Source organism: Canis lupus, chromosome 32 (assembly GCF_011100685.1).
Source record: "Canis lupus familiaris isolate Mischka breed German Shepherd chromosome 32, alternate assembly UU_Cfam_GSD_1.0, whole genome shotgun sequence".
NCBI lineage: Eukaryota > Metazoa > Chordata > Mammalia > Carnivora > Canidae > Canis > Canis lupus.
This window is the reverse complement of record NC_049253.1, coordinates 35,676,673-35,965,030: the sequence shown is the minus strand read 5'-3', so window position 1 is coordinate 35,965,030 and position 288,358 is coordinate 35,676,673. Positions and strand designations below refer to the sequence as shown.

At 37.0% G+C, this 288,358-nt stretch overlaps 1 protein-coding gene and 1 non-coding gene across 3 annotated transcripts; one reads left to right on the top strand and one right to left on the bottom strand.

The window, feature by feature from the left end:
* Positions 1-103,584: 103,584 nt before the first annotated feature.
* On the bottom strand, positions 103,585-263,526 carry ANTXR2 (ANTXR cell adhesion molecule 2). Of its 2 annotated transcripts, none has more exons than XM_038582324.1 (17): positions 262,847-263,526; positions 262,156-262,227; positions 259,932-260,003; positions 246,106-246,187; positions 245,474-245,581; positions 245,291-245,359; positions 244,431-244,511; positions 218,260-218,320; positions 216,290-216,388; positions 214,207-214,276; positions 203,081-203,159; positions 192,126-192,221; positions 172,074-172,118; positions 170,928-171,020; positions 165,142-165,309; positions 164,511-164,591; positions 103,585-108,596 (listed from the first exon to the last, which is right to left on the bottom strand). In XM_038582324.1, exons 1-17 carry the CDS (start codon positions 263,020-263,022, stop codon positions 108,558-108,560), a joined length of 1,491 nt encoding a protein of 496 aa, XP_038438252.1. In that variant the 5' UTR covers positions 263,023-263,526; the 3' UTR covers positions 103,585-108,557. The 2 variants fall into 2 exon arrangements, with proteins under 2 accessions (XP_038438252.1, XP_038438253.1); XM_038582325.1 differs by lacking the exon at positions 262,847-263,526 and adding an exon at positions 262,454-262,573.
* Positions 242,119-242,225, top strand: LOC119867246. Its single transcript, XR_005382981.1, has one exon. It is a non-coding gene; the product is annotated as a U6 spliceosomal RNA (small nuclear RNA).
* Positions 263,527-288,358: the final 24,832 nt, after the last annotated feature.

Below are 288,358 nucleotides of genomic sequence, written 5' to 3'. Positions count from 1 at the left end.
TCATAAAAAAAAAGAACACTGGAAAATATGTTCAGTTGAAATGGATGCCTATGGTCTTTCTGGTAATTGAAGAGAAAATTTATATGCAGACTTTCTTGCCCATGCAATCTCTAAAAATATATTTATCAGCAATTTTGCTGATCGACAGCCAAAGGTTTGTAAACCCACATGCTATTAATTTTTAAGCACCAGAGGCTAGAACAGTGGTAATACAAAAAAGAAAGAACTTATTACTTTTTAATAGAGCATTGCCAGGCACTGATCTTGCCATCCAACTATTTATCCGGGGCTTCTCACCACGCTCTTCCAAACTGCTGTACAATAAATAATAAAAGATTAAAACCTTAAACCTGGAAAACTTAGAAAAAAATATTAGGACATTTTATTTGAGATTATAAAAATCCTCAAATGATTTACTTTAAGAGACACCTTCATTGCTTCCATGTGCAAGGACTAATGATGGCCCCGGGTTTAGGACTGGTGAGAGTGCTGCCTGGGAAACAGTCAGAGAGAGGTGATAAAGCAGACCTTCCACATGACTCTCTCACTGTCACCAGCATAGCTTTTTACCATTTGTTACAAGAAAATGATAGTCCATATACATATTTATATATCTGGCCTGTTATAACCCTGATTTTCTCTTTCTAGGACAAATCTTTTTGTTCTAAGCAACTCAGTTTCAAGGCAGGGTGACTAGCAGTGAGTCTTTGTGTCTGGAGCTTAGACAAAATAAAAGCACATTCTAATTAAAAGACAGGCTTTTGGGATATCAACGTTTGTAGAGACAAGATTTCACAATCACTTTTGCTCTGTCTATACCCTCTCTGGCATTCGACACAGGACTCCTTTAATTAGGATGTCATGTCTTTAGTAATTTGACACTCATTTCTTACCTCTCCTTCTAACCGCAATGTATTTTTGATAGTTGCTCAGATGACTACTGAAATGAGGTTGGATGTGTCTTTTCTGATGAACAAAACCTGAAGGTATACTTGCTATGATCTCAACCAGGAGACAAAGACAAGGGCTGGAATTTAATTTACTCACTTCATCCCTGGAATAGGAAAAAGTAAATAAACTAAAATAATTGTATTATAATCTGGAAAATCTATGAAACCAGCAGGCAGCACATATTCCTTATAAAGCTAAGTTGTTCACTAAATATTTCATATATTGTCATTAGATTTTAGAGACAAATATAAGGAAATGAGAGGAACAAGGCAGAGACATGGAACAGTCTGTCTCCCAGAGCTCGACACAGTTCCTCACGTGCTGTGAGACACCAGAATGTAATGTTATAGTTCTAAATGCCTTGAATTATTTGGAAACCACTAATGAATGTGGTGTTCCCCCAGGAACTGAAAGCATCCATCCTAGGACCTACAGAGCAGTGACAAGGTGATGTGCAAGTGCTACTATAGATTCAGGAGCCTCACCACTGCTTCTTACCAGCCCTGTCACCGTCATCTCTCTGTCAGTGTCCTCCTTTGAAAATGGGGGTAATGATAAGGCTTAGTCCATATACTTGTAATAAAAATAAAAAAGAAAGCACTTAGCATAATTCCTGGCACCCAGTAAGCACACAAGAACTATGAGTATCACAGGTTAATGATCTTATCAAATTTATTTTGCAGGTGCCAAAATATTCACTGTATGCCCATTATGGCAAAGACACCAAAGAATTTAATGTTGGGGGGAAGAAAAATTAATATAAATATGTCCTTAGCATCTTCCAAAAGATAGCAATATTAGAAAGCTAGGAAAAAGAAAAGAAACAACTGTTATTTGGAAAGAGAAATAGAGGGAAGGGTGACAAGAGGGAGCTGGGGAGGGAAGAAATCAATATTTGTCAACAGGAATTATTTTCGAAACAATGTTTTTCTGAAGCACAAAAAATTGTACATATTTCAGTTCAATATTTTGAGAGGGATGCATTGGGTTAGAAGACTGGTTTCATGTGAAAGTGCTGATTCTGTTTAATAACAATGTTATTGACAGGTATTCAAAGTTTTAAAAACATATTTGGTTTATTGCCTGTGAGGAATTCACAAAACCTTTTTGACAAAAATTGTGGAAGAAAGTTAAATCCTAATTTGTGGTGCCACTGAAATTGTCTGTGATGCCTTGTCTACCACTCATGCTTCTCAGTCCATAGATCTGGCTAATAATAGCAGCAATGTAGGAGACACATTCAGTTCCTTTCTTTGAGAGCACCTGAAAACCTTCCCACTTCGCTATGATTTATATATTGTATTTCAGGGGGATCTGTGTCACAATCTTTTCTGCCTCCATCATTGGAGATCTACACAATGTACAGTGCTCATCCCGTCATATAACTCTCAAATCTGTGTTTCAGGCAATATGCTGCAGTGTTTGTTTGGTGTGTTTTGTTTTGCTTGTTTTACTTTGGTAGACATGGACTCTCTGCTTCTCAAGATGCAGTATTCTACATTTATCTGCATCGATTCCTGGCACTGGCCCTCTTTTAGCCCAGCTATGGAAGTGATTCAACTTCTGTATCTGGCTACATGGTTGCACATCACTTACTGTTCTTCTGGCTTTATTATCATGTGCAATATCAGGTATCACTGCTATGGAGTTCTTCCTGTGGCTCACAGTTTAAAGTCAATCCAGTGTGTAACACAAATCTTTCTGGTAATTTTGTACATTTTTAAAAGATAAGCTCAAGTATCTTATGTTGATTATTTAAGTTATAGCTCTGAAAATGAAGATTAACTTCTTTAGAAGATCGTTATCCGTGAATTTTAATTCTAATTTTAAATGTAGCTCTCGCCAGAATGTTGCATCATCAGTCATTAGAAGCCTTCTGCCTCCTCTGTCTATAAAACAGGATCAATAACATTTGCATCATTCACTTATGCAAATGCAGTCACCTTAGAATGTGTAAGACTTCTCTCACTTTTGTGTATGTTTTAAAAAATTAATTTCTAGCTGATAGTAGTGGTTGTAATCAACTTCCAATTATAATTGGAAGGTCTACAAATTGTGGATAAAGAAGAAATTTTAGGGAAGAGCATATTTTGTGGAGTACTGAATTCTCTAGTCATGAGTTAAGACAAGAAACTAAAAGAAATATGTGGGGTAGGGAAGTGGTTAGAATTTTGACTACTTAATTTTTGACACCTGTTCCGGTGGTATCTTAATGAAGGACAGACAGTATTTATTGCTCAGGTAACATTTTGCATGTAAAAGCATTTTCTGAGGTGCCTCAGTCAGTTGGGCCTCCAACTTTTGGTTTCTGTTCAGGTCATGATCTCAGGATCTTGAGATAGAACCCCGAGTGGAGCCCCACACTCAGCAGGGAGTCTGCTTGAGATTCTCTCGCTCCCTTTCCCTCTGCCCTTCCCCCCAACTCTCTCCCTCTCCAAAATAAAAGGATAAATCTTAAAATAAAAGCACTTTGTGTATTAGGAATGACCCATCATCCGAGTGTTAGAAACATTTTTATTTTTATTATTTTTTTATTATAAATTTATTTTTTATTGGTGTTCAATTTGCCAACATATAGGATAACACCCAGTGCTCATCCCGTCTAGTGCCCACCTCAGTGCCCGTCACCCAGTCACCCCCACCCCCTGCCCACCTCCCCTTCCACCACCCCTAGTTCGTTTCCCAGAGTTAGGGGTCTCTCATGTTCTGTCTCCCTTTCTGATATTTCCCACTCATTTTTTCTCCTTTCCCTTTTATTCCCTTTCACTATTTTTTATATTCCCCAAATGATAGAAACATTTTTAATTGTATTATTTGCCTTTCGATTCTGTAAGAGATGATTGATCAGTGGGGACGGAGAGAGTGTGTGTGTTCTGGTTTTAGCAGATGGAATGAAAGAGAGATGAGTGCGGTAGGAGTAATAATAGAGTTAAGAACAGAGACAAAGATAGACGTAGGTAGGGACATGTAATCCTGAGACAATTTTTGCATGTCATTTTAATAAGCAGTTTAACTATGGCTGGAACCATGTATTTACTTACCTACTCTAATGCCACTGTCATTTGTTCTATCTCCAGCTTTATAACAAGTTTCATTAACTGATGACGAAGTCCTTCCCTAATATCTTTCCTTTTCAAAATGTCTTGGCAATTTTTCTTATGATCTATTTTCCCCCATATTATTTCTTTTGATCAGCTAAAACAAGACACCTTGGAGTTCCAATTGTGATTTTATTAGATGTTATATATTGGGATTGTTTTACATTCTTGTAGTGTTAGGTCTTTTCAATCAGAAACATAGTATGTCTTCCTGGATTTTAAAAATTATTAGTTTCAAATTCTACCTCTTACCTGTTATTTAATATTATGAATTTTGTCTTCTTAACATCAACATTCTCAACTCCATTTGGCCTAAAAATAGTCTCTTACAGAATTATTAAGGATTCTGAGAAGAAAACATGTGAAGTAGTTTTAGAAAGCAAACGTAATGCCAAAGCACAGCACTCAGCCCATACTTTCCTCTCAATCTTAGCCCTAGTTGTAGTGAAAGAACACAAGTGAGGAAATGCATACAGAAAGCATAATTTTCAACATTTATGAGTCATTTTCTTCCTCATTAATACTCTATTAATAAAATGTTCACAAATTGTATCACTTGGATCAACCTTTAAAATACATCACTGTATTTTTTTACTTCTTCTTACAAGCAATCTCTAATCTCTGTAGAAGATAAAATAGTACTTGGAGTGATTGTGACCACTGAACACTGAAACATTTTCAATTTGTCTGGCGGTGACTGAAATCTACATGCAACATAACTGGAAGGGATGGAGCTTCTGAGTTCTTTTTTTTTTTTTTTTTTTTAGATCTTCTTTATTTTTTCATGAGAGACACACACACACACAGAGGCAGAGACATATGCAGGCTCTTTGCGGGAGCCTGATGCAGGACTCAATCTGAGGACCCCAGGAACACGCCCTGAGCCAAAGGCAGATGCTCAGTCACTGAGCCACACAGGTGCCCCAGCTTCTGAGTTCTTAAAACAAAACAGATAATAGCAACAAAATCATTTTCTTTGACCTTTAACATAATAATAGGCTGAAGGATAAAGTCCAGTGTTTGGATTTCCCCTTAACTCTTACTGAAAGTCATTTACTTACTCATTTTAATTCCTTCCTTATGAGTGCATGGCAGGTTTGTTGTCTTCACTCTCTCCCTTGGGTCTCAGCCAGAATAACTCCCATATCTCAAGCATCAGGGCTATGTCAATAATGAGAGCAAGACCCTCCTTTCAACCAGACCACTCCTATCCTCTAGGGGCTATTCTAATCCTCATCCTGTAACCTCAGCTACTACAACAGAACTTCCCACCTCAGTCCTATCATCAAGACAGATTATGCATAAATGGAGCTTTGTTACTGGGGGAATTGTCACTATTATTAATTAATAAGTAGTATCAGCAAATGAGACTTATTTAGGACTGTACCAAATATTATACATATTTTAAAAAATACTTTGTTAAAAGAAATTTATAATGAATTATTCTCATTGTTGAGGTAAAAAGATTTTAAACCCAGAAAGGTTAAATCTTGCCTAAATTCATAACATAAGTAAGTATTGAACTCAAGGCTGTTAGTTAAATTGTTGCTACATTTCAGTTAAATTATTAGAGATATGTTCATTGATTTAGGTAAAGATATTTCATGACACTAAACCTGAGAGAAGAGGATATAAGCAAATGTCCGCTTCTTCATCTTTACTTTTACCTTGGCTGTTTCCTTATCCCCTTCCTTCTCAAGACATCGCACATATCATACAAGAAATACACACAAGATCAAGGTCTCCATAATTTACAAATTAATTATGAGGCAGCTAAAGATTTGAAGTTACAAAGATGGATTCGTTTATAATCTTTGAAGAGCCCCCATTTTGCTGAATAAAGTTACTTTATAAAACTTTCATTTGGGATACTTTATACATTGCTAGACTTCATCTTCATTTCCTACTCAAGGAACTCACGATTTAGAAAAATATTTTCACTATTGTATTTTTGCTACATTTTTCATGTATTTAATCTCTAGCTGATACACATAGATCTGACTCTGCCTCTTTAAATATATGGCTCAGTTAACTTAGAAGTGTTTACCAGTTTATGGGGGTGTTTATCTCTCAGTCAGTCAGCTAGTGTTTATTGAGGGCCCACAGAGTTTGTGCGTGTTTGTGAACATGAAGTTTGTATATTATTTAATTTTGAGAAATCACTTGTAAATTCTGGCTGACTAATCTGTAATGAGAATACTGTTTTCCAAAATCTATTCTGTGTAAATGCTATTATTGTAACCAAGGCTGTTGGCCTCCAATGCATTAATCACATGCACTTGGTATGACTCCCATGAGAGTGACCCAATACATGACTGAGTTTTTGTTGTTAGTACTCCTAATGTTTGGGTCTGTAACAGGATCACTCCCCTGGCTAGATTTGTGTTGTGAGCTCATGAATTGCTTGCTGTAGACATACTCACAGTCTGGATATTGGAATGAGAATGAGATCTAACTTAGAAACAGCTATCTGTGATTCTTTATAGCTGTAACATTGGAATAATCATTTAGCCCCACCAGACTTCAGAGTCTCCTTCTGACAGAAATATTAACAGTGAACTTTATATCATATTGATATTAACAATGACCATGGTTATTTGTTAAATATCTGGAACTATATTACATTCTCTTTGCTAAGAGTAGTAGGTAGATTATTTTTAAATAATTTTTACAATAAATCTCAATTACAACACCACCATTATCTCCATACTCTATCCCACCCACATTCCCAACTTAAAACATTCCAGTGCCTTTTCATTGCTTTAGGATAAAAACTAAAAGCCTTTACACAGCCTACGTGTTTCTCTATCTCTCACAGCTTTTTGCTTGCACGCCCTTTAATCTCTGCGCATCAGCCACAACAGGCTTGCTTTTTTTCAATTCCTTGAATATACCATGTTTCTTCTCTATTGATGATACATCTCCAATAGAGCATTTCCTTAAATCAGCTGGGAAAAGAATATTACCTAAGTAGAAAAAAATATAGGCAAACCACTGTAATAGATAATCCATAAAATAGGAAACACAAATGGAAATAAATTTTAAAATATTCAATTTCACTAATTTTTAAGGCAATGCAAATTGAAACAATGAGGTGGGATATTTGCCTCTGGAAGGATCCTAGCTCCTGACAGAGACAGGCAGGGTAAGAATATTCTAGTATATTTCTCATCCTCTTTTATACATGTATACTAATATACCAGCGATATGTCTTCTAGCATTGTTTATGCATTATAAGAAAGATCTACACCATTCACTTAAGTATAATATATATGAAAAAAAGTATAATATATATGAACACAGGAAAGAATCTGTGAATAACAAAATATTGATATATTCTTTTAAATTATACTTGACATCACAGGGAAAGTATAAAACAGGAAAACTCCAGTATTTCACACTTTTTAATTGTACTAGGAAATATATAAAACCATATTTGCAATAAAGGTAGAAACGAGCAAGTGTCATAATAGTGTTTCAACCAAAACACTTGAGAAATTCTGCCCTCTAAAGAAAAATATCAGATTGAATGCCATGTGTTCATCACTGAAAAACAAGAGAACACGATGCATTTGATGAGTTGATATGCCACCTGCAACTGTTTGTCAAAAGCCCAAGAATGTACAGCTTGTAAGTAGCACCATTCAAACTAGAACTGTAGAAAACATATAAATATAAGTGGTGAGGAAAAAAACCCATAATTATTATGCAAGTCAAGATTAACTCTGCTCAGTCATTTTTTTTATACTTTTACTTTGAAATGATTATAGATTCACAAAAAGTTGCAAAAATAGTGAAGTCCTGTATATGTTCACCTAGTTCCTCCCAATTATTATTTGTGTGACATAGACAATATCAAGATCAGAAAATTGATACTGATACAACATGTGCCATTTTATTCCTGCCATTTACAACATGTGTGTCACATGTGTAGATTCTTACCACTACCACCACAATCAAGATACAGAACTAATCCATCACCACAATGGTATCCTTCTTGCTGCCTCTTGGAGTCACAGCCCTCACCCTCTCTTCTCTTATCTCTAACCCCTAGCAACCACTAATCTCCTCTCTATTGCTATAATTTGGTCAGTTCGATTTATTACATCACTTCTACCTTTAGTTTTATATGCATTTGTAATTGTGAATTTTTAAAGTAATAATACTTTTAAAAACATTTCAAAAGTAAACTTCAGAGTTTTCAAACCTTGTAAGAGGTTTAGACAATGCTAAATAATGTTGTCTTAGCTAATTCTGATAATTCTAAACCAATGGGCTCATTCTGTATACGAGATGACAACATTAACAAAGGCAAATGCAATACTAACTTGTATATATCCTCTTAGTGAACCTATTTTTGTCAACATGACACTAATAATCACTGCAATCTTTCATACCTCATCTACTAATCTATTTCCTCCATTTATACCTACAAATAAATCATGTATTTAGCAATTACTATGCACCTAATACCGCATTAATATTGTATGAAGAGACATGGCCTTGAAGAACCTAAAATACAGATGAGGACGTACATTATTTTAAAATTCTCTATTGTTACATTTTAGTTTTCTAGTCTCATTTATTGAGCACAAAGTGGTTGTGGTATAATTACTATTACATAACTATTCATTTTAAATATTGCTATAGCATGTTTTTTGAATGACCGATACAGTCAAAGGATGCCATGAATGTAAGCAGAAATCTACATTTGCTTCTGTTCATTAACTAAAGCTTAGAATATTTGTGTCCTGTTTTGGACTGGAGTTCTATTCCAATTATCATTGGATTTGTAGTTCAATTAAACCTTGATAGGCTCATCCAAGGATGCATTCAATCATCCAGCGCAGAAAGCTAAACTCATTTTTGCACATTCAGTACCAGATAATCCAGATTTTCTCCATGTTAATAGATGTTTGGGCATGGAAAGAAAACTGCATCAGTCTGCATTGGCTATATTAGTGTAAAGTAACCAGTGCCAGCATTTCATTCACTGTGTAGATATGTTGTATAAAGAAATAAAACTCTATGAAACAGACCACTCAGAGTAGAGGCAAGATGTTGCCTTTGTAAGTGAAGAATTATTTATAATAGTGACGACGATGATGTGGTTTGAGGTAGTGGGATTCAGATATGATAGCCAAGAAAGAGTTCCTGAGATGTCTTTGGTGTAAAATGGTGGTTTTATTAAAACACAGACACAGGACCCATGGGCAGAAAGGGCTGCCCTGGGGTTGTAAGCACTGGCTGATTATTTACTTTCAAGATGGGAGGGGGGTTAGGGATAGCACAAGCCTTCAAGGTATTTTGGAAAAAAAGATGTCCAGATGAGAGGACTAGCTATTGTTAGGAAAAGGTCATTTATTACTGTTCAGTAAACCCTCAGTCATGAGACCCTTCAGATGTATATTGATGGGCTATATGCTTGGAGGATGATTGCTAACATGTATCTAGAGGGGTAAAGACAAAGGAAGTCTCCAAAGGAACTTCTTTATGTTAAAGAAGACTTGCAGAATCCTGGAGGTCTGGCTAATACTGCCTTTTGCCCTTTGCAAAGCGTCAACATCGAGGCAACTGAACTCCCAGAGGAAGGTCACTCTATCTGTTTCAAGGACTTGTCAACGAGCTATAGACAGTAAGGAGTTTAAATTTTTTCTTTTGCCTTTGTTTCCAACATCAATGATATACATGTGTTTCTTTTATTCTACAAGTACCTTCGTAAGATGAATTAACATATATTGCAAAGGTGTTATTGGAAATAGAATAATCAGTAGAGAAAATAGTACTATAAAATATTAAGATGTATCTTGTAGTTTCTTTTGTATTAATTTCTTTGTTTAATTTTCTTTTATTCCAAAGATAATCTCTAACATACACAACATAGTGGTTGTGAATAATTTAGATAGGTAGACCTGTGTTTAATATCAAGCTCTAATATTTATCATTTGTTTGGCTTTGAATACGTATTTTCCTTTGTAAAACTAATACTGTTATCTCTGTTTTAGATTGGTTCTACATGGTTTTCCATGTGGATTTTCAGCACAATCCCTGGCATAGACTAAGAGTTCAGTAGATATTGGTGGCTCTTATTTTAACTATTATTATATTTAGCATGAACACATATTTTGAGAAAGCTCTTAACATTTATCAATATGTAATCTCCATTAATATCCACCGTCCTCTCTTTAGAACTTCCATAATATTCATAACAATGAATAACTTAATCTGTAATTAAAGATAATGGCCAAATAAAGGCACTTCACCCCACTCTTGTGGCCAATTAAAATAAATAAATAAATAAATAAATAAATAAATAAATAAAAACAGAGGGGAAAACTCCATCTAACATAAAATCAGGAAAGCACAACAAAACCACAGACTAGGACTGAGAGCAATGGAATTTATACCAAATGAAGAAAGTTTTCTGAGAGGACATCAACATCTGCCAATATTTTACATCATTCAGTCTTCCAATTATTGACCAGGCCTGAAGGGCTCCAGCAATGACTGTGCTTGCACTAAAAATGAGAGCATGGAAAATGTGGGCACCATCATAGCCCTTCTGTACAACAGAGGACCAGTGGGAGAGGCAGAATGAGCAATCAGCGAAACAAGACGGCCTTAAGCAGAAGCAGATCCCTGGTGAAATAGAGGCCATGAATGGCAGCCAACCCTTACTGCGAATCAAAGACAGGGAGATAAACAAATGCTGTTATGAGCTGGATTTCTATGTTGAAGTCCTAACCCCCAATTGGACTGTATTTGGAGATAGGACCTTTAAGGAGGTAATTAAGGTTGAATTACATCATAAGGGTGGGGCCCTATTACTGGTGTCCTTGTAAAAAGAGACACAACAGAACTGTGTTTATAGAGAAAAGGCCATGTGAGGACAGCCATCTGCAAACCAGAGAGAGGTCTTAGGGAGAAATCAAACCTACCTGCACTTTGATATTAGAATTCAGCCTCCAGAATTGTGAGAAATTGATTTCTGTTGTTTAAGCCACCCAGTCTGGGTATTTTGTTATATTTCCAATGGTCAAACTGGAACAATTTGAGCAAGAAAATAAATAAGGATAGTGATATAGGAAAGGCGTTAGGGTTCAAAGCCAACAGCCAAGAATTCTTGAGACAACTTTGGTGGTTTTATTAAAGCACAGGGATAGGATCCATGGGCAGAAGGAGCTGCCCCAAGGTCTTAAGGAGTGGCTTTAAGATTAAGGTCACTTTAAATTATATACTTTCAAGTTGGGAGGGGATTAGGGATGACATAAGTCACTAAGGAATTTTGAAAGCAAGGTTTCAAGGACTGTGAAGGGGCTAGCTATTTTTTGGGAAAAGGTCATTTATTACTGTCTAATAAAACCTGAGTTGTGAGACCTTTCAGATGTATATTAGTAAGTCATATGCTTGGAGGATGATTGCTAGCATATGTCTTGGGGAGTAGAGATAAAAGAAATCTCCAAAGGAATTTTTATATGTTAAAGTGGACTTACAGGGTCCTTGGAGGTTGGGCTATGATTTCCTTTTGCCCTTAGCAAAGTATCACATCGAGGCAGTTGAGTCCTTAGAGGAAGGTCACTTTGCCTGTTTAAAGGGCTTGTCAATGGGCTGCAGGTATAAGGAAATTTAATAATTTTTCTTCTGCTTTTGTTTCCCACATCAGATAGTATTTAATTATAACTGTAGAATAAAATAAATACCCATGAGTCCATATTTATATAGACAGGTAATTGAGTAAATAAATAAGGGGAATAGCAGCTCCTTTTTATAAAAGAAATCCTACTAATAAATGTAGGACTGAGAGAAATATAAAACTATTATTAGGTAAACACCACTATCATAACTGCTGCAAGCAAGATCGATCGGATCGAGGCCAGCTTTGGGCTCTGCACTGGACAAGGAGCCTGCTTAAGATTCTATCCCTCTCCCCCAACACCTTCTCTAAAAAAAATATATATATATACATATATATATATATATATATATATATATATATATATCCTATGCAAAGTCTCACACATGCATGTAAACATATCAGAATTTGTCCAATAGAATACTGGACAACTAATAAAAAGAAAGAGGTTGATCTGTACATTTTCACAGGGAATGAAGAATCAGTTGTAAAATAAAAACAGTAAGCCAGAATAGTGTATATTTTATATGCCAACTAGTAACTAAAAATCTATATAATTTATATCAGTAGGTATAAGTTTTTAGGTGAGAATTTTCTCAAAAATTCTGTAAGAAAATTTTGATAGTGGTGACTTCTGAAGAGTAGAGCTACCAGGATGGAATAAGGAACAGGCACTTTTAATTTTATATCCTTCTTTATTATTTGAATTGCTATTATAACACTTGTAGTTTTCACAATAGAAATATTAAAAAGGAAATTGTTTTGGTGATTGGAATAAAAATTTTCAGTATATTTCAGAATATAAATGAATCCAATTGAAGGACGCCTCAGAAAAATATTTAATCACTCAACATCTTTTTTTGTTTACAATCAAAATTGTCCAAAGATAGAATTTACTAACTCAAAATATCATATCAATTCAATTAATAGAGTTGTTAAGGCACAGACTCACAAGCAATAACATGGGAGAAATCTACACAGAGAATCCAAGCACTGAAGAGTAGTTGGGCTGGATGATTTTGAGATCCCTTACATCCCTCAACTTTTAACAGTTAGTATCCATTCGCAAAGCACACAGAATGGATTCATGCTTCAATAATAAAGTACATTTACAAAGTGATGACACTTTCCTACCTTTTCAGAATGTTTGTAGATTCCTGAATAATAAAAAAAACTATTATTATTACTTGAGTAGTTAAATGTTTAAATATTTTAAATTGGCCATGTTGAGACACCATAGTATTTTGTTTTGTCTCACACAGGAGGGAAATGATTAGAACAACTCAAATAAGAGTGAGTCATCTATTTGACCCAATGATGTCAATATTCTTTTCCTAGAAAATGAGTAAAATATAGATGCATCCCTCAAATTCAGATACAGAACTATATGGAAGAACAAATAGGAGATTCAGGCATTTGAAATAAAAGAAACCACTTTCTGTTTACCTGAAAAGCAGAGCACAGATGATCTAGAGATGAGCACCGTGACTTAATGTAATCCTGGCTTAGATCCTAGCTTAAAACAAAAAATGTTGGAATCAATAAATTTGCTAAAGTTTACATCTTTCTTCTTACTCAGATGAGAAGTTTTATATATATATATATATATATATATATATATATATATATATGATTGGACTTGGGGAAAATAGGACATAGGATCTGGGAATCTTTGATGGAACTGGCAGATCTGTTAGTAAGATGAACTATAAGAGTAGAATAGGTTATGCTTTGATTATAGTTCTCTTCTTGAAAGGGTGTTAGTTATAAACTGGAGTATATAAGAAATTTATGCATCAATAAGGCTCTAGATACATCCTTCTAAAAGCTGAATATTTGAAAAATATCCTAGGAGAAGTAACAATATGAGTGTAGCATTTGCCAACTTAAATCTTACCATTGGACAAACAGATGGAGAGAAAAATTATTGAACAGTATAAATGTCACCTTCACTTTTTCAATACAAGCAAAGAATTGTGTCCTACTTGCTTAGAAGATTTTTGCTGGACAGATGTATGCTTGGATCCAGCCTATTTATTAGAGAACAGTCTCGGATCTCATTTTCAATTTTAATCACTGTGTCAATTTTAAAAGGGCAGTTCTCATTACATAAACATTTGGAAGTTATAAAGCTGAAAGGTCAGAGTATAGACAAGACAAAGGATAACATGCCAGCAGCTGGCATACACTTCCATAAGCAAAATTTTTCTCCCAGTAAGCTCAACCCTTAGATACTGAGGTCCTAGGACATAGTCATCATTAACCATTTTTCCATTTCTCCAGCAAAATAATTTTACTTGTATGGGGAGAGTTATATATATATCTTTCTACCTAAGGATTATAGAAGGTGTGATAAAACTTTGTGACAATTAATATCACGATTTGATTCAAGAAAATATTGTAATCTAGAATAATAAGCATAATTAATACTGTTTATTCAGCACTATGTATCAATTGTTTTATCAGTGCTATCTCACTTAACCCATATCATATCTCTGTGAGGTATGTGTTTCCATCACCAACATATAGAAATCGAATTAGGATTTGGGGAAATTAAGTAATTTTTTTCAATTATCATACAATGGGCATGGGTACATGTAACACTTTAACCTAGGCCTATGAAACTTTGGAATCATGATATTAACCTCTATATTCTATATCTTTTAATGAGTATTGCTTGGGCTGAAGATATTATTCAAGGTGCAGGAAAGTTGGTGCTGTAGGATTCAAGAAATTTTAATGCACCTGATACAAAGGAAGTATCATAAATCACTGACACCACTTTATCCACTTTATCTAAAGGGTGCAAAATAAACAATGCATCGAAGGGTCCTGTCTAGACTTCCAGTTAAATATGACAAGTTTTTTTCTCACCCCTCTCTTTGAAGCAAGTAGAAAGCAGTAAATACTAAAAATAAAGAAAAACTTGGGATGCCTGGGTAGCTCAGTGGTTGAGCATCTGCCTTTGGCTCAGGGCCTGATCTTGGGGTCCCGAGATTGAGTCCCACATCAGGCTCCCTGCATGGAGCCTGCTTCTCCCTCTGTCTGTGTCTCTGCCTCTCTCTCTCCCTGTGTCTCTCATGAATAAATAAAATCTTAAAAAAAAAAAAAGAACTTAAACCCAAAGCATACTTGCAAAATAATATAAAATCTGAACCAAAAAAAAAAAAACAGGAGAAAAATGAGATTTGACCTATTTTTTTCAGACTTTTATTAAAAGTAAGGGGCATCATCTCCAATGGCCCACATCAAGGTAACCTTGGTGAGAGAGACTGAAAGCAAGGGTATATGTGCATCTCAGGAAAGACTGGATAAGATGCTGTTAGAGACTCTGTGTGTCAGACCACAGAATGCAAAGGGAGGTGGAACTGAAAGAACAAGTGTAGATCAAGTACTCTTATGTTCTCGTGCCAGCCTAGGGAGCCACTAGGGGGTAAAACAGGATGAGGGAGAAAAGATATAAGGTGATTGTATGGTAGCACCAACAGAGAGTTATGACCTAAAGACTTCAAGAAATCTCTTGGGCATGACAACAACAAGTGAATTGTGCCCAGGGCAAAGGAAGTAACACAGTTATTGAGAGTCTTTGCAACAGTAATTCCAAAAAAAAAAAAAAAAAGAAGCTGACTGGCTCCATTGATAGTCATCCCCACATGATTCTTTAAAAAATAATTAGCTTCATTCAGACTATTAGTATCAATGGAATCAGTGTAGAACTTTTGGGTGAGAAAGGGGATCAATAAAGAACTGTAATGCAGGTAAAATGCAGATGAAAGCCACATATCCCAGGAGTAAATAGCCAGGGAAAAGAAAAGGAAATCATAAAACTAATTCTTCATAGACATCATTGTATTTCATAAAGACAAAAAAAAAATACTACTAAACTTTCAAAGATAAAATTACCAAAAAAAAAAAAAAAAATTGAGAGATGTGGTTGGACCTCCAAACTTTTAAAAGACATTGTAAAGGGAGAAAGTACATGTAGAGAAGAAATGTATATGAAAAGTAATGGCAAAATATAACATATGTAATTAAAAACAGAATATGTCACACCAAATGACAAAGAGATCATAGAAAGATCCCACTCTTTAAAGAACACTCCACTGAATTAATTCTACACAGATAATGGTGATGAAGAAATTCAAAAATAATCAACCATTTCCACCAATGGAGAGTGACCAGTAGCAGACAGCGACTGGGGGAAAGCAAACCTTTTAAGAAAAAGGAAACTGCACTATGTGATATGTGTGTTGACATCGCCTTTCAACTGAGGGCATTTTGCAGTCCCAGCAACATAGCAAAAGGCTGTGTAGTCTTACTGGCTTGAGAGGTACCAAAACAGAGTCAATGCTGCCAGAACCTGAAGACAGAGGTGTGTGTTGGGGAGAGCCACAGAAGACTAACAAAAATTAGTGTATAAAGAGCTCATATCTTTGATCCAAATCTACAAATAAGTGGACTGACTGTAAAGGAAGCCCCCAAAAACAATAGCTAGCAAAATGATCGAACCAAGTAAAAATTCCAGTTGGCTTTCTGTAGGAGAAACAGAGCTGAGTTTGAGTAAGCCAACTTAACTGCCTACTAGAACTAAAACAACACTCTTTATGAGAATATACAGAATTAGTTTCTCTACAATGGATTACCCAAAATGTACAGTATAAAGTTAAAAATTATGAGACACTCAAAGAAATAGGAAAATGTTACTTGTAATAAAGATAAAAAGTAGTCAACTGAACACTTAGATGACCCAGATGTCAGAATTAGCTTATAGGAATTCAAAATGGCTCTGAATATTTTCTAAGACCAAAGAGGGTCACAATATACTAATAGATGGACCATCCCAAAAGAGAAATTGAGACTGTTTTTTTTAAAAGCAAATTAAAATTTAGAACCTAAAATAAAGTATCTGAAATAATAAACTCACCGAATAAGCTTAACAGCTACTTAAAAATGACGTCAGAAAACTTAATGATGGATTAAGAGAAAATATTCAATCTAAAAAATAGGAGATAAAAAAGTAAGCCTCAATAGACTGTGGAACAATATCAAGGAATCTGTCATAAATATAATATAATCTCAGAAGTGGATGAAAGAGAATAGATTACCCCACCCACCCAAAAAATACTAACAACATTTTGCTAAGACATTGTAAAAAACATAAGCTTATAGATTCAGGAAGTTCAATGAAACCAAGCAGCCTGCTAAAAACTGACGAGAAAGAAAAATATTTAAAGTAGCCAGAGAAAAACAACAAATTCTATACAGGAAAAAAAATGATACAAATGATGGTAGACTTATTAGGAATAATAGAAGCCAGAAGATAATGATATAATAACTTTAAAGTGCTGAAAGAATTCTATATTAAATGACAATATATTTTTCAAAGATTAAAGCAAAATACAAACATTCTGAGAAAAATGAAAACATGGAGAATTTTAGCAAGACACTCTAAAAGTTCTTTTGGCTGAAAGTATACGGCAAATGAAAATTCAGACTTACCGAAACAAATAAGGAACATTGGAGATAATGGCTATATGTATTTTTCTTCTATTAATTTATTCAAAAGGATGCAAAGGTATAATAAAAACCCAATAAAAAATTAGAATGTAATACTAAAAAATGTTTGATTACCTTAAAAGAAGGCAAAAGAGAAATAGAGAAATAAAAATCTGAGGGAACAAATAAAAAGAAAACAGCAAATGTTAAACATAAATCTAATTAAATAAGCTAATTGGATTGTACATAAGAATGAACATCCCATTTAAAAATCAGAGATTGCCAGACTATATAAAAAAGTAAGATTCAACTATTGTTTTCTATAAATGATTCACTTTAGAGATAAGCTGGAAAAAATAAATATAAAAACATATATTATGAAGACAGTAAGCATAAGAAAATTGTCATGACTGGATTAATATCTGAAAAAGTTGGGCAGCCTGTGTGGCTCAGCGGCTTGGTGCTGCCTTCAGCCCAGGGTGTGATCCTGGAGAGCCGGGATCGAGTCCCACGTAGGGCTCCCTGCATGGAGCCTGCTTCTCCCTCTACCTGTCTCTCTCTTTCTCTCTCTCTCTCTCTCTCTCTCTCTCTCTGTGTCTCATGACTAAATAAATAAAATATTTTTTAAAAAATATCTGAAAAAGTGAGAGGCTATACCATCTTCATGGTTTGGAAGATTCAGTATTGTAAAAATATAAATTGTCATCCAATTAATCTATTAAATAAATTAAATTGAACTGTATGAACTGTATGACAAGATTATTATAAAATTTATATGAAAATGTAAGGGCCTAAGCATATCCCAGGCATTCCTGGAGAAGAACAAAGCTGGAAATTACAATGTTAGATATCAGATGTATTACAAAGCTCTAATAATTAGGAATATATGGTAATTGTTCAAGGGAAAAGAAATAAACCAATGGAACAGAACCAAGAGGAGAGAAATCATCATCTCTTTTATGATATGGGTGACTATTCAATGCATTGCAGAAAGGATGGCCTTTTCAATAAATGGTGCTGGGCAAATTGAATATTCTTAAAAAATAAAATATCTATCGCCACTACCTCACTTAACATACAAAAATAAAGTCAAAATCTAAACATTAAAATAATAAAGCTTTTAGAAGAAAACATAAGAGTGTTATCTTCATGACTTTGGAGTAGGAAAATATTTTCTAAACAGGATACAAAGAGTGTTAACCAAAAAAAACTAATAGATCAGACCACATCATAATTAAGAACATCTTTTCCTCATTAGACACCATTAGAAGAGTAAAAATAGCAGAATATATTTTAAGTATGTATATAGTCAACAAAGGATTCCGATCTGAAATATATAAAGAACATAAAGGGATGCCTGGGTGGCTCAGTGGTTTAGTGCCTGCCCAGGGTGTGATCCTGGAGTCCCAGGATCGGGTCCCACATCGGGCTCCCTGCATGGAGCCTGCTTCTCCCTCTGCCTGTGTCTCTGCCTCTCCCTCTCTCTCTGTGTGTCTCATGAATAAATAAATCTTTAAAAAAAAAAACATAAAAAGATTAATATGAAAAATGCACACAATGACATACAACAGAATGGAAAGTGTGCAAAATACCTGAAGACAAAGGAAAACATCCAAATAGAAAAAAAAAAAACACACACACAAAAAGTACTCTGCTTCATTGGCTTTTCAATGACATTCAATGAAAACTATAATGTGATATATCTTTAACCCCCAACAGAATGGCTTAAAAAAAAAAAAAAAAAGACTCTTTCATGGAGCACTTTCACACATTGCTGGTGAACTGTAAGTTTGTAAAGAACATGGAAATTTGTTCGGCAAAATCTCCTGAAATTGAGCACATGAATCAAATGTTCACCAAAAGTCTTGTATAGCAATGCTTGAAATTTATAATATTGAAACTTGAAACTAGTTTATTTATAATAACTTGAAACTAGAAACAACCTAATGTCCATCTACCATAGTGTGGCTAAATAAATCATGCTATATTCACACAACAGAAAACTAGAGAACAAGAAAGAACAATCTACAACTGTAGGAATAAGAAAGAAGAATCTCACAAACAAAATATTGAGTAAATAAGCCAGTTAACGAAAGACTACATAGTGTAGGATCCCACGATAGCAAGTTCAATCCAGGAACCGACCTAGGTGTTAGAAGTTAGTGTCGTGGTTCTGCTTGATAAGGTGGAGGAACAGATGGAAGGGGACAGGTGTCATTTTGAGTCCTCCAGGAGAGAGGAGCTGAGAGGGATTAGGGGTGCAATAGGATTACTGAGAGATAACAACTGAGCTGTAGAAGTGAGATGGAAACCTGACTGGGAAGGGGAAACCATTATACTCTGCGTTGTTCTGACACCTGAGTAAGAAAACAGACTTGAGCAAGAGCCTCAGAGTGTCATGCAGATTTGAGAAAGCCTCAGCCAACCCAACTAGAAACTCTCCAAAGAGCCAGCCAGTTGGAGGAGTTCTACCCCGGGGCAGAAATGGTCAGGCCATAGCAACCTTCCTTGTGCTCAGCCATTGGCTAGCGGCTGCAACAGAAGAGGGGCCATCAGCTCATTGCACTCCAGGCAGATAAAGAGGAGTCTTTTCTCATAGAGAGAGGACAACCAACACTTCCTTGGCCACCATGGGCAGAACGGGGACCTCTGTGCTGCTAATAATGTGACTTTCTTTACGCCAGTTCAGCTTATCTCTCAAGTACATTTGGGAACATGTACTCTGGGAACTCTGGGAACATTTTTGAGCTCTATGCTCACGACTGATGTATATTTTCTGTAGCATATTATACCCTAATAAAATAATTTACTAAAAAATCTCTTAATGTTTGGCATAATATTTTATTCTTACTTGAGCCAATTCTGGTTCTTGGCCTGTTTTTGTTCAGTTGTGGGGCTGAGATTGGTTTTTAGATTTGTAAAAGGTTGTAAAATACACTCCCTCTCCCCCTACACACACGGAGATCATGGGTGGCCCACAGCCTGCGACATTTGCTATCTGACCTTCTACAGAAAAAGTTTTCTCACTTCTGCTCCCAGAGTAGTTCTTCTAGAATTAACATGTCATGTGGTAAGGAATTTTTTTTCTGGATGGGGAGGTGCAGCAAGGGACGCTGCCCATTCCACACACCTGACGTTGACCTATGCACCTGGTGACCTAGTAAGACAGGTGGAGTTGCCAAGAAGACATCCCAGCACAGAGTGGGGCTGGCATCTGGGCCTAACAGGCAGCAGATAAATCTAAAGTTCAGGATACTTTTAATTTTTTGTCTCAAGTAAAATTCTATTTTTAAAAGATTATATTCATTTATTTGACAGAGAGAGATAGCACAAGTAGGCAGAGCATCAGGCAGAGGGAGAAGGAGAAGCTGGCTCCCCGCTGAGCATGGCTCTATCCCAGGACCTTGGGATCATGACCTTAGTAGAAGGCAAATGTTTAACCTACTCAGCCACTCAGGCACCTGAAAATTCTATTTTATTTAATATTAAAAATAGTACACTCATTTATGTTTTATTCTTTTCATTTGCACATAAAACTATGTCTATAATAAAAGTAATAAACAGTAAGATTATTTCTAAGTTTGGGGATTATGAATAACTTAAAATTTTCTTAGGACTTTTCTTAGTTATGTGATTTATTCTAAAATATGACCATCACAAACGGAAAACAATAAAATATATTTATTTTTAAAAATAAAATACGTGGTTCAACGGTTTAGTGCCACTTTCAGCCCAGGACATGATCCTGGAGACCCGGGATCGAGTCCCAGGTCGGGCTCCCTGCATGGAGCCTGCTTCTCTCTCTGCCTGTGTCTCTGCCTTTCTCTTTCTCTCTATGTGTCTCTCATGAATAAAATAAATTCGTTTAAAAAATAAATAAATAAAATACAATTCTATGTAGATTGCATAGTTTGAGAAATCAAATGATATCACCCCCAACACACACACACACACACACACACACACACACACACACTATTCCTTTTTTATAAAATGAAGTGAAATAGTATTTGCATTAGTTTTCTATTGCCATGTAACCAATTACCTACCCCAAACATGAGGACTTGAACACAAGTAATATTTCTCCGTTTCTGTGGATCACACAGGCCTGGACTTACTGCTCAGGATCTACCAGGCTGAAACTCAGCTGTCAGCGGGGTCTCCGGTTTTCATCTGTGGCACAGGGTCCTTTTCTGAGTCCAAGAGCTGTTGGCAGAATTCCTGTCCTTGCTGTCGTTGAACTGTTGTCCTCATCCTCCTACTAGCTGTAGTTGTCGGGCTACTCTTACGACCTGGAAGCTGCCCACTTCCCCTGCCACGTGGTCCCTCCATCTGCAAACTCAGCAATAGAGAAACCTATCACGCCAAATCTATTGTTTCTAATCTCTGACCTCTTCTGTGTCTGACCTCCAAACCCAAATTTTAAAGGGTTCATGTGATTAGATCGGACCCACCCCAATAGTCTCTATTTCTTAAAGTCAGTGGAGTCTTGTAACATAATGTAATTATGGAAGTATCATAGTCCCAGGGGTAATGCCTAAAAACCTACACCCAGTGTGGGGATCTTAGAAGCCATTTTGCTTACCACAGGGTTTATTTGGTTTTTGTTTTGTTTTGTTTTTTAAGAGTTAAATAAAATAACATGCAAAAACACTTATCTGAATACTTGGTTCTTAATAGTGGCCTACCAAATTGAGATTTTTTCTGATCATATTTGGGAGGAGGAAAGACAAGTGAACTACAACTAGTCACCTACTCAGTTGAATCACAAGAAATGACCATTCCATAGATCGAAAATAATAATGTCTCAACAATTTCATATGGTTCTATTTACCATATCCGCTTGATATTATATTTCACAAAACATCGAAGAAACTCCTCTATATTGATTTGTAGTCAGTAATTCATTCTCTTCTTTCATTCATTCATTGGTTTACAAGTCTGGGCTAGTATATAATTTCTAGCATGTGCTAGCCATGGAGCAGGGCATTTCAGAACACACAGAAAGAAGCAAGACAGCATCTCTAACCCCCAAAACTTTAGGATCTAATGATTCTCAGTCCTCATAGATTCTAACAGTGCAGTTGATATTAAACAAAGCTGCTTCTGACAGAGCTAAAAGAAGCAACACATATAGCTCTTTCGTGTGTCTAACCTCACATTGTTTATAATTCTATGACAAAAACAAATGGAGAAGATAAATTTAGAAGAAACTCTGTACTACACAGGCTCTGTGACAAATGGAGTTTACAGTGTTGGCAAGCAGCCCCCAAGGTTTTTCAGTGTTCGCTGGCATCCTACTTTGGAAATACCTTTCTTAGTTTCCCAGCAACAGTTCAGATATGACAAACAATTCCAGTGTCTCCTTTTTTGGCTTCAAATAAAATAGCATAAGCATATTTAAACATCTATCTTCTTCTGGCTTCTAAAGCCCTCTTTTGGAGGAGCACTTAATTCACGGCTCTGTGTACCTTACTAGAGTCCCCCAGGAGAGTCCTCCAAACTTTCCTGGAAACTGAAAAGCTTCCTTTGTAATGTGGCTCAGAATTCTGTCCTTTCCCATTTGTTTTTGGTGATTTCATTGGTCAGAATGCAGGCAATTTCTGGTACAGACACAGTCTCCCTTTGTTTCCTACTAACTGACGGCTTCTTGGTTGAGTTATTCTGTGATAGAAAGACAATTCCCAAGTCATTATTAACCCCATTGTGTTGATATGACAAAGATGACAAAACACACAATACAATACGTCTTTGACACAATCTAGTTTAATCCCCATTATTCTCTGAAATCTTACTGCAATGTCCATAAGCAGTTGACACTCAGTGTCTTCTCCAACAGTGGGATTGGAAAGGAATTTACTAGCAGAGAAGTACTGCTCATACTTTTCATTCTTAATTTCCAAGTAGAAACAACAGTGCATTACAACTTTATCATTGCGAATTTCTGGTATCTGGACTGGCGAGAAGAGACTCCCCATTCTACTCATATAAACAGATTAGATTAAATTCTAGATTTAATTAGCCATGTACACAAATAATTAACAGAAGCAATATGGACCACACAAGTTAGACACAGATGTAATTTATCTTGACATGACTTTTCCTGGGCCTCTAGTTCACTAAAAAGGCAGAAAGGGATAGTATTTTGAATGTTGTAGGATAATGCCTGATCTGAGAAAACAGTCTAATTTTTGTTACCAGGAGCCTTTATTCACAGAGTTCAGCAATATGCTATATTGTAATAGAGATGGCACCCCCTCTCCACCCCTAGAACATGAGACTATGTTAAGTTTCCTGGGAAAAACTGGAATTAAGTTTGCTAATCAGCTGACTTTAACATAAGGAGATTATCCTGCACCATGCAGATGGGCCCAGTGTAATCACGAGGGTCTTTTAAAGTGGAAGAGAAGACAGAAGAGAAAGTCAGAGTGAGGGATCCCTGGGTGGCGCAGCAGTTTGGCGCCTGCCTTTGGCCCAGGACGCGATCCTGGAGACCCGGGATCGAGTCCCACGTCAGGCTCCCGGTGCATGGAGCCTGCTTCTCCCTCTGCCTGTGTCTCTGTCTCTCTCTCTCTCTCTGTGACTATCATAAATAAATAAAAAATTAAAAAAAAAAAAAAAGAAAAAAGAAAGTCAGAGTGATATAATGTGAGAAGAAACCAGCCTTTCTCCTTTGGAGAAAGGAGATCATCAGCCAGGGAATGTAAGTGCCCTTTCAAACTGTGAGTAGATTCTTCCCTAGAGCCTTGAGAAAGGAATGCGGCCCTACAGCATCTTGGTTTTAGTCCAGTGATTTTTGTCCAATTTTTTTAATAGTGACTTGATTCTTTTTTTGAACTTCTGAACTTCAGAGTTGTAGGATATGTTCTTGTAAGCCACTGATTTGGTGGTCATTTATTACAGCAGCAAATAGAAAACTAATACTCTTTAGTAAGGTTGGTTTTAGGCTTTAGAATAAGGACTGATATAAAAGTGTTTTATTAGGAAGTGCTTCCTCTCCTCAAAAAAAAAAAAAAAAAAAAATCTATTAAGGGTAGTAGGGTAGTGAAATCAGAAAGGAGTAGAAGGCCATGCAAGGGAATTATCCCAAGGCGAGTCCCTGGGATTTCAGCTCAATTCCAATGGGGAGCTCTGGAGACAGTGTGGGTCATTTCTCAAAATCATCCTAAATTAAATGCCAAAAGGACTGAGTTATTAATTCTTTTCTGCCCAGACATTGCTTACCCATAGTGATGAAGCGATAGGATTAAACTCCCAGGCATTTTTTTTTTAATCTCAATGCAGGTAGGAAAGCAGGATCTGAAGGTTTGAAGGCACCCTCCTATCAAGGGACACAGGTCCTGGCTCTTAGAAATAACAGAAAGCTCATATATATCAAGTAGTAGAGACTGGACAGAGATGGGTTGAGTGACAACCATGTCTGCCATAGCTGTCTGTGTCATAGAGATTGTTCTGTTCTATGCATTTCTGCTTAAATGAATGGTAACACAAATTAGATTTTTCCTTGTTTTCGTATCATATTCATCATATACAAGGCCATGTATAATTGGGGAAATAAAGCAGAATCACTGTTCAAATGATTTGGAAACATATCTTTGCCTTCTCAAAGATCTGCATCATTCTGATAATCTAGTCATCATTAAATAGCTTGAGTACCTACTGTGCACCAGGAACAATCTTTGAGAATCTAATATATATAACACATTTCCTAGACTTCAGTGGGTATGCAAATTTAATATAGATATATAGATTTTCATACCAGGGTGAGATAATCCCATCTTATTTGTCACTGTGCTGAAAGTATGCCATTACGTAACTCCAAATTTTTAAGAACATGCCCTGAAGGTCCCCACAGCCTCAACTTCTCTTTATTAACTATTGATAAATGGACCAATTCCCAGGAGAATTAGCTGTACACTTTTCTAAGTCACCAGTTATCTCCTATATTGAGTCCAGCCTGCAATGAATCCTTTTCCACAGTATCAGGAAATATGCTTGAAATATTGTTTAATGCTTTCCACGTGAGGGGTCAAGAGCCCTTATCTACCTCTATTTACTAAACATCTTTCTATTTGATGTCACCCTTTTGTGCCCTTTACAGCCTTTCCACAACTTGAAATTATATATATATATATATATATACACACATATATATGTATATACACACATATATATAAAATTTATATTTATTTATTTTCTTTCTTAAATTTAATTAAACTGTGAGTTTCCCAATGGCAAGAGCTAGAACTTTATGTTCTCAGTATATCTTGTACCTACTATAGGCTACTGTGGGTACCAGACAAATAGAAGGTACTCAATAAATACTTGATGTGATGAAGAAAGGAATAAGGATGGAAGCAGCAAAGGGGGGAGAGTTATTCTCCTGATTTCCTCACTGACCACACCACCCACTTCCTTCCTACTCCACCCCCACCTCACACACAAACTTCAGGATAATTATCTTTGCTTTTCTTTTGTTCTACCTCTTCCTTCAAATGTCTCCCTGCTTTCCTCCAACTCATCAAGTCACAGGACAAGTCTTGTCTCATCTCAGTGTTTCCTGATTTCCATACCCATATTCCAACCAACAGAGGCATTTCTTCTATTTAACTTCCCTGATAGTTTCCTGGTATGCAATTTTGAGCTCTTGGTTACATATTTTCTTACATTGTCATGTAATCATTTTAGCATTTGGTAGTGTTTCTGCGAAGAGACAACATCCTCCAGGCTTTGGCCTCTACCTGTCGGCTCTCAGATTCTCGCTCTACTCTTTCTCTGCTTTGCTCTGCATTGTTTGTCTACTTTGACCAGATTCCCTGTTCTCTAGCTCCCCAGTAAATTTAGTAATGGGAGGCATTCACAGAAGATGAGGGAAGAGAGGAAAATTCCTAGGACATTCCTGTTTCCTGCAACTGTTCTTGCAAGTGCTGAATTTATCCAGAGCTCCGGCTCCTGCCAGGCAGCCTGTGATATGTTCCTCCCTCTCACCTGATGCTCCAGTTCCTGGATTCCAGTAACATCATGCCTTCCTGTTGGCACTCTATCCATTAGGAAGGTAAGGGTTTCCTGCTGGCTAATCTCTGGGTTACCCCAACCTAACATGGTTTGGCTTCTCAGTTCTTCCATTTCAGGTAGCAGCAACTCACTGCATTGAATTTCTTCATTTGAAAGACCTAAAGTGGTTTCTTTTTTACCCAGCAAGGTACTGACTGATATACCTTCTTAAACTGCAGATAAATTTTAAGTCTTATTTTATAGGATATAAAATAGTCCTATATTCTTCCACAGCTGGCCATAGAAAAGTTTCTTATGCATACTGATTATTCTTTTACGAGCTCTACGTGTTTATATCAGAAATAATCACCTGGAAAATGCTCCACTGTTCCTTATGAACAAGATTTTTTTTTGTATATTTTTATTGGAGTTCGATTTGCCAACATATAGCATATCACCCAGTGCTCATCCTGTCAAGTGCTCCCCTCAGTGCCCGTCACCCAGTCACCCCAATCCCCTGCCCACCTCCCCTTCCATCACCCCTTGTTGGTTTCCCAGAGTTAGGAGTCTCTCATGTTCTGTCACCCTCACTGATATTTCCCACTCCTTTCCTCTCCTTTCCCCTTTAATCACTTTGACCATTTTTTATATTTCCCAAATGAAAGAGACCATATAATGTTTGTACTTCTCAGACTGGCTTACTCCACTCAGCATAATACCCTCCAGTTCCATCCACATTGAAGCAAATGGTGGATATTGATCCTTTCTGATGACTGAGTAATATTCCATTGTATACATAGACCACATCTTCTTTATCCACTCATCTGTCAATGGACACTGAGGCTCCTTCCACAGATAGGCTATTGTGGACATTGCTGCTATGAACATTCAATTGTTGCAGGAGTCTCGGTTTTTCACCACATCTGCATCTTTGGGGTAAATCTCCAGTAGTGCAATTGCTGGGTCATAGGGCAGATCTATTTTTAACTCTTTGAGGAACTTCCACACAGTTTTCCAGAGTGGCTGCACCAGTTCCCATTCCCACCAACAGTGCAAGAGGATCCCCTTTCTCCACATCCTCTCCAACATTTGTTGTTTCCTGTCTTGTTAATTTTCCCCATTCTCACTGGTATGATTTGTATTTTCCTGATGGCAAGGGATGCGGAGCATTGTCTCATGTGTTTGTTGGCCATGTCTATGTCTTCCTCTGTGAAATTTCTGTTCATGTCTTCTGCTCATATCATGATTGGATTGTTGGTTTCTTGGGTGTTGACTTTCATAAGTTCTTTATAGATCTTGGAAACTAGCCCTTTATCTGACAGGCCATTTGCAAATATCTTCTCCCATTCTGTAGGTTGTCTTTTAGTTTTGTTGACTGTTTCTTTTGCTGTGCAGAAGCTTTTTATCCTGATTAAGTCCCAAGAGTTCTTTTTTTTTTTTTTTTTTTTTTTTTTTTTTGCTTTTCTTTCCTTTGCTTTAATAGATGTATCTTGCAAGAAGTTGCTGGGGCCAAGTTCAAAAAGGGTGTTTCTTGTGTTCTCCTCTAGGATTTGGATGGATATCTGTGTAATCCATCTGTTCCAGTATATCATTTAAAGCTCTTGTTTCTTTGGAGATGTTGTGCTTAGAAGATCTATCATTTGCAGAAAGCGTCGTGTTGAGGTCTCCCAGTATAAGTGTATTATTTTCTAAGTATCTCTTTACTTTGGTTATTAATTGATTGAAGTACTTGGCAGCTCCCACATTAGGGGCATAAATATTCATGATTGTTAGGTCCTCTTGTTGGATAGACCCTTTGCATATGAAATAGTGTCCCTCTTCATCTCTTACTACAGTCTTTGAAATAAACTTTAATTTATCTGATATGAGGATTGCTACCCCTGCTTTCTTTTGAGGACCATTTGAGTGGTAAATGGTTCTCCAACCTTTCATTTTCAGGCTGGAGATGTCCTCAGATCTAAAATGAGTCTCTTATAGACAGCAAATAGGTGGGTCTTGCTTTTATATCCAGTCTGAAACTCTTCATGTTTTGATGGGATCATTTAGCCCATTCACGTTCAGAGTAACTATTGGAAGATATGAATTAAGTGTCATCGTAATACCTATTCAGTCCCTGTTTTTGTGGATTATTTCTTTGGGGTTCCTCTTTCTTATACAGGGTCCCCCTTAATATTTCTTGCAGAGCTGATTTGGTGGTCACATATTCTTTCAGTTACTGCCTATCTTGGAAGCGGTGTGCAGTGCGCTCTCTCCAGGGTGCACTTCCTCTGTTAGTGACCCCAGGAACCTGGAGGTGTCCCTGCCCTTCCTGCAGTTCTGCTGGGTTTCCCTGCTGAGCACCTTTCTGTCCGGGAGGAATCCTGTGTGGATTTTTAAAGTTCCTGCTTCTCTGGGTCTGGGCTCTCCTGTCCCGGAGGCTTTCACCACCTGGCCTTATACCGGCTCTTCGTGTGTGGGGGGGAGGGGGGGCGGGGGAGGGGCTCCCCCACTGGATTCTTTTTTTATTTTATTTTTCTCTGCCTTCCTACCTTGTTAGAAGTGAAAACCCTTCTCTCTGTAGCGTTCCAGCTGCTCTCTCTTTAAATCTCAGGTAAGATTCGTAGGTTTTCAGGATGGTTTGAAAGTAATCTAGGTAAATTGGTGGGGCCCGGTGTTGAGGACCCTACTCCTCTGCCAGCTTTCCTTCCACATCTATGAACAAGATTCAAACAAGATTCAAGATTCTTTATGTATCCCTAACTCATTGGAGAAAGTGGTTTTGTTTTCTGTAGAACTCCCCTAAACTGGCTAGATTTTACCTGGGATAAATAAAGGTCCTTAAACTTTAAGGTGATTTTTGACTATGTCAGACATCCAGGAAAGTAAAAGTGTATTCTCTGCATTTAACATTACACATAAATTAGCCTTCTTTCCCTCCTTAATTTGTATACTGAGTCACATCCTAAGCATCTGTAAGAAGTATTAGTTAAGACTCGAAAGATAAGAATTAGAGTTAAATTGTAACTAAATTTGCAGTCTTTATCTGCTTCAACCATGGTATGTGTAATCTGTGTGTCAGCTAATAGACAAGAATATTAAAATTATTCTATTCTCTTCACCGGAAATGAAACAATTTCAAAGTTTACTAGCACATGGCCTTTTAAATGATACTTTTTTCTTACCTCATCCCACACAGACTGAATCACATTATCACATTTTCCATTGTCTTCTACTTTTTTCAACTGATAGTATTATTCATGACTATCTGAGTATAAAACACAACTGTAAAATCTCAGCAGAGAGCAGAACAAAGCTCTAGAAAGATTGGAAAGAGTAGAGGAATGTTACTAACCCCAAGGCTATTCAAGATAGAAAATGCATTTTTTGTTTTGTTTTGTTTTGTTTAAGATTTTATTTATTTATTCATGAGAGGCACAGAGAGAGAGAGAGAGGCAGAGACATAAGCAGAGGTTGAGAAGCAGTTCCCTACGGGAGGTCTGATGTGGAACTCGATCCCAGGACCCCGGGATAACTCCTTGAGCTGGAGGCAGATGCTCAACCACTGGGCCACCCAGGGGCCCTGGTGAAGTATTTAATTGAGTCAGTGAAATGGTTAATTTCCTTCAGTTTCCTCCTCTTCCACATTCAGAGCAGGACTGAATGATCTATTATGACTTTTCAGCTGAAGAAGGAATAGATACACACAAACAACAACAACAACAAAAAAAACAGAATTGGGTGATACTTCTTTTTTGATCTCAGTATAAGAGCAATCACAAATCCTTTATGAATTGAAGGACTGCAGAGGTTGAAACTCATGCCAGGAGACTCCAACAAGTCTGTTTGTGATTTTTTAATGAGTTCCTTTATGGACAACTGAGCATTGAACAAATTGAGAAATAATCTTTTTTTATGGCAAGAAGTAAGCCAGTTTATAATACATAAGACTGAAAATATGTGTTTAGCAAATGGTATTGTATAATTTTAAAGCTATAAGAGAACTTGGAACACTCAGTACAGTTTTCTATCCCTTTGAAGGAAATCATTTTCCCATTGGAAAATCACTTGAAAACTATACAATCTTCTGATATAAACCAAACATATGTACTGAGAAAATTGTGCATGCAATTTTTGGATATTTATAGACCCGCCAAACGAAGTTCTATGTGACCCATGATCCACCCATCTCTGTCATTTAACAGGTAAGAAATTTGATACTCAAAGAATTTAAACAGATAGTCCAGAGACACCAGGATACTCATGGTGAAATCTACAAAAATACATAACCCTTACTCAGTTACTCTCTCAAACTACTTATTTGGCTAAGAAATGTCAATCATTAATGTTATTAATAAAATAATAGCTATTGTTTCCAATTAACATTACTGATTTTAAAAGGAAATGAAAGTACTATTTGAGCCAAGTGGGGAAATGTACAAGATACAGGATTAAAAAAAACACTAATGAGCTTGGGATAACTGAGTGATGGGCACTGAAGAGGGCACTTGATGGGATGAGTACCAGGTGTTATTCTACATGTTGGCAAACCAAACTTCAATAAAAACAATAAAAAAAAAAAACACTAATGAAAAACTTGAAGTAGGTGTGAGAAAAGCTGGTAGAGAACATATCTGACACTTTTCCCCTGAGGATAGTACAGCTCAGAGAAGTATCTATCAGAAGAGCAGATCAGAAAATAAAAGTTAATCTCAAAATAAGTTCTCAAATCTTTTGCTTAAATAGATTGAATATCATGACGAGACTCTACAACCAATGCTTCTTTAGTTTCTCTTGCCTCACATATAACTTCTAACTCTCCCTGGCTTTGATTCCCCCCTGGAAATGAGGTGGAGAGACCGCTTGTTGATTGTTGGGTCATGCCTCTTGTCCTCCTCTCCCTCTTCTTTTCCTCCTGCATCACAAAAGCATGCCAGAGCAGGAGGTACCTGGGATTCCAAAAGAGGGTGGAGAAACAACATATAAAGTCAGTATCACATTTAACAAGGAAGGGTTATGGGAAAGGCCAAGAGTATTCATTATTTGTCATTTCATTTGTTTTTCTGGACCTGAGCTTCCATCTGGAGTCATTTCCTTAGTGCACTTGAGCTGTGTTCTCTCCTACTTCCTTTCACTGTTAATGGCAAATATATTACATTTCTCTAGGTCATAAGCTCAACAATTCGTTATATGCATATTGTTTTGTTTTATACAATTGATTTTTTTTTAAAGATTTTATTTATTTATTCGTGAGAAACAGAGACAGAGGCAGAGGCATAGGCAGAGGGAGAAACAGGCTCCATGCAAGGAGCGCGATGTGGGACTCAATCCCAGGACCCCAGAAACATGACCTGAGCCGAAGGCAGATGCTCAACCACTGAGCCACCCAGACACCCCTATACAATTGGTTTTTAACACAATAAAGAAGAGAGAAGAAACACACATTTATACTCTTTCATTATTACATATTAACTTTTGTAGATGTTCTTTGTTTTTTTGTGTGTGTGGATTTTAAAAAGTAAGATTGCTTGCTTTTAGCCTGAAAAACTTATTTTAATATGTCTAAAAGGTAAATCTGTGAATAATATGTTCTTTCACTTTTAGCTTATCTTTTAATGTCTTTTTTCTATTTTCATTTTTGAAAGGCAGCTTTTCTAAATATAGGATTCTTGGTTAACAGTTTCTTCATTGAGCACATTGATTTGGTATCCCACTGCCTTCTGGCTTCCCTTGCTTCTAATGAGAATTTACCTGTTAATCTTATCGAATTTCCCTTGCAATGATGAGTCATTTTTCTCTTCCTGCTTTCAAGATTTTCTCCTTGCCTTTGGCTTTCAGCATTTTTACCTTGACTTGTCTATGGATCTCTTTGCATTTGTCCTATGAAGCTTGTTGATGTGGAGATTCATGTTTTTGTGGTTTTTGTTCCTGGATGCATAGATTAATGTTTTCTAAGAAATTTGGCACATTTTCAACTATTATTTCTTCCATTTTTTTTTCTCTTTCTTCTCTCTCGTCCCAGGTGTTCACATTATTGTGTATTGAGTAGTGTCTCATATTTCTCTGAGAGTGTGTTTATTTTTCTTCACTTTTTTCTCTCTGCTCTTCAGATTGCATAATCTCTATCAACCTACCTTTGAGTTTGCTAATGATTTCAGTTACTGAAAATGTTCAACTCCAGAAGATTCATTTGGTTCTTTTGTTAAATAATTTCTATCTCCTTACTGATATTGTCTATTTGTTGCAACTTTGTCATAATAATCAGTATTTCTTTAATTGTGGTTTCCTCTAGTTGCTTGAAAGTATTTGTAACTGACATCTAGTCATTTGCACAGTCTACTTTTTTCCAAAGTATGGATCATATGTTCTCAATTCTTTGCATGTCTCACACATTTTTTATGGTAATGACATTATAGTTAATATATTGCAGCAACTCTAGTACTGGTCCCTCCCCTCGTCATTGTTATTGTTTTTTTTTTTTTTTTTTTTTTTTTTTTGTTTAGTGACTGGCTGGACTATTTTAGTGAAGTAGATTGCCCCCACCCCCACCCCCACCCACTTCTCTGTGAAGCCTCTGATGCTGTTCAAGGCACACAGTCTTGAATAGCCCACATTCTCCCTGGTATGACAGTGGTGTGGCAGGACCTTCTTTGACAATCTCTTTCTCTGCAGGCATCTAACTGTTAAACAACAGTAATTGCCAGCTAATTGCTTTATTGTTTTCAGCAGTGTCCTGGGGCACAAATTGTTCAACAGACTGATCCAGTCAAATTTGGTCTCCTTTCAAGGGATAGCTCCTAAGGCCAGTGTTTGAGATTTGGTCTAGCCCATAGAATGCTCCTTCCAACTGTCTCTTGCCCTGGCTCTCTGGCAAACCAGCTATCCAACACTTTTGCCCATATCCCCAATGAATCTACCAATCTTTTATCAATTGTTTGTCACCACAACTTTCACTGATTTTGAAAGCAACCTTTAGGTTTAGAGGTTTCCACACACTGTTGCAAATGAAGTCAGCTCCTTTGGGAAGAGATTCAAAGTTCTATAATGTATACCCGGATTCTCCCTCTAGGCAAAATATATTAGTGATGACTCTGGAGCTATGTGTGTGGACAATCGTCAAGTTTCTCTCACAGACATATGCTTTACTATCTGAGTGCTGAGTGGAAAGGGGCAGATAATAGCCTCACATGTTCTCAGGTGTTCTCAGCTTGCCTTTCTCAGCGTGAAACCAGGAAAATGAAAGCTTCAGGATTCTCAGTGGTGCTGCACTCAAGATAGAGTCTCTGTTCCATGAACAAGACCAGAGTGGAAGAAACGAGCCCCACCTTGTCAGCCATACTGACCCAGAACTTAGCTGGGAACAGATTGAGAAATGCTCCTGCCCCTTCTGGAAAATAGCCCTCTGACTTGGAGCTAGGGTGAGAGGGAGCCCTGTGTTCTTAACTATACAAGTCCAGAGTGGAATTTCCACATGGCTGAGAGGGGAAAGCAAAGGGCAGAGTGGGTCTTGTTTCAAATACCACTGACTCACTGTTCTTGCCAAGTTGTAGTAGATTTTCTTGAAAAAATATTTCTTTGTTTGCTATATACTCTTACATCCAACTTCAGAGACTTTAAATGGTTGTTTTTAAATATTTCCATCAGTTCACAGAACTAAAACTATCCATAAAACTCATACTATCACACTGGGGGTGCAGCTTCCATATTATCTTATTATATCTGAGAATTTTTAAATATTTTTAAAAATTCTGCAAATTAAGTATTATTATCCTGATTTTATAAAGAAATTGTTCTTATTTCCCATCATGATTCATTGGTGTGAAAAGATTTGAGTAGAGTTCTTAAAAATACAGATTTCAAAGCTCCTTCTCTTCATATATAATACTAACTAGCATACTAGCAAAGAAGAGATAATAGAAGAGAAATAATTACTTCAGAATAACATTGAGATATCTTGTGATTTTTAAGTCCAGAGGCCTATTAGAACAGGTACCTTAAAGAACAGTTCCCCTGTGTTATTTTATATTCTGAGGACTGAGGGAGTGTCTGGCAATCGAGATTATTTGGTAGTTTATTGCTGAATTAATGCAAATGTGAATTATGGTGGAGGAAATTTTAATGGTTTTCTTTCCATTTTTAATTTCAATTGATCATTTTGAGATAAGCTATGACAATTTTGTAGATCATGAGGAAAAATTCTATGTAGAAACACTGGAGGTAAATAGCCTGAAGGACAAGAGTACATTGGTAAAGATAAATCAAGTATAAGAGCAATTAAATCATTAGGAGCATTCGTAGACTTTATATCAACTTCAAAACTTAGAGACAAAAGAGTACACAAATAAATAAGCAACCAGTTCATGATCACTATGCAACCTCTATGAACCATTTCAACATTGGCTACTTATTATTATTTGCAAATTCTCATAGAAACTTTAAGCTAGATAGTAAAATTAAATTAAACAATGATTATTTTACTTAATAATTATAAATATTAATGGTTTTAGATAATTATAACATCTAAATGTAATAGTAAATATAATAGTACATATAGTATATAATTATATATCAGTATTATAAATATTCCATACTGTTTGTTGTATACCTTTAAATTATGATAAAGCTATATTATAAGCAATAATTCCAAATAAACATTTTTGTTTTTACATTACATTTTTTATTTATCTTGAATAATATTTTCAAAGTATGGAAGGTTTTCATTTCCTCATTTTTAAAAACTCTATGGATGAGACCTATACATTTAGCAGGATGGTAAGTGGCATTCTACAATCTGATGGCAGTTACCAAAATTATTGCCATAATACTTAGGCAATAATCCAAAGATGATACTCAGACTATCTGCAAAAGAAATTTCTAGAGTCCTCCTTACAAATGTGGATCCCTTGGCCCCACCCCATTGCCTTCCAATCAGAATCTCTGGCAATGTGGCCTAGGAATCTACCATTCTTTTTATCATTCATTCCCCAGGTGATTCTTTTTTTTTTTTAAAGATTTATTTATTTATTCATGAGAGACACAGATTGAGAGGAGAGGCAGAGACATAGGCAGAAGGAGAAGCAGGCTCCTCACAGGGAGCCCGATGCGGGACTCAATCTCGGATCCGGGGACTACCACCTGAGCCAAAGGCAGGCGCCCAACCGCTGAGCCACCCAGGCTTCCCCCCGCAGGTGATTCTTAAACCCACAAATATTTGAAAACCACGGATCAAACAACTCGGATTCTACAACCTATTCCCCAAATATCAAATACTAAGCAGAGTTAAATTAGCAAAGAACCTTTGAGGAAGACACTAAACCAATCAAAGAGGTGAAGGGGTGAAGGGACCGTTTGGTGCTGAAAAGTTTCTTTACCAATATTTAGAGTTAATATGTAAAAAATTGTAAGTCCAACAGAATAGAAATGGAAAATATTTATTTGGCACAAATAAATTATAAGTCACATACACAATCAGAACAAATTTAAAAATATGTTTAGTGTTGTGAGTGAACAAGCATAATTATAGTCCCTCAGTCTTGGCGTATGATATAGCAGTTTAAGTTTGATATTTTCATTTGATGGTAGATCCATAAAAGGATGAAAAGTAAAGAAAATGATTTCTCCTTTTTTATGTTAGGTTAAATGGGTAATGGTATACTGAAGAATTAGAATTTCATCAAAGGTCATTTAAAACAAAGCACTGTAATTATTCACTTTTTATGGATACTAATTATGTTTTCAGTCATGCTTTTCAGTATTTCCAAATGAAACTGCCGTACACTTTCATGCCAAAACATCTTTACAAAAGTTGTTACAGATTATTTCCAATACCTTTTGCTCAGCCATTTGGCATCATACAATTCAGGCAACAATGTTCATATGGTAATAGTTAAATTTGTTTTTCACTAGGGCCCTCTCATCCAAATTTTTCATTTCCAGCCTGCACATGCTGAACTCTAGAAAGTGTTTTAATTATTTTATTTGAATGCGGGTATTTCTAATTCAATTGATCTCAAATATGTTGCCAATTTTTTTCTCTGCTTGAAGAGTAGGCCTTACCCTACAAATTTAAGTAAGATTCTTACGAACTTACTTTTCAGATTTCAGTAAGTCACATAGACTTGAGTTTGAATTCCACCTCTACTTCTAGCTATGTGACATTATAAGAATGTTATCCTCTCTGAAACTCACTTTCTTCATCTCTAAAATGCAGTAAAACTCACTTTGCAATATAAACAAAATTAAGGGAGTTGATGGAGATAATGCGTGGAGCTAAGTGTGTAGCACACATTAATCAGTTGTTATTGCCGCCTAACAAATCACTCCCAAATTATGGGAGCAGATGTTTTACTTTGTTCTTCAGGTATCGGTTAGATATTTGAGGAAAACTTGGCTGGGCCCTTCACTGTAAAGGTCTCTGATACCACTGCACTAAGATGTTGACTAAGGTTAGGCTATGGTCATCTGAAAGTCTAAATGGGCTGGATGTCAAAGATGGCTTGCTCAAATGCTGTCACTTGGAGTTGATTGTAGGATGGTAGCTTAGCTGGGCTATTGCTAGAATGTCTATTTGCATCTTCTCCAGCAGACAGATATCCAGATAATCAGACTTACTACATGGTTTCTGACTTGGAAGGCCATAGAAGCCAGCTCTTTTGTCCCAAAGCCTTTCCTTCAAACCATACCTTCTAGAAGTTGACCACTCTGGCATATGCTGAGATTTCTACCCAGACCTCCCTTCAGGAACAAAGGACTCATTAACCCTACACACTGTAACAGCCAGCCTTCAGTTGTCAGCCCTTTTTCGCAGATTGCCTCAGCTGAACAGAGGTTCCTTGCCTCAGATCACTTCCTTTCTTGGGTAGCCTATATTCTGTGACTATTGATAAAGGTATATAAAGGTCTGGTCCTTTTGTCCCAGCTCAGGACAACTCACAAGAGTCCTCTGGCCTTCAGCCTTTTCTTCAGGGCTGTCTAAGGCATTCCATAGACATGGTGTCACAGCTCAATTCTCTTTCTGCCTAATCCTGCCCCCTCCCTTTCTCTTCCATAGATATTGTTCTCAAGAGCACACTCTAATAAACCTCTTGCATGTTAAACAGAGTCTGCTTCCTGGGAAACCCAACCTGAAATAATTAAGACCAACTGACAGAGGAGGAAAAGCTCAGGTCTGTTTCACAGAGGGCAATACGTAATACTTTGTGACTAGCCAGAAACTTACTGCTGCCACACCACAGCCTCACTCAGAGGTGGCCCCGAAAGACTGTGGTTAAGGAGTCTTTTAAAAACTGTGAGCAATAGAGTTTATTATTTACCCTTTGTTGACAGGATAGTGGTTGAGTTATGAGTATACATTGACTCCTGTGCCTGAAGGAACAATAATCAAAGGTCAGAGGCGAGGAAGTCTGTAGAGTAGATGGAACCATGGAAGTGTAAATATTCATGGCTCACAGTAATACCTACTGAAGGGCATTCAACACAAAAGAGGCAACCAACAAACAACTAGACAAGATGATCCATCTTGGAATTGTCAATTATCTAACATACTCAGCCCAGTGGTGCTAATACAATGAGTCATGAATGGTATGGTCAATGTGCCAAAGAAAAAAGGCTATATATGGACTATGTAGCATGGCCCCTCTCTCTTCCAGAATGAGCTAGCCGTAGCTACTACCACTACTGAATGCTGTATCAGCAGCAGCAATGTGGCATCATCATTGAGGAGAATAGCCAACCACTTAATTTCAATTCCACTACATTGGCCTTCTTCCATCCTGCATCATCTTTACCAGAACTGATACCTGGGCTTTTCTTTTATATCTACAGAGATCCTCTAGTACTACTATTCAAGTATTTACCTAATAAACGAACCATTGGCATGGTTTCACATACCACTGCCTCACACTAACAGGTATTGTTTTTATATTTTAAATATATCATACATGTTTATTACAATTCCCAGGATGAAATACAGCACATACTCTTTGGCATTGAGGTCTGGCTCCACTCAATGAGCCGTCACAGTCTTGTGACCCCACTGGGGCTAGAGTTAAGTCAGACTCCTCTTTTGAGTACTCTATAGAAAAAGCCTCTGTCTGGTCTGGAAACTGGATGACATGTTTCTCTTATAGATTTAATGCCATATTTTCCTCATTTTCACTTTCACTAATCCTGTTGAAATGTTCAGTTCCATCCTCTCATTTTGCCCCAGGGATAGAGACATACCCTGTTACAAATTGAGCATAGAAGGTATCATCTGTGGTGCCCAGGTAAGTTCCTTTCACTGTGGAGAACTGCTCGAAACCCAGACATCTTCATAGTAAACTTCATAGTTTTCAAGATCGAAAGGGGGAATCAAACATACTTGCCTCCAGCCTCTTGAAGCTCACGTTCTTTTTTTTTTTTTAATTTTATTTATTTATTTATTCATGAGAGACACAAAGAGAGGCAGAGACATAGGAAGAAGAAGAAGCAGGCTCCCTGCAGAGAACTCAATGTGGGATGTGATCCCAGGACGAAAGAAATGCTCAACCATTGAGCCACCTTTGGCGTCCTGAAGCTCATGTTCTTAAACACAAGATGTTATTTCCTCCAGCTGTTCCATGGCCCTTATAGACCAGGTGTTGCTTCGGATTCTTGGTGCGTAACAACAGCCCTCATATCCAGCAGCAGCACAGACCTATTTCTGATTCTCCTGACTCCTCACACTTGCTGTGCTGTGCCTGCCCCAGGGTCTGTACACACACCTTGACCTCTTTTTTCTTTGAAGTTTATTTTTTATTCAAGGTTAAAAAAAATGTACTATACTGCATTTTTGCAAAAATTCACTGGTACAGAACATTTTGCAGCTAGAGAGAAGGCAATAAAAGTTGATTTTTAAACCCATTACTATAAATCATTCCTACAATACTTTGCAAATTCAGAATTCCAAATTGCATTTTCTTTTTCAAAATTGCCTACAGTACCCGAGGTACCTGAAGCTAAGGCCAGAACTTCAACTAAGTTCCAGAAAGGAGGAGGGTTTGGGGAGGGAGTAGCAGACATCAAGGGATTTCTCTTTCTCTTTCTGTGCCACATACTTCAAGGCATCAGCTTGACTGTATCTATAATCAAATAAACAGCTCTTCACTAGTCTGCAAGGCTATCTTGACAAAATTCCCTCTCCTGTGATCACTGTAAACAACCATGACTTTACTAAGTAATTTGCAGAACGAATGTTGTTATCCTTACAGTTGCATCCACCACAAAATCATTTCAGTTGAAAAGAAAGGTGCACATGTATTTGTCATATACTTTCCCTGTTTTATCTGTTTCATCTTGAGAAGATAGACCAACTTTATAGCAAAAGAGATAAAAGAATAGATACATATCCACAGAACCCTTTAGACTTACCATGTAAGCAATCAGCTAGAGTAGAATGGCTAATTAGAGAATAGACTAGTAGAAAGGTTTTGGAAAGGCACCAGCTCAGGTACAGCATCCTGTGGGGTGCAGTCTTCCAGAAGGTGGTTCATATTCTGAACCAATGGCTTATTCCTGGTTCTGTGTCCCCAGTACATCGGTTATACAGGTCTGGGAACCAGAGGTGAAGGTGGGTTGGTAGTTCTCATCATCACTCCCGGTGACACATTTTCAGAATGCATGCTTCTTATCACTACCACTTTAGGTTACATTATAATTAATCCTATTTCCCATGGCACACTGTGAGCATTCTGGTATACTTGAACATACAACTACCATGTTGGGCTTCTCATGCCAGAGAATTAATAAGGAAAGAGCTACTCCGCAAGAGATAGTAACTGACCTTATTTGCCGTGGGGGAGTTAGATTTGCTGCTATACATTAAGGGTGGGGAGGACTATATCTGAAAAAGAGGAGGCTCACTGGGATGTCTTTTAGGACCTCAACACTTATTGGTAATTAAGAATCAGCAGGTACGCAACCCTAGCCCAACACGCCAGGCAACAAAGGCTTCAGATCCCCAAGGATAAAGGGCTGGAGTCACTCCACTGGGCACACAATTAGACCATCCTATTAGTCAAATATAATGGAAATTCAAAATAGACAGTGGAGGAAAGAAAATATTGATTATGGCCTTGTGACATAGGTCCAAGCAGTGAAGACTATAATAGCTCATTCAACTAACCTTCTTTCATTAAGTCCTTGAAAGGAACTCCTGTCTGCCATTTTGATGCCCAGCTGGTCAACTCTGCAACACCTACCATAAGGATCTTTAGAAAAAACAGCACAGAATTGAGCGCCACTGGTATGGTCAACCTTGTAATCCAACCCCGCATTGGTTTTTCCTCCTTCCTGTTCAGTCCTCCACATCTTGCTTTCCAATATCATTTGCTTCTTGCTTTCCAGCAGTTCATGAGTATACTACCTAAACAAAAGCCTTTGCCTAGAATCCACCTTCAGAGAATGTCTAAGACAAGTGACTATTAGGAGACCTAATGTCGTGTTAAGCCAGAATGGAAGAACTTCTGAAGCATTATAGTGTTACCTGACTCGAGGCATTATATTTCTACCCAGGATCCTGGGGAACTACTTGTTTATTACATCAGGACCTACCTCAATTAAGTTATATTTGAAGCTTTTAGAAAACTAATTTTGGGGGGTATTACATCTGATTCTAAGCCTGGAAACTGTTCTTACAGCTGTATCTAAAAAAACTCCAGGACATGATGTAGCCAAGTCTGGAGGCATCTCAACCTGACACTCCCAGTTTTGTCACTGGGATACAAACATGAAGATCCAAAGGCAATGCTTGGCTGGCCTTTAGACAAAGGGCTGTCTCCATGCTGTGGCAGATAGGCACTGACACACATCTTCTTTTCTGATTTCAAAACACTTTCCACTCATCTCTGAACATTTCTTGGTAAAGCTTGGGAATCTGGTGCCCTAAAATACAGCAAACAAGATGAGTTTGAAGTTCACAAACATGGCTTCCAACTTCCTCTGCGTGGCACTTTCTTTAAGCATTCCACATTGGTATATGAATGTTTCCATGTTTTCTTAGAATAAACAAATTCTAAAACATCACAGACTCTATGCTGGCATATTAGGTTTAAAGATTAGACAAAATATATAATGCAAATGATTGTCAACAAATTTTAATCATTCAGATTTTCATATTTGTCACATTTCAGCATTATCATGCCTGAAAATTAAATCTGGATATTATTAGAGTTAGAAAAATTTTTTTTAAATTTTCCTATGTATATATGACACCCTTACCAAGCAAATTTGGAGGGTGCTAAAATTTTTTTGTACCTTTTCAAATTAGACAGTAGAGATAATTAGGTAAAGTTAATAATCAGAAGTTATATGCTATCTTCAAACATAAAATGTATCATTTTAAAATTACTGTATTCTGGACTAACCTGATTTAAATGAATAATGATGGTGATGATAAAGATGATTATAGCTTTCACTTACTGAGCATTTTCTGTTCCAGCATTTTGCTAAGCACTTTACATATATTATTCAATTCTCAAATAACTGTATCCAGTAGATTTTGATGTTACTTCCATTTTGTAGCTGCAATTCCACAGGCACCGAGAGATTAAAAAGCTCCACAATAATATCCAGCCTGTAAATCATGGAGCAGCAATGAAAAGCATTGAAGAAAACAAAATAGAGGGGGAAATTGCTTCATATCTCCCTGAGATTTGCATTAGTAATAATGTCTTTCAATTTAGAGGAAGGAGATAAGATTGAATGATAACAACTGATACTCCCTTAAAATAATTTTAGTTTATGTTATGGATTGATCAATAGTACTGAAGAGTCATTTTAAGAACGGACTTTTTAAAAAAATGAGTCACAATGTGTGAGCAGTGACACTGAACAATTGAATGGAACTTTAAAATATGTATTTCAATTATGAAGATACAGTGGGACTTTATGCATTTGCTCTGGGATTTTATGCCCTATTGTTGTATCATAAGCATCTGTTCTTAGGCTTTAGTAAACACGTCTGTCGTCATATTACCAAATGCTGAAAAACATACAAAACTTGGAATCTCGTTACAAATGTCAGTTGCCCTGCAATGTGGATCACACACTCAACCTGCATTTTGCTTCTCCCTTCTCACACTGTCCTTGTGCTTGATCAAAATGCCCTCAGGGTCCTCAAGTTTACTTAATGAAAGGGTTTCGGGACCCTCTTTAGAATCCGTGGGGCTTTTCATCCTTTCCCAGTTGTTCCCCCTCCACCTGGCCAGCTTCCGAGTAGATGATGCAAGACTGAGAAATGGGAATGTGCTTGGGATCCAGCTGAGGGGATAGCATGCCAGAAAGGTCACAGAAACTTCCACATAAACAGAGCTGTGACTGGCTTGGCTCTGTGTTAACAGGGTTAGAGGTTGTCTGTCCTTCAGAGGGACCCACACAGACAAACAGTGCTCAACGTGTTCTGTGCCAGAAACGATTCCCTGTCAGTTACACAACATCGGGGGGTGTCTTGGACAATTTTTTTTTCCTTTCTTGTGAATATGATTCAATGTCTCATCATAAATTATTTCACTAAGTTATGAATCTTATTGTATTATATCCAGAACAGGCCTTAAACACAATCATGAAGCAAGCTAGACCCATCTACTGTCACCTCCCACGTTGGCATCTTCAATCATCATCTTCCCTTTTTCTGTTGGATTTTTACATTGCACTCATCTGATATTAAGGTGCTGCAGCTAAGCCTGATCTCCCTAATGGTTCGGTGTTCTAAACTTCATCACAACCCAGATTTATGGGATGCCAGCCCCTTCTCATTCTATTGCCTCTTTAAATGCCATATAGTTCTCAATAACAGTTAAGGTGTTCATTGGGTTTACATTTTTGAAAGTCTTTCTAGCAATAAACTATTATGCCCCAAAGCAAAGTTCCCAGGAAGAATTCAAGCCACACATGACACTGGAGAGGACTTCATTTGTGAAAATGTATTTTCTCCTCCCCTTCAGCCACCAGTACCTTCTCCACTTGGTGTCGCTAATTTGTAATTGCTAATGTGTAATTCTCTTGCTGATGCCCACTTTGTCTATTGCTTGAATTTTTGTCTTGGAGGAATTCATCCCCCAATAAGCCTCCCTCCAGGTTTCTCGTTACTGAAATGAAAACCAGAGTAAGGGTAGGTAGGAGTGAAAGATCACTAACACATATAAATAAGGCCTGTACCCTCCAAAATGCTTGGCCTAAAGAAAATTACTAAATAAAAATGTGTAATAAGAAGAATGGTTTTCATTAATAATCTGACTCTAAGGGAATATTCTACATTCACCAGAAATGATCCATTATCCTTTAAAAAAAATTTTTTTGGCTCAGTATCTTAAGCCAGAGGAAGAAGGATAGATGCTGCAGTCAGAAAAAAAAGAGTGCTCAGTTCCCAGCTGTGTGGGCTTGAGCAAATTAGTTATCTCCTTGGATCTCAGTGTTTTTGTGAGTGAAATAAATAAAATAAAATCTATCCAGCAGGACTGCTACAAAATTAAATACCATGGGAAGATATGCATGGGGATCCTTGTTTAGTAGCATATACTTTGCACACAAAAAAAGAGAAAAATCAGCAATAAACAACCAGCCAGAAGCAAGCAAATACGGGTCCTTCAGTGTTCTGTGATTAATGCCATGTCCAATGACGTGTGTCCCCCTTAGGGACGTACAATCCCCCAAGGGAAAGAGGTAAGCCTACTGGTGTGAGCCAAGCTGTACTGTAGTTTCTTCTCAAGCTCTTCTCCCAAGGCCTCAGTCTTCCTCCCTCAGGATGTGTCATCTCAAACTGCCTTGACTCTCTCAGTTCCCCTGCCACATCATGTTTCATTACTTTTTGCATAAACCAATCCTCCCACCTAGAAAATGTTTCTGTCTTAATTTCCTGAAGAAAAGAAGACATATGTACATACATACACATGCACATGCATACACATGCATGCGCATACACACAAATGCAGATTTGTGCACGCACATGCACACATATGTGCAGGCACCCACACACACATGTGCAAGCACATGCACATGTTGGCTCTTTCTTTCAGTTGTGCCTGTGCTATGCCACAAAGATTCTGAAAACAGGGTTAACCTCCAAATGCACTTTTATAAATGACCTTCAGGAAATAAAATAACCTCTTGAAAGTATATGTAACATTTTGTTTATATGTGTCTTGGCACAAAAAGGGATTTGTAGCTTTGATCACATTCTCATAAGGGTCTGTGATCCAAAACAAGTAAGAACCATTGCTGCAGTTCTGGGTGCAAATCACCACTGTCCTACAATATTGCTGTGTATACAAAACCATACTAAGCCCTCAAAGGGCGTTTGATGAATGATTAGTTGCATTTGCAAGGGAGCATTCTCAGGGTACTAGAAATCATGGTCACAAAATCGCACAAGGAAAAGTGACATTCACGAAACAGAAAAGTCCATCCTTGCCCAGCTGCTATGAGCAAAAGTGTGGTTGGTGAAGTTTACAATTTGCTAATAATTAGTGCTTTTCTATATACAAAAGTAATTATAGCATAATAAAATCCAATAGCATTTGTTCTTAATTCTCCTCTGATCTGCATTCTGTTGTTTATTCTCATTTGTTCTGATAAGGTCCATTGTCTCTAATGTTGCTTCATAAAGGGTAAGAAATAAATCAATGGTATTTAGCTTTTCTAACCATCTGGTCTGGCAAACATCCCAAAATTAATGTTTAAATCTGGGTGCAGTTCATGTATTTTGTCTTGTCTTAGGGAATATCTCTGGAGAGAGGAAATGAGGGGCAGGAATTTCCCTCTAACCTCACTGGGAAATTTGATCTTTTTGTAGATAGTGCTTTAAAATTTTGTAGGTTTTCATTACATGTTGCAAGGTTCAGTCCTATGGCAAAGGCCACAACTCATCAGTTTGAGAGCTCCCTCTTAGGACACTTTCTTTGAGGTTTTAGAGAAAGGGGTTAGCAAACTTTTCAACTAAGTGGCTAGATGGTAAACATTTTAGGCTGTGCTGACTGTACAGTTTCTGTTGGAATCATTCTGCTCTGCTGTTGGTGCAAAAACACCCATAGACAAGATGCAAAGAAATGGATATGGCTGTGTTCCAATAAAATTTATTTACAGAAAGAGGTCACTTTTTAGGTCGGATTACTGAGATTAGTTCACAAAGGGCAATGAAGCTTCCTCTTGATTCTTCTGGGATGCTCACTCTGAGGAAGCCTGCCTAATTAAGAATAGTATTTAACTAAGCCTTCCAGAACCTCCATATTCTGACACTAGACTGCCTTTCTTTCCTGCCTTGCCCTGCTCCTTGTATGGTCCACTCCTTCACTCAGCATCTATGACAGTGACCCTGGTTGGAACTATACCACAGCTGCTGCCTGGTAAAGATTTGGTTGGTGTTACTGGATAGTGAGAGGAAAGAAAATACAAAATGATTCTGGAATTCCAAAGCTGGATGAAGAAGAGGTGGTACCCTTAGTGGAATGGCTGAGGTAATAGGAGAGAATTCATTTGAGAGAAAATATGAATCTCTCTAGCATAAAACCATTGCTATCATGAAAATCATCCCTCATGTACACCCTTGGTACCATGGCACCTCTCCTAGTTTAGCATATTGGGCTGACGAAACCCCATCCCAGTTAAGTTCAACTCTGATTGCTCTGTTCCTCCACCTGGCTGAACAAGGCTGGGGAAAACATGAAACTTTAAATATCTGTGCACCATTGCTAACCAGGTCCCCAATCTTGCTCAGAAACCACATCCATTACCTTAATCCACCCACTCCCCCACACCTAGAGGACCATTTAGAACCCCCTTCTCGATCCTCATATGCCTAACACCTCCACCCCCACCTTTACTTCAGGTGTTGACCTTGCTTCCTATTTAACAAAAAAAAAAGAAACTATGAAAAAAGCAACCCCTACAGCTTGCATCGCCACATCTAGCCACCTCTCTGCCTCCACGAGCATACAGTCTTCTGTATGTCCTGTCATCCTGTCATCTTGCACTAAATGTGTTGCTCTCTGAGGTCCCACGTGACCTCTAGCCTACTCAAGAAGAGAACTCCAGGGGTCCCTGGGTGGCTCAGTGGTTGAGCGTCTGCCTTTGGCTCAGGGCGTGATCCTGGGGTCCTGGGATCGAGTCCCACATCAGGCTCCCCTCCGGGAGTCTGCTTGTGTGTGTGTCTCTCTCTGTGTGTCTCTCATGAATAAGTAAATAAAATCTTCGGGAAAAAAAAAAAAAAAAGAAAGAGAGAGAGAGAGAGAGAACTCCAGCAATTTTTTCTCTCCCCCAATTTTCCTCTCCACCACATAGTTTATAACAGCTTATCTGCCCGCTGTCATCTCTACTGCAGAAACAAAAGGATCCTTCTCTTGACCTCACAGACCTCCTCCACGTTCAAGTCCACTCTGGTCTCCTTTTAGAAGTTGTTTGCGTTCACGGTTTTCACAGTTCTTAAGTGTCTTCTTCCTTACTCTTGAGTTCTCTCTGATTTTTGCCCCCACCACTGTACTGAACCAGCTCTGCAGGGTCCCCAGTGACCTCTGCATTGCTAAATCCCACACTTAATTCTCAATCCTCACCCCATACACCTTCCTTCAAGGTTTGACATTGTTCAAACTCTTTCTCCATCTGGCTGCCAAGATTTCATCCTCTCTCAGTTGCCCTGTACCCCAATGTTCCTGCTTCCCTGGCTCCTCTGCAAGTTTCTCATTAGCTCCCCAACATTATGCATTAGAGTGACCCTGAGCTCAGTCCTCAAGCTTCCTTTCATTTCTCCCTGCGCACTGCTTCGGTGATTCATTCAGTTTTGTGACTTGAAATAGCATCTATATGATGATGCCTCCTGAATTTATAACTCATCCCAGGCATCCTGTACTGCACACACGTATGCCCATCCTCCTGCCTAATTTATATTTCCATATGGATGTCTCATAGGCATTTCAAACTCATTGTATCCAAAACTTGACCCACTCCCCAAACCTCACGACTGCCAAAGTCTTCCCAACCTCAGCTAAAAGCAATGTTTCTCCTCCTGTTTCTCAGTTAAAACTTTGAAATAATCCTTCATTTTTCTCCACATATCTCATATCTTGCCTATTAGCAAAGTGTTTTGGTTCTACCTTCTAAATATATCCAGAACATTACCTCATCTTCCACATCTATTGCTCCACCTTTTACAAAGCTATTATCTCTTGACTCAATTATTACAATAGTTTCCTAACAGATGTCTCTGCTTCCACACTTGCCCACACATTCTGCAGTCTAGTCTCAACATCAGCCATGCGGGTCCTTGTCCTAAAACTTTCCATTCATTTCCCAGCTCATCAGAGAGCACACCATCATCTTTAGAGAGGTCTATGAGGCTTTCTATATCCTGGCATCATTATCTTTCACCTCTTCTCCTGCTTTTCTGCCTCTCTGGCTTCTGTCCAAGAACACTGGCTTCCTTGGTCCTGGTCAACATTCCACCAGGCAGCTGCCTTGAGCTTTTTTTTTTTTTTTTTTAAGATTTTATTTATTTATTCATTTATGAGAGACACAGAGAGAGACAGAGACACAGCCAGAGGGAGAAGTAGACTTCCTGCAGGGAGCCTGATGTGGGATTCCATCCTAGGACCCAGGGATCATGCCCTGAGCCAAAGGCAGATGCTCAACCACTGAGCCACCCAGGTGTCCCTGCCTTAGAGCTTCTGTATCTGTTTTCTGTGCCCACTCTCTCACTCCATTCAAGCGTTTGTTGCAATACTATCCTCCCCATGAGGTCTTCATTGACCACCTCATTAAAAATTGCAACCTGCCCTTGGCATCCTGCTTCCTTGTTTCACTTGTCCCCATAGCATTAGCTCCAGGTGACTTAATTTCAGCCTCCCCCTACTCCGTGGAGGCCTGGATATGGATTACAGCTGGGGCAAGCCAATCAGGTTATAGCTACACCACTGCTTGCTGCTACACCAATGACCAGGGTGAAAAGTGGCCCAAAAAGCTATAAGGCAGGACGTGTGAGGCACCCAATACAGACGCCAATTGGCATAATCAAACTGATTATGTTTCAAAGAACAGTCTGGATTTTCTGATCTATCTGTTTAAAACCCTGCCTTCCATACTTTAAAATAATTGCATGTAAATAGAGTTAGAAACAGATTTCCATTTCTCTAGCTGCTTAAATATTAATCAGTATATTGATCATCCACTCATTTTTTCTTTTTAATAATTAAAAAAATTTATGCTTCCCCTACTGAACCTCTGGAACACAAGTGAAAAATATACTTGACTTTATTGGTGTTTCTCTATATCTCAATGCACCAGTTTGTTATGCCCCTAGAAAGGTGACCTTTTCTGTGAAGGAACAAGGACATAGAATTTTGGTAGTATGCTTAGTTATGCTTTTGCTGGAATATCTTACCAAATGGATTTTTTTCAATTCGTAGTTTAACAACTTGATATAACTAAATATGAAAGATATATCCCTCAATATGTGCATTTGTATGTTTACATGTTTTCAAAAATAAAGGGAAAATACATAATATTTGGGAATAAAATATGAAAATCATTTTCACAAGTTACAGATGTCCTGATAACTCGTAAGTGGTGAAACTATATAAGGTCATCTCTAATGAGTGAAAACATTTTTGATTTCACACTTCCCACATCTTGTACTCTGTTTATAAGAATTACTTAAGATGTTTTAAGATTTTAAAGATTTTTTAAATGGTTGTTTATTTTAGCTATCAGAACCTAATAAATACATCTCTAAGCAGTGTATTATTACTAAGCTTTTCTTTGACAAAAAGGAGACTTTGAAATCTTTTAAGTCAAGAGCTGAAAGACATTTCAAATAACCCAGAGCACTTGTCATAAATTCTGTTGTTTGTTTTCCAGTCATTATAAATAAATCTACCTTACATATTTTCCATGAAGCAGAGATTTTTGTGTGGGGGTTTAATGATATAACTGGTCTCAGAATAAAAAAAAAATATTTTCAGAAATGTATTCATTTTTTTTTTAAGATTTATTTATTTATTCATTCAGAGACAGCGTGATAGAGGCAGAGACACAGGCAGAGGGAGAAGCAGGCTCCATGCAGGAAGCCCGATGTGGGACTCGATCCTGGGTCTCCAGGATCACACCCCGGGCTGCAGGCGGCGCTAAACCGCTGCGCCACCGGAGCTGCCCAGAAATGTATTCATTTTTTAAAGCCATTTCAGAGACAGAGTTCAGCAGCAGAAGCATAATAATTTAAAAAAATATTATTCCCTAGCTTGCAGAATTCCAAAAACCACTAGGAAAATTCAAATCTGAAGCTCATGGCATTCACGTTAACTATGGGCACATTTTTCCATACCACCTTGCCTTTCCATATCAATGTGGAAAAGGCAGGGAAAGGCCAAATAATAACCCATCGATTGGAACCTGGGTAAAAAATGAGGCATGTGACTCTGGTCTGACTACTTATGATACCAATCCAATGGTCATGATCACCAGTCCAGGTATATATACACGGCCCCACATTCTAGATTTTTTGGTGTAGACACTTATGGGAACTTTTTCATTCCTGTGAGGTCCATGAATTGGGATGATATGAACTCAAAGCTTTGCAGAAATATATCACTCACCACATGGAAAAAGTTTATGTAGAGCAGAAGAGGATGAAACCAACAAAGACCTGTATGAAATAATAAGAAATACAAATAGTTCTTCCCTCGATGGTGTTGCTTCTCTCTCTATGTTATAGCCTCTTCCATAACTTGGAAAGATGGAAACATAACAGATAAAGTGATAATTTGCAAACACGAGAAACCTAAATTCACTATTCACTATTCACTATTGTGCAGTCTATACACATCAGATAAATGAGAAAAGCTCGCATTGAAATGGGTAGGAGAGGAGCACCTGGGTGGTTCAGCTGGGTAAACGTTCAACTCTTGATTTCACCTCAGGGTTGTGAGATCGAGCCCCAAGTTGGGCTCTGTGCTGAGCACAGAGTTTGCTTGAGATTCTCTCGCTTCCTCTCTCTCTGCCCCCACCCTTGCTCAGGCACTCTCTCTCAGAAAAAAAAAAAATTAACCATCTGATCCTGATTTCAAGAGTCATAGAGGTTCTGAAATGAAATAATAGAGGTTCACTTTAATATAAGAAGAAAAACTTGGTCACTTAAACATTGATGACAGAGAAAATCACCATTCACTGTGTCGAATAGAAAATAGAAGCCAAATAAGAGAAAGATGCTTTATGTCACTCATCAATTTAGAATGTTTACCCCACCCCCAACCATCCCAAAGCCAAAACTGGGCAAACATTTCTTACTTTTGCACATAATGATTTCTATCCCATTGCATGCATGATCTGTGTCTCTGAAATTTGGTTTCTGTCTAAGTGTACAGAAAGCCTCATTCCAGTGAAATACACTTTTGCAGGCATTGATGTGATCTCTAGTTCTGGGGCCAATGACTTGAAGGAAGAGAATCCAGGTAATGCAAGGAAGAGGAAAGAGAAGAGAGCTGTAGCTGCCCTACTGCCGTTGTTCTGTTCACGGCGAGGATTGAGCCATTCTAATCCCCTTGGATTTTTTATCTACCAAAACAGCTTGGGCCCATCAGCAAATTGAAGTGGCATATGGTCCAGGTTTACGAGTAATCTGGCACATGATTAAGGCAAGGGGGATGTCATCCTTCAGCAAATACTGAAAATATTGTAGGAGAATTTGGTGGGGTTTTAAAAAATCAAACTGATAAAATTATACTTATTAAATTCTTCCCAAAATTAACAATTTGCAATTTATCAAATTAAAGTTTTCTTTAGATGTAGGAAGTTACCTGGGGCGGGAGGGGAACAATTGCCCAAAGTGTTTAAAATAAATAGTTCTTTTTCTCTGCAGTAGAATCAGTGGCTTATATGCTTATCTTCAGGATCCCATTGGGCTATACACTAGATATGGGTTTCACTGTAAACTGAGTTTCCACTTCCCTGCAATCAGTTCACTATTGTATTTAACAGCTATTTTAGGGTCCTGGTAATGAGGGAAACAAGTTCAAAGAGAGGTATGGTGTGAAGACGGGTATCACAATAGATAGTATCTGATATAATATCATCCATGGTCATCAAATTACAGTAAGTTTCTAGCTACCACAGTGGTTCTCACCCCTAGGTACATGCTAGACCCACCTAGGGAGATTTTTAAAAACATCAATACTAAGAATCTTTCCCAGAGATGCAGATTTAATTGGACTTTAGTGTGACATAGGCACTGGCATTTTTAAAAGGTACTCTAGTGATTTCCCTGTTTAGCCAGTGCCCTGACCCTTTGAATTAGGGCAACATTCCAGTGTGCCCAGTGGTACACAAAACTATAGGATAAGAACTGAACATACCTTTCTGGAAAATTCATGTTACACTACAAAGATTTGGGAAAGAAAAACTGGCATTGTTTTTTCTTCCTCTTAAAAGGTTATTTTAAGTATAAGGCATTATGGGGGACCTGGGTGGCTCAGTCAGTTAAGTGGCCACCTCTTGATTTTGGCTCACATCATGATCTCAGGGTCCTGGGATCGAGCCCTGCATTGGGCTCCATACTCAGTGGGGAATCTTCTTAAGGCTTCTTTCCATCTTCTTCTGCACCTCCACCTCCTGTTCTCTCTCTCCATCTCTCTCAAATAAATAAATGTCTTTGTTTATTTAATAAATTTCTTCAACGAAAAGGACATTGTACTTTTAGTAAGGCCAAAACAGATATAAACACACAATAAAGTATAAAATTCACATAGGCTTTTCAGGTAAAACTGTGCCCTAATACCCTAAGACGAGTATGCTTCTCCATCTTTCCCTTCCTTTATGGGATAGTTTTGAAGAAATAATATATATAAAATAGTATGCTTTCACTGAAACTATTTAAGTGCTTTAAATTTCTATTTTTCTATTTTTTGCTCATACACAACAATCAATAATTATATGCCTAAATATTTATCTAATCATCAATTTAGGAATATAGATGTGTGTCTTTTGTGTCTTTTTTTTCTTTAAAGATTTTATCTATTCATTCATGAGAGAATGAGAGAGGCAGAAGAGAGAGAGAGGCAGAAACACAGGCAGAGAGAGAAGCAGGTTCCATGCAGGGAGCCCAAAGAGGGATTCCTCATCCTGAGGATACTGAGACTCCTGGATCATGCCCTGGGCTGAAGGCAGGCACCAAACTGCTCAGCCACCCAGGAATCCCCCGGAGGTTATCTTTTAATGAGGAAAAATATTTTTTAAAAATGAACCCATAATGCTCAATTACATCTCGTTTCAAATAAGTTTAGCACTTAGAGATACAGTTACATAAGCCTGAATTAGATTCTAATTCCCTCCCATATTATTCAGCATTTATGACTGAGAGGATGCTAAGTAGCAAATTGAGCAGCAGAAAGAAAAGAGGTAAAAAAATTTTCTCATTCTGCTTAATACTGCAGTGTTCTTTAAAATCACAACATAACATGGAATTTTTTTTTCAAGTTTTCTGGTTGTTCCAGGCATATTCTTTCTCTATCAGGTTATTTCTCATTGGATTAAAGCTAGTTAGTATTTGCATAAATTCATGACTACATAACTCAATCTGTGTATAAAAGAGATTAAACTTCCCTGAATCTCTACTCTCAGCACATGCCATAGGAGAGATAAGCCAAGTTTAACTTTACTGTCTTTTAGTCCTTGCCCTTGAAAATAATATTGGCATTTGCTTCAGTAGGATTTCGACAACTTCCCCTATCAATAAGCTTACATTTTTCCCCTGTTATCTTTAGGATTAATCAAAATTAATTAAAATAATCAAAATTATTTATTGATCCATTTTTACTACAGCTTCCAGGGGAGGGGGAAAATAGGAGTTTTAATTTACTCTCATCAAAGTAATTTTTGCAAAAACTCCTGCTGGGTAAACCAACCAGTGACCGTTTGACAAGCTTCAGCCTCCAAGCAACGTTGTCATGTCATCATATCAAGACCCCTGCACTGTTTGGGCTTTCAGGAGGGCTCCATATCCAGTAGCACACTGACCCAGAAAAGGAGAAGTGGAAGATTCACAGCTATAGCTCTGTTGAAAAAAAAAGTCTCGAGTTTTCATTTAAAATATACATGTTGAGGGACGCCTGGGTGGCTCAGCAGTTAAGCATCTGCCTTCGGCTCAGGGCGTGATCCTAGAGTCCGGAGATCGAGTCCCACATCAGGCTCCCTGCATGGAGCCTGCTTCTCCCTCTACCTGTGTTTCTGCCTCTCTCTCTCTGTGTGTCTCTCATGAATAAATAAATAAAATCTTTTAAAAAATAAAATATTCATCGTTGAATACTTAAATTATTTGGAAAACCCCACAGCTTAGATCAAGGATCTTCTACAGGAGATTGGACTTGATCTTTAGCATTGGAGAAAAATCCTGAAAAGCTTCAAAAATTCACTTGTGGGTGGGGGAAATGAAAGAACTTCTAACACTAACGTGGTTTCGTCACCTCCACCAACTGGGAAGATCAGAGTGGATTTTGATGACTTGCAAGGAAAGTTGTTTCAGTGAGTCGGAGCTATTTCCAGTCTGTGGATTTTTAAAGCAAAAAAGCAAAAGAAGCATAGCATGAGGAGACTGTAGGTTGGGCCAGAATCAGTGTAAAAGTATTGGAAGTGATTTTCCAATCACTTGGAATTTCTCATGTTCATGTACATTCTAAGGGTATTAGACTGAGTTTTGGAGAAGAAATGTGCTACTTATCTCCAACAAAGATGTTTTTAGGGCTGATAGAGAAGGACTTTTAGTCAACTGGAAAACAACAACAACAACAAAAAAAGCCAAGATATAACTAAAACACAAGATTCCAATGCAAACCCAGAGAAATGAAATGGCAGATTAGGCAAGATAAGTGGATTTGCTCACAGAGTTCACATTCAAAATTTTCATGGGTACATATGATACATAATAATAGTTCCTATTAATTAAATAACTTAAAATAATTTTGCATTAAGATTTCTTATTCATAATTCATCTATACTTTTCTGGGAAAAGTGAATATTGTAGACAATAATTGTCATCAGATCTAAGAGTCTACAAAATCAAAGAAAATTCAGGAAAAGTGCAAACTAACTAGAAATCACAGCCACACACTTCTGCAATATTTTTCCTTTTTCCAGGGTAAGAGTAGATTTGAAAGACATAAAATACTTGTACTATTCATAGAATAAAAAAGAGCATCCTTGTAGTTCTTCTCAGTGTGTCCAAGGTTTACCAAAAAAAATTGATGACAAAAAAAACTTGTTTAAAGTAACTGTTTAAAAACTGTTGTAGTTTTTATTTAAAAACAAGGAAGGCATTCTCTCCTTCTAAGGAGTTAACTAATTCTGAGACTAGAATACTGTTTCTAGTACATCTAACCACTATTCTGCTTGAAAACAGAATTAAAAAAAAATCTCAAAGCTCTAGCTACAAATTATTGTCATACCAGATTTTCTCCCAGCAAATAAAACAGTTAAAAGCAATAGTGGCAGTGAGAGTTGCCATTTACTAGGTCTTGACCAGGTGCTTGGTGCTTCCAGAAACTCTGAAGTGTAGTTACTAACATAACCTATAATTTATAGATGAGGAAGTTGCAATTTAAAGAAGTTAAACAACTTGTCCAAGATTCCCCAGGCAGGATACTGTCTCAGAGCTCTATGATTTAAAAGCTCATGCCCTTAACCATTTCTCTGTACTGTATCCCTCCCAGGGTTCACTCATTCTTTCCTTTAATACAAAACACTATGAGTTTCTGCCATCTTGGAGTTTACAGCCCATGCTCTAAACACACATTTCCAGTGCTAGGAAGGATAGAACAAGGTAGAATCTTGATAAATGAATGTCTCTTATCCTTGCCCATCACCCAAATGCAGACTAACCTCTCAGTTATACTTTTTTCTTTGTTATTGTTATGCCCAGCTGGTGCTGATCTTCCTTTCTCCTGACCATTTCTCGTATTCTTGCAAACCCTTCCACTCTCCTCTTCACACAATGTTTCCTTTCATCTCGAAGTCTGGGTGAAAAGCTATCTAATGATACCACACACCTAGGAGCCCACTTAAGAATTACAGTGAAAGGCAGCACCCACAGTTTCAACTCCATTTGGCCACACCAAACCCTCACTTCTCAAAATTCTTGCAGAAGTGTCCAGGTTACATCATCTCCATATTTTTGTTTACTTTGGTCATCTCACTGACATTTGGTTTAAGATTTTCCTGTCTGCTCTAAGTTTTATCATAGTTCTTAGTGATTTTTCCATCCATGTGGCTTAATTATCCAACATCAACTCCAAAACATCTCATCTCCTCTACAGACATTCACCCACGGCCACAGTCAGAACTTCGCCATCACCCAGAGCTAACACACCTCTGATGTCTTGAAGTTCTATGTCCACTCTCTCCACACAGTTTCCTATTCTTCTAGCTATTGTGTTTCTTCTACTAACATCTTTGTTTCCTAACTTCAGTGAGACCTGAAGTTTATTGACTTCTCCATTCTTTCTCATGAGTCAGCCTCTTCCTGATCCCATTTTTCATGGGGACAATAATCAAGAACTTGAATCACTCCTTTGTGCATTAATTTGTTGTACCAATACCACAATCTTCACTACTTAAAATGGATGAGGGATAATAAAGGTGATGGGGATAATAAAACATGAAATTGTAGGTCCATGTCACTGCAAGTTGTGTCCAGCTGGCACATAGTATTGCCTGAAAATCCTGTAGTGTTCCTAATCAGCTTGTCTCTCACTCTCCAGAATAACCATACAGCCTTACCTGTTTCTCCTGAGCAAACCATTCTGTAATCCTATACACCTCTCTCAGCTCTAGACCTCCTATCATGCTTTACAGAGAAAACAGAGACCATCAGGTGGAAATCTGGCCAACCTCACACTCACCCACACATTTGCTATATTTGCATTCTATTCACTTTTTTCTCCTGTCTTTGTAGAAAAGATATTCTATCCTCCTTTTGAAAGCTAATCCTGCCATATCCTCTAGCTCCCATAAAACAGTGGATCACTTATTCTCTCTTATGGTAAATTCTCTGACTTCTCCCTCTTTGTTGGCATGTTCTTTTTTGCATACGAGGTTGCTCAAGCCTCTGCTAGGCAAAATGTTCTCCATTAAACGTCTACCTGCCTCTAGCTCTCGCTCAGTCTCTTCCCTATAAATAAAAGCTAGTTCAAAAAAATAGTCTGTTCACAGGTACTTAAATTTCTTATCATTCACTTCACTCTTTTACTCTTATCATGTACAGCCACCACTCTTACTACTTCATTGAAATAATTCTTTCAAATGTGGCATGACCATGTATTCGTGTTTGCTTGGAGAACTTCTAGTTTATATTTGTTGTCCTATCATAATTATCAATAACAACCCCTGTGTTAGTCGGGGTTCTCCAGAGAAACAGAACCAGCAGAATGTATAGAATGAATGATAAATAGATGGATGACATACAGATAAGTAGACATGATATAGATGTAGAGATAAATGATATAGAAAAGGATTTATTATAAGGACTCACATGAGTTAATAGGGCCTGAAAAGATCTGCTGTCTGCAAGATGGAGACCCAGGAAAGCTGGCTGTGTGGCACCAGTCCAAGTTCAAAGGCCTGAGGACCAGGAGAATTGATGGTGTACATTCCAATCCAAGTCTGAAGGCCTGAGAACAAGGAGTGACCATGATGTAAATCTCAGTCTGAGAGCTGGAGAAACCAATATTCCCACTCAAGTGGTCAGGCGGAGAAACAGAGAATTCTTTCCACATTAAACAACTATCATAGTCCCTTCACTCTCAGACTTACTCTACTTGGGATGATAATTTATATCTATCAAATTTTCAGTCCTTAATTTACTTGACTACACAGCAGCAATTACCACTGTAACCCAGGCTCTTTCATTGACTCGTCTCACTCCAGGGGACCACTCTCATATGGTTATAATCTGACTTCACCAGCTAGTCCTTCTCAATTACATTTATAATCTACTCTTTATCTTCTTCTTAAGAGTCAACATATTTCAACACATGCAGGTTAAAGAGCATCCTACTAAAAGATGAATGGGTCAACCAGAAAATTAGAGAAGAATTAAAAAGATTCATGGAAACTAATGAAAATGAAAATACAATGGTTCAAAATCTTTGGGATACAGCAAAAGTGGTGCTAGGAAGGAAATGAATTGCAACAAGCCTCCCTCAAAAATTTGGGGAAAAAATATACACAAGTTAACATCGCCCCTAAAGGACTGGAGAAAGAATAGCAAGTGAAACCTACACCAAGCAGAAGAGAGATGATAAAGATTCGAGCAGAACTCAATGAAATAGAGACCAGAAGAACTGTACAACAGAGCAGCAAAACCAGGAGTTGGTTCTCTGAAAGAAATAATAAGATAGATAAACTCCTAGCCAGCCTTATTAAAAAGAAAAAAGGCTCAAATTAATAAAATTATGAAAAAAAGAGGAGATCACAATCAATACCAAGGAAATACAAACAATTTTTTAAAAGTATTATGAGTAGCTATATGTCAACAAATTAGGCAATCTAGAAGATATGGATGCATTTCTGGAAAACCACAAATTACCAAAACTGAGACAGGAAGAAATAGAAAACCTGAACAGGCCAATAACTAGGGAGGAAATTGAAGCAGTCATCAAAAACCTCCCAAGACACAAAAGTCCAGGGCCAGATGGTTTCCCTGGGGAATTCCATCAAACGTTTAAAGAAGAAATAATACCTATTCTACTAAAGCTGTTCCGAAGGATAGAAAGGGAGGGAATACTTCTAAACTCGTTTTACGAGACCAGCATCACCTTGAATCCAAAAACAAAGACCCCACCAAAAAGGAGAATTAGAGACCAATATCCCTGATGAACACGGATGCAAAAATTTTCAACCAAATACTAGCCAATAGGATCCAACAGTATATTAAGAAGATTATTCACCATGACCAAGTGGGATTTATCCCAGGATGCAAGGCTGGTTCAACACTCAGAAAACAATCAACGTGATAAATCACATCAACAAGAGAAAAAACAAGAACTACATGACCCTCTCAATAGATGCAGAGAAAGCATTTGACAAAAGACAGCACCCATCCATTCCTGATCAAAACTCTTCAGAGTGTAGGGATAGAGGGAACATTCCTTAGCATCTTAAAAGCCATCTACAAATAGCCCACAGCAACTATAATTCTCAATGGGGAAACACTGAGAGCCTTTCCCCTAAGATCACAAACACGACAGGGATGTCCACTCTCACCACTGCCATTCAACATAGTACTATAAGTCCTAACCTCAGCAATCAGGCAACAAAAAGAAATAACAGGCATTCAAATTGGCAAAGAAATAGTCAAACTCTCCCTCTTCGCAGATGACATGATACTATATGTAGAAAACCCAAAAGACTCCACCCCAAGATTTTTAGAACTCATACAGCAATTTGGCAATGTGGCAGGATACAAAATCAATGCCCAGAAATCAGTGGCATTTCTATGCACTAACAATGAGACTGAAGAAAGAAATTAAGGAATCAATCCCATTTACAATTGCGCCCAAAAGCAAAGATACCTAGGAATAAACCTAACCAAAGAGGTAAAGGATCTATACCTTAAAAACTACAGAACACTTCTGAAAGAAACTGAGAAAGACACAGAGATGGAAAAACGTTCCATGCTCATGGATTGGAAGAATTAATATTGTGAAAATGTCTATGCTACCCAGGGCAATTTACACATTTAATGCAATCCGTGTCAAAATACGAAGGACTTTCTTCAGAGAGTTGGAACAAATCATCTAAGATTTGTATGGAATCAGAAAAGACCCCAAATAGCCAGGGGAATATTGAAAAAGAAAACCAGAGCCAGGGTTACCACAATGCCGGATTTCAAGGTGTATTACAAAGCTGTGATCATCAAGACAGTGTGGTACTGGCAAGGAAAAAGACACAGAGATCCATGTAATAGAATTGAGAACCCAGAAATGTGCCCTCAACTCTATGGTCAACTAATATTCGACAAAGCTGGAAAGACTATCCGCTGAAAAAAAGACAGTCTCTTCAATAAATGGTGCTGGGAAAATTGGACAGCTACGTGCAGAAGAATGAAACTAGAGCATTCTCTTACGCCATACACAAAGATAAACTCAAAATGGATGAAAGATCTAAATGTGAGACAAGAGTCCATCCAAATCCTGGAGGAGAACACAAGAGACACCATTTTTGAACTTGGCCACAGTAACTTCTTGCAAGATTCATCTATGAAGGCAAAGGAAACTGAAGCAAAAATGAACTCTTGGAACTTAATCAGGATAAACATCTTCTGCACAGCCAAAAAAACAGTCAACAAAACTAAAAGACAACCTACAGAATGGGAGAAGATATTTGCAAATGACATATTAGATAAAGGGCTAGTATCCAAGATCTATAAAGAACTCATCAAACTCAGCACCCATGGAACAAACAATCCAATCATGAAATGGGCAGGGGACATGAACATAAATTTCTCCAAAGAAGACCTACACATGGCCAACAAGCACATGAGAAAATGGCCCCACGTCACTTGCCATCAGGGAAATAAAAATCAAAATCACCTTGAGATACCACCTCACACCAGTGAGAATGGGGAAAATTAACAAGACAGGAAACAACAAATGTTGGAGAGGATGTGGAGAAAGGGGAGCCCTCTGTACTGTTGGTCAGAATGCAAGCTGGTGAAGCCACTCTGGAAAACTGTGTAGAGCTTCCTCAAGAAGTTAAAAATAGAGTTACCCTATCACCCAACAATTGCACTACTGGGGATTTACCATAAAGATACAGATGTAGTGAAATGCTGGGACACCTGCACCCCAATGTTTATAGCAGCAATGTCCACAATAGCCAAACTGTGGAAGGAGCCTCAGTGTCCATCAAAAGATGAATGGATAAAGAAGATGTGGTCTATATATTCAATGGAATATTGCTCATACATCAGATAGGACCAATATCCACCATTTGCTTTGACGTGGATGGACCTGAAGGGTATTATGCTGAGTGAAGTAAGTCAATCAGAGAAGGTCAAACATCATATGGTTTCACTCATATGGGGAATATAAGAAATAGTAAAAGGGACTATAAGGGAAAGGAGGGGAACTGAGTGGGAAAAATTAGAGAGGGAGACAAACCATGAGAGTCTCTTAATTCTGGGAAATGAACAAAGGTTTTCGGAAGGGGAGGTGGGCAAAGGTTGGGGTAACTGGGTGATGGGCACTGAGGGGGGCAATTGATGGGATGAGCACTGGGTGTTATACTATATGTTGGCAAATCGAACTTCAATAAAAAAATAAAATAAATAAAAATCATTTTTTGAGAAAAAAATAAAATAAAGCCACTTAGATCTTAAAAAAAAAAAAAAAAGAATCAACATGTGTCTGGGTTTATCCCTTGGCCAATCCTGTTGGCTAATACACCCATACTAATGATAACAACTACTATCACTATTCAATAACTCTATTTTATATGTCTAAACCCAGATACCCGCTCCTGATCTCTAGCTTTTTATATAAAACCACTAATGGGAATTTCTACTTGGATGCCAGAAAAGACACCATAAAGAGTACCCACCTCAAATGAACTCTTTAATTTCCCTCCAGATCTGCTTTTCTCAGACTCTCCTAATTACTTCAATGGCAGTACCAATACCCATTGCTCAAATCAGGCACAGACATCTTTGACTCATCATCTCCCATACCCCCCTAGTCCACATCAAACTGGTCATCAGTTTTAGTTAATTCTACTTTAGAAATATTTCTTAAATTTTTGGAATCTGTTTGTTTCAACTGTGATTACCTTGGTTTGAGACTTTATTCGTTCTCCCATTGTTAGTTATTAAAACAGCCTTCTGGGATGCCTGGGTGGCTTAGTGGTTGAGCTTCTGCCTTCAGCTCAGAGCATGATCCTGCAGTCCCAGGATGGAGACCCTTATCAGGCTCCCTCAAGAGGCCTGCTTCCCCCTCTGCCTATGTCTCTGCCTCTCTCTGTGTCTCTCATGAATAAATAAATAAATTCTTTAAAAAAAGAAACAAACAACAACCTTCTATATGGTCTCCTGATCTCCACTTGTAATTAATCTACATGCCACACTGCCACCAGTTTGATCTTTCTAAATCCTGCAAAGCCTTCATGGAGATTTCAGGCAATGCTTTTTAGAATCTTATCTAAGCCTACTTGCCTAGTCTTTGTACTGTATATACCAATATACTCAACTCAAAATTGCTAATTTGAGCCAAGTCTCTCATGCTTTCGTATATGTTTCTTCCCTTCCCTAGAGGAACCCTCCTAACCTTCATTCTCATGTGGCCTTAGTATCAGCTCCCTCTGGAAGTCTTCTAGGCTGGGTTAGGTGGCCCTCTTTACGTAGCACCTTTGCTTCCCTTCACCAAGAACTCATCATCCTGTCATGCTCATTGGAGAGGTGCTGTTTGTCTCTTCTACTAGACTGTGAACTTTGGGACAACTCTGTGTCCACTGTGCCTAGATTAAGACCTGGCACAGAGCGGGCACTCAATTAAGGCTTTAAAGTAAATCATTGAATGGATGATAATCATCTAACTAGAAATAATTTCTGCGACAATAGAGTACATATGAATAAAACATATTAAAAATATATATGTATAATTTCTTTTCTTAAAAGCTTTTAGTTCAATCCAGAGACTTTACAGTCCTTCAGAAGTGCTAAAGTTAGTTGGCTAAGTTCTACTGCATAGTCCAGGACTTCCGTTTCACACTTTGCCATGTAACACCTGTAGCTTAATTTTTTATTGTCATTAATTACTTGATCATTAAGTCATACCCTACTGTCTGTTATGGTTATATTAAGGCTGTGTTTGTGCAGTATTTCTGGCTTCCAGAAATGCAGACCAGCCATTATAGAAATTCTTTTCTTGTATAGCCACCTGCTTGCTGAGACTTTTGTTTCCTGTTTTCTAATACTGTATCTCTGAAGTACTTTTAAACTAGACACAACTCTAATGACTCTCAATACATACTCTCAATACACTACTCTCAATACTCTCAGTATTAGATTATTACTGTTCTTTTACACTCAAAAGATGAAGGATAATTTCTCTTTTTCCTGGCTAATTTGCAAAATGATATATTTTAAATTTTGTTTAAAAGAAAAACAATGTGGGACACCTGGATGGCTCAGTGGTTGAGCATCTACCTTAGGCTCAGGTCGTGATCCTGGGGTCCTGGAATTGAGTCCCACATGGAGCTCCCTGCAGGGAGCCTGCTTCTCCATCTGCCTGTGTCTCTGCCTCTCTCTGTGTGTCTCTTATGAATAAATAAATAAAATCTTTAAAAAAAAAGAAAAACAATGAAAGGGAAATGAAATAAGGGCCTATGATTAAAATGAAGAAAGAAAATCTTCTGCTTTAGCCATGCTATCCCAATTGGAAAGTATGAAATACTCAGTTTCTAAGAAAGGTCTGAATAAGTGTCAAATAGGAGATTTGATATTACATTCCATAAAGAAATATCTTACAACAACAAAACAAAAATCCATATTGAAACATGAAGTATTCAAGTTGGAAAATGAAAGAAGCTGTCATGTACAGAAAACTTAGCTCAATTTACCCCTAAGAAAGTTTTGGGTGGAAGGAAAGTAAAAGAAATATTTTTCATTTCACTAAATATCTGCTGTTAAATGATAGAAAACTTTCCCTTGCTCCCAGTAGACCAAGAGTCTCCAAAACTCTATCCACCAAGAATTCTGTTGGTATTTGCTCCTCTTTCTGGGATTACTCTTCCAGCCTCCCACCCAATCCAGCAATCTCATTCAGTCTCTCTATTTAGAATTCCTCAGCAGAAAGGCATGCTTGGGTGTGTCTTAACATCAAAGGTTCCTCCACTTGTTTTGGACTCTTTGTTTTGTGTACACCTAAAAAGCATTTAATTAAAATTTTATATAAATCTTTTCATAATTTTATTTTAATTAAGAGGAAAATTTTGAACACCAGGAATGGAAAAAAGAAGAGAGAGTGAAAGGAAGAGAAGAAGGAGGGAAGGAAAAAAGGAAGGGAGAGAGAGAGGAAGGAAAGGAGAAAGGAAGAAAAAAGAAGAAAGAAAAGATTACAAAAGTTTCCAGAGAGACAAAAAAAAAAAAGTCATTTACCAAGAACACTTTAGCAGCAGTCTGAGAGCTAAAATAGGAGATAGTGAAAAAATAACATACAACTTAGAATCGCTTACCAGTACCAGTGACTGAGAAAATGGAATAGAGAACTTCAGATACGCAGTGCTTCAAAACATCAGTCTCGTACACAAACTTTCTCAGAAAGCTACTGGAGAACGCACTCCAACAGAATTAGATAGTAAATCAAAACTGTAGGAAACATGAAAATAATGTGAAATCCAAGACAAATGGCTGTGAAGAAATCGCAGAAGATCTAGCAATTGATAGGCAAGACTCAAAAAAAAAAAAATTGAAAACTCCTGAAAAAATATAAAAAACTCAAAGAAAAAAATAGCTTATTTGATGTGTTGGGTTAGTTTGTTTGTAGATTTTTATGAGTTAATAACACATAAATAAATGACTAAAAATGAATTGTTAACTTTAGAAGAGACAAAAAATGAAAAAAATTGTACAAGTAGAGGAAAGCCACTTTGTTATATCAAGGGTTCAGCAGTTGACCACATCTATGTAATAACAATAGTGTAAATACTGAATACTGACTTAACCAAAAGTGGCAAAAACCTCTGTGAGAATGATAGAGGAAGGGGGTCAACCAGGAAATTAAGGAAGAATTAAAAAGATTCATGGAAACTAATGAGAATGAAGATACAACCATTCAAAATCTTTGGGATGCAGCAAAAGCAGTCCTAAGGGGAAAATACATCGCAAGACAAGCATCCATTCAAAAACTGGAAAGAACTCAAATACAAAAGCTAACCTTACACATAAAGGAGCGAGAGAAAAAACAGCAAATAGATCCTACACCCAGCAGAAGAAGAGAGTTAATAAAGATTCGAGCAGAACTCAACGAAATCGAGACCAGAAGAACTGTGGAACAGATCAACAAAACCAGGAGTTGGTTCTTTGAAAGAATTAATAAGATAGATAAACCATTAGGCAGCCTTATTAAAAAGAAGAGAGAGAAGACTCAAATTAATAAAATCATGAATGAGAAAGGAAAGATCACTACCAACACCAAGGAAATACAAACGATTCTAAAAACATATTAAGAACAGCTATACGCCAATAAATTAGGCAATCTAGAAGAAATGGACGCATTCCTGGAAAGCCACAAACTACCAAAACTGGAACAGGAAGAAATAGAAAACCTGAACAGGCCAATAACCGGGGAGGAAATTGAAGCAGTCATCAAAAACCTCCCAAGACACAAAAGTCCAGGGCCAGATGGCTTCCCAGGGGAATTCTATCAAACGTTTAAAGAAGAAATCATACCTATTCTACTAAAGCTGTTTGGAAAGATAGAAAGAGATGGAGTACTTCCAAATTCGTTCTATGAGGCCAGCATCACCTTAATTCCAAAACCAGACAAAGACCCCACCAAAAAGGAGAATTACAGACCAATATCCCTGATGAACATGGATGCAAAAATTCTCACCAAGATACTAGCCAATAGGATCCAACAGCACATTAAAAAAATTATTCACCATGACCAAGTAGGATTTATCCCTGGGACGCAAGGCTGGTTCAATACTCGTAAAACAATCAATATGATTCATCATATCAGCAGGAGAAAAGAGTTAGAACAAATTATTTTAAGATTTGTGTGGAATCAGAAAAGACCCCGAATAGCCAGGGGAATTTTAAAAAAGAAAACCATAGCTGGGGGCATCACAATGCCAGATTTCAGGTTGTACTACAAAGCTGTGGTCATCAAGACAGTGAGGTACTGGCACAAAAACAGACACATAGATCAATGGAACAGTAGAGAGAACCCAGAAGTGGACCCTGAACTTTATGGTCAACTAATATTCGATAAAGGAGGAAAGACTATCCACTGGAAGAAAGACAGTCTCTTCAATAAATGGTGCTGGGAAAATTGGACATCCACATGCAGAAGAATGAAACTAGACCACTCTCTTGCACCAGACACAAAGATAAACTCAAAATGGATGAAAGATCTAAATGTGAGACAAGATTCCATCAAAATCCTAGAGGAGAACACAGGCAACACCCTTTTTGAACTTGGCCACAGTAACTTCTTGCAAGATACATCCACGAAGGCAAAAGAAACAAAAGCAAAAATGAACTATTGGGACTTCATCAAGATAAGAAGCTTTTGCACAGCAAAGGATACAGTCAACAAAACTCAAAGACAACCTACAGAATGGGAGAAGATATTTGCAAATGACATATCAGATAAAGGCTAGTTTCCAAGATCTATAAAGAACTTCTTAAACTCAACACCAAAGAAACAAACAATCCAATCATGAAATGGGCAAAAGACATGAAGAGAAATCTCGCAGAGGAAGACATATACATGGCCAACACGCACATGAGAAAATGCTCTGCATCACTTGCCATCAGGGAAATACAAATCAAACCCACAATGAGATACCACCTCACACCAGTGAGAATGGGGAAAATTAACAAGGCAGGAGACCACAAATGTTGGAGAGGATGTGGAGAAAGGGGAACCCTCTTACACTGTTGGTGGGAATGTGACCTGGTGCAGCCACTCTGGAAAACTGTGTGGAGGTTCCTCAGAGAGTTCAAAATAGACCTGCCATACGACCCAGCAATTGCACTGCTGGGGATTTACCCCAAAGATGCAGATGCAATGAAACGCCGGGACACCTGCACCCCGATGTTTCTAGCAGCAATGTCCACAGTAGCCAAACTGTGGAAGGAGCCTCGGTGTCCATCGACAGATGAATGGATAAAGAAGATGTGGTCTATGTATACAATGGAATATTCCTCAGCCATTAGAAATGACAAATACCCACCATTTGCTTCAACGTGGATGGAACTGGAGGGTATTATGCTGAGTGAAGTAAGTCAGGTGGAGAAGGACAAACAGTGTATGTTCTCATTCATTTGGGGAATATAAATAATAGTGAAAGGGAATAGAAAGGAAGGTAGAAGAAGGTGTGGGAAATATCAGAAAGGGAGACAGAACATAAAGACTCCTAACTCTGGGAAACGAACTAGAGGTGGTGGAAGGGGAGGAGGGTGGGGGGTGGGGGTGAATGGGTGACGGGCACTGAGGGGGGCACTTGATGGGATGAGCACTGGGTGTTACTCTGTATGTTGGCAAATTGAACACCAATAAAAAATAAATTTATTATATAAAAAAAGAGAATGATAGAGGAAGGTAACACATACACCTGAGTGAGGGGTGCAGGAGGAATGGTTGAAAATATTTATTTCTGTATTAGGAAATCTAGTCATAAAGTTTAAAATTTTTCAATCAAGAAATGATGCTATTATTCTGCCATTTAGATAAATGGAGAGAAATACTAGATGAAACAGCTAAAAGGGTTCATGTGGAGAAGTGGAACTCAGGGATGGAGAATGGGTCTATTAGGCAAACACTTGTTCTGATTCAGACCTCTGTACATAGTTTAATTCAAACAAAGTTTAAATGCATAGTTAATGTATATAAAAAGAAATATAAAAACTAAAACTCTATTAGCCTTCAAAGACTTCTGGCCTCTTCATGTGATTGTGACTCTTCCATCAATGGCATACTTCCTGCCAGTACTACCAGAGAAAACAAAATCTTGCAGTCCTTTACCTGGAACCACTACCTGCTATTTTCCTGGTGGTACTTAGCAGGTTTGACTCTTGGAAAAACAGGTCATTCATTTACACAGTGATGATACATTAAATTTACAATTCCAGATATTTACTGTGCCTTTCACCCCTTTTCACAATAGACTTCATCAGCTCAGAGTCGCTGATGCAAAACCCAAATCATTAGCGCTGGGTGCCTCAGTCTGAGAGAGTTGTCCTACTCTACCTAGGGAGGCACAGGTCCCCAAGACTACTCTCAACAGGGGAATCTTTGGAATTTACTCTCACTGAAAAGGAGGGCTTCGCTTCCAGCTAGCAAGTTGTAATACTCATCAGTATGTCTTTCAGTCCCTTCCAGTATCCATACACTATACAGAGAACAATTCACTCTGGCCAAGAAGAACCAAACCCACAATCCCCCACCCCCCAATCACTACTACATAAAAATCCTGTGAACACAAGATCAGTTTGACAATCCTTTGAAATAATCATGTCATAGTACTTACAGGAATGTGTGACAAAAATATATTTCACAATATTGCAACAAACTATTTTTAATTTTAACTCAGTGAGCTCTTGAGAAGTTTTTGCACCTGTGGTTATTTGCCTCTATAAACATGTCTGAATGGTAGCAAGTCTTGGCTTTCACTTAGATAATCTTCTCTTAGAGTATGGGACCCAACCAGAACTAAAAATGCCTTAATAATCTCATAATAAAGTTTGTTTTCAGGAAGTTTCAAAGTGAATTACAATTGTTTAAGCGGCTTTTAAGAACCTTAGTGACAGCAAGATGAAAACCTTTCCCAAGTGTGACTCCAGATGTAATTTCAACAATTGGTCTTACGTCCCCAAACCCACTGTTACCCATTTAGTCCTTGCAGACTCAAGACCTAAGCCATATAGTACATTTCTTTCTAACTACAAGCATCAGCTGTCCATTTGTGGAGGTAAAATGTCAGTCAGCACAGAAGCCACAAGGAGGCCAAAGTCACCACTTGTTTTCTGAAGTCTGGTACCATCTGGTGAATTTTCAGGAATTTGGGAACATTCTATCTCTGCTCAAGAAGACTAGACCACAGTGACCATTCATGGGGGCTCAAAAGGAAAGCAAATCTATGCGCAAGGAGGGAAAGTGCCAAGAGCTCAAATAGCTTACTCCTCCCAAAGCAAGCTATTCTTATGCCTGAGGAGAGGTTCCAAGCTCATTATCTATTTAAAAGATGCAAACAACTTAGCTTGATATAAAAGTGAATTGTTACCCAATTAACTGTCATAGAAGGTTGCTCTCCTTGTCAAACAAGCTCTCAGTGCTGCTGATATGGATGACATTATAACTAGATCATAGCTAAGAAAACACATAGGCATGCTAAGGAGAGGCTCATCTCACCAATCAGAAAATGGGTGCAAAGTAGAAACCAAGAAGAAAAGCAAATAGTGTCTGATCAAATTGATGATGTTTTGCAAAAGGATTTTCATAGGAATCAGTGGCCAGAAGAAAATTCTCAAGCTGAATATTAACTTTCCATGACTCATGGCAAAAGAAATAGGGAGTACAATTAGCCAAGAAGCTGAATTTTTTCCCCATAAGATATCAAGAAAAACACAGCCAAGCACTTGATTTTTAACCCTACTTTTGTACTGATTTATATTTTTTTGAGGTTAAGACATGGCAAGATAATTTGTTCAAAAGAAATTATTCGTAGAAAATATTCCATAGGTGATGTAATGTCAACTGAAGCCCCAACATAACAATGACAACAAAAAAAAAAGAATATTGGGTCTCTAATAAACCATGTCATAATGAAGGTTGGGCTCACAAACTTTTCTAGCTATTCCTGTACCCTCAGCTAGTACATGTTTACTGAATTAATGAGTGAATAGATAAGTCTATTATGGTGTTGATAGCAATGAGTACAACATTAATACTCTCCTGTCTTCATTTTAACATTTCAGCCCTACGAGGTTAGATTTAGGATAGATGGCAGATAACAATCTCAGCCACGTTAGATCAGGGACCAGTCTAAGCACATTCTCACCTTGATCACCTCTGAAGAAGAGTGCACCTAAGGTGAAAGGAAACTCAGGAAGATGACTAATTTTCTAAAATCTATGAGAGATTTCTCATCCTGATTTATAAATTCACTGGCACCTGTGACTAACAGTTTGCTCTAAAGCAAAATTCAGCATAAGGCAGGTCCATCTTGAACTCTATCCAAAGGGGTTTAATTACTGAATCACACACAAAAAATCTTGTTATAAAATGGATTTACCCAAAAGGCAGCCAGATGGCCTCCTTCCAATGCATTAGTGAGGATAAAAAGAATGACAAACATGTTGTTTCCCCTCTAAGATGTTTGTTGTGTTGCTTAGAGGAGTCAAAACCCAGGTAATAAGAGGAAGTTGATGCCTGAGCAAGGAGATGAAATCAGCTTTATGACATCCTGCAGCAGCAACGGAACAGAATCTTTGACTGGGGTCTCAGCAGACAGATATTGGGGGAAGACCATTCCTCTAGGCCAAGATCACTGTTTTCAGAAAATGTGGGTGCTACTTGCCTCCATAAGCAACTGTATCTTAGGAACAGAAATTTTAATTGACTGAAACCCACTGTGTGAAACTTGGAATGGAAATTGGGTTCTCCACCTCCGCAGCACCTTTATTTTGGGCTATGAAGCTTTAGAAGGATAGCAGGGAGTATAAACTGGCTATTGGTTGTCTCCTGTATTATTCATTTATGGTTTTAAAAAAAAAAAGGAAGAAGAAAAAGAAAAAAAAAACCATTCCTGGTTCTGAGGAAGTTACACAAAGGATAAGTGATAGAGGGGTGTGTGCTGTTGGCTTGTGAAGTAAATGGACCTTTTGTACATTTCGTGATGAAAAGAAGACCAGTTGTCATCTGTCATTTCTGAGAAGAATGTTACCCATGAGAATGATACCAGCCTTCTGTACTGTATAGCTTTATCCAACTGTATGCAATGATCTATCTCTCCGAGGGTGGGCACTGTGCTCTATTTATTTATTTAGATACACCTTTGCTTTATCTTTGCTACACCTGAGTCAACAGAGTGACTGGCACTTTGTAGGTTCTCAATAAATATTGTGGAATGGAAAGAGAGATGAGCAAATGAAATAATGAGTCCATCCTATTTCCCATCCTATTAAGAAACACAAAAATATATAGGCATAATATATTACAGAATAGAAAAGGAAATGTTTTGTAGGAAAAGATCTTAAAAATCAACAGGTTCAATGCCTTGATTTTAAATATAGGGAAAATAAGATTGGTAGCCTCCAATCCTCCATTGCTTAGGCTCCACATGCAACAGCACCAGCCTTACAAGACTGGAAACAAGCGGTCACCATGTAGGTCATATGAGGAGTCATCACCCCAAACTGTCTTCACAAATAGCTTCTTCAAATGCCTGAAATTTCAGTTTGTGGATTAGCAATCTATCTAAACACAAATAGGCCTGGAACAAATTCTGTGTTTAAAGTGTGTCTTTTAGGTAGAAAAACTCACAGCTCTGCAGGTAAATAGATAAGGGGTCAAATGCAAGTGTCATCAACACTTTCTAACCATGCAAATTTGGGCAAGTTAATCTTTTGAAATGTGGAGTTTTGTTTTTTTGATCAGTAAAGATTTGACACCCCACATTTCAAAGTCATTACAAGAATTATATTAAATATTATATGCAAAAGTGCATCGGTGCTTGAGGAAGAGGGAGAAAGGAACAAGGAGGAGAGGATGGTTGGTTTCCCTTGTGCAGAGTTCATCTTTATTTTCCAGCATCTTTCTAAAAAAGCTGAAAATATTTTAACCTGATATCTTGGAATTTTTAATTTTAATTTGTCTCATTTTGATTTTGAACTTAAAGCTAGTATTCATCCACTGGGCCTCACGCATGTACTTAAAATTGACAAGGGAACACATAAAAAATGTACATCCCCACCCTTCCCAAAGTGACTACAGCTGAATAGCCTGTCCTGTCCTTAATAATAAGACTGCACAGCTGAGACTTGCCCTGTGCCCTGGAGCTTAGCACTCTCAAGCTGCAACAGAACAACATAAATGAGTTCCAAAATGGAAAATTCTCCACCCTTCTAGCAGAGCTCAAACTCAGGACCTGACAAAGTCAATGGATGCTACTGATGGAGCATTCATATCTCATCACAAGTTTTCATCTACCTTGTTCTTAAGACCAGAACCTCCTGGTAGTTAATGGAGTATCTGTTTGTACTTAACAGATGGGAAGAAAAGGCAGAACTACCTAGACATTGCACCTGGCCCATGTCCCTGGTACAGTGAAATATAATTGTCAAATCAGTCCAGTCCTGTATCTGGGCCCAACATGGGTTCCCAAATGAGTTGGATTCAGTTGTATACTTCATTCCTGATTCCTTTTCATTTCAATCAGATACTGAGGCATCATTATTCCCTTCTGCACATTTCCCTCTTATTACTCATCACATGTTACTAGGAAGTTTATTTTTAAATTTTATGTATTTTATACACAGTAGAGTGTGCAGAGCTTATGTGTGGAATTGGATGACTTTTGACAAATGACATGCTTACGTAACCATCAGCCACTCAAGATGTAGATTTCTCTTACCTCCTGAAGATTTCCTTTCTAGTCGATCATCTTCACCACTCCCTGGAACCATCCTCAACCCCTGTCCTGGAACTTTGTTTCACAGTTTTCATCACTACAAATTAATTTTTCTTGAATTTGTGCATATAAACACAATCACACTGTATGTACTCTTTCATGCTGTTTTCTTCTACTCGGCATGATATTTTTGTGATTCATCCATGATGTTGAATGTTTTAGTATTTTTGTTACTATTTTTCCATCAAATGAACATAACATAGGTTGTGGAATATAACACATTCTTCCGTGGATGGACACTTGATTATTTCCAGTTATTGGCTGTTATGAACAAAGATACTACAAGCATGAATGTACAAGTGTTTGTTGAATACATGTTTTTATATATGTTGGGTAAATACAAGGGAGTAGAATTGCTAGGTTATACAGTAAGTGTATATTTAACTGTATCAGGATCTACTAAATTGGTTGTACCATTTTACAATCCCACTGGAAATGTGAGAGTTGTCCTATTCTAAAACACCACCAACATTTAGTATCGCCTATCTCTTTTGTTCTAGCAATTCTAGTGAGTACAGGGAAATTGCATTGTCCCAATGACTAATGATGAACATCTTCTTATGCATTTATTGACCATTCATATATCTTTTTTATTGTGTCTGTTTGCCCAGCCTTTATGGCCTAGTTGTAAGACTTTTTTATATATGGTGAATACAATCCTTTATCAGATTAATGCATTGTAAATATTTTCTTCTAGTATATTGCTTGCCTTTTCATTTTTAAGTGTCTTTTCATAAGCAAAGTTTTTATTAATTTTGATGAAGCCCAATTTTCAATTATTATATTATGTTGTATATTTTCTATTGTATTTAATTGTAATAATATTGTATTATATTGTATATTATAACTCATTAGCAATTGATGCATTATATGTATTTGTCCTAAGAACTCTTTGCCTATCCCAAAGGTCATGAAGATATGCTCATGTTACTTCTATAAGCTTTGTAGCTTTAGTTTCTACATTAATGTCTATAGTCCACCTCCAATTAATTTTTCTGTATATTGTGAGATAGAAGTCAAAGTTGTTCCCAAACCCTTTGTTAGAAAGACTTTGCTTTCCCATGAGTTGATTTTTTTACCTGTGTGCTTTCTCAGTTGTGAGCTCCTCTGTGGTAATCTATAACAAGATTGATCCTTGCCATCTTAGAGCTTGGCATACTGTCTCTTATATAGAAACTAATAAATGTCCATTGGATGAATACACTTTTCAGAAGCTGAAAGAAAGCTGAATTAATACTAAAGATTTTCCCATGTTTATATGTCATTCCTTTACTCTCTAAATAAAATCCAAATTCAATAAATAAATAAATAAATAAAATTAAAAAAATAAAATCCAAATTCCTTACCAGGCACTACATAACAGAAGTCCACTTTTCTTTCTAATCTCATTTTATAATATGGCCCTGCTATGGACACTATTGTATACCAAAACTGTATTGTAAACCAAAATTGATGTATTGAAGAGATCTCCCTCCCTCTCTCTCTCTCCTTCTCTGTTTTCATGAACATGTACCAAGGAAGACCCATGTGAAAAAAGATCTGCAAGGCAAGAAAAGAGTTCTCACCAGAACTTGACCCTCCTGGCACCCTGATCTCAGACCTCCAGCCTCCAAAACTGTGAGAAAATAAGTTTCTACTGTCGAAGCCACCCCATCTGTGTATTGTTATGGCACCCTGAGCAGACTAAGATAGCCTCTGCCCCATTCACCATGCTGTAGCCACATTAGCCTCCTCTCAAGTTCATCAGTCCTTCTCAGCCTCAGGATTTGCTGTTCCTTCTCTTAGAATTAATTTCCAGCTCTTTCCATCCTTTAGATCTCAATTCACATCTTCTATTCTCTGAGAACTCTCTAGTAACCTTACCTGAAAGAGACTTCCCCAATTACTCTCCACCTCACCACCCAACTTATATTATTCAGAGCATCTTTTGCCATCAGCATTCATTTATTTACTTACTTATTTGCTTACTCACTGTCACTCACCACCACTCCCTGAACCACACACAGTCAGCCCTTTCTGAGCAAGGATTCACAAATTCACCACTTTCTTGTGGTGTTTGTAACATACTTGACTCATTGCCGAGGTCCAACAGATATTTTTTGAATGTCAAAATAAGTGACCAGTTAATGAAGATTCTGTCATCTGAATAAATTCTTATTTTAATAATTCTATTTATCGATAGACTTTGAGTGTCAATAGAACATTAAAAAGGATTATTTTATTTTTTTAAAGGGGGAAATTCGAATCTGCCAGTGGTTTCCATAGGGCCTTGCATAAGTCAATTACCCTCGGTTACCATATTTCAAAAATGGGTTTAATAATATCTATCTTACCTACACCAAACTGTAATTCTGAAACTTCAGTAGACTTCTGTGCTTCATTGTATTGTATATATTTATTATAAAATACTTTATAAACATGAGCCATTGCTTCCTGTTAGGTACCAGACTCATTAGGGAAGAGTAATAATTTAAAATATTCTCTCTTTGGCATTGAAAGCTGCATTGCCCAATGTTGTAGCCTCTAGCTACATGTTGTTATTTATATTTAAATTAATTAAAATTAAATAAAACTGAAATTTTAGTTCCTTAGTTACACTAGCCACTTTTCAAGTACTCGATAGCTATGTATGGCTAGTGAGTATTCTGCTGCATAGCACAGAGACAGACTATGTCCATCATAACAGAGACTCTTATTGGAAAGCTTCTGTCTAGGACTTAGCAGCTGTTTTAGGAGACAAAATAAATATCTTTGAAATAACCTAAAAATAAGCAACATGATATGCTAACACCCACAAAGTAATATGCAATAAAATAAAGAAATATGGTATAATAATATAATATAATATATAATATAATACAGTATAAAATACTAAAGAAGCATATAGGAAAAGGAGAGTGGGGAAGAAGTCAGAATGTGGCAGGTGAGTTCATGAAAGCTTTCCTGGAGGATATATTTGAAATGTCTCTTTAAGGAGGTAAACCAGGAATAGGACAGATGGGTTTCAGAGCGGGGAAAAGAGAAAGCATACCAGGAAGAGAAACACCAAGACAGAGATTAGAATACCTGACATGTGAATTTCTAAAGCTGGAGATTAGTATAAATAATTTATTTATACATCAAACATTTATTTCATGGTACTGGTGTTAAGAGGTAGGAATTAAGAATACACAGATGCATAATATATAGTCTTTCCCTATGTGCTATAAGAAAGAGAAGACTATCAAAAATGCATACAACATACAAGTCCAGTTAAATGTTACCTAGTTGTTACAAAGCCTCCAAGGAGTTCTGCACTTTGTAACCAGGGAAGTGTTCGGACAGGGTGGCAAATGAGCAAATCTTAGAAGAACAAGTAAGATTTGGGGAAATATGGGTGATTTCAAGGGAAAGTAATGGAGAGAGGAGGAATAATAAGGGTGAGTTCACCAAGCTCTGGATAGTGCACCTAGATGGAGCCAAAGTGCATAGGGGAACTGAGAGAGATCTGGAAAATATAAACCTGAGGATACAATGGTTAAAAAGACAAAATTCCTGGCTTAATACCGTACAAGTAGTTAGGAATCTCAATGCAGTATGCAAGGCCCTCTGGTGAAGAAAGCACACATGCTTTCGAAGCATATGGGAAAGGGTATCCAACCAGGCCTTTAGGGCCAGTGAAGGCTACATTTAGAAAATGCTCTGAGAGAGGCACATGAATGGCTCAGTCAGTCAATTGTCCAACTCTTGATTTGGCGCAGGTCATCATGATCCCAAGGTCCTGGGATTGAACCACATGTTCAGCTCTGGCTTCAGTGGGGAGTTCACTTGAGGGTTCTCTCCCTTCCCTCCCACCCCATGTGGGCACACTCACTCTCTCTCTAAAATAAATAAATAATTATTTTTTAAAGTGATCTGAGGGATAATATCAGAAATATGAGTAGGAATTAGCCAGGGAAAGAGTAGAACATAATGTTCAACAAAGGCAAAATGTTCATAGATTCGAGAAGGGAGTGACATGTTGCATTGAAGTATATTTCAGTGACTTTAAGGCAAGAGGTTTAGGCTCGGGCGGCGGCTCCGTAGAGGGGGCTGCACGGCTCCGGAAGCAGCTCGGGGGGGCTCAGGGGCAGCTTCGCGGAGGGGGCTGCGGGGCGGGAGCGTGAATCCAACAGCGCAGACCGGGGTACAGGGCGCGGGGACACAGCCCAGGATCCGGCCTCCCCGGGACAGGCTGAGGCCGGGAGGACCAGGACAGCAAGGACGCTCCTGCCCCGAGCTGAGCAGATCAGCGGCCCTGCCCTGGAGCCTCCAGGCCCTGGAGACGGAGAGCTCTGGAGCTACTGCAGGAGCTGACTCCAGGGCTGCAGAGCTGGCGCCGCCACTGCGGTTGTTCCTCCTGGGGCCTCACGGGGTAAACAACCCCCACTGAGCCCTGCACCAGGCAGGGTGCAGAGCAGCTCCCCCAAGTGCTAACACCTGAAACTCAGCACAACAGGCCCCTTCCCCAGAAGACCAGCTAGACGGACAAGTTCCAGGGGAAGTCAAAGGACTTAAAGTATACAGAATCAAAAGATACTCCCCCGTGTTTTTTGGTTTTTTGTTTTTTTGTTTTTTTTTTTTTTTTGCTTTTTGATTTCCGTTTGCTTCCCCCCTTTTTTCTTTTTCTTTCTTTTCTCTTTTTCTTCTCTTTTTTCTTTTTTTCTCTTCTTTTTCTTTCCCTCTTTCTCTTCTTTGTTTTTCTCCCTTTCCCAATACAACTTGTTTTTGGCCACTCTGCACTGAGCAAAATGACTAGAAGGAAAACCTCACCTCAAAAGAAAGAATCAGAAACAGTCCTCTCTCCCACAGAGTTACAAAATCTGGATTACAATTCAATGTCAGAAAGCCAATTCAGAAGCACTATTATACAGCTACTGGTGGCTCTAGAAAAAAGCATAAAGGACTCAAGAGACTTCATGACTGCAGAATTTAGATCCAATCAGGCAGAAATTAAAAATCAATTGAATGAGATGCAATCCAAACTAGAAGTCCTAACAACGAGGGTTAACGAGGTGGAAGAACGAGTGAGTGACATAGAAGACAAGTTGATGGCAAAGAGGGAAACTGAGGAAAAAAGAGACAGACAATTAAAAGACCATGAAGATAGATTAAGGGAAATAAGTGACAGCCTGAGGAAGAAAAACCTACGTTTAATTGGGGTTCCCAAGGGCGCCGAAAGGGACAGAGGGCCAGAATATGTATTTGAACAAATCAAAGCTGAAAACTTTCCTAATCTGGGAAGGGAAACAGGCATTCAGATCCAGGAGACAGAGAGATCCCCCCTAAAATCAATAAAAACTGTTCAACACCTTGACATTTAATAGTTAAGCTTGCAAATTCCAAAGATAAAGAGAAGATCCTTAAAGCAGCAAGAGACAAGAAATCCCTGACTTTTATGGGGAGGACTATTAGGGTAACAGCAGACCTCTCCTCTCCACAGCAACCTGGCAGGCCAGAAAGGGCTGGCAGGATATATTCAGGGTCCTAAATGAGAACATGCAACCAAGAATACTTTATCCAGCAAGGCTCTCATTCAGAATGGAGGAGAGATAAAGAGCTTCCAAGACAGGCAGGAACTGAAAGAATATGTGACCTCCAAACCAGCTCTGCAAGAAATTTTAAGGGGAACTCTTAAAATTCCCCTTTAAGAAGAAGTTCAGTGCAACAATCCACAAAAACAAGGACTGAATAGATATCATGATGACACTAAACTCGTATCTGTCAATAGTAACTCTGAACGTGAATGAGCTTAACGACCCCATCAAAAGGCGCAGGGTTTCAGACTGGATAAAAAGAAGGACCCATCTATTTGTTGTCTACAAGAGACTCATTTTAGACAGAAGGACACCTACAGCCTGAACATAAAAGGTTGGAGAACCATTTACCATTCAAATGGTCCTCAAAAGAAAGCAGGGGTAGCCATCCTTATATCAGATGAACTAAAATTTACCCTGAAGACTGTAGTGAGAGATGAAGAGGGACACTATATCATATGTAAAGGATCTGTCCAACAGGAGGACTTAACAATCCTCAATATATATGCCCCGAATGTGGGAGCTGCCAAATATTTAAACCAATTAATAACCAAAGTGAAGAAATACTTAGATAATAATACACTTATACTTGGTGACTTCAATCTAGCTCTTTCTACCCTCGATAGGTCTTCTAAGCAAAACATCTCCAAAGAAATGAGAGCTTTAAATGATACACTGGACCAGATGGATTTCACAGATATCTACAGAACTTTACATACAAACTCAACTGGGATCCCTGGGTGGCACAGCGGTTTAGCGCCTGCCTTTGGCCCAGGGCATGATCCTGGAGACCCAGGATCGAATCCCAAGTCGGGCTCCTGGTGCATGGAGCCTGCTTCTCCCTCTGCCTGTGTCTCTGCCCCTCTCTCTCTTTCTGTGTGACTATCATAAATAAATAAAAAATAAATAAATATCAAACTCAACTGAATACACATTCTTCTCAAGTGCACATGGAACTTTCTCCAGAATAGACCACATACTGGGTCACAAATCGGGTCTGAACCGATACCAAAAGATTGGGATCATCCCCTGCATATTCTCAGACCAAAATGCCTTGAAATTAGAACTAAATCACAACAAGAAGTTTGGAAGGACCTCAAACACGTGGAGGTTAAGGACCATCCTGCTAAAAGATGAAAGGGTCAACCAAGAAATTAAGGAAGAATTAAAAAGATTCATGGAAACTAATGAGAATGAAGATACAACCGTTCAAAATCTTTGGGATGCAGCAAAAGCAGTCCTGAGGGGGAAATACATCGCAATACAAGCATCCATTCAAAAACTGGAAAGAACTCAAATACAAAAGCTAACCTTACACCTAAAGGAGCTAGAGAAAAAACAGCAAATAGATCCTACACCCAGAAGAAGAAGAGAGTTAATTAAGATTCAAGCAGAACTCAATGAAATTGAGACCAGAAGAACTGTGGAACAGATCAACAAAACCAGGAATTGGTTCTTTGAAAGAATTAATAAGATAGATAAACCATTAGCCAGCCTTATTAAAAAGAAGAGAGAGAAGACTCAAAGTAATAAAATCATGAATGAGAAAGGAAAGATCACTACCAACACCAAGGAAATACAAACGATTTTAAAAACATATTATGAACTGCTATACGCCAATAAATTAGGCAATCTAGAAGAAATGGACGCATTCCTGGAAAGCCACAAACTACCAAAACTGGAACAGGAAGAAATAGAAAACCTGAACAGGCCAATAACCAGGGAGGAAATTGAAGCCATCATCAAAAACCTCCCAAGACACAAAAGTCCAGGGCCAGATGGCTTCCCAGAGGAATTCTATCAAACGTTTAAAGAAGAAACCATACCTATTCTACTAAAGCTGTTTGGAAAGAAAGAAAGAGATGGAGTACTTCCAAACTCGTTCTATGAGGCCAGCATCACCTTAATTCCAAAACCAGACAAAGACCCCACCAAAAAGGAGAATTACAGACCAATATCCCTGAAGAACATGGATGCAAGAATTCTCAACAAGATACTAGCCAATAGGATCCAACAGTACATTAAGAAAATTATTCACCATGACCAAGTAGGATTTATCCCCGGGACACAAGGCTGGTTCAGCACTCGTAAAGCAATCAATATGATTCATCATATCAGCAAGAGAAAAACCAAGAACCATGTGATCCTCTCATTAGATGCAGAGAAAGCATTTGACAAAATACAGCATCCATTCCTGATCAAACTGTTCAGAGTGTAGGGATAGAGGGAACATTCCCCAACATCTTAAAAGCCATCTACAAAAAGCCCACAGGAAATATCATTCTCAATGGGGAAGCACTGGGAGCCTTTCCCCTAAGATCAGGAACAAGACAGGAATGTCCACTCTCACCACTGCTATTCAACATAGTACTGGAAGTCCTAGCCTCAGTAATCAGACAACAAAAAGACATTAAAAGCATTCAAATTGACAAAAAAGAAGTCAAACTCTCCCTCTTCGCCGATGACATGATACTCTACATAGAAAACCCAAAAGCCTCCACCCCAAGATTGCTAGAACTCATACAGCAATTTGGTAGCATGGCAGGATACAAAATCAATGCCCTGAAATAAGTGGCATTTCTATACACTAACAATGAGACTGAAGAAAGAGAAATTAAGGAGTCAATCCCATTTACAATTGCACCCAAAAGCATAAGATACCTAGGAATAAACCTAACGATGGTTTATTGGAACTATGGAACACTTCTGAAAGAAATTGAGGAAGACACAAAGAGATGGAAAAATATGCCATGCTCATGGATTGGCAGAATTAATATTGTGAAAATGTCAATGTTACCCAGGGCAATTTACACGTTTAATGCAATCCCTATCAAAATACCATGGACTTTCTTCAGAGAGTTAGAACAAATTATTTTAAGATTTGTGTGGAATCAGAAAAGACCCCGAATAGCCAGGGGAATTTTAAAAAAGAAAACCATAGCTGGGGGCATCACAATGCCAGATTTCAGGTTGGACTACAAAGCTGTGGTCATCAAGACAGTGTGGTACTGGCACAGAAACAGACACATAGATCAATGGAACAGAATAGAGAATCCAGAAGTGGACCCTCAACCTTATGGTCAACTAATATTTGATAAAGGAGGAAAGACTCTCCACTGGAAGAAAGACAGTCTCTTCAATAAATGGTGCTGGGAAAATTGGACATCCGCATGCAGAAGAATGAAACTAGACCACTCTCTTGCACCAGACACAAAGATAAACTCAAAATGGATGAAAGATCTAAATGTGAGACAAGATTCCATCAAAATCCTAGAGGAGAACACAGGCAACACCCTTTTTGAACTCGGCCACAGTAACTTCTTGCAAGATACATCCACGAAGGCAGAAAAACAAAAGCAAAAATGAACTATTGGGACTTCATCAAGATAAGAAGCTTTTGCACAGCAAAGGATACAGTCAACAAAACTCAAAGACAACCTACAGAATGGGAGAAGAGATTTGCAAATGACGTATCAGATAAAGGGCTAGTTTCCAAGATCTATAAGGAACTTATGAAACTCAACACCAAAGAAACAAACAATCCAATCATGAAATGGGCAAAAGACATGAAGAGAAATCTCACAGAGGAAGACATAGACGTGGCCAACACACACATGAGACAATGCTCTGCATCACTTGCCATCAGGGAAATACAAATCAAACCCACAATGAGATACCACCTCACACCAGTGAGAATGGGGAAAATTAACAAGGCAGGAAACAACAAATGTTGGAGAGTATGCGGAGAAAAGGGAACCCTCTTGCACTGTTGGTGGGAATGTGAACTGGTGCAGCCACTCTGGAAAACTGTGTGGAGGTTCCTCAGAGTTAAAAATAGACCTGCTCTATGACCCAGCAATTGCACTGCTGGGGATTTACCCCAAAGATACAGATGCAATGAAACGCCGGGACACCTGCACCCCGATGTTTCTAGCAGCAATGTCCACAATAGCCAAACTGTGGAAGGAGCCTCGGTGTCCATCGAAAGAGGAATGGATAAAGAAGATGTGGTCTATGTATACAATGGGATATTACTCAGCCATTAGAAATGACAAATACCCACCATTTGCTTCGACGTGGATGGAACTGGAGGGTATTATGCTGAGTGAAGTAAGTCAGTCGGAGAAGGACAAACAGTGTATGTTCTCATTCGTTTGGGGAATATAAATAATAGTGAAAGGGAATATAAGGGAAGGGAGAAAAAGTGTGTGGGAAATATCAGAAAGGGAGACAGAACGTAAAGACTCCTAACTCTGGGAACGAACTGGGGGTGGTGGAAGGGGAGGAGAGGGGGGGTTGGAGGTGAATGGGAGACGGGCACTGAGGGGGGCACTTAACGGGATGAGCACTGGGTGTTATTCTGTAAGTTGGCAAATTGAACACCAATAAACAATAAATTTATTATAAAAAAAGAAAGGCAAGAGGTTAGAGGTGTGCCAGAGAAGAAAGCAGGAACCAGGTCATAAGAGCTACCACAATCCACTTTCAATTGTTTATATTCAGAAAATATTTAAAGATTTTGTCAAGGGTGAGTCTAAATCAGAGTTTCACTTACTTTCCTCCTCTTCACCAACCTCCCTGCTGTCTCTCTCCCTCACTGAATTGTGGATTGGAGGGAAAGGAAACCAGGAAGCCAGGTAGGAGGCTGGCTGTATGAAAGGCAATGATGGTCTGAAGGCAGGCCGTCATGGGGTAGGAAAAAGTGAAACAGAGGCAAAGGATATTTAAATAGTACCATGACAGGACTTGACTATGGATTGAATTCGGGGTTTGAAGGGCAGAGAATTTCCCCCTTTGTTTTCTGGCTTGGACAAAATATGCAAGTTTCCATTTTGGACATGCTGAGTAGAAATTGACTCTGCATTATCCAAATGGTTGGTATCTGTCACCGAGTCCACAAGTCTGGAGTGAGAAGAGAGACCTCACTGGAGATAAAGATTTAGAACTCTTCAGCACATCAATGATAGTGTAAAAGCTTCCAAGAAGAAAGTGGCTCAAGTATCTTAATAAGTTCTCTGTACTTTCTAATTAGATTAGCTTTTTAAAGCTGGATCAGTTTTAACTTTTAAAGATGGATCAGCTCAATTTTGTTGCCATTCCTTGAAGCAGTTGCTTTCATTTCTCATCATCTAACTCTCTATATAGAAAAAAAATCTGAAATAATCTACATGAAAATCTCAAAATGCCTATAATAATAATAGTAATCTCAATCTTCCCATTTAACTATTTATTTTTCTTGGGATATTCCTAGAAACCTGTTGATATTTAAACATTGAAATATCAAACTTTTTTTTTTTTTTTTTTTTTTTTTTTTTTTTAAAGATTTTATTTATTTATTCATGATAGTCACACAGAGAGAGAGAGAGAGAGAGAGAGGCAGAGACATAGGCAGAGGGAGAAGCAGGCTCCATGCAGGGAGCCTGACGTGGGATTCGATCCCGGGTCTCCAGGATCGCGCCCTGGGCCAAAGGCAGGTGCTAAACCGCTGCGCCACCCAGGGATCCCTGAAATATCAAACTTGATCTTAGTTTTGTAAAGTAACCAAGTTTACAGCGGAGGAGGAGAGAGATTGTCAAAGGCCTGCTCTATGAAATAACCTTTTAAAATATTCTTTTCTGTGATTCAAATTATTTTCATGTGTTCCAGAAGAGTTTCTTCATCATGCAAAATGTTTTTGCTTCATTATAGATTAGGATTCCACAGACATCCTAATTTGTAAATTTGCATCCAATACTAAGTAGTATATGAAGAGAAAAAAAAGTGGAAGTAAAAGTTCCAAAAGTTCTAAAATCACATTAATCCCTCTAAAATTATGAGGGACTTTTTCCTTGTTTAATTTTTTTATGTTTGTTTGATTTGTAAGCATTATTTTACATCATAAAAATAAATATTATCAATACAGTAGTTCTAATATCATACTGCATTGTATTTGTACAAAATATTAGTATTGGTATTATTTTTAGTGCTTTGAATTGTGTTATCCTGCACTTCTTTAAATGTCTTCATTACCCACAGACTAATTTTAATTTTATTGTAAGCAAAATGTAGTCCAGGTACAGATGGTATAAGATGACTTAATAAGCAGTGATCAAATCTTCAGCAATCTGGTTCTATATCCATCAAGAGATTGTAGCATTGAAAACGGTCTTTTTCATATAGATAATGCTGAGAGAATCCGTGGCTTTACAAGTTGCCAGTTAGTGGCAGAAATCTTTGCACTAAGGGCTAGGAATAATTATTAACATTTCATATATTTTAAAAAGTCAATTCAATTGACCTTTCTATTTTCAGACTCAGTATAACTGGCAAATCAATGTTATCAACAGTAATTAAAACTGCCATCAATATGAAAGAGATCAATCTGATAAATTGTATACAATTAAATTCTTATTTAAGTGGCTTTCTAAAATTACCACAAATTAAGGAATGAAGGATGGGAACCACATTTTCTAAAAATATAGCACATACTGTACACTAGCAAGAAAACAAATAAATTCTGAGGGCTCTTCTCTTTGTCTCTCCGCAATAAAATGCTGTCATATTTGTCTTGAGAACTAACACTAAATATCCCCTACACACTTTGGACTTTATGGAAATTTTTTTAAAAACAAGAAAATAAAGTAAAGAAAGAAAGAAATGTTCTATGCACTTGCCAGTTGTGTCAGCAAGAATGTGTTCAATGAAGTATATCTCGCAAAATTACTTTACACATAGAACAAAAATCTCTCATAAGAGTTAGTTAATAACAGTTACAAGAGGACAAATGACAACTCAGATATTAAAAGGGAATATTACTCATTTACTTTTAGCAAAAATTCTATAGCAACACTTCTATCTATTCACTAAGACAATGGGAAGAAATGGAGTCCTTATAGTATGTGATACCTAAAACAATCTCATTTATTTCATTTCATTCATATTAGCCTAATGTTTTGCTTTGTTTGCTCTCTAATATAATATAGTGTCAAGTAAAACAATTTCCTGTATATTAGTCATAGTCCTCCTTTTTTTTTCCAAATAAAAGATTGATGGCCAGATACATAACCTACCAGGGTCATGTTAATGTCATGTCTTCCCCTAGAACATTTCAGACAGATGTGCTGGCTGGTTTGTGGTTAAGTTTAGTAGTTCCTTAAGGAGAAAATGATGTGTTTTAAAAATGAATTGGAAGCAGTCTATCACAAGGGCAAAATACAAATCATTTTATCTCAAATACGTCTCCAACTTCAAGTGATTCTAAACATGGAAGATAAAAAAAAAAAAACTAAAAAAATAAAAAATAAAAAATAAACATGGAAGATTTTTTTCCATATGCAAATAAATCTAGTGTCCTTTTAATTTTATCACCATCTTTAGAAAGTGTGGCTGATAAATATAATATTTTTCTCATGAGTATATTATTCTTTGTATATTTTGTTGGTCTTGACATTGCCTAAAAAGGAGTACAAGGTAGTTTGGAGCCTAGAAACCCAGAGAGAGGAGTGTAGACACCCAGAGGGGAAAGGGCTACGTTAAAGCCTTTTGCGAAGATGCCCTTTCTGACAAGAGCCCCAACAAAACACTCTTGAACTGCTACTTCCTCCGAAGCAAGTGATTAATGTTGTTAGCAGAAAGACATGATCACAACATATAGCTCAGCAACTCAGTCTCCCGTACCAGATTTATGAAGCCTGGGTCAGTATAAATTGTTGTAGGAGAGCTCACAACCTTGTAATTCACTAGAGAACAATGATCGAAAGGAAAACATGGCCTTGATGTTGTCTTTGTTCACCATTTTCATTGGCAGTTGTATAATTGAGTAAAAAACTATCTTGGCATTTAATGAGCAGGTAAAATATGAAGAATAGCCCCCTTTGGTTCCTGTCTTTAATCTTCAGTGATGGCTCAGGCATTAGAGACAAAGTTGAGTTTTAAAGGGGCACAGGTGACTCTTTATTCTGTTAGAGGACTCATCAACCAGTTTCCTTGGTTGAATTAAGGTATTTATTTTTATATTTTTACATTTCAAGTGAAAGAATTCTTTTAAAACATGTACATGTTGGGAAGATATTTTGCATATGAAAACCATGCCTTTCAAAAATACATAATTCAACAATCCAACCTAATAAAAAAAGTTCCTGACTTTGAAGTTTATTTTAAAGTCAAATGGAAACAATCATCTACACTATTATCTCCATGTAATATATATCCACCTAGATGATTTTTAAAGGACCTTTCAGGCCATTAGACTAAAATAACAAAATAAGTCATAAGCATAGCATCAAGTGCTTATTATCACCCCATTGTCACCTAAACAGCTCATTCCTTTTATTACATCTATTTCTCACATTATCCTCTTTTAAATAAGCTTTCACACTTAAGCAAAATTGTTTCCATCAATAAAAGCATTGTCTGAATTATATAGTTCTTCAAATGTGATGTTCACTCCTTAAAGTTGCTCTATGGAACCAACTAAGAAAGCGCAGACATTCATTCATTTTTTTGAATGGCACATCCTGGATCCTGAATGAAATGAACAGTATTTAATTTCAGTAGCAGCTATGCAGGGAAAGGAGGAAATGGGTGAGTCTCCAATAAGATGTCCAAGTGAAAAACAAACTGGAAATTCGATAGATGATTGTGGTCATATCAATTTACATTGGTTTGCAACATGTCATGTGATTTTTAATGTACTGTTCTGTTTACCAAATGTACTTCTGAAAGGTGGTTTAAATTTTATTAAGCCTATGTCTGTACAACCTAAAAGTAAGGTAAACTAATGCAAAATTGGGCAGCCTGGTAGCTCAGCAGTTTAGCTCGGCCTTCCGCCCAGAACCTGATCCTGGAGACCCGGGATTGGGTCCCACGTCGGGCTCCCTGCATGGAGCCTGTTTCTCCCTCTGCCTGTGTCTCTGCCTCTCTCTCTCTCATGAGTAAATAAATAAAATCTTAAAAAATTTTTTAATAATAATAATGCAAAATTAATCAATCGCATTGTTTCATTTGTTTGATGAAAATGCTGGATATCCGAGAACAAACAACAGGGTAAATTTACCTTTCATTTGCCCTCTAAGTTGTGTAGCAAGAATATGTACATATGTGGGGCTGGTGTGGCTTAGTCAGTTAAGCATCTGCCTTTGGCTCAGGTCATGATCCCAGGGGCCTGGGACTGAGCCCCACATTGGGCTCTCTGCTCAGTGGGATGTCTGCTTCTTCCTTTCCCCCCTGCCTGTGCTCTCTCCCTCTCTCTCTCTCTCTCTCTCTCTCTCAAATAAATAAATAATAATTAATTAATTTTAAAAAAGGCAGTATATAAGGACACCTGGGTGGCTCAGTGGTTAAGTGTCTGCCTTCGGTCCAGGGCGTGATCCTGGAGTCTTGGGATCGAGTCCCACATCAGGCTCCCTGCATGGAGCTTGCTTCTCCCTCTGCCTATGTCTCTGCCTCTCTCTCTCTGTGTGTCTCTCATGAATAAATAAATAAAATCTTTAAAAATATATTTTAAAAAGTGTATGCACATATGATCTACTTACTATCAAAGGATCCCTGTTGAACTGTATGTCCAACACAGCATGCCTGGACAGTATCTGTCTGGAGTTCATACTGTCAATCACTTTTACAAAGGAAAGTATCAATGGTCCTCATTAAAGTAAGAAAATTATTCTTTGAGTTACTAATACCTTCATTACATATTAGTTTATAAAACTAAGTAGTAATCTGGTAGTAGTAATATTAGCTACCACCTGTGATAGTTGAGGACATGGCATAGAAGATCGGCGGCACAAACAGGCCACCATAGCGTCAGTGGCATTACTAAGTTTAGAAGATTCTTCCCACATTCACGCTCACAAAGATCAATGTAATGGCTCACAAACTTGCCATGAATTGGTGATATAAATGGATTGAGACGGAAACAATGTGTTTGTTCCAGTACAAATGTGTATACACACATATATAGGGATATGCATATGCACATATATGTACACGCACATGCATAACACAGGTTTATATAAATGCACGAGAAGGCAGCTGAGACATTAGTGGTAACGCAAACTAAAAGAACAAGAGCCTCCTAAAATCTAAGGCACAGAAAAACCTACGTGAAATTCACAGGGCTCCAGTTCTAAGTTTATCTTCACAAAAATCACATTTAATTAGGTTCAAACAGGTACATCTCATTTATAACTTTTTTCAAGTTTTGCCATTCTTTGCAGTCATTTCATTATTGTTAATTATTATTTATTGAGTAAATGCATGATTGTTTATTAAGGGACTAAAGTAATTATTATTTATTGAGTGCTCCCAATATGCCAGGGACGGCTGGCTGGCAGAGCATAAAGGGACACCATCCTGCCCTTGAAGAATTCATCAAATAAGGAGAAAAGACAAATGCACATTGCCTTAGCCTTTAAATGAGGTTATCGGTGCTCATGTTACACCAAGAGGAGGTTCATGTGTGTGTGCATGGGTATATTCAAACAGTATGTGACCGACTTGACTATTCCACTTAATCACCAATTCGTAGAGGCGTGGCCCTCAGGAAATTGAGAGTAAAGTCACATATCATGTTGGAAATCAGTATTATGATTTGCCTTGTCTAATTAGGAAAGGGTCCCTGATGGTGCTTTTTTCTTTAAAATCATTAAGTATGAATGCTTTTAAACATAATAACAATAAAGCAAAATAATATAACAGATGCCCGTGTATACACCAGTAAGAATAAACGTATGTTAACAGGTTTTATTATTATATTAGTTACCACCTATAGTGTTTAATGTGTATCAAGCATGAGGCTTGATATACTTGCCTCACAGACAGAACCTCCCCTTCCTTTCTATTTTATGCGGACCAGAGGTAACTAAATTGATGGGTACAGGTGGCAGGTTGAATTTAAATTAAATATTTTTAAAAATAAATAAATTAATTAATGGATACCTTTTCCACAGATGTTTTTGCATTTTCATTCTCTTTTCATTTATCCATAACATAACAGATACTATTAGTTTGTTTGTTTTAAGAATTGACACAAATTCTATCATATGGCAAGTTGCCTTTTTTCACTCAGTATTCTATTCTTGGGATTTCTCCATATTAATACATTTACTTTCACTATATGAATGATCCTTGGCTATTCACCCAGTGGCCCACAAACACGCATTAGATGATTTCCATTCTTTCATGGGCATTGATCCCCAATAAACATTTGCACACAAACTCCATCTCACCCTCTGCTTCTGAGAAACCAGCGTATGTAACTCAGGCGGGTACTCGCAGGCACTGAAATAGTTTTGTGATGGGTTAGTTTCTGATTCCTGAAACAGATATCCAGACTTTTATGACACTTAGCAAGCCCTACACATGCTCCTCCCTCTCTATCTCAGTGAATCCCTTAATTTCCCACCGTGACAAGAACCTCTGCATTCACCTTCTCCCCTTTTTCCCCACCACACAAGAAGACAAAGAAAGGCCCATGTCCCTTGCATGACAAGGCTTGTATCTGCATTCTGGATCTTGTTTTGCTCTTTGGGGGTTTTGGTCTTATATTACATGGCTTCCTTCTTTATTGGCTTCCTCCCACCCCAGTCAATAAATAAATTTAAGTCACCTTAGAGGGGAACAGTCACAAAAATATAACTTCTTTTGTTCTCTAAAGTCCTATTTCTGATCTTTCCAGTCAACCTCCCTATTAACTTCTAATCCCACTGAACTCTGGCTGCTATGGCCACCAATTCACTGAAATTATTTTTATTAAGGTCCCTGGTGACCACTTTGTTACTAAATCTAATGAATAGCTTTTAGTCCTTGCCCTACTTAACTTTCTTCAAGATTTTACAAAGTTAATTAGGTTTTTTTTGAATTTTATTAATATCACAGGCACTTCAAATATGCAAGTGTTTCAAATATAAAAATATATACATATAATAAGTATAACAGACACTCATTACCCTTCAGATTAAACAAATACAGACATTTTGCCGTACTTTCTTGAACTCGCTGTTATTAAAAAAAAAAAAAAAAAAAGTAAGAGATACCTAAAAATCCCCATATCCTTTCTCTGTCTCTTCCTCTCTGGGAGTAACTTATAACCTGAAGTCAGTGTGCATTATATCCACTGCTTCCTTTTCAAAATACTATGATGCATCAACTTCTATATATCACTCTTTTTTGATCACTATTAGTTTTGAGAATTTTTGGGGTGCTCCACTTCCATCAATATACTCCTACTGCAGGTGTTCCCTGAGAGTCTATTGAAAATTGCCATTTATGTATTTCACAAAGCTAAGTGAGTAGGACCAGAACTAGGTTCACAGGTCCCCTACAATAGTTGGAGCAAAGCCAACTGCTATAGTAAATAAGCTTGTATTTCCCCTATATTAGTATAATAGTTTTTAAAATATACCCACAAATTCTTTGACACTCCTCCCTTTAAAAGATGGAGCTTAATTCCCTCCCATTGAGTGTGAGGCAGGGTTTAGTGACTCTGTTCTAACAAATAGAACAAGATAGAAGCAGTGGTGCACAGCTTCCAAAACTATGTCTTAAAAAGCATTGTGTTCTCCCTATCTGTCTCTGTCTCTTCCCTCACCACTTGCTCTGGGGGATGAAACCTATGTCATAGGGTCACTACTCAAGGAACTCTATCAAGAAGTTCATATGTCTAGGAACTGACATCTTCTGTCAACAGCCATGTTACTGAGTTGTCTTAGAAATAAATTTTAGCCCCAGGTCAAACCCTCCCACATTAATGAATGACATCACCAGTCCCTTGCTAGTCAAATGGGCCAGTGTCAGAAATCTGTGGTGTTTGTTGATTCCCCAACTCCCTTCACGTCATGCGGGTCATCAGTCACATACCTTGCTGATTCTAAGCTCATAATATTTTTTCCCATTATATTTTACTTTCCCTATCATTACCTGCTTAGACCATGGCAACAATCTCCCAACTGATGTCCCCACAAATTTTGCACCCTCCAATCCATTTTCCATCCTGTATAACTTGTCTAACTCTATATCTAATTATGCCTCTCTTCTGCTTAAAAATAAACAAAATTTAAAAACCAAAATAACCTTGATTAGTCATTACCTAATAATTATCCTCTAAGCACTTTAAAATAGGGGAAAGAAATGGTTTGACATGACACTGGGGTCTTTGATTAACTTTCTAAGCTCCTCTCATGACACTTTCCTCACTGCAAATTTCAGGTTTCAGCCAGGCTGAACTTCTATAATTTCCCCCACATGAACCATGTTCTCTTTTGCTTCATTGATATTATACATGCCTCTATATCTGCTCTTCCCTCATCTTTACTCTTTATCCATTGAGTCTCATTTCAATACCAACTTCTTCAAGAAGTCTTTTCTCAGCACCTAATTGGTATTTGTCCCCTCACCTATAACCCCCTGTGCACACACCTCTACCACTTCCTTTTCTTTGCCACTAGATTGTTTAGGAATTTGAAACTTCACTATGGCTGGGTATATTGCAGGTTTCCCCCAAAAGGTATTTTTAAGTGACCAGATGCCAGTATGGATTAAGCAAGTTTATGAAGCCAATGATGTGTGCTGTTCAATATAATAAGCACTAGTCATAACTAAACTTAAATTAATTGAAATTAAATAAAATTGAAAATTTAGTTTCTCAGTCTTTCTCACTATATTTCAAGTGCTCACATATGGCTAGTGGCTACCATATTGGACTGTGTAGATTTATAGAAGTTTTCCATTATCTCAGGGAGTTCTATTGGACAGTACTACCTAAGATTAAATTAATTGGAATAGGAATAGCAAAGAAGAGAAAGGGAAAACCAGTGCTAGTAAGAAATAGGAGAATAAAAAAGGAAGGAAATTGATTATGATTTCTAGATGTCATGATTGGTTGATGAGTTGATGGATATAGGAAATGCCAAGTTATGAAGGGGTCAAGATGAGAGATTATTAGTGTTGTTGCTATTGTAGTTGTTGAGTGTGAGATGACAGTGGTACATTCTAATGGATAATTCCTATGTCACGGCCTGTTGTTACTATAAGAAACTCTCTTCTATACCTTGCCTTTATATCAGGAAACACTTCATTAAAAATTTTCTTCCTGTTTCTCCAACTGTTTAATTTAGCAAACTACTCCAAACAGTGCTGGATTGTCACTGTCCTTATGATGTGTTATATTTCGAATAAATGAACTTTGTGAAAATCAATTGTTTCCATTAGTTTGTTTCTCCATTCAGAGGTAAATATTTTTTCCTGTGGATTACATTTAACATGAAGAAAACTTAATAATGGTATCATATGGGGAAATGAAATGTATCAAGAAATTTTTCAAGCATTTGAACTTTTTTGAAAAAGAGACAGACATCAAAGGATTTTAAAATTTCCTTCTAGAATGACACGACTCTAACTCCTACTATAACAGCACGGACACACTGCTCCTTAAATGCCTCAATACACTACTTTGAGACTACTACATTTTATCTTATAAAAAGGCATTCAGGGACATGTACAAACATATATTAAGTATGATGGATTGATTACCTTAGAATTCATATTTTGTTTATAATGGAACACAGCTGTTAGCACTTGCCCAGTAATTGACTGGTTAGTTGTCTGAATATAGACTTTCTCTGTTCCACACAACTAAACCTTGTTTTTAAGCCAAATCTCTGAGCAAGATATTGAAGAAATCTCTGTCTTAAGAGATCTTTGCTATCACATGTTTTCTAAAGGAGCATTAAAAATTATACAAAATTCTGTCCAATTAATTAAATAAAATTGACTTGCATTTGTCTTTTTGCATATTAACCTCATATTACATTGTAATCAATAGATATTTTTGAAATAAGCCACTTAACTTTTCTTCTGGTTTGAATATTTAAACCAGTCATGAGGCATCACATTCCTTTAAATTCAGGTGCCTCTGGCAATCTGCTTCTCTATTTTCATTTGTGCTTTCCTTATAAAATTTTATTCATTGGTAATTTTTCTATGTTCTCTGGCATTTACATTGTTTGGTGGGGTTTATTTTTATTATATTTTTATTTTCATTCCAAAACATAAGCCTTTTCTTTCTTTTTTGAGGGGCTGGGTGGGGAGTTAGTCTTTATATTTGCCCTTAAAAAGGATTATAATTTACATAAAATAAAAGTTTCTAAACATTTAGCTCTGTTGATCATTTATTATATCTACATAAGTATCACCCAAAACAAAGTGTTGATTCTCAAAGTTTTGCATATATTTAAAATCTGTGAGAGGACTCAAGATAAAGATTGCTGGGTCCCACCTTCTGGATTCCTGTTTCTGTTTCAGTAGGTCTGGTGTGGGGGCCAAGAATTTGCATGTTCATCAAGTTCCCAGATAATACTTCTGCTGCTGTTCTGGACCATCCTCTGAGAGCCACTGATTATAGAGCATGTTTATTTTATTCAACACATTCCTTTGTTCTCTTTTCCAGTAAATCCAACACTGCAAGCCCTCCATCTAACAACTTCCTTATTTCTTTTATTAGAGTTTAGTTTTGCCTGTCCTTGGACATAATATAAGAGGAATGATTATTTTGTGTCTTCTTTCACTCACCATGAGCCATTGAATGTTTTTAAAAGTTTGAATTATTCCATTAGCAGTTGTAATGTGTGTTTGATCTTCAGAGATTTTGAATTTTTGATTTCTGTATTTTCTTTTATTAACCGATCAACTTTTTTATTACTTCTATATGATATGTTACATTTTATTTTGATTTATGTTTTGCTTTACTTATTTTATCTGTTGTGCTTTTGTATCATTTAATTAGACTTGTAAACTTTCACTTTTATTTCTATTTTAATCTTTGATAAAATGCAAACCACTGAATTTTACAAAAGAATTTAAATCATTTTTATTTGCAAAATTGTAAACTATATATTTGGTCTTACTTCTGTCATTCTGATATTTTGGTTTCTGTTGTTTGTCTTTATGTTTATTTTATCACTCCTTTTTATGATCTTCTTATGATCAATTTTGTTTCATTTAACTTTGTTTTCATCATCCTCAGTGACTTGGAAATAAACAATTTACATTTAACTCTATAAATGTCTACTTTTGAAATTACTTTAAAAAATTCTTATCCTCCCATATGCAAAATCTAGGATAATGTGCTATCTGACTAGACTCCAGGTCTGCCTTTGCTCCATGTAAGGAAAGTATGCTTTAACCAATCAGCAAATACCCAGTGTAATTTCTTTGTTTCTGCTCATCAGTCTTTTTCCTGTACAGCTCCTAGGAGCTCCTTTCTACCTGCTGACTGGATGCTCCCTGATTCATGAATCACTGAATAAAAGCCTATTTAATCAGTAAATTATATTAGTTAGTAGTTTAGGAAGGTGAGTGAGTAAGGGTGAGGTCTTTCAAGTTCATCATCATGGTTGTTATCTTTTGTCTCTTTTTTTTCTCAATTTTAAAAGAGCTTCTCTGTGTTTTCCATGTGCCTAAGTATTCTGTAGCATCTCTTCTGATACTGTTGATTTTTGTTGATCTAGCTATTCAAATTTCACTTTCTTTCTAATTTTTACCTTAACTCATTCAACTCCATCTTCATCTCACTATTATATTCTTGGTATCTCACATTATTGTGTCTCACACCTTCACTTTGTATCTCACACTACATTTTATAACCTAGTATTTTTAAATAAGTATATACAAATATATATGATACACACATATATACATATTTACATATATGTACCTATGATATATATAATATATATGATACATATATACACACTTACATATATATGATACACATTTCCCATGTAATCAAGTATTCTTCATATGTCATATGTACTAGAATTTATAACTGCCCTATTGTTATTTAGATGGGTTCCAATATTTTATTATTATTGATTATACTGCAATTTTAATCATACGGTTATATTTTTGTTTATGTCCATGTTTTTTTTTTCTTTTTTAGGAAACATGAAGTGAACCCATTTGACTCTAGAGAATGCACATGTTGATTGTCTTCCAGAAGAGTTATTTATTCTCAACAGCAGTAGAGCTGTGTATGAGACCGGAAAACTACTCACACACACACACACATATTCTTTTTTTTTAATGGTGCCAATTGGTAACTGACTCAAAGTCCTCGGCTGTGTTCCCTAGCTTTGTAACAGGAAAACTGAAAGCAGTAATTCAGAATTAGGTATGGTGGATGTGGCCAATGGCTGTAGACCAAGAACCTGAGAATGTTGAGCCTTTCAAAATTACTAGAAAAGAGGCCTTGTTTAGCATGAGGAAAACCAGAATTTTTCCACCTGAGTTTAAATAAATCGGATGTATCTGCAATTAAAACAAATATAAATTTTCAAATGCCATTCATTATGAATCTGAGTAATTTTTAATTTGGTTCCATTCTCAAAGCACATGATATGAATTTAAACTGTTACTTGAAATAAATTTATTTCAAGAAAATATGTTCAGAGGCCAAATTCTTAAATTCATTCTCTATGCAGTAGACTGAATAATGCTCCCCTCACCCAAAGATGTCCAGACCCTGTGAATATGTTACCTTACATGTCAAAGAGAACTTTGCAGATGTGATTAAGATGAAGGTCCCTGAAATGAGCAGTTTATCCTGAGTTATCTACCCAATATAATCATTTCTTAAAAGTGGAAGAGAAAGGCAAAAGACTGAGTCCAAGAGATGCAAAGTGAGGAAGGTCTAACTTGCCATTGCTGGTTTTGAAGGTGGAGGAAGACAGCCATGAGCAACAGAATGGGGTACTTTCTGGTTACTGGAGTGGCAGTCGCTGACAGCCAAGGGAAAAACCAGACACCTTAACCCTAAAACCTCAAAGAAACATATTCTCCCTTGGGCAGCCTGGGTGGCTCAGCAGTTTAGCGTCTGCCTTTAGCCCAGGGTATGATCCTGGAGACCGGGGATGGAGTCCCACGTCGGGCTCCGTGCATGGAGCCTGCTTTGCCCTCTGCTTGTGTCTCTGCCTCTGTGTGTGTGTGTGTGTGTGTGTGTGTGCGTGCACGTCTCTCATAAATAAAATCTTAAAAAAAAAAAAAAGAAACATGTTTTCCCTTAGAGCTTCCATAAAAAATGTAGACAGACTTCTGATCTACAGAACTGGAAAATAATACAGTTGTGTTGTTTGACAACATAAGAGTTATGGTAGTTTGTTACATCGCAATAAAAAACTATTAAAACTAGAGATAAGATGCTTCCTCACAGTCAAGGATCATGTGTCCTAGTATGTTGCCAGTAATCAATAAATATCTATTGACTTAATTAATTAAGGCTTGGAATTATTTTCATTATTTTGGCTTTACTTAGTAGGGGAAATGGTCTCACTAGAGTTTGATGAAGAATAGAAAACAGTGATTGAATTGACTTCTAACTAGCTTAAAAATATAAACAAAACCCTGGGAAAAGAGTAATTTCTTCTATGATTAGCTAAATATAACTTTGTATGAATGGGGAGGCTGGACCTTCCCAACGTAATGCTTGATCTCAGTTTATTTGATTAGGCAAATTATGGAACAACAGCATGAAATGCATTCCCATAGTAATGTTGCCTCCAAAATGTGAATCTCATTACAGCTGTGGTCTTGAGGACTTTTAATGTCGAATGGGAACAAACAAGTTATGTTAGCTCAAAAGAATGTTCACACACAAATGTATTAATTATACTCTCTCACAAAGGAAAGTTTAACTCATGCTACAATTAAAAAAAAAGAAATGGCACATTGGCTTATTTGTAAATATGACAAAAGTAATCAAACATGATGCATGTTAAACAATTCCAAAAATGGAATTTTGGCATATGGAGGTCCAACTGGACCTTACTGATGCTCGCACGGGATGGGGGCAAAGCGTAGTGGTGACTGGTCCAGCCTTGCGACCCCGAGTTAAGTTTTATGGCTTCTAGTTCAGAGTAACCCCTCAACTCACTGTCACTCATTTCCACTAGAGATGGGAGATGAATCTAGCAGGCAAATGAGAGCTCACTGCCTGCTTCTGTGTTGTTGTGAGGGGTTGAGTGGTGGAGGCATGGGGGCTTGGAACAGCAAATTCCCACTCAGCTCTGCTCAAAACACCAGGGGTGGGTGAGGGGTTTTTTTGTTTTTGTTTTTGTTTTTTTTTCTGTAGTCATTTGATTGGATTTGACCATGGATTTCCAGAAAGGCTTTCTGCTGGTAGGCAGCCCTTTCCCAATTCTTTGGGTGGTTGAAAGCGGCTTTCCTTGGGGCTTTCTCTGTCTGGCTGGTGGAGGTTTCTGTGGCACCCTCTCCAAGGTAAGGCACTAAGGAAAGCCAGGGATTCACCTATGAGTTCTAGGGCCTCTACCTTCTTTCCACCTTTCATGGCCTTCCTATGTTTTTGTTGTGTTATGTGCAGGAATTTGGGGCTGTAATAGGGAGGACAAAGAAGGAACCGGGACTATTCAGTTGTGGAGGAACTGGAAATCTGAATAATCATTTTCTAACTCACTAACAAATATTCATTGAGAGCCTATTGTGTGCCAGGCAGTTGGCTGTCCTGTTATATTTATGTGGCAAAGTGAGTAGGACCAAAGAAAGGAGGGAAGGAAGGAAACACTACCACCCTGCCCCCAGTCTCAGTGACAACTTCACTGCATTCCCTAATTACTCAGATGAGGTTAGCCCCCTCCCATTACATGCCCCTGTAGCACTTCACATTTCCCCTTTAGAGAACTCATGACTTCACATTGTCTTGTTCAGTGTCCATCCCCACTTGCCAGTAAGACTGCCGAGACCTCTATCTTTCTTACTGCACTGCCTAGTGCAGAGGTGAGCCCAAGGGAGGCACCCACTGATATTCACTAGGTAAGCCAAAGAATATGCAAATTCAAGGCAGAGTCCTCTCTGACTTTGTTCTTACCTTTGCTTTTCATCACTTGTAAAACTGGGCTTTGGCTTCTGACCTTCTTGGTTTGTTTTTTTTGGCAGCAGAAACAACTCCCTGAATTTAGTTAGGCATGGTTTGCATTAATCTGGGGTCTTTCTGGCTACTAAGCTCTGCTAATCTCCTCTACCCACAGGACTCCACCTCAGACACATCATGCCATCTCCAGGGGCATTCAGAAAATTAGGGTGCTGTGGAGGCAGAAAGATTTTGGTGCCTGTGTCCTCTGCAACATTGTTCTTCACCTGCTTTGTGTAGGTCAGTTGGTAAAATGTACAGGAAACACTGATGTCAAAATACAATAAATACCTGGAAGAGTTAAACATCACAAGGTAAAAAAGCAAAATATAAATCTAGTTCAGTTTTCTATTATGAAGGGTCACCTCACCATATGATCCTTGGAAATTAAAACCAAGACTGAATTAATTATCCTTTCACTGTCTTGGGTTTTCTTTCCTTTCTTGTTCAACATTAACTGCCTCTGAAATTATGTTAAAGCAATGATCTTTATCATAATGTCCTTCAGCTGGCCCTGAAAACAATTTCCTACAGAAACCTTTTTTTCTAGGAATCATGTCAACCTTCTTAACCTCATCATTTTTATGGTATTTTGTTTTGTTTTGTTTATCCTTGGGGGATATTAAATTTTTATGTGGCTTAACTTATCTGTGAGTTAGACCTAAGTAATGTTTTAAAGTACATTAAATGATTTAAAAGTATTTTGCTTCCTCAGGAAGGCTGTTAATATACACAGAAAATTGTGTGGCAGCAAAATGAGATACTCTCAGCGGTCCAGAGTTTATCTAGGGTTGCCCATATAAAGCAGGCCTCATTTAGCATTAAATCTCGTTTTATGTGATCAGAGTTTATTTTTAAATGGGCCACTCAGGATTCATACTGCAAGACTCCTTTTACTGAGCATCATGGGAAAGCCATTTTTTCCACCTTCCACCCATACCTTGCACCATAATTTCACATAAAATTTGCATAGTTTTTCACCAAATTTGCACAGTATACATAGTATATAGCCAGTATATATTTATTAAATAAAAACAATAAAAAATAAATGTGGAAATACTTTGGAAAATTACAAAAGGATATATAAATGCAAGTTATTAATGTTAAATGATTTACCTTGTTTTCTTTAAACATGCTAAGAAATGATTATTTTCAGATCTAATAATGCTTCACATAATAATCAGGGATATCCTTAGAATTGTGAAGTACACAAAGGTTCATATTTTGAGTCATTTAAAGCACTTTTTAATACAAATGTGTTTTCTAAAAAGGAGTGTGTGTGTGTGTGTGTATGCAGTTATATAAAATAAAAATATGAGATGTAAATGCTATCCTTTTTGCTGTATAAAATCTAATACTTTGTTCCTGAGAACTCAAGGTTCATTGGCACATGATGTAATATTTTAGGGGGAATTTGGAGACTCTGATCCCTTTTATGTCTATCATTTTTGAGTTTATCAATTTTATGGCTGTCTTGTTCAAGATTGCTACTTGAACAATATTTGAAATATATGTTAGTTTGATTGACTTTAAAATCACTCTCCTTTCTTATTGTATATATAAATAATATATATATATAATCTAGAAAAACAGTTAATGGGTGGGGGCAACTTGCTGTTTAAAATTCATATAATATTACCTTAAACCCATTCATCAGTTTTGGAATGGCCAATTCTCAATATTTTTGCACATTTTCAGAGGGTTCATTTTTAGATTAATCTTAAGGATCATTTTATCACCCCTTGAAAGCTTTTCCCGAACTCAAGCAACTCCCTTAAGTAACACAAAAACAGAGTTAGCAGAGGAAATTATGAGACAGTAGGCTTTGCATGCAGGTATGCATGCTGTGGAAACAGAGCACCAGGCAACCCCATTCTTAAAAACCCAAAATTCTCTCTGTCATTTTCTCATTTATGCTCTAACCTCCTATAATGTTGTTCAGCCCTTCTTCTCTCTCCTCTTTTTTCTCCATTTTATTTCCCTTCTATTTCAGGGGAGGGAGAAATGCCTCCAAGGTTTGTTTTATGCAGAGAAATTCAGTTTTGTTCAGCCACTATTGCAGAGCTCAAATCTGAGATTCACTTCAGGTGGGAGAACTCAGCTGAAGCTTCCAAGGGATGACTTACAAGAGTCCCTCTTCACTGAGGTAAGTTCTTAGACAAAGCCTGTCATGCTCCTTTATTCACTACAAAGGGGGGGGGGGGGGCATCTGGGTGGCTCAGTAGTTGAGCATCTGCCTTGAGCTCAGGTCATGACCTTGGGGTCCTGGGATAGAGTCCCACATCGGGCTCCCCATGGGGAACCTGCATCTCCCTCTGCCTAGGTCTCTGTTTCTCTCCCTGTGTCTCTCATGAGTAAATAAATAAAATCCTTTAAAAAAAGAAAGAGGGGAAAGGCAGTTTATTATTCCAGGTACCCAAACACACAAACAACTGGAGTACAAGATATTTTTACCTCTCTGGTATTGCTTTTCATAATATCAACTTAAAATATGAAATACAGTTCTTCTATATTGATCACTGTTGTTTGGAAAACACATATATGAACTATACATGCACAGGATTTTAAAGAAAAGATCTCTCAATGCTTCTTACACATCTGCTTCCCTTTTGGCCTCCGAAAGCTTATTCCCCACCCAGAAGTTAGAGTCTTTTTTTTTTTTCCTAGTATAAAGAAGAATGTATCACTTTCCTGCTCAACTGCTCCAAGGGCTGGCTTCCTACCACAGTGGGAGTATCATCTCATTTCCCTACAAGTTCTTAGGAGCTCTCCAAGCTCTGCTTCTTGCCACCTCACCTTCTCCTATCACAGACTCTCTCAACCCTTTTCTGCCCTTCACCATTCAACAGCTTGTTCTCACCAAGCTCATTTCTCAGCCCCTGGGAACGTGCTCTTCCCTCTACCTGGAATTCTCATACCTTCTGAGACACCTTCCCTCACCACCTCAACTGTAAATCCTTTTCTACATACTCAGGTTTGTAGCTCATCCTCCTTTATTTCCTTCACAACATATGTGAAAAAAGTATTATATACTTGACACCTTATGAGAACATCTCTGGAAGTCTCCTTGTTTATTTTCTAGTTCCCCACTTGAATGTAAAATCCACAATGGCAGAGACTGGTCTTTTTTCACTACTGTTTCCCCAGCACCAAGAATGGTGACTTTTTAGTAAATTATAACATTAAAATGGGATGTTTTGTCTCAGTTGCAGCAGAAGCCCCAAAAGTGAAGGATAATTTCATAGGAGTGACATCCTAATGAGTATTTCACTATGTCTTCTGGGCAGGACAGACGGTGATCATGGAAGTTGTTGCACTAGTGTCACAGGTCACCTTTAGCTAATGTGAGGGGAAGGCTGAGGAATTTAGAGTGGCAACAAGAGACCTAGTGGAGGCTAGACCCCCAGGGATCTATCTAGGCCCAGGGCTGAGAGGTCCCATAGAGATGGGGTGTGGGGGGGAGGTAGTACTGTGGGCCAAATTGTTCAAAACAATAGTACTCTTTTTGAATCTTTAAAAGTAATGGAGAAAAATACAAGAGTGAAGCAAGAATGACTAGTTCTAACTTAAAACACATGGCATCTGTTTAAAACTGAAGGGTAGGCTTTAATTGAGGCAGTAGAAAACAAATGCTCCATAATTGAAGGAGGTATGACAAGCTCAGAAATATAATATCCAGACAGTGCACAGTGATGTGGAGTTTGAGGGGAGATGTTGGAAGTTTCTGTGTTGCACCCTTTCCTCCCTACTCTATGCTTCAAAATGGCAACATGCTGATACTGCTTAATGCCTCCGACATCTGCTCAATGACTTCTTTCCATCCTGAAGATATAGTAAAAAAATTAAAAATTCTAATTTTTAAATTAAAATGGCCCTACATCTTCTAATCCCTTCCTAAACCACCCTGCCCCATCTTTCCCCACTCTTTTTGGCTCTCTTTTCTGTATTTCATATTTCTTGGTCCTCACAGATCGCCTGTTTCTATTAACTCTAGGGCATGCTTTTCCACGGTCCATAGCATTCTTCTTTCCTTCCCCTTTTGTGTCCTTATCCTTCAAAGTTCTAGTTTTTCCCTGGCTTCTAGTTTTTCCCGGAAACCCACAACCCTATTAAATCATCGGTGTTTGCAACCACAGCACTCACACATTTAAAATACTCATCCCATTTGTTACCTATGCACTGAAGGTCTTTTCTTCTCCACTAGAATAAGCTAAGCTTATTCATTATACTACTTCCCTAGTGATCCACATATTGTCTGGCCCTCAGTAGGAATTCAGTAATTATCTGTTGAATTTTGGTTGTGGAATATATGTTCTGGAGGGACATCATACTTGGTCCTATACATATATATATATGACCTAATACATTATGTATTATATATATGCACCCCTACAAATACGTTTACACACACACACACACACACACACATATACATACAATGCATGAGAAGATTGTGACTAATGACCTATGTAAACACAGGGTGTGCCACATGTGAATGCCACATGATTTAGAACTAAATAGTTAAAATACAATAATTTAAGAAATGTTTAACGAGTTCATTTTATATGTGTATTACTGATGTTAGTAACATCAACTTATTTTTTGTCCTTTGTCTCTAGTGGTATTTCCATATCTTCTAAATAGATTTTCAGTAGGACAGCAGAAAGTATCACAGAGACTAAATCTAGGTTAACTTCTGGGCTTGTTTGGAAAGGCCAGGTAAATTCTCCAGAGGCAACAAAAAAACTGCCCATATGCTTCTCAGCCTTGTGCAAGGTTTATCATCTGGCAAAAAAATCTTCGAAGAATTTATTCTCTGGCATTTTTCCTTTTCTGAGAAAAATTTCGAGCAAAATATGAAGTAGAATGGGGACAAATGGAATTCCTCCGAAAACAAAATCACTTGTGTGATGACAAGATCTATAGAACATGGACAGGCAAGGATTTAATGGAGACGGTTGAATTCAACTTGTATTTTCTTAGGGTGTTAGATACAAGGGAAAAATTTTAATGAAAGGTAGATCAGTCTAATCTTTGTGGCAGGCTGAATAATGCCCCACAAGACATCCATATTCTACTCTCCAGAACCTGTGACTGTTACTGCTCATGGCAAAGGGACTCTGCAGATGGGATGATGGGAAGGGTTTTGAGGAAAGAAATCAGGAAAACAAAAGGTGATGTGATGATTGTAGCAGAGGTTGGACTGATACGTTTTGAAGGTGGAAGAAGGGGCCACAAGCCAACAGGTGGCCACTAGAGGCTGAAAAAGACAAGAAAACAAGTTCTCTTCTCAGAGCCTCCAGAAGGAACTAATGCTGCTGAAATTTTTTTAGTACATCGAAAGGGATTTTGGACTTCTGACCTCCAGACTGTTAAGAGAAGACGTTTGTGTTGTTTTAAGTAACTGAGTTTGTGGTAATTTGCGATAGAAGCAATAGAAAAGTAATACAAGCCCTCTCTTCTCAGTGTAATTGATACTAAGAACATTTTTTCAAAGTTGGAAATTATAAACACATGCATAATGACCTTGGGTTGAGACTAGTGGACTGATTTTTGGAGAGTTGAGGGAAATCTTTTCTAAAGCACAGTAATCCCTTCCATTTTATACAAATGTACTTAATTAGAAAAATTAGAAAAAATAACTTGGTGACTATACTATTTTTACCCTATCAGCACAATAGATTTAGTAATTTTGAAACCACTTGTGAACTGGTCTTTATCATTTGAATTAAATGTTTTTAAATCATTGATATAAATAAATCATTTCAGTGCTTTCTGGATGGTGGCAGGAATAGAGAGATACTGAACAAACATTAATGCCACTGTGATTTTCTTCTGTTTTTAGTGTTGTGCCATATTTAATCATACCAATATCCTTTAAAATGAGATAAAACACACCAAATATTGAGTAATATAGTCTTTGATATCCTCTTTAAGAAACATATTTAAAATCTTTTCAATCTATCTGAAATATTCAGCTCCTTATGAAGAATCCCAAGATGTTAATTTAAAAAGTCCTGGAACTTTTGCCCATTTTTTTTTTTTTAAACATTAAGAATTTGTTGACGATTTTTTACACTTGAACATATTGTTTAAAATATAATCTTTCTTTCCAGGTGACAGGCTCACACAAACAAAGTATTTAAAGAAGATGAAGGTCTGTCATTACTCTAATTATCAGAGACTTTTAGGATTATAGGATGTTAAAAAAAGATCTCAAAAGAATACTTTAGTGTGATAATGATAATCCTCTCGTTCACATCAGAATTTCAACTGGCAAAAATTCTGTTTACAGGTGTCATCTGGTAGAACTAGTCAATCTTATTTTATGAGTTTTTCTTTCCCCAGTTACTTCCACAAATCAGATGGTGGAGTACAAAAGCATGGCTAGAGATTTACATTCGCTTCTAATTTAGCACATGATGTAACAATTTCCTTTTTCTATTATCTAAGACTTTGGAAGCTCTCTGTTCCTTTGTTTTGCATCTACATTGTTCAATCACCTTGCCTTTTGGGCATTACCTTTTGGATAATATATATATTCTACAAGATTAACTAATGTTCCTAAACAAATTGAGATCTACTTAAATGTACATATTAATAACGTTTACAATTTATTTTGGATTAACCACTGACATTTACAATCTTGCAAATACAATTCACCCAAAACATAACTTTATAGCAATTAAGGAGACGTTAAGCATCCTTTTTAAATTCTTAGTTCCATAGTTTTCTCCTACAACAAAACAGTGGTAATTTTGTCAAAGTTTAGCAATTCTAATATACTGCATATCCTAAGTATTATTCAAATTAGTGAGTAAAATGTTTTCCATTTAATACTTCCTATGGGGAACATAGCAGTTATTGTCAATTAAGATTGTTTTCCAATTTTCACTAAGGAAAGAAAAGCTTAATAATGTAACTTTCTGCAGTGTAAAAAGTACATCATTAAAATCGGTAGCATAAATATATTGTAACAATGTCTATACATATTTAAATATGCCTTTGAGAACTTGGTATGACTGTAAAGTCAGAGTAAAATACACAGATAGATATACTTCCCAATACTTTTTACTCGTTTCAAAGATTTCATCAAATATAAATTTTATTATCAGTTGCCTCTTTGACAAATTCTAATTGTAATAAATTAACTGAGAAATTACTCTATTATGAACAATTATAAAATTATGTACTATGGTTCAATGTCTTTTTGGTAACTAAATGGCAGTTTACGGAGCTAATATTGCTGTGCTCTCCAAATGAGGCCAGTCATTAAAAATATGAGATACATAAATACTAAAACTTCCAATATGACTATATTCACAGAAATATTGTCCCTGCTGGAAGGACCTTGAGACATCTCCTGTCCATCTCTAGTCTATGGTTGAGAAGCTCATCAGTTCAATTTCAGCAAGTTAGTTGTGGCGAGCTCTATGGGCTAAGCCATTCATCGCCTGTTTCCTAAGCGAAGATGATGTGTAGCATGTCATACTGACTCTCTCTCAAACACATACATTACCTTAATATAGGTCTTGTAAAGTAATCTAAATAAGCACATTTTAATATAAACTTGCATGTTCTACTGTGTAGGTTTTTTTATCATCGTTTTCTTTTGGCAGAACCGCACAAAAATATATTTTAGAAAAAAACAGCCCAGGGTTTGCTGCATTATGAGTTCTCACGATTATTTTCCTTTGCTTAATTTGACTGAATTATACCCTAGAAAGTGTAGGAATATACCGAAATTGAAGTGTTCTTAGAAATATGCCATAGAAATTCTCCAAGAAAAATATTAATCTAACCCCAAAACTAGAATACATGGCTGTACTCAACTTCATTATCAGCGAATAGACATTGTCTAGCCTCATCTGTCTTTCTTTTCTTAAATATATGACAGATACACCACTTATTCTGATTCTACATTATATATTTCCTTTCATATTTAAAGAATGTATATATTTCTCTCCTGAATTACATACCCACCAAATTTTTTTTTAGTAATATAACACTAATAAACTTCCTAAAGTAGAGCTGTCCGAAACCTAGTAAACGTGACAGGCTTTGTCATAGAAGAGGGTTACAGTGCTTTACAATGCTTATAAATGTGACCTAATTATATTTTGTTCTCTTAAATTCAAAGATGATGTATAGAAACTGATGAATCAAAACATGTTTTAGATACCTTTTGGCCATAATATAGACAGTGTTTTTAGAAATAAATTAATAAATTGCTTCTGAGCAGTAAACAATGGTCAGTGATATTTAGATAATAAAGTTATTAACTTCAGAGACACCCAGATCTTATATCCAGTAAGGATTTATTAGAAAAACAAATATTAAATAATTTATGATTTAAAATGGTTCAAATAAAGATCTGAGGGAGAATATAATCAAATCATTTCTCAAACAATTTGAAATATAGAAGGCTTAAGCCTTCTGTATTTCTGCCAAAATAAGAATTATCTATAGGTGACAGATGCTGCTCCCTACTTAATGGAGGGTCTCAATTTTTACTCTGCATCTCATTGGGAAGGAAATATAAATTTTTAAAATAGAATTAACTTGGGGAAAGGCATCAGTGCTGCAACTCTTAGCACCAAATGTTTTTTCTTGGAGCACCAAATGCTTTAAGGAAAACATTCCAAGTATCAAAGTTTTCAGATAGATAAATATTTATGGATCAAATCCATAAAGAACAGACATTGTTATGAAATATATATAGATGCCTTCAAAACTTTCTTTCCAGGCAGAGTAGACACATAAGTTAGGAATCATTTCCCACTTAATTGTTGTTGCAACCTTATGCAACACAAATGGATTATGGATAAAGACTTACTTGTTTATACATAGAAAGTAGATCTTGACTGACATTAGGTCCAAAAAATTAAATAGGAACTATTTCTCTCTATAAAATATTAAAAATGTTATTAAACTTATAGAAATGGCTTTTATTCTAACCTTTTATTTTCCTGTTTAGGAGATATAGAGGTTTTTTATTTAGTTCTTTGGTGAGTAAACAGCTCCCTTTCAAAGAAGATTCTTCTACATGCTAGATGGCAAAATGAGAGAAAAGAGCATAGATCTGGTTTCATGTCCTTAAGTGCAATGAAATTCCGTCTATCTTTGAACTTTATGAATGGTACTTTTTTAGTGTACATATAAACCGTTGCCTCTCCCTCTTCACTGAGAACTCTTCATAGTGGTATTAGAACTGGAAACCTATTTATGTTACAATCTACAGAAAGCTATTTTGTCCTCTAAAGACAGAAGTCTACTTTCATTGTTCATGTAGCAAAATACAAATGCCATGATAGTAGACAAATTCCAAGTGACTACCAAAGAAACAGCCTTAGCTTCTGTAGAATCTTTGGTGCTCTTAAATATCATTTATGGGTGTGCACAGACCAGAAAAGAAGCACCAAAATTTAAGAAGACAACAATAAGTGCTGTGCCAGATGCAAAGCTAGAACAAAGGTCTATGAGAAGAACTCATTGGGCGTATATCAGGCTTCCAAGTCACACTTGTAGACATGGATTTTTAATGCCAATAGTATCATTTGTGAACATTAAGCGACATCTTAGAACTGGGTATCATTCCGTCCTGAAACTAATCAGGACAATTATATATTTAGCCAAACAAAGCTTGAGTGTATGTGGGCTTACAATAAAATGGTAGCAGAGGCACAGGTAAAATTTTATTTCTGAGTATGCAGACACATGACTTTGGATCCAGCCAGCCAGTGACATAAATAAACTTGAGCAAAAGATTCAAGCTAGACAATATGCATATATATATATACAAATATATATATTTGTGTGTGTGAGTAAGGCTTCTTGGATCAGTGTCACAAATCTGGACACCAACCAACAGAATCACTCCCGTCCTCTGAAATTTCCATTAAGAGCACAATGGGGGTAATTACACTGGGATGTTCCAAATCGCTCTTTCCATCCTGTGCACTTACATGCCCGCCAAACATGAAACGTTCGCCTTCTCCCTTCCAATGTGATGGTTGTTGAACTTATTTTTAGTGTCATTTGATAAGCCTTTGTGCTCGCAGAGAGACATCCCACTGACCCAGCCACTGGTCATTGTCTATCCCAGTTCACATCAAAGCAGGCGCGCTTTGTCAGGTTTCGAGTCGAATATCCATTTCGCATCTGAAGTACAGTATCGAAAGTGACTAGATCATTTGAGCTTTTTTCTTCAGCTGCTGCCTCCTCCCTCCCCCATAGTGTTTCCACTCACGCTAACATAATTTGGCATCGTCGACGTGACACGATGGTGGGTTTTCTAAAGAATTATAATACATACATTTCGATGTTTTGAGGTGGCGGACCCTCCTGAAAATTTAATTTATAAATTGATGAGAGGAGGTCTTTTTCTTTCTCTACTGAATCATCACCAAGGTAAGAGTGCCCCTCAAAATCCAAGTAATGCGCATACAGTAATAGGTCATTCAATGTCAAAAGACATAAAAAAGATGAGCAAAATCTTCACAGGCTGCTGCTTGCTGTTGCCTTTAATTATATTAATTAAACTTTGAAATTTTCATGCAAAGAGAGTTGCTGGCTTGTGACGCTGAAGAGCCCTTGGAGACTTGGAGGAAGGAAAAACCCTGAGCAGAAGCTTTGTGGTTACTGCTTCCTTTAAATTAAAAGCAAAACTAAGTCCCGGTATGTTTACAGATATTAATGCTTTATGCACTACTACACCCTAAACATTGAGAGTGGGGATAAATCTACCATCCCAGGGATAAGTTCTCAAAGCACAAGTCCCTTAAACTCCACTTAAGATCCCTGGTTAGAGGCCGTCTTCCTATGGAATAATGCTCTATTAATTTTCTTCTTTTCCCAAGTGCATAGTGAAAGAAAGGTGTTTTCAAACACTAAAGGGCAAAATCTTGCTTGCTACCAATACCTTGAGGCGTCCTGTCTACATTTTGTCATGCGTGTGCACTTTTCAGTGTTAGAATGACAAGATTGCCCAGTCAGAGGCTTCCTGTAAGGCACACTGTGATAGGGACTTGGGAGGATTTTGTAATCTGACATAGTTATAAGGCAATGGACCTGTATCTGCTTGGCTGGTGGGAAATTTCATACCCTGCCTGTAGCTAACAATCTTGTGATGTGAAAACACAAGTGCCATGTCTCCTTGTAAAAGACTCCTCTCTCCATTACAGATCCATCACGGCCAGTTGTTCTATGGTCCCCGTTTTGATATCATCTTCATGCTGTTGCTTTTTCCTCCTCTCCACATTCCAACAAACTTGCTTATATAAAACATAGCATGTAGATTAACATTAGTCTTTATTTTCAATGTCATGAATCATGAGCTACCACTGGGTTTCATCAATTCTTGTGTAGATGGCAGAACAAGTATTTAAAAATGTTTGGTGCAAGCAAAGCAGAAGGCAGAGAAAACATTTCCTGACTGAGAAGAATAAAGCTGTTCTTCCAAAATCTTCTGAAATGTACTTATTACTATTTTTTTTTTTCATTTGGTTGGAAATCAGCAGTGTGAAGATGTATCTTCATACCTCCTTGGTCTTCCTGCTTTCCTTTTACTGAGATGGAACTCGGGAGAAGTTTATGCACCGGCCCTAGAAAAGAAAAAAAAAATCAATATTGAAATATTAAAGCAATTATAAAAGCATAAGAATACCTAGTTTTACTACCACAATAATAAACAATTACTCAAGAACAGGTCAATGTTAAGATAAACCATGAAGTCATATTTATCCTCCTCAGATCAAAGCATGGTGGTTCATTCAGATCTTTTCCATACCAAGTTCATCTACAATGGTATGGTAAAATTAGAGTGCAAAAAAAGCTATGTAAAATAGAACTATGTTATTGCTATTTAAAGTACAGCATTACTATCTTAGCAATAAAAATATCAAAGCCAAACCCTATGTTTCCTTCTATAATGGATTTAAATGAAAGCACTCCTTTATGCAATCTGGTGCTTTTAAAACTGATATAAAACTGGTGCTTCTAAAATGCATACATGAGAAATGTACTTGAGAAGTATTAAGAGGCTGAGGATAAGGAGTCAGGGAGAAAGGGAAGAGATGCCATCTCTTTGTGATTCCATTTTATAATAGGCTTCTTTAAAAGACTTAGAAAAATAGTCCTCTGTTGTTGACCATTTCCCTGTGCACAACTACACATCATCATTACGTGTCCTCTCCAAATTGTAACTATTTATTTTCATTCCACATTTTCAAAGAGACTTTGGCATTCTAATTCCGTAGCACTTCAAGAAAAGCTAGGGAGACACATTGTTTCATATGTAATTGTAAATAATCCAAGAATTATTTGAAAACAAAGTTTTCAATTATTGGTAAAGGATCGCCTCTTTCCCTCTCCTTAGTATGACCCTGCTGATACCCTGTACCACACAAATCACATTCAGATTTCTCAACAGGCCAAAAGCTCACATACCACTTTCTAGTTTAGGGTAAGGATTATCATCTTATTGAGACTTTCCTATTTGTCATAATATGTGCTCTCTAACTTCAGATTTTAGAACTTCTCTTTATTTCTCTCTAAATGTGAATAATATGTTTGTTTTAAATATCAAATACAGGATAATATTAAAAAAGAACAACAAATATTGTTGGAGAAGAAAGACTGGAACATCAAAACAGGATTTTGGTCCATCTTCTTCTCAAAAATGTCTGCTAAATAAAAGTAGATATTTCAGAAATTAATGAAGAAGGAGAAAAGCCAAAAAGCAAACTAGTTTCCATTAACTTTTGGCTAAAGGCAGACACATTCACCAAATTATGTATCTTCTAAATAATTCTGGAGGCAACATTACTATCATAATTGTCAATTTTATTACTTACTTCATACCTGATATCTACAAATAATATCTGTGCAAAAGGGAGTTTGAGAAAAGCAGAGAGAAGATATGAGAATGAGGTTGAAATTCCATGGTAATGCAATGGTCTCAGGTCATGCACTCAGACTATATTTTTGTATTGTCTTGAACTTTCAAACAAGATCTTTAAAATGACTATTAAGTAAAAAGATGCTTTTCTCCAGATTAGCTAAGTATGACACCAAAAGCCATGGAAACATTAAAAATGTTATTTTTATTTCATATCCCCTTTCTAATTTTTCAAGGGGGGAACAGGTAGGAAAAATGACATGATTAATAAATATTTGAACAGAGCAATAAAACAATGCTTCTAAGCCACAATAGTGTAACTATATATACAATAAGAAATAGATCTGACTAGAATAGAATGAACATCAAAAATACTATCTTCTGAAGTCTTTTGAGAAACCAACAAATACATGAAGAATTTTATTATGGCAACAAGGATATGAATTAATTGCACCTCTTTGTTGTGTATTTAATGGACCAAAAAAGTAAAAATTTTCTCTCTTCTGCATAATTTTGAAAAAAAGTTATCATGAATCTCTACTTTTACTTGAGTGTCATCGCTAATTAACTAGATCTGGATAGAGGGCCTCTTCTCTGATCACTTTTGTTCTACACATCAGATTAATCTTAGTGACTCTGATTCATATACTTTAAGCAATTAGATAGTTTAAAAAAATGAGATTCATAGTTCACCTGAATTCTTAAAATCACTTCAATGCCTAAATTATGCCAGACCTAATTATTTTTCATTTCATTTGGTGTCATTTAATTATAGACATAGAAACTCAAATGAAGAGGACCCTACTGATTTTAACTCTGAGGTCCTTATTTCCACTCTTCCAAAGTTTGGGATTAAGTACTGATCATCAGCTGTCAAATGTCTAAAAAAAACTGTTAAATCAACATATCATCCTGTGTTTTAACACACGTTCATTAACAAAAAAATAAAAATAAAAACAAATAACCTTTCCCCCTCCTAATCAAGGACTCGATATTTTTCACTTTTTATCAAGAGTTGATCATGTGGGGGTGTATTTTTATTTTATAGAACTCTAACAGATGGTAACCTGGAGGAGTTATGTTCAAGAGTTACTTTCTCTGTTAAACATTACCCTGTTCTCCCAGTCAAGGGGCTCTTTCCCTCAAAATTCCCATAGCATTTCCATTATAGCCAAACCACATTATGTAGTAATTGTCTGCTTGAATATCTAAAAAGAAAGGTAACAGTGATTAAGTCTAAGGTTTCCACAGCCCAAGGTATGTAACGCAGCTTTGCCACTTGTTAACTGTGTGACTGTGGGCAACTCATTTATATCCTGTGTGCCTCAGTTTCCTGATCAGTACAATAAGAAATAAAAATCGGACCCATTCTTAGGACTGCTATAAAGATTGTATCAATTAATATGCAGAGGGCACTTAGAATACTACCTTGCACTTAGTAAACTCTCAATAAAAAATAGGTACCCATTATCCATACCTCCTCTACAATGTCATCGCAGTGTCTAACAGAGCAAACTGATAATAAATACTCACTTAGGAACAAATGGATGGATGATGAACATATAAATAAATAAATACATAATGACTAGACCTCAAAAATAGGAAGACAGAAGTGTAAGTTTGAAAGAGAAAAAGGATTACCAAGGAGAAAAATATAGCCATGGGAAAGGCTAGAAGAAAATAGAAACTGGAAGAGAACAGCCCTAAAGATGAAAGGATAAAAATGGAGTAATTAAGAAAAAAAGAAAACTATTGGCTAGAATAGGGAATTTTTACTCAGTACTCCACCAGAGGAGTATTATTCCTAGAGGAGTATTATTCCTAGAGGAATCTGCCAATTACTCTTACTCTTAGGGTAACCTCCAACAACCACTGTGCCAAAGTGTTTCAGCATTCCATGTTTCCATAGTTGAATCTGTTTACTTGTCTCTGGATTATATTCATTTAACATCCTGGTTGAGCCCATCCAAAGCAATTCTACTCAAGAGTACATGGGTATGACACAAACCAATGACCAAAATATCTTACAACCTAGTTAGCATTTTCATTCTTATGATACACAGCTCTAAGAGTTTCCATGAAATGCCTGTTCAAGCACTTGTTCAGGTCACAAACAGCAACGTAACTTTTAAAAATGCATGTGTGTGTGCTCACATGTGTACACACAGCCCATCTCAAGTGCTATGCATACTGGGATTGATTTACATAAAAATATAGGGAGCTCTTCAATTTTCATACCACATCAATCTTTCTAACCATTTCCCTAGTAGCTAGGACATATATTTCTCCATTCAATGTAACAGATTCATACCTCAGGCACTAATAATGGTAACTTTGGAATCATTTCTCTCCAGATCAGTTGGCAAAACTATCTTGAAGAGGTAAGTTCTAAGTGAAATGCTAGCCATCTAGTTCTCTAGGTTGAGTTTTCCACACAATGAAGTCCCTGAAGACCCCTGGGTTCTACAAGGTGCCTCGGGGGGTTACCGTGGCTGGTAAGGTACACAGGATGGGAATGAGCAGGCACAATGCAGCCTCTCAATGCTCATTTGGCTCAAAGAACACAATCTCACCTACCTTTAAAACTGTAATTCACTAAAAGATTTTGTTTATGTTTCCATTAAAAATGTATTTTGATAACTATTATTCAAGATATTCCTGCCTATGTTAAGGGCAGGTCACCAATAAACTATTTACATACCCGAACTTGGTTTCTTTACATACCTGAACTTAGAAGTGCCTTCCTACATCTAGATCTACGACACCATTTCCTCAACCTGTGGTCATATGAAGAGCCCAGATGACTTCTGGTCATATAAAGAATTTTTTATTTTGGAAAATTGCTACTGAGGACACAGATATTAAAGGATCAATTCTTAAGATTAAGTGCCAGCTAGAAAAAAGCTTGTCACTTCCGTTAAGTTTATGCACTTCCTTTATATTCTATAATGGCAGCCATGACTCAGCCCTTCTCTTTGTGATTTGGGTTTCAAAAAGCTCAGGCATATGATGTACTAGAAGTTTTGCTGCCCTTAGTGTTCACTTTCTGGTATAGCCCTATCTTGACTTCAGCCCATAATTATTTATTTTTTATTCTGAAATTTTATGATAGGTTTTTTTCTTTAGAAGTAGACCAGCTATAAGTAAATGTAAACTAATATACATACTTCTTTCTTAAATCTCAACTTTCTTATTTATGAAGGCTCCATATTCAGTTAAACCTTCAAAACCCCCCAACAAATAAATTATCTCAACTTCTACCTTATACAAAAAGATAATCTCAGGTCTACTTCCCTTCTTTGTTGCCTTTTCTTATTCTGATGGGACTTAATGAAGTACTCTGCAGACAGCTGATGTCAAATGAGGATTAATATGACTTAATCTGAGGTAACTTACATAATTAATATGAACTTGAAGTTTATACATGCAGGCATATTAAAACTATAATATTCTTCATAAAATCCCAGAAGTTCTCCTATAAGTAAATACCCTAAGTCTAAAAACTGCAAAACTTTACTTTGTTTTGGCTTCTAAAAAAAAATAAGTACAATACAATTCATTTTTTATAAACTTGAAATGTCTTAGCATACCAACTCCTCTCTTAGAGCAGAGCTCTGTGCAGAAGCTTTACTCCATTACCCACTTTCTCTCCACCTAAGAAGGAACAAAATGTACCCAGGATAAAACACAAATAAAATTTTGGTCGTAACAAAGTCTAAATTCACAATTGGAATCTGTCAGCTTTAGCTTCACTGAGGGACTTTCAGGCATTTAACAAGTATCTATTGGAGTAAGAAGTTCACTGATATTTCTCCAGAAATCCTTGTTGGCAATACCTTCCTTCTCTTGGGTCTCATCATAAGTAGAAATGGGAAATTGATGCTCAAAATAAAATTGCCTGGTGCTGTTACTACTTTGCACTTAACAAAATGAGAGATGAAAACAAGATAACAGTAGAAACTGATATATTTGCTGTTGGTTACGTATATAGACCACCAACTCTGCTGCAATCTTTGAAAACTGATTTCACCCATTCATTTTCACTGTAGCCAGGAACAGTAGTGTTAGCCAGAGCAAGTGCCATGTTTCCCATCTCTTGAGCATTAAAATTCTGCTGGCATTAACGTTAGTGAACTCCTTTACTAGCTATCTGCACAGGATATATTTCACTGCTATAACTGTTACAGTATTATGCTCACCTCATAAATATCCATTGACAAGCTGAAGCATACAACTGCACTTTAGTTTAGACTTTTCAAACACAGATAGCTGATTTATTTGTATCTCCATTTCTAAAAAGAATTTACTAAACCTTCATGTTTTGTGCAACTTTAAACAGTGATTCAAATTTCAAATTGTATACAAAGCACCCATGCATATAGAAACAGACACAAAACAATTCTAGAGGTCCAAGAAATCCTGCTTATCAGGTAAGAATGTCAACTTGAGGAAACAATAGGCTCTTTGGATGGAGATTTTCTGCAGCAACTGAAGATGCAAGACTGAAGAGAGGGCACAAACTATTATCTTTCTCTCTCATATATATGTGACAGAGATCTATCTATATATGAGATATAGAATATATATATATGAGGTAATATATATATGAGATTATATATATACACACACACACATATATATGAGATAATCTGTAGTATCCTCTGCTCAAACTAAAAGTGCAAGATTCTGAGCTGAAATATAAATTCCACATACTCTTTTGTAATGAAAGCTCAACCTATATATGCCCCATTTTACAGGAGAGACCACATACCACATGGATATTCAGTAGATGTCATGAAGTGAAGTGCTGAGTTTACTTGAGAAATTTACTTTCAAATGGTTTTTTTCCCCTTTTTATTCTATTATAGCATCTGCAAAATTTTAATGACTCTACACATACTGTTAACATTTACTTTGCAAATATTCAGTTCTCCCACTAGTTTTTCTTAAGATTCGGGAATATAGTTGGAAGCTAATAAAATATGCAATCCATACCTCATAATAATAATATATGAAATTGACCTTTCAAGATTATTACTTGTAAGATAGACAGACAGACATACAATTTTGGTAGTTTTTCCAAAAACATTGTTGGCAGTTCCTTCTTGAGCCTCATGATGGATTGTAATGGGGAAAAGGTACCCAAAAGAATCATATATGTAAAATCAGAACTCTGTACATCCTTTTAGGTGGGAACATCATAAGTAGTGTAGAAATAATTTCCCTTTTCCTAATCTCGATTAGAGTACTAATTGTATCTTAAGTCTTAAATCAACAGTAAAAAAAAAAGAAAAAAGAAAAATCTACTTAAAAATATAACTTAAAGCTACAGAAAAACAGTATATAAATTCCATACATGCACAGTGTAGCATTATGGGTATATAACAAAAGACTGAAACAATCCAAATATCCATTAGTAATGGACAAGATGAGTAAACTATGAGATACAGATAGATAATGGAATACTTATATTTTCAAATGGAAATCAAAAGCTAGTATTTGCCTTAAAAATAAAAATAGTTATTAACAGGTGCAAGGTGGGAATGGAAAAGGATGTAAATGAGATCTTTGAATAGATCTTGTTATGTGCTATCAAATGCAATAATAACTATTTTACATTAAAAATATTTAATAGAAAAGAAACTCCTACAAACTAAAACAGCCTTCACTATGAGCAAGTCAGAATGCTGCCCAAAACTGAGGACATGACAAAAAAGCTGAGAGAGACCCCTCATTATACACGAGGTTTTCCCTGAGAACAAAGAGATAGTCAACTGAAAGCTGGGAAGAAGTCAGGAAGGAAGAGAATTATTTCCCTCTCCAAAAGGACTTTCCCCAAGGGAAAGTAAACAGTTTGCTTTAGGTTTGGAGAATAAGAGAAATGAGAAAAATAATTCTGAGGGACCCAGGTCCTTTTACAATGATAAAGCAGCAGACTGATGAAACTTGGAAATAGGAGAACTGAGAAAAATCCCTCCAAGGTTCATGAGGCCTCTGACAATGCAAGGCATTGGTCAAAGGCTGGCGGCAGGAATTAAGATGGAAGCTTGTCTCTCAAGCTACAAAAGTGGCAGAAGGTGTGAGTGAGGAGATGGGATCCTAGCAGCTGGAGAGCAAAGAAAACCCCCCTGCAATCCAAAAATCTCACAGGTGGGCTGTATAGCAGAGAGAGAGAGAGAGAGCTCTGATGAAAAGAAATCCCTGACACTGCCCTCAAATGTTTAAAGCCAGTAGTGAACTAAAAATAACTAAGAAGGCAACAAACTGTGATCCAGCTCAGCTACAGATTGGCAACATGCCAGACGTAGTGATAAATGTTTCTACAGGTAAATATTATCTAGTCTCTATTTTTATGTACAATTCGCAGCACATAATAACAAATTGTGGTACACACACAGAAGCAGGAAAATATGGCCCATAATCAATGGGAAACAGTTAGTTTGGGTAAATCTGTAGTTAATAGATACAAACTTTAAAATAACTATGATAAAAATATTAGAAAGTCTAGTGAGAAAGATATAGGTAGCATGCATAAAAATATAGTAAATTTCAGGAGAAACTATAAATAATGAAATGGAAAAACTAGAGAGGAAAATGTAGTATCAGAATAATGTATTTTGGGACACCTGGGTGGTGCAGTCAGTTGAGCATCTGAACTCTTTCAGCTCAGGTCATGATCTCAGTGTTGTGAGATCAAGCCCTGCATCAGTCTCCGCACTCAGCACAGTCTTAAGCTGATTGTGGAGCCTGTTTGAGGTTTTATCTCCCTCTACATCTGCCCCTTCCTCCCTCTGTGCATGCACTCTCTCTCAAATAAAACTTTTAAAAAATGTTTTAGATTAATGTAAACATAGATGACATAGTAGAAGAAAATCTCATTGAACTTGAAGGTAGCGGAATAGAAATTGTTCAAACTGAAAAAAAAAATAATTAAAGAGAATCTAAGACTTGGAGGACCATATCTAACAGCTTAATGAAAAATTGGTGTTCCAGAAGAAAAGGAGAAATAATGTAGAAGAAAACCTTGAAAAAGTAATGGCTGAGAACATCCTTAAATTGATGAAAGTTGTAAACCTACAGATCAAAGAAACTTAGTAACCCTCAAGCAGAATAAGTACACAGAAAACTGCATCAAGAAACACCTAATAAAAGTTATGAAAACCAAAGGATATCATAAAAACATACCTCTCTGTTCCTCCTACCTTCCCCAGAGATTATATATAGAGAAAACACAAGCAGGACAGCCAACTTTCCATCAGCAACAGTGAAGGACAAAACACAATGGAACTCCCCTCAAAATTCTAACTGGGGTTGAGGAACGGAAGTCAACCTAAATTTCCATATCCAGAGAAAATATCCATTAAGAATGTAGGTAAAATAATCTGCAAAATGTGGAAGGGGCTAAAGTGTATTATGCTAAGTGAAATAAGACAGAGAAAGGCAAATACCGTATGATTTCATTCATATGTGGAATTTAAGAAACAAAACAGTTGAACACAGAGGAAGGGGGGGGGGGAGAGAAGGAGGCCAACCATAAGAGACCCTGAACTAGAGACAACAAACTGAGGGTTGATGAAGGGAAGGTGGTAGGCTAAATGGGTAATCTGTATTAAGGAGGGTACTTGTGATGAGGACCGGGTGTTGTATGTAAGTAATGAATCACTAAATTCTACACTTGAGACCAGCCTTACTATATATATTAACTAACTAGATTTTAAAAATTAAAAAGAAAAGATGTAGGCAAAGTAAAACCATTTAAGATATGCAAAACTTCACATAATTTTATCTACAATAGACCTCAACAATAACAAGTCCAAAAACTCTTGAAACCAAAGGAAAAGACATTATATGGAAGCCTAGAGTTGTAGGAAGAAATAAGGAAACAGAGGAGTAAATATGTGAATAAACAGGAAGTACAAAAATACAAAAGAAATTAAATTTCTTTATTACAATACGATTACTTAAAGCAAAAATATGTTATTGAATTCCTAACATATGTAGGATTAAAATATATGAAAATAAAAGCATACAAAGTTAGAGGAAATGGGGATCAAGTACTATAATGTTTATATATTGTTCTTAAACTACTATATTACTTGATAGCAAATTGTGAAAAGTTAAAACAGTATATTTATCTCTAGAGCAATCACAAAAAATAGTAGAAAAATATAGTGAAGAAAGAGAACATGAAATGGATTACAAAAAAATTACTGTTAACCCAAAAGAGGGCAGAGGAGAAACAGAATAAAGAATGGACAGAACAAATAGAAACAAAACATATAGATGTAATAACTGGAAAGAAACCTAAACAAATGAATTGGATACACAACTACACTCAGAAAAAAATATTATTTCAAGTGACTAAACCAGTATTTGGCCTGTATATCAACAATAGAATATAATCCAGGATAAATAGAGCAGCAAAGAAATGTTTTATTTCATTCATTAAACTTCATTTTACTATTTTATTATTATTTTGTAGCTATTTATATAATAGATTAGAGCAAATAAGTACTTTAGTATTGTTAAGGCCAAGACTTTTCATGTAAGAGAAAGGTGATGCAAGTATAAATTTAAATATTCAGGAAAATTTCTTAATGCTAAGTTAGAATTGAAAATATACCATAAACTCATGATTTTTTCAAAACTATTGAATTTTCTAGCCTTATGTGTTGAAATGCTTAGAAGTAATGACAGCCCAATAATAATTAGCACCCCTAATATCCAAAATGTGTTCTCTAAATACCATTATCTAGTAAAAACATCTAGTGTCCTTTGGAGTTGAATAGTTTAATCCAGTTTTAAAACAGAAAATGTAAAAGATGAGTCTGGGAAAAAAAATTAAAAAAAGATGAGTCTGGGACATATTCTGCCAAAATAAAATAAATTTATGAAACATTAACATAAGCCATGTCAAAAATATGTAATAACTAACATGACGGATCAGGCATTTGCCACCTGCTTTTCTCTGATCTATATTGACATACCTGATGGTAGAACAATTGATGTGATGCACTAGAAAGTGCACAACACCACTTATGAATAATCCCTGCTAAAAGAAAAAAGGCAAATCTGAATCAGAGTAAGGGGGTACAAAGTAGCAGTATATATGAGTGTGTGTTGGGAGACCAGTGCTGGAGGAGTTGTAACTGTATAAAAAAAAGTGTTCAAGGTAGCTCTTGAGCAGAGATTCAAAGGCAGTAGATGAAACAGTGACTACCCGGGGAAGGATAATCCTGTTAGAGAAACCAAGCACAAAGACCCTGGGATGAAAGCGTCTTTGGAATATCTATAGAGAAGCAATATAGGTGGCAGGTACAGATTGAGCAACAGAGAAACTGTTAGATGAGGTCAGAGATGAAGCAGAGACCCTATCATGCAAAGCCTTGTAAAGGGAACTATTACAAATCCTCCTTTTTAAAAGCAAAGTTACTAATTATACAAAGTTAACATCTGGATCCCTCTCATCTCTTTTACAGTAGATTGAGTTAAACTGTTAAATGAGTCACTTTTCAAAGTTCTTAAGAACTTTGTACCAAAATATCCTCCCTCCCCCTCTTACATACCCACAATTAACAGACAATATATCACAATAAAGAGCTCAAATTCTCACTATTATATCAAACAATGGCTAATTTAAAACTCAATCCATATTTGAATTACACATTTAGGAAATTTTTTTTAAAAAATCCAAATGAAAGCTATACTACACCACTATTATTTAATTACATGAGAAAGAGAATAAATTAATTTATTCAGTGTGGAAGAATGCTGCATGAAAATACTAATTTTCACTAGAGTATTTCTAGAGTTAAAATTTTATGTTACTATCACAGAGCAAAACTTTTACAAGTAATTTGCTTAATTTTTCCTAGAAATAAGGCATTGAGAAAGTCATTTGGCTTATCAAACTGCCTTTGGCACATTTAAGAGAAATCTCAAATACGTATTATATACATTAGCACTGAAAAACATTCACTGAGAGATTTTCCTAATGTATATGACTCTAGGGATGCAGTGATGTGTCTCTAGGTACCTTAAATTTCTGAGAATTAAATCCTCACTTTTGTGACCCTGAAATAGTATATGTTGTCCCACTTGAAAATTAATAACTAAAAATATGTTGATGATTTCAGCTTGCACTTGATTCAAACAAATTTTTATTAGCTCTATTTAGAAGAATTCACAGTTCTTTGGGTCATTTGTCAGATGGTTAAATTCTCAGCTAACATGAAACTAAGGATTTTTCAAAGAAAACCAATTACTGAAAACTTCACTTTAGGTTTTTAAATTGATAGTGTATGGATAATGTCAATTAAAGATACTTTATAGAAATGTACAGTTTTCAAAGCTTCACTGTGAAGGACAATTACAGATTACTCTCTTGAAGATTATAAACAAAAAAATTTTATGAAAAAATCTGCTTATCACTTTATCTGGAAAATCAGTTACTGTGAAACATTCTTCTTTTGCATGGCAAGTATTAAGTGAACTCATTCCTGGCATTCAGTCTTAATAAAAGACATATGTATATATTAAACTTTTGAGCAACAAATCTATGCTTTATTTATTTTTATCACATTTTGGAAAAACAATTTTAAACAGCTGAAGTTTTATATCTAATGAGAAGACATCCAAATCCCCAAAGTCATGATTTAATTTTGCTTCTTAGAGACTAATATTTAGATGTATGATATGAAATGATATATGCCTTTCTATAACACATAAGTAATGTGGATTAAAATTCTTCACATTATACCTCTACATTCTAGACTGCCAGCACAGCAGCCAAATGACTACATTTATTGCTAAATTTATACCAAGGAGAACAAAACTTCAAGTGGCACCTTAAATTGTATATATTGAAATTAGGCTGATAAGAGCATGAAGTCTCCCTGCTTCTATGTGCTGACACTTTTCAAATATAGCCACAGGGATTTATATTGCAAAGGTAGATAGCACTGTAACCCGTGATGTCAATTCACAGATTAGTTACAATACAATGCATTTAATGGGAATCCCTTACTCATAGTTTGAAAAGAAGCTAAATAGGAATTAATTCTGCCTCTTACTCAATACAAGCATTCCTAGTCTAAATAACATACTGACTAACAAGTTAGACTGACTCTTGAAAGAACTGTAGAAATATTAAACCATCTCAGAGATATATCCAACATAATTTATATATAATATTATATATTATATTATTATTATATATATAATATTATATATTATATATATTATTATATTGTTATTGGTTATAATATATAATATTATATATATAATATATCCAACATAATCCAACATAATTTCCCAAACAGAAAGAATAAACTTACAAAGTTTAAACATTTACACCCATTAAAAGCATACAGATGCATTCAAGTAAGTAAGCAAATATGACTTGATGTCATAGTGTTTCCAACTACTAATAACTTACTTGTGTGTAATAAATTACTTCTACATACAAAGGACAGTTTGCTTCTTGGTCCAGAGAACTCAAAAAAGCTGAAGATATGTACATTAAAGAGTCAAATAACAAAAAGTAATTGGTTTTGATTTTTAATCTCCATTTGACTGTCTATATGTAATTATTCAACATAAATCCCAGGACTAGAACCTGGAGTTTAGTCTATCTACAAATATTGGATCTAGTGTTTGCACAAAACAGATGATAGATGATAGATGATAGATGGATAGATAGCTAGATAAACAGATAGATAAGATATATAGATATACTAAAGTGAATATAGAGTCAATTTTCAGTTAGCTTAGAAAAATAAATTCTGATATTCTATGACAAAATGATTTTCTAAGCCAAAAATAATATTAGCCCAATATCTTATTCTACTACACAAAATAAAGACTCTGGATGATAGCAAAGTTTGTTCAGCATTACAACAGCCCTGCTAATTTATTTTTAATAAATAAATCTAAGTATTTCTTTAAGCTTCATGGTCTTTCCTTTTTTAAAAAAAAAAAAGATAAATGAATTCATTCATGAGAGACACATACAGAGGCAGAGACATAGGCAGAGGGAGAAGCAGCCTCCCCTTGGGGAGCCTGATGTTGGACTTGAACCCAGGACCCCACAATCATACCCTGAGCCAAAGGTGCACTGAGCCACCCAGGCGATACCCCCATTCATCTTCTTTCCTCAGACTGCAAGTTCCATGATGTTGTTTCCAATCATTTTGCAAATGCCTAGAAGAGTGTTCACCCTACAGTTTAAGTGCTTAACAATATTTGCTGACTTAATATCTACCAGATTTGAAATATTAAATTTGATCTACGCAGCCACTATCTCTCTGAAATATATAACTGATATCGAGAACCATACAAACATTGAGATAGTTCAAACTAACAATAGAAATGATTAGCAAGCTAGCTATAAAATAAAATAGGATGGTTCACTTATCTAAACATAGGAACACAAAACTTTAAAACTGTACTTCAATTTTTGCTAACCGACTTGTAATTAAACAATAGTGGCCATCACTCCATGGGCAAAAGTCTTCCTGGCTTATTTTGAGACATGAACATTCAAGTCATCATAGTTGCCCCATTTTCTGTATGCCAACCCAATGGGTAGGCCTAACAGGGAGATGGCTGAACTACAGGATAGAATTGTTCTAAGCTGGGAAACAAGTAGGCATCAGAGAGGAACTGAACTTGATGTCAATTTTAAATGGAGAGCAGATGGTAGAAAGTGAGGTCTGTTTCATGCCCAAAACCACCAAAAGAGAAGATAGAGATAAAAGCATATATTCTAAGTCCATTATGATTCTTAGATCTAAATCATCACATGTTTGACAAGCAGGAAGTAGTCGTTTCGAGCAACCTAACCACCTGCAAGCATATCATGAAGTAGTGAAACATTAAATCAATGCCTGGTTAATTCACTGATTTGCTGGGCATTTATTTTCCTTTATCTCTCAGTTATTCCCTGTCAAAGAAATCAATATTTGAAGACACATGATATTTCTTCACACAAGTGGCATACTACTTGCTATCTCTACATGTGTTAATAAAATTACAGAGGCTAAGTTATTCATCAAGGAGGGATTATTCTGCATTTTTTAGTTATTAACATCATTGAATTTGAAAACAATATAACCCAATTCATGCAGATTTTCCAAAACACATATTTTAAAACAATCTCAGTATCACTGGCATTTGCTGACAAATATGAAAAGTTAGGATTTAATTAATACTGGGCTATCAACAAGTAAAGATTTGGGCTTAAAAAGACTGAAAATATTCTTTAAAAGAATAAATACATCTTGATAAATCAATTTCAACTAATACATCTTATTTAAAATCAATGAGAATGTCTTTAATCTTCAATTCATTGTTGGAGTTGCTCTTCCTTTGGTCAGAAGGTATTAGAAAGTTATTCATTCCATGTTAGGACTGAAGCACAGAACATTCTTTAGAGTCAGAAAACATGAAAGGAAAAGGCAAGAAACTGTCTCTTGCAATTGCAAAAAATCTAGTGTTCATTAAACTTGCTTTCTTTAAATTCAGCCTCTGGTAGACTTTTTAAACACGACAATGAAAATTCACTTTCAAGACCGTGCCCCTTTAAAATATCTCTTTGACTGAAACAAAAGAGAGGTAGTCATGCATCAGTACAATGCCATAATAAAAGCTGTGCCAAGCTGTCATACTTTAACCTGGCATCCTATCATCACAGATAGAAAGGCTATGTGAGATGACAATGTAATGTGTTGCTTGAATGGCATCCCTGAGAAAAATCCAACTGCAGCAGCACATTTTTAGATTTAAATGTGAAAGATTGGTCATTCTAAATATATATCATTGTATTTTTTCATCAAAGTCAACACCTATCTTTGCAACTTAGAGAAGATTGAATGAATAAAATATTCTTGTATTGGCAAACCCCAACATGGACAACTGTATGAGCATTTTTATCCTCTTCTGACAACATCAATGCACCTTGCAAAAAGGAAACCAGATGTTCATTCTATTTAGTGCTATTATAAGTCTGTTTTACAGACTTAAATTATATTCACTGGGGTTTTTTTTTTTCTCAAATGACGATGGCACTGAAGCTTTTGATAATGAAGAAAACATATTTTTATGTGGATTTTTTGGTACTTCTAGCTTTAAATATACAATTTAACATACTTTTAAAATAGAGCATATGGAAATGCTATAATCTGAATTCCAGGCTTAAATAATGGTTCAAAAGCTACCTTACAGTAATTGCGAACCATGCAGGTTACTGAGACTGAGAACTAACAGAAACATAAATCTCTTTGCCGTAATCATACTAACTTTCAGGACTTAAAATTTCCACAGTTAATAGCCCGTTGTTCAGGTTCTACAAAATTTATTCACATATTTTTAAAAGGATTATATCATGAGAATCCTTACTTTTGTGTGACTTGAGGTCATTTTGTATTGAGCAGTATTAAAAATAACACCTGTATAAGTCAGCCAGTGAATAAAAATTAGCAGCAACCAATGAGTTATCTTAGTGTAGCAATTTCTATCTATCCACTTAACTGCATTATCACAGAGGTGATGTCTATGAAAAAGTAAGCACTAAGCAACTGAAGTCTGACCAAAACAATTTAACATCATTCAGCTGTTCTCAAGACAAGAAGAAATTCTAAAGTATTTTTCCTTTGTTGCTGCTTTTCACTTTTATGGGGAGAAGACAAATTATACCTAAAAAAATATGACCTTAGAAACAATCTTCCAAAAAAAAAAAAAAAAAAACAAACAAAAAAAAGAAACAATCTTCCACCAATCAGTGTGTTCTTAAACAATCACTTCAATGTCTTAGGGTTCTTTATGTTGGGAGAACTGCATACTAAAAATTTATTCAAAATGATGGCTTTGGAAAACTTTCAAGATTGCGAAGGATGTGCTGAATTAATAGTGATTAATATGCATCGAATGAATCAGCCAATATTTGTGAATGAGATTCTGAATCCAATTTCTGTAAGAATTAATAATTCATTTAAGATTCGTATGTTCTTTGGCATGTTTTTGAGAAAATTCAGTTAACCAAAATATTTAACTTACCAAAACACAGCAATCCCAATCATGTCTATGAGTTTATTGTACCATGTTGTTGATGAGACGAGAAATGTGTCTAACTTGATGTTAGAAGTAAGGTTTGAGTTCTAACCTTATTATTTTACAAACCACATGTCAGCTTCCTGTCTTGAAGGTTGTGTTAGCTTATGTGAGCTGAACGAGAAGTGAGATGGTTGCCATATTGAAGCAAATTAAGAGATTTGATTTCAAGCTTAGAAAGGAAAATGAGAATTTATAAAGATCTGTAAAGACTTGCATGTGAAAGTAACTATTTTATTTTAAAAACAAATCAATTTCATCAAATGTGGAGACAGCTGAACATAATATGTCTGTAGATATTTTTAAATGAACTAAGAAATCCAACTATGTTTCTTATATGGGAAAGCTGCTATGAGGTTACCATAATTTATCATATAAGTCTTTTATCTTTGTATTCCAATGCCAAGCAAAATGCTGAGCTGGAAGTATATACTACCTGTTTACAAATGGAAAAATAATAAGAAAAGTAGACACTAAAAAAAAGCTTTTCGTTATCCCACTTTACATCCATTAGGATAGCTACTGTCAAAAAATAGATGAATAAATGAATACAATATAACAAGTGTTGGAGAAGATGTAGAGAATTGGAATTCTCACACATTGCTAGGGGATAGGTAAAACCGTGCACTGTGGAAGACAGAATGGTGATTTCTCGAAAATTAAACAGGATTATCAGATGACCCAGCAATTCCACTTCTGAGTGTATACCCCCAAGAACTGAAAGGAGGGACTCAAACAGGTACCGACTGTACAGTCTTATCCTACACTTGTGTTGATAGTGGCATTTTTCACAATAGCCAAATGCAACATCCAAAAAGTCCAGTGACAGATGAATGGCTAAAGAGAATATGGCATATGCATGCAATGAAATATTATTCAGGCTTAAAAACAATGAAATTCTGATACATGCTACAATATGAATGAACTTTGAAAACATTATGTTAGGTAAAATAAGGACAAATGTTATATGATTCGTCTTTTATGTTTTACCTAAGACAGTCAATTTCACAGAGACAGAAAATAAAATGATGGTTACCAGGGGCTAGGGAAATGAGAAAGGGGGTAGTTATTATTTGATAGGGATGATGATAAAGTTCTAGTGATGACTGCACAACAATGCCAATGTAATTAAAGCTACTGAGTTGTGTACTTAAAAATGGCTAAAGTTGTAAATCTATGTTATACGTGTTTTACCACAATAGACAATTATTATTTATAGGATTTTAAAATCAGCTGAAATATCATAATTTGTAGAATTCAGTGATAAGGTAAATTTGAGATAAACAAAAATTGAAAATTCCCATATACCCCAGTAATAATTAAGTTAGGAATATTATGGAAGATTTATGTTTAAATAAACATTTATTAATTTATTTTGAAAATATAAAAATCTTACTATAAATTTTTAAATTGTGGTTATATTTCTATACATACTTATGATGATTATTATATTTATCAACCTAGTCAGTTCCTTTTAATGTTATAATGATGGCATGTACAAAAGAAATGGCTATTGGTTAATATATATTTTTATAAGACATGTAGCCAAGAAAATATTTGACATTTCAAAAATTAACTCAAAATTCTATTTCAGATATATTGCTGTCCTAACCCAAATAGATTCTAACAGAATCCAACAAAATCTTAACTGTATGTAGTAGTTGAGAAATAAATAATTCAGAGTGAAATAAGTAAGTACCCTTTTAATTGAGAGTAGGAGGCAAAGGAGCTACTGGTTTCCCCAGCCTCTATTCTGTTCCTGCCATTTTGGTTGACCCTAATAGGGGATCTTCTCCCCTATTGCCTATCACCTGGTAAACATAGGTAACCACCACTGGGCTAGCAGATGTGGTCATCAAAGATAAAAATGTAAAGACCCTAGCTACTCCACATGTACATAATTTATAATTTCCTGACAACAGCAGCAATAATTCTAACCATTACACAATTTAGTCCTTACTATGTATACCAAGTGCTTTTCTGAGGACTTAATAAGTACTTAGTCATCACAATGGTCCGATGTGGCAGGTATTAATATTCTGAATTTATTGATGAGGAAATTGATGTTTGGAGAAGGCAAATCACTGACTCAAAATTCCATCCCAATTAAATGGCAGCTCCTGGATTTGGAACTATCGGAGTCAGCTTCCAACATTCATAATCATAAACACTATCGCACTAATATAACTTAATATCTTAATATAACTTAATATAACTTAAATATCTTTTAAACTACATTAGAGATAGGGGTGTCTGGGTGTCTCAGTTAAATATTCAACTCTTAAAAAAAAAAAAAATATTCAACTCTTGGTTTCAGCTCAGGTCATGATTAAGCCCGTTTGGCTCTACTTGTCCCTCTCCCTCTGCTCCTCCAACTCAGGCTCCCTCTCTCTCAAATAAGTAAATAAAATCTTAAAAAAAATAAACTACATTAGAGATAACAAAATATTACAGAATTAAAATGAAGGGAAAAAAAGCCCATTTTCATGAAACTTAAATCCACTGTAAACACAGAAATTAAATACATTATAAATTAAGTCTCAAGAACATTATGAAAAGGAACATAAAATATATTAGGGGAACTTATATGAGACTTTCCTATTTGAGACCACAAAAAGTGTCTCAGATCTCTAGAACTGAAAACACAAGACAAGACAGTATGTGAGAGTGTAGACTAACTACAGTAAGTTCTAAAACTTTATAGATTTTCCATTTTGGATGGAACTCTCTTTGAGAATGTATATTCACACTTTCACCTTCCTACGTGGAGTTGTCAGCACACATTCTCAAGATAAAACTGTAATAATGAATATTGGTTATTATACCAGGATGTTGTCAGTAATGTCCTCAGGGTATAATGGGGAACGTGAAGCTCTTTCTTCCTTTATATGACACCCCTCCCCCCAATGGCGTGTTGGTCTAAGTCTTGGGTCTATCAGTCCTCTCATTCTCTTCCTTGCAATGCTGACGTCTCATTACTGTGTTGTATCCCTTTTGTAGCCTCTCTGTCCCAATTCTACTGTCCTGTTTCTAATGTATCACTGGTAAGGAAACCCGATAATCAAACCCACTAAAAAGAAGCATAAGATAAAAATGGATAATAGTATGAGCTGGAACTCTCTGAACATTTATTTTACTGATTAGAGAGTTATTTACTTCCACTAACACTTCCAGATTATGTTTTAGGTATGGGAGTTGCTGATCTATTCTGTAATACCACATATAGTTGACTCTCACTGGAAGAACACAGAGGTTAGGGGCGTTGCCATGCACTGCCCCCCCACGGTTGAAAATCCACGTATAACTTTCAACTCTCCAAAAGCTTAACTACTAACAATGTACTACTGACTGGAAGCCTCACAGATAGCAAAAATAGTCAACACATATCTTGTATGCTATATGTATTATATGTTGTATTCTTACAATAAAGTAAGCTAGGGTAATGAAAATGTTATTAATAAGAGGACCATGCAGTTCAAATTCATATTGTTTGAAGGTCAACTGTAGTTGATAACATAATCTCATGAAGATTCTACAGAATAAATTCTATCTCCTGATTATATGTTGAATATAGAGCCATACTTTTCCTACATGATTGTAATATTCTTAAGTCTACATTTCAACACATTTACCAAAATAGAGTCCAATTCAAGCAGTCTACCAAATCTACACAACAAAACCAAACTCACATTATGTATATTCACTGTCATATAAGTGCACACATATTCAAATTGTACATAATTTTTCTCAAGTTGAAAATTTTGCAAATGTGCTTTGTTATATTTCCTTATTTAAATGCTTGGTTTTTAACTTCTTTTGCATATCCAGGCTAAAAGTAAATAACTATTATATTTTGTTTTTTAAGAGAAAGCAGATGAATAGTTAACTTTATAAGGGCTGAAGTCAGGGACACCAGCTGCAAATATTTTATGCTCACTGATGTGTCTCCTTTCCAAAACTCCACTTGTGCCAACAGAGTAAAATAAATGCCCTTGGATCTCTCCCTCTCGCTCCCCTCCCCCCACCATCTTTCCTTTTTCTCTTCCTTTCTCTCTCCTTCCCTCCCTCTCTCTCCTTCTCTCCTTCCAGATAAATGCCAGTCATTTGGCCAGGGCTAACTCACAGAAGGTACAGCAGGCACAGATGGTACTAATGCATAAATGTAATCTAGTAAAAGAATGCCAACGCCAACCCAGAAAAGATTCCAAATAACTGCAGTGCACTTACAGGAAGTCTGTGATTGGCAAGGTTAAAGCTGCAACTGCGAGAGCTCACTATTTGTTCCCAGATCAACAATAGAAATTTTTGAGCAAGTAAGCATATTTAATTCATCTTATTTGCCACAAATGTATTAACTTAGATGGTATTTAGATGAATGAGATATCCTTAGAAAGAATACAAAAAGGGGATAATGTCTTTAGTGCACCTGCCTGAACACAGTCACATATTCATATGTATCTGGGTATCTAGAGACTCTTCCCACCCATTCTCTATTCCCTAACTTCATTTTGTTTTCTTTATAGTTCTTGTTACCTGAAATTACTGTTGGCTGCCTATTAATATACCAAATATGCTTCCCCCAGTTCCTCTTATTATATCATTCTTCACAGGACTTCACATTCCATAGTTAAATCTTTGTTTTCTGTCTCCTGAGCTACAGGTAAACTCCCCAAGAGGAGAGGAGAGACTTGATCTGTCTTCTTTACTGCTGTCTCTTAGTACACAGTAATAAACTGTTGGTTGAATGATTATCAAAGAAAAATAAAGGTACTCAGATATAACATATGCTTACATGTTAAAACTCTTCTGACACACATTCAAATTTATTGTAAACTGCTAATATAACATTCCTTGAAGATTGTCTTAAAAAAAGAGAGAAAATATTAAGTCAAATCACCATAATCTGGAATGTCCATCAAATATCCATTATAAAGGCATATTCCTTAAATATTCATCAGTTGATTCTAAATACAAACAAAACATTAATAAAATTACCCTTGCTTAGTAATCCTATCTGTGTCTATCTCATAGTTAAGTTTGTTTCATGAAGACTGCCACCAAGAGGAGAAAAGGGTTAAACATTTAATGTGTGATTCAGTTAGCAAGAGCAGAAAGATGAGTGAAGGAGACATTCCAGGAGGTAGAACAGAGGTGCAGAAAGAATTTCCTTGTGTGATTATTTAAATGGCTCACAACAACTCTTAATGGCATAAAGGAGTGGTGCGTTTTCCTTGGAAAAAGACTTTCCTTCCTAATTTTTCATTATAAACTATTCATATTCTCCTCAAATATACTGACCTTGCAATAAAAGTCATCACTGCTACATGAGTTATAATGGTGTCCTTCCCATCATTGGAAAAAATGATTAAATTATCCAAACATAGAGGTTCCTAAACTGATTATAGTAAAATGCTTGGTAAAATGTTGCATGATTGTTATCATAAAAACCATGTAACAATATAAAGAATGATAATCATATAATTTTAAAGAAGGCTAGAAATCAGTATATGATTTCATTTATACTTTAAAAACAGGTTGAGAAAAAGTTTGAAGTAATACTTTAATAGTTTTGGTTTGTATGATATGAGACAATATTTTCTTCATCTCTGCCAAAAAACTTTTGCAAATTTTTCTTAATGAGTACATATTTGTTCTGTAATAAGAGACATTTAAAAGAAAACTTGCTACCTTATTTATTATACCCACCTTCCACATACACACACAAAAATGGAGTTACTTTTTCTCAGTCTTCCCACCAAATCAAATTATTGGAAGAAACTAAATAGCTGCTGATAATTTTAATTTTTTCTCAGATATAAGAGGCATGTTAAAAAAAAAGTGTATGGAAAAAGCAACAGAAAAGTGCTTCTGGGACAAGAGTATCAGCAAATGACTGTCAATACTTTTGAGTAAGATGAAAGGAGTGGAAAGAATGGAGGCTTTTGGGGGGCACCTGGGTGGCTCAGTTGGTTAAGCAGTGGACTCGTTCAGCTCAGGTCATGACCTTGGGGTCCTCGCATCAAGCTCCATGTTGGGCTCTGCCTTCAGTGGGGAGTCTGCTTGAGGATTTCTCTCTCTCTCTGCCCCTCCCCCTGCTTGTGTGTGCATGCTCTCTCTAAAAAATAAATAAATCTTTAAAATAAATAAATAAATAAATCTTTAAAAAAAAAAGAATGGAGGCTTTTTTTGTCTTTGAAAACCAAATCTGCCATTTGAGAGTCATCTGACCTGGAACAACTTATCTCTTTCACCCTATTTTACTTATTTATAAAATGTGGGAAGTTGTAGTACTGCCTCATAGAGTGAGTGGGTAAACTGCAGGCTTGCACATGAAGCTCCATGTTGGATACTTGATAAACACTAATAAACACCATTCCTACTGCTGCTACTACTCCTACTACTATTTCTATCTAACAAAGATGAACTGGCAAGTAGTTTGATGCATGGAATTATTTTATGTATAACTTCAAAGGAGATAATAGAGAAAAAAGAACCTTCATTAGTCAGGCTCCAAACCAAAGAAATACTTATCTACTGAGAACTTCTTTCATACACATAGTTGTTGGAGAGAGATCCTGCATGAGTTCCGAGGACTAACTCTGAGCATTCTAAGAAAACAAGAAAATAGCGCTGGCCATTGCTAAAAAGAGACAGGTTTAGGGGCATCTGGGTGGTGCAGTTGGTTGAGTGTCAGCCTCTTGGGGTTGTGATCTCAGGATCGTGAGATCAAGCCTCCTGCTGGGCTCGTGCAGCATGGAGTCTGCTGACGATTCTCACTGCCTCTCCCTCTGCCCCTTCCCCCCTCTCTAAAATAAATAAATAAATCTTAAAAAAATAAAAAATAGATAGGTTTATAACATGCTCCTAAAATTAAAACACATGCCCTCCCTTGGGAAGGATTAAGATTTTAAAAATTATATGTTCCTGCTTTTTTTTTTTTTTTAGGCACCACCTTGGCCAATTATGACAAGCACCCTTTCTTCCAGGTTGACTCAGCTTGACCAGCACAAGGTGGGCTGGATTTCAATGCCCCTCCATTACTTCCTCGGTTTCCACCTTTACGTGAAACACACTTTGCTCAACCAGAAACAGCATTCCTGAAATTATATGGACTAGAAAGGAGTATGCTGTGTCCACTTGTGTCTACACAAGTGGCCACTTGGTTTTGGAAGGAACACTGGCCATTTCACATCACTGCGATTATATGTAGTGCATTTCTGTCATGGTCTAGCTGTTGTATAGCCATTTTAAAGGGTGACACTTCAGTCGGTATGCTCTCAAGAGATGACTCAGTTTCCAATAGGATCTCTCTTCTTCAACTACAAGTACATTTCCCCCACCCCCAAAAAGGACCAAGAGCTATGATCCCATTCTAGGGTTGCAAGAAAATGTGATTTACCGGGATTTGCCATATTACCACCTAATTACAGATCACATGTTCTAATATTGAGATAGCATTCAGTTCAAAATTTAGGAAGTAACTAGACATTATTGCCAGTATTATTATGATGTTACTTTTTAAAGGGGTTCAGTGGTTTTCAAATACTACAAATGATAAAACTGAGTCCATTATAATTATGATGATATAATTATTGAGGTGTATATGTATATATTTATTTTTGCTGGATTTAATCTCTAATCAGATCAATTTTGAAATGATATAATGCTATTTAATTGTGCTATTTTCAGATCTTCTGTCATCTGAACCTGGCTACTCTTTCAAAACTATTACAATTCTTTTTTCCGAAGTCAGCACTATAATTGGTAGCACTACATTAGTACTTTGAGACATCCTGTTACAAGTAGCTTAATCTCACATCTAAAACCCAAATGAACAGCCCAAATGTTCTCACATTTTTCTAATTCTATTAAAGTTTCTTTTCCTTTTAAGACGATTTATTTCCTCATAAAAGTTCAGGTATAATTGCTGATGGAAAAAAATAGTGAGATATTTCAACAGTATTCAAGTTGGTCTCAGGGACTGGACAATGATACAAAGGAAATAAAAATCCTTTATCAAACCTAAAGATAGTAAAGAAGAAAAAAACTAACACATGAAATAATTAGAAAGCAATTAACTTTAAAATGATTGCACAATATTGAATATAATTCACTTTAAGCTCCAGTTATTTATTGCACTGCAGATTATAATGACCTTTGCACTTAAAATCAAGGTACAATAGTACTATCCATGGTTTGGATACTACTTATCTATAAGCATGCTTATATACACAAGGGGACTATCTAACAGTAAAAATTATACTTTTATTTTCTTTTTGCTATCTTTTATAGACTTCGAGGAACAAAGTCAGCAAGTAATGAATAATTTGATTATGTGTTCACTCAATCATTTGAAGGCATTTCTCATTTTAATCTTTGGTTACAAAGAAGAAAAATGTACTGATGATCTCTTTACTCTTAAGAAATAAATGAATTGGCCCTAATTTTATGCAGTTTAAAAACACCCATAAACTTAATTAAGCTTTTAACTCAGTTATAGAGAATAGGAATCAATCACTATAGTCTCAAAAGTAGCATTAAGAAAACAAGGTGCCCATTTCAGTTTCTTAATGAGCCAATTATCAGTAATAGGAAAACCTCAAAAGATTCAGATTTGGCTCAATTAAGTTCCTTGAAAACTAATCTCGTATAACTATCTAAAACAGAACAGAATAGAGCAGAAGAGGAAATTCTCTGGAACACTGCAGTATCCATAAAGGTTTAGGCGTTTCTGATTATCGACATTTGGACATATTTTCATCAAAGTTCTCATTGTAGCACATCCACAAAAATTATCCATTTGCAAGTGACTTTTTTTTTTTTTTTTTTTTTTTTTTTGCCACTTACTTGGGCTACTTCTTCCCAACTCTGACGTTGTGACTTATCTACCCTGATGGAGCTGTTGCCTAGATTGTGCAATTCTCAAAAAATACATCGCTGTTTCATTATCCAAACTAAAAATAGAGAAATCATCAAATGTTGTGTGTCACTAACAAAGTACAACTTGAGGAGTTAAGTATCTATAGAGCCATTTGTTTATACTGAGCACTAACTGTATACCTAGCACTGTGCAGGTATTCTTTAAGACCCCCTAATACTACTGAATAATTCATTGCTTTTCAATAAAAACAAGAAATAATATTTTGACAGCTGGTTACTATTTCATTCTCGTTTTTATTCATATGACTGTCTTACCTAGTCCTTATTTTTAGGAATTTGTTGTCTCAGCTATTTTGCAAAACCTTCCATGAAGTTGATTATAAACATCACTATTGTCCATTTAGACAGAGATTGGTCACAAGGAAAGAACACTGAGCAAAATGGCAAGTAATCTCGCTGAGTCTGAAGGCAAAATGTCATTCATTTCTGAGTTTGAATCAAGCTAATTAAAACCTGCCAGAGGCTTTGCAAAGCCTAACATCACTGGTAGGGCTACTCATACAAATTAACAAAATATTTTACTCTCGAGGATTATCTTTGTGAAATGCAGAACGGTGATGGAAAAGCAGGGAAAAGAAGGGAGCTCTAGAATTCAAACCCATTAAATGTATCCAAAATGCTTCTGTATTTTCATGGCAACCTCTCTATAACCAACTCAGTCCCTACAGAACAATTTAAATAATGCTGAGAAAGTAGTACATTACCTTAAGTCTTGCTACTTTGTTATCCGTGGTGGTTAATATATTGTATTATATGTAGGAATAATTACTACTGTTATACTCATTAAAAGCCACTAAATCACAAGACCATTTTAAACTGCTGCAGTAGGAGAAAAATGTTCCGATTTTTACAGTATCATAGTCTGGCACCACCCCCAAAAGAATGATGTACTGCACTGCTTGGGGGGAAAACGTGAACATGAGTTCTTGTACTTAAGTGTATATTTCTAATTTGTGTGACAAATAAAAGGTTGTTTTTTTTTTTTTTTGAGCCTACACACACACACACACACACACACACACACACACACACACAGCCTACTCTATGCCTATCACAATATAAAAGCAAGCCACTGGCTTAAGCTGTAGCCCATATGGTTGTTATACATACCCTTGTGCGTTTGGGATAACATGCTTTGTGTTGGCAATTTTCATTTCAATGGCCTATTAATCTTTTAAATACATTAAGCATGTCCACCACTGCTGCCAGACTCCCTGCCCCTTGGATTCTCTTTCCTTTTAAGGGAAGCCAGAGGTTGCAGCAGAGTGACTCTTGCCAATGGGACGATAAAGAAATTCAGTTAAAATTACAAAGTTGTTTTGTAATTGCCTGAAGACATGACAATTTTCTACGCTTAAGCTTTCTAAAATTAAGCGTAAGTGCTTTTCAAACAGGTCATTCTTGGTTTTTAAAACATTATGTGACTTATTTAACTCCTGAATCTAGATGTGGTTTCCAGCAGCTTTACTGGAGACAGACTCATCCATCGCAGAGCTGCTTTGGGGAGAGTGGGTCTTCTTTCTGCCACATGCCTTCTGCAGGGCACCACCCACCGAAGGGAGGGATGAGAGAGCAGGTACGTGGAGATCTCTTGCCCAATGAGAAGTCAACTTAGTACGTTAAGCAATGTGTGCAGAAGTTCAATATGGAGATCTCTTAGAGGTATGCCTCAGAGTTTCTTTATATAGCAGTAGTTAACCTAAATATGGAATAATCTTATTCCTCAAAATCCCCATTATAATTTCAGCTTCCAGATCTTCATGTCATACAGTACTCATCTTATATCATCTTATCAGAAGAAACGCACTGATTTCCTAGGTCAACCATTATCCATCTTATTTCATTGGAAGAAATGCACTGGTTTCCTATGTACTACAATTAATGGCTAAAATAGTTGGTAATATTTATTGAGTGTTTACTCCATCACAGGCAACGAAATGAAGTAGGGTATTTATATGACATAACATAAAGCCAGGGAGGCAGTTTTATGTTTTCTGCCTTAAGAAAACTACTATCTGTTGATGTGAGATCCTCAATACAAGTTAAACTGAAATACTCAGTTTTTATTAGGTACCTTTGTATCAGAGCGTTCAGACTCATTTTGTGGTGTTCCTCTGGCACTCCTCCAGGGGATTTAGCCATCCTGCCTCTGGTATAATGAGAATGAAGGAAGGACCCCATGTGGTCAAGAAGGTCTGAATTACAAAAACTAGAACCCAAAATACATTTATTCTGGCCATCATAAATAGGCCTTACTTTAATGTATTTGTTCTTATACAAAAATACATATCCCAGATTTTGTCACTACATAATGACCTAAAATTTAAAAAAAAATAAAAACAAAAAAAGCTGAAAAGGGGGGAAAGTAAGCTCTTCTAAAGCAGAATATGTAAAGTGGGAAAATGCAGTTAGAATGAGATTAAGAAACAGAAGCTGCCAATTTGGGAAATATAATAATTATCATGGTAAAAATAATAACAGCAAATATTTATTAAGAACTTTCTGGATTTCAGTCCCGGGGCTATGTGCTGTACTATCTCATTAAATCTCCAAATAACCCCTATGTGATAAAGTGCTATTATATAACAATTTCTACTTTAAATATTGAAAAAAGGAAAATGAGTTTTAGAGTACCTCAGAATGTGTTTCAGGGACACCTTATGCAGTTAAAGTGAGACTAAAAGTAAGGTCATGTCCCCCTGTAAACAGACTCTAAGGGAACTATCTGTCTTCAAAATGTTCACTGGGAGTGCTTTTAGAAACAGCCCTGCTTCTGTGAGGGAAGTAGGACTGGGCAAAGCGAGAATCTATGTTGTGTTCCAGTTTCAGGAGACCTCACCCGCATCACCAGGGAGTGGGAAGTGGGACTGGCCCTTCAAATTGCTCTGAACTGAGGACCCCCACATCAATCAGCCCCTGAATGTGGGTGCCCTCCTCTGTTCCTGTTGAACCATTAGAGGAAATAGTTTTCCTATAATTTTCATGAACTTCTCAATGGAAGGAAGGAAGGAAGGAAGGAAGGAAGGAAGGAAGGAAGGAAGGAAGGAAGGAAGGAAGAATGAGCATAGGGGACGAGAGAAAACCCAATTTTCGTTTTTTAACTGAAGGCATTTATTTTTCAGGATGGTTAATGCCACCTAAAGGTATACATACCAGATAGTTTATATCCTACTCCTAAAACATTAGACAGCAGGTACCATATAAAATAGAAAAGGGCACAATGCTCTATCTCTTTTCTTATTAAAGTGAAGATTCATATACTCACACGGACAATATTTCAAATTGCCATGAATCTCTACTATGTGTGAGATGCTTGCTTCTTCTGGCCACAGAAGCAAATAGGGACGAACTATAATAACTGAATGGTAATCCCTATTTCTTAGCCAGATGGGGCTATGTTGAGACCGTTGAGAAGAGGTACCCAGGACAGAAGTTCTTCCCATTGGAATCATCCTCCTTCCTTCAAATTTGGGGCTCAGTGGATCATTCACATCTTTCACATCTAGTCTTATTTTAGACTAGCTGATGTAAACAGGAAGAAAGTTCACAGAAGCAAAACATGACACTAGAAAAAAAAGATAATTATGCAGCTCTGCACTGCTACCTCCTCTTAAAGCCGAATTTGTTCTTATATACTGTTTCAATCAGGTAAACATGATTATTTGGGCAGCAAGGTCCTATTTACAACAAAGATTGGTTTGGCATGACCATCATTCACGTTTTAAGCGCTACAAAGAATAAACAGCAAGATAAGCTCATAATACAAACAATATAAAATTGTTTATTTTGTTCCAGTAGAACATTTTCTAACCTAGGGCTTCTAAACACCCTTACTATGGGTGATGTCGAAAACACTTCCTGCACAAGCAGAGATCTGTGTTTCCTTTGCCACAGACAATAAATCTTTAGTGTCTTCTCCTGATACGCATCACTCCACTTGCTCTCAAGAGGCAGTGTATGTCTCTCTTGCCTTCCCCCTCACCTAACAAGGTCACTGTTGAGTGATGATACAACTTACTGCAAAAACGTACACACATGCACAATAATTACCTACTATAAAGTATCTTGTCAGTATATCACAAAACTCTTATAAAAGGTTGCTTTCCAAACAATATATAAACTTAATATCACAAATATAAATTTGAATACGTCTATCTAAAAACAGATTTCTGTCCTCTCTATTCATTACCATTATAAAATTATACTTTATCCAGAAGGCACATAACTGAGAAATTAATTTTAGCTTCAGAGAAATTGACCTACTTTTCCTTGAGTGATAACCTGGGAAGTAAAAAATAAATAAATTACTAGTCAACTGCATTCACTTCTAGCTTGCAAAACCAAAGCCTTTATCAGTTACTGAGAAAAACAATGGCAAAAATGTGTAAGGTGGAAAATTTTGTTAGCCTCACTAGCTTTTTTTCAACCAGAGTTCCATGAGTGCCTTAAGATCTTTGGAGGCATCTATTTGTATATGATAGACTAACTTCTCACCCAAGCCTTATGCTCACTGTATGGCATCCTTGTGAGAATGAAAAATCATCCCTTAAAATATTTCCTGTTCTGTGATTCAGATAAGAAGACTCAACTGAAAATTTCAGTTTACAAAAAAAGAAAAGGTTCAGAGAGGTTATATAACTTGCTCAAGGCCAAACAGCTGATAAATTCAAAAGCTGATATTTGAATCTGGACTTTTGACAATAAAGCTGGGGTAAATCACATAATGAACACAAGGCATGCATTATTACAAATTTCAGGCATGACTTATTTTGTTTTCTTAAGCTGTCAAATTAAGATACACAGAAATTCAGAAGCACATTTTAGACTAACTCTCTTAAGTAAAATAAACCATAACAGATGCCTATGAGTAAGGTCTTAAGCAACACAAAGATAATACAAGTCTTTTTTAAAAAGTCACATTCTTCAATCTCTGGAACAAAGCAATTTCTAAACCCATTCAATAAATATTGTAACAATATTATAATGACTTAAAATCATGATGGAAGTCTTTTCCATTTCAGTAACAAAGGAAGGAAGGAAGGTAGGAAGGCAGGAAGGCAGGAAAAAAGAAAAGAGAAGACAGCAAAGCAAGGAAGCAAGGGAGGGAACAAGGAAGGGAAGGTGGGAGAAAGAAAAGAAAATTGTCCTTGGAACAATTATTCAGATCTTTAAATTAAAACAAAGTTTTTAATATCAGCATCATAATACCCTCCGTACATGATTTATACCCTTTGGACTTAGTCATCATCTTTCCTTTGAGTCCTCTTTCATTCTCTGATTTCCACTTTAGATCTCCAGTATCTTTAGCAGGACAAAGAGAGCCTCTACATCCTTTGGCCATGCTTCATGTTCAGAAAATATTATCCCTGAATGTCTTGCTATTATTTAAAGACAAAGGAAATTAGCTTCCAGTATGGATGACAGAATGAAAATGCTTCAATTAAAGTATAAAGTGTGTCTGAACGTCATGAGAAGAACGGAAAGGTGGAAGACACAGGAACCCACAAACAGGATGAAAGCGCAGGCGCTAACGTGGGTTTGGTACGTTGTCACCTGATATTCACATGTCTGGGATGACTAAGAGCTGTCTGTTAAATAGAGGATGACAGGTAGTAATTATTTTAATGCAATACATTGTGCACTAAACCAAGATGGCTGGGATAAAGTGTCACATGCAGGTCATTAATGATGACAAGGGCTGGATTCCGCTGCAGCAGCTGTCACTGTACCAGGTGGGCAACCCTACTGCCATACTCCTTATCTCTATGGAGGTCCTTCCTGGGAAAGTGCAGGCTGATACAGCAGGTTAGGAAACATATGTAATCACAGATACAGAAATAGGCACATAAAACCTCAGTGTGCACTGTGTGCCCCAAGAATTTACTTCTTGGTGGAGTATGTCGTCATAAAGCACTAACTGCAGGGTACTGTAAGTGCAAATGTTGACGTCATCAAACTCGGAGTTTGAACTGTGAGTTTAAACAAACCACTGCTTGATCTTTGTTAAATTCTTTTGTGCATAGCAGAGAACCTACTTTTTATAAGGGTTAAATTAAAAATGGAATGCAACATAGCTGGCACATAGAAGGTATGGGATAAAGTTTAGTTATCTGCTTAGCCACGGAGTATTTTGGTTAAGTCTAGATTAAGACCTTCTGTTAGGGAACATGTGTCACTCTTAAAAGTTTTGCTGAAAATACATCAACTTACAAGTAGTATAACTTATGAATTATAGACGTATATTTTAAAAATAAGGCATGCAAGTGATGACTATATTTAAATGCTTAGGAAAGGAAAAGAATGGCTATCATATCAGTATTGTCCTTTTTAAATATGCAAGTCTATAAAATCACTAACAAATTTCTTTAAAAATTCCCACTCAATATTCATTATCTTACTCACTATGTTACATTCTTTTTTAACTGAACAATAATCCTAAGATTCTTTGTTGGATCATCAATCTTAGAAATGGTTGTAGAATATGAATATGGTTTAATATGGCTGTAGAATATATGCCCCCAATTCCTTTATCATATCTTCATTCGTTACTCTTTCCCCCAATTTATTTAAGACTTCAGTAGTTACTATTTATACCATTCCTATCAACACATCAAATATCATTATCAGCATGAGTCTGTAACACTGTTTTCATATCCAACAGTTCACAAGAACCTACAGACCCTCATCTTTCAATTATTACCCATGTTCATTTATGAAACTCTCATTGTTTTAGAAGCACAGCCACATCACCAGTAGCAACATATCCCCACCTCTTAATTTCTAAAAAAAAAAAAAACAAAAGTAGGAAGTATGTTTAAATGCTCATGTTTTTCAACACAATGAAAAAGAAAAATTCTGGCATCAACAATTTTAAAAATCAAATAGTCACCTGTATGGCAGTAACATTTTTAAAAATCAAATGGTCACCTGTAATCTTATAAACCATATAATTGAATTAGTACAATTAATTATTCCTTTGTTTTCCATTTCTGACTCCTAAAAACATTCTAAAAACAAAGCAGGATATGTTTGGAAAGGATGAGAAAAGTGTTTATTCTAAATATTGTGACAGAGGCTTTAAAATTTGGTTTATATGGACATTCTTCTTATGCCTTCAATTATAACATTAGTATCTTTATATGGGCGGAAGCACATAGAATGATATCTTGGGAACAAGAAAGACTTATCATTTCTTACAGTTTGGTAAAGAGGTATTTTCTTAGGACATAAAAACGAAAATAATAATGTCAGCAGGCCATGACACAAACATCTTTTAAGATTCCTCATTGAAAATGGAATCAAAGACAGCTTTAAAATGAGTAAGCCCTGACCTTCAACATGACATGTAAGAAACCTAAGAACCAATACATTATGTCAGGAAAGTCCACAGCACTGATGGCAGGCAGAGGAAGAGGAAGCAGACCTTGACATGTTTAACTTTCAGTTCACTACTTATATGCTAGGGATTTGCCTTAAAACTAATGGCTAGCTACCCAGTTGCTTCAATTTTCACTACTGTACCCGAGAAGAGAGACACTTGAAAAATTACTGTAGTGAGGTCTTTAGTAATAATCTGGGCATACTATTTATAGCTAGATCAAAGGATAATTTTGACAAATCGAATCAGTTGCTACATAGATCAAAATGAGAGCTGAAGCAAGAAAGGATGATCAAGAAAATAAACAGTAGATTTAATGTAAATTTAACTGCAGTCTAAAACGATGATGATGAATTCTGAAAAAAAAAAAATTTAAACCTATATAAAAAAGTAGGTTTTAAGAGGGACTATAAATAATAAATTACAAGACTGTGCAAACAGTCCCTGAAACTAAAAATTATGGGTTTTCTATAGTGAATATGAATTTTGATACCAAGCATACTTGGAAAATTTAATTGGGGACTGTGTAATAATCTAAGTGTCTGGGTAGAACTCTCCTTTTTAGTTTGATTTTATAGATCAGAAAAAAATGATTTTAAAAGTTTAATATTATGAGTAACCTGTTAAATTGACCATAACAACATCTTTCCAAATATGTCTCCTGAGGCAAGGTAAGCAACAGCAAAAAAATAAATGGGATTGGGACTACATCAAAATAAAAAGGACAGCAAAGGAAACAACCAACACAACTAAATGACAATCTATGGAATGGGCAAAGATTATGCAAATGACATAGCTGATAAAGGGTTAGTATCCAAAATATACAAAAAAAACTTATACAACTCAACACCAAAAACCCCCCAAATGATCCAATTAAAAAATGGGCAGAAGGCGGGGCAATATGGTGGAAGAGTAGGATCCCCACGTCATCTGTCCCCAATATTACCTAGATAACTTTCTAGTCACTCTGAAAACCTATGAATTTGGCCTGAGATTTAAAGAGAGAACAGCTGGAACACTACAGAGACAAGAGTTTGTGCTTCTAACAAGTACAACTCATTTTCAGCCAATCTGCACTGAGCAAAATGACTAGAAAGAAATCACCACAAATGAAAGAATCAGAAACAGTACTCTCTGCCACAGAGTTACAGAATTTGGATTACAATTCGATGTCAGAGAGTCAATTCAGAAGCACAATTATAAAGCTATTGGTGGCTCTGGAAAAAAAGCATAAAGGATTCAAGAGACTTCATGACTACAGAATTTAGATCTAATCAGGCCGAAATTAAAAATCCATTAAATGAGATGCAATCCATACTCGAGGTCCTTACAACGAGGGTTAATGAGGTAGAAGAAAGAGTGAGCAACATAGAAGACAAGTTGATGGCAAGGAAGGAAGCTGAGGAAAAAAGAGAAAAACAATTAAAAGATTAAGGAAAAATAAATGACAGCCTCAGAAGGAAAAAATCTATGTTTAATTGGGGTTCCAGAGGGCGCCGAAAGGGGCAGAGGACCAGAAAGTGTGTTTGAACAAATCATAGCTGAGAACTTCCATAACTTGGGTAGGGAAATAGGCATTCAGATCCAGGAGATAGAGCGATCTTGCCCTAAAATCAATAAAAACCTTTCAACACCTCGACATTTAATAGTGAAACTTGCAAATTCCAAAGATAAAGAGAAAACCCTTAAAGCAGCAGGACACAAGAGATCCCTAAATTATATGGGACGAAGTATTAGATTAACAGCAGACCTCCACAGACACCAGGATCACACCCTGGGCTGAAGGGAGGCACCAAACTACTGAGCCACCCAGGGATCCCCCCATGCATATTTTCAAACCATACTGCCTTGAAACTAGAACTCAATCATAAGAAGAATTTGGAAGAAACTCAAACACATGTAGGTTAAAGAGCATCCTCTTAAAAGATGAATGGGTCAACCAGGAAGTTAGAGAAGAGAATGAGAATGAGAATGAAGATACTACCATTCAAAATCTTTGGGATACAGCAAAAGCAGTCCTGAGAGGGAAATACATCGCAATACAAGCATTCCTCAAAAAACTGGATAAAACGGAAATACATAACCTAACCTTGCACCTAAAGGAACTGGAGAAAGAACAGCAAATAAAACTTACACCAAGCAGAAGAAGAGAGTTAATAAAGATTTGAGCAGAACTCAATGAAACAGAGACCAGAAGAGCTGTGCAACAGATCAACAAAACCAGGAGTTGGTTCTCTGAAAGACTTAATAAGATAGATAAACCATTAGCCAGCCTTATTAAAAACAAAAGAGAAAAAGACTCTAATTAATAAAATCTCATGAAAAAGGAGAGATCACCACCACTACCAAGGAAATACAAACGATTTTAAAAACATATTATGAGCTGCTATGCACCAATAAATTAGGCGATCTAGAAGAAATGGACGCATTTCTGGAATGCCACAATCTACCAATCCTGGAACAGGAAGAAACAGAAAACCTGAACAGGCCAATAACCAGGGAGGAAATTGAAGCAGTCATCAAAAACCTTACAAGACACAAAAGTCGAGGGCCAGATGACTTCCCAGGGGAATTCTATCAAACGTTTATAGAAGAAACAATACCTATTCTACTAAAGCTGTTTGGAAAGATAGAAAGAGATGGAATACTTCCAAACTTGTTCTATGAGGCCAGCATCACCTTAATTCCAAAACCAAAGACCCTATCAAAAAGTAGAATTATAGGTCACTATCCCTGATGAACACAGATGCAAAAATTCTCACCAAATACTAGCCAATAGGATCCAACAGTACATTAAGAAGATTATTCACAATGACCAAGTAGGATTTATCCCCGAGATGCAAGGCTGGTTCAACACTCGTAAAGCAATCAATGTGATAGATCATATCAACAAGAGAAAAAACGAGAACCATATGATCCTCTCAATAGATGCAGAGAAAACATTTGACAAAATACAGGATCCATTCTTGATCAAAACTCTTCAGAGTGTAGGGATAGACGGAACATTCCTCAGCATCTTAAAAGCCATCTATGAAAAGCCCACAGCAAATATCATTTTCAATGGGGAAACACTGGGAGCCTTTCCCCTAAGATCAGGAACACGACAGGGATATCCACTCTCACCACTGCTATTCAACATAGTACTAGAAGTCCTAGCCTCAGCAATCAGGCAACAAAAAGAAATAAAAGGCATTCAAATTGGCAAAGAAGAAGTCAAACTCTGACTCTTTGCAGATGACATGATACTCTACATAGAAAACCCAAGAGTCCACTCCAAGATTGCTAGAATTCATACAGAGCTCGGCAGTGTCGCAGGATACAAAACAATGCCCAGAAATCAGTGGCATTTTTATACACTAACAATGAGACTGAAAAAAGAGAAACTAAGGAGTCAGTCCCATTTACAATTGCACCCAAAAGCATAAGATATCTAGGAATAAACCTAACCAAGAGGTAAAGGATCTGTACCCTAAAAACTACAGAACACTTCTGAAAGAAATTGAGAAAGACACAAAGATGGAAAAATATTCCATGCTCATGGATTGGAAGAATTAATATTGTGAAAATGTCAATGACCCAGAGCAATTTACACATTCAATTCAATCCCTATCAAAATACCATGGACTTTCTTCAGAGAGTTGGAGGAAATCATCTTTTTTTTAATTTTTTTAAAAATTTGTTTATTTATTCATGACAGACAGAGAAAGAGAAAGAGAGAGAGACAGAGGCAGAGGGAAAACCAGGCTCCGTGCTGGGAGCCTGACGTGGGACTCCATCCTGGGTCTCCAGGATCACACCCTGGGCTGAAGGCGGCGCTAAACCACTGGCCACCAGGGCTACCCGGAACTACTCATCTTAAGATGAGTGTATGGAATCAGAAAAGACCCCGAATAGCCAGGGGAATATTAAAAAAGAAAACGAGAGCCGGGGGCATCACAATGCCAGATTTCAGGTTGTACTAAAAGCTGTGGTCATCAAGACAGTGTGGTAGTAGCACAAAAACAGACACATAGATCAATGGAACAGAATAGAAAATCCAGAAATGGCCTCTCAACTCTATGGTCAATTAATATTCAACAAAGCAGGAAAGACTATCCACTGGAAAAAGGACAGTCTCTTCAATAAATGGTGTTGGGAAAATTGGATAGCTGTATGCAGAAGAATGAAACTAGACCATTCTCTTAGACCATATACAAAGATAAACTCAAAATGGATGAAAGATCTGAATGTGAGACAAGATTCCATCAAAATCCTAGAGGAGAACACAAGGCAACACCCTTTTTGAACTTGGCCACAGCAACTTCTTACAAGATACATCTATGAAGGCAAGGGAAACAAAAGCAAAAAATGAACTCTTGGGACTTAATCTGGATAAAAATCTTCTGCACAGCCAAAGAAACAGTCAACAAAACTAAAAGACAACCTACAGAATGGGAGAAGATATTTTAAATGGCCTGTCAGATAAAGGGCTAGTATCCAAGATCCAAGATCTTTAAACTCAACATCAAAGAAACAAACAATCCAATCATGAAATGGGCAAAAGACATGAAGAGAAATCTCACAGAGGAAGACATAGACATGGCCAACATGCACATGAGAAAATGCTCCGCATCTCTTGCCATCAGGGAAACACAAATCAAAACCACAATGAGATACCACCTCACACCAGTGAGAATGGGGAAAATTAACAAGGCAGGAAACAACAAATGTTGGAGAGGATGTGGAGAAAGGGGAACCCTCTTGCACTGTTGGTGGGAATGGGAACTGGTGCAGCCACTCTGGAAAACTGTGTGGAGGTTCCTCAAAGAGTTAAAAATAGACCTGCCCTATGACCCAGCAATTGCACTGCTGGGGATTTACCTCAAAGACAGATGCAGTGAAACGCCGGGACACCTGCATCCCCATGCTTCTAGCAGCAATGTCCACAATAGCCAAGCTGTGGAAGGAGCCTCGGTGTCCATCGACAGATGAATGGATAAAGAAGATGTGGTCTATGTATACAATGGAATATTACTCAGTCATCAGAAAGACGAATAGTCACCATTTGCTTCGACGTGGCTGGAACTGGAGTGTATTATGCTGAGTGAAGTAAGTCATTCGGAGAAGGACAAACATTATATGGTCTCATTCATTTGGGGAATATAAAAAATAGTGGAAGGAAATCAAGGGGAAAGGAGAGAAAATGAGTGGGAAATATCAGTGAGGGTGACAGAACATGAGAGACTCCTAACTCTGGGAAACGAACAAGGGGTGGTAGAAAGGGAGGTGGTCCGGGGGTGGTGGTGACTGGGTGATGGGCACTGAGGGGGGCACTTGATGGGATGAGCACTGGGTGATATGCTATATGTTGGCAAATTGAACTCCAATAAAAAATATTTTAAAAAATGGGTGAAAGGCATGAATAGACATTTCTCCAAAGAAGACAGAGTTGGCCAACAGACACATGGAAAGATAATCAACATCACTCATTATCAGGAAAATGCAAAAACCACAAAGAGATATCTATCACCTCAAATCTGTCAGAATGGCTAAAATCAAAAAGAAAAGAAACAGCAAGTGTTGGCAAGGACGTGGAGAAAAAGGAACCCTCTAGCGCTACTGGTGGGAACGCAAATTGTTACAGCTACAGTGGAGGAAAGTATGGACACTACATTAAAAATTTAAAAATGAGGGCACCTAGATGGCTCAGTGGACAAGCGTCTGCCTTTGGCTCAGATTGTGATCCCGGGGTCCTAGGATGTAGGGCCGCATCAGGCTCCCTCCGGGGAGCCTACTTCTCCCTCTGCCTAGGTCTCTGCCTCTCTCTGAGTCTCTCATGAATAAATAAATAAAATCTTTAAAAAATATAGATATAACTACCCTGTGATCCAGTCATTGCACTACTGGGTATTTACTCAAAGAATACAAAGACGCTAATTTAAAGGAATATATGCACCCCTACATTCATCTTATCATTATTTACCTTAACTAGCCAAACTAGATAGCAGCCCAAGTGTCCATCGATAGATGAATAAAGAAGATGTACATACAGAGAATGGAATATTATTCAGTCATAAAACAGAATGAAATCTTGCCACTTGCAACAACACGGATAGATCTAGAGAATAATACTAAGTGAAATAAGTCAGTTAAAGGAAGACAAATACCACATGATTTCACTCATATGTGGAATTTAGAAAGAAAAACAAAGGAAAAAAGAGACAAACCAAGAAAATAACTCTTAACAAAAGAGAACAAACTGAGGGGAGGTGGTGGGGGCATGGGTGAAATAGATGAAGGGGATTAAGAGTACACTTACTGTGATGAGCACTAAATAATGTACAGAATTGTTGAATCACTATATTTTACATCCAAAACTAATAACACACTGGAATTATAATTTTCTAAGAAATAAATGAGTAACCTACTGATTTATTCATTACCACTACTTATATTTTTTAAGAGAAAAATGTTTCATAATTATTCCTTAGCCTTGGTCCCTGCACAGTATCTGTAGATGCTCAAAAATCAATCCACAAATGACTTTCTGACCCCAATATTTCCAAAACTGTGGTTAAGCAAAATCACTAACGATTTTAGGTTATTTAAATAGTTTACTAGTATTTCCCATTACTATATTGGTCTCTTCAATTTAATTTCACTGGCATAATTTTCTCAATTCAATGTATGAGCCTATAAATTACAACTAAAACACTGAATTTTAAGCTGTGGTGCATTTTCTATATAATTGGCCAATTAAATCTGAAACATAAAGTAGAATTTAATTAGCAAACTTAATTTCCCAATCAAAGAAAGTTAATATCACTTACTATCTACCTGTGTGACTCTGGCAAATTACATGACCTTTCTGAGTCTGTTTCCTTCTATAAAAGAGAGATAAATGTACTTTGCAGTGAGTTACTTTGAAAATTAGAGCAACATACATAAGGTCACTAGTATGCTGGCACATAGCTACTTTTCTATAGATTATGCTGGAGTTTGTTATTAATGATGATATCAATAATGATGGTGATGTGTTCTGTCTTCTATACAATTATATTCTCAAACAATTTTTTTAGTTAAGTCTATCTACAAGTTTTGACTTTCCATGCTGGCCATAACAGTTTGGGATCCTAACACTGTTCCAACATCACTATAATTACCTTAGGTATATGTTGCATTAGAGTCTTTCCTGACTTTTTATATTTGCCTGTTTTAAAGTCATAGGGATAGAAGGCACAAGATAGGGAACATAGTCAATGGTATTGAAACAGCATCGTATGGTGGCAGATAGTTACACTTGTAAGAAGAGCATCTCCTTGTTGAATCACTATACTATACACCTGAAACTAATGTAACATTGTGTCTCAACTGTATTTCAATTTTAAAATAAGTAAATAAATTTTTAAAATAAGCAATTAAAAATAATAAATAAATAGGTACAGCCTATGGGAAGTAGTACGGAGATTCCTCCAAAAATTAAGAATTAGAACCACCATATGATCCATCAAAAAAAAAGGATTAGAAGAAGAAAAAGAGAAGCTAAAGGCTGCTGTGCTTCCATGTCTTGCTTGATCTTTATAATTCCCTTTATTTTGCTGTTTCTATCCATACTGTATTCTTAATGAAATATTTCTGATATACATTTGAAATATTAAAGATCAAAAAATTTGAGATTAAAATAACATTAATCCTGTACTTTTATTTATGAATAATATCTAAAATATATTTTTATTTAACTGATCAAGAGTAAGGTAATTCTACTATAAGAATAAAATCATAATCAAACCATTGTCCTTAAAGGTTTATCTTAAAAGCATTCAAAACCTAGAGATCGCCAAAAGTGTTGTCATCTAGTTAGGGGAAAAGACCACTTAATAAAAGTACTGTTTTTGGTTAATTTAAATCAAAATGGTTGATTTTTTTTTTTTTAGCATTTGTCCACCGATAACTCAAGTTGGAAAATCAATTTCAGAGTGACCCAATAGGAAAAAGGTTCCATGCAGCTATATATATTTAATGACAGAAACATATTAGTACTTCACCACTTATAAGAGCACCAAATAAAAGAAAATCTGTGTTTAAATTACTTTGCAGTTGTGACACAAGGCAGCAAATTGCAACATATCAAAATGACAATGGAGATAATCCAGTATCACACATTAATATCTTCTCTTTTTCTGGAAGAAGAAAAGCAGTAAGAAATTGACTAGTCTTATAAAGACAGAAAACTGGCATAAAATTTAAATATATTGCTCTCTTAAATCTGTATTCTTTCTACTTTCTTCCACGTGCAGTTATTTTTAATTTATTTAAAGCATAATAGCAAAATATCCAGTATGGATTTAGAATCACAGTATTGTTATAGTTTTTTAAACACGTTTCGGAACACTGCGAGGCATATGTGCAATTTTTTAACTCTTAAAGTAACTTTTAAAATGTTTATATGTATTACTATTTTTATTTTAATTCCAGTGAAGTTAACATACAATGTCATACTAGTTTCAAGTTGTTTTTATGTATTATTCAATTATTGATGGGCTTAAAATATGTCTAATAACTACAAAAGTATGAATTAGCTTAAACAGGTTTGTAAAAAATAGACCCACCTTTTTACATACACAAATTTTTTTCATTCATCAGAGTTTATTAAAGCCTACTGTCTGAGAGGCAATGCACAATGTCCTGGGGATACCCCTGTGAACATTACAGGAAAAGTCCTGTCTTCATAGAGCTGGCCTGGTTTGAAATTAGAAAAAAAGACGAGATTGCTAGAATTCAATGGTTATCTTTGTTATCACTTATTTCTCCAAATGAGAAAACTGAGGACCAGAGAGAAGAGGAAATTGGGGCTAGGTTTCAAGTTAATCAATGACAGAATAGAGATCCAAGTCTCCGGACTCTCAGTGTAGTAATTTTGCCAATATGTCACCAGGGGCTTTAGGACTCCTCCAATCCTGCTTTCTTCTCATAACTTACTGCCCTAATTCCCAAGCTCATGCCCCAACCTAGAACACTACTCTTCCTGGAATCCACAGCTATTTCATCCCTCTTGTGCCTTTGAAAATAAATGCTCTTCCTTCTGGAGCACAGAATTGAACTGGAGGGGAAGTTTCTGTACAAAAAGGGGAGGACTTAGACAATTTCTAAGGTCCTTTATGATGCAAAAGATCCTTATTAACTTTCTGGGCACTTTATTGCCAATTCTAAACATTATCTTTTATTTATAGATGCAGCTTATTAACCTTTTATGGAGTTCATTGCCATTTCTAAATGTGATCTTCTATTTATAGGTGCATGCAAAATTAAATGGGCATTACATATAGAATGAGATAATATGCATGCATTCTGTCCATATTTCCAGTTTACTGATACAGACACTGATTCAAAATTATTAATTTCTATACCAGAAGAATCAGATTCAAAATTGAAATTTTATTTTTTTTTTCAAAATTGAAATTTTAAAAGTACTTTCCTACCAGTACAATTGTCTTAATTCATATAGTTATTGACTGAATAGGGAGAAAAAATAAAGCGATGCACTGTAAAATGACAGCATGGCATAATGGAGTGCTCACGCACCAGAAATCAGAACACTTGGGTTTGAATCTAAGTTCTGTTACCTTCCAGCAATATAACCTTGGGAAATTCACTAAATATCTCTGTGTCTCAAATTCTTCATCTGTAATATGGGAATATAGACAGACAGCTGACTCTTGGCACTACAAAGAGTTGAGCATACCTAACAGAACACACCTCAGACACAGTAGGTAGTCAGTGACTGTTAGCTACATTTGAGTTCTAAATCTCTCCCATGAAAGATTTCCTCTTTCCTGAAATTAGACACATAAACACCCCCCGCATGCACATGCATTTGTACACATGAACACACACGCATTTATGTACATTGATATTACAAGCCTGAGCTTATCTATCGATATATTCCTAAGAAGCAAGGAAGAAGACTCCTGAAAAAACAAGAAAAATATCTGAAACCATGGATCTGTTTTTTTGTAACTAATAAACCTAAGTTGATATTCACCCTCTAGCAAAAAAGGGGGGGAAAGGATAGGATTCCTATGGGAAAAAGTGTTACTTGACCACTTGACCATCCACCAGACTTGCTATATCAAAATTTTCATGATTCTTTTTTATGGCTCACGATGAAGAGACTACATACAAAGACAAAAAACACTGATAACAGATCTAAGCTATACAGGAAAACACAAATTTCTCCACTTTTATCACAAACTTATTTGAGAACCTTTCAAGAGTCTAATTCTAATTTTATTTGATCATGTTACTGGCCAGCTCCAATCCTTTACTGGTTTGTCTATTAACTATAAATTAAAATCTAAACCCTTGACAAATGCAGATTTTTGCTTATATCTCCAATAATTAGTTACTATGTACAAAAATAAACAGGTGAATAAATAAAATGATTTCACTTTCATGTTTTTTCCCTATTCACATTTAAAGCTAATGTAAAATGAAGAAAACATTGCTGCAAAGAATAAAATCCATGTGTCACAGCCAAATCTGTGATTTCAAATGTGTAGACAATATATATCTAAGCTGCATAACTTGCTACTGAAATTTAGTTCATAGTTGTCAAAAGTAAGGTATACATGTAAAAACTAATTTACAGTGTTGCATATTTTCATTTTAGACCTTCTTGTTTTTCATTTTGTCTAAAGTGCATGGAGAACCTAAAATGTAATCCTAAAACCATAACGCTTAAATTTCCAGTCTTATGTGCTTTTAAAGATTTTCTTCTGGAAGAATTACAAGCCATTTTTCTATAGCCAAAATACTCATAATTAATATTTTTTGTGATTTTTACATTGAAAAATATCACAGAATAATATCATAAGATTTAATAGCGAAGGGAGATTAACCTGACAAACATGAATGGAACAGCTAGAGGGGGACGGAAAAAAAGAGAGATTTTAAGAAGATGGCTTAGTCATTTCAAGGGTCAATTTCATTCCAAATGATTAATGCTGTATTACAGTGAAGTAGGCAACTTTACAAACATATAAATTTGCAGCTTATTATTTCAATAAGCACTTGAATCTCCTATTGCCTACATGTGCTTTCAGAGGAATAATCTTTCTTCCGTTTTTCATTTCTTTCTCCTCTTTTTCCCCTCTTTTCCTCTTTCTGCTCTTGATCGTCCCTCCTTCTATTTTAGCCCATAATCTGACATTTCCTCTTCAGGGAAGTATTTTGTATGCTGGTAACCATGAAAGTAATATTATCCAGATTTACTGCTGATGCTATACCTAGGGATTTTATTTGGATTTATTGTTACTTGTCTATAATTCCTAACTGCCCTACAGTAACTGTCAAAAGGTGAAGGCCTGAATATTAACCCAGGGAAATGTTTGAAAGATGTAAATGAAAATATTTATGTAAGTCTCTCTTTCTCCTTCTCTCTCTCTCTCACCCTTCTCTCCCCGCCGCCAAACCTCTTATCTCATAAGAGAGCATCTGATGCCAAAGCATGAACAGTGTATTAAGGGCTTAACTTCAGTATTAATTACTCAGGTTTAAAACTCTTGGTAATTAATTAAGAATAACAACAGAAGTCATCCCTTTTTCTTCACTGTAACAGGTCTTCCTCTCTCTTCAATTTCTCATTCCTGTGACCATTCCATGCTCATCTCAGGCTGTGAAAACCTTAGGCTCTAAAAGTTTGTTCCTGTTATCTGTTGCCTTTTGTATGAGATTAACGAAGTAGACATTAACAAATTTACAACCAACAGCTCAGACAGCTGCGCTACTTTAAGCAGTTAATGGAAAAGGAACTAATCTAGTTAAGAGCATAGGACTTGTTCATAAATCTGGATTCAGAGGACAGATAAAGCCGTCACACCTCTTCTGGACAGTATGAACTGAATTCAATCACCAGCCCTCTTCTGTTTGCTGAGAAGAGCTAGCATTTCCATAAACTGGACCAAGAAGGCACTCAGGATTAGCATAAACCACATATAGCCCCGCACAGAGATGATTAATTGATATGAACGCATGATTTCACTGGGACAAATACAGATCTCACAAGAATTCCAATCACCGAAAACTCTTCTTGGATCAAATATGAAACAAGATTAAATGTAATTTAGAAAAAAATGAGAACAATGCAATTGCAAGCAACAAACTAATAAACATATCTTGATATAAAGAACTAATAAAAATGGTAAGCCTTTATCTGTTCAGAATTCCACCTAAAAGAAAATGGTGTCATGCTTTTATAACTCAGAAAATGTTTAATAGAGTTAATTGTAACTTAAAAGTTAATTATTATGCAAAAGGATAAATCTTAGCTCCACACAAATAACATTTTTATGTATCAGCATCCTCAGCCATATCTTAATAAGAAATAATTCAAATTTATCAAATTTCAGAACTGTTCTGATGTCTTGATTTTCTTAGTAGCTTAGTCTCAGGGGAAGAATCATGAACCTAAAATCATAAGTCATGATAAAAACTTTCAAAGTGTACAAAATCAAAATGATGTATCTTTTAAGAATCACTAGAGTCCAATGCATATTTTCTTCAATAGCTCATTTTTATCTTTATAATCAATTATGAAACTAAGAGAAACTATAATGCATAAAGATACTGAATGGGGACACCTGGATGGCTCAGCGGTTAAGCTCTGCTTTTGGCTTAGGGCCTGATCTTGGGGAGTTTCAGGATCGAGTCTTGCATCAGGCTTCTCCATCTGCCTGTGAGAGACACACTCTGCCTCTCTCTCTGTCTCTCATGAATAAATAAATAAATCTTTTTTTAAAAGAAAAGACACTGAACCGAATTGTGTGTATATTAATTCAGCATCTTATACACATTATAGTGAAATATTTTGATTTGTTGGCATAAGATTTCGTACCCAGAATAAGAAAGCTAGTCTCGAACCTGCTCATTGAGTTGTACAAACCATGAAATCAGCTGGGCATTAACTCAGATACACCAGGTGAAGAACAGAGAGACTGACAGAAAAGTCATACAGTAACTACAGCTTGAAAGCCATACATAGAAAACACCATTTAAGTCCAGTTGAACACAGATGATGTGGTGACAACAGGACATCCAAAAGGAAATTCATACAAGCTCTCAGAGACATTTAAGTAAAATTTAGAAGAGAGGATGGGATTGTCTAAAAATTATGTAATTAATGATGATAGCAAAGTAGTTCAAGTCCATATGCTCTCTACAGAGAAGAGTGAGATGTGAAAATAACAAGAGACCAAGGGTTAAACCTTAGGAATCAACCAAAGTTAGCCTGAGGGAGAAGAGAGAGAAATGAACAATGTAGAGAAAGAAATCAGAGAGTAAACACTCAACTCTACAGAGCTTTTATCTGTACACTATACACACACACACACACACACGTGTAAATAATATAAATGTGCTGTTTCGATTCTTTATTGAAATATGTTTTACAGATTTACTTTGTTAGGCAAGTAAGATATGACCTGATATATGACATCTCAGTGTGGATAATTGCAAAACCATATAATCCTGTGTGTGTATAGCCCATTCTCATTAGTGTAGACCTTAATAAAAGTAAATAAATAAAATTTACTGAATTCATAATAAACTCTTTGTTAAGATACCATTACTGTCAGGAAATGGCTCTAAAAAGAATTTACTGTTAGAAGGAAACAGCTTGATTTAAGAAAAAACCATTTGAAGTCTCTAATTTTGATTCAAAACAAAAATGTACTTAATACTGGAGAAGATTCTAAAATATAGATATAATAGATATTATTTTTAGTGCACTAACCTCCTGCTAAAAAACATTATGGGAATCCAAAAGTTTAAGAAATCAAATCTATCTTTTTTCCGCATTCTCAAAGTGAAAAGAACTCTGATAAATAAGAGGCGTATCAGAGAGTAAAATGGTTTTGAAATGGGAACAAATTAGTAATAACTAACCCAACTTTATTAATTTTTAAAAGCAAAAAGGAGGCACCTGGGTGACTCAGTCAGTTAAGCATGGCCTAAGTCATGATCCCAAGGTCCTGAGATCCAGCCCCACTTCTGGCTCCCTGCTCAGCCAAGAGTCTGCTTCTCCTTCTGCTTCTGACCCTCCCCCAGCTGTGCTCTCTCTCAAATAAAGAAAATCTTTAAAAAAAGAAAAAGAAAACAAGAAATTTCTCATAACCCTTTGAAATAAGAGTTAATTTTTTACTCCAATCATATAATGATAAACAAGTGAATGTCTACTGGTATTCTTAAAAACAATTTCCTGCAAAGCTTGAAAAGTAAATCATTTTTAATTTTATACCTCAAAGTTATGCCGGTTTCAAATTTCTCAAGTGTTAAAGGTTGCAATTTGATTCAGTCCAGAATTAATGGAAAATATAAAGCTTATGTGAAGTAATTTTTAAAAAGGACTTAAGAGATTAAAAATGGATATTATAAAAATCCTAGTGTTTTGTTTTATTTAGAAATAAAAATAAAAGATAATTAGCAAAAAAACATTTATTTCTCCTTAAAGTATATATTTATATAATGTATTAATATAAATTCATTTTGAAGAATAAGGAAGCAATAAAAGTTTCCTACTTAAACCAATTTCCTTAACTGAGTTATGAAGCTTTCCTTAAAGGAAATTTATAAATGAGGGTCTGGTAGACATGTAGGCACCATCATAATGTACTTTGTTAAAATAATAAATTGTCTACAAAAATAATGCATGTTTCCCCCTTGGACTGGGTCCTTGGAGCTCTAAATTGAAAACCTAATATATGTTGAATTATATAGATTTTTATAAATTATTAGAAGTTATAAAGTGATGTACTTAAATATATTTAATCCTCTGTAATTAAAATTATGAAAAACTATATAGTACTTGAAACAGTTAAAAAAAAAAAAGTCAAGTTTTATCTATGCCAACATTTCTGCTCCCAGTTAGATGATTTAACTGATATCCTCAAGATGGTCTACAGATATGCTGTATACTAAGGCTAAGAAAATAATGTGTTTAGGCCTGGACAAACAATATTAACTGTTGATATTTTAAAGTATTGTTTTAGTGTGCCAAAACTCACTGATGATGAAAAAAAAGTTTATTTCTAAAACCAGCACACTAATCTGAGAAGAAGGTATCTACACTACTATAATAATTTTTGTCTCTTGAGTGTCAAAAGCTTGTTGGTCAATTTTAACCAAGAAATCTAACCAAGAAAATCTAAACTTAGAAGTTAACACATAAAATATGTACGAGGCCACTACACACAAATTATGCTGGCTTGGGGGGTTAAAAATCCAATTTAGTCTCCATATTCTATTTATACTTTCCTTGAAAACGTAAGTCTTTTGGGTAATTTAAATGATTGCCTTTCATATATTCTGTATTTCACTTTAGGGAACTGAACTGAGTCAATACTTTTGCCAGTGAACATCCATAATTAAGAAATGGTTTCCTTTAACCTAAGAAATAGTATCAAAAAAGTACTCTATTTCATGAAATTATGATTCTCCACTGAAACAGGCATTAGTTGATAACATACACACTGACAAAATAAGTTCTTCAGGTATATACACAGATATTTATAGCAACACACACATATTACCCAAACTCAGTGGGACTACAGAAATAATGGCATGCTTCTGTGTTATTCTAGTAAAAATTTATCTTTCAAATATATATAAACCAAAGTGAATTACTTCTACTCATTTAAGCAGGATATTTCAGGTAGTTCAAGGGTGCCCCAAAATATAAAGATAAGAGATAATCAGAATGAACAATACTAGTGATAACACAAAGGGTAGAAAAATCTGATGATAGTCTTTCCCAGTTATGTCACATGATAATTAGTTTAAAGGGCCATATAAAATTTCATATCTTACAAAAATAAAAGGTAAGCAATCACTGGAGCTTTTTTAAAATCTTGATTTTTTTTTCTCCATTCTTTCATTTAAGAATTCAAAACAGAAAAGGTCTGAAAATAACAGGGGCATTTTGTGTACCCTAGGACTGAATGACTCAGGCTAAAATAAAAGGTTTTCTCATAGCTTTTAAAACTTATGGCAAAGTCCAGACACAAAATATTAAGACAGAACCTAAAAACAAAGTGTAAGAATGTAGTCATTAGCAGCCTAATTCCCAGCACTGAAAGCATTTAAAATATCAAATCATTTGAGTGAAGGTTTCAAAACACCCACAAGTGGTTCACATTTTGCAAATGTGATGGAGAATTTAAAGGCAGTGTAGCACAAAATCTCTGTCAGGGCAATGGGATTCAGTGGGAAGATAAAGTGGTTTAACAGCACTGAGCACTGGGTGATTTGCAAGCATGATGGACTTCACAGTGACCCTCCGGAGGGTTAGGATCAGTGAAGAAGCCGCCAGTGAAGACAGTGAGGCCAGTTATGTTTTGAGTATGAGAATTCAGATGAAGGACGGGCAGAAAAGTGAACACAGGCTAAAATTAGAAATCTAAGAAGGAGGTGCAGCCTTAATCATTTGACACTGAGGTTATAGGTATCTCTGGAGCCTTTTTTTTTTTTTTTTTGAAGGTTTTATTTTTATTTATTGGATAGAGAGAGCACAAGCAGGAGGATCAGCAGGCAGAGCCTGGATATGGGTCTTGATCCCAGAACCTTGGGAGGGTAACCTGAGCTGAAGGCAGACGCTTGACTGACTGAACCACCCAGGTGCCCTCTCTCTGGAGCCTTTTAAATGAACCTGTGCTATCTTTGTTCTCAGATATTCTCCCCCATAGACTTTTTTTTTTTTTTTTAATCAGAGGACTGACATTGGATTCTGTCAAAATGGACTTCCATTTTTTAAAGCAGCTACCATCAATCATTTCCAAAAAAGTGACAATTATATCTGCACAATTAATAAAAGTCCCCTCAACCTAATAAATTTAGCTTAATTGGAAACTCACGATGCACTTCTGTTGCTTATTTCACCACCGACTGATGAAAACTTGGCCACCATCTAGCATCTGTTGCCCTCTCTCGCTCGAAGGATACCTTTGAGTTTAGCACCTTTGCTTCATCTCCCAGTAACCTTGCAGGTGCTCCCCTTCAAAGGGAGGGAGCCTACATTTTATTAATAATAACAGTTTAGCATACCACAGAATACTATGTTACCACACCCTGGAGCTTTATTTGTCAGACCAGCATCCAAACGGATTCTAATTATGCTCTAGGAGTGCCTGCACAGTTAGGAGCTTCTGCAGTCTTCCCACTGAAAAGTATATACATTCTTGAATTTTTTTTTTTCTAGCTGAACCTAGGTGAGGGGGTGGGAAAACACCTTAGAAAGTGTTTTCTTGAACATGCAATTCTGGCTTTTCACTTAAAATCTTATTTTTAATATCCAACTCCAAGGCATAAGGCCTTTGTACATAGGAAACTAAAGCTAATGGGATGTCCTAAATTTTACTTTCCTAAAAATCTCCATCCGCCTGAAAATAATCGAATTTCCTTTCACCTCCGTGTAGTAAGCAGCCTCGTGGTCCAAGTATAAAAACAAACAGTGGAGGCCCTTCGTGGGCGCCTCTCTCAGCAGGATTCTTCTATTGCAGCGTGTACACTCCTGTGCGCTTCCTGGTGAGCGAGGGGCTGCGGTCTGAAGGTCAACGTAACCTCCACTAGGGCCAAGCAGCTCCTCGGCGATTTAATCGGTTCGAGGAACAGCTCCAGAACTAGTGCTTCGCTTTCTTCTTTCTTTGCCTTTTTTGCTTCTCCAACTCTCACTTTTCAAACAGGGGGAAAAAAAAAGGTGCACGCGTGGTAATGCATGATTTATGAATTACCTTGTTATTGCAAACACAAAACACTGCTTTGAAAACCAAACAAACTCCTGCCGCGGACTCCGGCGTGTTTGATGGAGGCCCTTCAAAGGAGCCCACGGCCTACTGGAGGTTGTTTACGCGGAGGCTTCAATGCGTACCTGCGGTCCCCCGTCACTCCCGGGAAACTGGGCGGCAGATGTTGCAGCGCTAAGCTGTCTCTGAAGTGGCTTTCCGTCCCCGTCTCCCCACCGCCGCGGAGTCAAACTGCATTAGATCTCTTTATTTGCGCCTAAGGCAAGTTTGGGAGCGCAGCTGTGTCCACCCCCACTCCCACCTTTGGTGTGTGAGGCCTGCAGGCAGCGAGCGAGAGCCCAAAACGGTCCTGCCGCTCTCAGCCACCTCCGCCCACCGGCCGGCAGCTCCTCGCCTGCACCCGTCGGGGCTCGAGGAGCTGCGGCCGCCACCAAAGCCGCGCCCGGTGTGTGCGCCGCGTCCGCGGAGCCGGGGATGGAGCGCCCGGGGGAGCGGGAGCATCCAGGGGAGCGGGAGCATCCAGGGGAGCGGGAGCCCGGGGGAGCGGGAGCATCCAGGGCAGCGGGAGCACCCAGGGCAGCGGGAGCATCTAGGGGAGCGGGAGCCCAGGGCAGCGGGAGCCCAGGGGAGCGGGAGCATCCAGGGCCGCGGGAGCATCCAGGGCCGCGGGAGCATCTAGGACAGCGGGAGCTTCTAGGACAGCGGGAGCATCTAGGACAGCGGGAGCCCAGGGGAGCGGGGGCATCCAGGGGAGCGGGAGCCCAGGGGAGCGGGAGCATCCAGGGCAGCGGGAGCACCCAGGGCAGCGGGAGCATCTAGGGGAGCGGGAGCCCAGGGCAGCGGGAGCCCAGGGCAGCGGGAGCATCCAGGGCCGCGGGAGCATCCAGGGCAGCGGGAGCATCTAGGACAGCGGGAGCCCAGGGGAGCGGGAGCATCCAGGGGAGCGGGAGCATCCAGGGGAGCGGAAGCATCCAGGGGAGCGGAAGCCCAGGGGAGCGGGAGCATCCAGGGCCGCGGGAGCATCCAGGGCAGCGGGAGCATCCAGGGCAGCGGGAGCGCCCAGGGGAGCGGGAGCCCAGGGCACCGGGAGCATCCCGGGGAGCGGGAGCATCCAGGGGAGCCCAGGGGAGCGGGAGCCCGGGACGGAGCCAGAGCCTCCGCGGGCCGCTTTGATACTTTATGCCTGAACTTCAATTACTGGATCAAGGACTTCAATTCAGCGGTGAATTCTGCTGCCAATGAGCCCGGTGCGGCCTCTGAGCCATAAAAGGAGAGCATTTGGCTGGAAATTCGGCGTGACGGGACTTGCAGACTAAGCGCGCTAGACTCCCGGTCTAGCTCCACGTACGCTGATTTGTTTATTGAACTAAACTCTCAAGAGGCACAATCTGCAGTAAACAATCCATAAATAAATGACAAGATCGTTTTCCAAGGTAGAAAACGTGCCGTTGACTAGGCATTGGTTCTGTTATCTTGGAACCCATTAGCCACAACCGGAAAACAAGTGTTTTATTGTCTCCCCGAGCGCACTGTTTTGCCTTTCTTTCTAGGAAAGAGAATGTGACTCCTTTATAATTCACAAATGAGAAAACATTGCTGCTTATTTCCTGAAAATATCAAACATTTCCGACGACTAGAAAATTCTTCCAGAAGCCTTTCCTTAATTTCTACAATGTAGGATTGCTTTATACTACACACGCCTTGCACGCCATCACACAAATACTTCTAAGAAGTATAATCCAAAGTAAACACGCACAAGGTTTTACGAGCACAGGAAAATAAAATTATTTGCAAAACCTTTCACCAGTTTATACGTTGATAAGAAATTTTCTTTTAAAAAGATTGTCCTTGAATAGCCAGTAACATTTTCCCAACGCATTATTTGATTTTGCATATCTGCAAAGACAAACGTTTTCCGGGGTAATCAATGAATCTAATCTAAGCGAATACAATACTATTTACCAATTTCCTAATATTTAATGGAAAAAATAGATTTGTGAAATAAAAGTGATAGTTTGGAAGGACAACAATTATCCTATATACTATCTACAGGTATACACACTTATACACCTATACACACACATATATGAAACCCTTCACGAGTAGTCTGAGTCATCTAACTTAGCTTAATTAATTGCTTTCAGGGGAGTAAGGTTGAAGACAGGATTTTACCCTTCCCAGTGCTATGGTATCCAATCACAGATGAATATGGGTATCTAAAACTATCCAAAAAAATTCCAAGCCCAGTTTTCTCATTCAATGATTCCACTCTGGCTTACCTGGAGTATTGAACACAAAGAATAGCCAGGAAAGTGGAAGACACCACACTTGGATATCTCAATCCCCTAAATTTAAAATTTTGTCTACTCCATGTAATCCTAGAAGACAAACCACGTCTACATACACTGAATTGGTGAAAAGCATACAGTTCAGTCCATTGAATTTTTGAGGACTTAACTAGCCACAGTAAGTAGGAGGTAATGGGGAACCATGGTCTTCTTCTCATGCATAAATAAAGCATTATCTAAGCAAATCATTCCATTTTAATATCATACACCAAATGTATATCAAAGTTAACAGTGCAAAATACCCTGATTCTCTTTCTACGTTTGGGTCCTCATTTTCTCACCACGTAAGTCACTTTCTCAAATGAAAGATACTGTAAAGTATCTTGTATCTCTTTTATCTTGTAAAGTCTTTTAAAGTCGATCAGATTCTGTGTTTTATGATTGGTGCAGATTTTTGCGGGACACAAATATCACAGAGTTACACGGTTGGCTTTGTCAACAATATTTACTGTGCTCATGAGGATAAGAATAGAGCCCTTGAAATGGTAAACTGAGATTGTACCATTGGGTGAGTTTCTAGCTTTACCATACTAAATGTCAATTAGCTGGATTGTCAGCCTATGGGGAAAGCTTTCACGGAGCGCCACACTGAAGCTTTCACAGTGGGTTTGAAATAAGTAACAAAAACTTGCAGGTGACAAAACGTTGGAAGCAATAAAGGTATATTCAAGAATAAGTATTATGAAAAAGACTAAATCATACTGTGTCAAATATACATACAATCATAATATGTATTTGATAGAGCATATATAGGTATACGGTAGAGAAACTGGAGACTTAGTCATACACAGTAAAGATCTACTATCTTTTATCTACATCTTTGAAATACAAATCTTTGAAAACTCTAACTTTTGTGCTGAGTTTATCACCGAAATTCATTTGCAAGCCAAACCTGACTTGAACTTGAGATTATTAATAGTCTATGTCTACTTGCAGTAACTAATATTTATCACAAAAATGTCTAAATAATGTAACCCAAGGTGCTGTTTCACATAAATATATGATATATGGACTATATCAGTTTCCTAAAATCTGAAAAATTCTGAATTTTCTAACTTAAGAGTTAGAATAAAATCCTTTGGGCCTATAACATACAAAAATGTGTCCAAATTACCAGAACAAAGGAAATCTTTGTTTAGAATCAACAAAGTGCTTGGCATATGTTAGACACTAGTTAAAAGAATATATCCAGTATGGGCAAGAGTGCTAGAACTACTATCTGCTTTTGCCAGCTAATACATCTTTAGTGCTAGCACAATCCTCAACACATTTAACAATTTAACAATTATTTAACAAATGAACTAATGTCTAATCTGGGGGAGAGAAAATTAGGGTGATACACAAAAACACTTTGAAAATACAAACAGTGAAAGCCTAGCACAAAAAGAGTAAATAGAGTTGCTGTATGGCGTCCCAGAAGCAGAACTCCAGATTATGTGTGATTTAAACAGAGGCACAAATTTCAATAAACCTAAGAACTTTCCATTAACCACAGTGGTCTGGTAATGAAAGAGGCTGGTTATCTCTGCCTATGGTCCAAGCAAAGGTTAAAAGGTCTGTGGAGAATTCTCAAACTGGATTTCCTAAATGGTTGAATTCAGATATTTTCAAAGTGACCTTCATTTCATAGAAGTAAAATTTTAAAGATTTACATGTTTTTGTATGTGAAGCACCATGCTAAAATATATAACACTAAGCATAACTTAGTTTGGCACTATAGAATAAATACTAATTTCATCAATCATTTCATACTTAAAAATAATAGTCTGTCAAACCTGAATGAACTGAAAATCCTCTGAGGTTGAGGTAAATAAAGTTCACTCACTTCAGAATTGGTGATCACGATGATGATCATGTTGACACACAATGAAACGGTTCTATTATTACTACTAATAGTGATGTGTCTGAACTATAGTGATGAAAATGTTTTCGATTTTTTTACATTGATATTATAGAAAATAGTGCTAATATATTAAAGAAATTATAATGCTAGAGTAATTCTAGCCAAATTTCCATAAACAAAAAAAAAAAAAAAACTCAAATAAGCTTCCTTGGTAGGGAAAATGTATACACATATATGTGTGTATGTATGTATTTTTACAATGTGAGTATGTTCTAGAAATCACAGATTTCTATATTGCTTTACAGTCCCTTATCCACAAGTGATACGTTCCACGACCCCCAGTAGATTGCGTGAAACCACAGATAGTACCAAATCATAAAAATCCTGTGTTTTTCCCTATACATACATACCAAAGATAACGTTTAATTTATAAATTAAATGCTGTGAGAGAGATTAGCAAAAATGCCTAATAATAAAATAGAAAAATTGTAGTGATATACTGTAATAAAAATTATGTAAATGTGGTTCTCCTCTCAAAATAACTTATCATACTATACCCACACTTCTTGTGATGACATGAGATGATAAAATGTCTGTGTAATGAGAGAAAGTGAGATGAACAATGTAGGCATTGCAATGTGGTGTTAGGCTACGACTGACCTTCTGACCATATGTGGGAAGGATATTACCTGCTTCTGCGCCATGGTTGACTACAGATACCTGAAACTGTGGATAAGGCAGGACTACCAAAAGACACTTTCATCTATTTAAGAAATTAGTTTGCATTAACTGGTGAAGGCATAGAAATATATATTTATACCTGAAGAAATGGAGGCTCTGCATGTTCCCTGGGGCTTGCTGATAGTAAATGGTAGAGAAAGACTCCAACTACAGATCCTCAGTCTGTCCTTCCCACCTGATAAAACCTCAGAATGTAATGTTGTCCAAGTCAAAGGCTGAAGTAATGAGTGTACATATTAAAGTATGTGTACACAGATCATGTTTTTTCCATATTACTTGAGAATGGACTTGTGTTAAACCATAGCTGTAAGATGTATTCTAACAACAGGTAATAATTTATTAAGTGCCCTATGTAATGGGAACTTGCACAAGACAGTAATTCCTTCCCCAAGTGTAATGAGGGCTTTAAATTCTCTTTGATTATTATTTCACTTCCTTCAACATACTGATCCATGCACTGCTCTTTCCCAACATATCCCCACATACAAACCTCATCTCCTTCCTGAGGCCGCATCAAGGAAACTCGGTCGTACTGCCGCCGCAACAGAGCCCAGAGTGCATCAAGACGACCCTAAACGGAAACATGCTTTGTAAATCTCTAGGGAACAGATTCCACCTCTACTTATTTAATAAAGAGTTAAAATGAAGACAGTAGTTTTGTTCTCTACTCTCATTTCTTTCCTAAATTAAACAAATAAATAAATAACAAAAGCAGAGGTTCTTGCTGAGAAATAGTCATTAGAATGGATAATGAATGCCTGCTGCTTGATGGACCTGGGTCCTCATGCACACAGCTGGGAGCTGGGGGTAAGCTAAAGAAGTCAGAGTTTCTCTTGTTACAGGTTCTCAGTTAAATCACACAAAATTGGGGTGCCCGGGTGACTCAGCGGTTGAGCGGCTGCCTTTGCCTCAGGTCCTGAAACTGGGGTCCTGGGGTCAAGTCCTGCATCAGGCTCCCAAGAGGAAGCCTGCTTCTCCCTTTGCCTATGTCTCTACCTCTCTCTATATACCTCTCATAAATAAATAAATAAATAAATAAATAAATAAATAAATAAATAAAATCTTTAAAAATAAATACATAAAAAATAAATAAATAAAGCACACAAAATTTACACAATTACCTTAATTGGTGTGTACCACTTTGTCTGAGGAGGCTGGTATGTGGGTTTGGGCCGAGGTGGTCTAGGCCTGACAGGTTCCTCAACTTCTTCAGGAATCTTTACCACAGCATTTTTGGCTTTCTCTAGTCTTGCACCTTCCTCAGTAGATCCTTTATCACCCCAACGAACCTTTAAAACAAAGGGAAAATACTTGTATCCGACATCCAGGGTCCTAGAAGAACAAATTGAGGAGATGGTCCTTTGGTTCACCATCTTGAAGTAAAGAGAGGAGTCATATACTAACTATAAATTCCTCCTCTCCTGAGATTTAGTTAGGTACATTCCCCTTCTAGCTAAGTATGTACCCCTATGTACTGATGGCAGTGGAGGGAATAGATGGTGATGGTGACAATTACTATGTGCCAACTGCACTTAATCCATACAAAAAAAAAAAAAATGCAATGAGATAGATAATATAGGTATCCAGTTTTTTTTTCCTTCCAGATGAGGAAACCAAGGCATGGAAAGATGAAGTAATGTGTCCAAAGCCACACAGCTAGCAAGTGACAGGGCAGGGATTTGAACCTTAAATAAGTTAGTAAGTTTCAAATAGGATTACAAATGTATTTTTACATGTATTTTACCAATGTATTTTACACAAAGGAGTAAATTGTTCCTCCCCAATTTATTTCATTAAGTTTGCCTAAGTCAAAAAGTATGACTTAAACATTTAGCCTTTGGAAGTAAAAGAGTTATATATGATTCTTCCTTACTTTTGTAAAACTCGACTTTGTAAAGTAGCTTTCAGTCTTTAGTTCTGATGTATATCGGAGAATGGTTATTCGATTATCAATTTTCCATTGAGGAAGGCAAATCTGAAAAGGCTCCACTTTGAAAAGAAAACTTCAGGGACACCAGAGAATCCCACAAATTTTAGGGTATATCCTTCTCTGAAAACTCTAGACACTGAAAAATCATAGGGTCAAATTACTGTTTTCTTTATTCTTCAATGAACAGGAGTTAAGAGCTAAATGTGATCTCTTTATGGGCATGGGGATAGGATGTGACCACTGGAGAAAGACTTTGTCCAGCCAGGAATGTGGAGAAGTCCTACAAAAACCACAGACGACATGAACAAAGATGACAAAGATAAGGCAAGTGAAGCTCTGCAAAGAAATACGAAGGCCTGTGCAGGACACACTGACTCACCAGAATTAAGTGATTTCCACAAAGGAAAAAAAAATTAAATACTCTGTAAAGCATTTTAATGACCTGAGTTAGTGAGTAGGTGTATGATTACTTTTCATGGAAAGAACTATTCATGGCTTTTTGATAAGGCTTCCTTAGATGTTTTTACCTTTTTTACTACAATTTTAGAATAGGCTTTCCACTTCAAGTGGACCCTGTTGAGTCATTAAAATGTATCTGTATCCTTCAGTGTGATCAGCGGTACTAGAATGTTCTTTATAAGGTTGTTAAAATTGTTTTAAACACCATTAAACCTTTAGAGCTAGTAGTTGGCTTTCTTTCCAGAGAAATGACCTTCTTGTTCCAATCACAGTGTCTTCATCTAGATAAATGAAAACTTCTGAAATCTTTAGATATAGCTAAACTGAGCTCAAAAACTCTAAAACCAGGATATATATCCTGGCAGTTGTGAAGTCTCGATTTTGAGGGAAAACAACAATAACAACAAAAAGTTCAGTAAACAAGCAAATGTCGTAACTCAGAAAAATAATTCAGAATAAAAATATAAGTAGATAAGTGTTCAGAAATGGTGGATTTAATATACACACCTCCCCAGCCTACCCTTCATAGTTGATATCATAGAGATAATGGTAATCGTATTCATCCTCCAAGAATCACTGGCACCATTCTCAGATAAAGAACACAAAGTAACCAAACTGGAGTTTTGACTCAGTGTATTTCTAGAGACTCACCCCTTAAAGAACTGTACTCTGAAATAGAGTTGCTAAGGTCTAAAGGAAATTCATTAATTAATTCCTCAGAGTTAGATTCATGAAGTAGCTGTTCCATCATCATTATCACCATCATCACAAACAACACAACAAATAATTCTCACTCAATCCCAAAGTATAAATTACGAAATGATTTATAGATTTTTCCTAAAACTCTCAGAAGCAATTACAGGCATACCTCAGAGATACTGCAGGTTTGGTTCCAAACCACCACAATAAAGCAAATAGCATAATAAATTACTCAAATGAATGTTTTGGTTTCCCAGTGCATATAAATGTTATGTTTGCAGTATGCTGTAGTCTAGTAAGTGTGCAACAGTGTCAGGTCTAAAAAAGACAATGTACATACCTTATTTAAAAAAACACTTTATGGCTAAAAAATTCTAAGTGTCATCTGAGCTTTTAGTAAATGGTAGTCACTGATCACAGATCATCATAGCAAATACAATAACAATGAGTAAGTTTGAAATATTACAAGAATTACCAAGACATGACACAAAGACACGAAGTAAGCAAATGCTGTTGGAAAAATGATGCTGATAGACTTTGCTGCTCAGTGCAGGGTTGCCAGAAACCTTCAATTTGTAAAACAAAAACAAAACAAAAACAAAAACCACAGTATGTGAAGTGCAATAAAGCAGAGTGCAATAAAACAAGGTTTGTCTATAAATATACATACAAGTATACATATGTTTTAATATTTTAGTTTAACCACATTGCAATAGTCAAAAAGGATTAAAAAAAAAAAAAGAAAAAAAACTAGAATAGGTGCACCTGGGTGGCTCAGTGGCTCAGGTCATGATTTTACGGTCCTGGGATCGAGTCCCACATTGGGCTCACTGCCGGGGAAGTCCCACATTTCCCCCTCTGCCTTTGTCTCTGCCTCTCTGTGTCTCTCAGGAATAAATAAATAAAATATTTTAAGAAAAAAAAACCAAGAATAAACTGCTAAAGAGAGCTTTAGCAGAATTAATATACCTGTCTTTTTTACAATGGAAAAAAAAAATAAGTGCAAACTTGATAGCTAAACTCTTCCAAGTCTACTTGGCTTCCATAATAAACAATAAAATTCCATAATTTCCAGAGTATATTTAGATGACTCGGAGGTTGTATCATAAAGGAGCAATTTCAGAATTGAGAAAAGAAACAAAAACAGTTTCACACTGAATTGGCAGAAACACACATTTGAAGTCATTAGGTATTGCGGATCAGTTGTGCTAACAGCTGTTATTAACATCAGCTCCGTTCCAGCTTTCTCCAAATTGCCATTACTGTAGCATTTAAATATTTAATTTAAAGGAGGAGTAAGAAAAAAAAATCTACGTAAAATCCCTATCCTCGCTTAAAATAACATCAGTTACGAAGATTTATTCTGTAATTCAGATGTGCACATAATTTCTATGATTCCATTTATTTTTCCCAGTTAAAGGCACTTTTTTAAGGGAAATACTTTCTAGGTTTAAATAAGTATGTTTTTAAAACAGATGATGTTTTCTATTTTCCCTAAGTTTAAATAAGATCAGACTTGAGAGAACTTAATGATGCTTAATTCTCAATTCAATTTTATGATCTCGATTGTCTTTTTATGTATTGTTTCCCCTTCGTAATGTTCACATTTACTTTCTCATTTTTTTCTCATTCCCATTCCACCATGTTGACCCAATACCATATGCAATGTAGCTAAAATGGTCCAAAGATAAAATGTACCCTAGTTTATTAAAAGTGGGTGAGTCCTTTTCACAGATTTTCTTAAACTGAAAAGGACAGGCAATGTATTTCACATATTAAGAATTAGTCTTGAAACTTGAAATGTGAGTTATTCAAGAAGGTGCACAAGCCCTTTGGCTTTCTTGACCATAAACCAATGTTATTCCTCTAGAAACTCATGGGTATGCTTTTTTTTTTCTTTGGAAAGAGATCTCAATCTTCAATACACTGGAATATTGGACTAACAAAAATCTGGCATAACTCCTAGTGCTTTCAGCAGAAATATTATTCTTTAAAGCTCACTTACTAGCATATCATTATCTCATTGTCATGTGGTATTTTACATGTGAAGATTTCAAAATGGAATTAAATTTATTATTTTGAAATCAAAGTAGCGCATGCTCATTGTCAAATGAGTTAGGAAAAAGTAGGGAAATACATAGCACAGATTGAAAATCACTCCACCCAGAGAAAGCTACTAACATTTTGTAGTATATCTTGTCAAGCCTTTTTCCCCTTGCATACAGTTTTTACACATATATTTTGGAATGAGGTGAAATAAATTAAAAAATAAGTTGGGATAGACTATGTTTACATATTCATATGTAACTATTTTATTTACAAGTTTATTTTTCATATATGTAAGATTATCCATCTGCTCTTTCCTCACCCCTCCAAGGGAAACAGAAGGAAAATGGCCTTCAGAACGAAGTTGTCTCAAGCAACTAAAGCCAGACTAGCTATGTTCTCTTGGACTATTTAATATTCTCAATCATCCACATGTGAACACATATGCACTATCTTCTCCAAAAGACAAGTGCAATAGCTCCTAGCACCTGCCTTTTCCGTGGCTTACTAGCAGTGAGGTGTCTCAGGGGTTATTTCAGCAATAAAGTGGCATGCTTTTAAGGAAAGCATGCATTATTTTAAGATCTAATGTGGTCAAGAAAGTGAGAATCACTATCAGATGACTTGAATAACCACTTTGGCAATGACAACCATGTTAAGTAGGTCTGAGCTTCTTCAGAAGAATACTGAAATTCATTCTGAAAAGGGGAAACTCTCCATGGGAATCTGAATTTTATTGAAATGTAGAAAAAAGAGAAAATTTTAACAGTTGTGAGGTGGTTAATTAGCTTACTGATTTTTGCTGGCAGTAATAGGGCAAAGCCCATATGATAGTAGGAGACATGTGCGACGATTGCAGAACACATAAAAAAGTCCTTCTTATCAAGAAGTAAAGTTTGGGCAGCCCAGGGTGGCTCAGGGGTTTAGCGCCGCCTTCAGCCCAGGGCGTGATCCTGGAGATTCGGGATGGAGTCCCATGTTGGGTTCCCTGCATGGAGCCTGCTTCTCCCTCTGCCTGTGTCTCTACCTCTCTCTGTGTGTCTCATGAATAAATAAATAAAATCTTAAAAAAAAAAAAAAAAAAAAAAAAAAAGAAGTGGGGCAGCCTGGGTGGCTCAGCGGTTTAGCACCACCTTTGGTCCAGGGCCTGATCCTGGGGACCCAGGATCGAGTCCCACGTCAGATATAATATTAAAGTTCAATTTTAATCCACACTTTGAGCCAGTCTCAAAGTTCAATATATTCTATAAATGATATTTAAAATTAATTATGATTGTTCATAAGTGGTAACTAAAAGCTGTAAAAAAAATTTTTTAAATGCGCTTCTTCTACATTTGTGCTAAGATCATACCCATACTACTGAATATTTTAACATTTTTTATCCCTAAATAGTACATAACTATTGGATCTTTTCAAAGACAAGCATTGTTGGTACTTTAAGTGACTGGCTTCTACAAAGTTGATGCTGTCTGCAGTAATTTTTTCCAAAATAGTGAGAAAAACCCTAACTTTGTTTTGCCCTTTAGAGTTCAAATGTCTTATCAATGCAGTTCTTTGACTAATGAAGTCAGTTCTTCTTGGACAGTTTTGAAATGGCCAGGATGATTCCACAGGACAAAAAATTATCCAAAGAAAGACCCAGTGCTAAATAAAATTGGATGGTATTATTACATTCTGAAAAGATCGTGCTGAAAAGCACAATCTCCATGGCTTAACAGTTCTAGAATTACACATTCCAGATTAGCAATTTCTGTTTTTTTAAAAGATACCAACCTCCATTCTTTTAATTCCTCCAACCCCTCGACCACCATAATAGGAAGCATCCACAGTTGGCCATTTCTTGGTAGGCAGAGGTTCTTCTTCCTCCTATGTAGACACAAGTTTTTAAAAATGGGTTTAATTAATTTCTTAAAATACTGTTTAGTCAGAATTAGCTCACATTTAGGGGTGTCCAGGTGGCTCAGTCAGTTAAGCATCTGCCTTGGGTTTAGGTAGTGATCCCAGGGTCCTGGGAGTTGACTTCAGCCTCCAGCTCAGCAGGGAGTCTGCTTCTCCCTCTCCCTCTCCCTCTGTGCACTCTCTCTCTCAAATAAATAAATAAAATATTTTTAAAAAAGAACTAACACACATTTAAACATTTTTTTCTGAATAATGCTATTGATATGGAAGAAATGTAGTAACAACTATATACTGGGCGTTTGGATGTACTTATGCTTATGTGCATAAATTTCAAGTGGAATTCTACAGAATATAAGGACTCCTGCCTTTCCAATTTAAGAATCTCTCTCGTTTCACCAGGTTACCAGAAATTGCTCCTCAACTATGAGCAGCATCATTTGGTTTTTTTCCAATTCTATTCATTATTTCATATTTAAAAAGATAAGACATTAAATTTAGGACAGCATTTCAAAAATCATTTCAAGTATCAACATACATGTTAAGTTAAACTGCAAAAGTGGTACTAAAACAGATTGGCAGTTAAGAGGTTTAGAGAATGCACTACTTCTATAGTTCATGTTGCTAACACAATTCTGGTTAACATATAGAGTAATACAAGAGTAATAATCATTTTGAAGAGAGGATTAATATCATTACACTTCCAGCTTGGATCTTCTAACTTTTTATAAATAAAATAAGTAACATCAGGACTATTGGTATCTGGATAGCAAAAGTTAAGTAAATCTCTATGTAGTATTGAGCCTCATGGCCAGTGTATATTTATCAGTTTTTGAAGGTCCTATTCATTCCTCCAGCACATGAAAGAAATCATAAGATTAAAAATAACAATTAATTTTCATAAATTCAAAAGTCTAATGCATAGGTATCAGAGTTATCTAACAACAAGGTAATTGATCAAATTTGGGGATAGTATCTAAATACAGGAAAAAATATCCACATCACTTCTTAGGCACTATTTACCTGTTTTGGTGCAGGAGGTGGTGGTGGAGGAGGATCCTTGATAACCTGTCCAACAACAACAACAAAAAAATCAAATGTAAAAATTTTGGTGGCATAGGAAGGTGACAGCAAAGATGCATAAAAACAACCAGATTAGTAGCATACTGTGGTAGTGCCAAAGACGTCTCCAGTGAACTTTGTCTCTCAATGGGCATGCCTCTCCCTTTAAATGCAGGCTTGCTTGTATTTTGACTAACTAGTATTGAGATAGAAGTAGTACCTGGTGACTGCTTCAGCTAAGTCAGAAAAAGCTTTTCCATTCTCCTAATATCCTTGGGATACTCACTCTGGAGGAAGCCTGCTGTCATGTCAGGACATGACATGAGACCACCAGGCCAGAAGGAGGAAGAAACCCAGGATAACATTATGGAAAGGCTGGGTGATAGGAGAGGTGCCTGGTCAGCCCCCAGCTATGTCAGTCATCCCAGCTGACGTGACAAACATAGCTTTCTTGGCCCAGGAGGCTTGTCGAACTTTCAAATGATTCCACTACAGCTGCCCCCTGACTGCACACATGTGAGAGAACCCCCAGAGAATCTCCTAGCTGAGCCAGTCTCCACAGAACCGTGAAGACACTAAATTGTTTGAAGACACTAGGTTGCAGGGTGGTTTGGTAGGCACTGCTAGATAACAATTCACAAAACTCCTTCATTCATTTTATCTTTATGCCATAGACATATTACTACCTTTATTTTTCAGGTGAATAACAAGACCAAAATTGTCAAATACCTTGCACAAAGTTTCACTAAATTGTTCTTCTAACGTCCAAATGCAAACATTTTCCACTAGATTACCACGTCCCTTCAAACGGAGCAGGAATTTACTACTGAAATCTGCCTCTAAGACTCATTGACTTTTTCATAAGTTTTTTTAAAGATTTTATTTATACATGATAGACATAGAGGGAGAGAGAGAGGCAGAGATACAGGCAGAGGGAGAAGCAGGCTCCATGCCGGGAGCCCGATGCGGGACTTGATCCCGAGACTCCAGGATCACGCCCCGGGCCAAAGGCAGGCAGGCGCTAAACCGCTGAGCCACCCAGGCATCCCATCTTTTTCATAAATTTACAAGGTACAAGTTAACTTGCTTTTCAAGAGATGATAGAGAAACTAACTTATTTTCTTTCCTCACCCCTTCATCTAGAAGTAAAACAACTTTTTAACCAAGATCCTTTTCTATGAATCATTACTCAATATATTCTTTCATGAAATTGTAGATGTGGCTGATTCTTTATGTGAGAAGAATGAAGCCTGTGATCTAATCTTAAAGACCTCTATCAGCACTGTGTAGCTAACCCTTCACATCATCATAATTAAAATTATTGACCAGGAGTACCTGCATGGCTTAAACATCCAACTTGATTTTTGTTCAGGTCATGATCTTAGGGTTATAAAATCAAGCCCTGTGTGAGGCTCTGTGTTAGGTGTGGAGCCTGCTTAAGATTCTCTCTCCCTGGGGCGCCTGGGTGGCTCAGTGGTTGAGCATCTGCCTTTGACTCAGGGCGTGATCCAGGAGTCCCGCATTGGGCTCCTTGCATGGAGCCTACTCTCCTCCCTCTGCCTGTATCTCTGCCTCTTTCTGTGTCTCTCATGAATAAATAAATAAAATCTAAAAAACAAAACAAAACAAAAACAAAAACCTCTTTTCCTTCTGCCCTCCCCCAAATTAAAAAAAAGTAAAAGAAAACTATTGATCAAGTGCCAATGGCTTCTAATAATTCAAGTATACATCCAAGTCTCTAGTTTAAAGAAAATTTTTTAAAAAATTTAACTGCTTCACTTTAATGTCAAATGATTCAATTATGTTTTAAAATTTTCAAAAGTTTAATAAAACAATAATTTTGAAAATGAATATTATCAAATAATTGTTATTACTATTTAGGTATGCTACTATAATCATGGATGTGTTTTTATTTTTTATTTATTTTTTAATAGTACTTTTTTAATTTTTAAAATTTATATTATTAAATTTAAGTTCAAGTTAGTTAACATATAGCGTAATATCGGTTTCAGGGGTAGACTTTAGTGATTCATCACTTACATATAACACCCAGTGCTCATCCCAATAAGTGTCCTCCTTAATGCCCATCACCTATTTAGCCTGCCCCCCTACCACCCTCCCGTCCAGCAAGTCTGTTTGTTCCTTATTTTTAACAATCTCTTATGGCTTTCCTCCCTATCAGATGTTTTTATCTTTCTTTCCCTTCCTCTGTGTTCATCCATTTTGTTTCTTAAATTCCATATATGAATGAAATCATATGATACTTGTTTTTCATGGACTGATTTATTTTGCTTAGCATAATACACTCCAGTTCCATCCATACTTACAAATGGTAAGATTTAATTCTTTTTGATTGCAGTGTGTGTGTGTGTGTGTGTGTGTGTGTGTGTGTGTATCCATTCATCAGCTGATGGACATCTGGGATCTTTCTGTAATTTAGCTCTTGTTGATAGTGCTGCATAAACATTGGGGATCATGTGCATATTTGAGTCAGCATTTTTGTATCCCTTGGATAAATATCCAATAGTGCAATTGCTGGTTCAGAGCATAGTTCTATTTTTAACTTTTTGAGAAACCTCCATACTGTTTTCCAGAGTGGCTGCACCAGTTTGCATTCCCACCAACAGTGCAAAAGGGTTCCCCTTTCTCCACATCTTCACCAACATCTATTGTTTCCTATGTTGTTAATTTTAGCCATTCTGACTGGTATAAGTTGGTATCTCATTGTGGCTTTCATTTGTATTTCCCTAATGATGAGTGATGTTGAAAATCTTTTCATGTGTCTATTAGCCATTTGGATGTCTTCTTTGGAAAAGTGTCTATTCATGTCTTCTGCCCATTTCTTAACCAGATTATTTGGGGTATTGAGTTTGATAAGTTCTATATAGATTTTGGACATTAGATATGTCATTTGCAAATAACTTCTCCCATTCTGAAGGTTGCCTTTTTGTTTTGTTGATTGTTTCCTTTGCTGTGCAGAAGCTTTTTATTTTGATGAAGTCCCAATAGTTCATTTTTGCTTTTGTTTCTCTTCCCTCTGGAGATGTATCTATTAAGAAGTGCCTCCAGCACAGGTCAAAGAGGTTGCTGCCTGTTTTCTCCTCTGGGATTTTGATGGTTACCTATCTTACATTTAGGGTCTTTCATCCATTTTGAATTTATTTTTGTGTGTGATGTAAGTTTTCCCAACACCAGTTGTTGAGGAGATTGTTGTCTTTTTTTTTTTTTTTCCATTTGATATTCTTTCCTGCTTTGTTGAAGATTAGTTAGCCATGTTTCTGTAGGTCCACCTCTGGGTTCTTTGTTCTGTTCTACTGATCTATGTGTCTGTTTTTTGCCAGTACCATACTATCTTAAAGTGAAGAATTATAATACCTCCTGCTTTGCTTTGCTTTTTCAATATGGCTTTGGCTATTCAGGATCTTTCTGGTTCCATACAAATTTTAGAATTATTTGTTCTAGCTTTGTGAAATGAGCTGGTGTTATTTTTATAGGGATTGCAGAGAATGTGTAGATTGCTTTGGGTACTATAGACATTTTAACAATATTTATACTTCCAATCCCAGAGTATGGAATGTTTTTCCAGTTCTTTGTGTCATCTTCAATTTCTTTCATAAGTGTTCTATAGTTTCCAACACAGATCTTTTACCTCTTTGACTAGGTTTATTCCTAGGTATCTTATGATTTTTGGTGCAACTGCAAATGGGATAATTCCTTGATTTCTCTTTCTGCTGCTTCATTATTGACATATAGAAATACAACAGATTTCTGTACATTGATTTTATGTCCTGTAACTTTGCTGAATTCGTGTATCAGTTCTAGTAATTTTTTGATACTCTTTCAGGTTTTCTACATGAGTATCATGTCATCTGCAAATAGTGAAAGTTTGACTTCTTCCTTGCCAATTTGGGTGCCTTTTGTTTTTTTTAATTTTTATTGTCTGATTGCTGAGGCTAGAACTTCCAGTATTATGTTGAACAACAGTGGTGATAATGGATGTCCCTGACCTTAATGGAAAAGCTCTCAGTTTTTCCTCATTGAGGATGATATTAGCTGTGGGTCTTTTGTATATGGCCTGTATGATGTTGAGATATTTTCCTTCTATCTCTACTTTCCAGAGGGTTTTTATCAAGAAAGAATGCTGTATTTTTGTCAAATGCTTTTTCTACATCTATTGAGAAGATCAAACGGTTTTTTTCCCTTTCTTTTATTAATGTAGTGTATCACATTGTTGATTTGTGGATGTTGAACCACCCCTGTAGCCCAGGAATAAATCCCACTTGATCATGGTGAATAATCCTTTATACTGTTGGGTTCGATTAGCTAATATCTTGAGAACTTTTGCATCCATGTACATCAGGGATATTGGTCTATAATTCTTTTTAGTCAGGTCTTTGTCTAGTTTTGGAATTAAGGTACTGCTGGCCTTATAGAATGAGTCTGGAAGTTTTCCCTCCATTTCTATTTTTTTGGAACAGCTTCAGAAGAATAAGTATTAATTCTTCTTTAAGTGTTTGGTAGAGTTCTTCTGGGAAGTCATCAGGCCCTAGATCCTTGTTTGTTAGGAGATTTTTGATTACTGCTTCAATTTCTTTGCTGGTTATGTGTCTGTTCAAATTTTCTATTTCTTTCTCTTTCAGTTGTGGTAGTTTAAATGTTCCTAGGAATTCATCCATTTCTTCCAGATTGCCCGATTTGTTGGCATATAATTGCTCATAATATTATCTTATAATTGTTTGTATTTCTAAGGTGTTGGCTTTGATCTCTGCTCTTTCATTTGTGCTTTTATTTATTTGGGTCCTTTCTCTTTTCTTTTTGATAAGTCTGGATAGGAGTTTATCAATTTTCTTAATTCTTTCAAAGAATTAGCTCCTAGTTTCATTGATCTGTTCTATTTGATTTCTACATCATTTATTTCTGCTCTAATCTTCATTCTTTCCCTTCTTCTGCTGGTTTTATGCTTTATTTGCTGTTCTTTTTCCAGCTCCTTTAGGTGTAAGGTAAGGTTGTATATTTTAGACTTTTCTTGTTTCTTGAATAAGGCCTGTATTGCTATATACTTCCCTCTTAGGATGACCTTTGCTGCATCCCAAAGGTTTTGGACTGTTGTGTTTTCATTTTCATTTGCTTTCATGTATTGTTTTTTCTTTAATTTCCTGGTTGATCCATTCATTCTTTGGTAGGATGTTCTTTAACCTCCATGGATTTGTGGTCTTTCCAATTTTTTTTCTTGTGGTTGACTTCAAGTTTTATAGCATTGTGGTCTGAAAATATGCATGGTATGATCTCCATCATTTTGTACTGGTCAAGACCTGATTTGTGACCCAGTATATATGATCTGTCTGGAGAATATTCCATGTGCACTCAAAAAGAATGTGTACTCTGCTGCTTTAGGATGAAATGCTCTGAAAATATCTGTTAAGTCTATCTGGTGCAGTGTGTCATTCAAAGTCAATGTTTCCTTGCTGATCCTTCTGCTTAGATAATCTGTCCATTGCTGTGAGTGAGATGTTAAAGTTCCCTACTATTATTGGATTATTATCAAGGAGTTTCTTCGAGTTTGTTATTAATTTATTTATATATCTGGCTGCTCCCAAGTTGGAGCAGCCAGATATATACAATTGTTAGATCTTATTGGATAGACACCTTTATTATGATATAGTGCCCTTCTTCAGCTCTTATTACAGTCTTTGGTTTAAAATCTAGTTTGTCTGATATAAGTATGGCTACTCCAGCTTTCTTCTGATGCCCATTAGCATGACAGAAAGGTTCTCCACCCTATCACGTTCAATCTGGAGGTGTCTTTGGGTCTAAAATGAGTCTCTTGTAAGCAGCTAATTGATGGGTCTTGTTTTTTTATCCATTCCAATACTCTATCTCTTTTGATTGGAGGATTCAGGCCACTTACATTCAGAGTAATTATTGATAGGTATGAACTTAGTGCCATTGTATTACCTATAAAGTCACTGTTCTGTAGATTATCTCTGTTCCTTTCTAGTTTTTGTTGCTTTTGGTGTCTCTTTCCTGCTGAAAGGGTCCCTCTTAGTATTTCTTGCATTGGATATGTTTTTAAAAGACTGCCCTTCTTTTAAAGATATATGCTGGGCAGCCCTGGTGGCGCAGCGGTTTAGCGCCGCCTGCAGCCCGGGGTGTGATCCTGGAGGCCCGGGATCGAGTCCCACGTCGGGCTCCCTGCATGGAGCCTGCTTCTCCCTCTGCCTGTGTCTCTGCCTCTCTCTCTCTCTCTCTGTCTCTCATGAATAAATAAATAAAATCTTTTAAAAAAATAAATAAAGATATATGCTGAAAATCTTTCATATGAAATGATATGATTCTGATATTTCACCAAAATAATTTGGGGTGGGTAGGCGGAGCGGATTATAGATGAAATAAAATTAGCCATAAACTGAGAATCATTGAAGTTGAAAGAGACAGGAGGGAATTCACTATTTTAGACTGTCTCTTTGTACATGTTTGAAATTTTCCATACTGAAAGGTTTTAAAAATGTAATGCTATTGATAGTGTTTAGAGAACTCTTAATTTTATGTATAATATTTCATTGTTCAAATTATACTTTGGATCTAAATCTCTGACAGATCCAATCTCCACAAAGATGTGACTAGACATCTAGTCATTTAGTTAGACTACACATCAAGACATTTAGTTAGACTAAATTTCTAACTCATTCAAAAGTTTCAGTGCTACTAATAATGCCACTATTTCTATTCAGCCCTTTTATTTAATTCAATTTCATCAATAAACATAAAATTTCCATTCTTTATAGCCATTTTGAAAGATTAAAAAAAAAAAACTGAACTTTTATAATTAGCCCAGAAATAAATGCCAGTGGGGGATTAAGATTTAAAATAATGCTGTAGTAAAATAAAATAAAGATTATTAAGCTACAGGTGTATTTCCTTTATAGAAAGAAAGTACCTCTCACATCATTATCAAACTGCACGTCCAAACTCAGTCAGTGAAAACCAGATCTATCAATATTTCATACTCAAAGGGATCATAAAGGCCAACTCTTCTTTCCTGTTTCTTTGAAGGAAATTATTCCTTCTAGTTGCAGTCTCAGAATGTTCACATCTATAATTTCTTCTTCTTATCTAAATGACTTTACCAAATTATTTACCATATCCAATAGATTCTTTGAAATATTTCTCTCTTTCTCTCTCTCTCTCTTTCTCCCTCACCTTCCTACCCCAGAACTCCCCTCAATCTTCCCAATGCACATAAGATTCCTTTCATATGCATAAATGCCCCATTTGTTCCCTAGCATCTATCAGAGTTGATCATTTTTAACTAGCTCCACAAAAGTGTAATTTCCATGAGTAGGAAATTTACATCTGCTTTGTTGCTCACTGTACTCCCAGGACTTAGTTAAGTGTCTGGCACAAAGTGGATTATCTATTTTGGAAGGAAGGAAGGAAGGAAGGAAGGAAGGAAGGAAGGAAGGAAGGAAGGGGTAGAGAGGAGAGAAAAAGGATGGAGGTGAAAAAGGGAGAAAAAAGAGGGAGGAAGGGACAAAGAGAGAGAGGGAAGAAGGAAGGAAGGAGAGGAAGAACAAGGGAAGAAGGAAGACTTCTTTGCATTCTATTCCCACTATTACCACCTAAAAGCATAAACTCATAATTCTTTGGACCTTAAAAATATCTAGTACATTTTTCAACTTCTCCAATTCATATTCAATCAAAACTTCAATATTCTGAAAACGTTCCACCAAGTTGTAGTCCAACTATGTTTTAATTCCTGTAATAAAGAGAAATTCACTACCTCACAAAGCAATTCATTCCATTGGCAAGGAATTCACATCATTGGAAAGATTTTCCCCCAAAAGAAGCCAAAGTTTCTGTAGTTTCCACTCTTTAGTCCTGATCCTAGGATGTGAACACACACACACACGCACACACACACACACACACACACACACACAAACTAATCTTTCTTCCAGAAGAGAGCAGTCTCTATTTTTGAATACTAGGATAATAACTGTGTAACTACTGAGCCCTACTCATCTGGAAACTAAACATCACTACTATTTCTCATGCAATGGTCCTAAGTTATTTGGTCATCTTAGTCCATTTCTTTAGTACACATTCATTTGGTCAATATCTCTACAGGGGTTTAAGGAAGTGATAATAGCATTTTATGTGTAGCCATGCCATTATAAGTAAATGTATGGTACTCAGACCAAACAGATGCACCTCCATTAGTCTTTACTTCTATTCTACACATTTTAAGTAATAACACACTGATAACATTGATTGATAGTCGATAATTATCAAAGCTTTTTTGGCACCAAAATCCACACACTCTACTTACTTAAACTAGACATTTATCTTATTTTTCTATATCGAACCCATCCCTCATTCTAACCTGTATAATCAGGTATATTTTCCTAACAGAAGCCTAATTGTTTTCTTCTCAAAATGGGTCAATGGGTCCAATGACCACAATTGAAATCAATGAATTACTGATTTTTATTATAAGCTCCTTACAAATCATGTTTCTACTCTTAATTTTGCAGATTACCTTAAGTGCTCTCTGGAGTTCTTTCACTTGAAAAAGAACAAGGTACATCCTTCATTTCACTAAATCTGAGCACAATGTATCTGGACTCATTTTCATTTTCTTGTAAGGATTTCAAATTTACTCTGCTTATTACCTGTACATTTTGTACCAGTTTGTACAAGTATGTATTAGTATGTATTTCTGAGAACATAAACAGTATATCCCCAATCTGGTTCTATATTATATCCTCCTGAAAATTACTGAACATCTTCCTCCATGACTCATCCTTTATGTCATACTTGTCATACTCATTATCCTGCATAGCATCTAGAATTAGCATTGATATAGGCAAATGAATTTCAATTTAAAATCCTCATATAATATGGGGTGCCTGGGTGGTGTAGTTGGTTAAGCATCTGACTCTTGATTTCAGCCCAGGTCTTGATCTCAGGGTTGTGAGTTCAAGCCCTGCGTTGGAGCCCACTTAAAAATAAAAAAATAAAATAACCTAAGTCCTCATATGACCACTATTGACAAACTCACAACAGGATAATAAAAGACACCTTTGCATTTATTCCCTTTACTAGAGACTCTTTATCTGGTAACATAAGCCACAACCTGGAAAACCAAAGCTCTTTTACAGCACATTTATATGACCAGTTCTTCTATACTCATTGTTCAAATGTCTCAGTATGATGTAGTTTTGCCATCATACCCTATCTAGAAACATCCCTTTATAAGTATCTCTACTCTAGAAAAAGTAAAGATCCTTTTGCTTGCCCCAAATAAAATGACCATTTCCATGTTAAGTCCCATCCAACCTTCAGAGAACTGTTCCCCCAACCTCCTACTGCTTTATCTAGAAGCTCAAAAACTTCTAAAATATAAATGTTGCTGCACTGTTGAATCATTCATGCTTCATTAACTTGGACTTAGATGTTTATTTGGGAATTTCAATTATCCCTTAAGAATGTAGATTTCTTAAGGGCAATAATCATTTTTCCTTCTTTATAAGTATCAGCAGTGCCTAATAAAGTGCTCTGAAAATAGCAGATACTAAAAAATATGATTGACAATGACTTGAAGGAACTAGCTGAGAATGTTCACAAAGACTCATAGCCAGCCTCTAAATTTAAAGAAAAATACTGAGAAAAAATATATAAATGATAAACAGATAGATATAGGTTCCCATGAAACTAAAATATTGTTAGTTTCAAAGAAAATGAAGCATCAAATTTCTCTTTCAACCAATAAAATCAGAGAATTAATCAACTCAATGGCAGATGGGAAGTCATAGACCATCTTAAGTTTCTTCATCTAGGAAATAAATTTGATTAATTGTAGGTCATTTCTAACATAAAAATTCGGATAGAACATTAAAAAAATACATATCACAATTTTTCCACCAGGTCTTTTGATTCTATGCCTTCTCATAATTACGCAGGCCATGTATCAATATACATTTGTATTCACCTTATTCCAGAAAAGAATATTAGGGTCATTTTTTCCAATAATATCTAATTAATATTATGTATGACTAAATGAATGACTTATTATGAGTTTAAATTGACTTTGAATTCTAGCAAGTATATTTTCTACATTGTTAACAATGGAAACACAGCCCTTAAAACCACATCTAAATCAAATTTTGATCAAGTAAATCAAAGGACACAGCCACCATCACAACAAACAGCTAAGGCTAAACCTTCAGAAACTGAACCAGAACCAAGGGTCATCTCTGTGCTGTAATTTATTACTATTAACAGTAATCATCATTTATTGTTGCTGCTCTATGTCACAAACATTTCTCTTATTCTCCTAATAGCCCTGTGAAGTTACTATACTTACCCCCATTTTAAATATTAAGAGGAGGGAGACTCTAATTTCAATAACTTGCCCAAGGATATACAAAGAGAAAACAGAATTAGGACTCAAATCCAGGACCCAGGTCCATCTATCTCCAAACTCTGAGTTTACCTTCTTCTGCTAAATGACATCCGTCTTTTTTTTTTTTTTTAAGATTTTATTTATTTATTCATGAGAGACACAGGGAAAGAAAGAGAGGCAGAGACACAGGCAGAGGGAGAAGCAGGCTCCATGCAGGGAGCCTGATGCGGGACTCGATTCCAGGTCTCCGGGATCACACCCTGGGCCAAAGGCGGCGCTAAACCACCGAGCCACCTGGGCTGCCCAAATGACATCCTTTTAAAATAAAGTTTGAACTGCAAAGGGAAAGGATATAAAAGAAAAGGCCAAAGATGTATTGAGTAGTTAATCATTGCTAGGATGAAAAAAATAATAATAATTGCTAGAATGCATGAATGGATGGATAGATGGATGAATGGGTGGATGGATGAATAAGTAGGTAGGTAGAAATAGGTAGGTAGGTAGGTAGATAGACAAATAGATATAGATATAGATAGAGTTTGATTTAAAGCTTATACTATGAAAGATGGAGATTATCATTCCCACTTTATAGAGACATAACTTGTTAATTAATATGCCCAACATCACTGACCTAGAAATGTTGGAACAGGAAATAAAATGATTTTTATGTGATGTTTCAAAATGTTCCTCTCTCCACTCTACTGCGGGCCTCATAAGTAACAAAAAAGGATGAAAATAATCTGAATCCATTTGGCTCAAAAGTCAAAATGGAAAAAATCTGTGTCCAACTGATATTCCTGCATTTCAGCAAAACCAGTGCAGGAAAAAAAGGAAACCTTACTGTCAGTGTAAATACTTTAAAAATAACAGTCATGAGAATCCCATTCTTGTACTAAATAGTGCAAGAACACATCCATTTCAGAAAAGGATGTATTCATATGCACCATATTTTATGAGAATTTGCAGATTTTAAAAGGCATAATATTGCCTAGTTGCCAGGATTTTTTCCACTTAGCATCCTTTAGTTCTGTATTGAAGATTCTGGAAAACACTTTCACCACTTTATGAACCATATGTAGAGTTTGATTCTCCTCCAATTTTTTTTTCATTTGTTATTATCATCATCAGGGAGGATTACATCTCATCTACTTAGCTGCTAGAATGAAGATTTCAGTTTGGAGGAGAGCCGATTTCTTAAAAAAAAAAAAAAAAGTTAGCTGCTTCAGGCAACAGTCCTTTTGATCTGCTCATTAACACTTTTCAAATGTTCGAGTGATGTGGGCATTCTTTGTGCTAGAAAATGTCAGCATTGCAGCCTGCAGCCAGCTTGATGCAATCATATGTTCCAATATTCAGAAAAGAGTGAAAAGAACTGTCAACAGTGAACTGCCTTGGATTAAAAAAAAAAAAAAAAGACACTGTACAATGCCTGTAGATCAAGTAGTGTTTCAGGACGGATTCTTGCCAGTGACAAAAACAAATGCCCAATTTATCAGCAATGTCATCTAAGTGACTAAGAGCCCACACAATAAAGAAGTCACTCTTAATGTTTAGAAAAATTTTTTGAAATATGTGGGTCTTCTTTTCGGCTTCCCTTTTCTTTTTGATAAGATCAGAGAGCAAGTGTAGTGCCTTTCCTCTGAAGTGCGTAAACAAAGTTCTCTTACATTAGTATTTGGGAAGTTTTCTTCTGAATTTCACAAAGTTAGATGCTTTCATCATCTAGATCAAAATATGGTCTGAACTATCTCATCCTCCCTCTCCCTTCCTCCTTGACAGGCTCATCAGTGATCAAAGATTCCTACTTTGAACGAATAAATGGTGGGAGGTCTGGACAATAAATATAATTTAAAATGCCAAATGGGGACTGGGAAGAACAGTGTGAGCGTATATTCTGCCAAGAGTGAAGGAAAGGTCCTGCTGGCAAAGCAAATAAACTAAGACTCAGAAGAGTTCGATACCCTGTTTTGCAAATGGTGTTCTGTTGGAAAACATCACCATGGAAGCAGTAAGTACTAACAGCACACTCCATTTCAAGGAGGCAATCAAACATAAATCATTTTAATTAATGGTACAAGGAAGGCATATTAAAATTTAAATCACTTCTGTTTTATTGTGCATTCCCCCAAAAATCAGGCTACACTCAAAGTAACTCAATAAAGGCACCAAGAGCCCTCCTCAACAATAAAAAACAAGTGCAGTATAGAAGCATTATTACTATTTAGAAAGAACAGCACAGCTGTTGCTGGCTAAGAAAATGATTCTGTGGAGTTCCAGTCAGATATATCCTCATCATGAAAGCTCAACTTACTTATAAGCAAATTGGGCTTTAAAAAGATAACTTTTTAAAATTGTTTTTTAAATTAAGATTTATGAGATCTTTATGTAATGTCTTAAACGCACCAAGGAAAAATGAGCTTGCAATTTTCCCTCGAGGTTGGAGAACTTTGGCCAAGGATGCTAGAGCAAAGTGAACATTTATCATTTCCGGCATATTCAGATATTTATCTGCAGCTGTATAACACACTCTAATTGACAACATTCCAGAAAGCCTTTGTTTGCCACCTCATTAGCCTTACATCTGTAATTCTGCAGAGTGTCTGGTTATGCCAAATGATACAGCTATAGGACTGTCATTCTGCCATCCTGATAGTAAAACAAATCTGCCATAAACTCAACATACCTTCTAAGCTAAACAATGATGAAAACATCCATATTTTCTAATATTTCACTCATGATTCAGTACATGATAAGTTTTTTTTTAACCTCTCCTGCCCCCATTTTTAACTTAAGGAAAAAGGAAGGATGCAGCTGATGTCTTTGTTAACGAAAAGCAGCTGTAAAGGATGGATATGAGGATCCTCAATAAGCAGTATACAGACTCTTCAACAGATGGTGAGAAATAACTTCACACAAAAAATGAGAACTTTTCCCCTTATGGAATAGTTTGCAAACTCAACACACTCTATAATTCACTAATGATAGTGCCTAAAAATGTCTGCTTTGCATGAGGGCTCTTTTACTATGATTATTACTAGATCAAGTCTTCCAGCTATCACTGGTTTAGATTTCTTTTGTCAGTGAAAAGCCTGAGTACACAGAGGACACTATTCTGCAAAATTTTAAATGACGTTGTCTTTCTCTTTTACCCTTGAAAATATGCAGTAAAATAAACTGAAAGATTTAAAATTTTAAAGTAATCTCATAATGAAAGCACCCTGTGTGGCCAGGTTTCCTATTGTAGGGGTTTTCCATAACCTTTTTTATTCTATGCCCCTCTCTGGCAATCTGGTGAACCTCCGGATCCCTTCCCAGAATAATGAAGCTAAATTTAAATACAAAGGATTTTAAGGAATACAATTACATCGAGATATAATTATCATACCTGTAAAAAAAATCTGCAAAATTTATGATATAGAAACCTATGCTACTTCATTAATAATTCATTAAATAATGAAACACAATAGTAGGTCTGGGAGCTACCCTAAGTTTTGCAGTTATACTTATAAAAAACATTTCAAAAGTATCTGAAGAAAAAAAAAAGTATCCGAAGAACTACATGTGATATAGGGTATCTGTGATACTTATTTGTGACAAGTCTCTGGAGCTGCCAATACTTTTGTGGGTAGTAGCTTACATTTATAAGTGAAGGAAATGATAAATTTCAGTTGGAAGTAAAAAATAAAGGTTAGAAAAAATAAAGGTCAGAAAAATAAAAGTTAGAAATCCCTGTAGGGTACATCTAAAAGCAACTAGATAAAAGTTAAATTGCTTCTATTTCAGAATTTTATTACATTTAACAATTTTTATGTACTTGTATCTTTGTTCCCATTGTATAGAAGGGTGAAGGCCACATATCCTATTGTATACACATTATAAAGGATACCTTTTAAATAAAATCAGTGAAAAAAAAAAAATAAATAAATAAAATCAGTGAAAACCACACAAAGAACTAAGATTGTACCATAAAGCCACTCATGCAAAATGCTTCCCTGCAGTTGACAGAATTTTGATTAAAACTGGCAACAAGGTACTCTATATTGAAGCAGTCTTCCAGATAAAGAGATGTCAAGTGTTTCAATTTTAAGAATTAAAATAGTTCAAAGAAGGTAAGTGTTTACTGTGCAACATGCCTGGTTTACAATGATGAGTAAAATACACACAGTACTTGACTTCATGGAATTATTAGACTACAAAATGAGAGAAGTATTCAACAAATAGTCACATAAATAATTGCGCAATCTTAATTTCATTTATGTATCACCAAAAAAGTACCATTTTCTAACCTGACAGGGGAACTTTGAGGATTTTGGTTAAAATTTTAATAGAAAATTTAATTTTCTATTAAATAGAAAATAGAGGGATATTTATAACTTTGATATGTTTCTTGTTCCTGAAACCAAATTCGTACAAGTAAGGTATATGTCATAGTTTTAGAGACAGGGTATTTAGTTAAACGTTCAAGTTCTTTGCTTTTCCCTGCAGAGTGAAGGTTACTTTCTAGCTTTTAAGAGATTCAGTGGCTCAATATCTGAATATGAATGGGATGGTACTGGCCTCTTCTAGCAAATAACAAGCACCAGAGAAAGCTGTCCATGGATCCCTGTTGTCAGCGGTTCTAACAACATATATATCTCAAATACTTTTAACAATTAGAAACCTGTTTCTTCCAAAAATGCCTTGCCTCTCTGAAACAGTAAGTTAATTAATTCTACGCAATATATAAAACATTATGCACATTTATCTTATGGTTACTCAAAACAAAACAGAAAGGTAATTCTAATTTTAAAAACTGCATACTGGGGATCCCTGGGTGGCGCAGCAGTTTGGCGCCTGCCTTTGGCCCAGGGCGCGATCCTGGAGACCCGGGATCGAATCCCACGTCGGGCTCCCAGTACATGGAGCCTGTGTCTCCCTATGCCTATGTCTCTGCCTCTCTCTCTCTCTCTGTGTGACTATCATAAATAATAAATAAAATTTTAAAAAATATTTAAAAAAAAACTGCATACTGACTTTTTTAATAGCCTAGGAACCACTGCTAACATTTTGAAAAATATTTCATTGTCTTCCATTTACAACCTCTTATACTTCCTCCGTGAGCAGTTTTTGTAATGATTGATCTGCAAACATATTACATAAGAATTGCTAAAATCAATAGCCCTAAACACTGATTGTCAACCCCGGGGAATATGAGAATCATTTAAGGACTTTGAAAGTTTCTTAATGCTGCTGTAACAAATTACCACAATTTCAATGGATTAAAACAACAGAAATTTATTTTCTCACAGCTATGGAAGTCAGAGTCTGAACTGAGTCTTATAAAGCTTATTTATAAAGCTAAATAAAGTATTGGTAGAACCGGTTCCTTGATACAGGCTACAGGGCTGTGGCTGTTGCTTGCCTCTCTAGGCTTCCGGTGATCGTCAGCATTCCCTGGCTAGTAGCTGCACCCTCCAATCTCTGCCTCTGAGGTCACACTGCCTTTTCCCCTCCTGGAGGCTAATCTGACTCTTGGGTTCTTAATTTAATCATTGCTCAATGATCCTTAATTGAATCACATCTCAAAGTCCCTTTTGCCATAGAAGATACCATTCACAGTTTCCAGAAATTAAGACCTGCATATCTTTAGGGACCATTCTTCAGCCTACTATGGGGGCTTTTCCAAATGGCACTGAATCCTGGAGAACCTCACCTGCCCAGCCCTTTCCCTTCTGGGAGAATCACCAACACTGGAAATCTTACCACTACTGCTCTGGGAGTTTCCCGTTACTTAGGGCAGGAAAAAAAAAAAAAAAAAAAAAAATGAGAACCACTGTCTGAAATGTAACACTGTCATTTTTGAGTTTTTCATTAGAGATCTGTGAAATTTTAATCTCTGAACAATGAACAAAGCATTTCATAAGATATTTATATAAAATATGAAATGACTGAATAACAATGTGTGACAAACATTAGAGCTTCTGTGCAGGACTTTATTTCCAGACTTTCTATCTTTAAAAGATCTCCTGAGCATATGATTCCAAGGAGGTAGACTGCTGACATAATCTAAATGTGCCTGAAAACAGACATTTTAAGCTGTTTTGTCATGTTTCAGTTGAAAGATTAGATTTACATGTTTGCCACTAGTACTTTAAAAACACTCGAGGATCCCTGGGTGGTTCAGCGGTTTAGCGCCTGCCTTCGGCCCAGGGCACGATCCTGGAGTCCTGGGATCGAGTCCCACATCGGGCTCCCTGCATGGAGCCTGCTTCTCCCTCTGTCTGTGTCTCTGTCTCGAATGAATGAATGAGTGAATGAATGAATTAATAAATAAATAAATAAATAAATGATTTTTTAAAAAGAATTAAAAAAACTCACCTAAAACAAAATTTATACAATGCCAAGCTGAAATAAATGCATTTCATTTCCCATTGGAAAGTAATATTACTGATAACAATAATAATCAAAGTTAAATCGATCCCTAGTAATTTAACCGCTAAGAATTATTTCTTAGTAATTTAACCGCTAAGAATTTGCATTGTGCATATATGTTCTGTAAAAAGAAACAAAATAAAATGAATATCCTGCCATTGATATTCAGGATTTCTTTCACAAGGCCCTTTGCCCCCTTTTTTTCACATCACCTCTTCATTTTTCTCTAGCTCATTCAGCTTCCATCTTATATTCCTATCTACTTTGTTAGCGATCCTTTGCTTTGGCCATATCTAAGATGCATTATCTGTCACTGGCTTTCCATTTCAATTGTTTATGGAAACTCAGTTGGGTTACAAACTTAATCCCCTCCAGGACTAGACCTAGGCAGACACTGCTGTAAAACAAGCAAAGCTTCTTTCAGGGGATTATACTAATCAAATCTCTCCAGTGGCTTCTCATCATCCCTGAGGTGAGTTCAAACTTCCTAAAAGACAGAGGAAGCCTCCCTAAATGGGATTCCTGCCTAAATCCCAAACCATCTTTCACTGCTCCCTTTCACTGGCATGCTAGGTAAGCCTCAGCCTAGCACTTCCCAAAGCATACCAGAATAATTCAACGTAATTCCACACACACTTCATCTGAAATGTCCCACATCAACTGTAAATATCTCATTCATTATTTAAAACTCAGTTTGGGGCAGCTCGGTGGTTCAGTCAGGTCAAGAGCTCAGGGTCCTGGGATCAAGCCCCACCTCCAGCTCCCTGCCCAGCAGGGAGTCTGCTTCTCCCTTTCCCTCTGTTCTCTCTCTCTCTCTCACTCACTCTCTCTCACTCTCAAATAAATAAATAAATAAAATCTTAAAAAAAAAAGAGGGGGGGCTCAGTTGGGAATCATCAGCCCGGTAAGGTTTCTCTGAGACAATCCCGTATGTTCTTACTGTGCTTTACAAATGTTGCTGTTGGGGCACTCAAGCTCCTTCAATTATACTTTGCCCACATTTCTGTGTTTCCATATTAAAATGTGAGTTTCCTCAAAAAAATAAAAAAATAAAAAAATAAAATAAAATGTGAGTTTCCATATCATATTGTAGTCATTTTCATAACCCCAGTTCCTAATATAGTAGTGACACAGATTGCCATGGGCTAAATACAGAATTTTGCCTCTACTCTGCCTTTACATCTACTTTAGTAAACATGTGCTATGATTCATTTATACCTAAGTATAAATATAAGTTCATACTCAGGGCTAGTTGCTCTTTAATCTATAGTTCTAAATGTCAAACACAGGCAGATCTCTCTATTAAGTAGGTTTCAGAAATTAGTAAGCATTCATGTTTGTAAGGATAGGAAGCGCTCCTAACATCCTGACAACACACTTTAAAGGCATCCCTCTACGCCTTGCATAAAGAAATATACTCCATGATTACAACCTCTGCAGTCTCAGGGTTGTAATGAACCTATTCCCACCATCTGGAGATTGAGTCCTCTCTGTAACATCCAAAATTATGGTCAAGAACTATGTTTGAGCACATCTAGCAATGCCCCAAAGAAGCCTATTTTAGTTTTCACATATATCGTTTAAAAAAATCATATACTTTTACACTTTTGAGCCCTCTGATCGATAACAAATGAAACTGCAAAGTAACGAAGGAAGGAAATCCACCACTGCAAAATTTAAATTAAAAAGCCAAGGAGCACAAATCATCTCAGGGCACGTTTTTGCTTTTTGAGACTCAAGAATGCTAGACACCCTAAAATAACCGCTATCTAGGATAATCGAGAATACAACAGGAAACCGTTTGAGCATAAATTGCTATGGCAGAAAACTGATTAGCTCAGCAAAGAGACAGGATGCTTCTTGTCTCTACCGTTGTCTGAGTTAATTCTGTGCCTCCGCTGTGGACCAACTGTTCTGAGATAAAGGATTGTAAAGTTGACTCATGAAAGCAGATTGAAGTACAATTAATAATAAATACAGGAGTAGTGCAGAGTAGTGCCTGAAGTTACAAGGAAGCTGAAATTAGTCAACAAAGGTGAAGGAGAAAAAAGGCAGTCTAGGAATACCAGATACAATACCACTGTGATCTACAGAATATAAAGGTCTACATAATGTGATCATGATAAAAGGAATACTATCAAACTAAGTAGGAGGTTAAGTTTTCAATGAGTGCTTTGTCAGGATACTCTTTTCTATGAAACCTGAACAATCCAAATTGGATTGCTTGAAATGTGAACTCTACTAGTCAACATTCCACCATGTGGTAGACAGAACAATGCTCTCCCACCAAAGATGTTCCTGGAACAATGAATAATTTTCATATGTGAAAGTTAAGGATCTTGAGAGGATAGTCTCCTGGATTATCCAGGTGGGTCCAATTTCTCCCCATGGTTCCTTAACATTGGAGGTCCTTTCCTAGTTGGTGTGAGAGTCAGAGGGAGATTAACTATAGAAGAATGGTCAAGGAGATGCAATGTTGGTGGCTTTGAGGATGAAGGGAAGGGTGCATGAGGAAAGGGACGTGTGTGTCCTCTAGAAGCTGGAAAAGCCAAGAGAATAGATTCTTGAGAGAATCTATTCTTGTGTTGCTTTAAGTCACTAAACGTCTAGCAATTTGTGACAGTAGCAATAGAAAACAAATATAAACCTGTATTCTTTCAAAGGTTTTACTCAAACATGAAAAATAACACAAACAAACCAACTGTCACAGCTTCAAAACTTCCTATTTGACACTCTAACATGTGCACATGACTTATTCCTAAAATGTTTTTCTGAGAGGCAAACAGAGAAGGTCCTGAAATAGATTTTTCAAAGAGGTAATAAAAGATTCAATAAGCACTGACAAGAAAACCTGACAGATTACCAGCTTCTCCCCACGAATCCAACAGAAAATATCATTCAATTTACTTGAGACTCTTTTGTGCTGCAGTAGAAAACCCTTTATTCCTACCCATCTTCCTCTCCTCTTCTCCCTCCAAACTTGATTTTGAAATGTTTCAGATGAAGTTTTATAATCCACATTTACCAGCATACATGTTTTCTAGAATTTCCTATCATAATAACAAACTATTAAAATTCAATATGATAACTGAAACTTTGTCGTTGTTGGAACACTAGCATTGACTCACATTTAAGGCCTTACTTTACATCTATCTCACCGCTTGACAAGAGTAGAGTTGAAAATCCTCTTTACTCACCACTTTGCAGCAAAGAGGCCAAAACCACCACATCAAACCAATGCCCAGTAGTAGCAGCAACACCAAAATAGCAATGATGGCTGCAGTCCCGCTAGACTGGAAGAGGTAGAAGACAAAAACAAAGTGGTCAGTAAAGCATGGGGTTAAATCCCAAACACATATTTTTTTAAGGAAACACAAGATAATGATGCAGAAAGCATAATACTGTCAAATCAGATTTTCATTATATTCCTTTAAATTCTATAAATCCCCTTATATTCTATCTCATACCTGTTACGTTCAAACAGGCAATAATAAACATGAAATCTTCCCAGGTGCTACAGACAGTTTTAAATTATGCCTTAAAAGAATGTAGGAAAAATCAATATCTGGGGTTATACAAACAGGCTGAATGTTCCCTATCATTTGTCTCTGGGAAAGGGTTATTTTGATTACAAGCATGATTACTTCTAGGCAGAACTTATGTAGCGTTCTTCCCTTTTGATGACAGGACACTAGATGTATTATATATTTAAATTGTGGGTCAAGATAAATATCAAAAATCACCAAGCAAGTGACAAACCAAAAACAACAGTTCTTGTTGGCAAATGGTACATTCGCATCAATGCAAGAAAGCAACCTCATGCATTCACATATCAGATTTCTCACTGAAGCTTAAGGACTACCCACAAGAACCATGTGTGGGTAGTCCTCTGCTGTCCTCTTACTTCCTGATGTAAAGCTCCTCCTGCCCTAAGGAACCTGCTCTGGGCTCTGCCTCCAATCCCCTTCCTGTAGCGACCACCTAGTCATCTTGCACAGCTCAGCTCCAGCCATTTCCCTAGGAAGACTTCTTTGCACCCTCTGGCCAGAAAATGCCCCTCTTTACTATACAATTCATAACTGTCTATACTTGAATCTTGATCACTATCACAATTTATCTGTTCATTTCTGATAAACTATTTCTTTAATTTCTCTTTTCTGTCATTATTTATTGTGAGCTCTAGGAAAGCCATGAGGTTATGTTCAACCCACTTACTAATGTATACTCCGTGCTTGGCATTTAAAATGACTTACTAAGAGAACGAACTCCAGAGAAATAAGACTGCAAAAGCCATAAATGCAAAGTCTAGTATTCACTGAATTTTTAGTATGGGTATAAAGTTCCACAGGGGACAAGCTGTCTCGCCCAAACCCCACTTTCTGGTATCCCTAGTAATAATGTTCTGTTTGGTGTGTGTGTTTTTCTTTGTTTTGTTTTTTTTCTTTTCTTTTTTCTTTTTTTCTTGCTTGCTTTCTTTTAAGGGAAAGAGTACAGAGGGAAAAGATATAAATAAATCAATACACTCTCCAGGTGGAAATTTGAGATTTCATGGGCAGTTTTTCAGAGATACACTTCCTGTCATTCAAAACAAATAAAGGGCCCCTGAGGGGCTCAGTGATTGAGCACCTGCCCTTGACTCAGGTCATAATCCCAGAGTCCTGGGGTCAAGTCCTGCATCAGGCTTCCCACAGGGAGCCTCCTTCTCCCTCTCATGAATAAATAAAATCTTTAAAAAAACAAACAAACGAAAAAAACAAATAAGAAGTATAAGCCTAGAGGTCAGAGTAAGAGCCACTTTTATCCTAGAGCTGATAGAGGGGTGGCAAGGTGTGGGGGGACTCCCTGTATCCATCTTAGAAGGGCACTGTATTAACAGGCTGCTTAATTTCTTGGAGCCTCTGTTTTCTAATCCATATGAAAAGAAAGCTAGTTGTTCCCAAAGCATGAAACTCTTTGTGGAAAAGTCATTACTATGATATCTCTCTTAGAAAATCATTTTGCGTATTAACATACTTATAAAGCTCTGACTGGTTTTGCAGTAAAGAAACTCACTTATATCAGCACAGAACCATCTTTTTTCTCATAACATTTTAAGTATACTGTAAATCTAGGGTTCTCTAGAATCCATAGAGAAATGTTGGGATTGATCAAAGCTGAGAGACCTCCCAATGTTTAAGTGACAATGGTAGTGGCATTCAGTCAGAATATTTTATAATGGAATAATGGAATTTAAAGTGCAATACGAGGCACCCAGGCACAGCTGGTTAAGGGTCCAACTCAGGTCATGACCCCAGAGTGGTGAGATCGAGCCCTACATGGTGCTATGTGCTCAGTGCGGAGTCTGCTTGAGACTCTCCTTCCCTCTGCCCCCCTCCCAATAAACAAATAAATCTGGTTAAAAAACATAAATAAAATGCAATACATAATGACCAATGCACAAAAAGATAATAAACTTTATGTAAACAGTTACATGTAAACAACTGAGAAAAGAGAAGAGAAGGTAGTTTTCAAAAGCAGTGGCAAGGAAGTGCCAGAAAAATATACTTGGTTCAGCTAATCAGAACAATCTTTACATGTGTATTCTTTCTCCGTATCATCTGTTATTATCACAATGGAAGAAAAAGAAAAAAGATTAGCATAGAGCAGCATGGAGACTATCCCAAAACAACTCCATTTTTATAGATATTGATTACTAGAAGCCTTTCAGTTTTAATAAACCTATTTTTAAAATGACTAATTCCCAGAGCAGCATAAACCATAAAACACTCATTACTTTTAGAAATGTTCAGAAGATTAATAATCAACTACACATGAACAATTAAAGCGATCCTTTGGTTTCTGATTTTGCATCTAAATAGAAGAAGGAACAAGCATATGAGGCATTTATGTAGCTGATGGAAGGTTGCAAATTAACCACAACCGGCACCACCAAAGTATCACTTCGAATCTTTGGTAATTTTATTTATCTTATCTTTCAGAAGACAGCAAGAATAACTATGGCAACTTCACATGCACACACTATGTTTGCTAAATTCTACTGTTCACTATCTGACCATTCTTAAGGCATAGAAGATGCTATTAGATGATATTCACCATAAAGAATTAACATAAAATAGAAGAAATAAAAAGACATGGATTCATTTAGCGACTTCCTGTTGGAGAGTTTGGTTAAATGAAAATGCAAGCTCAACATTTCACTACCAATATATCTTAAATATCTAGATATATTTGGCACATAGAAACTTCTGGCACATAGAAACTTCTGTGTGTATGTGTGTGCGTGTGTGTGTGTGTAACAGAGAGAGAAGGAAGTGGAGAGGGAGAGAAAGAGAAGGAGAATGTAAATACTTTACAGAAAATTTTCAGGTAAATATCTAAGTTCTATGTCCTTAAAGCCAAAGAAAACAATTCAGAACGTACATCAGGTCACTGAAGAAATACTCAGAGTGCATCTTTTTACATAGAATTCTAAACATTCATGAACAAATTGTGTGACTCTCCACAGCATTGACTACTCTAGTTCTAAACAGTAGGCAAACAGGAATATAACAGAAAAAGAATGTCAAAGAAATACATAGAAAAGTGTGATACCTTATGGGAGAAATGCTGCCAAATACATAAATTCATGTTCCCACCTCTTATGTGAGATACCCCCCCCAAACCTGTTTATGTATAGAAATGAATACAGCATTCCCTACTAGCCCTTTCCCACATTAGGATCTAGTCATAGCACTCATGGAAATGGCTCACCATTTGTCTGTGCTATACAGTTTTCAAAAAAGTTCTATGAATACTGGGCTTCCTCCTTTCTTAGAACTCAAACTCTGTGTTCAGAAATAGGAACTTGCAACTAAATGATATCAATCTGCTAAAAATTTAGTGGTTACCTTTTTTTTCTTCCTATGGACGTGTCATTAAGAAGATCAGAAAATTGTATTGACAGAATGTAAAGTAGATGGGCTCGCCATGATAGGCAGTGAAAATTCTTTTTTTTTTTTTAAGATTTTATTTATTTATTCATGAGAGACACAGAGAGAGAGGCAGAGACATAGGCAGAGGGAGAAGCAGGGTCCCTGTGGGGAGCCCGATGTGGGACTCGATCCCGGGACTCTGGGGATCATGACCTGAGCCAAAGGCAGATGCTCAACCGCTGAGCCACCCACGCATCCCAGCAATGAAAATTCTTGATTTTTCCTCCAATAAAGATGACTCTGTTAAGAACATTAATAAAATACTATACACATCCAGATGTAAATATACATTTATTATAGCAATATTATCATGTCAACTGACTCCAAATGTTCATCTTCAATAAAATTAAAAAGAAAATTTTCTAAAGACCTGCAGACCTAATCTTTATCATATTTAAGCTGAGCATGATGGAAAACTGGTTCAGAGGAAGCAAGAATGTAACGCAACCCAACCTTGCCATTGTGTATGAGACACAGTCCCTGGATGCCCCAGTCCCAGACATGAGATCAGTTAACTGGATATATAAACTCAGGCTTTCCCATTTCCGTTGTTTTCATTTGCGCAGAGTCTTTATCAGAGCATGAAAGACTTCAATCGTGAAAGGGAAATAATTTCATTGTTCACATAGCTTTATAAACAAAATAAGGAAAGGTCAAACACATAGACTTCAGTCCTATGAGCAGATAGCAGGCCACAAGCTACAGACTTCAGAGTCAAATGAAACTGGCCATGATTACACATAGATCTGTGTCATGGGCAGAAACTAAAAGTCACTTAATTTCTGATAAGTGTGCTTCCCTTTAAATCTGAGCCAGGGAAGCAGGTGCTAAAATTACAAAGTTCCACAAGTCTTCATGAAGCCCACGGGTTAGCTGGAGAGACAAACGGAACAAATAATCCCAAATGTGAGGAGATGGGAGGCAGGTACAAATAGAGACATGGAACAGTAGGGACTAACCTGGTCTGGGGTTCTGAGGAAGTAAGAAAGCCCAGGGAGAAAGTGGTGCAGAATTAGTGGCCTCTTGCAAAGACAAGACAAGGACAAAGGTGGCTGGAGCATAGAGTTTGAGAGGACTTGGTAGCACCTAAAGAAGCTAAAGAGAAAGTTAGAAACACACATCTCTGAAAAGTGGTAGTCCTTTATAATACAGAGAGATTTGGCCATCCGTTACAACGGATTAGTATCTGTTTGTTAGATGACCTTTCCACTGGCCATTTGTTGGATAGAATCTTTCTAACTATAGTTTTGAAAAAATGGCATTCTCAAATATCTACAAAGAATAGATTGCACAAATTAGCTGAGGAGTCCAGTTTGAGACTTACTACTCAGATGATGGTTCAACACATGGAGCCAAAACTCTTTTAAAGGTTAACTATGGACATACCAGAACCTTGAGCTTGAAATTAGGGTAGAAGGAATATATTCAGTAGTCATCCTGGACACATTGAGTTTTTGAACTTGGTTTGCACCTAATTTCTTCTTCTTCATCAAAAGCAAGCTTTCCAATGAAAAACTTCACTCTGCCTAATGTCACTGAAATTCTAGCTAAGAGGACCACAAAAGTATAAAAACAATCAGTCACTACTGTACTTGAAAAATAACTATGAGCAAGAGGAATCACTCAAACATTTCAAAACTCAAATAACTATTGGAAAGAAGACTCACTCAAAAATTTTCAAAGCTGTCACAATCTACCTAGAAAATAATCACAGCAACTGCAACCGAAAAAGAACAAAGCAAAAAGGGGAAATGGATCTCCACGATTTTTTTTTTCTATGGATTTAGAGTTAGGGGAAGAAAAAAAGAGTCAAAAAATGGGTGATAATTGCATGCTCTGGATTCTTCTGGAAGATTCGATATCAGGAATTACCAAACTATGTCCCAAAGGCCAAATCAGTGCATCTGTTTCCTAAGACCTCTGGCAAGCTATGATATTTTTTTTACAGTATTATGTAGCTGAAAAAAAAATCCAAGAGTAATATGTTACATAAAATTCAAATTTCAGTGTAAATAGCTTTGCTGAACACAGCCTTACCCATTTGTTTACATAGTATGTTTATAGGTGCCTTTGTGCTACAACAGCAGTGTTGAGTAGTTGTGACGAAAACTGTGTAGTTCTCAAACCCTGAAATATTTGTTATCTGATCTTTTACAGAAAAAGTGAAATTGCCAACCCCTGTTTTATATAAATCAAATTAGAACCTGGTTGCAAATAGCAGAATGCACAAGTGTTCAGGTCGGTGGGGGTTGGGGGGGGGGAGACAGACTCGGATTCAATTCTCAATTCTAGCATTTACTTGACTGTGAAACTGAGCAGGGAGGGAATCTAACCTCCAGAGTCCCCAGGCCCCAAGTACCCCCCTCTCAGGGGCAGTGAGGGCTGAAATCAGCCCATGTTCTTACTCATCAAGCCATGTGCCCTGCTGAGGGCTGGGTCTACACAACAGAAGCAGCACTTTCTAATGTGTTTGCATAAATGTGCACTAGAAATTGGACGTGGCTCTGTTCCTCATCAGTAAAATTAAGGTAATAGGAATAGCCTCCTCTTGAGTTGTGTGTGTTAAAGTCATTAAGTGCTTAGCACATGTACAGTGCTTAGCACAGTGTCTGGCACTTAATACATGCTCAGAAAACACATTCTTGATACTGTTATGTCAAAAGAATCAGAAGAACAGATGTTCCAAGGGGGAAAAAAGATATCTTTCACTATTTTTTGAAGCAGAGACACATTTAGGAGATCTTCTGAGATGGATGAAGAGAAATAACTGTCTAAGTACAAATGCTTCTCAGGCTCTAATCTTAAATCTCTTAAGTCTCATCCTTCATTTCCCTAACTCTTAAACTAGGTGTACAGCTACTTTCACTCATTCATTTAACAGATAATCTTGGAGCACAAGCTTTACATAAGGACCAGACACTGGGAGGAAGGCAAGGAGCAAGGCACAGGCCCTGCTGTCAACAACTCAAAATGGCTAAGAAAACCCCAGAAGTAAACAGGAAATTACAGCTCAGTGACATAAGTGCCTTTAACAGAACTGAGCCTGGATGCCCTTGGAGCACACAGAGGGGCTCCTTTATTTGTGGGATTTCCACAAGGATTAATCAATTCCCAAAGTAATGGCGTTTTATTTTGTTTGGCTTTCAAATGCCTGTGAAAGCCAAAGGCATCATCCTATAATGAGTAATACTACTAACTGCATCTCATCAACTCTGAATATGCCTGACAGACTGAATATCACTTAATGCAATGCCTGGGTATCCTATTCTATTTTGAATAGAAATTTAATGGACACATCAGCAGATACATCTCAAGGCAACAGTCTCACTTTTCATATCTATAAATGATAACATTACTACCACACACTAGAGGTATTTGAGTTTGAATACAAAATAATGGCTAATTCTAATGGGAAAAAAATGAATTATACCATGTCTATTAGCAATACAATAAAATGAATCATAGTATTTATTATTTTATAATAATTGATTTATAGAAGACTATAAATCATCACTCTGAGCTGAAGCATCACTTGACTTCACAGTGACTTCACTGTGACCCCTCTGACCTTTTCTCCTTCACCTCTCTGAAGCACTTAATGTTGCCTTCTTTTCATATGGAATTCCATTTTCCTTTGGCTCCTTTACCTGGTAAGTGTCCTGGTTTTCCCATCTCTTGAGCTATCTATTCACTTCACTTATTCTGTTGACCAAGATGGACTTAAATTTTCTGTCAACTTGATTAAACTTTAGATAGATTTTTTTCCTGGCAATAGGCTCCTGGTCTCCCTTTGTGTAGAAAATCTGCTTTAGTAAAGTGCTAATTGTTGGGGATCCCTGGGTGGCTCAGCAGTTTAGTGCCTGCCTTTGGCCCAGGGTGTGATTCTGGAGTCCCAGGATCTAGTCCCAGGATCTAGTCCCAGGATCTAGTCCCAGGATCGAGTCCCACATCAGGCTCCCTGCACGGAGCCTGCTTCTCCCTTTGCCCCTGTCTCTGCCTCTCTCTGTGTATCTCTCATAAATAAATAAAGTCTTTAAAATAAATAAATTAAATTAAAATGGCAGAAAGAAAACTTTCAGAATAAAATCTTTTTCAAGTTGAATAGATTTAGCATTATGAAAAATATAATCCATTTTCTTTCCTTTTTACATTTTAGCATTGACTTCTCTGCTTTAGGAACCACAAACCTATAAGATGAACTTTAAACTCCACCTGGTAATTTTCTTTCTTTAAGCCACTGATTATCTGTTCTACATTTTCGATTTTCAAGCTTCCTTCCCAGTCTTTCTCACTCCAATCAAATAGATCAACTCTCAACTTCATTTTTCTATTAATCTATAATCTGCTTTCCCCTCCTCTCTTCTTGCCTAAATCTTGCTTTCCATTCAGGATCTGGTTTATCCAAGACTCCTCCAAGAATACAAAACCTTTCCGAAACAAACTAGTGGTTGCCAGAGGGGAGACATGAGGGGCTATGGATGAAATTTGTGAAGGGGATGAAAAAGTAAAGTCTTCCACTTATAAAATAAATGAAGGGCACCTGGATGGCTCAGTGGTTGAGCCCCACATCGGGCTCCCTGCACGGAGCCTGCTTCTCCCTCTGCTCTCTGCCTCTCTCTCTCTGTGTTTCTCATAAATAAATAAAATCTTAATAAAATAAATGAAACACAGGGAAGTAATGTACAGCACAGGGAACATAGTCGATAATATTGTACAACTTTGTGTAGTGACAGATGATAACTACTTATATACATTTCAAAATGTATATAAATATCGGAATCACTATGTTGTACACCATAAACTAATACAATTATGTCAACTATTCTCTAATTTAAAAAAAAAAAAACCTTTATCTGTTATTCTTTCCCTTCTGCTTTAAGCTCCTGAAAGCCATTCTCTTTTTTTTTTCTTTTTCAGTAAAAATCATGTGGAATTTGTTGACTACTTCATTCTATACAACTCACAAATGTGTATCTCCAATCCAGACCTCTTTCTAGAATTCCGACTTGTGTATTCAGCTGCTTTTATGATATTTCCACTGTGAATGGCTATATAGACATCTTTCACTCAACATTTCCAAAACAGAAGCTGCCACTTTTTCTAAACACTGCTCTACCTGACAACAACGCATCCTTCTAGTTGCGCAGGTGAGAAGTTTAGAATTATCTTTAATGTTCTTCTCTCATAGCCACATATAATCTGTCTACGCATCCCACGTGCTCCACATTTACTTAAATATATCCAAATCCAATCACTTCTTACCATTTCCACTGCTGTCTTTTTAGTGGAGCCATCCTCCCCTCTCTTAGATTACTGAAACAGCCAAGGAAGGACTTGGTCTCTGTATTTCCACATTTGTACCCCCTGCAAAGTCTATTTTTACACAGTAGCCAGAATGATCTTTTCAAAGTATTAAGTCATATCATGTCACTATCCAATGGTTCTCCATTTCACTCAGAAGAAAAACTCAAATCCTTGCAAAACCCTACGTAATATATTCCCCTCTGTCCACCAATCTTGAAACTCCTGCTCGCCCCAGCTATCTCCACTCTAGCCTTCCTTTAAACTTGTCAGATAGAGTGCTTCCTTAGGCTTTGTTCTAGCTGTTCCTGCTGCATAAAAAACATTCTTCCCTTGGGTGGTTTTCAGGGTTCACTCCCTCACCTTCCTCAAGTCTTTATTCTTTGACAGAATAATGAAAATTTCTTTGATCCCTTACTTAATATAACAACTTGCCCTCCACATTCTCACTGACACAACCAACGTCACTTTTTTTAAAATCACCTTACTCTTAAACTTGAGTCACAAATGTACTCTTCCTGAGAACCGGAAAGGCCTAGGAAGACTTTCAGAAAAGTACATGACGTGTAAATTCCAAATGAGTCACTTAATCTCAGCATCCCTGCACACCAAAACTGTGAGTAGTTATAGAATACAAAAACTTATTTTCCTGCTTGCATGGAAGAGAGGTGAAATAAGATGGCTTAGAGGCACAGAGTAAGAGGAAGGATGGCGAAAGAACACTGTTTCAGTGAGCTCAACACTGAGAAACTCTATTACCACAAATGTTTGCTATCTCAACCACATCCTGAGAGACAAGGAAATCTGCAAATTGCAACATGAATTACAAATAAAAAGAGAAAAAACAAAAACTAGGTATTTTCAAAACAGAGACAGGTGTTGATAAAGACTTATCCAGAGAATTCAATAATGGCCCAAGGGTCCCTATAGATGTTTGTTTTCCTTGTAATGTTATCTTACAATGAGAAAGACCATTGTCTCCATACAGATAATATTGGATTATTTTGTTTTTGGAAGGAAGGATATCTCTCTGATTAAAAGATCAAAATATAAAACTGTGAGAACATGAGATGTGAGAAAATGTTTTGGTTTATAATTTTGGTCTTTTGAAGGGCAAAAATTTAGGGGTTTTTTTGTTGTTGTTGTTGTTTTTGCTTTGGGTAATGCACTTTTTAAAAAGATACTATACTCATAAAAATAATAGCCATGTGATCAGTTCCTTTTAGTGCTGTTTTCATGTTCAACAATCAAATATCAAAAAAATGAACCCCAAAACTTAACTATAAGGAAAACACTGTCTTAACAATGAAGTTTACATTCTAAACTATTGCATCTTAGGTAATACAAATTAATCATCTCAATCAAAACAGAGTTCTAATCTAGATATATCAAGCTATCAAAATCAAATTACTTACTCATATTAGAAAGCACCAACATTTAAAATAAACAAAATGTGAGGTCATCATTAAGATATGCTAATAATTTCAAAAACATAATCAAGTCTTAGACAACAATTCAACCTTCATGAGAGAAAAAACTGTATTCCATTTTGATATTTAATGTTTCTTTTTTTTTGATATTTAATGTTTCAAGGAAAATGCTTCATTGGAAAATCATTCTCCTACCTTATTTTTAATTTAAATATGACTTGAATTTCATATATATCAAAATAAAATTTGTACTATCTTAAAATCTCTTTTTAATAAGGCTAAAGGTTAAAAAAAAATCTAAAATAAATTCCATACAGAGTTTTTGTGGTAGTCTCCACTGTCATTGTTTACATCTTCCTTATTACAGCATGCAACAACACTGACAATCCATAAATTATTTCTGGATGGAATCATTTTTAAAAAGTAACTTTATGCAAACTTTTTACTTACACATTCTGTGGCTGTGACTATTAATGAACTCGAGATGACAGATTTTCCTCCATTAAAGCTCACCGAAACATCGAGAGTTCTGAAAGAAAATGAAAAAAAATCATTAAAAACAAATTAAAAACCAGAGGATTATAGGAGGTTTTAATTTCCTTATGTAATTCAAAACTAGTAGGAAAGTCTATTTTTGATCAGTTATCCCAGCTTTTTCCTTTCATCCTTTGGTCCAGTCCTTACTTAGTAGCCAGAGGCAAATCTCTTAAATGATCTAATCGTTCCAGAAGTATTAATGTAAATAAGAACATTAAAAAATTCCTTGAGAGAAATGCTAAGACTGTTTTCACCAAAACTAAAAAGAAGAGAAAAACCCTTACTTACATCCTATTTAGCTTATTTTTCCTATCTTCAGACATTACTATCATCGTAAGATTATTAAGAATAAAAAAATTGGAAATAATAAATCATTCAAGGGTAAAACATAGAGAAAGTGATAATACAAGAGAAATAAACTGAAGAAAAAAGAGAATGCAATTTCCTTGTGGGTATTTATTGTAGATGGTCCCAGGACATCAAAATATCTCAGCAAAGGTAAAAGAAAGAATAATTTTTTTTCATGACTAAGATACATCAAAGTTAGACTGCAGCTCTTATTTTGGAAACATGATTTCAAACTATAAGACAATTAGTAATAATTAAAATTGCATTAATTCAGATTCTAGTAATTAATTATTTGGGATCAGTCAGCCAGGAGTTGGTAACTTTTTAAATTTTTTTAAAAATTTTTTTAGAGAGAGAGAGCAAGGGCACACAAAACATCAGAGGAGGGATGAGGGAGGAGAGAGAAAGAATCTTAAGGAGGCTCCATGCCCACCGCAGAGCCCGATGCAGGGCCTGATCTCACGACCTTGAGATCATGACCTAAGCCAAAAACCAAGAGTCCAGATGCTTAATTGACTGAGCCACCCAGGCCCCCCTGGTAACTTTTTTATTATTAAATAGCTCTAACAAGGGAAAAAAAATAGCTCTAACAAGATATCAAAAGGCAAAAAAAATGACAAGGAGATTTTTAAATATTAAGGAAACAGACCTTTTCTAAAATAGTTTACACAGTATATTATCCTATAATGATCAGTATGCCAACATTTCAAAGCTATCCACTCATTAAAGTAGAAAGTAGTAGGTAACATTTTGGTGATCTAGCTCCTATGCAGTGGCATACTCCCATTCTCACAAAATATTCTAAATTCCAAGAATTAATAGCTAAGATACTTTAGCTATTACTGAATTACTGAATTAGTAAATTACTGATTACTCTGAATTAGTAAATTTTGTTATATTTAGAAGATTTCCTCCCTATCTCTTGAATTGAAAGCCAAATACTACTAGATACAGAGAATTATGACAAAAGAGAAGCAATCTCAAACCACGGATAAAATTTTCAATTATGATGCCAGAGAGGGGAGATAAAGTATATTATTTAGTCCCTGCTATGTGCCAGACACCACCCTCAGCATTTTATGGATGTTATCTCATTTAATCCACACGATAGCCCTTAAAGTAAGGAGTAGTTTCACAGTTGTGCAGATGGGGTACAGAATGCTCAGAAATGCTAATTACCTTGCCTAAACTGGTAAAGCTACATAGGGTTCTAACTAATTTTGAAGTCTTCCCATCAAACCATACAGGCTTGCTGAAATCAAAGTCTTTAATGTGTTTCTTTGCTCAATGTGATATGTAGTTTGGATTCATACAGGACAGAGCCACCAAGAAAGATACTCCTAGCAAATTTAGAGTTGAACTCTTCTTCAAAACTCACAAATACTCTTATTAAAAATATTTCTTGTAAATCATTCCCTCCAAAATATTAAAAACAAGTTTAGCTATATCCAGAAACAAATGAGAACTTAAGATGTTTACATCAACTTGTTTGAACTTTTGAACTAGTTCACCACAGAATGCCAAGTGGTTTATTTAAGAAAGAAAACTTCAACCCAATTTGCTTATTCTGCAGAACTGAGTCCCTTGTTTTGTTTTATTTTTTTTGAAGACAAAGCATAGTTGAATCCAAAAATAATCTCTCCTGGTTTCCAATTCCTCTATTTTTAAAACATGTACCAGAAAGCATATGACATGGTAGGCATGGTTTTAGTTTGGGGGAAGATGATCTGATTCACCATAATGTATGATTGTTGCAAGTAATCTTACTGACTCAGCTTTCATGGGTTCAGTAGATATAGACTGAGGTTGTTTAAAATCTGGCACTTAGAATTCACCAGAAATAAATCTTTCTCTAATTAATGAAGGAAACATTAAAAATATTAATGCTTCCAGACTGAAAAAAAAGAAGAAGAAAAAAAAAAACAAATGCTTATCTAAGTGGAATAAGAACAGAAGTTCACTCTTTCCTGACAAGATCTTGTAGGCAACCAAAACAACTGTGCACTATCCCTAAATCTCAGCCCAGTATGATGTAGCTAGTGTCACATAAAACTGAGTTGAATCTCCACAGATATGGAAAGTCATCTGATGATTCTTTGGACATGTGTCCTCAACTGAAACAATATTATCTTCACCTTCTTGAGAGCAGAGCATGGGCATCAACAACAGCACTGACCGCGACGGCATTTATCAAGTCCCTACTATGAGCCAGGCACACTGCGTTCATCTTTTCATTTAACCTTCAAGAGACCCACTGTGCCGGACAGCAGCATTTTTTTTCCACTTTCCAAGTGAAGAAACCCAAGCTTATGAAAGTAACTTGCCCAAACATTGAACTTCTCTGACTCTGTAGTCAAAGTGCTTTTATTTCTACCCCATAATTCCTTAATCCTTGATAAATACATTAGAGTCTTACATTTAAATTTCTCTCATTGGCAAGAGCTGAGTGACATTCCTCCAGATTTTTGTTATATTCATATATTGCTCATGGTTAAGTAGGAGGGCATTCACTAAATGCTAAGCTAACATGAAAAATACACTATTAAAGTTACTTCTGTTTTTAAACATTTTCATTTCTTTAGAAAAACATTTTTGAAATTATTGGTATGATACCGGCACTGCCATGAATGATACCATTTGCCCAAAGTTATGCTGCTCCTTTGCTGGCACACAGATTGATAAAGCCACCCCACCCTCTAACCCAAACCTAATGCCCTGATCTTTCATTACCCTAAAACTCCAACACATGTATGTAATGTTTTCCATCATATTTTCATGTCAGTTTTGTTAGTATCTACAGATTTCTCATTCCTACATAACTCCTACTTCTGGTTAGTGTATTACTAACAGTAAAACCCACACTCTCAGTTATAGAGACTTTACTATGGATAAAAATGTATGAAAGTCCATGCTGGTTTTACTTAATTCCATACAGAAGTGAGAAGTGAGGGTAGAGTTCATTTTTATTTATCCTCAAAATCAATTAAAATTATAAAAGAGGAAAGGTCTAGGCCAGGAGTTGAGGAACTAGGAATTCTGGGTTCGAAGCCTAGTCACTGCACTTTCAATCTTCCATTCCTCAATCTGTAAAATGGGAATAATTTTACCTATGTCAGAGTTATTTGGGGGAGGAGAGCTTGATAAAATAATAAGCATAAAATAGCCAACACAGTGGCTAGAACACAGCAGGTATTCTCACATTATTGTAACACCTGACTATTTTTCTAACAGATTATTTAGAATAACAAGATACTTTTTATATAAAATCTCTTAGACCCAAGCTGAAAAAATAATACAGATAACACAGAAGAATATAAAGCAGCAATAAAATCATTACCTAATGCTTCTTGGCTTAACAAACTTCTACTCACTGTAATATAAAAATTATAGAGAGGGGGCACCAGGGTGGCTCAGTCAGTTAAGTGTCTGCTTTCAGCTCAAGTCATGGTCTCAGGGTCCTGGGATCCAGCCCCAAATGGGGCTCCCTGCTCAGCAGCGTGTCTACCTCTTCTTCTCCCTCTGTCTCTCCCCTCCTGCTTAGGTGTGGCTGGTTCGGCTTTGCCACGGGCACATCAACCAAGGTTTCCTTTCCTGCAGGAAGTCACTCAAAGATGAATGATGAGGAACTGGGATTAGAAAGGGATCCAAGAGGAAGGAGTGCTATTTGACCGGCTGGAAGGTAAGAAAGGCACAAAGCAGTCAAGGAACTAAAAACCATTCAACATGGCAGTAACACAGAGTGTGAAACTGAGAATATGTGGCCTGAGGCTGGAAAGGAGAGTAGAGAAGGATCATGAAAAACCCAGGATGCCATCTTTTAAACATTTGGAATTAGTCTTAAGAGTTCTTAAACTATGTGTTTTACAAATATTCTTTTTACAGGGTAGAGCATGGATTGGAAGAGTAAATTCTACAGTAGAAAGACCAAATATGAATATCTTGGTGTATTTCAAATAAGAACCAAAGTCAGACTGAACTGAAATAGTGGCAATAAGGGTTGTGTGAAAATGAAAACTGGGAGATATTAAGGAGTCAGAATAAAAATGATCAGATATTTATTGGATATGTAAGAGGAGGAGGAAAGAAATCATTAAAGATGATCAAAATCCCTGTCTTATTGTGAGGTGGGTTGCATAGAAAACACAGGAGAAGGAGTATAAGTTGTACTTGGGAATTTCAGGTTGAATGTGCCCATTAAAAATCCCAGTGAGTCAGCAGACATGTGGATGGTGGACTTTTGTTGTTGTTGTTGTTGTTGTTGTTGTTGTTGTTGTTTTTGGATGGTGGACTTTTGGATCATGGGTTGAGAGCTAAGGAAAAGATCCTGTCTGGAGATTTGGAGCTCATCATCATGAAAAGAAAGCCTTAGAGAAGATGCATAATGATAACTGAGTTAAGGGACTCTAAGAAGAGGAGCCTGCAGTGACATCTGAGAAGCTGCAGCCAAAGGAGGTGAAAGTATAAAGTCCTGAAAGACAAAGGGAGAACTTCTGAGACAGGACTGGCCCACGGTGCATAAGGCAGGGGTGGTCAGGGTAAAGAAGGCTGAGAACTGACAACTTCCAACATCCTTTTCTGTAAATTGGTTCTACATTGCTTAGAATGGCTTACAAATATCTTAATCCACCCTTTGTTCCAACCTTAGAATATTTTTCCAGAGTAGAAGGGTAGGCATGCCTGGCTAGCTCAGTTCATATTGCACTGACTCCTGATCTCAGAGTCATAAGCTCGAGCCCCACATTGGGCCTAGAGTTCACTTAAGAAAAAAAAAAAGAAGAGGGATAGAAAAAACTTAAACAAATTACCATAACAAAAAGATTGTTTGAAGTGCATTTTAATGTCAGTTGGTACTCAACAGTGATAAAACTAAATTCGTTCCACATGAAAAATTATTAAATAGTATTGTGATATATAAGTAAGTAAATAAAATTCAGTAAGTCCTAATGGTCACAGTGAGTTTATTTAATGTTTAAAGATGTAGGGGAGTTCCCAAATAAACTAGCTCAGGGCCATATGTCAGGGCTACTTTGAACTAAGAAATTTCATACACCATGAAATATGGTTGACATTTAGGTCCATAGTAACTTATTTGCAAGGTATTCATTTACTACTGACTTTATGTGTATTCAATAAAAGATTGCCATTTTATGATCCATTAAAAGGTTGAGAAAATTAAATAAAATTGTGAAAGACATTTGCTAGAAGTAATAAATAATTTACCTCCAGTTTGCACATACACAATTTTGCACAATTTTGCACAATTTTGAAATTGAGTGCTACTATTATTCTGCAGAGCTTTATAAAAGTTACTTTTATCCATAATAAAGATTATGAGTTGAAAAAATAGGTCTTTATATTTACAAATAGTTTACAGATTTCACTTCTAGTGATGAGCATATATGTAAATTAATGTTTTGTCTAAGGATACTTTCTTTAAAGTTAAAGGATTCTTGAATTAAAATAACTTCTTTTTTAGATATTTCAATATATGTGTAAACTAATATATGTGAAGACTGCTAGATTTCAAAAGGGAAAAAAAGCCATCTTCAGAGATGAAGTATTACACCAAAAATAACTCCCTTTAACTGTTTTTGCCTATTATAATAAAATAATAAAATATTATATAAAAATATACTTTGAAATGATCACTCGATTTTTAGTGCTTTTCATCAAAAATGTCAAATGCCTTAGTAATATCAAAAAAATTGATAATATAACACTTAGAAGCAGTATATAAGAGAATTTAAATACATATTTAAGGATATCCTCTGTCTCATCGTCTATCCTATTCCTCTTTGAACACTTCTGGTTACCAAAACACTCGCTAAGTAATTCTAGTTGTTAGAAAGATCTTCTTTACATTGAGCTGAAATGTGCTTCCCTTTACCTTCCACTCTTTCCTTCTCCTTTCCTGGGAGCAATAAAGAATAAATCAAATCTGTCTTTCAGATGACAGAGCTGATGTTTGCAGACAGCTGATGTGTCACCCTTGAATCATATTTTTCAGTATTTCAAATTATGCTCTATTTAATGTTTCCATTCTAGGCAACATCTTGTGAGCCATCCTTCGATGTGCCCAAATTGACTGTTGTTCCTCTTAAAAGACAATATCCAGAACCAAATCTAATACTTGGGATAGAGATGCAATACAGATTAGATGAACTGATCACATTTATAGGTATAATTAGCAAGCAATACATCATGTGAAAGAAGAGACAAATGTTCTACCATTGGGGTGGGGGGTTGAGAAATAAAGAAACTCAGCCTTATAAAGGTTTAGATTAGATTAGATCTCTCACAAGATTTTGATGTTTACATTCAAAGTAAAGATATAACTAATGTCCTAGTATCCATGGTAAAAATAAATAAATCAAGTCTCATTCCTCATAAGGAACAGGAGAATAAGGGATTATTATATCACCTGCTACTAAAACAATGTTATTAGAGATTGTATAATACATACATACATAGGTATATTTTTGAAAAGAAGTGTTCATTTGTGCTAACAGCAGAATTTGTCAAACCAAGAAAGAGAAGCAGAATGAATAGATTTCATTCCAGGCAAAATAGTTATATTGAAAAAAAATAACAACGTTGAAAAAGAAAATAAAAAGATTCTATTACCAAGTCAGGCTCTAACCCCAAGTCTGCCACACCATTCATTTGAATGACCCTTCAATATCACATGCTTAAAATTTTCCACATATACTCATGTCCCACCACTTCTTACTCAAAACACTCTGTCAAGTTCTTCCCACATTGCCTTTTAGGAAGAACTAATACTATCAGTTTCATCTGATTTAGATATTTATTTCATATTTGCCAGAAGACTCTGGCCAATGTTTTTGAAAGCACATTTAACTATACCATATGCCTCCTTAAATCATCTCTATCAAACAAGCTGTAGGATAAGGCTCTGGTTCATTCTGTTCTGTTTTTCTTCCTTCACAATGTGTTTATGTATATTTACCCAATTTGCTCTGTTCTTCTTGCCAAATTACAGGTTTGAGATCTCAACTATTGCAGAGCAGCTGTGCTATTGTTGATGTCTCACTAAACAGGGGTCAGAGGATGAGCCTGTACTGCAAGCACTGGTGACACCTGCACATCACACCATGAGGTAAATGCCCTGCCAAGGAAGGAGGTGAAGAACTTCACAGAGTCCTTCCTATTCAAACTTAAGACATGTCGGTACAAATGAGCCACTGGTGGAAATAAACTCCCAAACTATCTATAGATTTTTCTTGATAAGATAATATGTTTAATCATATGACATTTTAAAATTAAATTGCATCCAACGAAAGAAATACAAAAGAATGACCTCATTACTACCGCCTTTGCATTCTTCCTGTTTAAGTACTAAGAATCCATCTACCTTAGTGGCGCCTGGATGGCTCAGTTGGTGAAACTTCTTCCTTTAGGCTCAGGTCATGATCCCAGGGTCCTGGGATGGAACCCTGACTCTGCCTCTGCCTCCACCTGTGCCCCCAGTTCAGCAGGGAGTCTGCTTATCCCTTCCCCCCTCTGCCCCTTCCTCTCCCTCTCCCCTGCTCATGCTCTCTCCCTCTCCCACTCTCTCTCCTGATCTCTCTCTCTCTCAAATAAATACATAAAATAAAAAAAAAAAACCCATCCATGTCAACCTGGAAATCTACATTAAATAAAGAAATTTGATAAACAGAGATCTCTCTTAAAGAAAGTACTTCAAAGACCCATTTCAACAATGCTAACCAATGATATACCTGGATAAGATCTACCCAGATAGCTTTAATCTTCGTTCACTCCACAAGATCAATTTCCAAATGCAAATCTATTGTCCTAGCTGCCCATCTCCAAGTAAAGCAATTTCACATTAACCTTCTTACAAATTAAAATTCAGGAACCTGGGACACCTGGGTGGCTCAGCGTTTGAGCACCTGCCTTCAGCCCAGGGCATAATCCTGGGGTCCCGGGATCAAGTCCCACATCGGGCTCCCTGCATGGAGCATGCTTCTCCCTCTGCCTGTGTCTCTGCCTCTCTCTTTCTCTCTCTCTCTCTCTGTCTCTCATGAATAAATAAATAAAATCTTAAAAAAAAAATCAGGAACCTTTAGGTTTTTAAAAGAATAATCCTCAAACACAATGGAATTCAGGAAGTAACAAAAAGAAGAGAAAGGAACTGATAGAGCAGGCTAATGAGATGAGGCATATGTCCACGGATCCAGCTCTGAGACTACGCATCTGGCTTTGAGGCTGTCTATCTAGGGTTACTTCACTGGGGTGTTGTTAATTATTTAAGTGAGAGAACAGGGGGAACCATCACCACATCTGTCACCCTCACACAGGAAAAACCTTCATTCATTGTTGGGCCAGATGTGTTTGTTTGAAACCTAGACTAACTAGCTACTTAATGGGCTTGAATTCTTAGCCAAAAGCTAATTAGGCAAACATATTAAGCATCAGTCACCTTACAAGGCTAAACTGTTTCCGTTGTGTTGATTTTAATCCAAGCTCATAAGAGAGCTCATCACCTACAAAAGTATCTGAATAAAAGTCAAGGCAAAGGAAAGGTCCAAATTACTCACAACATACTTAGAAGAACAATAATGATGTCTCCAATCATTGTAATGCCCAATACATTAACAAATAAAACCTTCTCATGCTTTGCCTCAGTGGTATCATGTCCTTGATACCAAAAAGAAAGAAAGAAAATGAAAGAGAAGAAAGAAAGAAGAAAGAAAAGAAGAAAAAAAGAAAAAAAGAAGAAAAAAGAAAGAAAGAAAGAAAGAAAGAAAGGAAGGAAGGAAGGAAGGAAGGAAGGAAGGAAGAAAGAAAGAAAGAAAGAGCAAAAATTATTATTTTAGACAGATCTCCTTCCCTCAAAATCCTCAGCTTGCTTGTAGGTGAAATATTAACATCAAAAGCCAAACCAATGACAACTTCTCATGTCTCATATTTATTATGTTCTATATGATTTTTTAAAATCACGCCTCCTGCATATTTAGCCAATCTACAAATCACTGAAGAATATCAGTAGTTTCTAGAGTAGCCTCTTCAAAATGAGAGTGTCGAAAGGCAAAACAAATTCAGTGTCTGGGACAGAACAGGCATACTGCATTTTATAACTACTCTGGAGAAGAAAGTAAACTGTCCTCCTTAACCAATCACTGTTATTAAAAAGCCAAGATAGTTTCCTGTTCTCTTAAATGACATGCACCCCAGTAAGATTCTGGTCATTTATCTCCTACCTGATATAAGCCCCTGACCCCCCAGCAATCACAGGTACTCTTTTTGCTTCTTATATAACTAGTAACTCAAAATATTTGAGAAAAATGCAGACATCTTCTCATCTAACAAACATTTATGAATCTGTTGTGTGTCAAGTATTGTGTTAGGTGTTACAGACAGAGCAAGAAACAAAACAAAATTTATCCTAGAAGGAAAAGAGATATAAGAACAAATAAATGCTTGGGAGAAAAAAATTAACCATGAAAAGGGAAGAGGGAGTGCCAAACTTCAGAGGGAGAAGACTGTACCAATTAAATAGGGTGATCAGGAAGGGTTTCCCAAGGTGACATTTGAACAAGGCCTGAAGAAAGTGAGAGTGAATGAGGAGCAAAGCATTTCAAGCATAGGGAACAAGTGTAAAAGTGCCAAAGTTGTAAAGAACAGCAGAGAGATCAGTGTGACCATAACAGAAAGAGCAAAAGGAAGACGTAGTGAGGTGGGCCAGATCCTACAGAACCTCGTAGAACATTGCAATATTTAGATTTTCACTCTGAGGGGAATAGGGAACCCATTATCAAGGATTTTAAGTGGAGGGGGTGACATAAATGAATTATCTTAACAAAACCATTCCTGCCAAGGACAGAAACAGAAAAACTAGGAGAAGCTAATAAACTCTGTATATTTTCTTTTCCTCTGCTGGATATGTGTGATCAATATAAAGTAATCCTGTAACTTTTTTATTATCCTAAACATATTGTCATCACTATTGTTGGACTAGGGAACATCTGAACTGTCTGCAATCATTTCCCTCATAATAGGGTAAAAAGAAAATCACAAATGGAAATACTAAATGACTAGTGAAATTATCGGTGTTTAGGGGATTTAAACAAAAGCTCTTCATCCAAACTAAACATCCCTTATTTTAACCAGCTATCATTATGGTTTACTGCCAGACTAACAAACATGAGAAAATAGACCCTAACAAGACCTGGATACAAATTAAAGCACAAATATTTCCTAGTCCAAGGTATGCCTTACTGAGCCACGTTCCTTTTCTTCTTTTATCTTGATATTTGACTACCATAGTAATTAGTCAAAATCTCACTTTGGAACTCGTGTGTGTGTGTGTGTGTGTGTAAATGTGTATGTGTAAATGTAATACTCTCAAGTTCGAAATAATGACTGTAGCTCTGAATATTTAAAGGCTCTAGCAATAGTTCTCATACCCATCCAGATAAATATTTATAGGGCCTTTTAATCAATATTTAAGAAACCAGATAAAGCAGACTTTAGCATTTTCAACCTACTAAAAGCATATTATAAATAAAGTACTAACCAGAGTGGTTTGCCTTGAGCTTTCTATTTTCATGTTCATTTTGTACATCAAAAAAAAAAGTAGTAGTATATAATTAATGTATATTTGTCATCATTTCCTAATAATTTATACAGCTAACATGTTTTCAAAAAGTTAATGAAGTGCTTACTCTCCAACTTTACTCAGGGCAGGTGCAGGACAAAGCATAGAATTCAGCTCCACACTTACTGGATTCACACCTAGAAAATAAAACACAACTGAATTAATATAGAACTTTACGTATCTCACACAGTTTTATCAACAGTATGAAAAACATAATGGTAATCAGGGTTCAACAGTGGAACATTAGATATATTACCATGAAGAACTAAATAGACTTTCAACTAAAAAGAGAAGGAAAAGAAAATGAAAAAATAGAGATCATATGCCTCATTGATATGCAATAATGGTAAGTTAGAAGTTATGATATTTTATTAGACTAAATTCATGGATATTTGTAGATACTATAAAATTATCATCTTTTCCACCTCCATTTTTCAAATATCTTAGTCTTTGAAGGAGAAATGATATATATTTTAAAAGCAGAATTTAAAAATAATGGAGAGGGCAGCCTGGGTGGCTCAGCGGTTTAGCACCTGCCATTGGCCCAGGGCGCGATCCTGGAGTCCTGGGATTGAGTCCCGCATCGGGCTCCCTGCATGGAGAGCCTGGGTCTCCCTCTGCCTGTGTCTCTACCTCTCTCTCTCTCTCTCTGTGTGTGTGTGTCTCTCATGAATAAACAAAATTAAAAAAATAAAAAATAATGGAGAATAGATGAATATCCAAAGAGAATGAATTTATTTCAAGAGTTTAATAAGATAGTGGTATCATAAATAAATAAACAAACAAATAAATAAATAAATAAAATTAAATGCTTAAATTATCCTATTTTAATAATAAATTAGAAAAAATTTGGACTATAAATATTCAGAAAAGTTCCATAATCAAATGGATAATCCTAGAATGTAAGGGATGAAAATACAATCTGACTCCACTTATTTGTTTGGGGATTTACTTTAATAAACTTAATCTTATGTAGTGAAGGAAAAAATATGTTCATACTATAATCAAATATGTACTCAGAGGGAGTCTCATAAAGCTAACTCTTAGATTCAGATGACTAGTGAATAAAAATAAAATTATTTTGTCCTCTTCAATTGTGGAATCTGCTATGAAGAATTTGTTACAAATATTATTGTCCTTGCCTCACCAAAATGATGATCCTAACAGGAAAGAGAAGAATTAATTATGACATTTACCATGCTGAGATCCTCACCACGTTAATTCAACAAACACACACTGAACAGTTGCTGTGTACATAGGCAAAGCTGCGCTATTGGAGTATTTAGTACCATCAGGAAAACAGCAAAACTGTACATGAATCTTTCAAAAAATAATTCTACCAGAGTTCATAGAGTTATAGCATCTGCATTACAGATTAAAATTTTAGAAGCCACTACAATCATTGATGAAGAAAAATGTCTTAAAAGAGATCCAAAATGCTCAGAATATTAAGATCTATTTAAGGAGTTTTTCTCAGAATGAAGATTAAAACATTATATTCATCTGCTTTTTTGAAAGACACATTAGGAAAAATAAAACATAATTACATAAATATGGTAACTATCAATAAACTGTGCTGAGCAGGCACTGAAGATCAAAATATGTGAAATATATAAATATATAAAATATATAAAATATCTGTAAGACAAAAAGCTTATGTCGAGGAGCTGATTGGCAAGTTATTGGGAAATTAGATAAAGAAAATGAGTGAGAATAAAATAAAGCAACAAGTAGTAGAATAGTCCAAGAGAGTTAGATTTTTAGGCAAGAGTAATAATAAATAAATCTAGAGAAAGAAGCAATTAAATCAAGCAGTTGATGTGGTCCACACAGAGTATAGTCAGGAAAACTGGGTTCAACTTTCAGGTTGGCCCTTTCCTGGCTATATTGCCATGGACAAATTGTTTTACTCTTACAGATAATTGGAACCATTATTTGTAAAATGAGGCTTCCTAGGATAGGGTTCAGCATTTCTTAAGTTATAAACAAAGGTTATAATCATTACATAACAAAAATATTATTACTATTTGTACTACCACTGGACTTCATTTCTTTCTCCTTTGATTAAAAATATAGCATGGTCGATTTCAATTGAAAAAAAAAGGAGGAAACACTTGAACACTTGGGGAGGAAACACTTGAGGAACCTACTCTTTGTGTAGGTTTCATTTACAGTGTAGGTACAGAGAACACTCCCATTTCGACTGCCCAAGTTGAATCCTCTTCCAGTCAAAACAATTTGAAATTCATCTAGAAGTAAAAAGAGAAATAACATTTTAATCCCTGCTGTAAAAAAAGAGAGAGAGAGAGAACTTGAAAGTGTCAAGGTGCACAGAATGAATTTCTTCATAGCGTTCAGCCTACTAGTAACAATGAAGACATTGCTTTATTTCCAACTCTCTATCTTGGGCCCTTTAGGGAAATTCAGGGAAGATATCATCTATTGCCATATAAAAAGGCATTATTTTATTTTTTAAACAAAGTGTTTTCCGGTAGTAACCAAGATACTTGAATTGAAGCCTAACAGTCATTCCCACATACCACAGAAACTTACCCTCCCCTCATTTCTGTCCCCAGAAAAAGAAAGGAAGAAAAAGAAAGAGAGAGAAAGAAACTTCCCCAAATTCTATCCTTGGGAAAATATCAGCAGGAAAGAAGCTTCTTTGTTCTTCTCTACTCTCAGGTATTAAGGTATGGGAATGTAAAGAAAATTACTTACTCATTTCTTTCTTAGAACTGTCATGTGTTGTATTTTCTTTATTCTCTGAAACTCCCTATAGAGTTCTTTAACGGTTTCTTGACATTGCTAATCCCAGTTTCATTTTCTGTTGCATACATATTTATAACTCACCAGAAGTCATGCATTTGGGACTATTCATAGTCTATGGCCTGTCACTAAAGGAAGTTTATTCAACTTACTGCTCAGGACTCTATATCAAAGGAGCAGTCACTACATGTTAGAGAGTAAAATAAAATGCTAGGAAAACAAGCTAACTGATCAAATATCTTGATTGGCATTTAAATGTTTGCTATTTAGCTATAAGATGATATATGAACTATTTTAACAGTGATTAACTCTCAATCTTCTCCAACAATCGCTTATCTATCAGAATCTAACATATTTATAGTAATTTATTGTGGAAGAAAATATCATTTTGCCTCTCCTCATGAAGCAGGTTATAAAAGGAATTTTATTTAAAGTGCAGGTAAAACTTAAAATGTGACTCAGTGAAAAGAACATGGCTTTAGAGTCCACAGACAAGAGTCAAATGGGACAATTAGTAAAACAAGGACTGAACCTCTCTGCCCCAATTCTGTCATCTGTGAATCAGGGATTATAAAACTGTCAAATAGTGTCGTTATGAAGATGAGGTAAAATTATGAAAGCAGAGGGATGCTCTGGGATGTCCAAATGCGCTATTCCTCTTAAACATCTCAAAGCCCATTAAACAGGAAGTCTAAAAGATACAGAACTTCAGACCATACCCAGAGGCTGGGAGGCTCTGTGGGAAATTACACAGCCCATTTCCTCTTCCACTAGACCCAATATTTTTCCTTTTCTATATTAAAATGAACTCCAGGTCAGACTTGAACAAGAAACAGAATCGCACTCTCTTTGGGTAAGGATGGCTTCAAAGTGCTAAAACCTGAGTCTGTTCTTGGCACCTGCTAATGAAGCCACCTACTTCTTTCCTGCCATCCACCCATACATCACTTCTTCATGTGCCCCAGGCCAGAGGGACTGTACTTTGGCCGGGTCATCAAAGCACAGAGCTCAAAGTCTACAGATACACGACTGTTTATATAATTAGATAAAAGAAAAAATTTCATATTTTATTTTACTTGTCATAGGAAAGGTCTCAAACATGAACTAAATATACAGAAAATTCTAAAAGCCTGTCACACAATATGTTCATTATTTAAAATAACACTCCAATCTTAAAAAATTTGAATTTAAAATAGAAATATTTCAAGGAATTATTTAAAAATTCTTACAGAAAAGGATGCCAAAAAAGTTAATTTTGTTATTCTCTTTCCAACATGAGTTTCAAATCATATAATTTAACTAGGGGGAAAAAATACAATTTCTTACACGGTATTTTTAAATTCTAACCACTTACCCCCCACACAGACACTTGAAGGCCGCAATTCCAGGATTTCAGTGCATGACTGAGCTAGTATCTAAAAAGGAAAAAAAAGAAGACCAAGATAGAGAATGAAATTCTAATATGTAAAGTGAGTTATAAGATTGCTAATAATCATAAGGTCCTCCCCTTAACCTCAATAGATGACAGAGAAAATCTTTTAACTATCGTATATACAGCTACCAAGCTCTTAAGAAATTTCTATGTTGTCTTTCAGTATATATCCCAAGACTATATTCTGTAGGAATCCTTGTTTGATTATTAAATACAGATAAGCACAGATAAAGGAGATGTTACCTCAAAGTCTGGTAGCCTTGAATGCAAAAATAACTGAACTCTCTTGGAAGCCATAAAACCTAACGCTGACCTTCCCTATCAGGCAAAAGCAAGACAGCAAATTGGATCTCCTGTTCAATTATGCGAACTTAATATGTTTTTCACAAAGAGGTTCAATACAATATCAATAAATAAACACTTCTTTATTTGACCGTGGCACTTCTATTCGATTTCTCAGCCTCAATTCCCACAGATGCTAATCCTCCTTGTAGGCACCAAACCTTACACTTGGGGGAACACAGGCTCCTTGTATGAGCCAAATATTATCCTTAAAAACAGACCCCGTACTCCAGCATTCCAGAAACAGAATGGCTCTTCTTAGCTTGTTCCAAGAAACAGAAACCACCCTACAAGGCACAGGCTACAAGTGAAAAACAACAGTGATGAAATCAGCTGCTCCCAAAGGACACAACAATCCCGTCTTTATTTTTAGAACTGCTCTGTACTACATTATCAAACTCAGACAAATTCCAGATGATCTCTGAACAGCATTCCTTTCTTGACAGAGTTGAAGACAGATGATGTACAGTGGGCTCTAGCATCTCCTGCTCAGAACTAGAACAGGAAGGAAGGAAACAGAAATGCTTTCTGTGCTTTCTTGAATAACAGTAGAATGGTAAATTGTCAGCTGGGAATCTTTGTTGCTGAATATGCATCACTGAGGCAGGAAATCATTGGTACTTTTTAAGATCATTTCCCAGTGAATCCACTTTTCACAAAGCAATTGAAGCTATAGTGATAGGGAAACAGATACAGTAAGATTTTGTATCTGAGAAATTTAAACTCAGAAATGACCAAAGAGACAGACTCCACAGTCACCCAAAGAAATTTCAGCACCCAAAGACCTCCTCTTGGTCTACTATTTTATCTTCTATAATCAACACTCACTCCTCTGAGGAATGCGTACTGTGGTTCAATTAAGAATTCGGAAAAAGATGGACTCCTGGGCAGCTCAGTGGTGACCGTCTGCCTTCGGCCCATGGTGTGATCCCAGGGTCCCAGGATTGAGTCCCACATCGGGCTCCCTGCATGGAGTCTGCTTCTCCTCTATGTCTCTGCCTCCGTCTCTCTCTCTCTCTCTCTCTCTCTTTCATGAATAAATAAATAAAATCCTTTTTTTTTAAAGTTGGGGAAAGAATTGAGGGCCACTGTGAAAGGGTAACACACGTCTAGGAAGGGAAGTATCTTAAATCAGTAATATCCTTAAATATTTTAACACTACACAAGTGACAAGACTCTGAAGGGAACAGAATGGAAAAGTTTTGCTAACGGAATATGGAGCCAAAAGGTTCCAACTAACAAAAATGCAGCATTATAGCCCTTGGCTTTGGCCAATGTGAGATAAAAGGAGAACAGTGGGCCACACAAATAGAGGGTAAAAGGAAAACACAAAGCCTCCAAATCTATTTTACTTGCCAGCAAGTCTGAAGGAATTTACTTAAAAACAGATCCCATTAAGGATGCTCCTATGAAGAAACATTTTTCAGTTCACACTTTCTTTATTAGTTATTTTAGGCACACCTCTAGCAGCATTACAGAGAAATGTTTCAAGCATCAAGAAAAATTATGAGAGGTTTAAAGACTGAATCCATTGGAAATTGCAACTGTTCTTTAAAGATTCCTTAGAAGAAGGTAAACAAAGAAATTACAAGATTTTCCAAAGACCATGTCAAAGAACATACAACTCAGAATGATCTGTGTAAAACTTCTAAAACTGTATTGTTTTTCTCTATCCTACCAGTATCGACCATAATCAAATCAGATCTCAAAATATTTAAGACAAAAGTGTATGTATATCTTGATTTCCTCTTTTAATTTGATGTAATCCATTGAATAGTTTTAAAATGATAGTGCCAGGGGTGCCTGCGTGGCTCAGTCAGTTAAGCATCCCATTCGTGATTTTGGCTCCAGTCATGCTCTCAGGGCGGTGAGATTGAGCCCCACATTGGGCTCCACACTGGGCATGGAGCATGCTTAAGATTTTCTAGCTCTCTCTGGCACTTTTCCCCTCTTAACCACCTTCCTAAAAATAAATAAGTAATTAATTAAAATCAAAAAATAAAATGATAGTTCCAACAGTAAGAGCAAATGGTCAATTCTTACAGTGCTCTCCTTACAACTGGAGAATAAACACTTTTAAGGGCTGTTGTTGGTATCCATTTCTGAAGCCAGACCTTATTTACTCCATGTAAGGTATTTTGGTTTTAAAGATAAATTCAGGAGGGAGGGGCAAGATTGTGGAAGAGGAGGGTCCCCAAGTCACCTGTCCCCACCAAATTACCTAGATAACCCTCAAATCATCCTGAAAATCTACGAATTCGGCCTGAGATTTAAAGAGAGACCAGCTGGAATGCTACAGTGAGAAGAGTTCGCGCTTCTATCAAGGTAGGAAGACGGGGAAAAAGAAAGAAAGACACAAAAGGCCTCCAAGGGGGAGGGGCCCCACGAGGAGCCGGGCTGAGGCCGGGGCGAGTGTCCCCAGGACAGGAGATCCCCGTCCCGGAGAAGCAGGAGCTGCACCAACCTTCCCGGGAGGAAAGGGGCTCGCGGGGAGTTGGAGCAGGACCCAGGAGGGCGGGGATGCCCTCGGGTCCCGGGGACACTAACAGACACCTGCGCCCCGGGAGATGCGCCGAGCTCCCTAAGGGCTGCAGCGCGCACGGCGGGACCCGGAGCAGCTCGGGGGGCTCGGGGGCGGCTCCGCGGAGGGGGCTGCGGGGCGGGAGCAGCTCGGGGGCCTCGGGGGCGGCTCCGCGGAGGGGGCTGCGGGGCGGGAGCAGCTCGGGGGGCTCGGGGGCGGCTCCGCGGAGGGGGCTGCGGGGCGGGAGCAGCTCGTGGGGCTCGGGGGCGGCTCCGCGGAGGGGGCTGCGGGGCGGGAGCAGCTCGGGGGGCTCGGGGGCGGCTCCGCGGAGGGGGCTGCGGGGCGGGAGCAGCTCGGGGGCTCGGGGGCGGCTCCGCGGAAGGGGCTGCGGGGCGGGAGCAGCTCGGGGGGCTCGGGGGCGGCTCCGCGGAGGGGGCTGCGGGGCGGGAGCGGGAATCCACCAGCGCAGGCCCCGGAGCACAGGGCGCCAGGACACAGCCCAGGATCCGGCCACCCCCGGGACAGGCAGAGGCCAGGAGGGCCCAGGACAGCGAAGGACGCTCCTGCCCCAGCTGAGCAGATCAGCGGCCCCGCCCCAGAGCCTCCAGGCCCTGCAGACCGAGAGCTCCGTGGTTACTGCGGGAGCTGACTCCAGGGCTGCAGAGCTGGCGCCGCCACTGCGGTTGTTCCTCCTGGGACCTCACGGGGTAAACAACCCCCACTGAGCCCTGCACCAGGCAGGGGCAGAGCAGCTCCCCCAGGTGCTAACACCTGAAGATAGAACAACAGGCGCATCCCCGAGATGACCAGCTAGACGGACAAGTTCCAGGGGAAGTCAAGGGACTTACAGTATACAGAATAAGAGGATACTACCCCTTGTTTTTTTGTTTTGTTTTGTTTTTGGTTTTTGGTTTTTGGTTTTTGTTTTGTTTTTGTTTTGCTTTTTGATTTCCGTTTGCTTCCCTTTTTTTCTTTTTCTTTCTTTTCTCTTTTTCTTCTCTTTTTTCTTTTTTTTTTTCTTCCTTTTTTCTTTTTCTTTCCCTCTTTATCTTCTTTGTTTTTCTCCCTTTCCCAATACAACTTGTTTTTGGCCACTTTGCACTGAGCAAAATGACTAGAAGGAAAACCTCACCTCAAAAGAAAGAATCACAAATAGTCCTCTCTCCCACAGAGTTACAAAATCTGGATTACAATTCAATATCAGAAAGCCAATTCAGAAGCACTATTATACAGCTACTGGTGGCTCTAGAAAAAAGCATAAAGGACTCAAGAGACTTCATGACTGCAGAATTTAGAAGCTAATCAGGCAGAAATTAAAAATCAATTGAATGAGATGCAGTCCAAACTAGAAGTCCTAACGACAGGAGGGTTAACGAGGTGGAAGAACAAGTGAGTGACATAGAAGACAAGTTGATGGCAAAGAGGGAAACTGAGGAAAAAAGAGACAAACAATTAAAAGATCAGGAAGATAGATTAAGGGAAATAAGTGACAGCCTGAGAAGAAAAACCTACGTTTAATTGGGGTTCCCGAAGGGTGCCGAAAGGGCCAGAGGGCCAGAATATGTATTTGAACAAATCATAGCTGAGAACTTTCCTAATCTAGGAATGGAAACAGGCCTCCAGATCCAGGAAATAGAGAAATCCCCCCCTAAAATCAATAAAAACCGTTCAACACCTCGACATTTAATAGTTAAGCTTGCAAATTCCAAATATAAAGAGAAGATCCTTAAAGCAGCAAGAGACAAGAAATCCCTGACTTTTATGGGGAGGAGTATTAGGGTAGCAGCAGACCTCTCCACAGAGACCTGGCAGGCCAGAAAGGGCTGGCAGGATATATTCAGGGTCCTAAATGAGAAGAACATTCAACCAAGAATACATTATCAAGCAAGGCTCTCATTCAAAATGGAAGGAGAGATAAAGAGCTTCCAAGACAGGCAGGAACTGAAAGAATATGTGACCTCCAAACCAGCTCTGCAAGAAATTTTAAGGGGGACTCTCAAATTCCCCTTTAAGAAGAAATCCATTGGAACAATCCACAAAAACAAGAACTGAATAGATATCATGGTGACACTAAACTCATATCTTTCAATAGTAACTCTGAACATGAACGGGCTTAATGACCCCATCAGAAGGCGCAGGGTTTCAGACTGGATAAAAAAGCAGGACCCATCTATTTGCTGTCTACAAGAGACTCATTTTAGACAAAAGGACACTGACAGCCTGAAAATAAAAGGTTGGAGAACCATTTACCATTCAAATGGTCCTCAAAAGAAAGCAGGGGTAGCCATCCTTATATCAGATAAACTAAAATTTACCCTGAAGACTGTAGTGAGAGATGAAGAGGGACACTATATCATACTTAAGGGATCTATCCAACCAAGAATACTTTATCCAGCAAGGCTCTCATTCAGAATGGAAGGAGAGATAAAGAGCTTCCAAGACAGGCAGGAACTGAAAGAATATGTGACCTCCAAACCAGCTCTGCAAGAAATTTTAAGGGGAACTCTTAAAATTCCCCTTTAAGAAGAAGTTCAGTGCAACAATCCACAAAAACAAGGACTGAATAGATATCATGATGACACTAAACTCGTATCTCTCAATAGTAACTCTGAACGTGAACGAGCTTAATGACCCCATCAAAAGGCGCAGGGTTTCAGACTGGATAAAAAGCAGGACCCATCTATTTGTTGTCTACAAGAGACTCATTTTAGACAGAAGGACACCTACAGCCTGAAAATAAAAGGTTGGAGAACCATTTACCATTCAAATGGTCCTCAAAAGAAAGCAGGGGTAGCCATCCTTATATCAGATGAACTAAAATTTACCCTGAAGACTGTAGTGAGAGATGAAGAGGGACACTATATCATATGTAAAGGATCTGTCCAACAGGAGGACTTAACAATCCTCAATATATATGCCCCGAATGTGGGAGCTGCCAAATATATCAATCAATTAATAACCAAAGTTAAGACATACTTAGATAATAATACACATACTTGGTGACTTCAATCTAGCTCTTTCTACCCTCGATAGGTCTTCTAAGCACAACATCTCCAAAGAAACGAGAGCTTTAAATGATACACTGGACCAGATGGATTTCACAGATATCTACAGAACTTTACATCCAAACTCAACTGAATACACATTCTTCTCAAGTGCACATGGAACTTTCTCCAGAATAGAGCACATACTGGGTCACAAATCGGGTCTGAAACGATACCAAAAGATTGGGATCGTCCCCTGTGTATTCTCAGACCATAATGCCTTGAAATTAGAACCAAATCACAACAAGAAGTTTGGAAGGACCTCAAACACGTGAAGGTTAAGGACCATCCTGCTAAAAGATGAAAGGGTCAACCAGGAAAATAAGGAAGAATTAAAAAGATTCATGGAAACTAATGAGAATGAAGATACAACCGTTTAAAATCTTTGGGATGCAGCAAAAGCAGTCCTGAGGGGGAAATACATCACAATACAAGCCTCCATTCAAAAACTGGAAAAACTCAAATACAAAAGCTAACCTTACACCTAAAGGAGCTAGAGAAAAAACAGCAAATAGATCCTACACCAGCAGAAGAAGAGAGTTAATAAAAATTCGAGCAGAACTCAATGAAATTGAGACCAGAAGAACTGTGGAACAGATCAACAGAACCAGGAGTTGGTTCTTTGAAAGAATTAATAAGATAGATTAACCATTAGCCAGCCTTATTAAAAAGAAGAGAGAGAAGACTCAAATTAATAAAATCATGTATGAGAAAGGAGAGATCACTACCAACACCAAGGAAATACAAATGATTTAAAAACATCTTATGAACAGCTATGCGCCAATAAATTAGGCAATCTCCAGGGAGGAAATTGAAGCAGTCATCAAAAACCTCCCAAGACACAAAAGTCCAGGGCCAGATGGCTTCCCAGGGGAATTCTATCAAACCTTTAAAGAAGAAACCATACCTATTCTACTAAAGCTGTTTGGAAAGATAGAAAGAGATGGAGTACTTCCAAATTCGTTCTATGAGGCCAGCATCACCTTATTTCCAAAACCAGACATAGACCCCACCAAAAAGGAGAATTACAGACCAATATCCCTGATGAACATGGCTGCAAAAATTCTCAACAAGATACTAGCCAATAGGATCCAACAGTACATTAAGAAAATTATTCACCATAACCAAGTAGGATTTTACCCGGGACACAAGGCTGGTTCAACACTCATAAAACAATCAATGTGATTCATCATATCAGCAAGAGAAAAACCAAGAACCATATGATCCTCTCATTAGATGCAGAGAAAGCATTTGACAAAATACAGCATCCATTCCTGATCAAAACTCTTCAGAGTGTAGGGATAGACGGAACATTCCTCAATATCTTAAAAGCCATCTACAAAAAGCCCACAGCAAATATCATTCTCAATGGGGAAGCACTGGGAGCCTTTCCCCTAAGATCAGGAACACGACAGGGATGTCCACTCTCACCACTCTATTCAACATAGTACTAGAAGTCCTAGCCTCAGCAATCAGACAACAAAAAGACATTAAAGGCATTCAAATTGGCAAAGAAGAAGTCAAACTCTCCCTCTTCGCCGATGACATGATACTCTACATAGAAAACCCAAAAGCCTCCACCCCAAGATTGCTAGAACTCATACAGCAATTTGGCATCGTGGCAGGATACAAAATCAATGCCCAGAAATCAGTGGCATTTCTATACACTAACAATGAGACTGAAGAAAGTGAAATTAAGGAGTCAATCCCATTTACAATTGCACCCAAAAGCATAAGATACCTAGGAATAAACCTCACCAAAGAGGTAAAGGAACTATACCCTAAAAACTATAGAACACTTCTGAAAAAAATTGAGGAAGACACAGAGAGATGGAAAAATATTCCATGCTCATGGATTGGCAGAATTAATATTATGAAAATGTCAATGTTACCCAGGGCAATTTACACGTTTAATGCAATCCCTATCAAAATACCGTGGACTTTCTTCAGAGAGTTAGAACAAATTATTTTAAGATTTGTGTGGAATCAGAAAAGACCCCGAATAGCCAGGGGAATTTTAAAAAAGAAAACCATAGCTGGGGGCATCACAATGCCAGATTTCAGGTTGGACTACAAAGCTGTGGTCATCAAGACAGTGTGGTACTGGCACAAAAACAGACACATAGATCAATGGAACAGTAGAGAGAACCCAGAAGTGGACCCTCAACTTTATGGTCAACTAATATTCGATAAAGGAGGAAAGACTATCCACTGGAAGAAAGACAGTCTCTTCAATAAATGGTGCTGGGAAAATTGGACATCCACATGCAGAAGAATGAAACTAGACCACTCTCTTGCACCAGACACAAAGATAAACTCAAAATGGATGAAAGATCTAAATGTGAGACAAGATTCCATCAAAATCCTAGAGGAGAACACAGGCCACACCCTTTTTGAACTTGGCCACAGTAACTTCTTGCAAGATACATCCACGAAGGCAAAAGAAACAAAAGCAAAAATGAACTATTGGGATTTCATCAAGATAAGAAGCTTCTGCACAGCAAAGGATACAGTCAACAAAACTAAAAGACAACCTACAGAATGGGAGAAGAGATTTGCAAATGACGTATCAGATAAAGGGCTAGTTTCCAAGATCTATAAAGAACTTCTTAAACTCAACAGCAAAGAAACAAACAATCCAATCATGAAATGGGCAAAAGACTTGAAGAGAAATCTCACAGAGGAAGACATAGACATGGCCAACAAGCACATGAGAAAATGCTCTGCATCACTTGCCATCAGGGAAATACAAGTCAAAACCACAATGAGATACCACCTCACACCAGTGAGAATGGGGCAAATTAACAAGGCAGGAGACCACAAATGTTGGAGAGGATGCGGAGAAAAGGGAACCAACCCTCTTACACTGTTGGTAGGAATGTGAACTGGTGCAGCCACTCTGGAAAAATGTGTGGAGGTTCCTCAGAGAGTTGAAAATAGACCTGCCCTATGACCCAGCAATTGCACTGCTGGGGATTTACCCCAAAGATACAGATGCAATGAAATGCCGGGACACCTGCACCCCGATGTTTCTAGCAGCAATGTCCACAATAGCCAAACTGTGGAAGGAGCCTCGGTGTCCATCGAAAGATGAATGGATAAAGATGTGGTTTATGTATACAATGGAATATTCTTCAGCCATTAGAAACGAAAATACCCACCATTTGCTTCAACATGGATGGAACTGGAGGGTATTATGCTGAGTGAAGTAAGTCAGTCGGAGAAGGACAAACAGTTTATGTTCTCATTCATTTGGGGAATATAAATAATAGTGAGAGGGAATATAAGGGAAGGGAGAAGAAATGTGTGGGAAATATCAGAAAGGGAGACAGAACATAAAGACTCCTAACTCTGGGAAACGAACTAGGGGTGGTGGAAGGGCAGGCAGGAGGGCAGGGGATGAGGGTGAATGAGTGACGGGCATTGAGGGGGGCATTTGATGGGATGAGCACTGGGTGTTATTCTGTATGTTGGCAAATTGAACACTAATAAAAAATAGATTTATTATAAAAAAATAATAAAGGGGAAAAAAGAAAAAAATAAAGATAAATTCAAGATGACTTAAAAATGTATTTTCTACTTCACGTCTAATATTAAAGAAATCAAGTTACATCAAGCAGAAACTAAGAATAGCTGAAGGTTGGGGATATGTTGCAGTAAATTGTATAATATACTTTTATACCTAAGAATACACTTCCACTAGTTTAATATATGTACTTATTTTTAAAAAATGAATTATATAGAAATGATATTACTGAATGGCAAAGTGACCCAAGGAACACATTCACAGAAAGACAAGCAGTTTAGACCATGAGTCCTAAAAGTGGCATCACCATTTGAAGGAATCCAGCTGAATTCCCCACAGGACATTACGTGCCCTTCTCTAAGGTTTGTTCTGATTTTTTGAAAAATTTCTCTGTATCTTATGTTCTATTAGTTGGATATATGAATCACCTCTACTAGGAGACAAAGTCTTTGAGCATAAAGATAGGACAGTATGTTGTACAATCCTTTCAGGACCAGCACACTGTTTTGCATATAAAGTACAACCAATAAATGCTTAGGGAATACAGATTGCATGAATTAATGAGAATATTAAAAAATATCTATCTAGCAAGCAAATCAACAACCATTTCATGACAAACATAAGGCAGAATAAAGTTAATTTATGTGAAAAGGCATCTAGCCCTCCAAAAAATGAGTGCGGGAAACACAGAAACCCATGATTTGAAATAAGAGGTTCACCCAAACCATTTCCAAATGAAAAACAATCAAAGAGAGGGAACGAGAATGTGTTGGGGAGAAGAAAGAAAGCATGTGCATTTTTAAAAAATAAAATTTGTCCTAAACTTGTTTTTTCCATCTAGAGTTTATCATGTTCCTGTAGTAAAATAACTGAAAGTCAAATAATTCAATGTTTGTATGCAGATAGTTTATATCATTAAATTTTTTTAAAAAATCAGTTCCATAAACATGAAGCAGTTCATAATCTAGTCTCAAGACAAGTAATTGTACAAGTTCAAATGTTCAAGATATCAAAATAGGTCCATTATATTAAAACTGTCATCACTAAATGACAACCGATAGAGGACAAATATTTTAAACACTCTAGTTAATTTTTACTAAATTAAATACTGTTATTGATTGATTGAACATTGGATCAGGTGTCCCATCTATGATAATTGACACATTATCTTTCATACTCTGCACTTCCATCATTTGTACAACAGAGCATCTTGTAAGGATGTTTCTTCAAATATGTGTTGCCATCTGTCTTCATTATATCTCAATAGAAACAGAAAATAGTTTCCACTGAAGGTCAGCCTTGGTTGACATCAGAGAGAGCTAATAGCACCATAGACCAAATTTAAAGACAAGCCAAATGCTATTAATAAAACCAGGGCACATTAAGTCATGCACACCCTAGATGCAAAATTACATCATTTGAGATTTTGAAATATACATATATATATATATATATAAATTGGCAAAGAACTTGATGCTCACCATGAAAAAAAGTATACTACTGAAGCATCTGTTCACTCACAAGCATCTGTTCACTCAAAAAGTGATATTAGTGTGAAGGAATATTTACAAATGAAAATAATAGGTACATTATTCTCTACTCCCTACTTTTAAGTCCTCAAAATTAATAGGCATAACAAGAGTCATATTTACTGAAAGTTAACTCCCTAAATTTAGTACAAATATCAGTAGCCAAAAATTCAAAAGAATTTCTAACAATGGTAATAATAATTATCATTTGTTGGGAACTATGCTCCAGGCAGTATGCTAAGCACTTTATATGATTTTCTTCAGTTAATCCTCCTAAATCTTATGAATATATACTATTTTTATCTCCACATTATAGATGAGAAAACTGAGGTTTTTAGAGAGATCTTTTTAATTTTATTTTTTAAATAAGAACGATTAGTTTTCAAAAAGTAGAGCCAGATCTCCTCAGGTTTGATTGACTCTAAAGCCTGTTCTAACCAGTGCACTCTGACAATCTAACATTACAAAACTCTAATAGCTAACAAACTAGTGAAAATTTATCTGCCTGTCTTGACCAGATTCCTTTTATACTATCAAAACCATCTAAAATCTATCTTATTTTTTTTTATTTTTTTTAAATTTTTTTTTTATTTATGATAGTCACAGAGAGAGAGAGAGAGAGGCAGAGACACAGACAGAGGGAGAAGCAGGCTCCATGCACCGGGAGCCTGACGTGGGATTCGATCCCGGGTCTCCAGGATCGCGCCCTGGGCCAAAGGCAGGCACTAAACCGCTGCACCACCCAGGGATCCCTATCTTATTTTTTATCTTCAAAAGTATGTCACTAAGCTCTCACCTACATTTGTTGGGATTTTAATAAATTTGTTTTAAAATTTCCAATTCCAAGGCAACTGGGTGGCTCAGTTGGTTAAGTGTCCGACTCTTGATCTCAAGGTCGTGAGTTCAAGCCTTGCATCTGGCTCCACGCTGGGTGTGGAGCCTACTTAAAAGGAAAAAAAATTTCCAATTCCATTGATTCGAATAAATCAAAAATCCAGATCATATTCTGAATTAGTAACATATAGGAAATACAAATGCTTAGGGCCTTCTCTCTTTTGATTTTTTCTGTCATCTTATTATTGCTTTCTATCTCAGTGTTTTTCTGTATAGATCAAATACTTATTCATAATCCAGAACCTAAAAGACAAGAGAGGCTATACTAGAACAAGAGGCCCTAACTGTGCTTTGGAGGCACAATAGCCACTTAAAAAAAGAAAATCAAACTGTTTAGAAATTGTTATCTGAACACATTTTTTTTCAGTCATAAAAGCAATGATGTCAATGGCATTTAAGGGTATAAGGTTTCATACATTTCTAGAGCTTGCCTGAGTGCTGGGAAGAGAAAGGATATTCTGAGCCAAGCAGCAGAAGGTTGGGGTATTTTGTTTTGTTTTCTTTTGGGTTTTTTTTTTTTTTCCATTTTTTCTGAACATGGAACAAACTTTAGGTGAATTTTTGACACAGAATAAGTTAGTCTTTCCCTCGTACACACTCATTGTCTCACCTAGGTTGCTAGACAAACACACACATTCCTTTTCTAAATACAATCGGTATCCGGGTTTTCTACTGTGCAAAAGATTCCATTTCAATGTAGCTGTTCTCATCTTATGAACTCATTCATATAATACATATGAGTGCAAATATATGAAATGATGACCTTTCAAACAACCTAGATTGGGTTATACCCCAAAGATAAATTTTTTAAACCACAAAAATCCCTATGTATGGAAATTCTGAAGCATAGCCATTCAGTAAAGCAAGAAATGCAAGCAGCATGAGGGAAAATGTTTTCTAAAAAGGACAATGAGGTCTGCTTATATGTCTGCCTGACAGTGTTCTGCTGCTCTGCTGTTCTTTTCTTGGTTTCTTTTCCTTCTATATATATTTGTGAACCACAGAGTTTTTAAAAACTTCTTAACCTACAGTTGCACCCATGGGACACAGGTTGGGTAGGAGATGAAGGTGTGAACTCCAAAACAGAGAGGTCTAGACAGAGTCGCTGTTGGTATACATAACACCATCTACAAGACTAGTGTTTATAAGCCAGTACAGGGATCCCTGGGTGGCGCAGCGGTTTGGAGCCTGCCTTTGGCCCGGGGCGCGATCCTGGAGACCCGGGATCGAATCCCACGTCAGGCTCCCGGTGCATGGAGCCTGCTTCTCCCTCTGCCTGTGTCTCTGCCTCTCTCTCTCTCTCTCTCTCTCTCTGTGACTATCATTAATAAAAAAAAAAAAAAAAATCTTTATAAGCCAGTACAAATCTATAACAGAAAAGAAGTTAAAATACATAGAATCTGAATTCTGATACTCTGTATAAAAATTCTATATTCCGACATGTTGGGCCAAACTGTGAATTAAATCCTAAAGATGGTTTGATATATTTAATCTCTATAATCACAGTTACTGTCCTTTCTCATTAACAAAACATTCTGTCCTATTTAAAATGTATTTGTCTTGAGGCACCTGGGTGGCTCAGTCGGTTAAGGCTGGGACTTTTGGTTTTAGCTCAGGTCATGACCTCAGTGTCGTGGGATTGAGCCCTCGCCTGAGTCCTGCATAGGACTCTGTACTTAGCACTGAGGCCACTTGGGATTCTCTCCCTTTCCTCTCTCTACCCTCGCACGATGCTGGCTCGCACACGCACACACATTTTCTCTCTCTCAAATAAATAAATATATAAAAATAAATAAATAAAAACCTCTTTAAAAATGTATTTGTCGGGACACCTGAGTGGCTCAGTGGTTGAGCATCTGCCTTTGGCTCAGGGTGTGATCCTGCAGTCCCGGGATGGACTCCTGCATCAGGCTCCCTGCATGGAGCCTGCTTCTCCCTCTGCCTGAGTCTCTCTGCCTCTCGTGAATAAATAAGTAATATCTTTTTAAAAAACTGTATTTGTCTTGGATGCTCCCTTTAAACATATGGTAAAAGGCCTGTCCTGCATTATGATAACAAAGTCAAAACCCAAATATTTCCCCTCTTCCAAGTTGTTTGGGATAAAACTGTAAATGGAACAATAGTATTCACTCTTACAATTTATGATTATTTTCTGTTTCCTCTAACTGATTGTGTATAATTTTAATTCCACTACTTGTGTAATTCTGATCATCAAAATACTCTCATTAGTTTGGCATACATGGCAAATACTAATTTCATGGAATTTCTCTATTTGGCAAGGGAGGGGGATAGATTAAGATAAGGTTATTTGCCTCCCACTGGGTTCGTTTTTGGTCAGCAGTAAGACCAAATGCAGCCTTAAGAGTCAGCTCTGACCTTGGGCCTGTTGGCCTGAGATTGTAGATGTTTGGCAGAAGATCAAAGTAGATCCCATTGCACTGTCCCTTCTCTGCAGAGTGATTTGAATGAAATATCAGAATGGTGTTTCACCCTAGCTACTCCAGGCATGTTCCAAATTAATTTGGATTGAGTCTATATCTAACATTATGTGATCAGGTCTCAGGATTTCACTCCAGGCCAAATTTACATACAAGGTAACAAGCGGCAGATGTGTACTCTGGAGCTAGAACTGGCAATACTTGCAGGAGCGGGATGTGAACCATTGCAAAGTCAGACACAACTCTTTCAAGAATCCCACTGGTTACAAACCAATTTCTTACCTTTCTTGACAATAGAATTACAATCAGATCTGTATAACCACAGAATAATAATCAGGTAAAGTGACAGTATTATCAAGGAACCATCTACACCAGAAATAACCAGACAGCATCATATTTAATTTCTTATTTCTGAGATTTTTTTAAGATGCATATGAAACCATATATTGATTTGAGATCTTGTAAGTTCCTAAACACGTTTACATAATGAATACATGCTGTAATAGCAGATATGGGACATTGGAAGAAGTAATAAAAGCCATACTATGGCCTGAAAAAATACATACAATGTATATAGTTGTGGCTTATTTCTTCTGGCATTTAAGATAAAATGGGATTAATTGGCGGGAAACTGAGATATACCCAAGATAAAATTTAGCATGGAATTAGTTAAGATGGGGAAATGAAGACAACATATGATTTAGGACATGCAGTGTCTTTGAAGTTGATGTTGAACTTTGGAGAAATATCTAGGTTTTATGATTTGAAGATCAAGCATCAGTTAAAAAAAATCAACAATAAAACTTCCCACAACTAATATAAACCAAAACAGATTTCAAAATCTGTACTTTTTCCAATTTCTAACTGGCAATAGAAAGGTTATTATAGTTGGAAAATAGGACAGAGCCCATTCCAGAAGAAACTAGGTAAATACTTTTTTAATGAATGACAATACCATATGTTCCAAGCCAATCTAACATAAAAAATAGATAATACAATATATTAAAAATAGCAGCTGCTCAATTAATGTTTATTGAATTAATTGAAAAGTAAATGTAAAACTTTCTAATAAAAGGCAAGACCATTTTGACTATAAGGCAAATAAATGAGGTGTGTAACACTGAACAGTTAAGCATATAAAAAAATACAGAGCTTAAAAAAATACAGAGCTTAATTAGGCACTACTAGAATTAATCAAATCACATCTTTAGTTACATACAGTGAAGGGAAAACTTTTTGTATGGTACAAATTTTGGTAATCAATGGCATCAATAAGGCATTGAGCCAAATGGAAAAAATAATTTAAGAAACAATAAAAACAACACGAAAAGATACATGAACTTAATATATGTGTCTTCTCAAGAAAAGAGGGCTAATTCTAGACACATATGTGAAAAAAAAAATTAAATCCCATCGACCAGTTTCCTTTGTGATCTCATTTGTAAAGGTCAATTCTAAATATTAAAGACTTTTTCTTAAAAATGGATTAGTTCACTACACTTATATTCAAAGCACTACCTAGACATTTTTAAAAATTTTATTAAAAATTAAAAATATTCATTCTAGCAATAAATTTGTAAAACGGACTTTGGGTATATAATGTGATCTACAATACAACATTATAGATAATTTATAAGCACCCTAGGTATGTCCTTAGCAGGTAGAAACTGCTAATTTCCATGACATACAGGATGTCAGAGAATATATCAGTAAGGATAATAATAAATCTAAAAAACAAGCATTTTTCTTCCTTACTCATTGAGCAGCTTTAAACACTACAGGAGTTCATCCTAATATGAAGGATTCCAAGTTTATACCTCATACAGAAGGTCATTATTCCCAAGGTCGCAACAAAATGAAGCCTTAGTAACTAGCCATAGGTACGCATAAAATAAGCAGCTAAAACAATTTTAAGGATATTTTCACAACCTTTCCTTGTTTGCTTTTTAGATTTCAATATTCAGATGATCTTTATTTTCTTTCTGGCTGTCAAACATCCCTATCAAACGTCTTTTTCTTTAAGTGGTAGTATTTAAACGAAAAACAATTATAATCTGTAATCATGAGGCACCTGGCTGGCTCAGTCCATAGAGCATGTGACACTAGGTCGCAAACTTGAGGGTTCAAGCCCCATGTCAGGTATGGAGATTACTTTAAAACTAATTAAATCTGGGGCACCTGGGTGGCTCAGTGGTTGAACCTCTGCCTTTGGCTCAGGTTGTGATCCCAGAGTCCTGGGATCCAGCCCCCACATTGGGCTCTCTGCAGGGAGCATGCTTCTCCCTCTGCCTGTGTCTCTCCCTCTCTGTGTGTCTTTCATGAATAAATAAATACAATCTTCAAAAAATAATAATAATAAAATCTTTTAAAACAAATTTTGTAATCACGTGTTTTGGTTGAGTTCATTTTTTTAAAAAATGCTTGGAGCTTCAAAATACCAGTTGCACAATACAGTGAGTGGGCTTTGCCCCAGCCCATTGCGAAAAATAGATTCTGTCTTCCTTCTCAAGTGAGGGAGTTGTATAAGCACAAGTGACAAATATTTAAACAAACTTTTACTGTAAGAAGTCTAAGGAAGAACATAAGTTATAATCATTGCCTTTTACTCTACTCAGCTCCAAACACAACAGAAGAATAGTTGTGATTATACTGTTGATGAAAATATGCCCATATCACAAATTGCGACACAAAAGCCCCAAATAACATTTAAGTTCCTCTGCATCTCACAATTGCAATTTTCAAAACAAATCATGTTAGAAGGGCTTCCTTTCCCACTACAACATAGAAATCTGCCAAAAATTGATTGTTATTTGAAACAGAAGTGTATCTGATTCCACCCTTTTTCTCTTTTTTTGGTTAGCACAAACTCCAAATAATCATTTAATGCTTTCTTAAAGGCTAAATAGATTTCCATAAAAAGTACATTGAAATTATGGATAAAGTTAAAACAAATATACTATTTGCTTTAGAATGTAAAGAAATTGAATCTCAACATAATTTTCACTCTGACACATATATTATTTCATATTGGTCTTACTTGACCACTCTTTTGTTTTATTAACTGAAACATGAAATCTATCTGTCAAGCATTCTAGGTCTATCTTTGTTCTATTCGATTTCTCAAAATCCAGAGTGACAAATAAAATATCTTCCTATGCCACAAGAACAGAAATACAAAGCCTTACCGAGTCTTCTATTAGTTTCATAATCAAACACCTATGCCTAAAAACAGTGAACTCCGAAAAGTCGAGGGCACCATGTTCATCTTTGTAACTCAACACCAGAAAAGTGTCTTAAAAGCATTCAAAAAATGTTCAAAAACATTAAAAAAATGCTTCCAAATAAATCGTGAACTGTTATATTTGAGGAAAAAATAAGATATAACTGAAAAATCATGCATTTTAATAATTTATACTGGTGGTAAATTTTAACTATTTTTTCCTCCTTTTCAATGTCCTTCTATTTGATTGAATTTGCTTTCAAGTAGAGGTGAGCCTCTAAGAGTCTTCTTTTATAGCCCAAACAAAATGATGTTAAGAAGTAAACAACTGGCACTTCATTTTGGCAATACAACCCAATGGCACCAGTTTAGTTTCATCTATATTCAGTAGCAAAGATTCCTGGTTAAATAGTTTAATTTGGCTTAGTTCATGAAATATCACAAAGCTGTATTTATTAAAAGTAAATTTGATTTCCTTAGACTACAGACCCAACCAAATAAAGAAAAAGAATAACGTTATCATTAAGTAAAATTATCATGCAAATGCAAACAGAGCACTGGACTACGGACACAAGATTATAAAATTTCAGTACATAAAATGAATAACTTAAAACAAGATTTCTATTTGTATTTTTTAGTTTATTCAAATTTGGAAGGAATGAATTGCCTTAGTAGAGTATGTGTCAAACATATTTTAAAGGTATTTGAATATATGGATTGTAACAGCTATTAAATTTTTTTCCTACCATGAACAGTTTTTCACCCTTAGATGTCTATGAACCGTGTTTCCTTTGTACTGACGAAACTGTTCTCCACTCTATGGGGTCCTAGTGAGGCTATGGATCATGATGCCTTCTCCCTCTTTCTTCCCCATGAAGCCAACCTCTTGTCACCGGGTAGGCATGTTACTCAGGCCAGCCTAAATGTTAACAGGACTGAGCACTTGACTCAATTGAGTCACTCAGAGTCCTCATCTGGGAGAGACAGAGTATTCTGATGCTCCAAAAACGATAGCTCTCTCTTTCCAATGTGCTTCTAATTGAGGCTCATGTAAGCCTGAAACTTTTGATGAAGTTATCTTCATCTGACACTCATTTGAACAAGGAAAAAGAATGAAGCGAGTAAAATCATAGGTAAAATTTACGAAGAGAGATCTTAAGAACATAGATTGGTTCTCTGGATCCAAATGTACTTGAGGCAATTTCCTCCCTCTAGACCACCTAGTCATATAGGACAATAGCTTTTTTCCTCTTAAGCTGGTATGAACTTGGGTTTTGTAACCAAAGTCATGATACAGTGGAATACAAATACGATGAAATCAAAGTTATACGGAATCATAAGTCAATTCAAAATAAAGGTTTTTTTAACGTGTAAATACACCATAACTGTATTTAAAAACGTTCAAAAAGCACAGATTTCATTTACTCATTCATTGATAAATATGAATTAAGCAATAACTACTTACCTAATGCTCTATTAGGGCACTGGACAAAAAAAAAAAAAAAGGAGGAGGATGAATCACAGCCCCAACCGTCCTATCATTAATGTGAATGATGTTATAATAAGACACTTCATCTATATTCAGTACCAAAGATTCCTGGATAAATAGAAGCCCAGAAGAAGCTGACTTATGGTGAGCCTCATGTTATAGCCAGTCTTTTTTTAAAGAATCCTAGAAACTGATTTCCAATTTCGAATAAGTCCTACCAGTTTGTTTTTTTTTTCCTGTGAATGTATCTTTACAGTTAGCTCAGACTTCAGATTTTTTTAATCAAACCATGACTTTATAAATAGAGATTTCCACAACTAAGTCAGCATTCATAGCAAAACCTGCTAAAATCACTTAAACTGATGTCTTAGCAGAATGTTCATTAGGTTCCTCTTCTATGAAAATGATTTCCTATAAAGAATATGATTTTGCAGTGTCTTCTCATTTCATTAAAACATAATGTAGGGATCCCTGGGTGGCGCAGCAGTTTGGCGCCTGCCTTTGGCCCAGGGCGCGATTCTGGAGACCCGGGATCGAATCCCACGTCGGGCTCCCGGTGCATGGAGCCTGCTTCTCCCTCTGCCTGTGTCTCTGCCTCTCTCTCCCTCTGTGTGACTATCATAAATAAATTTAAAAAAAAAAAAAATTTAAAAAAAAAAATAAAAAAAAAAAATAAAACATAATGTAGACACCTTTCTTAGAAACTTTCCAAAAAAAAAAAAAAAATAAAAAGGAGAGAGAGAAAACAACAAAAATAGACATTACTGAGAAAAACAATTTGGTGCAAAGTTCAGATGAAGCTTACATTTCCAGCACTTAGAATGAAGTTCTTTTTTGAAATGTATATTGCACTTTTTTCCCTTTATAAACAATCTATTTCAGTTTTATTTAAATTTGCTACATGTATGAGTGATCGTCCCCTCCTATTTATGCTCCTCTATTTCCCCATTAGATATTTAAAAATTCTGGCACTGGCTGCCATCACCTAGGATATAGTGTTCTTAATTCTTTTGGATCAGAGTTATTTATAAAACCAGTTTCACAACGGATTCATCTCTTCTGCTTAATACTTCTGAGGTACTGTATCAAAAAACAATTGTGCAAGTAATTGCAGAGTACAACATCCCAAGGTCTTGATTTTAGGGGGGAAAAAAGAGAGAGGGAGGTTTTCCACATAGTATTTTTATTTTTATTCTTTCCATGTTATCCACCAATCTGTGGTTTTGTTTTATTTTGAATGCTACCATCCACACAGCACTGCCTAATGAAACACTGAACCACATGGTATTCACATGTCAGTCTGACTAGTTCAAATAAAATTTCATTTTCTTTCTTTTTTTTTTAAAGATTTGTTTATTTATTTATGATAGACAGAGAGAGAGAGAGAGAGAGAGAGAGGCAGAGACACAGGAGGAGGGAGAAGCAGGCTCCATGCCGGGAGCCGGACGTGGGACTCGATCCTGGGACTCCAGGGTCACGTCCTGGGCCAAAGGCAGGCGCTAAACCGCTGAGCCACCCAGGGACCCCCTAAATTTCATTTTCAAACAAAAGCCTTGCAATCACCTTTCCAAGAAACCAAAAATAATTGTTTAGCATTTTAAGACATTAAAGATAATCTAACGTGGATAATAGAAGAATTATATCCTGTGTTTGCAGGTAATGGGATGGGAGAAAACACAGGAAGAGGAACAATGAGTCAATTCTGAAGTTTTCTGACTTGAACATTTCCCGGGACTTCACATCCCTAACGGACATTGCCCACAGGGACTTCCCAGCGCCAACTCAGTGTCTCCCTCAGCCCTTCTGCCCGATCCCACCGTCCCCAGCACTCCGGCACCCTCTGCAAAACAGATCGCCCCCTCCCTGCTTCCAGTTACTCAGAGGACTCGGGGGCAGAATGCCCAAGCTCCACTGGACTCCCCGCTCCGTCCTTTTCATCTCATATGCAGTGATCTCTCAGGTTCTATGAACTTTTCGAGGTCTCCCAAATCCACCTCCTTATTTCCAGTTTCACCGCCATCACAATACTAACAACAGCAGCTAATATTTTCCAGAGCCGTCAGAGCCTGGCTCAGCAAGAGAAACGTTTTATCCCTGGAGGCTCTGCCCCACCCTGTTCCTAACATGATTCTGACCAGGGCAGAGAGTTTATTACGTTTTCCTTGTGGTCCTTAACCCAGTTTTACTGGGAATCTAGAACCTAGAATCCCAATACCTAAAATAAGCCCCAAGGAGCTATGGTCCATTAAGATGTGGTTTCCCCCTTAACAACTAAGTCTCTATCCCAACGAGAACCGTACCTCTTTTCTAAATGCAGGTTCCTGAAATTCTACATAGTGTTTGTCACGGTAATACTGAATCTGCTTTCCCAGTTGTTGGCTGGGCCCAAGCCCTAAGGCCTGAGGATTCGGAACTAGGGCACAGCCAAGTATTTGATTTTGGTTAGCTACACCACCTAGACATCCTTGTAGTTATGCCCCACTTGTTGGATCTGACCCTCCCATGTATCCATGCCATGCCCTTTTAGACCTAAGTCACTGATTACTTAGAAATCCGGCCATCTCTCTCAGTGGACTGCCCTGCAGAAAGATCAAGAACCTCATCATACATGGTCCCAACTTCCTGACATTCGTAGCTTCCCAGCAAATGTTTTCAAGCCCAGCCCTTCTGAGTTAGACTGTTCTTAATCATGATCTCATTTATTTCACAAAACAATCCAATGAAATAGAACTGTCCCCATTTGACTCGATGAGAATCTTGAACTTGGAGAGATTACATGGTATAAAGTACAAACATCACAGAGCTAGGCAGTGGCAGAGTTGGAACTCACACTCAGCTCTTCCTATTCCCAATTTCATACTGTCGTTCACTGTATTAGGTTTCTTTTCACCATGTCTCTCACAAGGACTATTGCAAGAGACTTATGACACACCTTTCCATCTTCCAAATTATCCTATGTATTCCCACAAGAATATTCTTCCTGAACATTCTCAGCTATCATATGAATCTCATCCCTCTGATGCTTTTCCATCCTTCTCTGAGTACTTAGGAAACACATGCCAATTCCCCCATTCAAACGTTTGAAAGTTTCCATAATCTGGATCCAGGCCACCTGTCAAGGTCTATCCCTCGTATTCCTCCATAATCCAAGCCAGGCCACACTCCCTCCTATGCCTCAGCCACTCAGCCCAGGCTCTTTCTGAAGTTCTATGTTCCTTGTTTCCAATTTACTCCAATTGTCAGAGCACAGTTCAAACTGCACCACCAAAAGTCTCCCATGACTTCATATATCCAAACTTATCCCATCCTTCTGTTAACTTGACTCTCACCATATTGGCATCTTCACACAAACTGCAAGGTAGGATTCCTCTCTGTCACCCAGAGTCACTCATCACTCACTGAACTTCCTGGCTTCATTTTATCCCCACATTTTATAACTCTTGTAGTGACCACTATATTCCAACCCTCAAGTCATCACTATTTTCAAGCTCCTTTAGAACATAGAATTTGTCTTATTTAAGTTTACATCCTCTCTTGCAAGCTTGACGCAGTGCCCTAAGCACGGTTAGAGCTCAATAAATGAGTGGATGAAAGAATAAGGTAGATAATGGATGTAGTGGGAAGGAAGGGGAAAAAGAGGAAAAGTTTTTCACCAGCACCTACTTGATCTAATAATGAATTTTAAACTTTCATATTCCTAATTAAGACCGGAGATTAAACCAATATTCCCAAAAGTGTGACATATCATGTTTGCCTGGACAGAAATCCAAACATTTTGAAATGTCCCATTTCATTCCAAATCAAAATAAAATGTGAAAATGATTTTCTGAATTAAATAAATTTTACAGAAGGTATTAAATTGTTAACATGCAAAATGTTCATAACAAAGGCCTTTTCAGTCACTCACGTTTGAAGTTATAAAAGATAGAACTGCTATAGTGTTTTTTTTTATTTTAATTACAATGAAGGAAGGTTCCAAAATGAAACTCCTAACCTTGCTGACTAAGAAGTTGATTCTGAAAAAAATGTGATTTACAGTACGAGAGGACCAGACCATCTAGGTCACTGGATTTTGGTGCCCAGTGGAGGGAGAAAAAAAGAAAACAAGAGTATCGGCTTACATTTTTTTCTAATTAAAGATTAACTTCAAAGAAATTAATTCATTTGACAATAAGGTCAGATATATTTGAACAATCACTAACAAAATAATAATAATAATAATAATAATCTCTCAATTTAGCAAATATTTTGCCTTCAAAGTATCAGACATCTGAAAGACTTAAATTTTCTGATAATTTACATTTGCTTAGCATTGCATAAATCTATTCCACAGTACAATTTTCTCCACTAGTTTGTTAAATCAAAAATAAAGGGATAGTCTCTTCCTCTCTGCCCTTACCCTGAAAAACAGAGGATATTTGTTTTAAATACCAAATATAATTTTTTTAAGATAAGATGGTACTTTTGTAAGTATCAGGTGCAATTCAAATTTAAGGCAGAATTATAGCTTTTGTGTATTATCAGACATGGAGCAAACTCTGCCTTGAAGAGACATAAAGTGCTTGAATTGCCTTAAACTTCTATAAAGTAATCAAAAATCCCAAGCTACCATCACGTTGATAAAAATCTCAACCATTAGTGAGATCAACTTAGGTTGTAATGATTTCATTTGTCTACCTGTCAACTCTGCCATGTTACTACTTCCCGGTTTCCCTGAGGATAATTTACTCCTCCTTTTTTGACAGAAAAGCAGAAGTTTAACTATATTAGAATGAACAGTGCTCTCTTCGGCAGCATGTATACTAAAATTGGAACGATACAGAGAAGATTAGCATGGCCCCTGCACAAGGATGACACACAAATTCATGAAGGGTTCCATATTTTTTATCAAACTCAAAACCCAAGAAACAAACAATCCAATCATAAAATGGGCAGGGGACATGAACAGACATTTCTCCAAAGAAGATCTCCACATGGCCAACAAGCACATGAGAAAATGCTCCGCATCCCTTGCCATCAAGGAAATACAAATCAATACCACAATGAGATACCACCTCACACCAGTGAAAATGGTGAAAATTAATAAGACAGGAAACAACAAATGTTGGAGAGGATGTGCACTGTTGGTGGGAATGCAAACTGGTACAGCCACTCTTCCTCAAAGAGTTAAAAATAGAGCTACCCTACGACCCAGCAATTGTACTGCTGGGGATTTACCCCAAAGATACAGATGCAGTGAAAGACTGAGACACCTGCACCCCAGTGCTCATAGCGGCAATGTCCACAATAGCCAAACTGTGGAAGGAGCCTCGGTGTCCATCGAAAGATGAATGGATAAAGAAGATGTGGTCTATATATACAGTGGAATATTACTCCGTCATCAGAAAGGACCAATACCCACCATTTGCTTCAACGTGGATGGAACTGGAAGGTATTATGCTGAGTGATAGAATTCAGAGAAGGACAATCATCATATGGTTTCACTCATACATGGAATATAAGAAATCGTGAAAAGGAATATAAGAGAAAGGAGGAGAACTGAGTGGGGAAAAATTAGAGAGGGAGAAAAACCATGAGAGACTCCTAACTCTGGGAAATGAACAAAGGGTTGCGGAAGGGGAGGTTGGGGGGATGGGGTAACTGGATGACGGGCAATGAGGAGGGCACATGGTGGGTGAGCGCTGGGTGTTACACTACATGTTGGCAAATTGAATTTAAATTTTAAAAATGTAAAAAAAAAAAAAAAAAAAGAATGAACACTATACCCATTGGTATAGTATTCCAAAGGGAATAACCCAGAGAAGTCTCCTCTCCTCCCCACTATAATTCTAAAAATAATTGCAAATCTCCAAAAACAATAAATTCTATTTAAAATACAATCCAATGGTTTGTTTATTTTCAGGATCAAATTATGCTCCCTTTTGCATTGTCCACCCAATTTTCCTGTATTTTAAACCAAATCACAGAGTATTTACCTTGAATCCAAATATAAATCCATAGAAATATTCATAGAAATATGAATACAAATATTTCCTATTTTTTCCATTGCAATTTTTCCAACTAAACATAATTAAACTCCTAAAATAATAAAATTTCTGTTCCATTCTGTATTTACATTCAGCCTGTCCACTAGAAGTGCTGACATGTAATAGAACCAAATCATATCTTTTTCTTCGAAAAGCTCCATGAATTAGGGGGAAAAAACCTACATGCTACTTAAAAACAAAACCAACCAATCTCACTGTTTCTGAAAAACACAGTCTTTAAAAAGAAATTTTAAATGTCCAAAGATATTGAGACTTATTTTTTCCTTCAGTTAATACCTAAAGATTAAAGGGAAAGCTTTGGCTTAGAGAGTATATATTATTCACTTCCATTTTAGGATGGTGTTTACCAAAATATCATAAATACTTAATAGCAACTGTTCCTAGTGCTTCTAGAAAAAGGCAGTAAAATGAAACATAAACCTCAGCTTTGAAAGCCTAGGAGTTTTGCTTTGCATTTCATCATCATACTTCCCCTTACCCTCTTTAGGGATGCCCCGATTCTAACAATCATCAGAGAGAATGCGACTGAATTACAAGCAGAAATATTATGAGCTCCAGTGAAACTATTAATCATTAAAATGGAAAGAACAACAGCAGTCAAATACTCAGCCACTGTGCAAGGTGTCTGCTTGAGAGCTAAGAGACGCCATTTTTGGAAGAGGGAGAAATCACACATTCCAATCCAAATTTTTATTTTATACTTCTTCTCTAAAGCCTATAAAACTTTCAAGATATCAAGACAGGAACTCCACGCTCAAACGGTGGAAGTGTCAAAGACTGTTTATGAAGATCCTAAACTTGAAATCTCAAATCCAAGCTCACAGAGTCAAATTTACAAGAATTAATACCAACCATTAATACAAACAAAATCCAGACAAAATCCAGATCTTTAGAATTAAGCCATGTTCTCAATACCAAACAAACCTCCTTCTTAATCTCTTTCTTCAAGATAATGATCACCTGAAGGGATATCAAGATTACTCCTTATGTTTTAAAATGTATCTAAAATCGTAAGCCTTTCTTACTCCCAGAAAAATACTCACAGAATTAATTATTCCTTTAAGAGCTTGAAATCCACCCTTGACAGGAAAAACTTGTTCCTTGGAATCAGCAATTCTTTCCAGCTTTAGAAAAACGAGGAACATTCAATTAACGGGTAGTTGAGACATACATTTTATACACTTCATTATGTTTCAGTTATGTTCATCTGGAAAATTACACCACAGGATTAATTCACCAGTGTAGTCTGTCAGGAATTGAAGGAGATGGCACTAGTGTTATTCTAAATGTATCACAATGAAATGAATCAGCCACAACCCCTTTACACTGGCCTCAAGTTTGAATCTCAAAACACTGCAGAGCTCTACTAGCCAAAAATGTCATTAGACACAGAAATCTTAGTTATATTCAACCAAAAATTTAAATGTAAGACCATCTAGTGAGCAGGGAAAAAAAAAAATTAATATATAGACCCCCAAAACTTATGAAAAAATTGGGGTTTTGGAATGAAAACTATTAAAAATTTCCTCTAAACAGATTTCTCAAATCCCTGCACTCCTAAGTGTCAAGTTTTAAATCAAACTAAAACACCTAAATAAGACTGTCATAATAATCTTGTCCGTTGAGTTCAAAAAGGATTATCCATATTATTTCAGTCCAAATATGTGACCATAATATTACTTCTTCTGAACCAAATGAATATTCCGGAAATTTTAGAGTGTTGTTTTCAGCAATGAAACCTCTCAAAATCAGACATAATTGATGCAGAGTTCAAAATAATTTTATAAAAAATCTTTAGCAACAGATTAGTGTCACAGTAGGTCATCAGTGAAAAGAATTTGAAAAAATACCCTTAAGATGATGATGTAATTTAGATTAAGGTTTGCAGATCTGCTGTACTCACCTGAGCTTGTTCAAAGTCAAGGACACCAACACAATAAACTCTAGCCCCAAATGACCTGGATATCTTTGCCTATGGAGGGGGGTGCAGAGAGAGGGGTGCATTATTCCAATATCGGGCTATGAATACAGAGACACACAGCAAAGTACACCAGGGTATAATGAACAGTTTCAGTTCAACACTCACCTCTTTCTCTGCATATGATGGCACCAGACCGTCCAACTTACCATCTGTCAGAGCAATTATGATGCTGGAGGTTTTTAAGCCTCCTGCTTTCTGAATTTGTTCATTTGCCTGAAAATGAAGAATAATTATCTCACTAACAATTTCATCTTAACTTTTAACCAGCATGTTTCATCAAGCTGAATGTATGAGTCTGACAAAATCAAAATATTACAGACTGGCTTTGAAAACAGGGTATTTTACTATATGTTGGCAAATTGAATTTAAATAAAATATTAAAAATAAAATAAAAAAGAGTATTTTGTGTTAGCTATTTTATTTGAAATATGCATATATTCACATTATAGAGCAGTTACAATTGGGTGTAAAGAATATAAATTTTAAGCTTTGATTGACTAGTCTGAAAATAAGCACACAAAAAATGAAAAATTCCTTAAAAAGCCAAATGCTATCCAAATTTTTCTTATCACCATGGTAAATCAGTCTCCTCCTTAGAACAACTAAAAGCATTTTAAAAAATTTTTTAAAGATAAACCTGTAATGAGGTATTGGAGTTTTACTAGAGAGTTACAGTTTTTTGCATTCCAGAATAAGGAAACATTCTCTTCCATACTTACAAATGTTAAAGAACTTACTAGCTTTAGTCCTTCGTGGATGTATGTCTCTCCTACTGGACTAACATTTTTTAAATCCTCTAAGCCTTTACTGATTTTGCTTCTGAAAAATAATGAAAATTAAATGAAAGAAAAATGAGCAAAGATTACAATAAGTATTTATCAAAAAACATGGCAGGGTTACAATTAAAGTTTCTTCAGGAAGAGGAAAGAACATGAGCTTTGAGGATAGATAACTTCTCATACTTTTTGCTATTTTAATAAATTAGAGCACTCATATTTTAAATACAACAAATAAAAGTATTATTTTATTTGACAATATGAAATATCTTGGAAAAATCTAAGTATATTCTAGACATTTTGAGCTGAGAACAGATAACTTCTATCATATTTGTTTGACTAAATGCTAGGGAGTGAAACATTTTCCTTCATCCAAAACAAACAAGGGTTGCTTAGGTCAGCTTAAATGAAAAAGTATTTCTGAAGCACGCACCCACTTCCCTATAAGTTGGAAATTTACTTTGTTATTTGTAAATTTCTAAAGCATATTACTTAACCCTAACTTATAGAAATTCAGTTTCTACTTTGTGTTTCCCAGAGTCACATGTCTCAGAAATTTAGTCACCTTTGTAGCATCTTCTCCTCCATGCAGACACCAACTCATTCTCTTGAATATTGTAACTACAATGTACTAGCACATTTCTGATGAACAAATTGAAAGAATAAATGGATGGATGGTCATGGATTCTTGAAACAGGCAATATGAACGAAAAACTTGAAAAACTATAGAATAATCTTTTTCATCATGACCAATTAGTGTCTCAATGCAGTATATCTAAATGAAGTATGAATACATTATTAAAAGCTATTTTGGGGACACCTGGGTGGCTCAGTTGGTTAAGCATCTGCCTTCAGCTCAGGTCATGATCCCAGAGTCCTGAGATCAAGTTCTGCATCAGGCTCCTTGCTTAGCGGAGGGCCTGCTTCTCACTCTACCTGCTGCTCCCCCTGTTTGTTGTCTGTCTTTCTCTCTCTAATAAGTAAATGAAATCTTTAAAAAAAAATCTATTTTGTGTGCATTAAGTAAAATAAGACCTATTTTTCAGGTTTTTTTAAATATAGGTTCCAAAGAACCCTTGAAAAATAAAGAAACCATAAGAATAATATGAGATAAATACAATAATGTTGCAAAAACAATCCAAACTAAACTCAGAATTTCATTTTCAATTTTTAAATTTAAAGGATCAGAAGAGAGATCTTAATATACTGTTTATAGAATTTTAATTTTTAAAAAGAAGCAAAGAAAAATACCTTTCTTTTTTTATTATTTTTTTTATTTTTAGTGAGACAGAAAGAGCATGCTCCAGCAGAGAGAGAGAGAGAAAGAGAAACAGAAAGTGAGAGAGAATCTCAAGCAGGCTCCACACTCAGCGCACGTGGAGCCCGACATAGGGCTCAATCCCACAACCCCGAGATCACGACCCCAGCCAAAACCAAGAGTCAGACGCTGGACCAACTAAGCTACTCAGGCACCTCAAGAAAAATACCTTTCTAAATAAAAAAGTCCTGCAATGGTAAACTGAAATATAATGTTTTAAATAAAACATGAAAAGCACCCACATTACTAACAATGATAGATGAAACATTAATCACAAAAAGTAGATTATCTGATTATCAAGGAACTTACTAGAGTCATACATAAAAGGTTATACACACACACACACACACACACATCATACACTATTAAAATAAAATTATATACATATAACATATACCACACACCATTAAAACGTATGTCCGAAACAGTAAAAAAAAAAAAAAAAAAAGTTTCATCGAGCTGCAATGTTGTATTTCGAACACTTGAAATAAATGAATCATCCACCAGAGCTTCACTCATGTTTTAAAAGTAAGTTACTGATTATATGTTGATGCTGTAACGAAAATTAGTATCAGACAAGTTTTCCATCTCAAGGAGTTTCCCAAAAACATAAGACAACTTTCAAAGTATGACCTAATCCTCTTTCTTCCTGACTCAGTCATCTCTACCAATCCACATTGCTTCCTTTAATACTTGGTCTAAAATCAGCCTATTCTGAACCTGTCTTTGACTTTATTATACTATTTTTTCTAAGGTGTCCCAAACACATCCATGATCAACTTCTACTACAATGAATAATTTTGTCTCAAATTTATACCTTAAAATAATGTAACTGATTTAATTTAGTGTTTCACTTCTCAACTAGACTGGAAGTTTACAGTGGACTATCACCCTGTCTATCATTTATGATGTATCCTCCTACTCTGCGCTTATTACTTAAATAATGCCTTTAACAAAGTAAGCGTTCAATAAACTTTTCAATCTACCATAGGAAAGAAATTCACAGATGATGAACTAAATTACCTACTTTACAAGTTTGTTTTATCTAAATATTTATATTAAGTATCTACAGACAAAACTTGAAACTGATTCTGTCTGAATGCAGACAAAAACCAAATATTTGGTACTTCCAAGAAATGAGTGGCAGCGTGTCCTCAAGCATTAATGTTTGCTGCCAAAAGGGAAATGAAAAGACAACTGAAATTCAAGTTCACACAACAAATAGATTTTTCATGGTAGAAGCTGCCTTGTCCATTCAGTTCAGATTCACCTCACCATTTAATTTCTTCTAAGACCCAGACAATAGGACTCTAAGCTACAAGAACTTGCCGGACGTGGAATTCAGAATTGTTTTTGGAAGGTAAGACTCAACTAGCTTATTTCACTGGGAGAAGTAACACTGTCCCTGGCTTTTCTATCCATGACAATACCTGACACCATAATATTCTAAGTAGCACTGAATTCCATCATTACTTTTGCAGCTGCATCGTCACTGGAGGAAAAGTGTTTCTTGCCAACAGTCAATAACATCAACACACATGAGCTCTGGTCTTATCTCCTTCCAGTATAACTACACAGTCTGTCAGCCTCTACCAAGTGTCATTTTAGGGGAAATGAAAGCCAAAACAAGACAGGGCAGATCTCAGGCCTCAAAAGATCCCAAGCAACTAAAAGTAAGTTCTAAGTTTGTCTAGTAGTAAACAGCTAATTGGGAGAAAGCAAAATGATGTCACAGGTTAAAAAGAGAACTCATCCATCTATACTATGACTTAAAGAAACCTCTAAAAGAAAAAAAAAGCAAGTAGGGAATGACAAAAAACAAAAGAAAAAATGCACATGTTATAAAGCTCAAATCCAACAACATCTTAGATCAACCTCACCAAGTTTGGTTTTAACGTTATGTCTTCAGCTACAGGAATAGTGATATTGAAACTACTTTGGTATTTGTTGTGAAGCTGTAGTCAAGGGTGCTGCTATCATAACACAAAATGTCCCCTCTCAGATCTTGTGGCAGAAGTTTCTCGTCATCCCTGAGTAATCACTATACACTTCCTCCTTCCTGCTAGCTACAAGTATGTAAACCATTTCTTGCCCTAACTATTGGGAAGCCCACAGTAAATTTCTTACTCATTCACAAAATTCTAAGTTCCTATGGTTATCATATTGCTACATACTCTTTTCTAAGATCTTAACTTTTCTTTTTATGTTATTATCTTTCTGCAATGTTATTATGTTCAGCTTCAAATACTTTTTGGAAAGAGGCAAAATGAAACAAATAAAATGGGATAAACCTGATTCTTTTTGTTGAGAATCAGTGAGCTAAAATCTATCAACTCTTTCTTTTTTTATTTCATGATTATATTGATCAGAGAAAGGCAAAAACATACTGATTCTTTTTTTAATCTATAAAATAACACTTTCCGCTCTGTTAGTACCTGCCAAATTTCTCTGCTGAGTAGGGGAAGGAAGAGAGATAAAAGGGAAGGGAAGGGAAGAGAAGGGAGGGGAGGGGTGGGAAAGAGAAGATGAGGAGAGAAGAAGAGAGGAGAGGAGAGGAGAGGAGAGGAGAGGAGAGGAGAGGAGAGGAGAGGAGAGGAGAAAGAGAGAGAAGAGAAGAGGAGAAGAGAAGAGAAGAGAAGAGAGAGAGAAGAGAGAGAAGAGAAAGAGAAAAAGAGAGAAGAGAAGAGAGAGAAGAGAGGAGAAGAGAAGAGGAGAGGAGAGGAGAGGAGAGAGAGAGAAGAGAGAAGAGAAGAGAAGAGAAGAGAAGAGAAGAGAAGAGAAGAGAAGAGAAGAAGAGAAGAGAAGAGGGCAACTACACTGCCACACGCTGCACATCAATGGCTCTTCTCCATCCATTGAACACTTTGTATTTTGGAGGGTATTTATGACGTCATAACTAAAATAAGTATATATTGTAAATGGTAGCATAATAAAATGATTAGCAGAGAATTCTGACTTGCTCAACTAATACAATTAAGGCACAATTTTTTATTTTAAGTACCTTCTGCGTATAACTAAGGATATTATGTTTATACACATAATTATATTATCTGTATAGCATTTGAACTTTCCAACAGACAACATCTTAACTAATCACATTTCTGTTTTGGCCATCTATTGCTGCCTAATAAACTACCCTAAAATTAGTGGTGCAAACACAACTTATTTTTTATGATACTGTGCATTGAATGGGCAGTTCTTATGTTTCACACATTGTCAGCTGAGAAGTAGGAATGGCTAGAAAGGTTGAAATGACCTCACTCACATGGTTGGCAAGTTGGCACTGGTGCTGGCTACTGCAGAGGAGCACAGCTAGGACTGTTGACTGTAGTCTTCATTCTCTTCCAGATGGCTTTTCCACATGGCTGGGTTGGTTTCCCTCCTACCATGATGGTCTCAGGGTAATCAAAGTTTTTATATGCCAGCTGGCTACTGAGAGCACAAGAAAGAAAACTCCCATGCCTTATTAAGGCTTAGACCTGGAACTGGCACTCTTCTACGTTTATGTATGCTATATTCTATCAGTTAAAGTAAGCCATGGGCCCAGCCCAGAGTTTTTAAATTATATATTTAAATAAGTGTATAAGTTTAATTTATAGACTTAAATATATTTAAGTATATATACATATATTTGTATATGTAGTGTGTATATATATATATATCTATTCTGTATACATATATAGAGAGAGAATATATATACACACATACATGTTTATATGTATTCTGTGCTTAACTGGAGGCCACAGAACAATCTACGACAAAAGCTAAAAAACTGCATATTATCTATGCTACCAAATGCCAATTAATACAAGTACATTAGTGCATGAGTATAAATGTTATAGAAACTTGTATCATAGGTCAATTCCATCCTTTGTCCTCAAGAGATTATTAATCAGGAACATTAGTTCTTGAAACAAACAGTAACTGCAAATAAAATGTAGCAATACACAGTAATTTTGTAATGATCATCCAGTTACATAATTAAATGTTTTTAAGAAGGTAAAACTTAGTACATTGAAATATGAAACAAAACAATGCTCTCAAGATGTTATTTTGCATCTATACAAATATACTAGTCATTTATAATCCATTTAGCACTTTAGTACTTTACCGGAGCTTCTGCTTACAAAGCATTTACCAAAGTGTCTGACACACAGTTAGTGCTCAATAAATTTCATCTGCCACTGTTATTATCTCCTTCCATTAATAAAACACAATATTAAGCAAATTGACAAAATTAGAAAAAAATTATATGAGGGAAAATCTGTTCATTCATTCAAATATACCCACATTTCTATTTATTTATTTATGTTATTATATACTATATTACATACTGTATAAAGGATAAATCGCAAAAATGTAATTGCTCTCTACCAGCTCCTCAACTTAAAAAATGTTCGAAGTTTACAAGACAGTGAAGGAGTATCTTCTAAATGCAAACATCGCTAATACATTCTATTATCTTCAGAACAGGTTTACCTATCTCTTATTATACTTGATATCAAAATGTACTTATTGTTTATTTAACACGTCACTCTAAGGCCAACATTGCCAATGTCTCTGTGGTCCAGAATCTAGACCAATGAATCCATGGTCAAAAAATATGTGCTTACAAAATGCTCCGCACTATCTGGGTTTTGTGAAAAAATTCCCTCCAGTTTAGTCTATGCTTACAAAATGTGGTACATGGATCACACCTGAGTCCAACTGGCTGCATTCTGTATATTTTTTCACCCCACTTCCCCCATTCAATACCTATTGAGTCATGAGAAATTGACCTCTGCATTTGAACACTTCAGTGTGCCAGGTTGTCTCTCAGGTATGAGTAACAATGTATTTAACTTCCTAGAATATAAAGCATATGTGGGACTGCATGAAAGTTCACTCTTAGCATATCCATGACTAGAATCTGAGCTGCTATCTTGCCCAGACCTCTCAGGATTAGCACAAATGCGTTGCCAAAACTGACTTTTCTCAACACGAGTCATCATTTCTCTAACTACAACAACAACAACAAAAAAAACTACATTCACTTCCTCTCACCACATCACTGTTTGTAAGAGAACAGCATAAATTTAGAGGAAGAATATGTCTTTGAATATGACAAATTCTGACTAATTGTGAAAGGCAGAGAAGGGGGAATACAGAAAGTCTGAGGCAATGCAGTAGTTAAGTGCTCACGCTCATGAGTCAATACCGTCTTAGATTCAGGATGGAATGGACCTTCATTTTTTAATTTCCACACACCTTGGCTATTCCAATTTTATTTCAACATTATTATTTGTGTCAGACACTTTGCTAAATGCTTTGTAAGCAATATATGTATAGATGCAAATAATATCTTGTGAATCCTGGCTCTAACTACTTAGCTGTGTGACTTCCAGCAAGTTTATTTGACCTCTCTAAACTCCTGTTAGAATTCTGGCACATGAGAATGAAAATTCTGATGGTGGTGTACACTGATAACCCGCAAATCCCTTTTCAACCTTGACTCCTCCCCACGTCAATTAGGCCTTCTCATGCATCAGATGCATTTAACCATCCCAACATTGCAATATGGTAGGAATGATTAGCGCCTTCTAACGGGCAAGAGAACTGGCCAGCAAGAAGTGAAATTACTTACACAAGGTCATAAAACTAGTATATAGCTTCCATGTCTACGTGACTCAACGTCCACTCCTGTGTTTTCATTTTAACAGGGAGCCTTCAGGATCCCCCGAGGTAACAACTGGAAATGTGTTATTCCTGAATACTTTCTCTTTCCAACCCCTAAATTCCATTCTGACTCCAACATAGCTATCTCTGGCTAAAGAAGCAGTAACTTTTTTTCGAGCATGTTTTTTTTTTTTCTTTTTTTTTTTTTTTTACAAAGAATAACGTCGAAATAAAACTGGAATAGCCAAGGTGTATGGAAATTAAAAAAGGAAGGTCCTCCCCATCCTGAATCTCACTGCTAAGACGGTATTGTCAGCAATTCGTTGCATATCTTTCAGACTTTTTTCCATACATTTATGATCTCACACACACACACACACACACACACACTCACACACATACATCACAAAAACAGTTAAAGGTATTTTTTGTTTTTATTTTAGAAAAATAAAATCATACTTAGTGTTCTGCCACCTGTTCTTCTCGATTAATGTATCTGAGATATATTTTTATGTTAATATATACAGATTTTCCAATTTTTCTATTATCTACATAGTATCCCATTCTATACATTTTTTTCATTACATCAACTGAAATACATTTAGATTGAATATAATTTTCACTATTATGAACCACTACTGCAGTGTCCAATTTTGCATTTACCTATTTTTGCCCACCGGTGCTAGTATTTCAGTGGAACACAATTCTAAAAAGTAGAATCACTGATAGAAACCTTCTAAACTTTTACAGATCCTGCCAAGTTTCTGTGCAAAATTAATGAACCAATTTATAAGTTACCAATTCTTATGAAGGGCTGTTTTATCACAAGTTAACTTTTAATTCAGATTTTAAGGAATAAGAAAACTTTTCGGGACACCTGGGTGGCTCAGATGCTCAGTGGTTGAGCATCTGCCTTTGGCTCAGGGCGTGATCCCGAAGTCTCAGGATCGAGTCCCACATCAGGCTCCCTGCAGGGAGCCTGCTTCTCCCTCTGCCTGTGTCTCTGCCTCTCTCTCTGTGTCTCTCATGAATAAATAAATAAAATCTTAAGGAAAAAAAAAGAAAACTTTTCAAATAATACAACTGTATATATTATCTAAATTTAATCAAATGACTTCTCTTTAATTTCCTATAATTATACCTAAGAAATATTTTTTCCTAAGTAATTGATTATTGTGCTCAGGTCAAACAATTATATGACTTTTTCAATTTGGGGACAAATATGTTAAAAAGAGAGTCGGAAATATTTACAACTGATCTATAAGAGTGGGAAAGAAACTTAGCAAACCTAAGTCATGACTTCTGAAAGAGAGAAAATACATGATAGCAGTTAATAACTTAGATTCTAAATCTGTGGAAGGAGCCATGATGTCCTTTGACAGATGAATGGATAAAGATGTGGTCTATATATACAATGCACTACTACTCAGCCGTCAGAAAGGATGAATACCCACCATTTACGTTTACATAGATGGAACTGAAGGGTATTATGCTGAGTGAAATAAGTCAGTTGGAGAAAGACAATTATCATATGGTCTCACTCATGTGTGAAATATAAGAAATAGTGAAAGGGACTAAAAAGGAAAGGAGGGAAACTGAATGGGGAAAAATTAGAGGAGGACAAACCATGAGAGACTCCTAACTCTGGGAAACAAACAGAGGGTTGCTGAAGAGGAGGAGAGTGGGGGGATGGGGTGAGTGGGTGACAGGCACTAAGGAGGGCACCTGATGGGATGAGTACTGGGTGTTATCGTATATGTTGGCAAACTGAATTTAAATAATATGTTTTTTAAAATAACTCAGGTTCTAGAGTCACACCAATTCTACCATTCATCTCAACAAGAAATTGTTGATAAAGAAGATGTGGTCTATGTATACAATGGAGTATTACTCAGCCATTAGAAACGACAAATACCCACCATTTGCTTGAACGTGGATAGAACTGGAGGGTACTATGCTGAATAAAGTAAGTCAATCAGAGAAGGACAAACATTATATGGTCTCATTCATTTGGGGAATATAAAAAATAGTAAGGGAATATAGGGGAAAGGAGAAAATGAGTGGGAAATATCAGTGAGGGTGACAGAACATGAGAGACACCTAACTCTGGGAAATGAACAAGGGGTGGTGGAAAGGGAGGTGGGCAGGAGGTTGGGGTGACTGGGAGACAGGCACTGAGGGGGGCACTTGGCGGGATGAGCACTGGGTGTTATGCTATATGTTGGCAAATCAAACTCCAAAAAAAAAACCAAAAAAATAAAAAAGAAAAGAATTTGTTGAGCATCGGGATGTCTGGGTGGCTCAGCGGTTGAGCATCTGCTTTCAGCAAAGGGCATGATCCTGGAGTCCCGGAATCGAGTCCCATATCGGGCTCCTTGTATGGAGCCTGCTTCTCTTATCTCTGCCTCTCTCTCTGCCTCTCTCTGTGTCTCTCATGAATGAGTAAATAAAATCTTTAAAAAAATAATAATAATTTGTTGAGTATCTACTATGTGCTAGACTCTGTTCTGGTATCAAATACACTGGTAAACAAGACAGAGAAGACCCCTCAGCTCTCATGCAATTTATGTTAGGGTGATGGAAATAAAAATAATATTAATTAACAGAATAATTTCAAAAAGTAGTAACCAAATAGACTATCCTGGCAGATTTCTGGGGAGGAAGGCCAGGGTTCCTGTAGACTTGATGGCCAGACTAAGGGTCTCAGAGGAGGGGACACATGGGATGACACCTAAGTAATAAGAATGAGCTAGCCAGGAGCATTTCTGGGGCAGAGAAAGAACAAAATTCATAATGTGGAAACAAAGTTGGCCTGTTCAGGGAATGGAAAGACCAGTGGGCTAAACTGTGGCACAAGCTGGAGAGGATGGGCAAGGCAATCAGGAAGGGCTCTTAGGCCATCAGGAGACATGTGTTTTCCATTCTAAGCCATTAGAACTGTCATAAGCACAAGAGTGGCATACTCTATACTTTCAAAGACGATTCTGCTCACCACATCTTAACTCTATGTCCTTGGATAAGCTACATTACCTTTCGCAGCTTCCATTTCCTCATTTGTAAAGTTAAGATAATTGTAGTATGTATTACATGTATTAATATGAGGATTAAATGAGGTAATAAATGGAAAGCATCTTGCACACTGCCTAGCACATAATAACTGTTCACTAAATGTTTTCAACTAAATCATTTTACATCATTAAGATCATATTGAATAGATGTGAGCATAATTCACTATCCCCAATTATGTAGCATAGTAACTAAAAATATTCTTTAAAATTACTCTTGATTCAGATTCTCTAATATTGAGAGGCCAGATTTGTCCGTATTGAATCAACATGGCACTTTTCTTATCTGATCCTATAACACAACCCTGAGCTATTTCAATGTATGTGCACACTCCTCACTGTCACACACACTAAATTAGTCATGTTTGTATTGTCTCCAGAGCCCATAATGCTCAATATATCATATATAAGGTAGGCAAGCAGGTAGGTAGGTGGGTAGGTGGATGAATGGGTGAACAGATACACAGAAGATAAAAATCATGGTGGCAAGAGAAGAGAAGAGAAGAGAAGAGGAGAGGAGAGGAGAGGGAGAGAGAGACGGAATATAAAGAGGAGACGACAAGACAAGAGAAGAAAGAGAAGCGAAGAGACGAGAAGAGAAGAGATGAGACCTCGACGGAAGAGGAGAAAGAGAGCTTTCCTATCTCTTCTCTTCTTTTCTTCTCTTCTCTTCGACTTCTCTTTGCTCTATCTCAGAGGAGGAGAGGAGAGTGGTTCAAACTGAAACACTTAAAAGAGTAGTTTTTATATTACAAGTATACAAAATGACTGATCATTTCTTGCCGAGTGTATTATTCTATTCACGTATTTACATAGTATTGGACTCCATGTTGAAATTCTCTAAGAAGACACTGCTCTATCTTAGGGACTTACTGGCTTCCAATCTTGCTTCATCTCTACTGAAAATATCTAGCAACACTCTGAAAACTTGAAAGAAGTACTTCTCATAACCATACTAAAATTATGAAACCTGCTATGTTTCTCATTTACTCAGATCTCCTTGTAAGTGTGATCTATGACATCAAGAAAGTTTATACGTAGAATTCCAATGTCTAGGCTTTGAAACAAAGATCCACAATAGTTGGGGAAACATTTGTTCAGTGATGTTTGTATCTAAATATGTGACTGTTTCTACACACTTGAGAGCCGGTAATGGATGAAGACACCATATACCCAAATACCCAGGACAGAAAAGTTTGAGAAGTTACTGATGTAATAAAGTTAAATTAGTAAAAGAACAACGAGGAGCAGAAGATAATATCCTTTAATGGAGACTGTGATATACAAAGTACTTTTCCAAGCATTGTCTTATTTTCATCTTAGAACAACTCTCTTAAGAAAGCACATAAGAGTATCAATAAAGGTTCAAAAAAAGAAAGAAAGAAAACATGGCCAGTTATGTCTGCAGTTTACACACATAAAAACTGACACCTGAGTAGATGATTTGCCCCAAGTCTCTAAATCAGTTTAAGTAGCACAGCTGTAATCTACCTAGACCTTCTTAATGTACTTTCGGCCACCTCACACTAATTCAGCATGCCACAAATAGTGCAATTCGTTACAACTGAATGTATCTCTATTTCAAAAGAAAAAGAGTGAACCGTACAGAAATTGTAAGTAGCCTTAACAATATTTCTCCTAGAAAATTATAAATTCTGTCAAGCAGCATAATTATCCCTTTAATTAATAATAATAATTCCTCACTAATCATGAAAATGCTACATATTCCCTAGATCCAAACAATAATAATCGTAGTAGAAATAAATAATTACAAGAACGTTCTCTCTTGAATACATACACAACAGACTCTCCCACATTCTCCATATTCACTGACTTCATTCTCACAATAGTCTTATGGGGTAGATATTGTTAGCACCATGCTCATTGTCACCATCACACAAGTGGACAAAACTGAGGCACAAAAAGGTTAAGTATCTTGTCCATGAGCATTTGGCTAATAAATTGGTTCTGTGACTTAACTGCAACATGCTTGTTTTATGCTATGTCTTCAAATGGAAGCCTCTTTATCCCACCTCTCTCCTCTATTAGATTCAACCAATGATAAAGGAAGAATCTCTGATTTAGATTAACATGTTAAACCCTTTCCATGCATTTCCATGCAATACCAGTTTTGGTGACCAATCACTACACTTCACCCTCAAAGTGCTGGAGGATCCATATGTGAAGTGCCTAACAGAGAACCTTGCACAGCATATGCAGGTGACAATCACTGAGAGTCTACTGTGTCTGGCGTTATGCTAAGTGCTTTTCCCTACATATACACTCTATAAATGTTAACAACATTCTTTCTTTTTCCTAATGAATAGACTTCATTAGGAAGATCTGTTTCTTTGAAAATTAAACTGGGCAATGAACAAAATTTCTTTTCATGGAGACAAAGAGTGTTATATCACTGGGTATAGAAAGCTATTCTATGTGGGGTATAAGAGACTACTATTGCTCTGACTCTTGATGACACCCAGATGTACACAAGAAAGTACGGAAGGAAACTATCAATGAGAACACTGAGGTCATCTACAGAGGTACTTCCTCTCCAGAAAAGTAAAACTTTAAAGCACAAGCAAATTAGAAGGATTTATATTTTTCTCCCAAATTAATTCTGACAAATATAAATAAGTTCTCTCCCTGAGTCCTTTTAAATGTTATGTTTCCTTAACTAGAGTTCAAATAAAAAATTGAAACAAATAGAACACTAAATATATATTACGTTTTAACATTTTCAGAGAAAAAATTCATTTATTAAAAAAGCTGCATTCAAGCATAACTTTTCAGAAATCCACATATTATGCAAAACAAAGTACACCAGCTTCCTGCACCAAAATGACAGTTTGGAGAAATATGATTTCAAAAAAATGCTAACCCATCCATTCTTTCAGCAAGAACTGAGCAAAAACTATGTTTTCATACTTTGTATTAAATAAAGTAAATTAAATAGATAAATAAGTAAAGTAGATATAAGAATGAAAAGGAAAATCTCCCTTCCCACTTTGGAACTCAGTCTACTACACAAAGGTGATCCCATGGAAAGCAGCCATTCTTTAAAATATGTCAGTGACTACCTCTAACCTGACCCATTATTTCAGATGACATTAAAATGGCCATATGAAATATCATAAGATTATATATATTTTCATTTATATGTATTTATGTACATAAAATATATGTACAATATATTTAAATATATAATATATATTATTTATATATATTTACAAGTTTGTATATAATATTTTATATATACATATAAAATAAAAAATAGTAAGCAAGTTCCTTTACAAAGGCAAATATATTCAGCATCAGTAGATCTCAGAGTAAGACTGGAGATGGGGGATGTCGGCTGAATCTAGTAAATTATCCAGAGATCCATATCTTTCTCCTCCCTAATGTTCTGCAGACTCCTAGTTGATTAACGTATTACATTTAAACAAGAAAGATGTAGAAGTACTTATAGAAACAGAGGGGGAAACATGGGAAGTAGTAAATATACAACTAAGGCAGAGATCTGGGTTTCATTGTACATCCCACAGCCAACAAGAATGATACATATTTTCAGATTATCTGCTCTTTTATATCACTCATACCTCCTTTCCCCTCTATTAGCAAACAGAGCTGAATTGTCTGTGCATTTGTTTGATTCCACTGGGAGGCCTGAATCACTACTTGGAAATATCCATCATCCCTTCAAGATTAGTCCCTACTAAAAGCCTACAGTGAAATGATAATGCACTAACCTGTCTCCAGTTAATGGCAAAATAATGGTTGCTTGAGAAGAAAACACAATGAAAGATAATCTCATTTGAGGGCTGCAAAATAAGAAAAGAGGCAGTTAAAATACAATATAAGAGACTTGTATCTTGTAGCTATGGAGTCTCAGTTAAAATCAGACTCTGGAAAAAAAAAAAAAAAAATCAGACTCTGATGGTCCAGACTTCTTTTCAGTGGAACTCCCTAAGTATATATACTAATTCAGCTTAACCTTACCACGTAAGCCGTTTTGGATTGAGTCAGTGCTTCTCAGCACTCAAACAATGCTCCATGAACCATAGGGCCATTTGGGGAAGAGACTACAACTAGAAAGATGAATTGTAGGCCAATGTAAAATCCTTTTGTAGAAAATACTTCTTCCCTTGGTATTCTATCTCACCTCCTTAAAGGAGGCCAGACCCTTCTTAGAGAGTGTCACTAACAATATTTAGCGCTGGAGAGCAGTCAGTTTGATTTAATTACCATAATTTGATTTAATTATCATAATTGATATGAGTTCAGAAAAAAGTGATCTGGAGGTAAAAATACATAGAGAGAGTATCATGGACAATCTGAAAGACACTAACAAATCAGTTTTGATTAGGCTGTCCAAGTCTCAAACACCCCACTTCCAACTGGCAACACCTGCCCCAGTTAGCCACCTCTTTTAAGCTTTAGGCGTTGATCTCACAGAATGGTTCTTGTCTCCAAGACACTCTACACAACTGTTACTAAGATCTGAAAGTAAAGATAGGAAACTAATATCTATAAACTGAAGATCAGGATGATCTCAAAGTCCTATTCATATTGGAAGACATTCTCTTCAGTAGTCAACTTTGATTCACTTTCTACAATGTATTATGAGTCAATAACTAAGCAACTAAATTTGAGCCAGAGAACTATGTATTATAGAATTCCAGCTTGCAAGCCAGATCTAATAAATAAAAACCCCACCTCTTCAAAATGTTGTATTGAAATGATCCATTGCTTTCAATCAAAATCTATGTGATACTCTCTGTACACTCTCAGATCAAATCAGAACATTTATAAAAAGCTATCTCTACTGCCTTTAACATTTAAAAATATGGGGCCTTATTTATTTTTCTTTCCTAGACAGTTTTACTTCAGACCCTGTCCAGAAATGAGAGTGTTATACTTGGCTTCTTAAGCAGGAGACTGATGATTGAACATGGACAAGCATACATTTTTATAGGGATAAGTTTACTGCTGCCAATAACTGAAAGCAAGGATTGCCTAGGCCTCTACAGATTGTTTGAAGTTACTTGCAACATGACTTTCAAAATGTTTTGATCATCCAAGCCTGTTTTACAGAAAACATTTGGGCTAACAAGACTGAAAGAAGCAATATTTAATGATACAGCTCCTTTTTGTGTCCTTTCCATTATCTTGATAAACTTGCATTTGCTCATTGCATTTTTTTCTTTAAAGAGAGAGAGAGAGAAAGAGAGAAAGAGAGAGAGAGAGAGAGAGAGAGAGAAAGGCTCAAAAGTCTGGTGTCCTGGGGTTATTTTTAAATAGAGATGCCACTAATTCCTAGTTACCTCCAAATAAGCAAGTAAGCTGGATTTCGTAGCAGTTATGCTTTTTATAGGAGGAAAAAAACCAGTCTTTCCTAGTAAGGCTTATTGCATATATAGAACAGTTAAATTTTAAATCAGCCACACACCCACACATTGGGTAAACACAAGTCTTTCTTTAAACACACACAGTGCCTTTTCTGGTAGTGGGTTATTAACACATGTTCATTTGAAGTTTACCGACACTTTTCTTTTTTAATGATGACCTCTACAATGCTACGAATTATGTGGAAAGAAAAATATATCATGGACACTATTAGCATAAAATTTGTTTAATGTGATAAATTATGAGAAAGCGTAACTGAAATTCAAAACAGATGAAAATTCAGAAAGGAAAAGACATTTGTAATAGTATTTGAAGATGCTTCCCCAGAGCCTGAGCCAAGTTTCTGGGATCCAGATAAAATAAGCCCTGAACAACTGAAGGGCTGTCCTAATAACTACATGTGTGTTATAGTGATCTTGAGGCACTTAAAAAAAAAAAAAGAAAAAAGAAAAATCAACATTTCTGGAGAAGCTTTCCCTACAAAAGGTCTCAAAAAAGGGATACCTTACACTTCAGTCTACTTCCCTCCACCTCAAATTCCCCTGCAGAGTAAAGTGGGAGAAATACCTCACGAATCTCTCTGTAAGTTGCTGGACAAAATTGTAAATTTCAATCCAATTATTTGCCACACTCCCAGACCTGTAAAATGAAATTGAACTGATGAGAAGCAAACAAACAACACAAAACATTTACGTGGGGGTAACCCGGCCTCTACTTCCAGCAGAGTAACAGTATAGACGGTTGAAACTGAGGCACTCAAAGAATCCAGGAAGCCAACCGCCCCCCCCCCCACCCACCTCCTCGGGGCCACCTGACCAATCCTTTGGAGTAGGTTCCCGGCTCCTTCAAAACAAACACAACTTTCCTTCGCAGGACATGCAAACCACCCCGAGTATATGCTGACGCTAGGGTTTTCCTGGCTACGAGGAAAGCGCCCTGATCAGGGTCGGACCCGGCGACCTTTGGCCAGCTGGGGCGCGAGCCGGGCCCGGCCGGGGTCTGGAGCTGCAGACGGCTGCCCCAGGCGGAGACCCCGGGACTGGCAAACGGTGACTGCCCCAACCTCCCCGGAGGGCCCAGCGCTCACGGCCCAGCGGGCGCACGCGAGGAAGCGCTCGCGCGTGGGTCGGGGAGGGCAGGGAGCAGCCGCGGTCGCTTCCAGGCGCCGCTCCCCGGGGCGCGGGCGTCTCCGTCTCCCCGGCGCCGGCGCATCCAGGGCCGCCGCGCGCAAGCCCCTGGGCCTCCCCCGGGCACTCACTTGTCCAGGACGAAGTAGAGGTCAAAGGCTCCTCTGCAGGAGGGCTGCTCCTGGGCGCTCACCGGCCCCCCGGGGGCGCGCAGCAGCGGCAGCAGCAGCAGCGGCAGCAGCGGCGGCCACAGCCCGGGCACCGGCCGGCTCCCGGGGCTGCGGGCCAGAGTCCGCCCCGCCAGCATCCTCCCTGCCTCCCGCTCGCAGCCCCCTCGGCCGACCCGGCGGGGCACCGAGGTGGCAGGGGTTCCCGGGGCCGCGCCCGGGGCCGCGGGAGCCACCGACGGCTGCAGGGAGGGTGAAAGGAAGGAGAGGAGGTCCTGGGAAGACAAAGAGCGCCGCCGCCGCCGCCGGACTCCGGACGAATCCCAGGGGCAGAGCGCGCCCCCCCCCGCCCCCGGCTCCGCGGAGTCCCTGCCCACCGCGAGGGCCCAGGCGACAGGCGACAGGCTCGGGAGGTGCGCCCTGGCCCTCTGGCCGCGCCTCTGGTCTGCGCCGGGGTCGCGGGGCAGGGGCGCTCCCCGCCGGCTGGCCCCACCCCCGCGCGCCCCACTTTCCCCCCGGAGCCGCCCTGGGCTGGAGGCCGGGGGAGCCGCAGCGCGACCAGGCCGGGCCGGGGCCCCTCCAGGCAGGCGCCCGGGCGCGTCCGAGGGCGGGCGGGGCCCGAGCCGAGGCCGCGCACGCACACTTGTGGGTCCGGGGCTAGAGCTTGCCAGGCCCCACGGAGGGCAGAAGGAGTCCAGGACCGAAAGCCCCTCCCAGGGCCCGCGGGCCCGGCCGCGCTCCGCCGGGGACAGACCGGGCCTCCCCACTCCGCCCCGCCCTCCCCGCCCTCCCCGCCGCAGGCTCTCCGGGCTGCACCGGCCGCAGGGCCACCCAAAGCAGCCAACTTCCTCTGTTTATGAATCCGCTTTGCAGCTGCATCTCAAAGAGCCAAAACTGGCCCGGGCGGAGCCGGGGGTGGGGGAGGGCGAGGGCGAGGGCGAGGGGGAGGGGGATGGCCCGAGGCCTGGCCCTTGGCAAGACTCTTTACGAGTGGAAAGTTGTGCCTCAAGATACTCCATCCAACTGGCATTTCTCCCAAATTCCAGATAATTAAAAATTTCATCTTGCAGCAACTCGGGCCCTCCTTGCCAAACTTGTGCTGGAGCTGAAGTTCCAGCGCGCTCGCATTCTCTGCTTACTCATTTTGCGTCTGCATCCTCTCTCCTGCCCATCGCCTCCACACGTGCCTTCTGCCTTCCCCTGGTGGAAACCGGCTTCTAGAACTTAAGCCTCACTGACGGGAATATGAGGTGTCCTTCCTCTTTGATGTTTTATCTGAGTTGATGCTTTATAATAAAAGGTTCATATAGTACTGAAATCACGTATTGCCCTTTCAGCATCTCTTCTGTTTGTTGTCATGTATATTTAAATTTTCATTTACATTATCTTTGACATACTACCAAATTTGTAAGCTGGTTGCGAATAGAAACCAGTCACTTAAAAAAAAAAAAAAAAGAAAGAAAGAAAAGAAACCAGTCACTTTAACAAAGATTTACTGGGTATCAATAACCTATTAGGCCCTGTTCTAGGACTCACAGTTAATGCACAGAACAACATGACAAGCCCCTGCTTACATGAAGCTTGCAGTCTGGTTGAGGAGGAAAAACAGCAAAAATAAAGAAGTAAATGCCCATATTAGCAAATGGTTTGCAGAGAGTTAAAATATAGTAATATGATAGAAAATGACTGACTAGGTGACTCAAAAGGCAACCAGCTATTCCAAGAACCAAAAGAGAAGACATTCCTACTTTTTACAACTCACCATAGGGATTGGCTTAGCCGATGAAGAAACACAGAAAGAAAAGCAGAATGACTAGAGCTTTGTGGGTAAGATGAAGTAAGAAAGGAAGGCAGGGACCAGATCATAGTGGTGCTTTGTTGATTGTGACAAACAATTCAGATATTTTATATTAAGTGTGATAGGAGCCCATTAAGAGGATTTTAACCCGGAGGTGAGATAGAGGATAAAGTATTACGATCTTTGCTTTTCAAAGATCTTTCTAGCTGATATGACACCGTGGATTTGGAGGCAGCAAGAATAAAAGCAAGGAGACCAGGCAGGAAGCTATTACAGTATCAGGGGCACAATAAAATGGTACCTTAGACCACTACCCCTGTAGCAGCTAAACTGAAGAATATGAATGGATGAAAGCTTTAATAAACTCAGACAGACCCCCAGTCTGGAAATATCGGCCACTTGGAGATAGAAATTCCCGTACCATCCGTTTCTTATCTGATGGGATGGAGAGGGTACTGATGGGACAAGTGGCTGGCTGACTGAATGGAAGATAACTTACACTTTTGTTAGGAATAAACATAAACCCTCCATTACTTCTGAATAATTGAGCTCTAGGAGAAAGTCTAAGGAAAGGGATGACTGGATTCAAAGCATCCTAATTCTGTCCCCTTTGGCTTCATCTTTTCTAGAGATTCTGAAATTTTGATTCCTCTGTAGCCATCAGTTCTCTGGAGCTGTGCTACCATCTCTTAGCTCACCTTGGGGTCCAACTGTGGATACACTCATCTCGTTGCCTTTCCACAACAAAGCTTAAACAGGCTCATACCTTCAGCCAACTTATCAACAGCTTGTTAAAGTTTATTGTCAAGGCTTTTATTATTTACTGTTGGTTAAAACTGATCTCCATTTTCAGCTTTACTTTGAATCCAGACAGAATCAAAGATATAATATACACTTGGCAATTAATAACATGACTGAATATAATCTGGGGGGAAAATCTGCCAGAAAGTAATAACAACTAGATTTAAAAGGGGACAGAAGATGAAGAAATAGGAGGCAGGATGCTTACTGTATACTCTATCCTCATGACAAATTATTTTAATCCCCACATTTAGTGGCTTTCTTTTCCCCTTTTTGTTGTTGTTGTTTCAGCATTTATTTAAATTCTAGTGAGTTCATATGTAGGGTCATATCGGTTTCAGGAGTAGAATTTAGTGATTCATCACATACATATAACATCCAGTGCTCATCACAGCAAGTACCCTCCTTAATACCCACCACCCATTTAGCCCATCCCCCCCACGTCCCTCCATCAACCCCAGTTAGTTCTCTGTAGTTAAGAGATGGACATTTGGGCCCTTTCCGTAATTTGGCTATTGTTGATAATGCTACTATAAACACCAGAGTGGATGTGCCCCTTCGAATCAGTATTTTGTATCCTTTGGGTAAATACCTAACAGTACAATTGCTGGGTTGTAGGATAGCTCTATTTTTAACTTTTTAAGGTACTTCTCTATTGCTTTCGCAAGTGACTTGCACCAGTTCGCATTCCTGCCTCCCATAGCTGCTTGATTCATTGCCCGCTCATCTTCTGATCCAAGAACCTATCATATCCTAGGCCTAAACTACACCAAAACTTGTTCTTCTTCAAAATTCCCAGGCCCTCCTCATGTCTCCCTACTCAGTTCTTCTGTCCTGACTACAAGATTAGTAAAGGTGATTGACATACTAAAGCATATCACATTCTTTTGTGTATTTGTTTGTCTGGGTAATTAATTGAGCCCACTTCTGGAAATTTTACTCATTTGCTCATGTAAGATCTACAATAAAGTAGGGAAGTGGCCTCACCTTGCAGAGATAAATAATTAATCAAATCTCTTTTATCTAATAAAAATTAGGGAAGGTCATTAATTATGGAGGCAACCAACTGTCCAGATTTGCCCCAGACTAAGGGGTGTCCAGGGAGATAGGGCTTTCAATGCTAAAACTAGAGCAGTCCCTGGGATGATCCATGGTAAAGGAGGCTGTTGGTCACCCTATTCCCAAGCAATAGTGAGAGACAGTGAAAGCAAGGGCAGGTTTGGGAGTTTCACCAAGGCATGAAGAAGGAGGGGTATTGACAACCCTTTCTGTTCCCCTCTCTCAGGTGAGAGGCCTTGGCCATTATGTCAGCTGTACACTAGCCAGGTAAGGTTTCAACTTTTGCACCTCGGTAGACATGTTGGAACTTTCCATTTTAAATCAAGAATGAGATAGGGAATGCAGATGTCTAAGCAGAGAGAAAGAGGTTAGAGTGAATTATCTAGATAAACAAATCTAAAATGATTTGCTTTTATCAAATTATCTGGACTTCTGCTGAAGTATTTTGCTTCACAATCCATGCAAGCCTCTATTCTCTGAAAATTACTCTTTGTACCAAACCAAACTTCTAATTCAATATTAGAATTTATCACAGTTACACAAAAATGCTAATAAATCCAAAACATTTTAAACTCAGTTTCATGCAGTTAGAATTGCTTGAGATTGACACCTGACAATTAAAAGTGTTCACTATCATTGTCTACTTCTTTTACCTGCAGAGCTCCTATGGGATTCATGTTAGATTTTATTTATTTATTTATTTATTTATTTATATATTTACTTACTTACTTATTTTATTTATTTATTTATTTATTTATTTATTTATTTATTTATTTATTTTATTTTTATTTTACTGACTCTCATTTAACTAATGTTTATTGGTTCCTACATGTATCTATTGATGTTCTAAGCACAAATCTTATTCCCTGCTCTCAGGAGTTCACCTTTCCAATACCTTATCACCAAGTTATTTCCATCTCCTCCCACCCTCACAACTAACAGAAGGGACAAATAAGCAACAACAATAAACATAGAAAAATAAAATAAACGTATCCTTTATGTGTTAAAAAAATCACAAAATCTATATTGTTTCCAGTAAATATCTTTGTATGACATCCACAATGACAAATATGACTCTCCTGGAAGTTAAGTGCCATCCTGGAAGTGATTCATATTCACATTACATGTGGAGTGATTCATTATATGATATCTACAGTGATTCAGAGGAAGAAAATAAATCTTCATAGCTGTATGTGACAAAGCTTGTTTAACTTGTATTGAATACAGTCATTACAGTAGACTTCTCCAGTACCTGAACTAGTTCCTGAGAGTGGAGGAAATGCTTTTGGAAGGTGGGGTTACTACTAATTTACCATCTCTATGCATGACAACAGGATCTGCATTTGGGATTAAATGTGTTTTAAATTCAGTTTCCCAGAAACAGATCTGACACTCTTGAGATTTGCATGCAGGTGCTATCTTGGAGCATGCTCTCTCAGAAGCAAAACTTTGAAGGCTGAGGGAAGCAGACAGGAATGGTCAGAGGGAAAATTGAACCCTGACACAATTGCAAAGGAAGGCTCAGCCAACCCCAGTAGTAGCTCTGGGGCGTGGATGGTCTTTTACAGTCGTCCTGAATTGAGTGAGGGAAAGGGGCCGGTGATTTTTGTGTCCCCTCACAGACCAGTCATTAAATTTGGGCTGCCCCTACAGAGGAAGCATACTCTTGGGCAAAGCAGCTTCCTTTGGTTTAGGGCGATCAAAAGAAGGCACTCTGCTGGGAGCTGTCAGCAGTCAAGCTCCCAGCTGTGGGGATTGAGTGCCTCAATCCTGAAGGAGGAATCTAGGTGTTCCAGCCACAGCAGCCAGAACACCCACAAAAAGCCAGGATACCTGGCAGCCTGGTTGATAAAAAGTCTTATCTCATGTGCATTGTCAGACCTTCACAAACTAAGTCAGGCTCAGACTGGTGTCCTGGAATGAAAGTCACATAGCTGCCTCCCTTCTCCCTCCAGGTCAGTTCCCTCAACAACGCTCAAAGGAATTATTCTAGGAGTCTTCCGTCTTCTCACACCAACCTGCTTCAATGTGATTTATTTTCGAAGTGAAAAGATAATCACATTAATCACTTACCTAACAACTGCCAATGAAAAATCATTTCCTAATGATTGAAGGCCCTCCACCATAGCAGCACAGATTAGCTCTAGATCCTCACCTCTGACAAGACCCCCACATATTCCGTGCTCCAGGGAAATCATTATAGTCCCTGTGTCCTCACATACACAACTCTACCTTGAGTCTTACCTCATTTGTACCCCCATTTCTCTGACACTGTGTTCCAGGTATCAAATTCCACTTCTTTCTCTTCCTTTCCATTCCCTTACAGATCAATTCAGGCCAAAAGCCATTAGATGGGTGCAAACAAATGGTGTCAGAGTGGACAGGAGCTCTAGTAGTCCAGAGCAGGGTGTCAGAGACCAAGCAGATTGAGGAGTATCCCTCTGGTGCAGGGAGGGTCTGCCTGGCAAGGGGTACTGGCACCCAAGAAGGGTGAGGGTAGTGATTGAACCTGAGGAGTTAAAGAATGGCCCAGGAGAAGAGGTTATCAGGGTGTGTATGCATGTGTGTGAATAGAGGTGGCACAGACCAGTGTGGTTCTGAGCATACTCGAAGGGAGAAGAACTTCTGTACAGGGTGGGATGCTCATTGTGGAGTAGCTGGAGTTAAGCGTGGACTTCTATGCACCTTGTCACCCCAGTGCAGGATGTCAAAGCATGAACAGGGAGAGATGAGAGTCTATCCCGGAAGACAAGCTGTCCAGAATGTTGGAGCATGAGTGGGGCAAGAGGGCAGCTGGCAGCAAAGTGCAGGGTATAAGAACCAGCAGTGTAAAGAGGAATTCTGCACAAGGGTGCCAGCCTTGTGTGGGGCTGAACCCAAGCAGAGTAAGGAGAGTTTCAGAACAGGGAGTAGCCTGGCAGGAAATATGAAACCCAAGTAATCATATGGAGGACTTTTTTGCAAGGATCACCCTACCCATGGGATGTCGGAGCCCATATGGGTATAAGAAGTGCCCAGGCAATGCAGCAGCCAGGTTCAGAGTGTCAGAGTCTGAGTGTGGGGTGTAGAGTGATGACATGTCGGAACTCCTACAGGATGAAGGAATTAGTGTTGGAGGGAAAGGAGCAATGGTGATAAGAAAGTGATTACATACAAAAGGATCGACAAATTAAGTGAATATAGAAAATGGAAGGTACATCTTTCACCATCACATAAGGAAGTTACCAAGAAGGAAATGGGAAAATATTTATTCTAGTAGGTCCTTGAGGCATTGTGACACAACTTGATTCATAGTCCAAATGTCAAGTACTAGTCATTTTGCTGTTTATCAGCATCCCTGCTGGGGGAGAGGTAAGAATCAAAGAAAACAGAAGATAAAAGTTGCCTGAAACAGAAAACCCCGTGAATGCACTCACCTAGCACTGATGTAACTCTGCTCTATCATGTCCTTCTGCAGGCTAGAAAAAGCTGAAAATGGGCATTTCCCAAACTGCCCTCTAGGCAGAATCTACCCACCTACGCTAGTGCCAGACTTTGAATCAGAATCGAGTTACCTTCTTTATCCATTCATCTTTCGATGGATGTGGTTTATGTATACAATGGAATATTCCTCAGCCATTAGAAACGACAAATACCCACATTTGCTTCAACGTGGATGGAACTGGAGGGTGTTATGTTGAGTGAAGTAAGTCAGTCGGAGAAGGACAAACATTATATGTTCTCATTCATTTGGGGAATATAAATAATAGTGAAAGGGAATAGAAGGGAAGGGAGAAGAAATGTGTGGGAAATTATCAGAAAGGGAGACAGAACATAAAGACTCCTAACTCTGGGAAACGAAGTAGGGGTGGTGGAAGGGGAGGTGGGCGGGGGGTGGGGGTGACTGGGTGACGGGCACTGAGGGGGGCACTTGATGGGATGAGCACTGGGTGTTATGCTGTATGTTGGCAAATTGAACACCAATAAAAATAAATTTATTTAAAAAAAAAAAAAAAGAATCGAGTTACCTGAGGAGAGAGGCAGGACATGGAGTGTCGGTTTTGCTGGGGTCACTGTGTGCAGGAGGTCATGACAGAAGCTGTGTGCAGGAGGCAGCCTCTGGGGCTCATTATGTGGTTTCCAGCTCACCTCCTCCCTGACCTCCGCAGAGCAGGCCAGCAGCTCCTTACAGCCCAGTGCTGGAGTGTTCTTGAGGAGTTGCTCCTGAATGTTTGGCCTCCACTCTCCTTCTGCAACAATCCAAATGACTCTATGAGCTACTTCTACTCCTTAAGAAGTCCCTTTCATTTAAAGTAGCCACAGCAGATTCTGTTTCCAAAGACGTCTACGGTTTTTAACATTCTGTAATCTCTATGAACCTTAAATTAGTCATTTTGCTGGCACTTAAAATTGCAATAAAGGGTTATAAATGGAAGAAAAGAGACAAGAAATTGTGAATTTTTAAATTATCCATTGCCCTTATTTGATACTATTCCTCTCCTTGGTAAACTCAGACTGGAAGAAAAAAAGAAATTAGATTTTAAAAAAAGAAGACCCAGTCTACTTCTCTGAAAATCTTGCAAGACAACTACAAATCTTTTTAGCTACTTACTATGGACACACAACTAGGAATTTTAAAAACAAATTCAAAGAACAGGAGTGACTGTAGATAGAAACAGACAACTCAGAAGGGAGACGAAACAAGTTATAGCTAAGAATGATTAAAATTGCAAGGACATAAGTAATCTTTCAATCCGCTCCCAGATTACTTTAAACAAACAAGTCACATGTTTGCACCTACTTTTAAGAGGTTACAATAGAGAATAACTTAGAAGAGTTTAAATTATCTTTTTTTTAAAAAAAGATTTTATTTATTTATTCATGAGAGACACAGAAAGAGAGGCAGAGACATAGCAGAGAGAGAAGCAGGCTCCATGCAGGGAGCCGACATGGGACTCGATCCCAGAACCTAAGATCCGAAGGCAGGCGCCAAACAGCTGAGCCACCCATGGATCCCCTAAATCATCTTTTTAATAGTCATTTTATCATGTGTTATAATAATAATGAACTTGGGAAATAACAATAGGAGCAAATGTGGAAAGCAATTTATAGTTTTTAAGATGCTTCTATCAACATTGTCTTTTTGATCAACATTTCTGGTTTTCAACCAGCTAGCTTTTGATGCTGGGTGCATTAAAAATTAACAGCATTCAATCTTCATTCTTCCATATCTATCACCTTCCATACCTATCACCTTATAAACAAACAAATAAAACAAATAAAAGGGACAGGATGATCCTGGTAGTTATACCTAAGGAAAATGTCTAAATGGCAAGGTTCTTAACTAATCCACGCAGCTGAGAGAATTCAAGTGTGTCTGTCCTTGTTTCTTGCCTTCAACCCATCGTGGGAGAGAGACACCCTATACCTTTGTCTCCATCCATTTTCATAAAGCGAAAAAAAAATTCTCAAAGGCTCTTTTAAGCTAAGCACTAATTTAAAGATTTTGTAGGCAACATGAAAAAGAAAACTTTTTTTTTTTTTTGCTTGTTTCAAACTTTTTTATATAACATTTAAACAGCCATAGTGTTTCTGCTCCAAGATATTTAAGCTTTGGTATAAACTATTTTTTTAGATAAAAAAGTTTGAAATGTAATTTTGCTATTTGGAGTGCCTACCATAAGTACTACAATTAAAAAGATTTTTCATAGTTTTGAGTCCTTGTGTTTCTCATGGAAACCGCTTGATTAGAGCATATCCAACTTTATTTTAACAGCACATATGGCACATAGATTATCTATCCCAGTTTTCTTGGGAAGTTCTTTGAAAGGAGCAGTAGGAAAGTTGTCAATCCCCAAATGGCCAATGGGTTTCATATGCAGCAAATTTGGCTAGCAAAAATACCAACTTAAGTTCAATAACACTGGACTGTTAAGTGTTTGAGGATATTTTTTAAAGGTAACTAAACCAGAGGTTTGCTTTTGACCCTGATCTTTAAACAGAGTTAATACTTCTTCATCACGTAGGGAGCGTCAAATGAAGAAATCCACTTTAACAAATTTTTAAAATTTATTGATCAAATATTTAATGCCTACTCTCTGTAAAGCACTGATCCTTGGGATAACCAGAGCCTATTAAGAGAGATATTCCAGATGTATCTTCTAATTATTGAACTAAGGTACTTAAATACCTTAGTATTTAATACTTAATACTTAATCAATGTGGGAAACAAAGGCAGAAGAAAAATTATTAAATTTCCTTACTACCTGCAGCCCACTGACAAGTCCTTGAAACAGGCTGAGTGACCTTCCTCTAAAAACTCTGCTCTCTTGGTGTTAATGCTTTGTTGAATGCAGAAGGCAATCTTAGCCTGACCCCCAGGATCCTATAAGTCTACTTTCACATATAAAAATTATTTTAGAAACTTCCTTTATCTCTAACCCCCTATGCCCAAGATACATGTTGGCAATCATCCCACACACATATAACCCACCAATACATATCTGAAATGTCTCACAACCAAGGTTTTATTAGACAATAACACATGACCTTTTCCCAACGATAGCTAGCCCCTTCAAAGTCCTGGAAACCTTGCTTCCAAAAGTCCTTAGAGATTTACACTATCCCTAACCCTCTCCCAACTTGAACATATATTATCGGCCACTCCTCCTGACCCCAGTACAGCTCTTTCTGCCCATGGGTCCTGTCCTGTGCTTTAATAAAACCATCTTTTTGCACCAAAGACATCTCAAGAATACTTGGCCACCAGTTTCAAATCCTAATGTCTGTCTTACATTGAAAATAACCATAACACCAAGATTAAAATGATGTGATAGATTGTAATTGGAATTCCAAAGAATGAGAAATCACTCTTAGCTGGAGAGATCAGAATTAATAAAGGAAAGGATATTTAAATTACATATTGAAAGATGGGTAATACTTTTAAGATTAACACAGATGAAGGGAAGAAAACTATAGGAAGAAAAGGCATAACCTGCTTCTATCTGAGGACGGAGGGTGGTAGAAGGATGGCATCAATTATTGAAATGAGTAGAAAAGCAAGCATATTTCTAAAAATAAGCACAACTTTTTGACTACCTTCTTTATCTGTCTCAAGTTATTACTTGTTTCATAGTATTAGTATTGCATTTAATCATTCATTTTATTATTCTTTCTCTGGAATATTGTCATCATACTCTTAACAGATAGTATGATTACATGTTATCTTAAAGTTGATGTAAAGGCATTTTGTATAGGAAATGTCCTTGGAGAAATGATAGTTTCCTTGTGCCCTACCCCAGCTCCCATCCAAGGGAACAGAAGAATAGAATAATGAATGTACAGAGAACCTGAAGGACATAGGAACTTACTTTCAGTTGAGTACTGAGTCCATGACAGGATAGAAGAGAAAGCAAAGCAGACAAAATAGGATAAAGTCTAATATGTAGAGTACTTAAGTCAATCCTGCCCACCATCTGTTTTTAGAAATAAAAGGGTTTTTTTGTTTTTCTTTTTTAAGTAGGCTCCACACCCAATGTGGGACTTGAACTCATGACCCTGAGATCAAGAATTGGATGCTCTACCAACAAAGTCACCCAGGCTCCCCTAAATAAAGTTTTATTGGACCTAGCCAGGCCTATTTGTTTACTCACTGTCTGTGGCTACTTTTGTGCTACAATAGTAGAGACAGAAACCATAAGGCCCAGAAGCTTAAAGTATTTACTCTCTGGCCTTTAATAAAATAGGTTGCCAACCTCTACCTTAGATTTAAAAAAAACATTTTAGTGTACATACTCTTTGTGCAGAAAAATGAAACATAATAATTCTAAACATCCGAGAGGTTTGGACAGAGCCATGCTTTTGGAAGAATGCTCAGGCTTGCTGTGGCAAGACTAGTTAGAGAGGAAAGACACTGAAGAGCCAAGAGCTTTAAAACTATTTTCAAAATAGATAAAATTTAGTATTATTTTCTTGCTTTCTACCTTGTCTTCAATGAAATACTACAGCCTAGATTCATTCAAAACTGTGAATTTAACAGCAAAATCAGAAGAATAACTCTCTTAAGAGTGGAAAGGTAAGAGAATTTCTGTGCTTCAGAGACAGAGTTGTGGTCCATAAGTAAGATGTGCCTGGGAAAAAGTTGGGAGACTGAGCAGCTATGCATGAACTGGATGAGAAGGCTCAGAGGAAAGGACACATGGCTGGAACAGGATCCCAGGCTGCCTTGGCAGTAAATAGAAAGCCTGCCATTTCTAAGCCAGTCTTGAATTCAATCCATGAAGGTCATCCCTAGAAAGAAAGAAATTTGATTATAGTAACAGATACCAAAGTGAACCAGGTAAAGACAGAAGGAAACACTGTTAGGTTATAAAATGTGGCACTTATGGATGGGACTATAGTCTAAACTGGAAAGTCCAGGTCCCAATCTCCAATTCTCAAGCAAGAAGATTTTGCTGTATTGATGTTGTTTGGATCAGGTATACAGCTCAAGTTCAGAGGCATGAACATGTACCCAACCATGAACATGTAACATGGCAGACAGGGCACCATCCCTGGTGGTAAGAAGACGCTTCCTAGTGATGGCGTGCTAGGAAGATACTTCAAAAGGTGTCCTCCACAAGAAGCATAACACCTCTTTTATAGAGTCCTCAAGGAAGCAAGATTCACTGCAAAATTCCTGCTTTCAGGTTCTTTAGGATACCTCGGTTCCACAGAGTGCAAAATCTGTATTGTAGATACCAATCTATCCTATCTCCTCTCTCATATCAGACAAAGGAAAGACTGAAAATGGCTTTTATAAATTAATTTTTAAACAATTATAGTCAACATTTTGATTGATAATCCAACCAACTAGCTAAAGAGAAATAAAATGCAGCGCATGGTACACCAACAAGCTTCTGTTTTTGAAAATCTGACCTTGACAAATTTGCATTTTAAAGGCATTCATTAATTTCCTTTCTGTGGCACAAATACTGAATATAAACCAAGGGATCCGAGTATGCACAGACATCAATATGTAAAAGATATTGCTGATAAATTCATTGCACCTTGAGGTGATTAGTTTAAAACTCATTGAATTTCTAGTCTTTGAATTAATGCCTTTTTTGTTCATACATGATATAGTACAAGAAGAATCATGTGGCAGTCAAAAAAAATAAGCTAACACAGTTGATATCTTCACCACTCATCATATTCTTGACACTTCTAACAAAATGGTTTTCCACCCTGAATTGACAGTCCAAACAGAGGGACTTCACATAGAATTTTAAACTGCATTCCTGTTAGATGCTATCACAACACAATACCAAACTCATGAGATCAAACAAATAATTTCTCTTTTCCCTGATGCAGACTTAAGAAGTGTATCATCTCTTTCAACCAGTAATTTTTCTTACAAGAGTATCTTGTAGGAAATAAAGTGCATTGACATTCTTCATACATTACTATATGCTAGGATTTAAACTGAAAGCTAATTCCATAGGGAAACATAGAAAAAAATAGTGTTTTTGTTAAGTCTTTTTCTGTGGCTTACTAAGAAAGTTAATAGTACAGACTAAAAATGTAGAAGTGAAAATGAAATAAATGTCTGAAGAAATATGACAAAATACTTGCAATCACCACTTTGCTAAAAGCTACAAGCTATTCCGTTTCCAGTATATGGGGGGGGGGGGGGGATGAACCTTGTGATTGTATCTGCATTATTGGCTCTTTCTTTAGTTGGATTTCCACTACAAAATAGATATTTAATGATTCAGGAAAAAGTTTTGGATTTTGGTGGGGGAGGAGGTATTTTTCCTCCCCTTCTCTGTCTTCCTCTCATCCTAATGTTGCTGATTTATCAATCCCATATTTATACACGTATGTCTCTGAAACATTTGTCTGTGAGCACATATATGTAGATTAATCACTTCCCATGCATTAGTCTTAGGACCTGCCTCAGATAAAGAAGGTCTTCTTTTCTTTTCACCTGTGCCTTTTCATTTTGCATCCACTTGGGATTAAACATTCATTTCCTTTCAACCTTCCTTCTCTGGCAGGCTTGGCATATGTAGCTTTTATTACAAAATTATTAATTATTAATTATTAATTATTTTCTGGAAAAGATCGTCTTTTCTGAATAAGAAAATCCAGACTTAGCTAGTACACATTGCAGAGCAGAGACTTAAGTACGAGTCTTTTGATGGATGCCACATGTAGTTTGCTTTCCACTTGCCTTGGCCCTTGCTCTGCAGGGTCTTCCCACTGAAGGGCACAACTTCAATCAGGCTGCCCTCTCTGCACAGGTCTCTGCTCCTAGAACCTTCTCCTTTCTGATCTATTCATTCCCCATCCTTTATAAATCCTCTGTCTATTGGATTACCCAGTTTGAATATTTTCTGTTTCCTGCTGGGAACCTGACCCATACAGCATAACCCCAAACAGCATTCTCCAACTCTACTATCTTCCTTCCCACTTCCCCATTTCTACCATGTGCCACCTCAATTGCTCTCGCCCTTGCTCCCATTGAACTACTCATCTCTGAGATCCTTGTTCTAAACAAACAAGCTCCTTCAGCTTGCCTCATAATAAGAAAATAATCTGATTCTTCAAAAAAATTCACAGTAATCTTTTCATCACTAATAAATGTGTACTGTATTACCATTCTATCGCATCTCCAAACTGGCCAACAGTATTTGCATATTTGCCTTACTCTCAACAACTAATGTCAGCATGCCAGGTATTGGCTGCAGGTGGCTTAGGGTCAGATATTTTTGACCATGTAAGCTCAAAGATCTGTAGTTAAGGGGAGGAATTGTTGGCTACGGCTGAATTTCAAAGCTACTTTTATAGCATCTAAATTACTCTCTTCCTACTTTGAATCTGATTGGTAATAAAAGCTGGACTGTGATAGGTAATACATTAATATTAAGCAAGAGTAAAAGAATGTGTTTAGATAGAAAGTTCCAGAAAAGCCTTCTATATAGGATGCTTATATGTGGTCTCCAACCCTAAGTACATGGGCAGTTTGCTTAATTTAAAAAAAAATCAATGAGATAATATAGTCAAATTGTTTTCCATGAACATATTCTTTGTCATTCCATGTAATTACTTATTCTTTTCCTGTTTAATATGGATGCAGAAGTCTTATGTACATTTCAACTAATAAAATATGAATATAAAAAATATAACCACTAAAAAATTTTCCTATGGACTTTTAAAAAATAGACACATTAGAGAGGATTGGAGATTGGATTGTCTGTACATTATCAAATAATAACCCAAATAAAAACATGCTTCCAGACATGTACAGATGGCTGTTTTATAATCACTGAAACTTAAGAAATGATGAAATATGGTTGGCCTTTAGGTTTCCTGGATGAAGTCTAATACAGGATGATTTAGCATCTGAGGATCCAGAGGATGTATAACAAGTGTTATCACCAAAATAATGTTGGATAAAGTCTTCAGCCGAGCAGAAGTAAGAAAGCAGCCTGGGGCCTTGGGAACCTTCTGTCTGGCCTGTGGCATCGTTATCTGCCACAGTATCTAGTCTGTACAGAAACCTTATTTTAATTTCACTTGGGATCCATATGTTTCTGCCGACCTTTCTTTGCAAAGATGACTTTTTTCCCACATTTTGCTATTTTCTGCTTTCTAAGCATGTGGGTATTTTTTTTTAATTCTTTTGGTTTTGTTGAAGTGACATTTTACTAGCTAAGACAAACAAAGCTTCCAACATAAGGGTGGTGATTAAAAGAGTTTGATAGTATCTTAAATGTACACACAATATAAAGAATATCACAGACTGTGCATTCTATACTCTGACACTAGCACCTACGCTTCTAATGCCATATTTGTTTAATCCAATAGATTAATCATCTTTAGCTTCATTCTTATCAAAATTAATTCAAGTTCATTTTAGTTAATTGTGGGTTTTCTTTTAATGTGCTTAAAAGAATATTAGAAAACCATATGGATATATTACTCATTTTCAATCCCTGCAGAGCTGAGTTTTCCAACTGTCACTTAAAATATATAATACTCATCAAGAAAGCACGCCTGGAATGTGACTTGATACAAGAGAAGGCTTTAACCTAACCAACTGTACTGATATAGCTGAAGAATAAATGTCACCAGATGGTCTGCATGAAGTCAAGGAACACAATTCTGTCAGTGTACTTCAGCACCACCCAGAGATGAAGGTGACTTGGCCAGCTGACATGGACATTCTGGTTGCTTGGCAAATATACCCTTAGGGTGTGTTGGGGGACATGATGTGTCATAATTTGATGATATCAGCCATTTAAACACCCCATAACTGTTCTGATTGCATTTCTACGGACTCATTTGAATTTTCCTGGAAATGTATTGGGTTTTAACAGGAGAAAGAATGTGCAAACCAGGTGATATCAGTATTTTAGTTCATTTGGCAACTGTACTTCTCACTGAAAATTAATAAACTGTCACAGTGAGTTATAAAAATAGGTAGCTGTAACAAAATTATTATCTCTATCTTGCTTCCATAGCTATGCTAGTGTTTAGGCAACTTTTATAGTTTCTTTTTCTTTTTACCCCTCTTCCTCATTTCTTGCCTCCTAATAAACCAACTGTGAATTGTTATCTTGCCTGTTTTACAGGGAAATTATAAAAATGAAGTGAAAACATGTAAGTGAAAGCACTTACATGAAATAAAACAACTATGTACTTTTGTAATTGAAAATAGTGCCTTCCGCATTGCAAGTACTCAATAAATACTTTGGATTTATTTATGTCACCTTGTTCCACAAAGGAGTTATGGTGAGACAACAAAGATTATTTAGGAAATTTATCTCTCATTTTCTTTCTTCCTAGAATCGACATTCTTTCTTTTAATATAGTTCCACCCTTTACTCACTTCCCCTTTTTATATACTGTGTGTGTGTATGTGTGTGTGTACTCAGAGCCAGATATTTATTCCTCTCCTTACTGTAAGTTGATTTTTTTCTTCCCATCATTCACAAAGTACTGTTATAATAGTATTAGTTAAGCTTTATTGTGTATTATACTAAGTATTTAAATATGCTATCTCATTTAATATTCAAAATAACCTTGAAATGTAGCTATTATTTATTGACTGCTTACTGTCTGCTTGGTCTTATTTTCCCACTTACCAAAGAGGGAACTAAAGTTCAAAAAATTTAAGCAACATGACCAAGGTCACAGAGATTAGAGGTAGAGAAGCTAAAACTTGAATCCAGATATTTGACCACATGATATTCTACTTATTGTCTCCCTCTCTCTCTCTCTCTCTAAATATATATATATACATATATAGGAGTAAAATATTTCTCTCTAAATATATATATATATATATATATATATATATATATATATATATGAGTAAAATATTTCTCCTTTACTTACCCAACTCCCAATCCTTGATAGAAGGAGGAAAATTGATAAATCCATTTTCAAATATGTTAGCACCATTTTCTGGTATTATCTCTATATTTTCAATACTATGTAATTACAACTAACATGCTTATTGTGATATACACTGATTTTTCACTAATGACTGCATGCTATGAAAGGTGGGATTTAACTCCCTATGCCACTGTCTCACATACAAACATTTCCTTTCCCTCATCTTTCCATTCCAAAAAAAAAAAGCTGTATTCCTGATAATATGTGTAGGTCTTTTTCATGAGCTATATTTTTCCAGAGAAGAATCCTACAATCTCCTGCCTAAAGAATATAAATCGGGCCTTCAATATTCTGGGTATTAAGAACCCCATGGGAAGGTGTTCTGAGGATCTGTTTTGAGAATATAGACCTCCACATCTCCCCCATTTTTATTATGGTGTCTTTCCAGCATATCCACACTTAATTGTTTCTAGTATCTCCAAAAGCAGAACACCCTTGGATTCAAACAGTTAACCTTCAGGCTTCTGCTTCGAAAAAACTGGGAATAAAGAGGAATTGGGAACTCTTTATAACACTGTCAACCCATTCCCTGTTTTTAGCTCTGCCCTGCATTCCCACCTTCAGAAGCACCTGGTGGTTTCAATTAGGGAGCCTTTCCAGGGTTCAGCAGTTTTTATTAGCTTATTGGTAGGCTTAGGTTTCAGCTTTCTGGATCTGCTAAGTCAGTTACCATTCATCCATCTGCTTGGCAGCTTCCAAAATTATCTGTTGTTCCAAAAATGTACCAGAATGTTAGTGAGTGATTGAGAGGTGAAGTCTTTTACTTCGAATTAGCAAGCCAGACCAACCAATGAGAAGACACTTGCCCACAGTGTTCTCAGTATCTTGGCCCTCTCCAAAACTATTTAGGGAAAGGGAATGTTGGTTGAGAGAGGAAATTACAGATTATCCATTCCATTTAAGTCTATGATTAAGTAACCTTATGTGAAAATTACTTACAAGATCCATACTTCCATCACTATTATTTCACATAGAATTTTAGCTTGTCCACTTGCATATATGGTCTCCAAGGAGACCATACATGCCTCTTGTCAGTATATCCCCAATGCTAAGCATGCTGCCTAACCTATAATTGGTGCTCAATAGATGTTTACTGGGGACGCCTGGGTGGCTCAGTGGTTGATCATCTGCCTTCAGCTAAGATCATGATCCCAGGGTCCCAGGATCAAGTCCCACATCGGGCTACCTCTTTGAAGCCTGCTTCTTCCTCTGCCTATGACTCTGCCTCTCTCTGTGTCTCTCATGAATAAAATAAATAAATAAATAAATAAATAAATAAATAAATAAATACTGAAAAATGAACACAAAGATCTACTCCTTAGGAACAGGTTTAGTTCAGCTCAGTGACAAATGATTACAATTCATGATTATAGAGAACAGCAGTGAAATCCTCATGAGAAACTTCCTTGTATTTCCTTGTTCACAAGTACTGCAAGAATATAAATCCTTTTATTTTTATCTTTTTCATTGCAAAAGATTCTTTTATTATAGCATAGGGACAGGACCCATGGGCAGAAAGAGCTGTACTGGGCTTGTGAGGAGTGACTGATTATAAACTTTTTACTTCGTGGGGCTTAGGGATAACGTAAGTTTCTAAGGAATCGTGCATGTTGAAAGCGAGATCTCCAAAACCCAGGAGGGCTAGCTATTGTCAAAGTAAATTTGGTTTTAGTATTTAATGAAAGATCAACATTAAGGCAGCTCTGAGTTCTTTGAGGAATGCCACACTCTGCATGTCTCAACAGTCTTATCAGTGGGCTGCAGTTGTAAGGAGACTTAATTTAGCTGCATTTCTTTAGCCTTTGTTCTCTCCATCATTTGCCCCCTAAACACTTTTGACCTTTAAATCTTTAAGATTGCTGAGGGTGGAAGGTCTTATCTTCTATAACGTCTTCCTGCTGAATAGGAGGGTAAAGATGTCCCTATTTGCGGATCAACATTGGTCAGTTGGGAATGTAGGAGTTATGAAAGGCAGAGGCAGCTGAATCCAAGGTAGACAATATATATGAATCTCCTTGAGTAGAAAGGATCATCTGTCAGCTTGAAGTTATGGCAATCAAGGAATCTCCGGACCAGGTGGAGAGAAATCAGAGAAGCCAAAAAAATAATATTATTATGAGATTGTGGCTGGGTGGTTCAGTTGGTTAAACATTTGCTTAGGCGTGGGTCATGATCCTGGAGTCCTGGGGTAAAGTCCCACATTGGGCTCAGTGGAGAGTCTGTTTCTCCCTCTCCCTCTGCCCCTCCCCCCAAATCACGCTCTCTCTCTCTCTTTCTCTCTCTCTCTCTCTCTCCCTCTCAAATAAATAAATAATCTTTAAAAATATTATTATGAGAATATGAGTTATTTTAATTTTTTAAGATTTATTTATTTATTCATGAGAGACACACAGAGAGAGAGAGAGAGGCAGAGACACAGGCAGCGGGAGAAGCAGGCTCTTCACAGGAGCCGGATGTGCTACTCGATCCCGGATAGTGGGATTAGGATCCAAGCCCAAAGGCAGACGCTCAACCACTGAGCCACACAGGCGTCCCAATATGAGTCCTTTTAAAGATATTCTACCTAATGTCTACTTTGGATAGACCCTGGAAATTTAAGACGAAAAAATAAATCTCATTTATACATGCTTTAGGGGTGCCTGGGTGGTTCAGTCGGTTAAGCATCTGACTCTTGATTTCAGCTCAGGTCATGATCTCAGGGTCTTGAGAAAAAGCCCCACATCAGGCTCTGTGCTGGATATGGAGCCTGCTTAAGATTCTTTCTCTCCCTGTCCCTCTGCCCCTCCCCCTGCTTGCATTCATGCTCTCTCACTCTCTCAAAATAAGTAAGTCTTTTTAAAAAATTTATATATGCCTCACATTTGAATCTCATTTTCAAACTCAGATGTTCAAGAAGTTAGTAGTATTTCCTTAGTTCTAAGTACTAAATTTCTACCGGGGTAGAAAGTCCCTCAAGTAATTAAACAGTCTCAGTCAACCCCAATAAGTCCCCACTCCTTTTTTTTTTTCAGGGTACATCTCCAATCAGAGGGGCTTCTTTAGTACTAGGACATTTATATACATGGAAGGAATAAAGAATGGACAGATAGAATCTGGTTCTCGGTGTCATCTATGTGCATGGCATGTGCCAACCAGTTCAGTCTGCAAAGAGGGAGGTACGAAGGATGAGCTTAAGAGAAAGGACACTGGGAATAGAAAATGCCAAGAAAAGCTTTATTAATATCTCAAAAATATTACCCAACCTTTTTCACTTGGAATCCCATGGCATTGATCTGCCTCAATTTTAATTTTATTGCCTTTTTGCCCAAACTTCTTCCTTGTCTTACCTGTCTTTCCAGCAGCATGCTGCACCCCCTTCCCACATTCCCCAGTGGTTGACTGTGCCTGGCCCAGGCTGTTTGTTTCTGTCTCACAGTTGTCCTGCTGCCAATAGGGATGACCAGGCTGAGCCAAGCTATCCAGGTAATGTCACTCCTGGCAGGAAGAGAGATTTGCAACAGTAACACACATTGCGCCTTCCTCACATTCCGGACACTCCCAGGAATCCTGTGGGGCCCACTTGTACAAAATTGGCTCTCCACTTTATTCATCTGGCAGCCAAGACCCATAAACTAAATCTGATTTCCAGCAACAGCAGTGGCAACATCAATATGAAAACTAGTTTGGTCCATTCCACAAATGTAAAAATTTTTAAATTTGCTTTGACAAATGCTCTTGTGAGCAGTGTTTCTGAAGACCACCTCCAACATATTTTTACTGAGAATTTGTCTTTTTATGAATCATAACAATAATAACAACTGACATACAGTGAGCTTTTTTCTGAGCTTAGGCTAAATGTTTTACATAAACTTTCTCATTAAATCCCCATCACAATCTCGTCTCCATTTTACAAATAAAGAAATGGGATTATAGAGAGTAGTTACATTATTGGTATTGGTAAAGTCACATAACTTGTAAATATTGAGTCCAGAATTAACTAAGAATTATGTCAGAATCTAAACTCTTTTTTTTTTTTTTTAAGATTTTATTTATTCATGAGAGAGAGAGAGCCAGGCAGAGACACAGGCAGAAAGAGAGAAGCAGGCTCCATGCAGGGAGCCCGATGCAGGACCCCATCCCAGGATGCCAGGATCACGCCCTGAGCAGAAGGCAGACGCCCAACCACTGAGTCACCCAGGTGTCCCAGAATCTGAACTCTTAACCACTATCATATTCAGCCAACTAAACTGGCATACGAATTTATTAAGTAATCTCTAACTTAAAAGATAGTACCAAAAGAATAGGTATCATTAGCAAAAAGAGAACTTCAAACCCATATTAGCTATTCTAGGTTGAAACAATTTTTATTTCTCAATTGAAATACTAGCACAGATATATAATTAACAGCAAAAATATAATCTGAAGAAAGCAAGAGTGAATGGGTCTGGTTTTTTTTAACTTTATTTTTTTTAATTAATTAATTTATTTATTTATTTATTTATGATAGTCACAGAGAGAGAGAGAGGCAGAGACACAGGCAGAGGGAGAAGCAGGCTCCATGCACCGGGAGCCCGATGTGGGATTTGATCCCGGGTCTCCAGGATCGCGCCCTGGGCCAAAGGCAGGCACTAAACCGCTGCGCCACCCAGGGATCCCTTTTTTTAACTTTAGAAACACATTCATAACTATCACAATGATTAAATCACTAGCCAGAGAGCCAAAAACAAAAGACATAAACCAAAAAACTATCCCATTCCATTTACTGCCTCTATTCCTTTTTATAATTTTCTTCTTCTAGTACTTGGATATAAAATACTATGGAAATGTATATTTATTCATCTTCATGTTATGAAAAGACATTCTGAGAGAGCTGACCCATCACTAAGCTGAAAATCAGAAACTGCATTCAGGGACGCCTGGGTTTCTCAGCGGTTGAGTGTCTGCCTTTGGCTCAGGGTGTGATCCTGGGGTCCCAGGATGGAGTCCCACATTAGGCTTCATGCATGGAGCCTGCTTCTCCCTCTGTCTGTGTCTCTGCCTCTCTCCCTGTGTCTCTCATGAATAAATAAATAAATAAAATATTAAAAAAAAAAAAGAAACTGCATCCAGTGCAAACTCAACCACTAACCAGCTATGAGAAATTAGTAAACATGTCTCTTGAGCTTTGTCTTAAAGAAATATGCAAAACAAGAGAGCTAGACTGAATAAACTTATGAGTTTTTTCCAGCTTGAACATTCTTTTATGTCAATCATGTAGCTCAAATTATGAACATTTCTTTTCTGAATTAGCAGTCCGAGAGGGAGCTCTTGAAGTAGAGAAATATAACAGGAAATTAAAATAAGTAAGGATCTTTCATTACAGATCAAACCCAAAGTTGCATATTTCTAAAAGGTCTTATTTTCTCAACTATTACACAAATGCAGCTGAAATGATGTAATAATAGTATTTTTATACCATATGGCAACTTCTATCTTAAATACTACTCCATGTCTCCTTATCTTACTGCTACTTGTTACTCTCTGTTCTCATCATAAACATTGTTTACCCTAAGAATTTTTCCTCGACTCTCTCTGGAGACATATAAATCCGTGCTTAGCAGTCTGTGAATTTCCTAATAGAGACTTTTTATAATTTATTGTAATTGTGTATGAATTGACTTTTCTTCCAATAATATCATAAGCTCTGAGAGTCTGTCTCAGTAACACCTAAACAGTTGCTGGCACATGGTAGTTGCTCATTGAATGTTGACTAAATTTTCTCTAGTCCAATTTCCTCACTTACAGATGAGAAACTGTGGCTCCTGGACACATACACTAAATTCCTGGCAAAGAGCTCTTTTCGCCACATAACACTGTCTCTCAAACTTTGAAGTATGTATTACACATTTTCAGACTAACTTTAAGTAGAGACAGGGATGATAATAACTATATTATAAAATGCAAATATGCTAAGACATATGTGGAGTTAAAAAAAGTCTTGCCCTAGATAAATGCAAGCAGAAAAAATTTAACATTGCTAACTGATTGTGAGATATAGATAGGATCAAAGAAGTTGCTGACAATTCCTCAGCTTTTAAATCAAATCACAACCATGACCAGCTGAAGACATAACATAGGTGTTTACTAGGATGACTGGGTGGCTCAGTCAGTTAAGCATCTGCCTTCAGCTCAGGTCATGATCCTAAGGTCTTGGGATAGAGCCCCACATTGGGCTTGCTGCTCAGTGGGGAACCTGCTTCTCCCTCTCCCTCTGCTGCTATCCCTGCTTGTGTTTTCTCTCTCTAAAATAAATAAATAAAATCTTTTTTTAAAAGTAGATATTTACTCCCAGGACCTGCGGGGGGTGGGGGGGAGCAACAAAATCCACAGCTCTCAGGAGGAATGAGAAATTTTGAAACTTATTTTTAAGTAGACTCCACACTCAGCATGGAGCTCAAACTCAGGATTCCTAGATCAAGACCTGAGATGAAATCAGGAGCCACCCAGATGCCCTGAAAGATTGAAACTTTTAATGTTGCATTAATAGAGGGACAAGAATGATTTGTAAAGATACACATACAGCACCACCACTACCACCATATGTGTGCAAGAGTTTTTAAGGTTTTAAAAATATCCATAGGTGTACATGTGCATCACACAAAAAAAGTCTGGATAAACTGTAAAATTATAAAAGATTGAATGAGTTGTCAGTACAAGACAACTGAGGATCAAAGTCTGGGCACATGATTTTATTCCTAAATCTGACTCTAACTCATTGGATCATTTTGAGTACTGAACACTCCCAGAGGTCTCTGCAGGCAAAATGGAAGCACTCGGTGGTACTGACATGGAGCCTTTAACAGTTAGTTCATATGGAAAACTGAAAGGAGAAGTCTTACATGAGGAGTGGGAAGGGTAAGACAGATACCAGGAGAAAAGAGATTCAAAGAAAGCAAAACTGGGTCCTCAGCACAAGGCCTTTACATAGCCCACCTCTCACCCTTTACCTAACTTTCATATTTTGGTGCTGTAGTAGTTACCTGGGGTCCTTGAAGAAACAGTACAAAAACCAAAAGCAATACGCTAAAGGGACACCTGGGTGGTTCAGTCAGTTGAGCACTCTGCTCTTGATTTCAGCTCAGGTCATGATCTCAGAGTCCTGAGATTGAGCCCCATGACAGGCTCCGTGCTGAACATGGAGCCTGCTTAAGATTCTCTCTCCTTCTGCCTCTACCCCTCCCCACCCCACTGGCATGCTTGCACTCTCTCTATTTCTCTCTTTCCCAAAAACAAAAAACAAAAAAACCACTAAAGATGACAGATTAACAAGAGCAAAAAGCCTTTTTAATATTACTTGTAAAGATTCTTATGATTCAATATGGTTTTATATAACAGAAGAATTTATTGAAAATAAGTGATTTATACTCTGTAATCAAACTATGTAAAGTTCATCAAAAAGTTAAAAATAAGGATGCCTGGGTGGCTTAGCGGTTGAGCATCTGTCTGCCTTTGGCTCAAGGCATGATCCCAGGATCCAGGATCGAGTCCCACATCAGGCTCCCAGCGAGGAGCCTGCTTCTTTCTCTGCCTATGTCTCTGCCTCTGTCTCTGTGTCTCTCATGAATAAATAAATAAATCTTTTTTAAAAAAGTTCAAAATAAGCACCTTACACACACACCCCACTTATTCATATATACACATAACTAACCATACAACTGAAAACTGACAATACTTCGTAACTGGCTTATTAATGTAAATCAGAGTAGGGGATATGATTAAGGGAGACTTCTTGCCTGTTTCTAGTTAGAATCTTTTCTCTTTTATTTCCACATGGTTGAAAATCAGCCCCTTTCTAATGTTTTTGGAAGGAAAAATGAACATAGCATTTCCTCCATGTAAGCCCTCCAATCATTTTGTTATGAAAATGTATCCTAGAACACCATCAAATGTAAACATCCCATGCTCTCTAGGATATGTCAGCAAAAGTCTGCATCAAAGACAAAGGGTTCATATTAACCAAACAAATAGGCCTTCTACATTGGAGAGTACATACAAAGATTTAGAACATTATCAAATATTTGCTCTGTTGCAGTTTAGATGTTATTAATAAAACAATAATAAAACTAAAATGCTTGTGTATGCTAGTAAGCAAAACAATGCTTCAAAAATAGAAAAGATGGTAGTTTTTTAAAGTTGGATTTTTTTAAAGCATAAAATATGTATCATTTAAAAATATGTGTAGTTTCAAAAATGTAAGACTAAACATCAAAACTAGAAAGACAAAAGAGATCCTCTGGACCATTTTAAAAAAAGAGGAAAATCTTAGAACTAAGTGACAGAAGGTGAAAGAACTCCTCAACCAGTGCTTCTGTGCAAGGCTTTTTAAACCCTTAATAACAGAACAAGTGGGGGGATGGAGAGGTAGATCACTTGTTCAA

Bases quoted from the DNA above. Each gene is read 5' to 3' on its own strand.
- ANTXR2 (XM_038582324.1), bottom strand. From the start codon at position 263,022: ATGCTGGCGGGGCGGACTCTGGCCCGCAGCCCCGGGAGCCGGCCGGTG. The intron at 246,188-259,931 runs GTTAGTGCATTA...ATTATTTTTCAG, and splicing joins TTGCCATTAACTGGAGACAG to AAGCAAAATCAGTAAAGGCT. The intron at 245,582-246,105 runs GTAAGTTCTTTA...CTTCATTTTCAG, and splicing joins TCCACGAAGGACTAAAGCTA to GCAAATGAACAAATTCAGAA.